Raw genomic sequence first — 288358 nt, forward strand, 5'->3', positions numbered from 1 at the left:
TTTATGGTATGGAATTACAGAGTTTGATCTCTGATATATTATTTGAATATATGGTATATATTCACAGATGGGTGCCCATGTCATAGCAGTCAATATTACTATCACTAAAAATATTCTGAGGAGATAAAAGTACCCATTCAATAAAGATAGGGGTTAAATGAAATCTGAATTATCTGAATATGTTATTCTGAGTTTAAGGGTAAAAATCCAAATTCCAGATGAGAGAAACTGGGCCTAGTCAAACTGAATTACATTTTTAAAATTTATTTATGTACTCATTCATTCATTCATTCATTTTCAGATTTATTTATTTACTAGAGAGTCAGTGAGCATGACCTGGACAGAAGGGCAGAGGGAGAAGCTAACTCTGTTTCTGAGGAGCCGGATGGGGAACTGGAGCTCACAACAAGATGGTGACCGGAGACAAAACCAAGAGTTGATCGCTCAACCAAGCACCCCAAACTGAATTGCACTTTAGGAGAGGATTAGAAATAGCTCCTGAGAAAATATGACTGTGGCATTTTGTGAGTGACTTGTTTTCTGAAGAGTTTCAATGTGAGATCACCTTTGAGTTTTACCTTTAACTTAAAGAGTTTGTACCACAGCTGAGCTAGGCAATGCTTTCCTGAGGAGCCAACCAAAGGATACACCACTAAGTTCATGTGTTACCTTCTCTTAGACTCATATTTATTTCTCTAGTTTCTTCCTTCATAGATATAAGGTCTGATAGATTCATTTCTTTTTTAAAAATATTTTATTGATTTATTTGACAGAGAAAGCACAAGCGGGGGAGTAGCAGGCAGACAGAGAGGAAAAAGCAAGTTCCCACTGAGCAGGGAGCTGGATGTGAACCCAGGACCCAGGACCCTGAGATCATGACCTGAGTTGAAGGCAGACGCTTAATGACTGAGCCATCCTGGTGCCCCAGGTCTAATATATTTCCAGTGACTTACAGGTTAGACGAGGAATTAGAGAATCAGTCAGGAAAACAAAATGTTTTCTGAATGGCAAGTAAATGCTTAGTACTCTCGATAAGAAAAATCACTCAGCTAACAGCACCCATACAAAAGGCCTCTTTCCAAAAAAAACAACCCTGTGGAAAAAGAAATCCTGAGCTAAAACTTTAATAAATCTCTTGTATTACTTTATCATGGTTTGGTAGGTAAAAGGATAACGTGCCTCAGAATAAGAAATTTAACTAGAAATTTAACTTCTTCTGTCTATTTTTTAAATTAATCCAGTTCACACATCATAAAAGTCACCCTTTTAAACTGTCAGTGATCTCTAGTATATTCACTGTGTTGTGCAACTAGCCCCAGTAGGTAATTCCAGAATATTTGCATCACCCCCAAAAGAAAACCATATCTGGTACCAATCATTCACCATCCTCCATATCCCCTGGCAACCACTAATCTACTTTCTGTCTCTCTGCATTTGCCTATACTGGACATTTCATAGAAATAGGATTATACAATATGTGACCATTTGTATATGGCTTCTTTTGTTTAGTGTGATGTTTTCCAGGCTCATTCGTGTTGTAGCAGGAATCAGAACTTCGTTTCTTTTGATGCCTGAGGAATATTCGATTGTTTGGATATACTGCATTTTGTTTAGTATTTATTAGTTAATGGGTATTTGGTTTTCTACTTTTGGGCTATTGTGAATAATGCTTCTATGAACATTTGTGTACACATTTTTGTGTAAATATAGTTTTCCCTTCTTTTGTGTATATACCTAGCAGTGAAATTGCTGGACCAAATGGTAACACTATATTTAACTTTTTGAGGAATTGCCAGACTATTTTCCATAGCACCTGCACCATGTTACGTTACCACCAGCAGTGAATGAGGATTGAGTTCTCTACATCCTTACCATCACTTATTTCTTTATTTTTTTTTACAAAGAAATATAAATTTAAGCCTGTTGGATATGAATTTAAGATGAAATCTCAAAATGTGTGCATGTAAATATTCTTCAGACATATACCATGTTGCTCATAATGACCCAAGCTAGTTCGAAGAGAAAAAACAAACTGATCTCCAAACTGACCTTGGGATTTCAGGTCTGAGTTTGGACCCCATAAATTCTGTGGCTTCAGGTAAGTTGTTAATCTGAACCTCAATGTTACTTCCCTAATATGATGATTCCTATTTCCAGTATGGGAGCCAGGATTTGGGGTCCTGAATCTTTTTTTTTTTTTAAGATTTTATTAATTTATTTGACAGACAGAGATCAGAAGTAGGCAGAGAGAGAGAGAGGAGGAAGCAGGCTCTCCGCGGAGAGGACAGCCCGATGCGGGGCTCGATCCCAGGACCCTGGGATCATGACCTGAGCTGAAGGCAGAGGCCTCAACCCACTGAGCCACCCAGGCACCCCTGGGGTCTTGAATCTTAAACAGTTTTGAGGACCCAAGTTTAAGGACAAGAATAAAAAATTATGAACACAAAATTGGGTATGAGTAAGAAAAGATATCATAACAAAGTACAGATTTAAGTGGTTGACAAACAGAACATTACGAAATACAGGAAAATAATGTATTTTATTAACTACCTGACACCCCTTCTATATACTTTCTCTCCACATTTTGTCTTCATTTTCTCTAAATATCTCTTTCTGTGATGTAAGGTTGCAGTACCATTTTCAGAGGTGAAACTAGGGAAAAAATTTAGTCTTCCACTTTGGTTGGATGATTTTTTCATTTTACAACTGATAGTTGGGATATTAAAAACATATGCATTACTACATATATACTTGTTGTTTGAAACTCTATTACAGGTTTTTGTCCTGCAAACAGGAATTCTGATAAATATTGGCTGAGTATAATAGGATCCACTTAAATAGTGATGCAACTTCTCAACATAGATGCTAGACACAGAAGTGGCAGTGAAATACAAAATTATATGACAAACTCAAATGTATTGCTAATTCAAGATGCCCACAGTCACATCCCTAACTTGCCCACAGCCCTTTTAACGCTACCCCAAAGGAGAATGGAAGTAGAAAAGAGGAAATGAAACCGAATCTGTGGTCTTAAAAACTACTATTAAAAGATCTTCTAGGGGCACCTGGGTGGCTCAGTTGGTTAAGCATCTGGCTCTTGATTTCAACTCAGGTCATGACCACTGAAGTGTGGAATCTGCTCTAGACTCTCTCCCTCTGGCCCTGCCCCCAATTGCCCTCTCTCTCAAATAAATAAATCTTTATATATATATATATATACATATATATATATATATATATATATTTTTTTTTTTTTTTTTTTTTTTGTAAATTTTAACCAAAGCATACAGCCATGCAAACCGCACTTCAGCAACTCCTTTCCAGATCTTGGGAGGGGTCATGCAAATGAGGATCATGAAACTTAAATTTCTTTAGCTTCCTGGTAAAACCTGCCCCTGCGTATTTCATAGAACAGCTAAGGGTGAATGAAACAACATGCTAACTATTCACTTTTGTTTTGCACAGACCTTTACACAGTTCCAATCCCACCAGAATAGTCCATTTTTTATTGTCATCAAATCAGTGCATCTCAGTGGGTATATCTTTTCCTTTTGAAAAAACAAGAGGAATCATTCTCCCCCACCCCCCCATACTATATAAAACTATACTAGAAACAGAATGCCCTTTATGAACATGATTACTTCTCTTTTTCTCTCTAATAGGCAACTTAGTACATGATATGAGCCAAAAAGTCATATGGAAATAATTTATTTAATGGTCCTATTAATGTAACATATTAAAGGATAATGACAACACCTAGAATATCAAGAAGTCTTTATAAATATATCAAAGCACTATTGTTTTTAAAAAGAGATCTCCCATGTGGGGTTTTTTAATCAAATTTTTTCAGGTAAGAGATTCTGCATTTCTAAAGAAAAGACGGATTAATTGAGATTTTTCAACAGAACAAGAAAAATTCTTCAGACTAACTTTGATCTGGATTCTGTGTGTATTGGCACAGCCCGGAGGTGGGGTGGGAGTGGGGGAGTAGCCTGCACGGCTGTAATTAGAGAGTGGGAGGAATAGAATTTTTCAAGTTCAGAAGGCTGGTTTGTTCAGTCCTGATGTAGGGATTCCTCTGTACAGTAATGTGTGCACAGCTGCCCTCTGCTGGATGGAATGACAATTTGCCCAAGTTCATTGAAACTGAATTCTTTTACTAAAATGTTCACTAAGCATTTAACAAATATGACTTTCTTAAGTACTGTGTTGAGCTTCAGGGGTACAGACATGGGAAAAACACAGTGCCTTTCCTCAAACGACTCACAGAAAATTGGAGGAGACTCATAAGAAAATCAATGATTGCAATATAGTGGTAAGTGTTATAATAGTGCAAGGCATAAAGACTACTAGATTACAGAGAAAATACTATTTATAGTCTACTTTGGCTTATTAACTGGTATGACACCTGTTTGAGACCTCATCTGACAAAACTATACAGACATTCTGTAATTTTTACCTTAGGGTTGGAGTTGACAGATAAAAGCAGGCACACCGTTAAGAGATGACATACAAAATACTTATAGCATTGTTTCTTTTGCAGGAAAGCATCTCTCAGAACCAGAAGATTTAGAATTAAGTATGAAAATATTTATGAGGATGCTTGCATCCTCAGTCGGTTAAATGTCTGTCTTTAGCTCAGCTCATGATCCTAGGGTCCTGAGATGGAGTCCTGCAACTGGCTCCTTGCTCAATCAGGGAGCCTGCTTCTCCCTCTGCTCGCTGCTCCCACGCTTGTGTGCTCTCTCTCTATCTCTGACAAATAAATAAATAAAACCATTAAAAATATATTTAAGAAAATTTTGGCATTTTAATATGTCTGGGTAATCTTTAGAATCTAGTTGAAATTGTATAACTAAATCTATTTACACTATAATTTTAAGCTTAAATCTTAAGCTTACACTGTTGGAACACTTAAAAGATCTCAAGTATCACCATATTCATGCTTAACCTTTTAGCATTATAAATAATTTAATACTTGGGGAAATTCATTGGTTGGACAACTAATGCATACAAATAAAGCATTGACTATAATAAATTTATAAGTGGAATTCAAAAAATAAATTCAATTATCTAAATTTATAAAAAGGACCAAATATTTAGAAAATGCCTTTTTAAAAGTTTTTCAGAGAGGGAGACGTGGGGGGAAGGGGAGAGGGAGAGAGAGAATCTTAAGCAGGCTACATCCCCAGCATGGAGTCCAACTCAGGGCTCAATCTCACAACCATGAGATCATGACCTGAGCTGAAATCAAGAGTCAGACCCTTAACTGACTGAGCCACACAAGTGCCCTGCAAACGCCTTTAAAGCAATTATTATACTTTAATACATTTATAAATCAAATAATAGGATTTATAAGGTGGATTTAAAAGCTTTAGGAGGAACCAAGCTTTAAAATGTTTAACCTTAAGAAAAAGCACATTAATTTTACAAAAGCTAAGAACACTAGAATAACCTTTTCTGGGCATAAAAGCAATCCTCAAGGATTCCAGATACATATATTGAAACCAGTCGTTCATTTCATAAATATTTATGGAACATTTACTATGTGTCAAACACACAGCACACAGTATGGGGTCTGAAGATACAGCAATTAACAAAACACGAAAGGGCTCAGTTTTGTGGGTAAAGCGTGGAAGCGTGGTGTTTGAGAGGATATGGGAATTTGTATTTAGTGCAAGTAAGCAGACAACAGTCAATGGGTAGAAGGAAGGGAAAGTCCTTCTACAAATGAAATAGCTAAGTATTTCTATTTGGAACCCAGATCCTGCAGTATAAAAGGAGGAGGAAAAAGTAATGTTTTAGATTCAAAGGAAGTGTGTACATCTGAAAGAAAAACTAAGGAACACCTGGCTGGGTCAGTTGGTAGAGCATTTGATTGTTGATTTCAGGGTTGTAAGTTTGAGTCCCATGCTGGGTGTAGAGATTATTTAAATACAAAATCCTTAACAAAAAGAAAGAAGAACTAATAGAAGAAACACATAATTTTAAAAAAACATCTTTGTACTTGGAAAACTCAGAAAATGTAGATAAGCCCAGGAATGAAGGATGAGATTATAAATCAGTAGACTGTGATAAAAAGGAAGCAGGTAGAAACAGAAATTAAATTCAGTGCCAAGTGGAAGGAATGCCAGAGTTAGAAAAAGCATCATTTTGTGATCATTACAGTAAAAATTGATTGAGACTGGAAAAAAAATTCACTGGATACTAAATTTACCAAGTGAAAGTTTGATGGGGAATAGGAAATGTATACAGTCTTAAAGTATATACAGTCTCAAATGATATTAATCGTAAGGAAATAAGTAACTTTATCGTGGAGAGATCTGGTAGAAACCACCTTAAATGAGTGATCAAAGTTAAAATCACCAGTCATAGGACAATTGGACATAACATTCTTCTGATGTGATAGACTGAGAAGGACCAACATCAGGTATGTTGCATTCCTGCTAAAACTAAATACCTGATTCTAATTACAGAAAACTCGAATTAGGACACACTGCAAAACAACTGGCCACTATGCTCCTCAAAAATGTCAGTCGTTGGTGGGGGCGGGGGCGCCTGGGTGGCTCAGTGGGTTAAGCCTCTGCCTTCAGCTCAGGTCATGATCCCAGAGTCCTGGGATCAAGCCCCGCGTTGGGCTCTCTGCTCAGCAGGGAGCCTGCTTCCCTTCCTCTCTCTCTGCCTGCTTCTCTGCCTACTTGTGATCTCTCTGTCAAATAAATAAATAAAATCTTAAGAAAAAAAAAAAAAAGTCAGTCGTGAAATACAAACCAAAGCTGAGAAAACATTCTACATTTAAGGAGACTGAAGAGCCATGATAACTAAATGGAATGCGTTGTTTTAGCTTGGCTCCTGTATTAGAAAAAAATTTACGCATTACTGGAATGAATGAGGAACTTTGAATACAGACTATATTGTCAGATAATAGTACTGTAACAATGTTAAATGGGTTATGTAAGAAAATTTCCTTGCTTTGAGTTGTAGAAGCTAAAGAGTCATGACATATGTAACTACTCTCATGTGTTTCAGCGGTTATACCTGGAAAGAGTTTGCACCTCATTTTAAAAAAGAAATTAAAAAGCAGCGTTCCCTGGCTGGCTTAGTTGGTAGAGCATGGGACTCTGGATCTCGGGGTTGTGAGTTCAAGCCTCACACTGGGTGTATGTAGAGATTACTTAAAAAAGTAAAATGAAATAAAATCTAAAAAAGGAATAAAATGTAATTACACATTGTTTATTAAAATGCAGGTAAACCAAGTGGCACAGAAGAGTAAAAGATTGGGTCAAGAAATTGGATGCAAATGCAAACAGAAAAAAGGAGTAGCAGGGGTGCATGGGTGGCTCAGTGGGTTAAATCCTCTGCCTTCGGCTCAGGTCATGATCTCAGGGTCCTGGAATCAAGCCCCTCATCGGGCTCCCTGCTCGGCAGGGAGCCTGCTTCCCCCTCTCTCTCTGCCTGCCTCTCTGCCTACTGATTTCTATCTCTGTCAAATAAATAAATAAAATCTATCTTTAAAAAAAGAAAAGAAAAGAAAGAAATAATAGTACCAGTTAAAGGAGAATTCGAAGGAGGGGGAAAAAAATTAAATCTGATAAAGAGGGTCAAGGGATGGATGAAATAGGTGATGAGGGTTAAGGAGTGCAGTTGTGGGGCGCCTGGGTGGCTCAGTGGGTTAAAGCCTCTGCTTTCGGCTCAGGTCATGATCCCGGGTCCTGGGATCGAGCCCCACATCAGGCTCTCTGCTCAGCAGGGAGCCTGCTTCCTCCTCTCTCTCTGCCTGCCTCTCTGCCTACTTGTGATCTCTGTCTGTCAAATAAATAAATAAATAAAAGGAGTGCAGTTGTGATGAGCACCGGGTGCTGTATGGAGTGTTCAATCAATATACTGTACACCTGAAACTAATATAACACTGTATGCTAACTAACGAATTAAAATAAAAACTTTAAAAAATGGGGCACCTGGGTGGCTCAGTAGCTTTAGCATCTGCCTTTGACTCAGGTCATGATCCTAGGGTCCTGGGATCCAGCCCCGGGGCTCCCTGCTCAATAGGGAGTCTGCTTCTCCCTCTGCCCTCTGCTTATGCTCTCTCTCGCTCACTCTTTCTCTATCTGAAAAAAAAAATCTTAAAAAATTAAAGATTCATCCTATATAGATAAAAGGTCTAATATACATAAAATATAATCATAAAGCTTTATGTACTAAATAATATAGCTCTACATATATAAGGAAAAAGCCGTAAATCTGAGGAGAAATTAATAGAAACACATTTCTTTGAGTGCGCGTTTCTCTAATTTCTTGGAAAGGTCAGAAGGCAAAACATTAAAAGTAGGGAAAAAAATAAAGATTTAAATAGTCTGAATAATATGAGTAGTAAGACAGATATAATGTGTGTACGTTAAATTTTATGCATTACAGAAAACAGCAATGGGAATTTTATAAATATCAACATATTTCAGGCTACATACGAACCCCAATAAAGCAAAATTGCACAGATCACATTTTCTGATTATATTGTAATCAAACTGGGAAATAAGAACAGAAAATACATCTAAATTCCTTGGAAATTAAAAAGACTTTTCCAAAATAACTCTTGATAGAAAGAGGAAACTAAAAATGTAAATACAAATCTTTAGAAAATAACAATAATGAAAACACTAAATATAAAAACTCACCAGATGATGCCAATGTATGACCTCAAAGGCAAACTCATAGTCTTACAAATGATTTCTTAATATGAAAAAGATGAAAATAAAGTAATCAAACCAAAAAGTTAATTTTAAATGAAGTATATCTAAGAAAATAATAAAGAATAAAACAAAAATTAATTTTTTAGATAATGGAAAATAAATGGTAGATTTTTTTCAGAATTTCAAAAGGAAACAAAAATGAGAATAGAGGAAATAGATACTGATGTCATAGGTTTGGTGTAGTTATATAGTGCTGCTCACAAGATAATTCTTTTGCTCAGTTTTTTTTTTTTTTAATATTTCATTTATTTGTTTAACAACAGAAGAAAGAGCAAGAGAAAGCACAAGCAGGGGGAACAATAGAGGGAGAGGAAGAAGCTGGTTCCCCACTGAGCAGGGAACCCTGGGATCATGACCTGAGCCACCCAGGGACTGCTCTTTTGCTCAGTTTTATCATGACATTTTACCTTTGACTTTTTTATACAGAGAGCAAACGAGTGGTTGCCAGAGGGGAGGGAAGAGTGTCATAGGTGAAATAGTTGAAGTTGATTAAGAGATGTAAAATTCTGCTTATAAAATAAATCACAATGATGAGAAGTACAGCATAGAAAATATAATCAATAATATTGTAATAGGGATGCCTGGGTGGCAGTAGGTTAAAGCCTCTGCCTTCAGCTCAGGACATGATCCTGGAATCGAGCCTCTCATCGGGCTCTCTGCTCAGCAGGGAGCCTGCTTCTTTCTCTCTCTCTGCCTGCTTCTCTGCCTACTTGTGATCTCCGTCTGTCAAATAGATAAATAAAATCTTTTAAAAAATAATAATAATATTGTAATAACTTTGTATGGGAACAGAAGATGACTACTTTTACCATGGCAAGCATTTCACAATACATATAATTGTCAAATCAGTATGTTTTACATCTGTAACTAATATATGTCAACATACATCAATTTTTTAAAAATCTATTTTTTTCCTACTGATGACATATGTCCATTGTAAGAAATTTTAAAGTTACAGAAAAACACAAAGAAGAAAATAAAAATTACCCATAAGCCTGCAACACACTGACTTTCTTGGAAATCACTTTTTGCTTTTCTGTACACGTTAACCATGCAAGTATGCATCCCCAAACGTGCACTTAGTTTTGCCTATTTTTGAACAGTATATAAATGGCAACTCACAATATGTATTTTTTTCTGCCTGATCTCTTTCCCGCACCATTGTGTATTTCTTCCATATCATTGCATGTAAGTAGTAGTTTGTTGTTTTCATTGCTGTTAAAAATGGCAGCAGATGAATATGCCACCCTTTTTTTTACTTTGAGAAAAAAAAATTTATATACAGAGAAAATAGTCCAGAAGAATATATGGTATAATTAGGGGTTATGTTAATTTTCTTCCTTCTTTTTTAAAAAATTAACATATAATGGGCGCCTGGGTGGCTCAGTGGGTTGGAACCTCTGCCTTTGGCTTGGGTTGTGATCCCAGGGTCCTGGGATGGAGCCCTACATTGGGTTCCCTGCTCGGCAGGTAGCCTGCTTCCTCCTTTCTTTCTGTGCCTGCTTCTCTGCCTGCTTGTGATCTCCATCTGTCAAATAGATAAATAAAATCTTTAAAAAAATTAACATATAATGTATTATTTGCCCTAGGGGTACAGGTCAGTGATTTATCAGTCTTATACAATTCACAGCACTCCCCATAGCACATACCCTCCCCAGTGTCCATCACCCCATTACTCCATCCCTCCTCCCCCCTCCACCAACCCTCAGTTTGTTTTCTGATATTAAGAGTCTCTTATGATTTGTCTCCTTCTCTGGTTTCATCTTGTTTCATTTTTCCCTCCTGTCCCCATGATTCTCTGTCTTCTTTCTCAAATTCCTCACATCAGTGAGATCATATGATAATTGTCTTTCTCTGATTGACTTATTTCATTTAGCACAGTATCCTCTAGTTCTACCCACGTCATTGCAAATGGCAAGATTTGGGGGTTTCTGATGGCTGCATAGTATTCCACTATGTGTACGTGTGTGTGTGTGTGTGTGTGTGTGTGTGTGTCACACCTTCTTTAACATTCTTCTGTTGATGGACATCTAGGTTCTTTCCATAGTTTGAATATTGTAAACACTGCTGCTACAAACTTTCGGCTGTACATGCCCCTTCAGATCATCACATTTGTTTCTTTGGGGTAAATACCCAAGAGTGCAATTGCTGGGTCATAGGGTAGCTCTATTTTCTACTTTTTGAGGAACCTCCATACTGTTTTCCAGAGTGGTTGCCCCAGCTTGTATTCCCACCCACAGTGTAGGAGGGCTGCCCTTTCTCTGCATCCTCGCCAACATCTGTCATTTCCTGACATTAATTTTAGCCATTCTGACTGTTGTGAAGTGGTATCTCCTTGTGGTTTTGACTTGTATTTCTCTGATGCCAAATGAGGTTGAACACTTTTTCATGTGTCTGTTGTAAACCATCATTTTTGTTTATAGGTATTTGGGTTGTTTCCAGTATTTGGCTATTATGAATGGTGTTGGTATGAAATTCTTATACATGTCTCTTGGGCGCAAATTCCTAGGAGTATAAGTGCTATGTACCCTAATTTTTTTCTTTTATTTTTATTTTTAAGTAGGCTTCATGCCCAACACAGAGCCCAGTGCAGGGCTAGAACTCACAACTCTGAAATTAAGACCTGAGTTGAGCTCAGGAGTCCAACTGAGCCACCCAGGGGCTCCTGGCACCCTAATACTTAAGTGTAAAAGGATGGATAAAAGTGGCACCTGGTTGGCTCAGTTGGTAGAGCTTGCCACTCTTGATCTCAGGGTCATGAGTTCAAGTATCTTGCTGTGTGTAGAGATTACTTTAAAAAAATAAAAAGAAAAGAAAAGGAAGAATAAGGGTCAATGGAGGAGGAAAATGAGAAATAGATCAATTTTGAACTTTTAATATCAAAATAAGTTTTTTAAAAATATTGTATTTTCTTTCATTATTTACTTACTTCATAGAGAGAGTTCATGAGTTAGGTGGGAGTAGCAGAGTGGGAGGGAAAAGGATAGAGAATCTCTAGCAGACTTTGTGGGCCAGTGCAGGGAGGGGGGGACCCTCCATTTCATGACTCTGAGATCATTACCTGAGCCAAAACCAAGAGTCTATTGCTTAAGGCACTGAGCTACCCAGGCGCCCCTCAAAAGAAATGATTAAGAGTAACAACAATATTTTGTTAAAAAAAATTTTTTAAAGTACATTTTATAGGGGCACCTAGGTGGCTCAGTCATTAAGTGTCTTCCTCAGACACTGACCTGTCAGGTCATGATCTGACCTGCTCAGGTCATGATCCTGGTGTCCTGGGATCAAGCTCAGCAGAGAGACTGCTTTTCCCTCTGCCTTTCCACTGCTTGTCTTCCCTTTCTCGCTGTCTCTCTCTCTGCCAAATAAATAATAAAATCTTTTTTAAAAAATACATTTTATAGGCACATAATCAAAGAGCAGTTCTCACCACTTTGGGTAGTCACATATCTGAGAGTCTGATAAAAATTACAGAACCTTTTCTCACTAAATTGAATTTAAACATTTTCATATTGCTTTAGTGTATTCACAGATTCCTGAAGCTCCCTTTTCATCCATATTAAAACGAAGGAAAAAAAATTTGCTGTGTACCTATTTTTTAAAAAAATCTGTCTCATGATACGCTACAATCAAGTTTTAAAGTACATTTCAAATTTGCCTTATAATAAACGACTATTGGAAAACGAGATGTTGTATCATTCGGATTCGTTGCCCCAAAGTCTTTACCCATAAATACTGCAAGATGCTTCAGGTGTTCAACTGAGGAATTAAATCCAAGTTACTGTACTAGAGTACCTGGGTTCTATGGTCTACGGAATCCTTGAAAAGGGCTGTAAGACCCACGTTACAAAAGAATTTTCTGGATGAAAGGAGTCTTAAAAATCTATTTTAGATCCCCCAAACTTGTAGTTAAGTTTAGCTAGCTTTGATAAGTTTAGTAAGCCTTAGTTACGATAGTTGGCTATGACCCCTGGAACATAAAAAGTCTTTCCAAAAATTTTTAAATTATAAAGTCAACTAAAAATGTATCAGAATGGTCCCTTCCTAAGAACTGAAGAGGATAGGAGGCTTCCTTAAGCAGGGCCCATTCTGTTCAATTTAGGGAAGAGAACCCAGTCTTCCAACTGAATCTAAAGAATGCCAGTAACAGGCATATTCCATTCAAGTAGTCATTCAACAAATGTTTGTTGAGAGCCTACTATGTGCAGATTAAGTACGCACTGAACACATTTCGCGGTAGGACACCGAACTGGTCTATGAAATCCATCCCTACCCAGCAGCCCTCAGTCCCCAGCTCTTCAGAACTCCCCAGAAAAGACCTCGTGCTCCGCCCACTGCGCAGGCGCAGAAGCGACCTACTCCTCCCCTTCCCAGAAGCCTCTGCGCTTGAGCTTGTGCGCACGTGCCTGCGGACTTTGTTCCTGAAGTTTCCTAGGCAGGAGGTGCGAGCAGATTTGTTTCACGGTGAAGATTTAGATTTTGAGGAACTGACTGGACGAACAAGGATGCCTAAGGTTTGTGGGGAACGTGGTGGCGAGGCGGTTTAGAAGCTGGCAAGGTTCTTGGTGAATTAGGGAAAGAATGTTAATGATCACGGAGCTCAGGGATTTTTCTTCTAAAAGAATTTATTTTTATTTTTATTTTTTTGAAGTAATATCTACACTCAGCATAGTGGCGGGGAGGAACTCTATAGCTTGGATGTGGCCAGGATTCCAGCTTCCTTGATTCTCGGTCTCCAGAAGACCGAAGGGAGCAGTGCGATTCCTGCGTGCCTCAGCGCGGAGCCGGACGCGTCAAGTGTTGGCTTAGCCTCGGTTCAGGCGCCCCCGGGGGAGCTTTCGCGGGGAGCGGGGCGGGGCCGCTCTCGGAGGCGGGCTTCGTCGGGGGCGCCGCCCACTCCGGCCGCAACTTCGGACCCGCGCTCGATCCAGCCGCTCACTAGCGTGTCGGCGGGGATAGCCGAACGCCGCCCGGTGACTGCTGCTCTCGCGGCGTCGCGAGTCGCTGAGCCGCCCGGGTCACCCGGGCTCCCCGCGCGCCGCGTCGCGGCGGAGCAGAGCCCGCGCTCGGACGATGTCCGCCGGCGCCGGCCGCCCGCTGTCTCGCTGCAGGAGCCGGTGGACATCGGGGCGCTCGGGTAGGCGAGGGCGGCTCGGGAGGCGGGCGTGCAGGGTGAGCCCGAGGTGAGCATCCCCCGACGGCCGACCGGGCTGGCGGGCGGGCGGACCTACGCGCCTGCCGCGTGTCCGTGGCGCTTTGGCCGTTGTAAGGGCTGAGTGGAAGTTTTGCGAGGCTGCTTCGCCTTGATAGTCCTTGACTTCTTGGGTTCACCTCTTTGAACTGATTGAAACTTTTCGGGTCCCACAGTGGTGTGGGTGCAGAAACAGTCTCCTGACCGTCAGGTAGTTGAGTATGAGCCACTACCTAAGCCCGTCCCTCCTCAGATCTCTTAAGGCAGTGTCCATCATTTCCACTGATGATTGAATTTATTTGGAATGCTCAGCTTGAGGTAGGTACAGGGCCGCTCTGGTGGCCGGGAAAACCACAGCTTAGTAACGTTACAGAAAGCGGAAGGGTCGAAGGCTGTCTGTAACTCCGGGGCTTTAAAACAGAGCGCAGTTCCCCCTCAAGATTTAAAAATTGTGGGGTCCAAGTGCAATGTAAAGCACCCCAACACCATAAGTGCATTGTTTGCCTTTTGGGGTGACAGCTGGATGTGGGACTATTTCGAAGTAGAAAGTGGAAGTAACACAAAGTTATAATTCGCTTATTTAAGTTTTTGAGTTTGCTTTTTGACAATTATGTGTTAAGTGTATAGAGGGAATAGAACGGTACAAGCTTTAAGAAAAGGGTGATCGAATTCACGTTTTAAAAGTAGTTAATTGTATTTATTAGGTAGTCTAAAAAGGTTTTGGGCTTCATTCAAAATAACGTCGTTCAGTGGAAAGGAGGTTACATTTTAACCTCTCAGTACATGACCTACTAGGGCACTTTTATAAAGTTATTTTTTATTATTCTGAAGGATGACATACTGTACCTGGATTGCAGAATTTTTAAATTAGAGAAAAAAATCATTTTCACAATACCTGAAGATTAATTTTAGAAAATCGGCAATTATGTTTTTTGATAGATGTGTTACTTTGGTCCGCTTTTACTGTGTTCCTGTTTTTTCTCCCATTTATTTCTAAATATTTTTGCTTTCACGAAGGATTTAGAGGATTTGAAGCGCCTACATGTTATGTTGTTTGTGTTGGAATCTGATTAACTGCAAACAGTGAATGTGTTGCACAGTTGGGATTAGTTTTCCTTTAACTCTTACCATTTTTAAAATTAATATTTGTTACTTGTTTTTATTATCGGAAAGGAACTTTTTTAAACAAATATTTTCAGAATACCAGTGTTTTATTCATTGATTTTTTTGTTGTTGTTGTATATAAGTGATATTCTAAGGCTGATTTGTTTTTACTTTGTAATACTTTACGTTTTATGAAATTAGTCCAGGTGTAGACTTATATTGTCAGAAATTGACTTTTTAGGAATAGTTCTATTTTACAAGGTGAAGTGAAGTTGCATAGTAAGCTGAGCAAACTTCAGAAAATTTTAAACTCCTGTATAGAATAAATTTGATGTTTGCTTTAATGAGAACTTTTGCCTGTTAAGATGGTCCCTGAAGTCCGGTAGCAACTCTATATCCTTGGAATGTATAATCCACATAATGCAAAGCCTTTCTAATTACGCTCTTTGAAATTAATGATAGTTGCTTCTGAGAGCCTGTGTCTAATTACAGCAGCTGAGACTTTGGCAAAGCTGCAGCTACTGCTTTAACTAGTGTGGTGGTGGAGATATGTGAACAATTAAATCCTTAACAGAACATAATTTCCATATTGGATGGTTCGGGTAGTACTTATTAGACCCTAGATATATAAAAATATTAACTTTTTCTGACAAGTTTTTTAACCTACTGTAACTCAAATTGAGGATTTGGAGGACAATATTATGATAGAGAAAAATCACTGTTGTATCTAGCTTGTCAGGATACCAAAAAAAAAAAAAAAAAGAAAAAGCCAATCCTTTGCTGCTTTCATTAGTCCACAGTTACTACACCTTGTTGTGATCTCTTTTTTTCTGCACTGTGTGACTTACAAGTAAAAGCATTTAGAGAGACATTTCAAGTTCATGTAAGCATTTTAATGACAGGTGGGTTGTCATTTTAATGACAGGTTGTGAAAGCTGCACCCACAACTCTAGGGGGGAAATACTCTTTTCCAGTGAAGGTAAAAGTTTCTTTTTCACTTTTATAAGCATAAGCTTGTTAGCACTGGTATGTTTATAGGTAGAGCAGCAAAACTGTGAAGTGTGTGTTTGTGTGTGTGTGTGTGTGTGTGTGTGTGTAAGCGAGAGAGAGAAAGGAGGGGAATGAGTAAATGGCACTTTTTATATTAAATCAGCAGGAACCATTGTAATCTTCTTGTCTAGAAGTTCTTAACTGAGGATACATGGACTTCAGTGGTTACTTGAAGCCTCTGAGTGTTTGCAAAAAATTTGTGGATTGTGTTGTTTTGCTGAGGTAAACACATATGGCTTCATCAGATTTTGAAAGATGTGAGCCCCTCTCCCCCAAAACAGATATAGTAGTAATAAACTCGAGGTTGTTTTACAGGAACACATTACCAATTTTATAAACTGAAATAGCTAGATATTAGCAGAAGTAGGACTCAAACTTATGTTTTTGACTGCCTATCCTTTGCTGCTTTCATTAGTCCACAGTTACTACACCTTGTTATAACCTCTTTTTTGATAGGCCAGTGTTCTATACTCTGTGGCTTACAAGTAAAAGCTATTCGAGACATTTCAAGTTCATGTAAGCATTTTAATGACAGGTCTTAACAGAAACTATGAGCAAAAAGTGAATTATCATACATAAAGATAGGAACAAATATTTCATAATATAAATAGATGAAAGCATTGCCACAGTTCTGTGCCATTAATATAAAAGAACAAATGCAAAAGGGACAGAGGTTTTATAAAATCAACAAATTCTATGTTAGAATTACATACTGTAATAGTGGTCAGGAAAGTCTAAGCCCTTTGACCTTGGATTAATACTTTTTTAAAGTTTCTATTCAAATTCCAGTTAACTAACACACAGTGCAAGTGTATAACATAGTATTAACAACTCCACACAACACCCGGTGCCCTCCACAGCAGTCCCCATCACCCATTCCCCGCTCCACACCAAATTCCTCTACACACCCGAGTGTCTCTTGGTTACCACTCTCTCCCCTGACCCATTTGCTTGTCTGTTCTGTCTCCTAATTTTCACATGTGTATGAAACCACACAGCATTGCCCCTCTCCAACTGACCCACCCTGCCCAGCAGAACTCCCTCCAGGTTTATATATCTTTTATATTCTGTGGGGTATATTGCATATGATGACATCTTAAGGCAAGGAATAGGAAGCAACTTCAACAAATAGCAAAAGGACAAATTTTAAAGATAAGTTCCACAAATTCATCTTCCTCTCTCAAAAACCTAACCTTTTATTTTTGCATATCTTTCAAGACCATTTCAATCAACTAAACTTAGTATTGTAGTTTTTCCAGATTTATTATGTGCCTGCTCATATGAGGCATTTAGTACATACAAATACATGCACTTTATATATATTTGTTCTCTCTTAAAGCTAAAGAGAGAATAGGGTCAATAAAATAGCTATTTGAAAAAACGAGGATGAATGTTAGATGATTAACTTTAAACTATAAGAATTTAACCCACTGAGCCACCCAGTTGCCCCAAACTATAAGAATTTAAAAATTATATCTCTCTATGTAATTAAACATACACGAATAATAGTGGCCAACACTTAGTAGCACTGTGTTCTGTAAGTTAGTGTTGTATGTATTGTACATATTAATTTAGTTCATCATACAGCAGGAGAGTATTGATTAACTGAATTAACTTGAGTAGATATTTGTTACTTTTCCAAAGTTTAATATACGAAGAAACCGAAGCATAGAGAAATTAGGAAACTAACTGGTCTGGAGTTGCCCAGTTAAAAAAGGGGCAGAACGGGATTTGGAACTAGGTGATTTGGCTTTACCAAACTGCCATTAAAAATATTTATCTCTGGGGGCGCCTGGGTGGCTCAGAGGTTAAGCCTCTGCCTTCGGCTCAGGTCATGATCCCAGGGTCCTGGAACTAAGCCCCACATCGGGCTCCCTGCTCAGCAGGGAGCCTGCTTCCCCCTTCTCTCTCTGCCTGCCTCTCTGCCTACTTGTGATCTCTCTCTCTCCCTCTGTCACATAAATAAATAAACTCTTAAAACAAATTATCTCTGATCTATGGCATGAACGAGTCAAGTAATTTTCTTTTAAAAAACAGTTTATCTGAACCACTTGTGCTTTTTTTTTTTTGGAAAATTAATAACTGAAAATTTTCTAGGTCTGAAAAAAGCTAATGGCAAATTGTTCTGTTTTGTTCACCTTATATTTATGGACTACTGAAAAGTGGTACTAAGATTTTTAGTCTAACAGAAGACTAGCATAAGAAAAGCCAAGAAAAATTATCTAAGTTCATTTCTCTGCTTAGGGTGCTATAATCAATGATGTTCTAGTTAGTTTGCTTCTAGAGACTCGTTAATACTTGCCTACAAGTTTCTTTGAAGTCTCCACTCTGTCTACTTGGTATAGTCCCCATCAGGCATAGTATCTTTTTTTAAGAGAGGGAGGCAAAATGAGAAAGAGAGAGGGCTGGGGGAGAGGTGTGCAGAGGGAGAGAGTGTCCTAAGCAGGCTCTGTGCCCAGTGTGTAGTGTAGGCAGAGCTCTTGAAGCAGGGCTCAGTCTCAAGACCCTGAGATCATGACCTGAGCTGATTTCAAGTGTCAGATGCTTAACCCACTGAACCACCCAGGTGCCCATTAGACACTGCATTATTAAACTGCTTCTATGGAATTTTTGAGAAGTCTGCTTGTCAGGTAGAATCTTAAAATGAATATGATGTTAGAAATAGACAAATTATATTAAAGTCCATTCTTGATATTATTGTTGTTATTTTCTCAAATTTAACTTAAATATGAAAAAAGTAATTTTTAAAGGAACACCCTGACTCTTTTATTAGAAGAATAAATTTATTTAGGATTATAACTGCATATTAGTGCTGGGTATGACTCCATTACAGATATACATGATCCAATATTAAATAGTTATCTTAAAAAAATTATTTTACTTTAACTTTCTGGCCTCAGCCATGCCTTTTTTTAGGTTCAGCAGACCTGGAATAGGTGAATAATGATTGGTGGCTACATTTTCTATACAAGTTGTGTAGAAAGGAAATTGCTGTTGAATTCTTTGGACCAACAAAGAGAGATAATTTAATATTTTAAAATGAAAAGAACACCTTGAATAGCAAGAATGATTCAGTGCACCATTCATTGAAGTTAAAGGGCAATCTGAGGAATACTGTTTTTAATTAGAAAACAATCCAGTGCAAGAGGAAAAGTTGATTCAGTGTTGGTTAGTCCTAGTTAGAAATTTTATCAGTGTTTCCTGTATTATCTGTATACCTTAATAAGAATGAATATTGTGGGCTCTTAGATAAGATCAATTTTAAAGATTACTTTGTTGTTGGAGAAAATAACTGATAAAGTTTCTACAAGGATTAAGTAAGGAGCTCTTTATTATTATTCTTTCTCCTTCAAGAGTTTCATGTGTTTAATTCCCTTGAAAATTGTATGTCATTATCTTTAATCCTCTGATTATTCCTTTGTATTTCCCTAACGCCTTTTTAGAAGTCTCATAGTGCTAATAGATTAGGTACTAATCTTATGCCTTTGCTTTTACAACAATTCCCTAACTCCTTTTATATGTAATTTTCTTCTACACAGAGAATATGCTCAGTTTGGAGTTCACTTGATTGATTGATCTACTCTTCACCTTTCAGAGCCTGGTAGCATAATTAATATCCATATTTTACACCCTTCTGGCAATACATCTCATTTCTAGGCAATTGTCTCTGTTTATATATGCATAGGGAGAAAAGAAGTGGCTTTAGGCTGGCAAGGTGGTGACTTAATGATATCTCATTTGCTTTTCAGTAGTTTTCAGTACATTAACTTGGAGGAAGGCATTCTTTGTATTTAATAATTGGGCTCAATAAGTAGTAAGAATTAAGCTTTCATTGTGTTCATCTATAAATTATAGAAGAGGTTGATACATAGAAGAAGGATAGGTAATCCAGGTTTTCTTCCATGTTGTATGATAGGATGCAAATGATCTTTTGCTAGTTTACTTTATGGTAGAGTGATTCTGTTTTGCTTAAGCCAGTCGGAATTTGGGCACTTGAGAAGGTTGAAAGAAGAGCTAGGACTTGAGGATTGAGTTAGTAAGACTTAATAAGATTTTCTTACCTTTCTGTGTGGCTAGGATGACCCTGGCCTCTTTGTGGAACCTGATCTATTTTTACCAAAGCTCCTAGACTCCAAAGGGAAAGAAACCAGGGGAGTCCTAACCCTTGGGGGCCCCTTAACTCTAATTATTCCCCTGATGGAAAGCAGCTGGACTAGAAGTATTCTTTCCCATAGCCTAGACTCTTGGGATAGTCTTTTAAAGCATATAAATTACTTTTAACTTTACTCTCATTTGACCATGTGTAATTAAATAGATACAGGATCCTCCTGTATCTAGGAGGAGAGTCTTCCCCAAATTTTTAGAGAAATCCATTCATATAGTATAGGACATTAAAACAAAATTCAGAAGTTCTTGGTGATTCACAGACCAGGGGATAAAAATATATGTATATAAAAAATATATGTTTATAAAAAAAAAAAAAAATAAAAAAAAAAAAAAGAATACACTTACCATGATGAAAAAAAAAAAAAAAAAAAAATTAATTCAGAAGTTCTTAGTTATCAAAATCATGGAAGGGTCTGAGTACTAACTTTTGCTTCTAGTTTAGGAAACCCTTCCTTCTTAGAGGTTGGCTGAGGCAACAGACAAGTGAACATGGGTTGTGATAAAATAGTTAAACCACGTAGTTTAAAAGATAGTTCATCTGTTCCCTATTCTGTTTGCTTTCAAAACAACAGACAAAATCTCAGCAACAAATGTACATGAAAAGAGCTTGAGAAATGAACTGGTAATTCTTAGATCTTTCTTTCCTGGAGTGCCCAGCCCCAAATTTTATGATGCCTGATTATCTGGATTGTTGATTATCAGAGTATGGTCCCTGGACCATCAGCATCACCTGGGAATTTATTAGAAAAAAAATTCTTTGGCCTCAGTTCAGACATACTGAATTAGAAATTCTGGAGGTGGGACCCAATAATCTGTGTTTCAATAAACTCTCCAGGTGGTTCTGATACATGTCAAAGTTTGAGAACCACTAATCCTAGATCATCAAGAATGAGACCATATTTTTTTGCTTTACTAGTCCATTGCTTCAGTGTACATACAATTACTACTTATTGCTTATGTGGTATTATTGTTTATATGCACAACAGGAATAGGCAGTTACGTTGTTAATTACATTGGGTTAATTACGTTGAGTGGTACCCAAATTAAAATTATTGGAGTTCTTTTTACTTCCTTATCTTTCCTTTTTGGTGAGTACCTGTAACAGCATAGCTGCTTGATGAAAACTTTTTAAATGAATCGGTTGCCTGCCTTCTTTCCGACCCCAAAAAAGGAAAACCATGTTCTTTTTTTCATTTCTCTTGAGTTCTTCCTTTGCAGGAGCATTCAGACTGAAAATGGCTTCCAGTTAAGCACACTTCTTTCTTCTAATAGTGGCACTGTTTGAAAGCGATTGATAATACTAAAAATCAAAAAGAAGAGAAAAAAAGAAACAGTTTCTATGTAGCTGATTGCATATTTTCCTCTTATCTACCAGTAGATTTCAAACCTAGCTTGCTTCAGAATTTATCAGATCACAGATTACTGGGCCTAATTCCTAGAGTTTCTTTTTCTTTCTGTTTTTTGTTTGTTTTGTTTTGTTTTGTTTTGTTTTGTTTTAAGATTTTATTTGAAAGAGAGAGAGAAAGAGAACGAGAACGAGCGGGGAGGGGCATAGGGACAGGGTCAAGCAGACTCCACCCTGAGCCGGGAGCCCAATCCCGGGCTCCATCCCAGGACCTTGAGATCATGACCTGAGCTGAAGGCAGACACTTAACCAACTAAGCCACCCAGGTACCCATAGAGTTTCTGATTCGGTAAGTGTAGATTGGGCCAGATTTGCATAGTCAACAAGTTCCCAAGTGATATGAATGCTGCTATCTAGGGACCACAATTTGAGAAACACTGCCTTTGGTTCACTGAGACCAGAAATATAGGTAATTTCCTGAATGTGAATGTTAGTTCCTGGTGCTTGTGCAGACAGTGATCTATAATTGGAAAGTATAATATATAACTGGGTAACAAACTTACTGAATGATATTTTTTAGAGGTATCTGTTAAAATCTTTTTCAACACAAAACTTTTTTCGGACTTCTTTAAAAACTGATTCAGGGGCGCCTTGGTGGCTCAGTGGGTTATAGCCTCTGCCTTCGGCTCAGGTCATGATTCCAGGGTTCTGGGATCGAGCCCTGCATAAATAAAAACTGATTCAAAACTCAGTCACCTAAATAATAGAATTTGAGAGGAATATATTGTTTATCCAAAGCTTGCTACACTGATCATTTCTCTGCTTCTCTGCTGCTTTTCATCTCAAGCTTTGTTGATTTTAATTAAGCTACTCCATGGTATTGCTGCCTCACCAATCATTTTGTTTGGCCAGGCAGCTTTGGTGGCCTTAAACTGACACTAGCCCCCTCATGCTAATGCATGCCATAGATACTAGCCCTCAGAGTCACAAGCATATGGAAGTTTCTGAAATGACTTCCCCAGCAGCCCTTCTGATCAGTAGCATCTCTCCTGTCTCCCATTGCTTTTCCCTTAAGCACACTTAATAAGCCCCCAGCGTAGTTTAGCAAAACTCTTTGTTTTTTTGGTTTGAATTGATGAACCCAGCTTGGGCCAGAAACCACAAAACACTCTACCCACAGACCCTGATAAAGGCATGTGCTTGTCTTGCCTTTCTGCTTGCACTCTGCCTTGATCTTCCCCTCTGGTCCCTTTAGGCATGTCTGGTGCTATCTCCAGGTCCTGTCCTCTTGTGGTCTGTTGAACATTGGCTCACTATTCCGACATCCCATGCTGTACTTAGTAACTGTTAATTTGACAAATTCATAGCAAGCATACTTAACTTCCATACCCAAACACATGTTGCTTGTTTATCCTCTGAAGCTGAACTGTTTCTGTATTTTCTGTACTTTAATACAAGTTCAGAAAGAATGGGAAAAATGACATTTCTTAGGGGTTTTTTCTCACAACTCAACAGCTTTGTAGATTTGACTCCTTGTCACTTTAATTCTTACACATATACCCATTCTTAGCATCTCCTGAAACAGATTAAAATAAAGTGAAACTGAGACTTCCCCCCCAACTCTTTTATAAAAGTCTTTTTTTCCTGGCTAAATGGGTAGTTCTAAAGAAGAAAATCTGAAAAATATATCAGTGAATATCGAATTTTCATATTTATTTATTTTTATTTATTTGACAGAAAGAGGGGTCACAAGTTGGCAGACAGAGACAGGGGGGGAAGCAGGCTCCCTGCTAAGCAGAGAGCCCGATGCAAAGCTCGATCCCAGGACCCTGAGATCATGACCTGAGCTGAAGGCAGAGGCTTAACCCACTGAGCCACCCAGGTGCCCCTAGAATTTTCATATTTAATATGAAATATTAATATATTTAATATGCCTGGGTGGCTCAGTGGGTTAAAGCCTCTGCTTTCGGCTCAGATCATGATCTCGGGGTCCTGGGATCGAGCCCCGCATCGGGCTCTCTGCTCAGTGGAGAGCCTGCTTCTCCCCCTCTCTCTGTCTGCCTCTCTGCCTACTTGTGATCTCTGTCTGTCAAATAAATAAATAAAATATTTTAAAAAAAGAAAAAAAGAAACTTCACTTGCATATTTTCAACCATACCCATACAAACATGTACATCCCTCTGCAGATTAAATTCAGAATTACTGTACTCAATAGGTTCTTGTAGAGAAAGGTATAAAAGACAGTTTTTTTTTCTATTAATGGAATGTCTCACATGAATTTATGAAAAGGCTTACCAAATCCGTACCTTCTTTGTTAAAACTGTAGTTGGTGTTTCTCTATAATTTCACTGTTCCCATAGCCAGTCCTCTATATTCAGGGGTTTGCCACTGTTTGTCATTTCAGAAAGTCTGGAACAGCTCTGTGCAAGTGTTATTATCCTTTCTTGAGCAACTTTCGTGATCGAATTAAGAGTATTAGTAACTTCTACTTCCTTATACATATTTTTTATACACTCTGGTTGTGTTAATTTGCATGTTTGCATCAGATTATTATTAATATACTGACTTTAAACATATCTTTTAGTTTACTACAATTATAGTAGACATGGAAATGCCAGTAATCATCAATTTCCAAATGTACATATTATCCTCCTAATTATTACTGAATATTTCATGCTATTATTGTTATGTTTATCTGGATAGACCATCACTATTAAGTTCTCAGAATTTTTAGTTTCTAAAGTGTCTGGGTAGCTCAGGGGATTAAGCATCTTCCTTTGGCTTAAGTCTATTCCAGAGTCCTGGGATCGAGCCCCAAGTCAGGCACTCTGCTCTGGAACCTGCTTCTCCCTCTCCCTCTGCCTACTGCTCCCCTTGGTTGTGTTCATGCTTTCTGTGAAATAAATAAATAAAATCTTTTTTAAAAAAGAATTTTTAGTTTCCAAATTATTTGGCATTTTATTTTCATGTATCAGTCTCTTGTCTTTATTACTTTGATTATACTTACTCCTGATTGCTTCTTTATATTCTCTGCTTTTATTTCTTTGGGTCGCTTAGACAATGACACTTCATTAAAACACTTGACTAAAACATAGTCAGAGCAGTAAAGGGTAACATGTTCTTTCGTTTTTACAGAGGTTTAAAACGGGTAATAGTAACATTTTCTTTTCAAAAGTAAATCTACTATGTCTATTTTAAATACCTTTTTCAGGGCACCTAGGTGGCTCAGTTGGTTAAGTGTCTGCCTTCGGCTCAGGTCATCATCTCAGAGTTGTGGAATCGAGCCCTGCATCAGACTCCCTACTCAGTGGGGAATCTGCTTCTCCCCCTGTCCTCCCACTTGTGCATTTGCGCTGTCTCTCTCTTTCTTAAGTAAATCAATAAAATATTTAAAAGATAATATATTTTTTATTTTCTTGAATGCTCACTTGGAGAAAAGAAAAACTCTAGTCAGTCCAAAGTTTTGTCGGATGTTTTACTAATTAAAAAAATACTTTTTCTTAAAGAATGTGTGGCATTTTAAATTATGTTTAAAGATTTTATTTATTTGAGAGAGAGAATGAGCGGTGGAGAAAAGAAGAGAGAGGAGAAGGAGAAAAGTGCAACAGTGTGATAGAGAAGGCACTGAGACTTGTGGCAAAAAGACTCCTTCCTCCCCTCAAATGAAATAGCACTAAAAGGAAAGCAGAAATCGGGAGAAAAAAAATGAAGGGGACAATAAAGTGCTTATTCTGGAGGGGTACTTCTGACCATAATTCTCTTCTTGTCTTCCTTTTTCTTTTTTTGTAGGTATTCCTTTGTCATTTTTCATGTATATATTGAATCCTGATCATAACTGTATGATGGTCGATACCATTGAGGAGTGGTAAGTATCAAATAATGATTTTGCTACTGCTGTTATTTACAGTACTGTATTGACTTTTTTTCAACCCACTATCGATAATTTAATTTGTAACTGACTTATAAATAATTGGGCAATAAAAAAGATATGTGAAAAATATGTATTTTTTTCACACATTGGAGGAATACTTTTAAAGTATCTTTTGCAGTAAATATTTATTGGGTACTTATTTTATGAGGATCTCTGATGCTGGAGATCAAAAGACGGATAAATTATAGTCCAGTGGAGAATTTGACCCATACAAAATTGACCTTAATTTAGCATAAGTATTCAGTTTTTGAATAACTAAATTGGAAAGTCAAGCCAATATGTAGATATTGCTTAGAACATTTGTGTTATTTGAGGTTTGAAATTACCTTTGAACTAGTACTTAAACAATAAGAAACTTAGTTATTTTAAAGCCAGATTTTTTGCATTGCTTTTTTTTTTTTTTTTTTTTTTTTTAAGATTTTATTTATTTTATTTGACAGAGAGAGATCACAAGCAGGCAGAGAGGCAGGCAGAGACAGAGGGGGAAGCAGGCTCCCCGCTGAGCAGAGAGCCCGATGCGGGGCTCGATCCCAGGACTCTGAGATCATGACCTGAGCCGAAGGCAGCGGCTCAATCCACTGAGCCACCCAGGCGCCCCGCATTGCTTTATTTTTAATCAAAAGTAGTATTGTGTGGGGGCGCCTGGGTGGCTCAGTAGGTTAAGCCACTGCCTTCGGCTCAGGTCATGATCTCGGGGTCCTGGGATCGAGTCCCACATCGGGCTCTCTGCTCTGGCAGGGAGCCTGCTTCCTCCTCTCTCTCTCTGCCTGCCTCTCCGTCTACTTGTGATTTCTGTCAAATAAATAAATAAAAAAAAGTAGTATTGTGTGCATGTTATATTTGTGTTAATAAAACCATAAAACTACCCAAAAAATGGAATTGTTACATTTGGTCACCCATCTGTTAATCAGATGGGTTTTAAATTATATTTGCTTGATTCTAAAAAAAAAACCACCTCAGAGGATGGAAATTAGATTAACTGTTGACATTTAAAAAATAAAAGTGCCATTATCATAGAAGTACTCTAAGGAAATAAGTTTTCTAGTAAGGCTCTTTAACTTGTGAAGCTGTCAAACTTTTATGACATCAACTTGCATACATGGTACTATTTCTTGCATAGGCCTCTATGTAGAGCCACAGAAAGAATGTAAACAAATAGAACCTGAAAGTGGTAGAAAGAGGGATAGGTATAGGAGGAAGCAAAACATTTTATAGTTTACAATACAGCTTTAGGTCTTAGTGAAACACAGATGAGAAGAGTAACATTAGAGCACACATTTAGTGAGTGACAGAATCAAGACAAGAAACCATGTTTGCTGATTTCTTATATAGAGTGCTTTCTTAATTGTATCATAAATACTTAGAAAAGATTCTTTTTCAAGCTGATTTCATAAAGACAATTTGGTAGGAAAGTGAGAAGTTGGATTGTTAAGTCACAGGAGTTTTTAACTGTAGCTAGGTGAGCCTCAGCTACTTGTAACTGGGCCTGAGAATTTAAGGTGTTTTTCTGTGAATGTTTTAACTAATTGCTGTGATCAGTTCCTGACTTTTTTGCATTTGGGGAAAAAATTGCTTGTTCAATCTTAGCAAAGTCTTCAAAACAAATCTGAGAGCTTTTCTTAGTTTTTTTTCTTTTTAAAAAAAAATTTTTTTATAAACATATAATGTATTATTAGCCCCAGGGGTACAGGTCTGTGAATCACCAGGTTTACACACTTCACAGCACTTACCATAGCACATACCCTCCCCAATGTCCATAACCCCACCACCCTCTCCCTATCCTCCTCCCCTGGTCACCCTCAGTTTGTTTTGTGACAATAAGAGTCTCTTATGGTTTGTCTCCCTCCCGATCCCATCTTGTTTCATTTATTCTTTCCCTACCCCCCAAACCCCCCAGGTTGCATCTCCACTTCCTCATATCAGGGAGATCATATGATAGTTGTCTTTCTCTGATTGGTTTATTTCGCTAAGCATAATACCCTCTAGTTCCATCCGTGTTGTGTTGTCGCAAATGGCAAGATTTCATTCTTTTGATGGCTGCATAGTATTCCATTGTGTATATATACCACATCTTCTTGATCCATTCATCTGTTGATGGACATCTAGGTTCTTTCCATAGTTTGGCTATTGTGGACATTGCTGCTATAAACGTTCAGGTACACGTGCCCCTTTGGATCACTACATCTGTATCTTTAGGGTAAATACCTAGTGATTGCTAGGTTGTAAGGTAGCTCTATTTTAAACTTTTTGAGGAACCTCTATGCTCTTTTCCAGAGTGATTGCACCAGCTTGCATTCACACCAACAGTGTAGGAGGGTTCCCCTTTCTCTGCATCCTCACCAGCATCTGTCATTTCCTGACTTGTTAATTTTAGCCATTCTGACCTGTGTGAGGTGGTATCTCATTGTGGTTTTGATTTGTGTTTCCCTGATGCCAAGTGACGTGTGGAGCACTTTTTCATGTGTCTTAGCTATCTGGATGTCTTCTTTACAGATATGTATGTTTATGTCCTCTGCCCATTTCTTGATTGGATTATTTGTTCTTTGGGTGTTGAGTTTGCTAAGCTCTTTATAGATTTTGGATATTAGCCTTTTATCTGATATGTCGTTTGCAAATGTCTTCTCCCATTCTGTCAATTATCTTTTAGTTTTGTTGACTGTTTCCTTTGCTGTGCAAAAACTTTTGATCTTGATGAAGTCCCAGTAGTTCCTTTTTGCCCTTGCTTCCCTTGCCTTTGGTGATGTTCCTAGGAAGAAGTTGCTGCAGCTGAGGTCAAAGAGGTTGCTGCCTGTGTTCTCCTCAAGGATTTTGATGGATTCCTTTCTCACATTGAGGTCCTTCATCCATTTTGAGTCTATTTTTGTGTGTGGTGTGAGGAAATGGTCTAGAGCTTTTCTTAATTTTATTTGATAATTCTCAGATTTTTTTTTGTCAACATTTCATAATACATTTATTACATTCACCCCCAGGTAGTAAGATTTTATTCTTCCCTAGTAGTCCAAATTGGTATAATTTTACTATAAATCTCTGAGAGTTTAGCTAAATAGTTCATTTTAATGTATGACATTTTTCTTTTGATACAGTATATCTTTCTAGAGAAGTGTTTGATATGGGCACTGGTTTTCAGAAGCACACAGGTTCTACTTGTCTAAATCTTCTACGTCTCAGTAAAACAAGTATCAAGCTATTCTCTTGGGAATTATGTTGGCTTTTTTCTTTTCTTTCTTTTTTTTTTAAGATTATTCATTTATTTATTTGACAGAGAGAGAGATCACAAGTAGGCAGAGAGGCAGGCAGAGGGAGAGAGAGGAGGTAGCAGGCTCCCCGCTGAGCAGAGAGCCCGATGCAGGACTGGATCCCAGGACCCTGAGATCATGACCCGAGTCGAAGGCAGCAGCTCAACCCACTGAGCCACCCAGGCGCCCTTCTTTCTTTTTTTAATCTTCCTCAATATTTGTTGTAGTGAGTCTAGGTAGCTACTGGAATTACTGTGTAGTTACTATAAACCCTTGTGTCTGATTCATAGCAATGGCCCCAAGGGAAGGTAGGACTCAACAGATGGCTCATCTTTTCCAAAAGGATTTGCTGATATTTACATGGTACTCTTTCTAAAAGATTCTGAAATTTGGCTGTGGCAGAATAAACAAGATGACCAGAAAAGAAATAAGATAGTCTTGATGTCCATCTTAAATAAAATTTAAAGTATAATAAAACTACTCCAGCTTCCTTTATTTTAAGTTTTCCATTAATCTTATATGAAGAAGATGGAGATGCTCTAGAAACATCTTTTATTTAATAATTTCTACCTTTTGTGTGTAAGACTAAGGGGCAGGGTTTTTTTTTGTTTGTTTGTTTGTTTGTTTTACATAAGCAATCTCTACACCCAATACTGGGCTCAAACTCACTACCCTGAGATCAAGAGCTGCATGTTCTACCCACTAAGGTGCCCCAGAGGGGCAGTTTTTTTTTTTTTTAAACCAACTTGTGATTATCATTTTTCTATGTTTAGGCATTCCCAGCATCCTTCTCTCCTGCTAAGCCAAACCTCAAGAACTTGAAAAACAGTTAAAGATAGAATTTCCTGAGTCACTACACTGATGAAATTGAACTTTCTTTAAATGTATGTGTTCATGAAGTGTAGAAGCACCTGGGTGGCTCAGTCAGTGGGGTATCCAACTCTTGGTTTAGGCTCAGGTCATCATCTTGGGGTTGTGGGATCAAGCCCTACATAAGGCTCCACGATGACTGTGGAGCCTGCTTGGGATTCTCTCTCTTCCTATCTCCCCACCCCCAACTCATGCCTGCTCTTTCTCTGTCTCAAAACATAAAATAAAACAATAAAAAATAAATTATGTGTTCACAAAGTATTGACATATAAACTTTTGGATACTTATAAATTTATCTAATGGGAAAAGTGTTTCAAATAAGGCTACATAGATGTTGAATCTGAAATCAGAAGAAATCTGATGCTCAGCCAGATGCTGCTACCCAAATTGATAGACAAAAGTTAACAACATTCTGTAAGTGAAACAAAAGAATTACTTAATAGATTTTACTGACAGCAATTTGGGGACATTCTCTGTTCCTTCAACGGATTATAAGCTTCTAGTCCATGAAAAACAATGTACTGTTTAACTTTTCCTCTTCAGTAACCCCCCCCCCCGCCGCCATTTAACAGACTTTTACTGAATTCCGTGTGTAGTTAGGTGTTCATTATGCTGTATGTTTTTTTGGGTATGAGCTTTTTTTCTTCTCATGACATAGATCACTATCTTTTTTTTTTTTTTTTTAAAGATTTTATCTATTTATTTGTCAGAGAGAGAGAGAGAGCAAGAGCGAGCACAGGCAGAGTGGCAGGCAGAGTCAGAGGGAGAAGCAGGCTCCCTGCGGAGCAAGGAGCCCGATGTGGGACTCGATCCCAGGACGCTGGGATCATGACCTGAGCCGAAGGCAGCTGCTTAACCAACTGAGCCACCCAGGCGTCCCAGATCACTATCTTTTTGATTATGACCTTGCTCTTTATGTTAGTTCAGCCTCATCTATTGGAGAGCTTTGAAAATTCTCCAGTATTTCTATTTTTTTTCTGAGTGTTCTATTTGTTTATTATGGCATCAGAAGGAATAACCCCTTCCAGTTTTCTGTCACCACCCCATTCCTTTGCATGTGTCTGGACCTTTCTACTCTTGGTCTCCTCAGTATAATGCTTCATTTCCACTTGAAAACTCATTACCAGAAAGCAATACTGGCCACTGTGTTAGGTTGCGGACACACTCTTTAACACCACCCCCCTTTTTTTTTTCCTAAATGCCCTTTGTGGAGCCCAGCTCTGGGCTTAAACTACAACCCCAAGATCAAGAACTGTGCTGAGATCAGGAGTCAGATGCTCAATTGACTGAGCCACCCAGGCGCCCCTTTTTACCTTTTTGACTGCAGTCTCTTTATATGCTTCCATTCCATCTTTGCTGTTGTGTTTTTTAGCTTCATTGTAATCTGTTTCTCTCTCTTTTTTTTAATTTAATTTAATTTTGTGTGTATGTGTTCCAAAATTCATTGTTTATGCATCACACCCAGTGCTCCATACAATATGTGTCTACTTGCTTTTAGGTATACATATGCAAGAGCTTCTCTGGGGTAATGGTTTCTAGAGATGTGGGTTTTAAAATTTGCTGTTTCCACCCTAACTGCTGTGTATGCAATCCAGTTCAAACACCAACCACTAGAGCCTGGGTAGCTTAGTTAGTTAAGCATCTGAGTCTTGATTTTGGCTTAGGTCGTGATCTCAGGGTAGTGAGATTATGCCCCATGTCGGGCTCTGCCCAGGGCCTGGAGCCTGCTTGGGATTCCCTCTCTCTTTCCCCCTCTGCTCCTACCTCCCTTCTTTCTCTCATTGTCTCTCTCATTCACTGTCTCTAACTCCTTCTCTAAACACACATACACACACAAAACCCTAATCACCTGGGCTTAGTGGCAAATGTCACAAGTTAAGAGCTTAGTGTGCCCTTACTTCAGATGCCAATCACAAGTGGGTTCCCCAAGCCTTTCACACTTGTGACCAAGTTAAAAATTCAAGAGTTCCCACAAACCCTTCAGTTTCAGTAATTCACTAGAACAATACACAGAACTCAGGAAAGCACTGTACTTAAAATTGCAGATCATTACAGGGACATACATAGAATGGGGTCTGGGAGGTTCCTGAACACAGAGCTTCCATGTCCTCTTTCCATGGAGTCTAGAAACATCACCCTTCCAGCACATCAGTGTGTTCACCAATCAATAAGCATCCTTGAGCTTTAGTGTATAGTGTTTATTGGGGTTCCATTAAGAGGCACAATTAATTAAATCATTGGACATATAACAACTCATTCTGCTGCCCTTTTCCCAGGTGGAGCAACTGAAAGTCCCAACCCTCTGATCACATACATGGTCTTTCTGGTGATCAGCCCCCATTCTGAAGCTATGTAGGGGCCTACCATGAGTCTCCTTTTATCATAACAAAATCAGTTCTTTCAGGAAATTCCAAGGGTTTTTGAAGCTCTTTGCACAGGACAAAACCAAATGTATTCTTTATACAGGTTCCCTTTCATCACCCTTCAAATTTAAGACGTAAAGAACTTTTGTTAATGAGGATTACGTCTATTAATGTTTACTGTACCACATTAAAATCAAGACATTTTTAACATATTAATTTTTCATTTAGAAATAACACAGTCATCACATGTTGATATAAGTAATATTTCAATGAAGAATAACTCTTTCCCAAAGTAGAGTGCTGTTGTTTTCCATTATTGCAAATCAGGCTTAATAGAAGTCAGGTGAATTCTCATACCTGCTTCTGCATTTAGTCTTCCAGAGTTTTTGTTGTTTTGGTTGGAGAATATGAAGAAATATGACCTCACAGATGATAGTTGTAAAGAGGACCTTGCTGAAACCTTGAAATATTCTTGGGGATCCTCAGAAGTTTTTGGATCACACTTTGTGAATTGATGCTTGATATCTAGAGAATGGAGTTGTTAGGTCAGAAGGTAATGCACATCTTCAAGCTTACAAGATAATGCCCAATTTTATTCTAAAGTGACTGTACCAGCTTACACAATCACCAGAAATATATGAGAATTCTAGTTGTTCTGCACCTTTTGTAGCATTTGATATTGTCAGGACTTTAATATTTTCTGATCTGCAAGGTATGGAAAAAATATACTTTATTGTAGTTTTAAAATTTTGTGTTTTTGTTTTCCATGTGGCTAGGTACTCTTTAAATATAGATTCCCCACTGATTTGAAATATCAATATTAGCATCTTCAAAATCCTGGGGATTTTTTGGTGTTTTTTCTGCCTGTGATGTTCCATTGTTTTGTTTTGTTTTGTTTTTGTCTCAGTAACTATAGTGTTAAGTTGCCTATTACTTACTATCCTCTTTCTTAGTAATAAAACCTAAATTTAATTGAGTGATTGTATACCCAGCTAATTAAAATTGCTGTAATTATCAAATAAATTATAATATTTAATAGTGCCAGTTTCTGTCCTCTAGTTACTGTCTCAAATTTCCTTGATTGTTTTCTTTTTCCATATATCCTTTAGTATTATTTTTGTCAACCTAAGGATTGAATCAACTTGAAGGACTTAACGTAGAAAGATTTTGCATATTCACAATAATAAGAACTCCTCCTCAAGAATAAATTATGCATGTTCCATCGTTAAGCAAATCCTTTATGTCCCTCAGTATTTTAGAAGTCTTCCTATCAGCCAGGCAATTTCTTAAGTTTATTCTTAGATATTTTATACTTTCTGTTACAATAGTGAGCAGATTATTTTCATTTTTAAGAGCTTATAAATTTGTGAAGATAAAAATTAAGGTAATAAAGACATAAACTGAAAAATCTCTCTCTTCCCCATTCCTAAATCCCCTAGGGTTCCTTTCTCCATAGACAACTAATATTATCTTTTTAAAGATAATTTATTCACATTTAGCAAAACACTCTTATTCTTCTACTTTATTATGGAAATTTCTAACATATATGAAAATAGAATACTATAATGAAGCCCATTTTCAAGGTTCAGCAGTTAGAAACTGGGTAATTTTAAAGCATACAAGTCAGGTATTATATCACTCTTTTTTTAGAGTGCGTGTATATGTGTGTTAAGTCAACTAGTGATTTTAAATCAACTTTATTGAGAATGCAACCTAGGAAAAAGCTATAAAATATATGAAGAAGGGGTTAAGAAACATGAATAAAGTAGAAACTTGAACGTAGATAATTAGAAGTTCTAAGGAAATAAAACAATGCCACAACAATATTCAAAGATAAATTTGCCGAGAATTTCACATAAATGTTACAGTTACCAAACCTTAAATACAAGAAGTCCCTGATATACTTATACTAGAATGTTATAATGAAAATGCAGAATACCAGGGACAAAGATTTTTTAAAGTTGTCAGAGAAAAAAGCTTTACTTATGAGTGACAGATTGGAGGTGATTTCTTAATAAGAGCAGTGGATGGTAGTAAGTAGTGGGATAATATCTTAAGAATGCTGAGAGAAAATGGCAATCAGTCTAGAATTCTATACCCAGGAAAATTTAACCTGATACAGCAGGTCTTTAAAAAAAAAATAGAATTTGTCATTAAGTTGTAAAGATTTAAAACATTCCCTCTAAGTCCAGGGTAAAGACCAAGGCACCTGATATTATCATTTATATTTGACATATGTTAGAACTTGCAGCCTGCCCAGCATGGCAGGCATAAGAAATAAATGGTGTAGTAATTGGAAAAAAAAGAAGTAAACATAAAATCGTTAATATATGCCCTTCATCAATCAGAGAGGTTGTAGTTGTTTATGAAGACACATTATTAGAATTAATAGGAGCTTAACAAGGTTATTATGTAGTCAATGCATAGAAACAAGTTTCACTGAAGGTCATTTTACCTAATAGTTAAGGGCATTCGCTCTGATGCCAGACTGCCTTGCTTTGAATTTCAGATTCAACAAACACTTCCTAGCTATGTATCTTTGAGCACATTATTTAACTTAAACCTTTTCCCATAATTTATAATAAAGGTATCTTATAGGGATATAATGATTAGATGGGTCAATATATATCTAAAGCACTTAGATAAGTGTCTGATTCCTAATAAGTGTTACCAGATTAATGTTAGTCATTATTATCATCCTGAATGCCATTTTAAACATTAGCAGTGAATAAATAAAACTTTTTAAAAAGATAACGTGTAGTAATTCTAAAATTATGAAGAACTTAGAATAAACTCTTTGAAACATATTAGACCCTCATGGAAAAAATAAGGCTTTACTGAAAGATATTAAAGACATGCATAAGTGGGGAGATAGCCCATGTTTAAGACAGGAAGACTAGTAAAATGATGTCCTTGATCAGTGGTAGAGTCAGTGAATTTTCAATTAAAGCCTAAGCAAGATTTCTTATTAGACATTTTAAAATATGTATGTAAAAGCAAAGATGATTCAGAAGAACAAGATTTGTTTTTTCTTTTCTTTTGGTTTTGTCCAAACATATATCAATTACTCTGTGGTATGGTGTTGGTGCAGGAATACAGAAAAACATCAACCAGTAAAACAAATCAGAGAGCCTAGAATTCATGCATATATTGAAAGTTGATTTATGTTAAAGATATCATAGATAAACAGGGAAAAAATTTTCAAGTAAATGCTAGCATGATTTGATACTGATATGGAAAAATTGAGCCCTTCTTACTTACCTCAGACCAAAATGAATTTCAGGTGATTTAAAGACTTAAAAGTAAAAAACAAAACTATACAACTTTTAGAAGAGAATAGAGAAGATTATATAAACCTTGGGGAAGATAATTTCTTAAATTTGATCAAAACCAAAAATAAATCTAAAGGAAAAGTTCATAATTTCAACTACATTAAATATTTTTGTTCAAAAAAGTAAAAAAATAAGTTCAAAAAAGAGGGAAAGTTATTTGCAACAAGTATGATTGGTGAAGAGCTAGGATCTGAAAAAAATTTTTGCAAATCTATAGAATAAATAGCTTCATAGAAAAGTGGGTTAAAAACTTGAACAGGATATCACAAGTTTGAGAAAACAAATGACCAATAAATATACTCAGTATCATCAAAAATCAAATAGATGCAAAATAACCATAGTGAGATAGCATTGACAGATACCAGATTGGCAGATACTAGTCTGCTAGTATCAAATGAAGTGAGGATATGGTACAACTAGAACTCTTCACACACTGCTGGTAATAGAATAAAAAGTATAATAATAGAATGAGAAATTAAACTACGCAAAAACTAAAATTTTGCTATGGAAAACAAATGCCATAAATAAGACAAAAATATTGTAACACTTATTATGACAAAAACTAATTTCTCTGTACACAGAGTCCTTACAAATCATTTAAAAACCTGTAAAAAGAAAAAATGGAGAAAAAGATAGGAATGAGTGATAGGAAAAAAATAACCTCGCTAGTAATGAAAGAAATGCAAATTAAAACCACAAGATTCTCCTTTTGTTGTTGTCTAAAATTAGCTTGATAAAATACTAAAAAAAAAATTGAAGAGAATATTCTCTTATTTCCCTTATATAAGTAAAAATTAATTAATAATAAAAGCCAAATAAAGTTGAATTATTAAAAGACTGAGAAAGCACCACCTGAAGTCAGGATTATGAAGTCACAAAAGTCAGGGGAAAAGTATTATTTCAGGAACAGATTAGTCAACAGTATTGAAGGTAGAAAGGCCAAGTAAGTTATGAGCCAGAAGTGTACTTAAATTGAGATACTGATGTGAAAAATCACCAGTGACTGAAGATCGCTATTGAGGTGGAGTTGGAAATAGAAATAGATTGAGAAAGGAGTGGGAGTTGATGTAAGTAAGGACAAATGTGATCTAGCAGATTTTCCTTTGTTTTTATTTTATTTTTATTTTTAAAGATTTTATTTATTTATTTAAGAGAGAGAGAGAGCACAAGTGGGGTGAGGGGCAGAGGGAGAGGGAGAAGCAGACTCCCCACTGAGCAAAGAGCCCAGTGGGGGCTTTATCCCCGGTCCCTGGGATCATGACATAGCTGAAGATGGACACTTAACTGACTCAACCACCCAGATCCCCTTCTCCTTTGTTTTAAAAATGATCAGGTTTGAACTTGTTTAAATGCTTTTGGGCAGAGAAGCAAAGTGAGTCGGGATGAAATTCACAATTCATTGGAGAGATAATAGGAGAAAGAGTCTTGAAACAGAAATCATGAAACTTAGTTTTTATTGTCCCAAATCTTTGATATTTAGTTGTTATTTGATATTTACTTCATCTCTAATGGGTTGGTGTACTTTTCTATAAAGGGTTAGATAGTAAACATTTTAGTCTTTGTAGGCCATAGGGTCTCTTGTCACATTTACTCAGCTATGGTTTTTAATAGTAAAGCAGCTGTAGACGATAGATAGATTGAGGCTGTGTCCCAGTAAAACTTAATTCAAACTTAGATTTGAATTTCATGTAATTTTTAAGTGACATGAAACACTATTCTTGATTTTTTGTCATTTAGCTTGTAGTCCCTATGAAAACTAAGAGTAGGCTATAATTTGCCAATCCCTGATCTGTAAAATGAAAAATAGGGCAAAAATATATTTCATCTCTGCACTGTGTAGTTATAACTGAGGGATTCTTGGCTTAATTCCACTAAGTGTATATGTAGTTTATCATATGTATGATCTGATTTAACCTTTTGTTTATCAGAAATAATTCTTAGTCTGAACCCTTTAGCATTCTACAGAAGAACTCAGAATTTACTTTTGTGACTAAAGTTCTGAGAATGTTGCTTATTCATCATTTATTTATTCATCGGGAACTCTGTCCTGAGACTACTAGAAGAGGAATGAACGATCTTTGCTGATGATCATTACGTATCGTCATTACAGTAATTACTGTAATATTCTAAAATAGACTTTTTTCAAGTATATTTTGGGATGGAAAATGAATAGAAAATCAGTATTTGGCACAAATAAAAGGTAATTGTAAAAATAAGTTAGAATAGAGCAGTATTATTTGCCAGAAAATTCTGAAACTAAGGCATTTTTTGTTGTTAAAGAGAGATCAACAAACTTTCAAAGATTTTAAAGTTAATAACAAGCTGACTCATATAAAAAGTTTGAAGGAGAACTGAAAAAAACTTTCTCATTAATGCTTTGTGTATCTGGAATTCTCCGTTAATTTATGTTAGGAAACCTTTTCATAAGTGATAGCAGTTAAAACTTATTAAAGAAACTCTAGGGCTTGAAGTTTTTCAGTTGAAATACCTAATTCTCTTATTAAGACTCCTATAGTAATCAGATAAAAGACTTTGGGGTTTATTCAGTAATCTCTAATCTTCCAAGCATTTCAAGTCCTCAGCGTTTGGTGATGGTCTTAGGAAACCCAGTACAAATATTATAGAGAGCACAAGCAGGGGAGCAACAGGCAGAGAGAGAGGAAAAAGAAGGCTCCTCACTGAGCAGGGAACCCGATGCAGGGCTAGATCCCAAGGTCCTGGGATCAAACCCTGAGCTGAAGGCAGACACTTAACTGACTGAGCCACCCAGGCTTCCCCAGATATTCTTTTAAAATAGACCTCTGTGGGAGGTATTGATACTATTATTAGTCTCAAAGAAATTAGGCATTTTGCCTGTCATAATATTATTAGTTAATGGTAGAACCAAAATTAGAAACATGATTTTTGCCTTTCTTGCCATCTGCCCCTGTGAAATAAAAGGTATAAAGGCAAGCTAAAGAGGAAAGGAAAAAGATTTGGGAATTTCTGGGAGTGAAATAATGTGAGTCTCGGCCTGAAGGAGAAAACTTGGATGAAGTGTTGGATGAAGAATGAATTTTACTTAGACAAAAAAAATCCTAACAGCCTACTGTTGAAAGGAAGCAGAAATAAGGGAAACAAAGCCATTCTTGTTTTATTCTTGATTTAAAAGGTAGTGCTTCTGATATTTAGCAATTTGCCATAAATTTTTGGTACATACTCATCAAATTATGTTTCTGTCAATTCCTCTTTACGAAACTTTTTAAAAAAATAAGTGAATTTTGAATTTGATAAGATGCTTTTCTGCATCTATTGAGATAATCACTTTTCTTTTTCAGAAGGTTTATGTAGTAAATGAAATGTACATATTTCTATTGCTAAATCTCCCTTGTGTTTCTAGGATGTACTCTGCTTATTTATGATACATTAATATCATTTTTATTTTCATAATCCATTTGTAACTACTCATTTAATTTCTTCTTAATAGTATTAAGATGATGAATTCTTTCAATTCCTTCTTGAATCACTTTTAGTAAGTTTTTCTTAGAATTTTTTGTATAGTACTTTTTTTTATTCATTTAGAGAGAGAGTGAGCACAAGCAGGGGCGAGGACAGAGGGAGAGAAAATTTCAGGCAGACATTGTGCTGAGCAATGGAGCTTAACTGAGGCCTGGATCTCACAATCTTAAGATTATGACCTCACAATCCTGAGATTATGACCAGAACTGAAATCAAGAGTCAGATGCTTAACTGACTAAGCCACCCAGGCGCCCCTTGTATAATCCTTAAATGTATTAGCTTAAATCTGCTCATAATATACAAGTCCTATATGAAAGATGTTTTAGTTGTTGGGAAACCTTTTTGCTTTTGGTTTGTTTGATCTTCTTTCATTCATTCATTCAAGTATCTGTTAAGAACTTAATATGTGCTGTGCCCTGTGCATTAACTATTCCTGAAATTTTTAAAATTGATTTTTCTCTTTCTTTTTTTTATTATGCTGTATTAGTCACCATAAAGTACATCATTAATTTTTGATGTTGTGTTCCATGATTCATTATTTGCATATAACACCCTATGCTCATTCCAGCACGTGCCCTCCTTAATACCCATCACCAGGCTAACCCATGCCCCCACTCTCCTCCCCTCTGAAATCCTCAGCTTGTTTCCTGGAGTCCATAGTGTCTCATGGTTTGTATCCCCTTCTGATTTCCCCCCATTCAGTTTTCCCTTTCTTCTCCTAATGTCCTCCATACTATTCCTTATGTTCCACATATGAGTGAAACCATATGATAATTGCTTTTCTCTGCTTGACTTGTTTCACTTAGCATAATCTCCTCCAGTTCCACCCATGTTGATGCAAATAGTGGGTATTCATCCTTTCAGACGACTGAGTAATATTCCATTTGTGCATATGAACCACATCTTTTTTATCTGTTCATCTGTTGAAGGGCATCTCTCCTCCTTCCACAGTTTAGCTGTTGTGTACATTCCTGCTATGAACATTGGGGTGCATGTGTGCCTTCTTTTCACTATATCTGTATCCTTGGAGTAAATAACCCAATAGTGCACTTGCTGGGTCATGAGGGTAGCTCTATTTTTAACTTTCTGAGGAACCTCCATACTGTTTTCCAAAGTGTGGTAGCAACTTGCATTTCCACCAACAGTGTAAGAGAGTTCCCCTTTCCCCACATGCTCTCCAACATTTGTTGTTTCCTTGCCTTATTAATTTTTGCCATTCTAACTGGTGTAAGGAGGTATCTCAGTGTGGTTTTGATTTTGATTTCCCTGATGGCTAATGATTCTCTTTCTACTGCTCACCTAGAATAACCCAGGACCTAATAGGACAGCCTCAGCATGAATAGTCAGAATTCAGACTTCCTGATTTTATTTTTACATATATAAAAATAAGTGATATATGTAAATACATGGACAGTGGTTATAGAACTATTGTATATATTCTGCAGTATGTAATAGAAAAAATTTTTCATATGTATATAAAGATAGTATAAATATAATGGTTATGGAATTGTGATATATGAATGAATGAATATATGGATTTGTTACTACTTTAACATGGCTGTTTGGTTTGGCTGAAGTTTAAAAGTATTATTCCTACTTGAAAAATTGCTGGGTGCAACTTATTTAATAAAAAACATTGAATACCATTGTGCCCTGAATATTCATCTTTCATCATAGTTTTTAACTTAACTACCTTGAGGGGCATTTGTCTAGCTCACTCAGTAGAGTATGTGACTGTTGATCTCAGGGTTATGAGCTCAAGTCCCATGGTGGGAATAGGGCTTACTTTAAAAAAAAAAAAAAAAAGACTTTCTAACTTACTCTGTGGCTAAGTATTATTCTAAGCACTAAGGAACAAAATCAGTGAATTTCAGAGATCTACTTTATTAATAAATTCTATTAGAGGAATATTTTATAAGAAACCACAGAGCTGAGATAGTATTCATCTTTACTGAAAATAGAATTTAACTGTAGCTAAAGGCAATATTGAGTATTGTTGCAGTACTTGGCTCTTATTTAACTGATAGTATACTTAACTGAAGAGGGTTTTGGGGGTTTTTTTGGTAATTTAAGTTATTAAATAAGCTATACTTCCCTTCCAACACAGGGCTCAAACTCACAACCCAAAGATCAAGAGTCATGTGCTCTACCAACTGAGCCAGCCAGGCACCGTGGCTCAAGCTAGTATATCTGAAGGGTATTCTTGTTAGGAGGCAACACTACTAGTGTCTATTATTGACACTGGATGAGAAAAAGTCTGATTTTCTTATATTTCTAGAGGTCTCTGTCCTCTTTTTCCATTTCTTATTCTGATCCATGTTTGAATGGGAGGTTGTAAGATTGTCTTTCATAAATGATGAAGTGGAGATTGAAGGCAAGATCTTTTGTGAACTTTCTGTAGAATCTTCTCCTTTGTGATCCATCTATAGAATTTTGGCAGCTGTTAATGTAGATTATGATCTACGTTTGAACCAAACAGTTGATAGCTGTCAGGAGGCCTGTGAACCATATTATGAAATGGTATGAAAGATCCATGTCTACATATATTTCTCTGTGTGTAGGCTCCATAACTCTCCTTCAATACCTAGTATGAGTTCTACTTGAAAGGTTAAGAATTATTGTGTTGGGTGGTGGGGGAGGTAGGGCTGGAGAGAGAAAGGAGGAGGAAAGAAAAGAAATCTGTTACTAGTATGATAATATATTAGGTCTTAATCCATTTAGAGTGATGCTGTGGAACAATAGCCAGTGGGGTTACGGGTGACTGCTTAGGCAATTGTGGGATAGTCATGCAGTAGTTAGTTTATAACTTTAGTAAGTTTCTTCCGAGGCAGAGATTCTGATTTAGAGAATATCATTTATTCACAGAAATGTGTCAGCAAAATACTTCAAAAAATAGACTGTTTGCCAAGAATTTTACCAAATGTGAACAAAAATTGGAAGTTATTAAGCTTTTTAGGAACACAGACTTTTGGTTTATCCAATTATAGTTACATAAATTACATAGAAAAGAACTATTAGAAACTATAAAATAAATATTCAAAAAATTACAGAAAAGCTAAAGTCATTAGTTCATTTTTTATTTTCGGTAACCTGGCAAATTGAGATTGGAATCGGTTGTGAATGTGACCAATAATATATATTTAATTCCATGTAAGAATTTTTAAACTTTTTACTGCCATTGCCTTTTGTGTATTTATTGACCTTTTGTTTAATAATTTGGGTTTGATTTTAGGCCACCAACAAAATGGAAATGAAAGAGATTGCTAAACACAAGACACTATGGAAAATGAACTCAACAGGTGAACCTTTATTAGTTACTGGTGTAGAAGTCAATCCTCTGAAAAAATTCACTATTCCCAAGATCAGAAGGACAGCTGGGAAAGGTAATATATACTGTCTCTATGAGAAATAGGTTTATTTCATAACTATTACTGCATTTCTTTGATTCTTAGTTTATGTTTGTCTTATTTTGACTATATAAAATTTGGTTAAGTCATTCCTTTAATTCCTTAAACACACACGTATACACACAAACGTTCATGGAACAGACATATCTCATAAGTACAGTTAAAAATTCTGGATATCATCATAAAACAAATATTAGAAGACTTTGAAAAGTTTAGAGAAGAAATGGACCAGCTAAGAACCCTGGAAATCAAGAATGTCATTGCAGTAAGTTCTCTAGATTTTATTTTTTTGTTTCCTCCATGTCTTAGATTCGATGCCAACAGTCCAGGAATGCCAGCTGGAACAGACATAGAAAGCCCCCAAAAAAGTCTCTTCTCCCTTGCCAAGAACTGGGAAAGGCACATCCTAGAGAAATAGAAACCTGGTTGACAATAAATACCTTACTTCTACAAAAAACTAGGGGGTGGAATATAACCTGCACACCTTTGTTAGCACAGGCTTAAGTGGAGGACTTAGACTTCCACTTATACCTTTCCCCCCTTCGTGGCAGTAACAAGTTCCCCTCCCTGCCATCCCCTGCCCCTGCAGTGTCCATGGTTTTCTACCCCTCCTCTATGATAATAAGCCACCCCTTAGAGTAGAGCCAATAAAGACCAACTAAGGAGCCTGGGCTTCTATCACACCTGCCTATTAGAAAGCACCCATCCCTCTCCCACTCTGTTCGTGGAGGCTGAGTCAGGAGCATTGACTTCTACGTAATAAAGCAGCCCCACAGTGTCACTGGAGACCCTGTGGAGAGCCAGGATGTCAGTCCCACCTGGTACTAAAGAATCAATTACCCCCTGCCTTCCCCTACTGGCAGATTGTCCTGCTGGCTCAGTTTCAGTAGAAGATTGCTAAAACCCAAGATTAAATATGATCCGGAGTATCTTACTCTTGACATCCAAAATGACCAAGATATAATTTTTTGAAATCATTCATTTACCATCAACCAGGAAAATCTCAACTTAAATGAGTCGAGATAATCCACAAATGCCAATAGGCAGATGAAACAGAAGTTGGAATGATCTGACAAGGCTTTTAAAGCAGCCACTATAATGTTTCAGTAAGCAATTATGAACACTCTTGAAACAAAAGAAGACTAGAAAATCTCAGCAAAGAAATGGAAAATGTAACGAAGAACCAAGTAGAAATTTTGGAACTGAAAAATACAATCATTGAAATAACTCAGTGGATGGGTTCCAGAGATGAACTGAGAAGACATTGGAAAGAGTCAGTGAATTCGAAGATAATAACAATAGACATTACTCAGTCTGAACAACATAGAAAAAAATTGGCAGAGCTTCAGGGACATGTGGAACAATAACAAAAGATTAAACATCTTTGTCCTCAGTGTCCCCAAAGTAAAAGAGAAAGAATGTGGAAAAGTATTTGAGGAAATATTGGCTAAAAATCTCCCAAATTTGGAAAATGGCATAAAACCTATATAGTCAAAGGGCCGAATAAGCTTTAATAAATAAGATAAACCCAAAAAAGTCCATGCTACAGCACATCATGTTCAAATTTCCAAAAACTAAAGAGAGAAAAATCTCGAAAGCAACTAGAGCAACCATATATCTATAGGGAAACAACTTTTTTAAGACTTTTTTTTTTTTTTTTTTTAGAGAGCATGCAGAGGAAGGGGCAGAGGGAGAGGGAGAAAATCCTCAAGCAGACTTCTCTTTGAGTGCAGAACCTGACACATGGTTCAACCCCAGGACCCTGAGATCGTGACCTGAGTCGAAAACCAAGGGTCAGCCATCCAACCAACTGAGCCACTCAGGCTTCTTGGCGGATAGAAAAAAATTTTTAAAGTAAGTTCTACTTCCAGCAGGGGCTTGAGTTCATGACCCCAAGATCAAGAGTCACATACTCTATCAACTGAGCCAGCCAGTTGCCCCTATAGGGGAAGAATTTTTTGAATGGCAGAAGAGTTCTCACTAGAAATCATAGAGTCCAAAGGAAGTGACACATTTTCAAGTGTAGAAAGAAAAGAGCTGTCAACCCAGAATTCTGTCCCTAGCAGAAATACACTTCGGGAACAGAAGTGAAATAAACATTGTCAGATGAAGTAAACTAAAAATTTTACATCAGCAGATCTAACCTGAAAGAATGGTTAAACAAAATTCCCTAAAGAGAAAAGGTCAAAATAAAAAATCTGGGAACATTAGGAATGAAGAACAAACAATAGGGAGAGTCAAAATATAGGGACATTTAATGGGGCCATCCTTCTCTTGAGTTTTCTTTTTCTTTTCTTTTCTTTTCTTTTTTTTTTTAAGACTTCTCTTATTTATTTGAGAGAGAAAGAGAGAGAGATCCCCAGCAGGAGGAAATGGAAAGGGAGAAGCAGACTCCCTACCAAGCAGGGAGCCCAATGCAACAGTCAATCCAAGGACCCCAAAATCATGATCTGAGCCAAAGCCTAACCAACTAAGACATGTAGGCACCCCCTCTTGAGTTTTCTAATTGTATCTGACAACTGGAGAAAAATTATAACATTATGGGATGTGATTCTCTAGGAATTTGGAGGAAATAATTATAAAATGAGATACTACCTTTGGAGGGACCTGTGTGAATGGGTACAGGCTCTCTCTATGTTATGTATTACAACTACATGTGAATCTACAGTTAACCTCAGAATTAAAAGTTTTTATGAATATAGATAAAAATGAATTTTTTAAATGTTCAAGCAATCCGTAGATGGTCAGGAAAATGAAATAGAGAATGAACCATGAAGGGAAAAAAAACAGAGATGGCAAGCTTAAGCCCCAATATATCTGTTATATTAGGTGTCAATGATCTAAATATACCAATTAAAAAACAGAAGTTGACACAAGTTGACATGACTCAAATATATACTGTAGATAAATTCATTTCAGATATAGTGATACACATTTTTATAAAATAAAGATAAGCTGCGGGTGCCTGGGTGGCTCAGTGGGTTAAAGCCGCTGCCTTCAGCTCAGGTCATGATCTCAGGGTCCTGGAATGGAGTCCCACATCGGGCTCTCTGCTCAGCAGGGAGCCTGCTTCCCTCTCTTTCTCTCTCTCTCTCTGCCTGCCTCTCCATCTACTTGTGATCTATCTCTGTCAAATAAATAAATAAAATCTTTTAAAAAATAAAATAAAGATAAGCTGAAAGATAGGCCATGCAAACAATCAAAATAAAGTGAGAGTAGCTTTATTACTATTCAATAAAGTAGACTTCTGAGGAAAGAAAATTACTAGGAACAAAGATAGAGCATAATGATGGAAGGGTCAGTCTACCAAGAAGACATAGCAAACTTCAATGAGTATGCACCAAACAACAGAGCTTCAATATGCATGAAGCAAAATTGTTAAAACTGAAAGAAGAAATGTAGTTGGAGACTTTAGTGGACCTCTCTCAAAAATTGGTATAACTAAAACCAGACAAAATCCCCAATAAAAAGAATTACAGACCAATATTCCTGATGAACATGGATGAAAAAATTCTCCACAAGATACTAGCTAATTGAATCCAACAGTACATTAAAAGGATTATTCACCATGATTAAGTGGGATTTATTCCTGGGCTGTGGAGGTGGTTCAAAATCTACAAATCAACATGATACACCAAATTAATAAAGAAAGTATAAAAACATGATCCTCTCGATAGATGCCAAAAGAGCATTTGACAAAATACAGCATCCGTTCTCTATATAAACTCTCAAGAAAGTTGGGATAGAAGGAACATACCTCAACATCATAAAGGCCATATATGACAGACCCACAGCTAATATCCTCAGTGGGAAAAAAGTCTGAGAGCTTTTCCTCTAGAGTCAGGAACATGACAGGGATATTTGTTGTCACCACTGTTGTTCAATATAATACTGGAAGTCTTAGCCTCATCAGTCATCAAGATAAAAAGCGTCTGCAGAGTGAAGGAACCAATCAATAAAACTAAAAGATAACCTTTGGAATGGGAGAAGATATTTGCAAATAATATATCTGATAAAGAGTTAGTATCCATTATCTATAGCAAACTTACACCCCCAAACCTGTGTTGAGCAAACTCAACACCCCCCCAAAAACCAAATAATCCAGTTAAGAAATGGGCAGAAAACATGAGTAGACATTTTTCCAAAGAAGATATCCAGATGGCTAACGGACACATGAAGATGCTCAACATCACTCATCATAAAGGAAATACAAATCAAAACGACAATGAGATACCACCTGTCAGAATGGCTAAAATGAACAACTCAGGAAACAACAGATGTTGGCAAGGATGTAGAGAAAGGGGAACATTCCTACACTGTTGGGGGAAATGTAAATTGGTATAACCACTCTGGAAAACAGTATGGAGGTTCCTCAAAAAGTTAAAAATAGAACTTTCCTATGACCCAGCACTTGCACTACTAGGTATATATCCAAAGGATACAAAAATCCTGATTTGAAGGGGAACATGCATTCCAATGTTGATAGCAATATTATCAACAATACCCAAATTATGGAAAGAGCCCAAATGTCCATTGACTGATGAATGGGTAAAGAAGATGTGATGTGTGTGTACACACACACACACACACACTCCAATCGAATATTACTCAGCAGTCAAAAAAATGAAATCTTGTCATTTGTAACGACATGAATGGAACTAGATGGAGTGTATTATGCTAAGCACAATAAATCAGAGAAAGTAAAATATTATATGATTTCATTTATGTGTGAAATTTAAGAAATAAGACAGATGAACATAGGGGAAGGGAAGGAAAAATAAAATACAAACAGGGAGGTAGGCAAACCATAAGAGACTCTTAACTATAGAGAACAAACTAAGGGTTGAAGGTGAGTGGGCTGGTGGGAGAATGGGCTAAATGGGCGATGGGCATTAAGGAGGGCATTTGTTGGGGTGAGCACTGGGTGTATTATAAGTAAGTGATGAATCACCAGATTCTACATTTGAAACCAATACTACTGTATATGTTATGTAACTTGAATTTAAATTAAAAAAAAATAAAACTGTTGAGACAGAAAACCAGCAATTGGGGCACTTGAGTGGTTCAGTTGATTCAGCATCCATCTGTTGATCTCAGCTCAGGTCTTTATGTCAGGGTTGTGAAGTTCAGGCCCCATGAGTTTAACCCCCACATAAAGGCAAAAAATCAGCAAAAATATGGAAGAACTTAATACTGTCAAGCCACAGAATGTAACTGACATTTGTACATAACTTCACCCAACAGCAGCAGAGTAGACATTCTTTTCAAATGCTGATTTGACACCTACCTAGATAGACATATGTTGGGCCACAAAACACATCTCAACATATTTAAAAGAGTTGGAGTCCTGCAGAATGTGTTCTTAGACCATATGCAAAGTAGAAATTAACAAAGTAATATGTAAGTCTCTGAAGAAATGAAAAATAAATAACATTTCCAACTACTGATGAGATTTCAAGGGAAATAAAAATGTACATCAAATAAAAATGAAAGTGTAACATATCAAATTTGAGGGACACAGCTAAAGGATTGCTAACAAATTTATAACACTAAATACATTAGAAAATAGGAAGGATTTCATATTATCAAGTAATATCACTACTGGGTATTTACCCAAAGAATACAAAAACACTAATGTGAAAGATCTATGCACCTCTATGTTTACTGCAGTATTATTCACAGTAGCCAAATTCTGGAAGAAACCCAAGTGTCCACTGTTAGATGAATGGATAAGAAGATGTGGTATATATGCACATGCACACACAATGGAATATTAATCAGACATAAAAAAGAATGAAATCTTGCCATTTACAACAGCATGGAAGGATCTAGAAAGTATAATGCTAAGCAAAATAAGTCAGAGAAGGACAAATACCATATGATTTAAGAAAATTATAATGTTGAATTTAAGAAAACAAAGGTACAAACCAAAACTAGACTCTTAATATACAGAGCAAGCTTATGATTAGCAGTGGGGGAGGGGGGAGGTGAATGGGTAAAATAGGTGAAGGGGATTTAAAGCACACTTATAAACACTAAATAATGTATAGAATTGTTGGATCACTATATGTACACCTGAAACTAATATAACACTGTATGTAATCTATACTGGAATTAAATTTACAAAATAGGAAGGATTTCATAACAGTAATCTCAGTTTCACCTTAAGAAAATAGAAAAAAAATAACAAACCCAAAACAAGCAGAAGGAGGAAAGTCAATGAAACAAAAAATCTGGTTGATTGAAAAGATTAAAAAGTTGACAAACCTTTAGCAAGACTGACAGAAGACACAAATGCCACAAATTCCACTATCAGGAATAAAATGAAATAACATTTCTGACCCATGGTATTTAGAGGTTAAAAAGAAAATATTATGAACAGATCTACGTACATAAACTTGACACCTTAGATGAAATGGACCAGTTTGTCAAAAGTCAAAGTAATAAAATTCACACAATACTAAGTAGATTATTCAAACACCTTTATTTATAACTATTGCAGAAATTGAATTCATAATTGAAAACACTGTTGGAAAGAAATCTCTAGGCCCAGATGGTTTTACTGGAGAAAATTCAGAAAGAGTTGATACAAATTCTACAGAACCTCTTCCAGAACATAGAAAATAATTTTATGAAGCCACTATCACCCTGGTATTAAAACCAGACAAATGTAATACAAAAAAAAAAAAAAAAAGGAACAACACATACCAATATGCATTATGAACACTGGCACAGAAATCTTAAACAAAATATAAGAATTCAGCAGTACTGTATATAAAATGATTTTTCACTACCTCCAAAGGAGTTTTATTTCATGGATGCAAGCCTGGTTTTGTATTTGAAAGTGAATCTATATCTGAGGGATAAAGAGGAATTACATGATCATATTAATTACTACAAAAAAAGCACTCAGCTAAATTCAGCATTCAACTAGATTCAACACTCAGGATAGAGAACCAGCAAAATAACAACAGGGGAATTTCCTTAACTGGAGGAAAGATACATGGAGCTAACATCACTAAAAGGTGAACAACTGAAGCTTTGTAAGAGAAGACTTCAAGAACCTTCTCTTTTGCTATTTTAACAACATAGTACTGGAAATTGGAGCCAGTGCAAAATGGAATAAATTTAACTTAAAGACAGAGATAAGAAAAGGAGAAATAAAATTGTTTCTGTTTGAAGGTCACATAATGCTCTACATAGGAAATCCCAAAGAATCTACAAAAAAAAAAAAAAAAAAGAAAAAATACCTCTCTAATAAGTTCATCAAGCTTCCTGGGTGCAAGATCAAAATAGAAGAACTGTAGAACCAACCTGAGTGTCGGATGGATGGATGGATGGATGGATGGATGGATGAAGAAGGTGTGGTATGTGTATGTACACTCACACACAAACAAATATTACTCAGCCGTAAAAAAAGAATAAAATATTGAATGTATATAATTGTTGAATCACTATGTTGTATATCTGAAGCTAATATAATACTGTATATCAGCTGTTTCAATTAAAAAAGAAAAATTAATTGAATACATATTAACTAAGAATACATGAAAATCAAAATATTAAACATAATGCCATTTATAATAGCCCAAAACTTGAAATGTATTTTTATAAATCTAACAAAACATGTATAGTGTTTTTGTGCTTTAAGTGCAAATATTAGAGCACATAGGTGGCTCAGTTGGTTAAACATCAGACTCCCAAGGGACACCTGGGTGGCTCAGTTGGTTAAGCGACTGCCTTCAGCTCAGGTCATGATCCCAGGGTCCTGAGATGGAGCCCCACATCTGGCTCCCTGCTCAGCAGGGATATTGCTTCTCCTTCTCCCTCTGCCCCTTTCCCCTCTGCCACCCCACCCTGTGCATGGAGCCTAAGATTCTCTCTCCCTCTCTCTCTGCTCCTCCCCTACCCTGCTTGTACGGCACTCTCTCAGATACACAAAAAAACAAACAAACTGCAAATGCTGATGAAAGAAATCAAGGAGGATTTGTTATTCATACTGGTTTTCCATGAATTTAGATTTATTGCAGTTTTTCTCAAAATCCTGGCAAGTCATTTTCTAAATAAACAAATTTATTTTCAAATTTACATGAGAAGGCAAGGAAACTAGAAATAGCTTAAACAATTTAGAAATAGAAAAAATTGTTTGTAATTACTCTGCTCAGTACTAAGGCTTACTATGTAGCTACAGTAATCAAGATAGTGCAGCATTGGCAGAGGGATAGATCAATGGAACAGAACAGATTCCAGAAATAGACCCACATTAATATGCTCATTTGATTTTCTTTCAATTAATTTTTACAAAGTTATATTCAATCAAGAAAAGTAGTCTTTTCATCAGATGTTGCTGGAGCAACTGGACAACATCCATAGGCAAGAAAAGGAACTTCTCCCTAACTCACACAAAAAATAATTCAAAATCAATCATGGGTGAGCCCTTGGCTGTCTCAGTTGGGAAAGCATGCAACTCTTCTTGGGGTTGTGAGTTCAAGCTCCATGTTAGGTATAAAGATCACTAAAATAAATAAACTTTTAAAAAAAGAAAAAAAAAGATAAATTGGCTTCATCCCTATTAAAAAACTTACTTTCTGAAAGACAGGTAAGTGAAAAGAAAACTTAGAATGGAAGAAAATGGGGTTTTTGGGTTTGGGGGGTATAGTTTATACACAATATTATATTATTTTCAGATGAACAACATAGTGATTCAGCTATTCTATACATTATGCTGTGCTCACCACTAGGATAGCTCCCATCTGTTACCATACGACACTGCTACAGTAGCATTGACTATGTTCCCTACTCTGTACATTTTCTCCCCTGATTTATTCATTCCTTAACTAGAAGCCTGTATCTCCCATTTCCCTTTACCCATTTTGCCCATCCTCCCATCCCATTTCCCTCAGGCAACCATCAGTTTTACTATGTATAGGTCTGATTCTACTTTTTGTTTATTCATTTTTTTGTTTTTAATTTTCCACATATAGGTGGAATCATATGGTATTTGTCTTTCTCTCTCTGACTGACTTAGCATAATACCCTCTGGGTCCATCCATGTTGTTGCAAATGGCATGATCTCATCTTTTTAATGGCTGAGTAATATTCCATTTTGTGTATGGATATGCGTGTGTGTGTGTGTATCACATCTTCTTTACCCATTCACCTATTCTTGGACACCTCGGCTGCTTCTGTATCTTGGCTACTGTAAATAATGCTATAGCAAACATGGGAGTGCTTGTACCTTTTCACATTTGTGTTTTCATTTTCTTTGGGTGAAAACTCAGTAATGAAATTATTGAATCATATGGTATTTCTATTTTTAATTTTTGAAGAACTTCATTTCCACCAATAGTGCGCAAGGGTTCTTTTTTCTCTACATCCTTGCCAACACTTGTAAATCACATATATGAAAAGAACTCATATCCAGAACATATAAAGTACTTTCAAAACCCATTAGTAAGCTTAAAAAGGTGGTAAAACAATCCAGTTAGTGAGGAAGAAGGCATGAACAGACATTTCACCAAAGAGGATGTACAGATGGCAAATGAGAACATAAAAAGATGTTCAACATCATAGCCATTAAGGAAATGGAAACCACAATGAGATATCACTATCCATTTGTTAAAACAGATGAAATTAAAAGAATAACAATGCCGAATGTTAGCAAAGATATGGAGAAACAAAATAAGTCATATAACCGGTAGACATCAGATACCTCAGCCACTCTTTGAAAAACAGTTCAATAGTTTTTTTCTTTAAAAACTAAACATGGAACTACCGAATGACCCACCAATTACATTTTGGGGGCATTTATCCCAGAGAAATGAAAATGTACATCCACACAAAAAAACTATACACAAATGTTCATAGAAGCTTTATTTGTAATAGCCAAAAATAGACAACCACTTAGGTTTATAACCAGTGAGTGGTTAAACTGTGATACATCCATACCGTAGAGTACTTACTCAGCAATAAAAAGAAAACATCTATTGTAGTAACAACTTAGTTGGTTCTCAAAGGGATTATCCTGAATGAAAAAAGTCAATGTCCACAGGTCACAACTAAAACATTCTACTTATAACACATTCTTGAAATGACAAAATTTATAGAGATGGAGAATAGTAGTTTTCAAGATTTAGAGGCAGAAAAAGGGAATACAGTTATCAGTATGATTCTATTTCTAAAACACCTCAAGGAAGATCTTTGTGGGATGAAACACTAGTGTTTGGCAACTAGTGGTTGCCATGAATCTACACAAAGGACAAAATTTCACAGAACTACACACACAGGTGCCTGTAAAACTGGTAAAATCTTAAGATATGTGGATTTTACCAATATCAATTTTTGGTTTGATATTATAGTTATGTATGTCATTATGTAGATGTACAAAGATGTAGTTTTAAAGTCAAATAACGACGTCCCTTTTCTTTATCTTTAGTTTACTTGTCATCTTGTTGCACCAATACTAGAGAGTATAGTTTCATACATGATACTCTTACCCAGTGCCAGCTTGATCTAGGCTGTGATCTGCAATCATCATGGCGGTTTGGGGATACAAAACTGGTTCACAATGAGGAGTTGGAAAAAAACTTTACTTCTAAGAGGTAAGTTACTATAACCTAAAGAAGGTTGAGATTTGGGTTTTTTTATTTTTTCTATGAAGTCATAAGAATTAGTAATTTCTACCATTTGAGTAGAAATTTCGTAAGTATTACTAAGAAAATAAGTACAGAGATTATTATTTTGTTGGCTTCTCATAGCCTTGTGTAATAATGAAGAGCTAAGTGTAAGATTTTGATTAATAAGTTTTACAGGTTAATGTAGACAGATTTCAGACACTTGTAATTTTTTTAATCTTGATAATTTTTCAGAAACTTACATCAGCACATTTATTAAGCACCCATTTTGTAAATTCCCTGTGCTTCCTGTGTAATGTAAAATAGTTAAAATATTCAGAAAATAACTTTTTTCACTTGATTCAACTGTTCAGAGACTTAGCTGTTGTTATAATTTGGCAGAATCGTATCTGGCTATTTCCAGCTCTTCCACTAGAGCCACTTTTTCTTCTAAAATTTTTTTTATTTGAGTATAGTTAACAGAGTGTTAAATTAGTTTAATAATTTTTTTAAAAGGTACTGCTTATACTTTTTGGGAAGGTATAATCCATTTTGTTTTTATAAGAAAGAAGAAAAGCACATGCAGAGCTCTCATTGTAAACATTTTATATTTATTAATCTAGATCTTATATGAACACAATTTTACCTTTTTCATAATCTGATTTTTTTTCTCCTTCACTAATTGGCATTTAACTTAAAACCTAACTGTAGCTTCATCTGAAACAAAACAAAAAAAAAAGAAACCAAAAACATTCTAAAACAAGTTCCAAGTGTGGGTTACAACTTGTTTTAGAATGTTTTTGGCTTCTTTTTTTTGTTTTAGAATTAATTCCTCTTGTCTTAAACATACTTACCCTCTGATGTCACTTTGAATTGGTAGAAATGACAGATGTAGTTGACAGCATTTCTGTCATCTAAAAAACAATAATTTTGAGCAAAAGTGGAATGGACTGGATATATCCTGCCACTTCCAGATTGAATTAAGAGTTTAATAAAAAATTAATTCCTGGTATTCTTTGACTTCAGTTCTTTTAGGCATTTTAAAATGTTGTCCTTTTTCATAATGCTCCCCTGCCCAACACTTAATTTACAACCTGTTGATGTTAGAGAAATTAGAAAAATTACCCAAAAATACACGATAGGCTAGAACATTGCAAATAAACAACCACCCAGCAAATACTGATTTCTTAGTTACTTGTCCAATTAGACAAACTCATTTTTTCCCATAGTACTTTATACTCATTTAATAGGTCTTTCTACCATATACTGGTTTTGTCTGATTTACCTGCTTCGTGAGTTTCTTCTTCCTTTTTTTCAAGATTTTATTTATTTTTTAGAGAGTGGTGGGAGGGTCAAAGGGAGAGGAAGAGAATCTCAAGCAGACTCCCCACTGAGCACAGAGCCTGGTGCCGGGCTCTCTCTCACCACCCTGAGATCATGACCTGAGCTGAAACCAAGAGTTGGACGCTCAACTGAGTAAGCTGCCCAGATGCCCCATGGCTTTTCTTTCTGTCATTCTCTTTAGAGGAGTTATTATATCTATGGGCTCAGCAAAACAAGTATCTCCAAAGGATACCAATTTCCATTTCTTATCTGCATTCCATCTACCACTTCTTAAGTCTGAAATCAGCAAAAGCATTAAAAATCTAAAAATCTGTGTATTCCATCAGTTGTTAAAACATCTCAGTACCTGCTGTGTCAGACATCATATTTGATAACCCTTGAAGATCAATGAGTGTTTTTTTCTGTCTTAAAGAGTTCACATTCTAGTTTAAAAGACATACAAGCAAATACAAAATAAAATGTTATAATAGAGATATAGGTTGGGGCGTCTGGGTGACTGGGGCACCTGGGTGGCTCAGTGGGTTAAAGCTTCTGCCTTCGGCTCAGGTCATGATCCCAGGGTCCTGGGATCGAGCCCCACATTGGCCTCTCTGCTCAGCGGGGAGCCTGCTTCCTCCTCTCTCTCTGCCTGCCTCTCTGACAACTTGTGCTCTCTGTTTACCAAATAAATAAATAAAATCTTAAAAAAAAATAATAGAGATATAGGTGCACAGATGAGGGACTGATTATTCTTTTTTTTTTTTTAAGATTTTATTTATTTATATGAGAGAGCATGAGAAGGGGGAGGGACAGAGGAAGGAGGAGACTCCCCACTGAGCAGGAATCCCAATGCAGGACTCGATCCTGGGACTCCAGGATCATGACCTGAGCCCAAGGAAATATTTACTTTTTTTTTTTTTTTAAAGATTTTATTTACTTGAGAGAGAGAGCGCGCGCGCATGTACAAGTACAAGTAAGGGGACCAGCAGGCAGAAGGAGAGGGATAAGCAAGCTTTCTGCTGAGCAAGGAGCCAGATGCAGGACTCTATTCCAGGATCATGACCTAAACCAAAGGCAGACACTTAACAACTGAACCACCCAAGTTCCCCTGGGACTGATTATTCTAAAGAGTTTTGAGAGATGCTTTGAAAAGTTAAGAAAATTGAGCTAGTCTTAATGGGTAAAAGAGAAACTGAATTATTCTTAAGTCCATTGCCTTATTTGTATCAATTTGACCCTTTTTGTTTTAAAAAATTTCCAAATTTACATGAAAGGATATCATTTTAAAGATTGTCAGTACCTGGCTTAATGTTGTGATTGAATTAGTACTTGATATCTCCGTTTATGTCTCACTTCAGATGTAGTCTGAGCCATCTATGGTTAATTTCATTTACTTTATCAATGATTGGTTCCAAGGGTGGGCAGAAATAAATCAGTTTGGGTCAATAACACACTCAAGATGGATTGGTTTGGGAGGTCTCTAGGAAAGAGAAGCCGTTTGTGAACCAAGGAAGCGTTTGTGAACCAAGGAAGCATGTTTAAGTTACTGATAACACCCTTGTGAGGTAATAAAAAGACTAGTGTTAGGATGACCCTAAGGCTGAGTACAGCAGGACAAAGAGATGGAAAAAACTTGGATCCTTACTGATATCTGGAGCCATGAAATCTATCAACCCTGATAAAGGCTGCCTGATTTCTGAATTTCTTATAATTATAATAATAAGAAGTAGTCAACTTATATTTAGCCAAATTGAGCAAGTTTTTGTGCTTGAAGTCAACAGCATTCCAGCTGATAATGAATTGTATACTGGGAAAGGGGTACTGGCAAATAAGAGATTCTACACTATGGATTTAACTTGAAGACTGGGCCATAAGGGTGCCAACTTGAAAAGTTGGTGATAATCCTTTATACCTTGTGCACAAATATTTACTTCATGAGACTTTGGTTTGGGGCGATATTATACAGAAATTCAGGATGTTAAGGTGTGTTGGCCCTGTCCTGCTTGGACGCAAAAGGCCTTTAAAAAAGAAAGAGCCTTTCTTCTTATGATCTGGTATCACAGATCAGCTTCATAAGATTAGCTTGAAGTAAAGAATTCATCTTTTCCAAAGTTAGTTTGAATTTGGGTTTAAAAAGATTTAACAGGAAATACGTGCTGCAAAGCACAATTCTGTTGCCTTTAGCTTTCCCATACCTCCTTTTAAGTATTTTCTACAAGGTAAATAGGAAGTATTCAGGTTTATACAATAAAGATATATTTTAAATGCAATTGGGGGGAAGAAATGGATAGTTTCAAATTGTAGTGCGGTAAAGGCCATTTCAAATCCAGAGCCTTGGAGGGTGCAAAGGTTTCAGAGGTTTGCTGCCAGGATACTGAAAGTTCTAACTGCAACCATTGTCTAAACATGATCTTGCTATGGTTACCTAGTCTTTGGAATTTTGAGGGTAGAGAATCCTAGCTTCTTTTTAAAGAGATGTACTGTTGCTAACAGCCATTTAATACCATTAATGTGTCATTCTTCACTTTTCTGAATTTAATTGTAGTTATCCTGTTATTTTCCCTTTAACAGTGTATTTTTGGGTGTAGATAACTTAATCTTGTAGCTATATATTGCCAGAATGGATGATAACTGTATAGATCTATATCCACACCTGTTAGAAATGAAGGCATATTACTCCCAGTGTAGATCTGAAGTTAGATGCAGTGACTGGATGACACTTCGGGTGGTTCCCTTTCTGCAAGGTGGATTGAAGGTGTTTTGTGTGGCCATGAATACTTTTTAAAGTATATATGTTGGAAGAAGGACGTGTATAAAAGGTAACCAAGTTAGTAGACTGCAGTATCTCTAACAATTCTAAATCATCTTATATAATTTAAACTGTTCTTTGTCTTATTCTTTTTATTGGTTTATTGATGTACAAACCTAGTCTGTATCGCTCGTTAGAACCCAGCATGAGACTTGCCTGGACATCCTGAGATGAAGTCACTGTCTCTATTAAGGACTGCATGCAAGGATCTAGCTGCTGCTTGGCAGCCTTTTAAAGACTTAAAGGAGCTAGACAAAGATAAAAACTGTGGACAGCAGTGTGGAGAATCAAGGCAGAGAAAGAGAAACTTAAATTCTTAATATTGTTGGGGAACTGAGTAAGTTCAGAATCTGCCTTCTGTAGGTAGAATAGTGTACCCCCCAAGATGCCCACATCCTGATTCTTACAATCTGTGAATATGTTACTTTACATAATAAAAAGGATTTCACAGATCTGGTTGACATCACAAACTGGCAGATGGTGATGATCTTTGGTTACCTGAGTGGGCCCAATATGAATGAGTGGGCTCATGATATGAGCTCTTAGAAATATAAAAGGACAACAGAAGAATGGGTCAGAGAGGAGACAGAAGAAAAATTTCAGAGGGATTCAGTCTGCTTTTTCTGGCTTTAAAGATGGAGGAGAGAGATGTTATGATTCAAGGAATGCAGGTAACTTCTAGAACTTGGGAGCAGCCTAGAAAGGAAATGGATGTTAGTCCTCCATCTGCAAATGATTAAATTTTGTGAACAAGAGATCCTCCCCAGACCCTGAGACAGGAATACAATACAGATGACACCATTATTTTAACCCATTGAGACTTATTGGACTTATGTCCTACTTAACTTAAAGATAATAAACTTGATTTGTTGGTACATCTGGGTGGCTCAGTTGGCCAACTAAGTGGCCAACTTCTTGGTTTTGGCTCAGGTCATGGGATCTCAGAATCATGGGATCAAGCCCCTTGTCAGGCTCCCCTGAGCCACAAGTGTGCTCCAGGATTCTCTCTCTTTCTCTTCCCCTCTCCTAGTTTGCCCTCTTTAAAATAAATAAATGGATCTTTTTAAAAAAAGATTTTCTTCAATCCACTAAGTCTGTAAGAATTTGTTACAGCAGCAGTAGAAAAGTACTACACTGCCTTATCCAGACTTCTTGTGTGAATTAGAAAAAATTTTCCCTCCAGCTTTATTGAAATATGATACATATATATATATATTATGAAATGTTTACTACGATGTTAGTTAATTCATCTTTTATTTCACATAATTAGCCATTTTGTTTTGTTATGGTGAGAACATTAAAGCTCTATTCTATTTATTTTACGCTAACTTCTATTTTTTTAAGATTTTATTGAGAGCACAAGCACAAGTAGGGGGAGCAGCAGGCAGAGGGAGAAGCAGGCTCCCCACCAAGCAAGAAACCAGCTGCGGGACCTGACCCTGAGATCATGACCTGAGCTGAAGGCAGAGAGAGGCTTAACCAAATGAGCCACCCAGGCGTCCCAAAGCTCTAAGAACAACTTTCAAGTAGATGATACAGTATTATTAACTGCAGTTAGCATGCTGTCCCATAGATCCTCTGAACTTACTCATCTTATAATTGATATAAAGTTCGTATCCTTGACCAGCATCTCCCCATTTCCCCCCATCTCTAGGCCTGGCAACCATCTTCTGCTGTTTATATGAATTTGATATTTTTAGATTCCACATGTAAGTGAGACTATATGGTATTAGTCTCTCTCTGACTTAACACAATGCCCTCAAGGTCCACTCATTTTGTCACAGACTGAGGATTTCCTTCGTTTTTATTGCTGAATAATATTCCATGATGTTTCTGTGTATGTGTGTATTTTCTTTTCTTTTTTTTTTTAAGATTTTATTTATTTGACAGGGAGAGAAAGAGTACAAGCAGAGGGAGCAGCAGGCAGAGGGAAAAGCAGGCTTCCCACTGAGCAGGGAGCCTGATGTGGAACTGAATCCCAGGACCCTAGGATCATGACCTGAGCTGAAGGCAGCTGCTTAATCGACTGAGCCACTCAGCATCCCTGTACCACATTTTCTTTATTGATTCATGTGTTGATGGATACTTAGGTTGTTTCTGTGTCTTACCTATTACAGATAATGCTGGCAATGAACATGGTTGGTACAGATATCTCTTTGAGATAGCAGTTTCATCTACTTCAGATACATACCCAGAAGTGGGAGTATTTGATCATAGAGTAGTTCTATTTTTAGTGTTTTCAGAAATTTCCATACTGTTTTCCATAGTGGCATACCAATTTATATTTCTTTTAACAGTGCACCAGTGTTCCCTTTTCCCTACATCCTTACCAGCACTCATTACCTTGTCTTTTTGAGAATAGCCATTTTGGCGAGTATGAGATGATATCTCATCGTGTGTTTTGATCTGCATTTCCCTGATAATTAGTGATGCCGAGCACCTTGTTATGTACTTGGTGGCCATTTGTGCATTTTCTTTGGAAAATGTCAATTAAAGTTCTCTGCCATTTTTAAATGAGATTGTTGGTGTTTTGCTTTTGAATTGTATATTCCTTATGTATTCTGGATATTAACCCCTTATCAGATACACAATTTGTAAATATTTTTTCCCACTCCATAAATCAGCTTTTCCTTTTGTTGATTCTTTTTTGCTGTGCAGAAGTATTTCAGTTTGATACAGTCCTATGTGCTTATTTTAGCTTTTGTTGCCTTTGCTTTTAGGGTCAGATCCAAAAAAATCATTGCCAAGACCAATGTACAGGAGTTTACTGCCTGTTTACTTCCAGGAGATCATTGTTTCAGGCCTTATATTTAAATCTTTTAATCCATTTTGAGTTAATTTTTATGCCTGGTGTAAGAAAGTGGTATAGTTTCACTCTTTTGCATGTGACTGTCCAGTTTTCCCAACATCATTTATTGAAGAGACTGTCCTTTTCCCACTGTATATTCTTGGCTTCTTTGTCATAAATTAACTGATTGCATATGCCTGGGTTTATTTCCGGGCTCTTTGTTCTGTTCCATTGATGTGTGTCTGTTTTTATGCTAGTACCATGCTGTTTTGCTTTTTATAGGTTTTTTTTTTTTAGGATTTTATTTATTTATTTGTCAGAGAAAAAGAGAGAGGACATAAACAGGGGAAGAGGCAGGCAGAGGGAGAAGCAGGCTCCCCACTTGAGCGAGGAGCCGGAAGAGGGACTCAATCTCAGGACCCTGGGATTGTGACCTGAGTTGAAGGCAGATGCTTAACTCACTGAGTCACTCAGGCGTCCCAGTTTTTATAGCTTTAAACTGTAATTTGAAATCAGGAAGCATTGTGCTTCCAGCTTTCTTCTCTCTCAAGATTGCTTTGGCTATTCATGGTCTTTGTGGTTCCATATAAGCTTAAGATTATTTATTCCATTTCTATGGAAAATGCCAGTGGAACTTCAGTAGGGATTGCATTGAATTGTAGATTGCCTTGGGTTGTGTGGCCTTTTAAAAAATGTTAATTTTTCCAGCTCATGAGCACAGACATTCTTTATATCTGTGTCTTCTTCAGCAAATGTCAGTTTTCAGTTGTACATGTATTTCCCCTCCTTGGTTAAATTTATTCCTAGGTATTTTATTCTTTTCAATGTAATTGTAAATGGGATGGTTTCTGAATTTCTCTTTCTGATAGTTCTCTTTAGAGTATAGACATGTAAAATGTTTCTATATGTTGATTTTGTATGCTACAGCTTTCCTAAATTCATTTGTTCTAAGAGTTTTTTTTGTGGAGTCTTTAGATTTTTCTGTATGTAATATCGGGGTCATCTGCAAACAGAGATTGCATTTGCTTCTCCCTTTTATCTCTTTTTCTTACCAATTTGTCTAACTAGGATTTCAGTACTATGTTGAATGTTTAGAGTAATTTGAATTCTTAGCAGTATAAATCCTATATATCCATTTCCTTGTGCAAGTTACCGGAGGTTTATCTATGCCTTTGGTGGAGTCATACTTCACTGATTCTTCATAATCTTTAAAGCTTTGCATAAGTGTCTATAAATTTGAAGAAGTGGTCATGTCTTCCAGAATTTATATGTTGAACTTCGGTAAGTATAGACCTTCACCTGCAAGTGGGGACATGGTAGAGTGTGCTCTGGTGCAGGGTGCCAAGTGTAGGACATGTAGTTGCTTCAGGTCAAGGGGGTGGATGACAAATCTTGGATCAGGCCTTGGCCTGTACATTATCAGCAGTTGTCTGGTCTTTGGTGAGTGCTCCTAGGCATTCACATATGCTGCAAGGGCTGTTGGGGTTCTCAGCATCTCCTCCTGGTCCATCCGCTTGGGACCAGAGTAAGCAGTGGTAGTGGCCAGAGTCTGTCATATGGACACACTCATTTGCAGGTGCCTGTGTTGTGGCAGGGTCCAGTTGCTAACACATGTGTAGTGGTGAGTGCCAGGGTAGGCAGCAAGGGCCAGCCAAGAACATGTGCACTGGCAGCTGTGGGGATCCTGGCTGTTGTTCATTATTGTGTTGGCAGTATCTTGCCCTGGACACATAGCAGTATGGAGGTTAATGATGGAGATTGGGCCAGAGGGTATTCAGGCGCATAGCTGGAGTGGCTAGGTACAGGTGAACCTAGTGATACAGGATAGTGACGTATGATAGAGCTTGCTCTGGCCCACATACCACTATAGAAGTCTTGGGTATGGAAGTGGTCTAATGTGGCTGCAGGATCTTGCCATGGTGTGCACACAGCAGTTTGGGCTGGTGACAGATATTTAGCCAACAGCATTTAAGTACACAGCTAGGGGAGCTAGCCCCGAGCACCTGCATGCTAGTGAGTGTCAGCTACAAGAATCTAAGTTTGGGGGCGCCTGGGTGGCTCAGTGGGTTAAGCCGCTGCCTTCGGCTCGGGTCATGATCTCGGGATCCTGGGATCGAGTCCCGCATCGGGCTCTCTGCTCGGCAGGGAGCCTGCTTCCTCCTCTCTCTCTCTCTCTCTGCCTGCCTCTCCATCTACTTGTGATTTCTCTCTGTCAAATAAATAAATAAAATCTTAAAAAAAAAAAAAAAAGAATCTAAGTTGGTGTGTTGCACTCTTGGAGCCAGTCTTAGGCGGGCTTCTGGTGGAACACGGGTGGGAAGACATAAGGTGACTGGTGTCAACAAGTGTAAACACCTGTGGGTCTGAGGCTAGTGATATTAGCAGGGGTATGCTACAGCCACAGTGGCTGTTGGTTTCTTCAGTAGTGAAAGCTACTGATGTTTGCTCAGCAGTCAGTGGGGAGGTGGTGGTTCCTGCTGTATAGCTCCTGTTGGTAGCCTCTGCTTTTTTTCGTTGTTCTAGCCATCTCTTTGTGTCTCAGCTTTGCCATTCCCTGTTTGGAGTAAAGCGAAATCAGATCCTTGATTCTCCATGCAGTGCCCCCAAAGGGCTGGGGAAACTGGCTACTTACCTCACTCTCACTTTCCTGGTGAGAAGAACTCTCTATCTAGGGAATTCTTCTTGAAACTGAGCAGTGCCTGCTCAATATGTGGAATGGTACAGGCAAATTAAGCTGTTCATCCTTCTCTTTTTGCACAGTTATTCTCTAGCTTTCTATGCCACCATGTGCTGAAGTTTCTTAAGTGACCTCCAAAGCTCTCCCAAAGCTGCTTTTGTTTATAGGTAGCTATCTAATGGTTGATCTTTGTTGCGGGGGCCGGAGAGTGGGGTCTGCTACTCTACCATCTTTGTGATGTCACTACCCTTGAATCAAAAATGTACTTCTGGGGCACCTGGGTGGCTCAGTGGGTTAAAGCCGCTGCCTTCAGCTCAGGTCATGATCTCAGGGTCCTGGGATCGAGCCCCACATCGAGCCCTCTGCTCTGCGGGGAGCCTGCTTCCTCCTCTCTCTTTCTCTTCCTGCCTCTCTGCCTACTTGTGATCTCTGTCTGTCAAATAACTAAAATCTTTAAAAAAAAAAAAAAAAAACTTAAAAAAAAATATATACTTCTTCTGGGGTGCCCTGGTGCCTCACTTGGTTAAACATCCATCCTGATTTCAGCTTAGGGTTGTGGGGTCAAGCCCCATGTTGGCCTCTGTTCTGGACTTGGGATTCTCTCTCTCCCTCTGCCCTCCCCATACCCATTTTCCCTCTCCCCAACTCCTAAAAAAAAAAAAAGAAATTTACAGGGTGCCTGGGTGGCTCAGTTGGTTAAGCATCTGCCTTCAGTTCAGGGCATTATCCCAGGGTTCTGGGATCAAGCTCAAAATCCAGCTCTCTACTCAGCAGTGAGTCTGCTTCTCTCTCTCCCTCTGTCTGCCCACTCTACCTGCTTGTGCTCTGTCTCTCTGTCGAATAAATAAAATCTTTTAAGAAGAAAAAAAAAGAAATTTACTTCTGTGAACTTAGTTAAATCCCAGTTTTTCTTACCTTGTTTATGCTTCTTTTCACACATTCTACTTCCTGCCAGGTAGAGATGGGTCACTTACCAGCCATCTCATGGATTTGAAAACAATTAAATTCTTTTTCTAGCTGTCCAAAGCCAATTACTTCATTTTCTTTAACTATTTCCTTAAAGACATACTTAGCTGAATACTTGTATTCTCTCCTTTACACACCCAAGTACCTAAATAGAGTTCTTTTGTTTCCAGTTAAACTTTGAGATATGATACTGAAAGCGTTTCATTTACACAACAAAGAATTATTTACTACCTATTATATATAAATCTCAGAAATCTATTCTATATAATGTAATTATGATCTGGGCATTCCATCTGAGGCACTTATACCTTATACTTTGTTGTAGTTGATTTCAGTAGGTAGATAAATTTCATAGTAGCACACAGTCAATTCTTTTTTTTTTTTTTTTTTAAGATTTTATTTATCAGAGAGAGAGAGCATGAGACGGGAGAAGGTTAGAAGGAGAAGCAGACTCCCCACAGAGCTGGGAGCTCGATGCGGTACTCCATCCCAGGATTCTGACATCATGACCTGAGCCAAAGGCAATGGCTTAACCAACTGAATCACCTAGGCACTCTGTACATACAGTCAATTCTCTAAGGTCACGGTCTTCCAAAATATATCCAGAATTCTATCCACTCATTTGTTGTGCTGTGTTAACTTATACATAACTTCTCTGTCCACATGAATTTTCTTATCTAAGTTTTTTACGTTTATTAACATTTAATAAAATAGTAGTTAAAAAAATGACCAACCCACAACCAAGAGTATATCTACAGGTTAATACTTGAATGCCGGGTTGATTTAGAACTTTCCACTCCAGAGCTTAATGTATATATAAGATACAGGGCCTGACAGATTGTGACACTTAACTCCTTATTAGTATTAGTGCATAAAAATGTGAGTAAATATTTCTGAAAATTATTCTTAACTATTATTTGTTTTTTATATTTAAGATAATATAAATATCCTGTTAGCACAGAATTTGATTGGCATTAATGTTTCTTGGTAATAATGCAGTAAGGCTGGGTCCTCGGACCCAGAGAAGATTCCCATAGGACCGTCCAGCAGGGTCCTTGACTTCAGGCCGGAGAGAAAATAAATGCAAGCCAGGAAGTGAAAACAGAGTTTATTAAATAGCATAAGTGACAGGCACAGTAGCAGACAGAATATGTGGGAGTTCAGAGAGTAAATGAGTCTCATCACATGGGGTTAGGCAATTATATTGGAAAGAGGTTAAGGGTATGTTTTCTCTCAGGAATCCAGGGTAAGGTCCAGTCAGAAGCAAGTAACAAGTGAATAATGGGTGTATTTTATAAAGGTAGAAGTTATTGATGCCAGCACTGGCCAAGGTTTGTTTTCAGCTAATAGCTTGGAATGTGTTTGGGGTCCAACTCTTAGATGTTGCCTCATGTTTGGGGGCCTAGGACAAGAATGATTAACTTTCTTGTTTCCCACTTAGGATGGGAACATAGCTTCTTTGGTTTATTCAGATGCAGAATATCAAACAAAAGTAAATGCGGCCTAGCAGAACAACAGCAGAGATGGAACCTTTCTAAAAATGGAGTCTCTTCAGCTTCCTCTCTCACTAATAGGTCACTTTGTATATATTAGGTCTTTATATTCTTATTTGTTTACATGTCACTACAAAAAAAGGCTATTCAAATTCATATTACCTGTGATATCTGAAATGGAAGTCTTGAGACTCAGAGCATCAGTCATTTTAATAAGTTAACATAGATCCTAGTGTCTGATAACTCTGAAGAGCCAACCTTTTAATAAAACTTCTAAAGCCACCAAAAAATAATCCAATTTAAAAATGGGCAGAAGACATGAATAGACATTTCTCCAAAGCCCAACAGACAGATGAAAGGATGTTCGGTATCACTCATCATCAGAGAAATGTAAATCAAAATTACAATGAGATATCACCTCACACCAGTCAGAGGGCTGAAATTATCAACACAAGAAGCAACAGATAATTGGTTGAGGATGTGGAAAGAGGGGAACCCTCTTGCACTGTTGGCAGGAATGCAAACTGACGTAGCCACTCTGGAAAGCAGTATGTAGGTTCCTCAGAAAGTTAAAAATAGAACAACCCTATGATCTAGCCATTGCACTATTAGGTATTTACCCAGAGAATACAAAAACACTAATTCAAAGGAATCTAAGTACCCCATGTATTGCAGCAATACAGCAATACAGCAATACAGCAATACAGCAATACAGCCAAATAATCAAAGCAGCCAATAGAAAAGGAGATAAGGTATATATACAATGGAATATTATTCAGCCATAAAAAAGAATGAAATCTTATCATTTGCAATAACATGGATGGATCTAGGTTAAGTGAAATAAGCCAGTCAGAAAAAGATCCATCCTACATGGATCTAGGCTAAGTGAACTAAGCCAGTCAGAGAAAGACAAATACCGTAGAATTTCACTCATATGTGAAATTTAAGAGACAAAAGTACAAAGGAGAAAAAAAGACAAAAAACAGACTCAACTAAAGAGAACACAGATGGTTACTATAGGGGAGGTTGGGAGGGGTGGGTGAAATAAGCAAAGAAGAACAAGAGTACACTTACTTGACGAGCACTGAGTAATATATGGAATTTTGAATCATTATATTATATACCAGAAACTAATATAACACTATATCAACTACAGTGGAATTAAAATTTTTAAAAAACTTCTAAAGAGTAATTTTTTATTGCTCGTTTTTGTCTAAATCATACTTAGTCCTAAAAGTTTTTGAGATGTTACTATGAAAACATAGATTGAAAACACAATATTCAGTATTATTATTAATTTGAAATTCAAGGAATACTTTCTACTTTAATTTGTAAAGATTTTTAGAGCTCTGGGTCAAATTTTTATTAAGTTTTATTTTTACATTTTAGTTAGTCCTTTAAGAGAATATAATGTAAAGCCAGTAAGATGTCTAGATAACACAAAGAATTACTTAGCCCACATGTCAATGATATGTGACACTGTTGAGAAACCCTGCTCTAGGGTTTACACAGTGTACCTTAACATAATGTTATATTCATGTGTAGTGTAAGAACCTTACAACAGTGAACATTTCCTTCCTTCCTCCCATCCTTTGTGCTATTCTTGTTAGTACTCCCACATGGGAATTCCTTCTAGGCACGCTCAGAAAATTAATGCTTTTCCAGAGTCTAGGAAAAAACGAGTTGAGAAATTGGGAAAACAGAAAAAAGTACTCTAATTCTTCTGTGATATTTAAACCCTATCAACATGGAGATCTTAGTGGTTCATAGAATCTACTGATGTCAAGTTGCAAGCAGGAGCAGAAGATGATGATATGTGGAGTTGATAGTTCAGTTTGACATTTCCAGAAATTGGGACAAAGTAGTCATGCTATAATCAGTTATTCTTGCTTGTAACTGTTGCCATGTGGTTTGTGGCCTTGTGTACTATAAACAGGAAGTTATTCATGCAAATAAAATAAATACCAACATGTTAATGTGCTTAGTATACTTAATACAAACTCTGAGTGGTATTCCAGGAAATAAAAAATATTGGTAGCAATGTGGTATTCAAGAACAATTTTCCTTTTGTAGTATACACCTTACTTTACTCTAAGTTATGAGGTTCTCCACTGCTGATAATGATTTGGAAGCACACCTCTGTCCAAGCGATTGGACCTGTATCACCTAGTGTGGCAGTTGTTGCTGCTACTACACCTGAGCAAGACTTCTAGATTGCTTTGTGTGTACTGTTAAGTGGTTCTTTAAAAAAAAAAAAAAAAGATTAATTTATTTGAGAGCAAGAGAGAACCTGAGCTGGGGAAGGAGCAGATGGAAAGGGAGAGGTATACTCCTCACTGAGCAAGGAACCTGATCCAGGGGTTTGATCCCATGACCCTAGGATGATGACCTGAGCCAAAGGCAGGCGCTCAACCAACCAAGCCACTCCAGCGCCCCCAGTTAAATGGTGCTTGTGGCGCATAGTCAAAATTTCAAGAGTGTATGTACTTCAGATTATAATCTTTTTTGAGGATGATTCTTAATTTTCTGACTTTGTAATAGGAGTGCTCTGTAATCAAATTCTAGTTTATTTCTTCCAGCTGCAGTCTGGATCCCTGAACAATGGAGAATGTCCCTAATAATTTATCATATTTGTGTCTATATATTTATTTAAGAAATGCACGTTCTTTCATCCATAGACAAGTAAGTGAGAACTTGAGCTCTGGAACTTAGCAAACAAAATTTCACATATATAATTCCAACTCTTGTCGCCTTGCTGTTTTGGCAAGTTATACTCTCTGAACTTCATATTCCTCATTTTAAAAATGAGTATAACAGAGGCAAGGAGGATGAGGGAAAAAAATGATTATAAAAATAACAATAAAATAATGATAGCAATCAATTCTTGGAAAATCCAGAAAAATTTTACAAAAATGCTTGGAAAGGGTAAGTCTTAGCATGCTGGGTATTTTAGTAGCATTTGAGAAATATTAGCCCTTATTATCACTGCCCTATACAGAAAGTAGTCCATAATTCTGGAAGAGTAGTTATCTACGTCTTGAATTCTTTCCTTAGATGATTTTCAGCCTAGCTTGTTATAGAATGGTGATGTTTCTGAATGTTACCAGTAATTGTCTTGCTTTCTAACTGTAGCAAACTGAAATATTTATCTTCACCTTGAAAATTCTGTCAGTATTCTCATTTAACTACACACAGTTTGTTTTGCTTTAGGTCAGAGATGCGTGAGAGTGGAAGACATGGCAGAGAACTTGAAGAACATTTCTGCTTTTTAGCACTTCCTCAGAATGATGTGGCTGAAATATATCAAAATGGGATAAGTACCAGAACATCTACATTGAAGATATTAGGAAATCCTCTTCTTGGAATTTATGTATTTAGACATGTTGATGTTGCTTTGAATTACGCTCGTAGTAGAAGCATTACTGTAGAAAGTATTATAATTTTTAAGGTAGGTAGCAGAAAACAATTACTAAATATTATACTCAGTTACTTTAAATTGACCTGAACATATTCTCCTTTCAGTATGAATTATTATGTTTTTAAGTTGTATTATATAAAATAAATAGTATATATATATTACTTTCACCATCATTATCATTTGAAATTTTCCCCTATTTCTGACTTTAGTTGGGTATGTAGCATAAAACAAAACTGCAAGTAAGCAAACACAGCCTGTATCATCTTTGTCTTTCCAATTTACATCTTTTTCTGTCTTAAATAACCTTCTTTCTCTTTTTTGTTCAGACCATAATTAATACCAGAGTGTTTTAAGTGTTTTCCTCCAAAACGTTGATCATAGTAATTCTGGCTTAAGCAAAAGTTACTAAACTTTTAATCTTTATTTTAGTTAATAGTATTATACAAAGTTAGTTTCTTTTTGCTTTAATTTTTTATTGAAGTATAATTGACATACATTATATGTCACATTAGTTTCGGGTTAAAACATAACAATGTTTCTTAGTTCTCATAATTTTGCCATGCTTATATAAGATGTTAACTTTAGGGAAAACTGGATACAAGTATCTAGGACCTCTGAACTAGTTTCCCAACTCTTCTGAAAGTTTAAAATTACTCAAAATTGAAAAGAAATAAGTCTTACCAAATCTTAAAGCATCAACTAACTGGTTAAGATACACTTTTATGGTTAGTTGTAGCTTTTCCTGGACTACTGAAATTGCATTACGTAGTCAGGATCCTCAGGTTTAACATAGGATGGGTACATATAAAACCAGTGCTTCCTTTGGAATAATTCCTTATGTGTTTAGGCTTCAAATATTATCAAATTTGTAAGGCACAATTTTTATATTAAAAAGTAATACAAACTGATTTTAGAAAATGTGTTGCATACCAAGAAGTTCTAAAAAGCCCATTAATAACAACAGTTCATTTTTTTATATATCTATAGTCTTGCTTGTATATGCAGATAAAGTGTATAATGGTAATTAAAATATATTCTTTGTGTACTATATAACTTTTTTTCATTGATTATAAGACATTTTTTTCATTGTATTAAATATTCTTCTCTAATAGCTTTGTTTTTAAGGTTTTCCTTTTTTTTTAGGTATAATCTTTACACCCGACATGGGGCTTGAACTTACAACGCCAAGATCGAGTCATATGCTTTACCAGTTGAGCCAGCCAGACACCCCTCTAATAGCCTTTTGAATAACTGACTACATAGTATTCTACTATATAGCTCTCATAAATTTGCATAACAAATTTTTTAACTTGGGAATATAAATTATTTGTTTTTTTGTTTTGTACTTTTAATTATTAATTTGATCATCCTTATAGGTGTATTTCTACACACCTATTTGCTAAGAACTAATTGCTTATTTCCTACCAGGAAATCAGATTGGGAGCCAAGGCTATGTATACTTTCACAGCTTTCGATATGTAATATCCAGCTGTCCTGAGTAAGGTTATGTTAAATAACATTTTTTTAAAATGTTTTTTAATCTTTTTTTAAAAGATTTTAGTTATTTGAGAATCAGAGATAGGGACAGAGATAGCTAGAGAGCACAAGCAGGGTGGAGATGGAGAAGCAGTCTTCCCCCAAGCATGGAGCCCAATGCAGGTCTTGAAGTGGGGCTCGATGCAGGGTGCTGGGATCATGACTTGAGCAGACGCTTAAGGCAGACACTTAACCAACTGGGGCATCCAGGCGCCTCTTAATTGACATTTCTATCCACAGTGTGTAAGAATGTTATCTCACAACCCTCACTTTATTTATTATACCTTTAAATCTTTGCCGGTCTTGTTATGTAATAGTTTGTAATCGTTGGTTCAATTTTTTCTTTCATAGTTACTGCTGAGTTTAAACATTCTGCATATATTTATTAACGATATTTAGTGAGGGGTGTTTGGCTGGCTCAGCAGGTGGAGTGTGCGATTCTTGATCTTAGGCTTTTGAGTTCCAAGCCTACATTGGACATGAAGCTTACTTTAAAAATTTTTTTAAAAATTAAAAAAAAAAAACAATAGTTACTGATTTATATCCTTTTTTCTGAATATACTTTCAATTATATTTTGTCACTTAATATTCCTTTTTTTAAAAATAAACTTTTTATATTGGAATAAATTTAAATTTATAAAAAAGTTACAAAGATAGTACAGATAGTTCCTGTATACATTTCACTTACCATCCCCCTAATGTTAGCATTTCACATTGCTATAACACTTTCATCAAAATTAAGAAAATAGCACTGTATATGTCAGTTCTATTTCAGTATGAAAATAAAAATAATAAAATGAAAAGGCTAACATTTGTTCAGTACCGTTAACTAAACTAAGACTTTATTTGGATTTTGCCTGTTTTTCTACTATTTTTTTCTCGTCCAGGACCCAAATGCAGGATACCACATTATATTTAGTATTGTATTTTAGTATTTTAATTTTGAATGAATGTATTATTATATTGAAAAATGGCAGTAATAGAAGTACTGTGTGTACTTGTCCTATTGTACTTCCACCTTACTTTTATCAGTTAATTATGTTCATGGTTTTATTTCAAGATTTTATTTATTTATTTATTTATTTATTTATTAGAGAGAGTGCACAAACAGGTGGTGAAAGGAAGAGAAGAAGAACAAGCAGACTCTGTATTGAGCACAGAGCCAATATGAGGCTGGATTTCAAGACCCTGGGATCATGACCTGAGCCAAAGGGAGATGCTTAACCAACGGAGCCACCAGGCTCCTCTTGTTTTGTTTTCCATACACAGCCACCTAAGTGTTCCTCAGTATATCCTAAAGTGCAGTATCTTCATCCCGATCGAAATTAGTATGTTAATATTATATGTATATGATACGTCTTAGTCTTATTTTATTTCATTTTTTAAATTTTTTAATTTTAATTATAGTATAGTTAACATAAGTGTTATTTTAGTTTCAGTATAATACAGTGATGGATAAGGGCCATATATTACTCAGTGTTCATCAAGATAAGTGTACTCAGGGGCACCTTGGTGGCTCAGTTGGTTAAGCATCTGATTCTTAATTTCAGCTTAGGTCTTGATCATGAGTTGGTCATGAGTTCCAACCCTGCATTTGGGCATCACACCTCTCCCCCTCCGAAAAAAAGATGGGTGCTCTTAATCCCGTTCACCTATTTCACCCACTCCCCCCCAGTCAGTAGGTTGGTTGTCTTTTAGTATACTCATTTGTTTTTGATGTACAAATAAATGTTTTGGAATATTTTATAGTTTTATGTTTTTGGTTTATGGGTTCTTGGCATATATGCTTAGAAAAGAATTCTCGGGATGCCTGGGTGGCTCAGTTGGTTGAGCAGCTGCCTTCGGCTCAGGTCATGATCCCAGCGTCCTGGGATCAAGTCCCACATCGGGCTCCGAGCCCCGCAGGGAGCCTACTTCTCCCTCTGACTCTGCCTTCCACTCTGTCTGCCTGTGCTCGCTCTCACTCGCTCTCTCTCTGACAAATAAATAAATAAAATCTTAAAAAAAAAAAAAAAGAAAAGAAAAGAATTCTCACTTTGAGGTTAGATAGTGACATTTCTTTCTACAGTATTTGCATTACTTAAATATTTAACTTGTTTGGCATTTATTTTGTTCTATATATTGAGAAGGGAATTTAATTTTATCTGTTGTCTCATACCATTTATTGCTTTTGCTTCACTTATTTCAAATGGTAATTTTAACATTACACTACATTTTTATAGATTCTTGTATTTATCTGGGCCTTTTTATTTTGTTCATTTTCTCCCTCTGCCTTACTTGTGGCAGTACCATCCTTTTAAAAAACACTTAAGGGATCTGGAGTGGCTCAGTTGGCTGAGTGTCCATCTCTTGATTCTGGCTCAGTTAATGATCTTGGTATCCTGGGATACGGAGTCCTTCCTCAGGCTCTGTGCTGGATGTAGAGTCTGCTTGGGATTCTCTCGTCTCTCTCTGCCCCTTCTCTGATATCACTTTCTCTCTCTCCTTCTCTCTAATGATTAAAAAACAAAAACATTTAATATCTTGGAAGTTCAAGTCACGTCCCCTCTTCCATCATTCTCTTATCTCTGATCCAACATTTTTTTTTTTCTAAAAAAAATTTTTTCGGGTGCCTGGGTTGCTCAGTTGGTTAAGCAACTGCCTTCAGCTCAGATCATGATCCTGGAGTCCTAGGATTGGATCCCACATCAGGCTCCCAGCTCCACGGGGAGCTCCTCTCTCATGCTTTCTCACTCTGTCTCTCTATCTCTCTCTCTCTCTCAAAATCTTTAAAAAAAATTTTTTTTCCAAAATTTTCTGGGCTTTTCTTATTTGTTCAGTTTTCCAAATAAGTTTTTAGACTAAAATTCATTTCTACAAATAGATTTTCTAAAATTTTAGTTACAATTACTATAACCTTAGAGTTTAATTTAGAAAGGGAATTGGCATGATTAATAAGTCATCCTATTAATCTGGGACATGAGTTATCTCTCCATTTTTATTTGTGTCTTTAAGAAAAGATTTATTGGGAGGGAGACAAACCATAAGTGACTCTTAATCTCACAAAACAAACTGAGGGTTGCTGGGGGGAGGGGGTTTGGGAGAAGGGGGTGGTATTATGGACATTGGGGAGGGTATGTGCTTTGGTGAGTGCTGTGAAGTGTGTAAACCTGGTGATTCACAGACCTGTACCCCTGGGGATAAAAATATATGTTTATAAAAAATAAAAATTATATTAAAAAAAAAAGATTTATTTAGCCTTTATGTTCTAGCATAGGAGTTTAAAATGTTCTGGTGTATTTGTATTTTTATGGACCTTTTTGGTTTTTTTCTTTTTAGGTTCTCTTTGGGAAAGTGAAGAAAATTCAGCCTTCGGTCGATAAAAACAAAGTTTCTTTGGACCCTTCTCCTAACTTTGATTGCCATATGTCCAGAAGCATACCTTCTCTGAAAGATACCATTGAGTTACAAGCCTACAATTCAGCGGTATATTAACTTTTTGGATCATTTGACTACTTGGAAGTGACATACTTCACACTGTATGATACCTGACTAAAAACATCTTCTCAAAATATTAAATGAAAATATCTTAATTTATTCATAATAATAATAAGCCCTTAAATAAAATAAGTAGGGGCGCCTGGGTAGCTCAGTTGGTAAGCGGCTGCCTTAGGCTCAGGTCATGATCCCGGGTCCTGGGATCAAGCCTTGCGTCAGGCTCCCTGCTCAAGGGAGCCTGCTTTTCCCTCTCCCTTTGTCTACTCTCCCCCTGCTTGTGTTCTCTCTCTGTCAAATAAGTAAATAAAATCTTTATTTTTAAAAAGACCTTAAGTAAATAGTGAAAGCTGCTTTAATATTTATGTTCTAGGAATGTTAGTAGTTCCCAAATTTACATTTAACTAGTTAGTGTTCAGAATACAGTGGATGGTTTCTTTTATTTAGTTGTTCCATAGATTGATTCCTAGCTTGCAAAACATGCCAACTTTTTTATAACAAGCTATTTTGAAATATTATGGATATTATGACCTGAGCTGAAGGCAGAGGTTTAACCCACCGAGCCACCCAGGCACCTTGAACTATTATTATTTTTGCAATTAACTTTTTCTTCCAACTAAAACACTAGGTGTTCATAACATATGCAAAACATTGAACTTTTAGTGGAAAAATACTTGGTTGTTTAAAACAGACTGTTTCTGCTGCTCCGTACATTGATATCCTACCAAGTAAAATATATGTGGTTGGGAGAAAAATTTATACTTAAAAAAATCTAGAGGGGTACCTGGGTGGCTCAGTGGGTTAAACATCTGCCTTCAGCTCAGGTCATGGTCCCGGGGCCCTGGGATCAAGCCCTGCATCGAGCTCCCTTCTCGACAGGAAACCTGCTTCTCCCTCTCCCTCTCCTCCTGCTTCTTTTGTTCCCTCTCTCACAGTCTCTTTGTCAAATAAGTAAATAAATAAATTTTTAAAAAATAAATAAATTTTAAAAACTAAGGTTGATGATGGGGAAAAGAGGTTTGTATATAGAAGCCAGTGAGTAAGTAACATCATGCAGTTACATAGCTTTTTAAATATGAGCTTATTTAATTCTGCTAACACTAATTAGCTCAAAAATGTTCTTTTATCCCCTTCTTTATCTTTCAGGTATACTTCTATGAATACAATGTTCTTTCAAAGCCAGTAGATAAACCTAGGCAGTGTCTTCCATATGCAATATTAACAGTAAAATTTATTGGTCAAAAAGTAGATAATGGACACCTTATGACATCTTTGAGATTCCTCTCAACTGGATTTCCTAAGAGGGCTGGTAAGATACATATATTACTCTGCTTCAGTAGCATTTGTCTTTGTCTTGGAACTTCCAAGTATTATTTTCTAATACATTATGAATCTGTAAGAATAATAGTTGTGCTTTCACCTATTTTTTATTTTATGTATCTAGAATTAGAATGCATATATTTTTGTGACTCCTTTTGGTCAGTATTAATGTTTGTGTGATTCTTCTTTGCTGATAAGTATGCCTGTAGTTTTTTCATTCTTATATATGTATTTACATGTTATTTCATTTGTTGATTACACAGTATTCCTCTGGGGATATTTGGATAGTTGCCAGTTTTCTTCTTATTACAAATATTGCTATTTTAAACCTTTATCTGTCTCAATGCATATGTGCAATAGTTTTTGTATAGAATATTATATATCCACATCAGAAATGTGCAACTTAATCCAAAGAGGATGTCAATTAGTTTTCAAAAGCAGTTGCATCAGGTTACGTAATTACTCTATGTCCTTGCTAGCACATAAATGTTTTTTTAAATGTCTGTGCCAGCTTATTGAGTGTTATCATTTTCACCTCAAAAAGAAACTATGTGTTCTTGAAAAGGTATCATATCCCTTTCCTCACAGGCCCTTGCCCCTAAGCAGTCACTAATCTAGTTCTGTCTCTATATAGCTGAGCCTTGAATACGGAAGTAAAGGTGCCAACCCTCTTGCAGTCAAAAAATCCATGTGTAACTTTCGACTCCCTGAAAAACTAACTGCTGATAGCCTTGTATTGAGTGGAAGCCTTACCCAGAACATAGACCATAGACTAACATCTACCTTGTATCTTATATATTTGATATATTGTATTCTTAAAATAATACCCAACTTTTTCTTAATCTTTATTGGCATCTCTAGGCTACATGGGTCATCTGTGGGTTTTTTTAAATTGTGGCAAATCTCCAAATAATTTTCCAATACAATAATTTAAAAAGAATCCATGTGGACCCATACATTTCAAACCCCTGTTGTTCAAGGATTAACTGTATTTGCTTATTCTGGGCTTTTCATATAAGGGAAATCATAAATATGTGCAGTGATATGGCCTTTCATGACTCATGACTTCCACCTAACAGTATTTTCAAGGTTCTCTCATGTTGTGACATATTAATCATTCTTTTTCATGGAATAATATTACATTGATTAGTTATACTATATTTATTCATCAGTTGAAGGATGTTTGTGTTGTTTTCACCTTTTGGCAATTATGAATAATTCTGGTATGATTCTTGAACAAATTTTGGTGTAGACATGTGTTCTCATTTCTCTTGGGTAGATAGCTAGGAGTGGAATTGCTGGGTCATATGATGACACTGTGTTAAGCGTTTGAGGAAACGCCAAACTGTTTTCCAAAATGGCTGCACCATTTACATTCACACCAGTAGTGTATGATTGTTGAGATTTTCCACTTCCTATATTACTATCTGACTTTTTGTTTATAGCCAACCCAGTGGATATGAAGTAAAGGTTTCCAGGTTAAGTTTTATGCTTTTTTTTTTAACAAATTTACTCCCAAGTATTATGTTTTTGGATACTTTTTTAAGTAGAGTTTTCTCTATCACATTTCTGTGTTCTTCATTTAAGTATATAGAAATATTGTTGATTTTTGTGTATTGGTCTTATATCCTGTTACCTTACTGATCTCATTATTAGTTCTAGTTGTTTTTTAGTGATTTCCTTAAGATTTCTATATACAAGATCAGGTCACCTACAAATAGAGTTAGTTTTACTTCTTCCTTCCCAAATTGGATGCTTTTTCTTTCTTTTTCTTGTCTAATTGCCATGACTAGCTAATTGACCTCCAGTTGAATGTTTAATAGAAGTGGTAGGAGCGGATAGACATCCTGTCTTGTTCCTAAACTTAGGGCCAAGCATTCATCCTTCACTAGTAAGTATGATGATGTTAGCTATGCAGTTTTTCGATGTTCCTTGTCATGCTGAAGAAGTTCCCTTCTGTTCCTAGTTTGTTGAGTGTTTTTATCATGACAAGGTATTGGATTTTGTCAGATCCTTTTGCTGCATCTATCGGGATGATCATGTGATTTTTAGTCCTCACTCTGTTTACTGTGCTGTATTACACTAACTGATTTTCAGATGTTAAGTAAACTGGATTGCTGAGATAAATCCCATTTAGTCATGGTATGTAATTTCTATTACATGTTAGTGGAATTGGTTTATTACTAATTTTTTTGGAAAATTTTTTTGTTTATATTTGTAAGTTACGTTGATCTGTAGCTTTCTTGTGATGTCTTTAGCTTTGGTATCAGAGCAATACTGGTCTTACAGAATAAGTTTGAAAAGGTTTCCTCCTTTTCCCTTTTTTTTAGAGAGAGTTTGTGAACAATTAATATTAATACTTTAAACATTTGGGAGACCTCACTGTTAAGGTCATTCAGAAGCACCTGGGTGGCTCAGTCAGTTAAGTGTCTTGACTTCAGCCCAGGTGATGATCTTGGGGAACTGGGATTGAGCCCCATGTCAGGCTGCCCACTTAGCAGGGAGCCTGCTTCACCCTCTTCCTCTGTCCATCCCACCGCTCATACTCTAACTCAAATAAAATCTTTTTAAAACATTTTTAAAAAGTCATTCGGATTTTTTTGTGTGAGTAGTTTTTTGTTGTTGTTGTTTTGTTTTGTTTTTAACTAATTCAATTTCTTCACTTATTATAGCTCTGTTCAGGTTTTCTGTTTGTTTTTTAATCAGCTTTAGTGGTTTGTGTGTTTGTAGGAATTTGTCCATTTCATCTAACTTATCTAATTTAGTGGTGTAATGTTGTTCATAGTATTTCTTTGTAGTCCATTTTCCTTTCGTAAAGCCAGTAGTAATATCTTCTCTTTCAGTTGTCTTTCTATTTATTTCAGTCTTCCCTCTATTTTCTTGGTCAGACTGGCTGAAGGTTTGTCAGTTTTGTTGATCTTTTCAAGGAGCCAATTTCTGATTTCATTAATTTTTTTTATTTTTCTTTTCTCTATTTTATTAATTTTTTCTCTGATTTTTATTTACCTCCTTTTTGTTTCAGGCTTAGTTTGCTCTTCTTTTTCTGGTGTCTTAAGGTGGAAGGCTAGAGTATCGATTTGAGATCTTGCTTCTTTACAGCTATAAATTTCCCTGAAAGTACTGTTTGAGCTGTATCCTGTAAGTTTGGGTATGTTTGCCTTCATTTTCATTCATCTCAAAGTATTTTCCAATTTTCCTTTTGATTTCTTATTTGGCACATTGTTTTTTTGTTTTGTTTTGTTTGTTTTTGTTTGTTTTTTATTTTTTATTTTTTATAAACATATAATATATTTTTATCCCCAAGGGTACAGGTCTGTGAATCGCCAGGTTTACACATACAGCACTCACCAAAGCACATACCCTCCCCAATGTCCACAACCCCACCCCCCTTCTCCCAACTCCCCTCCCCCCAGCAACCCTCAGTTTGTTTTGTGAGATTAAGAGTCACTTAAGGTTTGTCTCCCTCCCAATCCCATCTTGTTTCATTTATTCTAGAAATGTGTTTCTTAATGTCTTTGTGTATGTGAATTTCCCATTTTTTTTCTGTTACTGATTTCAAATTTTATTCCATTGTAGTTGGAGAATATAATTTTTACTATCTTTATCCTTTTAAATTTATTGACCCTATAGTGTGGTCTGTCTTAAAGAATGTTCTGTGTGCACTTAAGAAGAATGGAAATTTTTTGTTGGGTAAAGTGTTTTATAAATGTCTACTAGGTCTAGTTGATGTATAGTTGGCTCAATTTTCTGTTTTCTTGATGATCTTCTCCCTGGTCATTCTCTCCACATTATCCCTCACCCAGAAGTCTTAAAATGGAAACCATAAAGTAAGGATTTTCCTTACTTCTACTCCTACATATCCACAAACTTATAGCTAATTACTTTAATCAAAGAATGATGGATAATAAATAGACTTATTGTGGTGATCAGTTTGCAGTGTATTCAGTGTCAAATCACTATGTTGCACACCTGGAGCTAATATAATATTGTATGTCAGTTATACCTCATTTTTAAAAAAGTAATAAACTTTGATGCCTTTTGGGGTAATAAATTTTGAGGAATACCTGTATTATGCCCAAAGTCAAGGCCACATGTGATGGCTATCAGCATATTCATCTCCCTCTAGAGTACTGTAGACCTGTGCTATCCAGTACAGTAGCCATTAATTACATATGACTATTTAAACTTAAATTAATTAAAATTAAATTAAAATTTTAATTTATCATTCACATCATCCCTCATCAAATCAGTAACTACATGTATCTACTGGGTACTGTATTTGATAGCATAGATAAAGAACATTGCCATCGCCACAACTGGTAGTTTGCTTTGTTAATTGTAATTTCATTTTCTTACAGTTCTTACATTATTGAGGATGTTGGGTTTGTTCTCCATTTTTCATTTGTTATTTGGTGAGACTGCTAAAAATGGGAATAAACTTAAAGTGTCCTTATTAAGGTTAAGCAAATAATTTAACCTATTGATTAAGGGTCTACTGCTTCTAAACTGTGATCCTGGGCAAATTACTCTTCACTTCCTCACCAATAAACTGGGAATGCTGTGAAGATTAAATGAATTAGTGTGCATAAGGCACTCAGAAAAACCATACCTGTCATCCATATTAACTAGTTTATTAGTAAACATTATGGATATATTAATATGCATTTACCATACATTTATGAAATTCAGATCATTAAACAAGTTAGGTTTCTTTTCCCATGTTGCTTTGTATTAATTTATGTTAATATTTGTAATAGCTGCATAACATTGTTTCTAGGACATTTGTTATAGCACATAAGTATAGTACTTTTATAATTATTGATAGGACAAATTTATTTAACCAGTTTCATTTATTAAATTGTTCTATTTGAGTATAGTTGACGTATGATGTTACATTAGCTTCAAGCGTACGACATAGTGATCCAACTTCTCTATAGTATACTATGCTCTTCACAGCTGTAGCTACCATCTGTCACTATACAGCACTATTACAGTATCATTGACTGTGCTTCATTTGCTATGCCTTTTATTCCCATGACTTACTCATTTCATAACTGCAATCATTTGTCTCTTTATGTGAGTACCATACTATTTTAATTACTATGTCATTGTAGTATATCTTGAAACCTTATTGTCTCATATTGATAGTTAGGTTTCCAGCTTTCAGCTGTCCTGGATTATTGTTCTAAAAATTCTTGTACATATATTGAGTATTTATGCAAGTAAATTAGAATAATAAATGCATAAAAGTAAACTTACTGGGTATAGATGATTATACATTACATTTTGCTGAAAACTTTAGGTTTACTTTCTAGAAAATTAGTACCAGTTTATACTCCCATGAACATTATAAGAGTGCTTTACATCTGCAAGATATTAATTATCCTTTCAGGTCTTTCCAATCTAAGCAGTTTTATAATATGACTCTTGTTATTTTTTTTTTTTTAATTTGACAGTAAGAGAGGTAGCACAAGCAAGGGGAGTGGAAGAGGGAGAAGCAGGCTCCTCAGTGAGCAAGGATCCTGATGTGGGCTCGATCCTAGGATCCTGGGATCATGACTGAGCCAAAGGCAGACACTTAACAACTGAGCCACCCAGGTGCCCCAAAACTCTTGTTATTTATTTAGTGGCATTGGACATCTTTTTGTGTTCATAATTTTTGTGATTTTCTTGTTCATATATTTGCCCAATTTTCTATTGCATTGTCTTTCTATTAATCTTTTGAAGATGTCTATATACTCTTTATGTACTCTATGTGTAATTATGTACTAAGCTTGCTAATTCAGAAAATACTTTTCACCAGTTTGTCCAAGTTTTATTTATCATGAGTTTTGACTTGTTAAAGTATTTAATTTACATGTAATTCTCATCTTTTTTTAATTTCTAGTTTTCTGATATCCAGATATTTATCTTAAAAACTACTTAGTTTTGGGGTGCCTGGGTGGCTCAGTGAGTTAGACCTCTGCCTTTAACTCAGGTTGTGATCTTGGGGTCCTGGGATCGAGCCCTGCATCAGGCTCTCTGCTTGCCACGGAGACTCCTTCCCCCTCTCTCTCTGCCTGCCTCTCTGCCTACTTGTGATCTCTCTCTCTGTGTTAAATAAATAAAATCTTAAAAAAAAAAAAAAAAGTACTCAGTTACTATATCAGGATGATAAAACTATCTCTCCATCTTTTCTTCTAATACTTTTATGGGGTTTTTTTTTTCAATGAATTGTATTTTATTTTGGTATAAGTTCTATAGGGATCCACCATTTTTTGTCTGTTCACTGCATCTTCTACTCTCAAGAACTATATCTCTATTACAGTCATATTTCCATTATAGCTTACTATAATTAAAAAAATATAATTATGCTTGGTTGTAAAATTTAGAAGTCTTCAACGAAACTATCTTTCAGTATGTTGTGATAAAGAATCTCATGGTACATCCCAATAATATGATTATAGTTTCATATATTCATAAATCTCACCATCAATTACTCATCATTAATATCTGTTTTAATAAATATAATTTTGGGTATTATCTATGAATGTTTTGTAAACATTTTATGCCACTAAACTGTGCATTTTTATAGGTTCCTTTGTTATATTTAGTTCTTTATGAAATTGTAGGAATAAATTCCAATAATTATAAAAGAAAATTTGTTTTCATTTTCCAGATTTTTATTTATATACATTATTTGCAGGAATACTTACTTCACTATAGAGCAAGAGTAGTGCTTCGCTTTTGCTCTTGAGGAGGATATTATGGAATATTTTTGCTCTTTTCTCCTCTGTTTACCCCTTCATTCCCCTTTTTTTTCTGTTTCTGTTGTCTCCTGACAGAGAGAGAAGGTGGTTAACAGTAGATAAAAGGGAGACACTTTTGCCTATTAATATGTAGATTCTGTTATTAAGTATCTGAATATAGGAAATTAATATAAGAAATACCTAGTCTTTGAGCAACATATTTTTATTCTTTTTTAATTTTCTTTTTATTTGTATTTGTCCGAATTCAAATTTCTATGGTAAATACTTTGTTTAGTAAGGGTAGTTTAGGACAGAGTTCTTTGTTGTATCATTTCTATTTTATTGGTTTATCACTCTTCTTCTCTCTTTGCTTTTTCTGATGAGACCAACTTTAATCATAACCATGGTGAACTTTCAGTTAAAACAAGTGACGTAGCTTACCTATGTTAAGAGTTCAATGTAGAAACCCTTTTCCTTCCTATTTTTTCTTATTTTTTAAAATTATTTCCACAGAAAGAACGTGCTCTCTGAATAACTGTACAGTGGCCAAAAGAATTGGAAAAGGAAAAGATGCTACTGTCATCTTTGAGCATTTCAGGAAACCCGTAGATCCATTTGTTCAGGAAAACTGTTCTTGCAGTGCTGTAAATTCAGAGATAAATCCTTCCAATGAAAATATTTCTAATTCCTACGGAAACGTACAAAATGGAAACATTTCTATACATGAAACATACAGTGGACAGATGGAGCACAATTTAGCAGAATGTAGAGACACTTCTCAAGTACATATATATGATTCAGGTCTTTCATTTTTTCCCAGTGATACCAGAGAAAGTGTTAATGGGGACTTCATGTTAAATTTGACACAGCTTAAAAATGTTTTAAGTGGTCTTTCTGCTGCTTTCCCCCTTCATAACAATATTGGCTCAAGCACAGTTATTACTTCAAAACTCATTAAAGACCCAAGACTGATGAAAAGAGAAGAAAGCATAGGAAAACATAATAATATTACAGGTTTAAATAAGATTTTGCCACTTGAGAAGAGTTTAGATTTTAATTCAGAAGAACACCTATCATCTACGCAAAATAATTCTGCCTTCTCATCTGAAGTTGTGCCTGGTGATCGTTCTATTCTTACTAATTGTTTGGACGCCCCTTGCTTCAAAGTTTCTTTTGATGATTCACAGTCACAGGCTCAGAACTGGGGCTCTAAGAACTATGATTATACAACTCCCGGTAAAATTACCATGGCAAGACAGTGTAAGGGCCAAGACAATTTTTCCTTCCCAATATGTTTGCCAAATGCAATTTCAGAAGTTGAGAACCAAAAACACAATGAGGAAAAAGTCCAGAGATCCCAGCAGAGAGGCAACATCTCACTTTTAATTGAAGAAGAAGGTGAACCACGTAACTCTCACAAATCAGTGAATACTTGTACAGAAGGGTACAGTAGTCACATCTCTCAGAAATCATGGTCTTCTAATTTAGAAACTGTATATCAGACTGGTCAACAAATGTCTACAGTTTTTCCTCTCCAAAAGAAGGAAAGCATACGTGGGTACCTTCAAAATATTGGGAAAATGAGAGACTTCACTAGTCCAGAGGATAATTCTGAACATGGAGAAAAGCAAATTTTGTGGAAAGAAAATGATTTTACTAATGAAGCAAAAATCAGACCAGTAGATAATTACATTTCTTTGCACCAAGAATACAAAGAGAATGAGAGTCTTTGTTCTTTCAGAAAAAATTGTGATCAAATACCAATTACTCAAGAATTAGAAATACCAAAATCTTCTGCATTTACCACAAAGGATAAATATGACCTAGATCATCTAGCATTGGAATTAGAAAGTAATCTTACTCCAAGAGTGGAGAGCCTTTCACAAAAACATTCTCAACCCTCTTTGGAGTATGAAGATAACATTCATACAAGTTTTGCAATTTCTCAAAAACTAATGGAACTAAAATTGGAAAAACCAAATCAAAACAGTGTTAACATTATGACAAATGCTCTTCAAGAAGCAAAAGACATTCCTCAGGACAAAGAATTGCCAAATGATAGAATTACTTCATCTCACGACATTAAAACAACTCATGACAATTCAGATTGTAGCATAGCTGGTGAACATACATGTGTCCATGAAAATGATCCAGTGTCACTAGAGAACATGCAAAAAGACTGCAGAGAAACTTTTCAAAATGCTAATAAAGGTCAAGGTCATACTCTGTGCTGTAATGCAGAGTTGTACAGTGATATACACCTGAATACTGATTTTAAAGAACAAGGAGACAATGATAAAGAAAATGAAAATGAGGCTAAAGAGGAAGACACTGCTTTGTCTACAGAAAACAACAGACTAGATATATATGAAGATGAGAAGCAGGGTTTTCGTACAGACAAAAATTATGCCATTATAGATGAAAGAAGGGAGAATGAAAATTACAATAATGTAGAAATTCTGAGTTCTGAAGAATTTTGTACATTTAATTTGACTTGGGGGAAAAGACATGTATCAACAGAAACTACATTTTTAGAAAGTGAAGATACTATCAGTGCCATAAAACAGAAAGATTCTCAAAATACAAGCAGAAGTGTAGAGCATTTGGCTTCCACAACACTTCCCAAAATTGCAGCATCTTCAGTGCATGTAGCCTCAAATGCTGCAGTACAGATAACTGGTGATATGGTACCTACATTAGGCACAAATCATGAAGATCACCAAAGATACCAGATTAAAGAAACTTGTTCTTCTGAGAGTCTAGATGTTGGTCTGTTGGTAAAACATAAGGTTTCTGATTGTGAAATGGATGTGGATAACAATAAATTTCATGACTCATTTTTTCAGTCAGTAAGTGACAGCCGCATTCTTCAGAGTTGTGAATTGGAAAATAAGATTGAATTGGGATCAGAACTGTGTGATGATGTTTTTCTAATTCAACAAAATACTCCTAGCCATAGAAATGCTCTATATGAAGAATTTGGGGCCTCATATGAGGCTTTAAAGTCTCGTATTGATTGGGAAGGTCTGTTGGAAAGCAATAATGGGGAGAGGGAAGTTTTGAAAAGCTCCAGAGGAAGGGAGAATAATGATCAACATTACTCTGAGGAAAGTAATTCTTCCTATTCCTCCACACAAAAGGACAAAGAACTCTTCAATCCAATTTTACTTCCAGATTTACAAGTGAAAATCACTAATGTATTTATGCCAGGATTCACTCCAACTTTTGAATCCCCTGCATTAGAAGATAATTTTTGCAAAAACATAACTAAAACCAAAGAACCAGAAATGGATGAGGAGGAGAAATTGCCAGGATTTGAAATCTATTCCCAGTGTTCTGGTGAATATTCACATCACCCATGTGAAAATGAATCTGGTAATACAAGCCAAGAATCAGGACTAGTGAGTAAATCTGAAATCTCACTTTCTCTTGATGCAAATCACAATACACAAGGAAATCATGCTTCTGAAAAACAAAACAGTGGACCTCTGCTTACAGAGCCCTCTAATGTCACAGCATTAAGTAATGAAAGAAGTTGTTCCTTGACAAATTCAAAAACTGATTGTAATGATACTAGAAGTAAAAAGGACACAGGATCAAGAATTAGTAAAAGAAAGCCAAATACACCTTTCAGAAATGAGAACACAGCACATAAGGATTTAAAACATCATGAAATTTACGGAAAGAAGAGGAAGCTAACCGATCAAGACTCATCTGAATGTTTTTCTTCATTATCCCAAGGGCGAATTAAAACATTTTCAAAGTCAGAAAAACACATTAGGAGTGTCCTAGATATTCTAAATAGTGAAGCATCTTTATGCAAAAGCAAACGTCTTTCCAGAAAACTTGACAGAGCTGTTCTTCACTTAAAAAAAGCTCATAGGAGAGTTCACACATCTTTGCAACTTATAGCAAAAGTAGGAGAAAAAAGAAAAGGCCCATTACCAAAATCATATGCAATAATATGCAATAATTTCTGGGAAAGTTGTGACCTTCAAGGTTATAGCTCTGTGTCTGAAAGAAGATATTATTCTACTAAACATTTTTTGTCAAAAAGAAAATATGACAGGCCAGGAGAGAAAAGAGCTTTGGGATTTGAAGTGGGTAAATCATTAACTCATGTATCAAAGCACAAGTCTTTCAAAACAAGTAGAGAGAGAATCACAGAGTGCGTTTCTAAGAAAAATGTAGCTAGCAGTGTCTCCAGAAGTCACACCACTATTCATGTGAGAGAATTTTGTGAGAAGGAGTATCCTGAATCACAGTTAGCCCTGTGCTCTACACCCCAAAGTACGAGTTATTCAGCTTATAACAAGAGCAGTATGAAAAGTCTGAGATCATCAGAACTTCAGCCATTTTCTGGAAAACCTGGGTTTTTGTTTTCCGCATCCTGCCCAGATAAACTAACTAAAAAAAACAAAATTGACACAACATTTTTATCTAACATCAGTAAATATGAAAAGCCTGAGTACCATTCAGCAAATAATAAAATTAAGGATCTAATGAAAGAAAGTAATTCTGAGACTAATAAATCAATAAATAAGAGTAATTCAGTATCTTTAAATTGCATAAAAGAAAATAATGTAAGTTTTAGCAGAGACAAAAATTATGATGCAACTTGTATAACGCACACAAAGGTAAAAACTGACATAGTTATTTCAGTTTTAGAATCAAATGTGAAGCACTTTTTAAATGTTGATATCTATAAACCAGATAACCTTATTTTATCTGGTTATAAAAGAAACTTGGAAGTAACCTTTCCTATTGAAGAATGGACAGCTCCCACTCAGAGCTCCAAACCAGGCATTATTGCAGGAGACATGCTTATGGACCCATTAAATCCAACTCTGATAACCCACAAAAAGTATAACAGTGTTCCTCAATTGTTAACAACCACTCCAGTGACAGCTAGTGAAGGAGAATCTTCAGAATCTTATTTGGATAGACAGAGAACTTTTTCTGTCGATTCTTTTGCAACATCCACTAATGTACCACACTGTCAGCCACGATGTGGTGGAAAGGAGTGTCTAAAAACAGAACAGTGGTCTTCAAGTAATTGTTTCCATATAGATGAGAATGACTCAGGTGTTCTTGAGAATTCTGAGTTGGGTCTCAAATTAGTAACCGAAGAAAGTAAAAGTTGTAGGAAAAAAACAATGAAGAAACTATTTTCCAATGAAAGTTCTTTGCTCTTAAAAGGTAATATGAAGTGTTCCTCTTCAAAAAAATGTATGGCAAAGACAGACATTCAGGACAGAAAAATGTGGAAAGTTAAACATGCAGAAAAGGCAAAAGATTCACTTCACATAAAAACCATGACTGAAGGATTCACTGCTACTAAGTACAAAAACCAAAAGAATAAGATCTTAGAAGATTCCTCCTACTTATGTGAGAAAAGAATTAAAAATAATGTGATTGATTCTCATCAAATCTTTGAAGATATTACTGAGGTAGTCTCTTTGAATAACACAGTTTCTAATCATCTTAGCAAAAGAGAGAAAGAAGGGGAAGTTAAAGTTAGTAATAACTCTCAGTCTGACTCTGCATTGCATTCAGAAATAGCTTGTAATTCCAAACCACACATTACAGGAATGAATCATAGGCCTGTTTTACATATGCACTCTCAAACCTCTGAATCCTCTACTGAGAAGAAACCTGCATCAAACGTGAATGGATTAAAAGAAAAATACTGCTCAGCTGATCATTCAGCTCTTATACATAGGCTAGCTCAAATTTTGAGAAGGGCAGATGAAACATCATCTTTTCAGATTCTACAGGAAGAAACTAAGGCTTGTCAAAGTATTCTCCCATTATTTGTTGAAGCTTTTGAAAGAAAACAAGAATGTTCTCATGAACAAATCTTGATTTCAAGAGAACTGTTGGTAGAACAAAACCTGTGGAATAATTGCAAACACAAATTAAAACCATGTGCTATTGACTCCTTGGTGGAACTCCAAATGATGCTGGAAACTATTCAATTCATTGAAAACAAAAAAAGGCTCTTAGGAGGTGAGCCAACTTTCCGAAGCTTGCTTTGGTATGATGAAACATTGTATGGTGAGCTGCTTGGTAGACCACGTGGATTTCAACAACAATCCAATTTCTATCCTGCTTTTCAAGGAAGGTTAAAATATAATGCATTCTGTGAGTTGCAAAACTATCACGATCAGCTAATTGAATTGTTTGAAGAAACCAAAAGGGAAAACAATTCATACTATGCATTCTTAAAATACAAACGGCAGATTAATGAATGTGAAGCAATAATGAAGCATTGTTCTGATTGCTTTGACTTTTCTCTTTCTGTTCCATTTACCTGTGGAGTTAACTTTGGAGATAGTTTAGGAGACCTAGAAACCTTAAGAAAAAGTACTTTAAAGCTGATTGGTATGTATGGGGACTCTCCTAAAGTTGATTCCTATCCAGGAAAACAAGATCATTTGTGGATTATCATAGAAATGATCTCCTCAAAAGTTAATTTTATTAAGAACAATGAGGCAGTAAGTATTAAGATATCTCTTTATGGTCTGGAACATATCTTTTTTGATGCTGCAAAAAGTCTTGTTTGGAAAGAAAGGAGACAGTCTTTCAGCAAAAAATACTCAGGAAAGAAGGATAAAGAAATGCTACTCAAAATGAATCAGTATGCTTTTTCTAAGTTGAAAAATATATATGATACGTTGTCTAAAGATTTAAGCAGTGAACAAATTTCCAACATTGGGCTTGAGAATACTGAGACTGCTTCCAGAAAGTCAGATGACCTAATAAACAAAGCTACAGTTAACATGGAAGACTGTAGGTTTAACAGTACTTTGCTTTCACACCCAGATATCTGTTGTGTTAGTGAAATATTGGATCAGGCTGGATTTGCAGACTCTGAGAAATTGGAGGAACTCACTTTGAGATGTATTGGACACCTAGAAATTTTAAAAAAATACTTTCAGATGCTGCAAGAAGAGAACATAGATCATATTTTTATCACAGAAGAAAATGTTTTGGACATGGTGAAAAACCACAACCATGGAGCCATAATTTTAAAACCTGCAGCCATTGAAACCTATATTGAAATTGTCATGCTTTCAGAAACTGTTCACTTTCTTAAAAACACAATGGCAAAGAAACTAGACAAACAGAGGTTTCGAGGTATGCTTTGGTTTGATTTGTCACTTCTTCCTGAGTTGGTTTGCTGCCAAGAAAAAATGGCTCCTTTTTCATTTCTTAAAGATAACTCAACAGATTGCCTTTGGAATGTCATAGAGACTGCTATTTCTGAACTTAAAAAAGATCTGGATATTATTTACAAATATAGTGAAGGGATTAATTGTTCATACGCTCTTCATTTGCTCTCAAGAGAACTTGCAGAACTTTCAGAAATAAAAAAACTTCTAGAGATGTCCAAGTATTCCGTTTCTACATATATTGACTTTGTGCCATATATAGCATCCATAAATTACGGAAGCACTATGACAGAGTTAGAATACAACTACAATCAGTTTTCTACACTGCTCAAAAATATAATGGCTGCCCCTCAGAAAGATTTAGGGAAAATGGCTCATATTATGAAAGTCATGAAAACTATTGAACATATGAAGATAATATGTGCTAAAAATGCTGAATTAACCATTTCCTTTATTCTGTGCCAAATGCTACATAACAGAAAGAAGACTTTACAACTGAAGAGAAAAGAAAAAATGAATATGCATGTGAAACCTAGGAAGAGTATCAGTAAATCTAGTACTTTTATGAAAGTGCCCTCAATTTCAGAGTGCATAATGAAAAATGTTTCAAATTCCTCTAAAAAACGATCTATCACTGTAGACAAATGTGAAGACTCTCAGGAACAAGAGAAAAACAGTACTGTTTCCAGCTGTAAAAAACAAAAGGTAACCAATGTTTCAAAACATACAGTATGTAAGTATTACTTTTAAGAACAAATCTACTCTTGAAACAGGTAGTTTGCAGATTGGTAAAAATTGAGAATGCTTTGTATATTGCCTTGCAATGTGAATTTACTAAGTAAAGAATTGTATTATGGATATCTGGCTGGCTAAGTCAGTGAAGCATGCAACTCTTGACTTGGGGGGCATTAGTTTAAGCCCCATTATGGGTGTAGAGGTTATTTTTTTTTAAATTGGATAAAATAATTCCTATTAGCTACAAAATGATGATTCTGTATATGAGAAACACCTTGCAAATGTCTACTTTTAAACTAAAAATTATTTAGAAGATATTTCTTGGAGGAATATATATAACTTCTTAAGGGATAGTCCAATGTGAATGTAAGTTATTTATCAAGTAGCTTCTATATAACAAGGCTATACTTAATGTAGTAAATATTAAAAGCTGGCTAATGGAGCCTGTGTTCTTGACCATTATCCACATGGAAAGAATAGGACAGATTTTTTAAATAGGTGATTAGGAAGGAGTTACAAGAAGTCCTACATAAACACATTTTATTTAACAAATTATAGAAAACATTTATTTTGTACCTGGCACTATTCTAACAATTGCACAAATATTAACTTCTTTATCTTTCACAAAATCTTTATGATTTACTATTATTGTACATAGTATTATGTACATACTATTATTGTACATAGTATTATGAGGTACTATTATTGTCTTCTTTAAAGGTATAAGACAGAGTACAGAAAGGTTAAATAACTTTCCCAGGGTCACAGAGTTAGTAAATGGACAAGCCCCAGATGTAAAACCAAGCAGTCTAGCTCCAGAGCCCATACTAACCTAACAACCTACACTCAGAGGCTACTCTTAAAATTTTTTGAGAATTTCTCAGTTCAGAAGTAAAGGGAATCCTATATGCAAAAGAAAAGGAGGAATTTTGTCTTAGGTTACTGAAATTGTATTTGTTAATTAAACTAGTTCTGGAGGCCAGGAAACCAATCATTTATTTCACTGTGTTGATAGGAAAACAACCAACCAGTTTGTAAGCATACTTCCAGTAAGAGTACAAGTTGTGTATGCCACACCAACAGTAAAATGAGAATAATAAGAAGGTGTTATAAATATTTAGAAGAAAAGTTTTTTTAAAAGTTTTTTTTTTAATTTCAATGAAGAAACTCCCTACATGATTTACAGACCAAACTCCCTACATGATTTACAGACCAAAGCTTTGTCTTAAATTGGGAAAATGTGTTATCTAATGAAAGTTAAATTAAGAGGGGTATCTAAGTTATGGAAAATATTATGAGCAAAGGCACAATGTTTATTGACATTATTTGAGAAATTAGTTTTAAACTAAGTCTAGAAAAGAATTTAATTTAGTGGACAATACCAGTAAGCTAAGGTATTTTGGAAAGAATATTGTTTCAGATTATAAGATGTCTTAAATATAGGCCCAAGGAGTTTAACTTTATTCTGTATGTATTGAAGGTAATGTCCTGTGAAATGTGTTTTTTCAATGATTTAAAGAGTAGAGATTCTGAGTACAGTTAGAAGTAACATGTCATCCAGGGCTTAGTTGAGGGTGCTATTTTACAGAATAAGAAATGAAAGTCCCTATTTGACAATTACTTAAAAATGGGACTTAATGACTGGTTTACTAGAAAGAGCATATACAAAAAGAGCAGTTATAAATGGACTCCAAGATTTGTTATAAGATATGGGGATAGAAATAAGTCTGCAAAATGTCTTTTTAGAAAAGTATCTCTAAACATTTGTGACATATGGGAAGTCTAGCAGAGTCACTGGTTTTTGAAAGGGGGAAGATTAATGAATGTGGTTTTAGACCAAGCATTTTAGATGATGACACAACAAGAAATTGTATCTGATGTGAAAATAATATTTATATTGTATTTTATGCCATTACCAATGCAGGTTTTCTTTTTAACTTTTAAACATAGGTTGACATGAAAGATGTAACAGAAATCAACAGAGAAGAGGCAACATTCAAGCATCCAAGGTAACAGCTGCCATCAGCCCTATCTGAAGAAAAAACAAAATTAAACACGTATTAAGGAACAGTGCTAACACATTTATTTATATACCTCTATTGGATATACATGTAACTTAGAGGACAAGAGTAAGATTAGAAGGGAGAATAAGGTTTCAGATTAGGCAGTACTTTAAGGTTTAAGGAATTTAAAGTTTATTCTGTAAGTATTGAAGGTATACCCTGTGAAATGTTTTTTTCAGTAATTTAAAGGATAGGGAGATTCTGAGTAGAGGTAGAAGTAGTAGTAAGAGAAGAGTGGTGTTTTATAGAATAAAAAAGTAAAATTCCATTTGACAGACATTGTTTAAAGAATTTATGGGCATTACTAACTCGTTTGCTAAAAAGAAGATAATATGACAAGTGATTAGATTGAGTTTTTTAAACTTGTGGCTACTACAGACCAGTCACATTTCAAAATTGGTTAAAAAAATAGAAATTGCTAATTTATATTACTAAGGGGGGACTTAGTCATCAATATACATATATTATACTATTGTCTCATTAAGGGATGTTTAACACCATTATATAGGAGGAACGTGATTTCAAAATAAAGGCTAGATCTTTAAACTCAATTGTTTTTATGAAAAACTCCCTACATGATTTATATTTTTTCAATCTGACATGAAGTGGTGCCACTGGACATATTGACCATCTCTTATTCCATTCAGCTCTCTCAGAGCTGTCAGTTTGTGACAAGCTTCATTTTTTCTATTTTATGAGAGAATGGGTAATACAGAACAAAAAAGATGAGAATTCTAATTTCTGTCTTACTTGGTTCCCCTTCTTTATACATTTTATTTATATTTCTAGAATCCTTTTCCAGACCCTTTAAATAGTTGTGTAGTGACACAAAGATGAATAGGCTTTTAAAGGGATAACATAAATCAGTTTTACAATCATCTTAGTTCTGGTAATTAAATATAGGTAGTATTTGATACTCAAAAATCAGACTTTCCTGCTCACATAGGGGAATTAATCCAAATATAAGGTTAATAAGGGGTGATATTTTCATGGAAGAATACTCTCTAAGAGAATGGGTAGAAGAGTAACCATACAAGCAGCTGTCAATGTATACGGTTGAGATATCACTGAAACATTATTAGAAATGTGATAAAGCAGAAATTGTACCTTCTGCAAAAGGTCAAAGTATTGTACAGAATTGTATGAAGATGTTGGTTGTCAATAAAATGCCTTTTAGAGGGGCACCTGGGTAGTTCAGTCAATTAAGCGTCTGTATTTGGCTCAGGTCATGATCCCAGCATCCTGGGATCGAGTCCTACATCAGGGTCCCTGCCTGGTGGGAAAACTGCTTCTCCCTCTGTGTGCTCTCTCAACTCTCTCTCTCTCTCTCATTCTCCCTCTCAAATAAATAAATAAAATCTTTAATTTAAAAAAAAAAAAAGCTTAAAATGCCTTTTAGAGAGGCTGGATTAAGTAAAATATGGGGCATTTAGTTTGAAACTAAATATATACAAATTCCAGGCCAAAGATTAATTTCTTTTGCTTGGGGAGGAATGATTACTTTTTTCTTTTCAACAAGTTCTTTTCCACTTGTAATTCAGAGAATTTGATGAGACACCAAAAAATATAATCATCCTGGAGACCTATATTAACAGTCTGGCTCTAGACATTTCCATAGTGGATGCTTCCTTCAGCCTGGTTGAGACTCTAAATTTAGGTAGGAATGTCAAGGATATTAAATTGGCATGATATTTTGGAGGTCTGTGTTTCCTCTTCTTAACCTTGAATGGAAAAGCTATCTTAGTAGTTCCCAATAACAGAAGATGATCTTTTGGCAGGGGCAGGGCACAGATGATAGTTTTGTCAGTTATATATAGCCATTAAAAGTAAAGAAGATCACCAACAAGTTGGAAGTGTATGAATGCAAAACTACAGTAAAAAATTGGATGTGGTTTCCTACTTCTAAAAGCCTTTGTTAGGAAATATCCAGTGTATAAAATAATTACAATATTGACCACACTGCATATATTTCTTTTTTTTTTTAATTTATTTATTTGACAGACAGAGATCACAAGTAGTCAGAGAGGCAGGCAGAGAGAGAGGGGAAAAGCAGGCTCCCCACTGAGTGGAGAGCCCAATGCAGGGCTCGATCCCAGGACCCTGGGATCATGGCCTGAGCTGAAGGCAGAGGCTTTAACCCACTGAGCCACCCAGGTGCCCCCACTACATATATTTCTAAATGTATCGGAAATGCATTTGAAATGCGGAGTGTGTAATATTTTGCAGGAAAAGTATCTCAATTCAAAGCAAGGAAGTAGGGGTGCCTGGGTGGCTTAGTTGTTAAGCGTCTGCCTTCACCTTGGGTCATGCAGAAAGCCTGCTTCTCCGTCTCCACCTGCTTGTGTTCCTTCTCTCTCTCTCTCTCTCTCTGTGTGTGTGTGTGTGTGTGTCTCTTTCTCTATCAAATAAATAAAGTCTTTTAAAAAGTGGGAGGAGGGGCATCTGAGTGGCTCAGTGGGTTAAGCCTCTACCTTTGGCTTAGGTCATGATCTCAGGGTCCTGGGATTGAGCTTCACATCGGGCTCTCTGCTCAGCCCGGAGCCTGCTTCCCTCTCTCTCTCTGTCTGCCTCTCTGCCTACTTGTGATCTCTCCCTCTCCGTCAAATAAATAAAATCTTAAAAAAAAAAAAAAAAGCAAGGAATGAAACTGGGGGAACAAGTTACACATACACTGCTGATAGAGATAATGTAAATTTTAAGAATTCTCCTGAATAAAAACTTCAAATACATGTTTATATTAAGTTTGAAGTTGTTTTTGTGTATATGTTATACTTAATAGGACCATGAGATCTCATCCCAAAAGTCCACGCGAAATAGGAGCAACTTCATCTGACAATCTGAAAAGAAACCATGTATCTCAAAAAAAGATTGAGGTGGAAAGATCACTACCTGACTCACTCTTACCTTCAAAGAACTTAAAAGACACTTGCACATCAAAGCCAGAGGACAGAATAGACTTAACTAATATTTCATCTAATACTTCGAAAGACCTCACTGGACAACAGGGAAACTTAAGTAGCATGAAGAAAAGCAATGCGAATTTTAGTGCTCCTGAAACAAAAACTGATAAGAAAGCTTGTTCTTCTTTCACAATTTGTGAACAAAGAAGTGTAGATGGCATATTTCCAAAAGACTGCAAGATGCCTTCACAGAGATTTCTTAATCCTGCAGAGAAATTTTGTCCCTCAGACATAAAACCAGGAACTGAGCCTGATGGATCAGTGCTCTCAAAGCCTGTTTTCCGTTTTGTTAGGGACATCCCTGCCAATATAGAAACAAATGACACTGTCTTTGAACTTCAAGATTATGAAATATTAAATTCTTCTATTAAAAATTCTGCATGCACCAATTCTTCAGAATCCAGATTTAATCAGGACAAATCTCCTATTCTGCAAGTAAATAAAACACAGCCTGAAAAAACTGAGTTAAAAGAGAAATACATGGATACCTTGAGTCCCAGTTCTATACCTCTAGGAGCATCTGAGGACATAACCCTTAATGTAAATCAAACAGCAGAATACTCTTTTTCTGAACAACAAAATAATGAAAATCCGAAAGTCCTAACTCAAAATGCTGCAGCATATTGGAATGAACTTCCACAGGCTGCATGTGCTCCAATATGTAGTTCTTCGGCGTATGCATTTGGAACTTCATATCCTTACTACGCTTGGTGTGTTTACCATTACAGCAGCAGTGGCGGCAGTTCCCTTACCCAGACATATCGTGGGATAACATATGAAGTACAGCCACCTCCTCCTGGGATGTTGACTGCAATTGCAAGTACAGTTCAAAGTTCACATTCTAATCTTTTATACTCTCAATATTTTGGTTACTTCGCTGGGGAGCGACAAGCAAGTGACTTTCTGCCAGTGAATGGGTATTTTCAATCTCAAATGCCTGTTCCTTACAATTTTCAGCAGCCAGTTTTTTCACAGTATGCTCCCCATCAGTCATTCCCACAACCTGTATACCCTTACCCTCCTGATTCAGGTGTGCTTCCAGAAGTTCCATGGACTTATGGTAAGTTTTATAAGTTTTAGTGCTCACTTTAATGAGTTTTTACTTTTCTCTCTTTGTACATTTATGTAAATGAAATTTACAGCAGGTCATCTATAGTAGTCATTTTTTGTGCAGGCTCATAGAATTGTTCAAATCTGTGAATTATGTTGTCACATGGGAATCTTGTTGTCAGAGATTGAAACAAAAAGAATTGATAGTATCACTAATACGTCCTTCAGCAAAAACCAACTTTGGTAACTAGTTAAGTAAATTATAGGTAATTCATACCGCGAAATACAATGCAACAATTACACGATTTAAATTAGTTTGTGGGTTTTTTTTTTTTTAAGATTTTATTTATTTATTTGACAGAGACCACAAATAGGCAGGCAGAGAGAGGCAAATAGAGAGGCAGGCAGAGAGAGAGGAGGAAGCAGGCTCCCTGAGAGCCTGATGTGGGGCTCGATCCCAGGACTCTGGGATCATGACCTGAGCTGAAGGCAGAGGCTTAACTCACTGAGCCACCCAGGCACCCCACTTTGTGGGTTTTTTAAAAGAATTTTTAAATTTATTTATTTGACAGGGAGAGAGCACAAGCAGGGGGAACAGCAGCTGAGCATGGAGTCCAATGTAGGTCTTGATCCCAGGACTCTGGGATCATGACCTGAGCCAAAGGCAGAGCCACCCAGGTGCCACTTAATGATAATTTTTAAAACTATGTTATATAAATTTACCTGTGTAAGTAAAGGAATGCCTAGAAATACTGAAATGAAATACAGCAACATTTTAAGTTGTCTGCCTCTGGGTAATAAAATTGGGGGATTGTAGAGGGAGTTCTTAATATTTTCTAGATTTCCTACTATGAAAATAACATTATTTTGATAAATGGAGAAAAAGAGTAAAAACCAAGTTGGAAAAGAAACTTCAATCAGATAAAGCAAACTTTCTCTTGGTATTCTAATATACTATCTGAGCATAAGTGAGTAGAACAGCTTGGTAATTTGCCACTAGAAGTTGAAATTTTTTCTCTTAAATGCAACTTTATTTGTAAAATATGACTGGAACATAGATTTTTAAAATTAAATTGAAATATATATTTACCAATATAAAGCAAAATTTAAAAACAACTATTAATCTGACAAAAACTACGGTTATCCATTAACACTCCAGTATTCTACCATCATAGGTAATATGTACTATAAGTCAGTTTAACCATCTTTTAAGGTCTTTCAAATTAAAAAGTTGTTTCCTGGAACATGTGGTTGGCTCATTTAGAAGAGCATGTGACTCTTAATCTCAAGGTTGTAAGTTCAAGCCCCACATTGGGTGTTGAGATTAATAAAAGTAAATAAACTTTTAAAAATAATAAAATAAAAAGTTTTTTCCCAACTCTAAATTCTCATAAATTAGTAAGTAGAAAGAAATTGAGTTCATTTATTCATTCTTTGGTCTGAATTGGATAAGAAGCAGCTTGTTAGCATAGCTCTGTCTCTTATTAAAAAATCTGATCACAGGACCTCTATGTTGGAGTTGCCACTTGACACTCTATGACCTATAGGAGAAGATTCAAATACTTTAGCTTGAAATGCAGGGTTCTTCACAGTTTATGTAGCCTCATCTCCCACCACTTCCACCTTTGTATTCAAGCCACATTGAACTTACTGTTCTCTCATACAATTCCTCTTGTACTTCCATAGAACTTTTTGTGTGCCTTTCTCACATGATAAGTTATATGAGTATTATATGATATTGTAATTATCTCTGCATTTTTCCCTTCCCATCCTGACCCACCAAATAAGTTTAAACAGGACTGGGAATTGTTCACCTAAAACAGAAGAAAAACAGTAAAGGAGAGGAGAAAGAAAGAGGAGTGAAAGTGGGGAAGTGATTTTCCTTTGTGATTTTCCTTTGTGATTAATTTGGCACACTGCTTTTGCAGTAATAATAGACACACCAAGCATAGTAGATGTAGCAAGCCTATGAATTAAACTAGAAATTTTCATTTCTGAAATAGGAAATCTTGAATGTAATTATTTCATAAAGGTTCTCAGAGTTTGAGCTTTTTCATATCCTTAATAATTAAGCTGTTGGTGATGCTCAAAAAGATATCTCTGGAATCAAATCCAGCTTTGATTCTCAATTTTAATTTTAATTGTTAACCTACTTGTTTATATTAGTCAAGTGAAAATAAAAGGAAAAGAAACAATTACTTACTGTATTATTAAGAAGTAGCTCTGAAAGTATTATGAGGCAGTAAGCACTTCATTTAGTTTTTATGAGTACAAATAATCTATAGAGATCACCTCTCATGCTTTCAGGAACTACATCCTTCTAAACATATGAAAATCCCTGTGACCCATTTTTGATGTTTTGCTCTTGATGCTTGTGTTCAGTGCCATAAATGGAACTAAGGGGCTAGGTGAGCCCTGTGTGTGAGGCACATTATTACCTCCTTTACTCCATTTAACTCTCCCAGAGTACCTGAGAGGCATGTAGGGATTATTGTTCTCTTACAGATAAGGCAAGTACTCCTTGGAGATCCTTAAATAACTTTTAAGATCCCATGGCTATTAAAGGGCAGATGTGCAGTTTGAATTCTAATATTTTTAGTACTAACTTAACTCAGGTCTTCCATTATACTATTACGTATTATGCTTAGTCAGCATCATTAACTTATCTCAAATCTTTGTGGTTTTTTTCTTTCAGTTCCGTGGCAACAAGAACCTTTTCAGCCAGGACATTGAAAAAAGTCTTCTGTCTACTGAAATAAAGGGAATTTAACAAGTTTTTCCAAATATTTTTTTAGTTACTTTTTATTTTTACATTTTTTAAATATATGTAAATGTGGTAGGAAATATAAACCATATAGCTCTTTATAAAATGTTTAAATTCAACAGTGTATCATATAATGCAATTGGAAATCAATTTCTGACATCTGAAATACCAAAATTATTTCCATGCAATATTTTAGTGAATGGTAGTAGGCTATTTTCAATATCCATCAGAAATATTAACAATATTTTGAAATTTATATTTTGAAATGTTTCCATCACAAATGTTACAGTTATATAAAAATTCTTTTCAGATTATCCTAATGGAATAAGGAGAGTAAATGTACCATTTAATATGAGTAAACTTAAGCAATAGTAGTAAAATATTTAAGATTTTTCTCTCTGATATTTTTTGATATATTGTTTATAGTAGCATTGTGCCATTTGACTTAAAGGATATTTTTTTTACTTGGGTTGGTCAATCAGACCAATAATTTTATAATTCTTAATATGTTACATAATTCTTTGTCTAATGTGACAAATTCCTTTAATTTCAGTATTTTCTAATTTTTACTTGCAAAACACGTTTTAATAGGGAATTTGGTTTGTATATTTCCAGTGTTTGTCTTTGAGTAGAGATTTTTAAAACTTTTATGTTTGAAGTAGTTTAATATCATTGTATTGAAATTAAAGTACATTTAGTAGCTTTTCCTAGGACCCTCTTCCACAAGATTATTTCTATTGTATTGTATTTCATAATTCAAACTTTTCTTAAAATTGATTTTGTAGCAAATAATAAGGAATAATTTCTTTAGCTTATGCCATTAGTTTAGTCATATTTTAGTAATTTAAATAATGCAGCACAAATAGAAGTTTTTAAATTCTGTGGTGATTTTTTTTTTCCTTTTCCAACATTGCACAAAAGCAAAAAGTGTCTCAGAAATAATCATAATAGAACAACAGGAGTTGCAGTGTGTAACTCTGGTGTTTAGCACCCTCTCTGCCCACCAACACCCAACCCTGTAAAATTACAGCTGGAAAGATCCCATACAACTGGATGGACCTTTCTCAAGTACTAGCAGGCCAAAAGATGTGACAAGAAATTTGCTTTGGCTCAAACCAAATAACAGAGCTTTAGTGTTTTCTCAAACTTTCTATGTTAGCAGATTTTTTATGTTACCTAACATAGGCCTCCAAAAAGAGTATAATTCAGCCAAATTTATGTAGAAACTAATTTTTCAATTTAGAAAAACACTAAGAACCCCCCAGGATAAGACTCTTTACTCACAACCAATACAATGGAATTCAGAGTACTTAAGGTTCTTCTCTAACAGATCTTTAAAAGAGGAAAGTCAAGCAGAGAACTGCAAGAAAAAACTAAGGGATTTGAAGATTATAGAATTTAAGCAATATTAAAATAACATGGACAAGGGAGGAAGGTGGAGTGAGGGCTTTGTCCTTATAGTTTTATTTGAAACTAGTCTGTAAAATCTGAACTCCTGAATAGATAATAAAACAGTAATACTATTACTCAAAAAATTACTATCTCAGTCATTTGGTCAATTTATTATTAAAAATGTCTCTGTTAGATAAACCAGAAGTTAAATGTTTAAAAAATGCTTTCTTTAAACAACATTCAGGTTCTGTTAATACTATCTTGTGATACTTTTATTTCATGAGTTTTGATTTCTTAAAAAAAAAAAAAAAGGAAAAAACACCTTATCTAAATATTCAGCTATATTTTAAAATCTGTGCTACAAAACAGCACATGAAAAACTAGGGCATTTTCTTCCTGCCCCCCCAAATACGTGTTTTGGTTCCAAAAGTAAAAATAGAAAAAATTAAAATTTGAGCAAACATTATTTTTTTTTAAAAACCTGGTTATTTGTAAATATTATTGTTTTGGAATTAAAGAGTTACCTGAATAAACTGAATTCCGTTGAGTTTCAGTGTTTTTTTTCCCTTTTGTGTTTCTTGACTAATGAACAAATATATGATTGATCCTTGGTTTACACATACCCACTACATGAAAAACAAACCACAAAGAACTGACTTAATTAGACAACTAAATAAACTTTGGAGACCTCCTTCCACTGCACCTTGGTTTTGCCTTCACCTTCCTTTCTTCCTTCCTTTCCCCCCACTCTACAAACTTCCCTACTTCCTGGAGTTCCACAGGACAGCCAGAGTCCCTACATTCATGCAGTTCTCATGCCATTCAAGAGGATAAGTAATGTACATGTAAGGGATTCCCTTCACATCATGCATGTAATACGGAAAACAAAATAAAGTATTAGAACAGAGAATGACAGGATGATACAGAAGCTGAGATGATCAGGGAGGTAATCAAATTAACTTATATATTCTTATGTTTTAATTATATCACTCTGCCTTCCATATATATATATATATATATATATATATATATATATATATATATATATTTAAGAAGTACCTGTGAAACCTAAGTTCTGGATCTAGCCACATACAAGGCTATACCCCTCATTTTCACAATGAGGAGATTCCCAAAACCATTTTTTAGTGAACTTAAATATATAAACTTTTGGAGATACATCTGTATGTGATATAAAAATATTTAAAATTGCTTTTTATTAACATATAATGTATTATTTGCTTCAGGGGTACAGGTCTGTGAATCATCAGTCTTAGACAATTCACAGCACTCACCATAGCACACACCCTCCCCAATGTCCATAATCCAGCCACCCTATCCCTACGCCCCCAGCCCCCCAGCAACCCTCAGTTTGTTTCCTGAGATTAAGAGTCTCTTATGGTTTGTCTCCCTCCCGATCCCATCTTGTTTCATTTTTCTCTCTCCCTACTCCCTACAACCCCCCTGCCCTGCCTCTCAAATTCCTCCTATCAGAGAGATCATATGATAATAGTCTTTCTCTGATTGACTTATAAAATTGTTTTTTTAATGGGATGTCTGGGTGGCTCAGTTGGTTAAGCATCAGACTCTTGGTTTTAGGCTCAGGTCATGAGCTCTGGGTCATGAGATGGAGCCCCACATTGGGCCCTGCTCTCAGCGTGTAGGGTCTGCTTGGGATTCTCTCTCTCCCTCTCCCTCTGCCCTTCTCCCCACTGCCCACTGCTCGCATGTTCTCTGTAAATAAATTTTTTTTAATTTTATTTATTTGATACAGCACGAGAGAAAGAGCATGAGCAGGGAGAGGGGCAGAGGCAGAGGAACAAGTAGATTCCCCACTGAGCAGGGAGCCTGGCATATCCATCTCAGGACCCTGGGATCATGACCTGAGCCAAAGGTAGATACTTAACGGACTGAGCCACCCAGGAGCCCTAAATTTTAAAAAAAAATTTTTTTTAACTCATTTTGTAGAATGATTGATTGTATCCTGTCATGCATCTTTGATATCAATATCTGTCATCAGTAGAGGCTTTTTGAATTCTATGACAAAATTTTTCAAAGAATATCATCCTTTTAAGTTGTTTGAGGTGTATGCTTTTTTAAATCTCTCTATATATATCCAAAATTTCTTTTCACTGAGGTCATTTCGGGGTAATTTATTTCCCCAAAACATTTTTTTGTGTAATCTGAGGTTTTAATAGAGTAAGTTTCCATACTTTTTTTTTGATGGATATAATTTTATGAGGAAAAAATGTCCAGGCATATGTGGTATTTTAAAACTATTAAAGGAGGTTTTTTTACAGGCATAGTTTGATTTCAGTTTGTACAATTTTGACAGTGCTTGAGTGCCATGATAAACTTCCAGTTGTCCATACAGTTTGAGAAATAGATTGTGGAGGAAGAAAATTAAATTATTTTTATTGGACATTTTTCAAATTCTGATGAGTACAGTTGTAAGATCAGTGACTACAGATTCCTAGTTAATGAAACCAAGAAAGTAAGAGGTTGCTTAGTAATGCAATATAAAAGATTAAAAGAGCTCAGAGAATAAGACAGGAAAATTTTCTAAGACCAAAATCCTTATTTCTTGAGCAGTAAGCTCTGCTGCTTGCTTTATTAATACCTTCTTATTTCTGAATCTTGTAACCATTTAAGAATCTCTCTGGTGTTTACAGGAAACCTTCTTTGAAATATTCTACGGAACGCTTAAGCTCATAATACACTGCATTCTAATTTGTCACAGGAAACTGCATATATCCTGAGATTTATAACTACTTTCATTTTTAAAATCTATTTTCCTTTATTAGGTAAGAATAACTTATATCTATGACGGATACAATTTTTTTTTAATATGAACATCTTTAAGAAAGCTAGTTCAGTCAATTGAGCTTATTTGGTTGAAGATTACACTTACATTCAGGCGGCAATTATTGAACATCTGACATGTGCTAAAAGTATGCTATTCTCTGCATGTGCATAAACTAATCTTTAATCAGTCCCATAAAGGGAAGCATTCTTTGCTTATTTTATAATGCATTCATTCAGAAGGCCATATAATATTTTTATTCCTCAACTCATCTTTGTGAACATTAGGTAATAGTTTCCAGTATTGTTAGTTTGAAAAGAATGTAAGATCTGTCTTAATTTTCTCTTTGACATGCCACTTGCTGCTTAAATTCCAGACATCAATTTATGGTACCTAATATATAATCTTTTAAAATCTGAATTATAGAATATAATAGAATATGCAAAAAACAATAATTTAATATTTTTGCATGTTTGATTAAAAGATAGTTGCTGTGTACATACCAATAATTCCAGTCCTTGGCTAGGATTATTTTAGTTGTATTGAGAAGTGAATGTATTTTTCATGTTGGGAGTTCACAACATGTGACTCCTCTAGCTAAAGACCTCTCAACTTTTCGACACGTATAACTCAAAGACTGTTCATGACTCAACTTAGAGTTGCCTTACTCTTACAAGTATTCCTAGATTCCAGTGCGGTGGATTATATAGTCTTCTTTTAAAACCTATTAACACCAAGTGGGAGCATCTCTCACATTATTATCTCACTTTGTGAGATATCTTGCTTGCTCTTAACAAAGATTGTAAGCTGCTTTCAAGCCAGAAATACCTCATTGACACTTCATTTCCAAATGTCCGCTGCTGGGCTGAGCAACAGAAGATGCTTAATATACATTTGCTGTTTGTAACTTGGAGTATATTTTTACTGAGTGGAATAGATTTTCATTTTGTCTTTTTTGAAAATAAATTATCATCCCCACTCTTAAATCTTTTTTGGATTTTTTTTATTCTGACGTCTAAAAGGGGCAGGATAAAATATTCACTAACAAATTGTTCTTACTTTGCCATTTGATGGGTGCTTACCAGACATTATAGGAGAAACTTTTTCCATTATTGTAGGTTCCTAGATCAAGAACCCAAAAAGCAGGGAGAAAAACTTCATTTTTTGTCTGTCTCAATATTTTGCCCTGAAAAATTAGTGAAAGATAACAAAAGTAACACAGCTGGTTCAGCAGGCTGTATGTGCATTTTCTTTTCTTTTCTTTTCTTTTCTTTTTAAAAAGATTTTATTTATTTATTTTACAGAGAGAGATCACAAGTAGAGAGGCAGGCAGAGAGAGAGAGAGAGGGAAGCAGGCTCTCTGCTCGATCCCAGGACCCTGAGATCATGACCTGAGCTAAAGGCAGTGGCTTAACCCACTGAGCCACCCAGGCACCCTGTATGTGCATTTTCAATAGATGACATATTTGAAACATTAATTTTATATAGTTGATCTGTGAGAAAGTTAAGAAGGTGGGTATAGGCCCAGGAAATTACCACAGAAGTAAATGGTCTTAAGAGAGGGAGGAAGTTAGAGAGCCTGCCTCTTCATAAAGAGTATGGAGCAGAATAAGCTTCAGCATAGCATTTGAAGAGAAAAAGTGGTGACAGAATTGATTTTGAAGAAAATGCCACCCATCTCCAGAACTTCTACATTCTGCAAAGCTGAAACTCCAAACCCATTAAACAACTCCCCTTTCCCTCTCTCCAGTCCCTGGCAACCACCATTCTACTTTCTCTCTGATTTTGACTCCTCTGGATATCTCATAGATTCCTACAATAGTTGTCTTTTTTTTTGATTGACTTAGTTCATTTAGCATAATGGCCTCACGGTCCATTCATGTTGTAGCCTGTGTCACAATTTCCTATTTAAGGCTGCATAGTATTCCACTATATGTATATACCTCATTTGTTTATTCATTCATCCCATGAACATTTGTGTTGCTTCCCCTTTTTGGCTATTATGAATAGTACTGCTATAGATATTGATCCACAAATAACTCTTCAAGACTGCTTTTCATTATTTTGGACGTATACCCAGAAGTGTTACTGCTGAAACACATTGTGATTTTTTTCTGAAATTTTTTTATTTTTTTATAAACATATAATGTATTATTAGCCCCAGGGGTACAGGACTGTGAATCGCCAGGTTTACACACTTCACAGCACTCACCATAACACATACCTTCCCCAATGTCCATAACCCCACCACCCTCTCCTGACCCCCCTCCCCCCAGCAACCTTCAGTTTGTTTTGTGAGATTAAGAGACTCTTATGGTTTGTCTCCCTCCTGATCCCATCTTGTTTCATTTATTCTTTTCCTACCCCCCAAATCCCCCACATTGCATCTCCACTTCCTCATATCAGGGAGATCATATGAAAGTTGTCTTTCTCTGATTGACTTATTTTGCTAAGCATGATATGCTCTAGTTCCATCCACATCGTTGCAAATGGCAAGATTTAATTTCTTTTGATGGCTGCATAGTATTCCATTGTATATATATACACCACATCTTCTTTATCCATTCATCTGTTGATGGACATCTAGGTTCTTTCCATAGTTTGGCTATTGTGGACATTGCTGCCATAAACATTTGGGCGCATGTGCCCCTTCGGATCACTATGTTTGTATCTTTAGGGTAAATACCCAGTAGTGCAATTGCTGGGTCATAGGGTAGCTCTATTTTCAACTTTTGGGGGGAACCTCCATGCTCACATTGTGATTAATTTTTCAAGGAACTACCATAATGTTTTCCATAGTGGCTCCACTATTTTACATTCCCACCAACAGTGCAAGAGGATTTCAATTTTTCCACATCTTCATCAACACTTGCTATTGCTGTATTTTTTTTTTCCTAAGACAAGAATCTGATGCTTAACCGAGTCACCCATGTGCCCCACTGTTTTTTTGGGTTTTTTTGTTTGTTTGTTTTTGAAGTAGTCATCCTATTGAACATGAGATGATATATCTTTGAATTTTAATTGTCATTTCCGCAATCCTGTTATTTGGCTTTTAACACCCAAGATTCACATTTTTTAAATATATGTTTTGTTCAGCCAGATTAATATTGGAAAAAATATGTCCCTCCACAAACTCGATGTAATGTTTAACAACATGATGTATAGAAAAGCCTGTGACATTCCAAATGCATAGACCATTTAGACACATTTTTAGAAGTGATCCAGGTGTCAAAAATAGGATAAGTATCTCGATAGCACAGCTAATTCTCAGTGTGAAACTTTCTCAATGATTGCATGTTTATCCGAAAGGCTTTTTTCCAGATTTATCTTTCACGTGTAGCCCTTGGTTTTCTTAGTGCATGTTACCATCCCAGATGAGAGCACATTGAAGAGAATTGCAGATAGACAAGAAGATAACTAATATACAAAGCTACTGTTTATAAAAACCATATTGTTTGGTGGTCAGAAATCTATGTTTTAAGCATTTTACATTCAAACATGATAGCCTGTTATTTGTACATGGATAATTTATCATGTTTTTGTTAATTTTAGGAAACTGGAAATTTGGGGTTAGCATGTGTGTTATCATTTTTCCCATTTAAAAAATTGGAAAATGGGCTCCAACTGATGGAGAATGACCTTGTTTTCAGATAAGGGATAGTGGTTTTACCTTCTACCTGATTCTGATGAAAAACAACAGAAGTGTTTTTTTTTTAAGATTTTATTTATTTACTTGACAAAGATCACAAGTAGGCAGAGAGGCAGAGAAAGCGAGAGATAGAGAGAGAGAGAGAGGGAAGCAGGCTCACCGCTGAGCAGAGAGCCTGATGCGGGGCTCGATTCCAAGATCTAAGATCATGACCTGAGCCCAAGGCAGAGGCTTAACCCACTGAGCCACCCAGGCGCCCCAACACAAGTTTTTTAAACAGTCACAAACTTACAGAAAAGTTGGAAAAACGTTTACTCTTGAACTATTTAAGGGTCAGTTAGTAAGTTGATACCTCACCACTCCTGAATACTTCAGTGTGTGTTTCCTGCAAAGAAGGAAATTCTCCTACATCATAGTATAATCATCAAAATCAGGAAATTAACACCAATACCAACTACCAGCAGATCCTTAGACCCCCATGTACTCTTCACCATTTGTCCAAGGAATGGGCATTATAGCAAAATGATCCAGGTTAGAATCACATGTTGTATTTCATGGCTAGGTCTCTTTAGAATGTCTCATCAGTCTTTCTTTGATTTTATTTTTTTTTTAAAGATTTTATTTATTTGACAGACTGAGATCACAAGTAGGCAGAGAGGCAGGCAGAGAGAGAGGAGGAAGCAGGCTCCCCGCTGAGCAGAGAGCCCGATGTGGGGCTTGATCCCAGGACCCTGGGATCATGACCTGAGCTGAAGGCAGAGGCTTTAACCCACTGAGCCACCCAGGCACCCCAGTCTTTCTTTGATTTTTATACCTCAACACATTTATAAATTAACTTGTACAATGTCCCTCAGTTTGAGTTTGGTATTTCTTTATTATTATCTCTTCATCTGGACCCGTGTTTTTCATAGTGAACAAACCTATACCAAGAGTTAATAAACTAAAATGTAGACCAAAGAGTAGGAAATGATTTAAGACCCAAAATCACAAAAAGGAAAATAAAATGGATTTGACAATAAAATGGGTTTCTCAACAGACTGAGAAAAGTTACTTGACACAGAACTAGAGAACATATAGAACATACTCCTGGAAATCAAGAATATTGAGCCTCCTGTTATTTGAATAGGCAAATCACAGAAGAGGATGCCCAAATGCCAACAAATGTACAATGAGATATTCAAACTAACTAGTAGAGGGGAAATGCAAAATAATAATGAAATACCACTTCATACTCCTCAGAATTTCAAAAGAAAAGTCAGAAAGGTAAGTAATGTCATTAGGCAAATAGATAAACTACTGTGAATTCATACAATGGAATACTACTATACATTAAAGTTAGAAACTAAAGACACTTGGGTGGTTCAGTCAGTTAAGCATCTGCCTTTGGCTCAGGTCAGAATCCCAGGGTCCTGGGATCAAGTCCCGCATCAGGTTCCTTGCTCAGCAGGAAGCCTCCTTCTCCCTCCAGTTGGTGGCCCTCCTGCGTGTACTCTCTCTCCCTGAAAGATAAATAAATAAAATCTTTTTTTAAAAAGTTAGAAGCTAAATACTTAATACCATAATGGCCACCACTTAGTGAAGTTAGAAATAAAGGCATAGCACAATACAAATATATTTATACGCATTTGAGACATAATACTGTATATATTACACGGATAATTTAAGGATATATGTGAAATACATTAAAGGATACTCCTCAAGGGAGAGAAATGAGGTTCTGTATCCAAGATGAAAGAAGGAACCAAGGATTTTGCACAAACTTCTTGACAATACACCATAAAATAAGAGGATTAAGTATATCTGTGCATCTGAGAACCAAAAGAAAGTGAGGAGTTAATTTCCATAACAAACTATCAAAAGATATAAATTATATCCATGAACTTAAAAAACTATGTGACTATGGCAACTTTAACTTTTTTAAAGTGTTAAGATGGCAATAAGCTAAATATAGTTGTAACCAAGACTGTAAATGTCATAAGTTCACCTGTCAAAAGATATATTAAGATTAAAACTTCATGTGTTGCACTGTTCTGTCATTAATTCCATGACACTAAATGAGTGTGTTGCAATTTACTTCAATTCTGACACCACATGGTGTTAGCAGAGACCCCTCAAGTGAAGTTCAGAGTCCTTCACAAGACTGTCTCCAACTAAGGCCTTGTTTGGTTATTTGTACCCAGTACTCCGGGTTTTTGATTACTTGAGGCCCCTCCAGCCTCCAATTTCAAGTTTTTCATAGCTTTCAGATCTTGACTCAGAGTTTACCTCAACATTTTTATTTCTTTAAAGACATTATTAATTTATTTGACAGAGTATGAGAGAACACAAGCAAGGGGAGCAGCAGGCAGAGGGAGATGGAGAAGCAAGCTCTCCACGGAGCAGGGATCCCGACGCGGGACTTGATCCAGGACCCTGAGATCATGACCTGAGCCAAAGGAAGACACTTAACTGACTGAGCCACCCAAGCCCCCCTCAACACTAATTTTTAAATAATTTTATTATTTTTAAAACAAATAATAACCCATCCAATTCTCTCTCTCTCTCTCTTTTTTAAAGATTTTATTTACTTATTTATTTGAGAAAGAGAGACAGATGGCAAGAGAGAGCACAAGCAGAGAGAAGAGGACGTGGGGCTCCATTCCAGGATCCTGGGATCATGATGGGAGCCGAAGGCAGACATTTGACCCACTGAGCCACCCCAGCACCCTTAACCCATCCAATCTTGACATTTATTCCCTATGTTTTCTGTCAGCATCCACGCTAATAAATGTACTAGCATATTTCTTAATTACTCACTAGATTTTTGCATCTAGTTTCCTTGAAGGCTCATGTGAGAAAACATGCATAAGTGAACTTTGCATAAGTGAGCAGATTGTTCTTTGCCTACTCAACAGTCATCCCTAGTTAGAAATGTATTTCTTTGCTGTTAACCAAATCCCGATTTTGTTCAGATACTGCGTGGAGAGCCCTTGAAACAGCAGAAGATACATCGCTGCTCCAGACCTAGGGAATTATTCATAATTATGCCAGTCATAGTAACCTACTTTGGGAGAAAAATGAAACAAGGACAAATGCAAATTAAAAATACATCGAGGTACCATTTCTCACCTATCATACAGGCACAATTTTAAAAAAGACTGACCATGTACCCTGTTGGAGAAACTGTGGGGAAACAGGCACTCTGCTACACTGTTTGTGGGAGTGTTAAGTTGCACAATGTCTACAGAGCGGAAGTTGTCAATATTTATGAAAACTACATATGCCTTTAATCTCTGACTCCTTTCTCTCTCAAATAAATAAATCTTTAAAAATATAATAAAACACAGTATCTTAGAATCAATGGAAATTAGAGTTAGATGAAGAATCCAGATAACTCAAAAGTATTAGAATAAGCACCAAATGTTCCTAAGCTGTCAGGGGAAGGGCTCTCCTGAAGCTTATGATAAATAATACATAAAGGTATATGTAGGGGCACCTCGGTGTCTCAGTCTGTTAAGGGGAAGACTCGGTGTCAGCTCAGGTCCTGATCTCAGGGTCATGAGATAGAGCCTCCTGGCAGACTCCACATTCAAGGGAAGTCTGCTTCCCCTCTCTCTCTCTCCCTCTGCCCCTCCTCCATGTGCACACACACTCTCTTCCTGAAACAAATAACTAAACATTATTTTAAAAAGGTATAGGTAGGGGTGCCTGGGTGGCTCAGTGGGTTGAAGCCTCTGCCTTCGGCCTGGGTCATGATCTCAGGGTCCTGGGATTGAGCCCCGCGTCAGGCTCTCTGCTCAGCTCCCTTCCTCTCTCTCTGCCTACTTGTGATGTCTCTCTGTCAAATAAATAAATAAAATATTTTTTCAAAAAAAGGTATAGGTATATTAGGGGTAATGAGATTATTGTTTAATTGTTACAGAGTTTCTGCTTGGGGTGGTAAAAAGGTTCTGAAGTTGATAGTGGGGAGAGTTGCTTAACATTGTGAATGTACTTAGTGCTATGTAACTGTGTGCTTAAAAATGGTTATAATGAGGCCACCTGGATGGCTCAGTCATTGGAGCATGTGACTCTGGGTCTCAGGGTTGTGAGGTCAAGGCCCATGTTGGGTGGAGAGATTACTTTACATTTTTTTTTAAATTAAAATAAATAAAAGGGGCACCTGGGTGATGCAGTCAGTTTAATATCTGACTCTTGATTTCCACTCAGGTCATGATCTCAGGGTTGTGGGATTGACCCCAAGACTCTCTCCCCCTCCCCGATGTGCTCCCTCTCTCTCCTCTGTCTCTCTCTCTTTCTCAATTAAATAAATAAATATTTAATACAAAATAAAGTCTTAAAAATAAAACATTTCTTTCTTAAAAATAAAATTAAACACTTTTGTATCCAAGTAACACACTGTGTTAAATATTTGAAATGGGTATCTCAGGCAGCCTATAAATCAGTACTGAGGAAGTGAGAAACTCAAGAAATAATGAGCACTTGATTCACATACATGTCAAAAAATATGAAAAATTGCTCAACCTAATTGTAAAAAAAAAAAAATCAGTCTATTTTCCACCTATCCTTTAGTCAAAGCAAATAATGAATAGTATCTGAATGTATCAGTCAGGTTTGTGTGTAGATGTAACAAAACCAGCAAATGAAGCTCAAACAAAGAGGGGGTTTTCCTCTCATAATAAGCCTGGAGGTAGGCGGTCCAGAGCAGCTATTCTGGTTTTGCATTGCCATAAGGAACCGAAGTTCTTTTTATCTTTCTTCTTAGCTATCCTTAACATGTGGTCTTGAGCCTCTTGCATTTTTCTAGTGGCTTCAAACAGCTGTTCCATCTCCTACAATGAGTTCTAGGCAAGAGGATGTTAAGTTTACTCCCTTTAACAACCTTTCTGGTTCAGCCCCTTAGCTACTTCTATTTACATCTCTTTTGCAGAATTACACCACCTGACCACTCTTATGTAATTTTTTAAGCAGGGCATTTTTGTTTTTTACTCCAAACAGAATTGTATAGTGAATATTAGCTAGATTACTAGCAATCTCTACTGAACCAGTGTTGCTTGGAATGAACACTATGGTGTCAAAATCATAATGAAAAGAACTATGATCTTTTTATTAATAGTTTATTTGTAGTGATTTGTAGTTTTAAATTCAAATAAAGCATTTCCAATTTGACTTCCTTTCTCTCTCTCACTCTCTCTTCTTTCTTTCTCTCTTTCTCTCCTTCTTTCTTTCTTAGCTCCATACCCAGTATGGAGCCCAACACAGGGCTGGAACTCACAGCCCTGGGATCAAGACTTAAGCTGAGATCAAGAGTCTGGTGCTTAACGAACTGAACCACCCAGGTTCCCCTGACTCTGTCATTTTAATTTCATCATTACTAATGGAGATTCTGACACAGAATTCTCTTTGTCAAATTCAATAGTACTAACTTCACCTTCCAATTATCAGAAAGTTTTTAAACTAGAAGTAAAGGTGTTTGTTTATTTTTTGAGAAGTATGGTGGTATAGAAGAATCTTTTTTAGAACAATACAATGTATAATTTTAAATGCAGCATATAACTTTCTGAATACATTACAAAATTTAAATGATTCATATCTCATATAATTTAATGACACAAAGCCATTTACATCAAGAAAAATTATCAACATTTATATATTTTAAAAGAACCTAGTCAGTTGTGTAAGAACAAAATCTAACATGTAATTTTAAGGCATGTAGGATCTGCTGAAGTCAGTGGTTTTAAAATTCTTTGACCAAAGGCACCTGGGTGGGTCAGATAGTCAAGCGTTTGCCTTTGGCTCAGGTCATGATCCCAGGGTCCTGGGATCCAGCCCCAAAACCTAGGATTGAGCCCCACAACTTGGGATCAAGCCCCGCATGCTGGGATCCAGCCCCCCACATCAGGCTCTCTGCTCAGCAGGCAGCCTGCTTCTCTCTCTCCCTCTACTGTTGCTCCTGTTTTGTCCTTCACTTGGTTTTACAAGTCACTTGATATCAAGATGTCTTCCAACCTCATTTCCCACCACATGACCTACTTCTCTTGATAAAGTAGCTTTGCAGACCATTCACACGTGTTCTCTACCAAAACAAACAAACAAAAACAGCACCAAAAAAACCTCCTTGCAACTTTCCCTCTTTTTCCTTCAACTTCAAGATTTTGCCTGGGAAGAAGTTTCAAAAGTCAGTTCAAATCCCACCTTCGAAAACTTTCTGCAACTATTGCCCAAAGGCATAAGGCATGCTGTCCTATTGGATAGGCACTTGCAAAATATTTCTTCATAACCTGAAAAGGTAGGCCTTACGGAGCCCTTTTAGTAGATGAGGAATCTGAGTCGGGGGAGATTTGGTGATTGCCCAAGGACACAGTTACAAAGTTGGCAAAGCCAGGATCAGGCGGCTTGCCTACTGCCTTCTCACTGCGTTGAGCTACAATAGTGTGTGCCTTCTATAGAGTCAGTAGGGCTGTTTAGCACCTGATCTACAAGGGACTCGGCAGTTTATTAGCAGTTGCTCAAGAGACATTTGAGCAAATCATTAGAATTCAGTAAGCTCTGCAGAAAATGCAGCAAAGAACACTGGGGCTGGAGGGGACACAGACTGTTATACAGAAATATCATGAAAGAGGGGGACCTGGGAGGGCTCAGTCGGCCAAGGGACTTGGGCTGGAGTCATGATCTCAGGGTTCTGGCATCCAGCCAGGTTCAGGCTTCCCACCGCCCCCCTCCCGAGGCAGGGTTGAGGGGAGATGGTCGGCTTCTTCCTCTGCCACAACCTCCACTCTCAGGTGCTCTCTCTCTCTCTCCAATAAATAAAACCTAAAAAAAAAAAAAAAAAAAAAAAAAAAAAAGGAAAGAAAGAAAGAAGGGGAGGCTTCGAGATGTTAGGGTCCACTGCTAGTTAGTGGCAGAGATAAGGCTAGAAAGAATTCATTTATACACCAAATAAATAATATTATTGAGGGTTTGCTACGGCAGAGCGCTAGACTCTGGGGAGACAATGTTGCCAGTTCCTCCCCAGAGCGCTGAAATAATACTGCAGGAGACTAAGGTGGGTCTAAGTTCCCAGAGAAAAGGCTGTGAAGGAACGACCAGAGATATTAGGCGGGACTCCAAGTAGGAAAGGAAGATAGAGAAGGGAGGCGGGGGACAGAGCCCTCCTCCGCGCCCTCCCCCGGGGCCGTTTATCCGCCGAGCCACACGGGGGCGCTGCACCCTTCCTCGCGTCCCGAGCCCTGGCGGCGCCTCCTGCTCGCCAGTTCCTGGCGGAAATGCCCGGGCGATGACGGAAACCCAGAGGGAGGGGAGAGAAAGAGCGAGAGAAGGGGCGAGAGAGCCGGGAGAGGCCGGCAGGCGGGAGGCGGCGGCGGCGGCGGCGAGTGGTTAGCGTCCGGCAGGTGCTGCGTCGAAGTCCCGCGCCGCACTCCCGCCAACCTCCCCGCGCCCTTCACCCACTCCCGGAGCGCGCAGCCGGGCGGGCGAGGGTCTCCTCGAGGCCGCGCGCCGGGAGCTGCCTGCTGGCCTTGGGCGGGGCGAGGGGCCCGCAGCCGCGCTCCCCCGCTCCCTCCTCTCCCGCTGGGAGCTGGCGGCCGCGGCGGCGGCGGGAGAGGGGAGCGGCGCCCGGGGCGGGGGTGGGAAGGGGCGGGGAGGGGGGAGGGAGGCGGCAGGCAAGGGGATCGGGCCGCCATGGACGACAAGGCGTTCACCAAGGAGCTGGACCAGTGGGTCGAGCAGCTGAACGAGTGTAAACAGCTTAACGAGAATCAAGTGCGGACGCTGTGCGAAAAGGTGAGAGAAAAGAGGAGAAATGCGGGAGCGCCAGGCCGGGTGGGGGCGGCCCCGGCGGCCCGGCCCCTCCCCTCCCCTCCCCTCCCGGGCCTGTCCGCGCTGTGTCCGGCGTAGCCGCTCCCGGGCCCCGCGGGGCTGTGTCTCCGTGCTGGGACGCCCACCTGGGCGGCGGGACGGGCCGTTCCAGGACCGGACTCGGGAGCTGGCCGCCCCGGGCCCCTCTGCCTCCCCTCCGGACGCACCCTGCGGCCCCCTCCGGAAGCTCACTTCACTGGCCCAAGGGACCGGTGTAGACGGGAGGGGAGACGTGGCGCCGGGAATCCACGCCCTAGATTTTATTGGGGTCACCGACGCTCTCCTGGGGCTTACTGACCCTGACATTTCGCACGAGGACTGGCGATCTCGGCGCTTTAGAATGCCGGCAAATTAATATAATGCAGTCTCTTGTTTGGAGATGCACCGAAAGTTAACCTGGTGTTAGTGTTAATGAACTTGTTAATAGATGTTTTCTCAGGTGGATCGGGCCCTTGAAAAGCCACTAACTTGGAATGTGTCAAGCGTTTGTTTTTAGAGAGGTGGGTGTAATGGCAGACTGGTTTTTAAATAGGGGTTGGCTTTGGTTTACACCGACGGTAACTAGTCTTCGCACTGACTCTTGGAAGCATATGCGGATCGTCGAAAACGAGACGGTGTGTCTTAAGTTTGATAACAGTGATTACTTGAAATGATACCTGGGGTACGTGGTTTTGGTGCAGGATGGCTCGCTTCAGAAACTTTTTTCCTATTTCTATTATATGGGAAGTGTTTTTGAGGTTTTGGGGGTTGTGGTGTTCTTTTCTACACGAAAGAGTAATACGGTATGCAGGTGGTTAACTGCTCACAGACGTTCTGGATTGGGTGATCTTGGACTGCTTTCTGAATTCTGTATCCATTGTTTTCTTAACCGCTCGAATTATTTCACTCTTCCTCTTTCAAGTCCAGAATTTTTCTCGTACAGTTTTTATAATCTGGACCACATAATTTTCACACATTTTTTTTTTGTAGAGAGGTGCTGTATGAGAGAGTAACAAAGTGATTTATTCTTAAGGTTGGGTTTGCTTGTATTTTTAAGACTTTCTTGGTAGTTTGTGTTTGGAAGTCATAATGCCTCAGAAATGCATTGGAGGAGGAAATAATAGGGCACTTATAAGATTTTACAATTTAGGGATGAAGAATAATAGCTAATATTAAGATAGGATAGTGTTTTTTAACAAGTGTAATGTTACCTAAGATCTTTATATATTAAATAACACTTTGTTAACACGGGAAAATTTCTTAAATAGAACTGCCAAGCCAATAGTGGGGTTTTTTTTTCTTTCTGAAACAAACGTTACTTGTAGCTTCAAGTTGATGGTTTTCTTGTTTGATAACCTGTAATTTCATGAGTCTTAAAATTTACATTTTAAATTGCTTTCTCAAGGTCTACTGTCAACATTAAGTTTTAAAGTACCTAGTTTTGAAATTAGTTGAACCTGTTAACCCTGCTATGAAAGTTAGATGTAGGCTTGAAGTTTCGGACAAAGTTGGTGTTGAATCAGTTTTTCCCTTTGACTCTCTAATAATTTTAAGATACATTCCTATGACTGCTACTCAGTCATACTTAAAACTTTTTTTGTTTGTTTTTATGGATTTTTTATTAATTTAATCTCTACACCTAACGTGGGGTTCAAACTCATAACCCTGTGATCAAGAGTGAGATGGCGGCTCTGACTGAGCCAGTCCGGTGCCCCTCCGTCACACTTAAATCTTGAGGAAGCTTTCTGTAGTTGTCAGGAGAGATTATTTGTACTTCAGCTCTTACATAAATTGGACTACCAATCACTAGGACTTTATAGGTCTGTATTTAAGCTTGTTGTGTTCCTCACTTTAAAAAAAAATTTTTTTTGTACTTATCTACTAAAATGGAATTTTATTTTATTTTTATTTTTTTTAAGATTTATTTATTTGAGAGAGCACGGGATTGGGGTGGGGGAGACTCAGTGCAGAACCCCATGCAGGGCTCCATCCCACCACCCCGAGATCACGACCTAAGCCATGCCAAGTCGGATATTTAATCAAGTGACCACGCAGGCGCTCCTAAACATGAATTTTTAAGTGAAAAATCCCCAGTCATTTATGTTGGCCTCCACCCCTTGTTGCCAGTGGAATGGAGAAGCATAGTATTCCTTTTTCGCTACCCTTTTGAGCAGAGCTTAGTTTTACAACTGTCTTCTAGTTGCTGTGGCATTTCTTGGTGGCATATATAGTCTATCTTCCTACTTTAGCCTTTGGTTCCATTTTACAAGACCAGTGCTCTAACCCCTGAGCTATGGAGCCTGGTTCCATTTTATATCCCTATCCCTAACATTATTTTTCCTGACAAGTGTAATGTTTACATATTTTAAACTCCGGTCGTCTGCTCTCTGAATTCAAACCCTGGCTTCACCCAGTCTCTTTGCACCTGATTTCTTTTTTGTAAGACAAGTGTAATTATTTGCCTATCTTAGCCTAGGATGCTTGTGAATTTTAAAATAATACCTGTGTAAAGTACCCCTAAGCAATAAGCTATTTTAGGAAAAGCCAAATAAAAATAGCCATTTTATTTTGTTTTGAATCTGTCATCTCATTTTCTTTTGGGGAAAGATGCAAAATAAATAGGTGTGTTGACATGACTTCTCTATGGAGAATGTACTTCAAAAGAGGTTTTATGTATAGAGGTTGTAGAACCCTGAAAAATACAGTTGCAGTATTTCGTGTGGTCCCTGTTACCTGGAGCACAAAGTACTAGGATTAGTAGCGATTTTGTGAAGTAACTTTAAACTCTTTGCCTTCTCTCCTTAATGCTTCCTCTCTCTTTCCAGAAAATGAGGACTGGCAGGCATATAGAAAGAATGTAAAAGAAAAATAAAATGTTAAACCTAGTTAAATCCTTTTTTTTGTTTAATTCTTTGTGACTGGATTGGTTGTTTTTTTTGTTTTGTTTTTAATAACATGATTTTTTGGAGTCTCTTGAAAATATTACTCTATAGGAAGTTCTATTATATGGTGGTGATTTTTCCTCTCAAAATTAAATTCCTGTTCTAAATTGGGTTGCTTAAAAACTGAGGGAGTCAGCTGAAATTGAGACCAAAGTGGTACTGATAAAAGCCCTATTTTAAGGTAGTGGCAAAACTAAGATCCATTCTAATGCCAAATGGCGAAGAACTACAAAAAATATGGGTATGGATGGTCTGTCCTTTGAGGTTAATTTCTGTGCAGAAAAAAATTGTTAACATAAAATAGTAAGACACGTCTTCTGAGAGAACTAGCTCCTAAATTAAGGCAGTCCTGGGGCGCCTGCGTGGCTCAGTGGGTTAAAGCCTCTGCCTTCGGCTCAGGTCATGGTCCCAGGGTCCTGGGATCGAGCCCCTCAGCAGGGAGCCTGCTTTCTCCCCCCCCCCCCTCTCTCTGCCTGCCTCTCTGCTTACTTGTGATCTCTGTCTGTCAAAAGAAAATAAAATAAAATCTTAAAAAAAAATTAAGGCAGTCCTGCTTTTGAAGCTAATTGCAAATTTGACTTATGTGTATGGAGAAACTGTTTCTGTGATTCATTTCGGAACAGCAGTGTGTACAGTAATTTTAAAAAGATAGTGTGCCTGGAGAGCCAGTCTGGCGCTGTTCAGGACATTGTGTGACTAGAACTATATTTAACTCTTGGTAGCATTGCAACAAGAGAAACTTTTTAGGTTCTTTTACCTGATAAACTTTATTTTTATTGAAGAACCTGGGTAATGATACTGTTAAGTAGATAGGAAATTTAGCCTGTTTGTGTACATGCAGATCTTTAGTCTGATGATTATAAAGTACCTACTTAGAAAAATTCTGAGCCTTTTGTAGGAATATAAATACATAAATAATATGTAAGACTAATGGATAGTTTTCTGGATTGTGGCTTCAGCCTTGAGATAGAAAGATCATTAGGATATTAGTTACCTCATTAATGTGAAATAGCTGGCTTAAATTCCTGAATGCCTGAAACCATCTTAATGAAGATTAGAGTCTAGTAAAAATGATTTTGTGTATAGGAAAAATCTCTTGGATTACTGTTTTCTTTGATAGGTTGTAGCTAAAAATTAGGGTCTTAATAGGCAGAAAGCCTAACTAGTACTAGAAAATGAACTAGATAGTTCATTTTAATTTCCCTTGAGCTTTGGTGGTCTATCTGACAGAGTCTAAAATGTCATGATTTAGAAAGTAGTTGCTTCCTTTCTTACTGTAACACAAATGACCTGATTACAATGGAATATGAGGTTAAAACCCAATTCTGCTGACTGAAGCAATTGTTTTCCACGTGTATCTAAGCCAGCCTCTTAGCAGACAGGTAAAGAAACTGAAGCAAACTAGACTAGCATGAACTGTTAATGACAAGAGCAGACCTTTAAAATTAAATCAGTTCATTTCTCAACTTTATATATGATGTGTGAAACAGTATCTGTAGGAAGATAAAAAGAAGAGTCTACATTATATACTTTTTTTTCCCCACATGGAGTAGTTTTTTGGTAGCATTTGTCTTCTAATTTGAAGACCTGCGGAAATTTTTTCTTCACCATCTTTTCTTCAGAATATATACTGTGAGAGACCTACTGAGTGAAATCCTTCTTTGGTAAAAGGAAACCAAATACCAGACTTTGAAGATAAAATTAGGGCCAAAACAATCACTGTGTTTTAGACTATATACCCTGTATCTGTTTACGGAACTTAGTCTAAGAAGTATGGCATTAAAATCATAGACATCTAAAATCATAGTCAATGGATTATCTATTGTGTATGAGAATTTGAGTTTACTTTAGATTAAGTAGGAAATTTGAGTTATTTTGAACTGATTTCCTTATAATAATTCTTCATGTAAATGTAAGTTAAATGTAAACCTGATCTTGGTTCTTTAACTTGCATAAAGAAATATTTTCTTTCGCAGTATTCCTTTACTAATGATTAAATCTTGTCTCTACTTTCTATAACATTACTTTTCAAATCTCAATTTCTTTAATAATCATATTAAGCTAGGAAATGGGGAAGCTCAAGCTTAGAATTGGTTTGCTGTCTCTTGTAGTCTGGGACAGTCACTGTGCTTTGCAAACTGCCATTTGATTGAAATAACTTTTGCACAAAAGAATTAAATGGTAATCTTGAGTGCAAGCTGAGATAACTAACTTGTACTGTGATAGCACTATGATATAGTACAATGGAAGTATGTAATATTCCATTGAAGATCTGCTAAATAATGTTTTATATAAGGACAGTCATCTTATTTTGAGAATGGGATGGGAAGGTGAGACTGTCTTGACCAATTCAGTCTTTTTTTTTTTTTTTTTTTAATATTCTATTTCTTTATATTTAGAAATAAAGAGAGCATGGGGACAGGGGGCAGAAGGAGAAAGAGAATCGCAAACTTCTTGCTGGTTGTGGACCTCCATGTGGGGCTTGATCTCATCATCCTAGGACCTCCACGTGGGGCTTGATCTCATCATCCTAGGACCTCCACGTGGGGCTTGATCTCATCATCCTAAGATCATGACAAGAAAAGAAACCAAGAGTTGGATGCTCAACCGAGCCACCCAGGCGCCCCTCACTCATGCAGTCTTTAAAGATTTTATTTATTTATTTGACGGACAGAGGTCACAAGTAGGCAGAGAGGCCGGCAGAGAGAGAGGAGGAAGCAGGCTCCCTACGGAGCAGAGAGCCCGATGTGGGGCTCAGTGCCAGGACTCTGGGATCATGACCCAAGCCGAAGGCAGAGGCTTTAACCCACTGAGCCACCCAGGCGCCCCAGCATGTGATTTTTTTTTTTTAATGTGCCAAGATAGTGTGTAGGCTATCCTTTAATTTTGCTCTTTCCATTTCATAGAGAGGAAAGTAGTTACAAAGTTTCTTCAACCTTTGATAGATTTCCCATGTGATATTTATTCCTGAATAAGGAGAATTGGCTCAGTGTGGTCTTGCCTTTGCTTTGGTAGCAAGAGAGGCACTTGCTCTGTGGGAAATGAGGGGAAAAAAAAGAAAAGAGTGACCGAATAAATGCTGTCATTGTGTTTTTGCACCATAAATTCAGCGAATTTTAGTTGTATTCCTGTGTGCCAGATGCTGTTCAAAGTGCCAGAAATTCAGCTGTGAACAGAAGAGGAGTCAGATGATAAACAGACTTAATAGAGTGCCAGACAGTAATTCTTGGTAGGAAGAAAAAGCAGAGGATAGGGGAGAGTGATGGGCTTGAGCTTAGGAAGCTCTTTTAATAGAGTGGTCAGGGAAAGTGTTGCAAATTACTCATAAAGGTGGTTTGCTTTTGTGATCTGAAAGGGTATTGCAGGAATTAGAAGGCACAGTTCCCAGGACTGCTCTCAGTTGTGACACCAATTGCATGTTCAGTGGGTTTCAAAACTGCTCTCCCAAGTTCAGTAATCCACAGGAAGCCCACACAGAACTCACTGAAAGCTGTTATACTCGTGATTGTAGGGAAAGAATAACAAATTAAAATCAGCCAAGGGGAGAGACATGTAGGGCAGAGTTTAGGAGGGCCTGATACCTTCAATCTCTAGTTCCTTCAGAGGCAGAACAGACACTGGTCACCCAAAGCTCTCATCATAAATCACCTTGTTAGACTGTCCAGTGGTCAAAGCCCTCTGGCAAAGATACTCACATGAAGCAGGACTTTTTGGGGCCTGGCAGTCACCTCCCAGTAGGCAAGAGCAGATGCCAGACCACTCTGTGGGTAAGGTTCTTAACTGCACAAATTTTTACTCCGTAACAAATTTTAGGTGACAAGACAGTTAATAAATAAGTGAAAAATAATGCCAAAATAAATGAAGAAAACATTGGGTAGATTTATCAGAATCATAGTGTGTAGGATATGAGAATATTTTCCTGCTAATTAAGTTGTGTATTCTTTGTTGTAATTTCATAACATTTTCTTGATTCTGTAAACTCTTTGAAAATGCAGAAAGTTAGCCATTTAATGTTTAAAATACTCTTTCCCTTTTAAAAAAATTCTACTGGATATTTTAGCATTTTTGTGTAGTCAAAATGTTCCAACTTTTCCTTAAGCTTTGTGTGTGCATAAACATCACTTGGAAAGGAAATAAAAAGTTCAGGTTCCTGGGGCGCCTGGGTGGCTCAGTGGGTTAAAGCCTCTGCCTTCAGCTCAGGTCATGATCTCAGGGTCCTGGGATCGAGCCCTGCATCGGGCTCTCTGCTCAGCGGGGAGCCTGCTTCCTGCCTCTCTCAGCCTGCCTGCCTCTCTGCCTACTTGTGAGCTCTGTCAAATAAATAAATAAAAATCTTTTAAAAAGAAAAAGTTCAGGTTCCTTAATTCCACCCCAGAGACTGATTAAGGCTTTGCAGGTTCAGAAATCTACATTTTTAAAGATATCACAAGTCTTGTTATCTAGAAATTCCAGACTGCATTTTGAGAAATGCTACTTTGAGGAATATTCTAAGATTCTGATTTACCTTTTTTCTTAAGTTTGGATCAGCTTCCAACATCAGATTTCTCCTTTGTGCTTTCAGTGTTATAAAATGTCTCTAAGAATTTCTTTACTGAGATTTTTGCCAGTGTCACTTCTTCTGGGATATGTTCATTCTTTTCCCTGCAACCACTTTTCCTCGTGTATCTCAATAAATTTCCATATTTATTTATGTCACTTAGTCTGTGTATTTCCTGGCTGCGGATCTAGAGTCTCTCCAAGGGCAGCAGTATCCACATCCCACAGTCAGCCATTTCTTCTATATATTTGTTACTTGAATTTCATTTCCAGTTTTACCACTTTTCCTTTTCTTTGCTGCAGTTTCATCATTGTTGACCAAATCCCTCTTTTGAGTATCCATTTTTGTAAAACGTCACATGAGTTTATTGCTAAAAGGTAAGGGGGCAACACAGCTATAACACTTTGCTGTCTGGGTATAAACTAATAACAAATGTGCTATGACCCATCCCTAAAAGATTTTGAAAGAAATTATTTCAGGGGTGCCTGAATTGTTAAGTGTCTTCCTTTGGCCCAGGGCATGATCCCGGGGTCCTGGGATGGAGCCCCACATCAGGCTCCCTGCTTGGCAGGAAGCCTGCTTCTCCCTCTTCCACTTCCCCTGCTTGTGTTCCCTTCTTGCTGTGTCTCTGACAAACAAATATGTAAAATCTTTAAAAAAAAATTGATTGGCTATTGATCATGATGCCGCATCTTTTGTTTATGTAGTGATATGTATGTCAGCAAATTTTTTAATTACAGTAAATATACTGTGGTGACTTAAATTTGAACCATGTTGTTGGGGACCCAGTTTAACTAAACCTTGGTGACTGAAATTCGTGCATATGGAAACTAAGACCAAGTGAGAACTGTCTATGTTAAAGAGAAATGATTGGGTAAGATTCAAATCCACTAAATAATTTTGTTCTAACTCCATTGGGCTACAACAGTATTTCACACATTTTCATCACCCTGGGAAAGAAACTCTGCCTATTAGCAGTCAGTCTCCATTCTCCCCTCCCTCATTCCTTGGCAACCACTAATCTGCTTTCTTTATAGATTTGGCTATTCTAGACATTTTATATAAATGAAATCACTCAATATATAGTCTTTCTTCTCTGGCTTCTTTCACTTGGCATAAAATGTTAATATTCTTCTATGTTGTAGCATGTATCAGTACTTCATTCCTTTTTATGGCTGAGTAAAATTCCATTATATGGATATAGCTCTGTGATTGTTTTTATAATTAAGTTACTGCCATCTGGATTTTTTTTTGAAGTTTAAAATTAATTTTTCAGATTTAAAAAGTAATATACTTTAAGGGGCCCCTGGGTGGCTCAGTGGGTTAAAGCATCTTTCTTCTGCTCAGGTCATGATCCCAGGGTCGTGGGATCGAGCCCTGCATCGGCTCTCTGCTCAGCAGGGAACCTGCTTCCTCCTCTCTCTCTGCCTGCCTCTCTGCCTACTTGTGATTTCTGTCTGTCAAATAAAGATAAAATCTTTTAAAAAATTTGAACATTTATAAATGTAGGGGCAAGAACACAAATGCTCTTCAGTATTGCACCCACCTTCCCCATCCACAGCCCTCCTACCACAGAGACAAACCGTTTTTTCACTCCTTGTTCCTGATGTGCAAAAAACATGTGTTGGGGAACGGGGTATTTTTGGTATATTCTTTTTATTAAAATGGGATCATTGGTATAACATTCTAAAACTTTTCCTTGAGTAATAGATTTTGACTTACGTGCATGCATGTACCTCGTTTTTTTTTTTTTCTTTCAACAGAGTATGATTTATTCTTATGTATGTTTCCAGGCTTGAAATTGCTTTGCACACAGACACTTGACTGTTGCTGAACTGAAAGGAAAGGTTTACTTCCTTACATTAAAAAAAAAAAAAAAAAGGCAGCTGTCCATTTATTATTTATGGAAGAACCTTGTAACTGTATGGCTAAAGTAAAAAACACAAGAAATAGCAAATGTTGGCAAGTATGTAGAGAATAAGGAAACTTTGTGCACCATTGGTGAGAATGTAAATTGATGCAACCTGTGTGGAAAACTGTGGTGAGTTTTGAGTTTCCTCAAAAATTAAAATAGAATTATCCTGTGATCCGGTAATTCACTACTGAGTATTTACCCAAAAACAAACAAACACAAATTAAACAAGATCTGTGCACCCTTTTATTTATTGTAGCATTATTAAAAGGGAAGCAGCTGCAGTGGCCAGTTACAGATGAATGGATAAAGAAGATGTGGTACATACATAGTGGGATATTACTCAGCCATTAAAAAGAAAGAAATCTTGCCATTTGCAATAACATGAATGGCCCTAGAAGGTATAATGCTGAGTGAAATAGAGAAAACAAATACCATATGATTTCACTTACAAGTGGAATTTCAAAAGCAAGACAAATGAACAAAGAAAAAAATGAGATGAAAAACCAGACTCTTAAATACAGAGAACAAAGTGGTGGTTACTCAAGGGCTGGGGGGACGTGGGGGCAGGATGAAATAGATAAAGGGGATTACGAATACCTTAAACACAGATGTAGAGAATTGTTGAGTCATTCTGTTGTACACGTGAAACTAAGATAGTGCATGTTAACTGTACTTGAATTTTAAAAATTTTAAAAAAGATCAAATGTCATTTATGGAAGCACCTTTAACTATAGGAAGAAAGGTACCCTACTTATATTAACTTAGGTCTGTAGGATTTTTAACTTCATTTAATCTTACTTGTTTCACAGATCAGTCTGTTCTGTGGCTTTCCTCAGATGAATTTACCTGTAATGTTTTTTTTTATTTTTTAAAAAATACCTATAAAATATTTTAGATACTTTATATTTAGAGCCGATTATTTATGTATATATAGAGGGGAAAGAAAATTTGTGTACTGACTCCGGCAAAACCAAATTCAGTTGCTTTTCATTATTATGGCTCTGGCAATGGACACCAGCACAAAAATAGAACGTCACCTGTTAAAAGAAATCTTAGTACATTTACATATTCTGCGTTCCTAAAACATGGGTAGAAGGGAATATAGTTCGTTTTTCCTATTTTATGTGAATGTCATTCCCAAATTGTTGTTTTCTCAGTTCTCTTCCTAAGATAGCTTTGGTTCATAGCAGCAAGAAAGAATATGTCTTAAATGGATGAGGAAGGCAACAAATTTGAATGGATACATAATACAGCATTGCGTGCAACAGTAACAGCCTCCTGCCACGCATTTACCATCCCCACAGTCATTCACTGTACAGGTTTAAACTTGGTCTTATATCCTAGAGATAATTAAAGTTTCAGTGCTAAGTAACATTAAAAATTACTCATGGCCATTACATATAGGATCACAAGGTGTACAGAAAAGGGTTGACATAGCAGTCCTGAGACCACTATCTGTAGAAAGGCCTCATTTCAAGGTCACCCTTGGACAGTGTCTGGGAAACTTGAATTTGGGGAAGGTTCCCACCATCCACTCTTAAGAATGACTCAGTGTGCCTAAACTGCTACACAAACGGTATGATTTCTGCTGAGTACATGCTTTCCTCTGGTAAATACTAGGCAGAGAGTACCTATGTTACCGGCTCCCAATTACAATTCCTGAGCACTGAGTCTCTAATGAGTAGACTTTTCCATGGTAGACAGCATTTCACACTCTGGTCAGAACTCATTGCTGAAGGCATTTAGTGTACTCTGAGGTGCCCCCCCACCCTACCCAGGGGAGAGGACTCTTGGAAGCTTGCCCCTGATATACTCAGGACTTTGCTTCCCTGTGCCTTTTCCTTTTGCTGATATTACTTTGTATCCTTATGTTGTAAAAATTAATAACCATAAGTATGATTCTGTATTGAGTTCTGTTGGTCTTTGCAAATCACCACCAAACCTGGGGATGTTTTAGGGGGCCTCTGACACACAAAGGGTTTCACATTAAGAATTTTAAATATTAGATTAACTGTATACTTCTGCCATCCTAACACATAATCTCCTTGAAGACAAGCCAAAGTGATCTTAAAATAATATGAGCACTTGGTGAGCTAGGAATATGAAGAAAGGGTGTGAGTTAAAAATCAAAGGTTTCAAAACAACAGGGGATCTGTACAGTAGAGATAGAAATTTGGGGGGTGGGGTGGATATCGCAATGCCTGAGAACTACTTTCTTCACTACTATGTAGTTAGAAGCCCAGAGAGTATTACTGTGAGACATATACGTGTTCTATATCCTGTTTTTTTGTTTTGTTTTGTTTTTAAGATTTTATTTATTTATTTATTTGACAGAGAGAGAGACACAGTGAGAGAGGGAACACAAGCAGTGAGACTGGGAGAGGGAGAAGCAGGCTTCCCACTGAGCAGGGAGCCCAATGCGGGGCTCAATCCCAGGACCCTGGGATCATGACCTGACCCAAAGGCAGATGCTTAACCGACTGTACCACCCAGGCGCCCCTCTATATCCTGTTTTAACCCATCCATGTGGTTTTGTAAAATCTGTGCTGGTTTAAGATAATCATATATCCTTAAAAGAAAAATTGAATTGGAGAATATATGTATTTTGGTGCTTTTCATTTTTATATTTAAAGTAAATGATAAGGATTTCATATGAAGCAGAATTTCTATTTAGAGTTGGAACCGTCAGCTGAGTGTTGATTTAAAAAATAATAATAGAGGGCGCCTGGGTGGCTCAGTGGGTTAAGCCGCTGCCTTCGGCTCAGGTCATGATCTCAGGGTCCTGGGATCGAGTCCCGCATCGGGCTCTCTGCTCAGCAGGGAGCCTGCTTCCTCCTCTCTCTGCCTGCCTCTCTGCTTACTTGTAATTTCTCTCTGTCAAATAAATAAATAAAATCTTTAAAAAAAATAAATAAATAAAATAAAATAAAATAAAAAATAATAATAGTAATAAATAGACAACATTAACTCCAATTGAACCTTCCACTGATTTGTACTATTCAGTAGATTTTTTTTCCTGACCAAACTGGGAAGCTATCTTATGGATTAAACTTGGTCAGCTTTGCGCAGTGGCAATATCATAGCCAATGAGGTTTATCTGAGGTGCGATTATTGCTAACTGAAAAGTTGTTTCATTTGTGATTTTAAACATTTTTGAGCTATTTATCAGACTCTGTATTAGATAACTAATAATTTAAAATTTCCTTCAGGTGTAATGGGAATTCCACTTGCAGTGAGTCTACCCACATTCTAGTCACATGCCAGTGATGCATTAGGGCAGCAGGGAGCACGTCTCAGCTGGTTAGTGAAATGTAACACGAGTTGCTGAGTGAGACTTCTGGGAAAGTTTTAGAAGATGGATAGACTAGGCTAGCATGTACTCTTTGGTCTTTTGTGCTTTCTGCCTTCTTGCTGAAATAGGGTACCAGAAACAGTGACTAGAGATGCACCACCCTCTTGTGACTATGAGTTGGCAATTCAGTTTATTGAGAGTCAAAAGAAGGTAGGTGGAAAGATGGAAGTAGTGCTGCCCTATTGGTCCTTGAGAAGATGCACCAAGGGATGCCTACCTCCAGGCTTCTCAGAGCCTTCAGTTTGTCTGCTCTGCCTTCCCCAGTGAAAAGGATAGTTTTAGTAATATAATGTTAAGTAAAATAACGTATTTGCCACACAGCTAAATATCAACCCTTAAAGAATTTCAGTTTGGAAAAGAATAGCTATTTCCAGATTATATTGTGGAAGTAAGACTGCGTACTTTTTTAAAGTTTTTTTATTTGAGTAATCTACACCCACCATTGGGCTCAGACTCACAACCCCAAAGATCAAGTTACATGCTCCTCCATCTGAGCCAGCCAGGCACCCCAGTACTGCCTGTTCTAGAATTACAGACCAATATATACCTTGTCTACATGTAAGAAAGTAAAAAGTATGTAAGTCTTAAGGTTACACAGTTAGATTTGAACCGGGGGAGAGTCCCTATTTCCTGGAAGATTTCTGTACATGTAATCTCATTCTAATGAAACCGTTGGCAAAGAGAAGTAAAAACATGAGCTACATTATTCGTAACTCTTGGAAAGGTCTACCAGGCTAATTTAAGCAGAAACAGAAGAATATTTGGTACCCTAGAATCAGAAGGGAAGCTGGAGAACCCAGGTTGGAAATTACACGGAAATTAAAGCACATGGAGTCAAAATCACACCTTAGAAAGGTTTTAGAATGCTATAGAGAACAACTCTTTTAGAATAGAACTTGTCATTGTCCCTACTGCGTAGAGTCACTTCAAATGAAAAGTCTGGGCTAGGTGCACCCAACTGACATAGATGAATCTGGAGATAAAGACTTCGTGATTTCTACAACATGTATGCGAACCTTCGTTGTGATTTGTTTTACATATTCTAACATCAGTACCTTGGATTACTGTAATAGGACACTAATAGTCACTGAAAACAAGTTGATGTGAATAGGATACATGGCTTTGTAGCAGTGTGAACCTGCTTACCCTTTACATGATCTCTGTTATCTTACATGTAGGTTAAACAGAACAGAGGCATTAACATAGAATTTCTTAAGCTTTTTAGTCTCCTGACCCCTTTATACTCTTAAAATTTAAGGACTGAAAAAGCTTTTCTTTATGCAGGATGTATTATTGATACTTATTATATTGGCAATTAAAATTTCAAAAGAATAAAGTTTCTTCAGTCTCAATATTACAACTCTTGGAACTATTAAAACCATCAGTATTATAAATATCTCCTTACCCAGACTTAAAAATAACTTTTTGATGTTATAATACAGGAAAATACAACTTTTTTAAAGGATTTATTTATTTGAGAGAGAGAGCACAGAGGGAGAAGCAGACTCCCCGCTGAACAGAGAGCCCTATGTGGGGCTCCATCCTAGGACCCTGAAGTCATGACCTGAGCAGAATGCAGACGCTTAACTGACTGAGCCACCCAGGTGCCCAGAAAATAAAACTTTAAATTACATTTGAAGTCAGTTAGTATAAAAATAATTACAGGCCATCTTCATTTAACAATTGAAACAAAGATGGCTAATTTAGAGCTTTATATTCCCAAATACTCACATAGTTTCTTAGAGTTTCTCAAAAATGTGTCTTCACTATTAACATTGACTGCCAGTTAGTGATATTTATAGACATACTATATTCTAGAGATATCTTTAGATAATAGATGTCAGTATGTTTCTGTTATCTTGTGCACTCTAAATATTTTCCCAGGATTCTCCTTTGTCTCTTTTTGTATAGAGAATTTTTTTTAAGATTTTATTTATTTATTTGTCAGAGAGAGAGCACAAGTAGGCAGAGTGGCAGGCAGAGGTAGAGAGAGAACCAGGCTACCTGCTAAGGAGCCCAATGCCGGATTCGATCCCAGGGACTCTGGGATCATGATCTGAGCCGAAGGCAGCTGCTTAACTGACTGAGCCATCTAGGCATCCCAGAATTTTTTTTTTTTCTTTAAAGATTTTATTATTCATTTGAGAGACAGCATGAGCAGGGAGGAGAGGGAGAAGCAGGATCCAGGGAGCCTGACCCGGGGCTAGATCTTAGGATCCCAGGATCATGACCTGAGCCAAATGCAGGCACTTAACCAACAGAGCCACCCAGGCGCTCCCAGAAATTTTTATTTTGTTTGGTTGAGCCTGTCTAAGCTAGCCTGTTAATGCTAGAGAGTTTAGCTGTTCCTCTCTTTATCTCTGGTGCCCGGCCTACAATAGACACTTTGCAAATGTTTGCTGCATGTACACATAAACATAACATTCGGGAATATTTTGATGTGTCAGGTGATTGCTGTGTATGTATGGTGTATATCAAAGTGAATGGTTTATCAGCCTGATGAATGCTGTCCCATACAGGGTACTATATGTTAGATAAATTTTACTTTGTTTTTGGTAACGTTTCCTTTAATAGATTTTTACATATGATTAGCTTGTTAAAGTCTTAATGTTCTGACTTAAGGATTCTCTTTAAACTCTATCTGCAAAATTTTGGTTACTCACTCTTGTTTAACTTGAAAAACAAATTACTTGTTGCTTGCTAAGTAAATGACAGTGATTTTCTCATTTTAAGCCTGTTGCCATTGACTTTTTTTTCCAGCTGATAGTTCCATTGCAGTAGGTTATGTTGCTTTTGAGAAACTTCTGCTGATTATTTTCTCAATCTTCAGCTATTTTACTAGGATCCTGTTGACTTTGGGATTTGGTTTTCGTAAACTCCTTAAGGACTTTCTTCTTTACCCTCGATGCATTTGTGGTTTCACTGGCCTTGGCTGACTTTGCTATAAGTATTTTGCCCCATGACTTAAACCAGCTATTTGGAGAACATAACCTACTTAAAAATTAGAGCACCTTCTTAGAGTGGAGCTCCTAGACAGTTTTCCTTATCTAACAGGTGATCATGTAGTAGTTTTATGACTTGGTTTTTCATTTATATATCAAATGCTCTTTATATCAGATATCTGCATTAGGTTTCATACATATAAAAGAAAACCTAAAGTAAGGGCTTAACCAAAGTAGCAGTTTTTATATTTTTCTTAATGTATAGGCAGATCCAGAAATAAGCACTCCAGGGGTGATACGGTAGCTCTACAAAGTTGCTAGGAAATCAGACACTTGTGTTATTTTTCTGTGGTTGCTGCAACAAATTCCTACAAACTGGCTGCCTTAAAATAGCAGAAGTCTATTTTTCTCACAGCTGTGGAGGCCAGAAGTCCAAGATCAAGGTGTCAGCAGGGCCACACACCCTCTGGAAACTTGGAGACAATCTGTCCCTTGCCTCTTAAGCTTCTTGCGGCTGCTGGCATTCCATAGCCACATCACTTCATTCTATCTCTGTCTTCCTGTGTGTGTGTGTGTGTGTGTCTGTCTGTCTGTCTGTCTGTCTCTCTCAAAACTCCCTCTGCCTCATTTAGGGCCTGTCAGGATAATGTAGGATGAGCTGTTCATGTCAGAATCCTTAATCCCATCTTTTTCATGTAAGGTTATATTCACAGGTTTTGGTGATTAGGATGTGACTATATCTTTGTGGGTGTTTTTTTCAGTCTGCCACATCTTCCAGCACTCTGTTCTGCTGTTGCTAGGGAGCAGTTCTTGTTCTTAGGGTCTCACGTGGCTTCTGGAGTTGCAGCCGTCGTCACATAAACATTCCAGGAAACAGAATGGAGAGTGTTGAAGGGCATGTCCCCTCCTTAAGGAAACTTTCTGGTTGCTACGTAACACTCCTTACGTCTCACTGACCAGAACTTAAGTCTCATGGCCATTTGTAGCTGCATGAGAGGCTGGTGCTAGGGGCTGACTATTTGTGTCCTCCCAGAATTTATATATGAAGCCTAATTACCACTGTGGTGGTATCTGGAGGTGGGGCCTTTGAGAGGTAGTTTGGTAAAGCTCGCATGAGTGGGATTGGTGCCCTTATCAGAAGAGACACTAAAGAGATGATGTCTCTCACACACTACTGTGTGAGGTGCAGAGGCATGCTTCTGAAAACAGGGTAAGGGTCCTCACCAGGAATCGAGTCGGCTGGCACTTTGATTTTGGACTTCACAACCTTCAGAACTGTGAGGGAGCAATTTCGGTTTTTCTGTTGTTGAAAGCCACCTAGTCTATGATACTTGTTATTGCCGCCCGAACTAAGGCAGCTGGAAAGTGTAGTCTTTGAGCTGGCTTGGCTACAGTTAGATTAATTACAGAGAACAAAGAGAAGAGTAGATATTGAGGTTAGGCAGTCTTTGCCTCAGATCACTTTACATTGTGTTAGCTACTGTCAGTTGCTTTCCAGAGAAGATGTATAAATGTGCATGCTCACCAGAGGATTTGAGAATAGCCTTGCTTTTAAAAAAAAGGGGGGGGGGGGGTAACAATGGGTAAATGTCATTTTTGCCAATCTCGTGAATGGAAAGGAAGCATATTTTTGTAGGCCTTGTCCTTTAATCACCACCTAATGCATCAGGTTACTCCAGATGTGGTCTGGCCAACAGCAAGGAAAATGGATAATTACCTGTTGTTTTTTTCTGACTACTAATAATGATAAGAACAACAAACAGAAAAAAGTTAAAGGACAGGAAATAATGAGTAACTGAAAAGAGGCAGAGCAGGGCTGTGATCACTGAGTGACACAGTGAGGTACTATTCCTCAGTACATCCAAGCCATGTGGGTGAGCCAGCAAAGCCCAGAGGATTTTCTTTGATATCCCAGTATACTCTGAATGGAGACAGTTAAAGTGGGACTTTGAACTCGTTTCTCTTTTGTCTGAGAAGTGGTGGAAATGGCTATTGGAAAGGAATAGGGAATGATAGGGACAAAATTGAATGCATCAAGGCTGCCCAAACTAAGACAACACGTTGATTGGGGAACATGTCCAGGGTCTCAGAGTATTCCCCTCTGGGAATGGAGTGAACCATAAAAGTCCTCAAAAGTGAATAGGCATTCTAGACTCCACACTCCCCCTTGTGAGCCCTCTCACCCGCTCCCTTGTCTACAAAGAGAATTGAAATAAACTATCTTGACTTTAAACCTGTGGTTCATTGACAGAAAACAAACCAGTCTCACATGTGGTAGAGTGGGAGTTAATAAATGCTGCACACAATGGAAACAGTCAACAAAACCAAAAGAACTGACAGAATGGGAAAAGATATTTGCAAATGACGTATCAGATAAAGGGCTAGTATCCAAAATCTATAATGAACTTATCAAAATCAACACCCAAAAGAACAAATAATCCAATCAAGAACTGGGCAGCAGATAAGAACAGACATTTCTGCAAAGAAGACATTCAAATGTCCAACAGACACAAAAAAGTGTTCAACACCACTCAGCATCAGGGAAATACAAATCAAAACCACAGTGAGATACCACTTCACACCAGTCAGAACAGTTAAAATTAACAAGTCAGGAAAGGACAGATGTTGGCGAGGATGTGGAGAAAGGGGAACCCTCCTTCACTGTTGGTGGGAATGCAAGCTGGTGCAGCCACTCTGGAAACAGCATGGAGGTTCCTCAAAAAGTGGAAAATAGAGCTGCCCTACAACCCAGCAATCACACTACTGGGTATTTACCCTAAAGATACAAATGTAGTGGTTCAGAAGGGCATGTGCACCTGAATGTTTATAGCAGCAGTGTCCACAATAGCCAAACTATGGAAAGAACCCAGATGTCCATCAACCCATGAATGGACAAAGAATACAGTGGAATACTATGCAGCCATCAAAAAATTGAAATCTTGCCATTTGCAATGACGTGGATGGAACTAGAGGGTATTATGCTAAGCAAAATAAGTCAGTCAGAGAAAAAAGAGTTATCATATGATCTCTCTGCTATGAGGAATTTGAGAAGCATGGCAGGGGTCATGGGGGATAGGGAGGGAAAAAATGAAACAAGATGGAACCAGGGAGGAAGACAAACCATAAGAGACACTTAATCTCACGAAACAAACGGAGGATTGCTGAGGGGAAGATGGGAGGGATAGGGTAGCTGGGTGATGGACATTGGGGAGGGTATGTGCTATGGTGAGTGCTGTGAATTGTGTAAGTCTGATGATTCACAGACCTACACCCCTGAAGTGAATAATACATTATATGTTAATAATAAATAAAAAATAAATGCCACACAGTGTGTTGGAGTAAGTTAGAAGGCTTAGACTGATAGCTCAGCAACAAAGTGAGAACAGCATGGCAAGCAAGTAACAGCAAGTGAGGGAGAAACAAAGCTTGGGAAATAGACAACCCAAAATTAAAACAAGTCTTACCCTGAGGAACAGAAAGAAATTACGCAGATGTGCCCACGTTATAAAACAACTCACTGCGATGTGAATTAAATAAAAGATTAAAAACAAAAGCATAGCACAAGCTGAATATTTAGGAAACAAGTTGAAGGCAAAACTAGTAGTAATAACAAGAAAAGCAGCATAGATGTAACAACGAAAAAATCTAACTGCCTCCAGAAAGTTAACAGTCACAGGGAATGCAGGTGACAACAAAAAAGAAAGAGTGCCGGGGCACCTGGGTGGCTCAGTGGGTTAAGCCTCTGCCTTCGGCTCAGGTCATGATCTCAGGATCCTGGGATCGAGCCCCACATCGGGCTCTCTGCTCAGCAGTGAGCCTGCTTCCTCCTCTCTCTGCCTGCCTCTCTGCCTGCTTATGATCTCTCCCTCTCTCTCTCTCTCTGTCAAATAAATAAATAAATGATTAAAAAAAAAAAAAAAAAAAAAGAAAGAGTGCCTGTTTGGCTCAGCCAGTTAAGCATCTGATTTTGGCTCAGGTCATGAGCTCAGGATTGTAAGATTGAGACCCACATAGGGCTTCATGCTGAGTGTGGAGCCTACTTAAGATTCTATCTCTCCTCCTCCCCCTGCTCCACCTTCATCACTCTCTAAACATATTTTTAAAATTTTCTTTTTAAATTTTAAGTTCTAGATTAACATACTCTGTTATATTAGTTTCAGGTGTACAATATAGTGATTCAGTCCTCCATACATGACCTGGTACTGATCACAAATGTGCTGCTTAATCCCCATCACTTTAAAATGTCCCCCACCTTAAGAAATTATGAGACTTGTAGATCAGAGGAGTTTGATCTTACTAAGTTTCAGGAAATCTTGATCTTAGACTTCTAGAACTGTGAGAAATAAATCTCTGTTGTTCCTAAACTGCCCCAATCTATGGCATTTTTGTTATAGCAGACCAGACTATTTATGACATTAGTAACTATAAGATTTATAAAGGGAAAAAACAAAAGTGTCATTCTACAGTATGTATGAAAAATCCAAGAGACTCTATAAACTAAAGTTTTAAGTATTCCAAATTATAAGAGTATTAAGTAAAAATCTGGCATAGGAGGTATTTTTTAAATCCCAGCATAGTATCAAATATAAATTACTTTGGATTATATCTGACAGTAGCAACAGCAAGTAGGTACTATTAGACAATTATGAAATTGAATAATAAGGGAGACCTAAATAATGGGCAATTCCGTTTTCATCAGTGAAAAAAAACAGTATTCTAAAGATGACTACAAATATATGTAAATTCAATGCAATTTGAGTCAAAAATCTAATAGGTGGCTCAATGGGTTAATAAGCCTCTGCCTTCAGCTCAGGTCATTGTCTCAAGATCCTGAGATCGAGCCCGGCATTGGGCTGTCTGCTCATCCCCTTTCTCTCTGCCTGCTTGTGATCTTTCTGTCAAATTAATAAATAAAGTATTTTTTTTTAATCTAAACAAAGTTTTAATAGGCCTTGACAGAATAGTTTTAAAATTCATATGGCAGGCTTAATGAAGGGATCAAAAATAGATAATTTTGAATAAAAGAAATAAGGAAAGTAGCTTCAGTTCCCTGTTAACATGATATCTCATCGTAATTAAATCAGACTTTTATTGATGCATGGGCAGTAGACCAGTGAGAAGGGAATCTGAGGCAAGGATTAAGATGCTGACACTTTATTCAGGGACTGTGCAAGCCCTAATAGATAAGGGGAAGGGGGAAAAAAATCAGGCAAGAAAGTGGAGCTTCTGCCAAAGCAGACAAATACCTCAGAGAAGTTCATAAAAGGAAAAAAAACAGGTTGGCAGTTTATTTCCTTGTTGCCCTCATTCTCTCTCTCCTTCGGGTCAAGGTGCACTCCACGAGATGACTCCTGCATGTCTCCAGATTGTGCATCCTTCCTTCAGCCCCAGCTCAAGAAGCCAGATGCCCCCATCCCACCATGTGGCATTCCATCCACATCCGGAAGGAGAGGAGCAGCGGGGCGTAGTGAGGCCCAGGCAGCTCCACCACCACTGCTTAGACTCTAGCCAGGCAGGGCGCCGTCAGCGGTGACCGCAGTGCAGTTCAGAGGACAGGCAGCGTCTTCAGAAAAAGAATTATAAGGGAATCTAAGAGGGTGTACAGGGTTGTTTCAGTGCAGGTAAGAAATCAGGAAATAGAACGCTGGTCTTTACAAAAGGAGGCGCTGTATAAATAATAATGCTGAGCCTGCTGACTAGCCATTAGGAAAAATCAAGTCAAAAATGGATCACAGGGTGCCTGCCAGCTCAGTCAGAAGAGTGTGGGACTCTTGGTCTTGGAGTTGTAGATTTTGAGCCCCACATTGGGTGTAGATTACTTAAAATCTTAAAAAAAAAAACCCTACATTATGTCATATAACAAATTCTAGCTGAATTAAAGACATGAAGTGTGAAAAAACTCGGATAAAAGTGCAAAAATGCCTTTTTTGACCTCTGTGGAGAACAAGTTTTTTAAAGATTTTATTTCTTTGAGACAGAAGCAGGCTGTACACAAGGGCAGGGGGGAAGGACAGAAGGAGTGGGAGAAGCAGACTCTCCACTAAGCAGGAAGCGTGACCCAGGGCTCAATCCCAGAACCCTGAGATCATGCCCTGAGCCAGAAACAAACATTTAACCAACTGAGCCACCCAGGCACCCCAGGAGAAAAATTTCTAAAACAAAACCCAGCCAAGCAGCACAGACCATAAAGAGGGAAAACTGATACAACTATATAGGGAAAATATAAACAACCAAATAAAAGCCTGATTTTATGAGTTAGGCATTTCTCTCTTTCTCTCTCTCTCTCTCTCTCTCTCTCTCTCTCTCACACACACACACACACACACACACACACAAAGCTGCTTTAAAAAAAAAAGTAGAGGTGCAAATTAAAAGATACTGTTTCACACGCATTGGCAAGAATGTTAGTCTGTTGACAGAGATACAGAGCAATAGGAACCTATGTATAGAAACTCAAAATTCATGTTTTTAAATGCTCCTAGATGATGACATCTGGCAGGGCAGAGAAATGTCCCTAAAATTTTACTCTCCTACCAGTTTCAGCTCTCCTCTTCTGGGTCCTACTTTAAGTTTCCTCCTTAGTGTTTGACTTTTGTTGCTATATCATTTTCTATGCCATCACCCTGTTTCAGGTTGTTTCTTATTCTTGGTCCCAATTCCTACCACTTGTCTTTTGTGGTTTTCTGTTCCTAATCAGCCGTAGACCTGGAAGCTGTAAATCTCTTACTAGAATTTTACAAAAAAAAAAAAAAAAAAGAAGAGGAATTTTGCACATAACAAAAGGGCCAGAAGAAGGCCTAAGAGACTCTTCTGGCAGATTGGTGGGGAGGTACACACACTTTTATCATCTGTTTTAGTACTTCAGAGGCCTTTTTTAATTTTCTCTGATTCTGGGCTCTTTCAGTTAGGCAAAGTTGCTGGGTAGATGAGGTGTAAGGAACTTGAACTTAGTTCATATATTTAATTTGCCATTGTTTATATATAAATCCTGTCCTTCAGGACCTTCTAGTTTTACTGATTCATAAAATGGTTGGAATAAGGAAGTTGAACGTTAGCTTATGAATTGGTATAAGATGTTTATTTGCCGGAATTTTGAATAAGCGATTTGTTACTTTTATTAACCTTTTTAAAAATGCAAATAAGATTATTTATTGGTGTGATGCATAAACAATGTATCTTGGAACACTGAAAAAATTAAGATATTTTTTAAAAAGATTCTTTCTTGCGGGGGAAAGGAAAGTTTGTTTTGTCTTTAAGTAGGCTGCATGCCCAACGTGGAGCCCAGCGCAGGGTTTGAACTCCTCATCCTGAAATCAGAGCCTGAGCTGAGATCAAGAATTGGATGTTTGACCGACTGAACTACCCAAGTGCCCCCCCAAAACAACTTTTTGAGATCGAATTCCCCTAGATGTACTCCTACTGAATATAATGCATTTCATTTAGAGTGTACAGCTCATTGGCTTTTAGTAGAGTCAGATATGGACATCCATCACCACAATATTTTCATTTCCCACAAAAGGAACCCCTGTACCTCTTAGCTTTTATCCCCCAATCCTCTCAGCCCTAGGCAATTTTCTGTCTCTGTATATTTGCCTCTTCTGAACAGTTCACATAAATGGAGTCATAATATATATGGCCATTTGTGACTGCCTTCTTGCACTTAGCAATGTTTCCAGAGTTGTGACATGTATCAGTACTTTCTATTACTGAATAATACTCCGTTGAACAAGTAACACCACATTTTATTTATCCCCTCATCACTTATTGGACATTTAGGTAGTTATCCACTTTTTAGCTATTAGGAATAAAGCTGCCATGATCTTGTGTAAATTTTTTTTTTAAGATTTTATTTATTTATTTGTCAGAGAGAGAGAGCAAGAGCGAGCACAGGCAGAGTGGCAGGCAGAGTCAGAGGGAGAAGCAGGCTCCCTGCGGAGCAAGGAGCCCAATGTGGGACTCGATCCCAGGACGATGGGATCATGACCTGAGCCGAAGGCAGCCGCCCAACCAACTGAGCCACCCAGGCGTCCCTGATCTTGTGTAAATTTAAGTTTTCATTTCTCTTAAGCCTATATCTAGGAACAGAATTGCTAGATCACATGGTAATTATGTTTAACGTCTTGAGGAACTGCCAGACTCTTCCACGGCAGCTGTACCACTTTGCATTTCCACCAGCAGTGTGTGAGAGTTCCAATTTCTCCACATCCTCAGAAACATTTGTTACCTTTTAAATTTAGCTATCCTAATAATCAGTATCTAATTGTGGTTTTAGTTTTATGATTTTCTAAGGCTCATTTCAGATGTCTTTTTTCCCAGGCTTTTCTTTTACTGTGCAAGAAATGTTGCTTTTAATGATTTCTTTTTTTTTTTTTTTTTTTAAACAGGCTAAGGAAATTTTAACAAAAGAATCAAATGTGCAAGAGGTGCGTTGTCCTGTTACAGTATGTGGAGATGTGCATGGTCAATTCCATGATCTTATGGAACTCTTTAGAATTGGTGGAAAATCACCAGATACAAACTATCTATTCATGGGCGACTATGTAGACAGAGGCTATTATTCAGTGGAGACTGTAACTCTTCTTGTGGCATTAAAGGTATGATTAATGAAATTCAATTTTACTTTTTTTTTTCAAGCTTTAAACTTCCAAAAGGCGAGGATGGCAGTATTGCATATCATCTGTTATATTTTATGATCTATTCAGTTTACAGTCCCTTGAAATATAATAGTTGGTTTTACATATTAGAAAAGAGAGAAAAATGAAAATTATACATTCAGTGTGTCTGCGTAATTCTGGTAAATCATTCCCTTAGATAATCCACAGCTGAAGACTTGGAACCATCTTTTCCTTAGGTTTCCCTCATATATAGTCAATTTAATTCTTGCCTTGAGAAGTCTGTTATTCCTGTGTCTGTTTTTCTCTATCACACAATTATGTCTACAATCACTTCACAGCTTCAGTTACTGTAAAAGTATGGGAGCTAATGTTGCTGATCCCTCCAAATCTGCCTTACGTATGCTTCAAGATTAAATCTCTGTTATTTAACACTTCTTCTTACTACTCTTCTGTCCCCAAACTCTTCAGAGATTCCATGTTGCTGGTAGCTCAGACTGCTTGGCTGGCCCTTTGTAGTGTAGCCTGAATTTGCCTGTCAGTATTTGGTAGCATAAACTCTGTATCTCTGATCAGAGTTTCAGTGCTCTGCCTGTCTTCATTATTTCCATCTGATTTCCCCATAAGGTTACTCTGACTTCTTACCTCTTCTGCCAAGACTTACTTAAACCCTACATCTTTCTTGAAGCCTTCAACCACTTTGGCGTTATTCCTTTTACTCTGAATTACTGAGAAACTTAATTTCCCACCCCTTACATATATCACATAGTGGCTTTTTACCATGTATTATTTATGTCTCCTATCTCCTTGATGAGATGAATCCCTAAACAGAAGTCATGTATTATTACATTTATGTAGACCTGGTACCTAACTTTAAACGTGAGCTTAATGTTGGGCACATAATGGATAGTTAATACATATAAACTGAAATAGGCATTTGCAACTTTTAGATTAATTTGGTTTACAGAATTCTTACCAGACACATTCCTGACCAAATAGTATGCTGTATGTCTCTCTGTTTTGTTGTGAAAAGGAGACTCTAAATACATTTGAAGTCTTGCTCAAATTTGACAAAGGCCTGTTTTTGTTAGCAAATACAGTCTTTCTGTGGGAAATAAGAAAAGGGGAGAGAGAAATTAGTATATAAGGGAATTTATCTTAGGTCCAAATCTTTAGCCATCAGTATCCATTCAGCAGTAAGACATAGTGTTCTGAAAAGACATAGAAGACTGGTGAACCTTTGAAAATCAAGAGGATATTAAAGACCAAGAATCAGATACAGTTTTGTTACAATAACATAGATATCAGTTAGTAAGCATTCCAGTGAGGGTGGTATAAATAGTAATGAAGACGATGGACTATAAATATTTCAAAGGTCAGTTAATAATAAATGAGAAAATATTTAACTATGAATAAGAATTAGCACTTAATGTAACAGCACACAAAAGAACCATTTTTTTAAAAAATGGGTCAGAAGTTAATGTGCTTAACACCAGTAAAAATATGCTTTGTATCATGAATTTCTTTTGCTTTTCCTGCAGGTGCGTTATCCAGAACGCATTACGATATTGAGAGGAAACCACGAAAGCCGACAGATTACCCAAGTATATGGCTTTTACGATGAATGCCTACGGAAGTATGGAAATGCCAATGTTTGGAAATACTTTACAGATCTATTTGATTATCTTCCACTTACAGCTTTAGTAGATGGACAGGTAGGATATGTGCTTATACGGTGGGTGGGGCAGAAATAAAAGTAAGAAAAGATTTTCTATTAGTAATTTAGGGTTTAGATTTACATGACATTTCTGCATCCCCTTGGCCTTCTCTGCCTCTTTTCATTATAATTAAAATTTCAGAATAGAGAATTAGGGTAAGTTTTCTGTACATTGTGATCAGCAGATTTCCCTGTTGTCCTCAGATGTGTGTGTAAATATTATTGCTAAGGAATTTGCCAATATGCTTTCCTATTATAAATATCATAAATAAATGCTTAAGACCCTGAAGTACAATACTGGTGTAACGCAAAGCTGTTTTTTAAAACTAGCTCCATCCGTAAACATTGTTGGCTGGTTACTGGTAATAACTTTTTATTCCTATTTTCATGGGAATTGCAAGCAATAATGTGTATTACATAAAAAGTGCATGCTTTCTTTCCACCTGTAACGAGTATTGTAGACATACTGTAAAACATTCAGAAGTATAAGAAAATTGTGCAAGTTTCTATATTTGAGTTTCTAAGAGATAAATCCCTGTGAACATGAACTGACTTAACTTTAAATATGAAGCATACAGTACCAGTAAATAACATGTGGTGCAAGTCTGCAATTCCTAAACTGTATAAAAGCCTAGAATTGTCATGGGCATAATAGATCACTCAGAATTTGGTGATAGCCTTTACTGTGTGGCCCTGACAGTCCACATTTTCCCAGCCATGGTATTGGACACTGCAATAATTAATTTTAAAGAACAATATTTTGCCTAGACTTGGCTAAAATGAAAGAAAACAGTGTGGACTTTAAGAGTTCACAAATTATTTCTAAATGACAGTGGAAGTACAATGTAGACCAAAAGTTTTGGATGTAAACAGGGGTGAAATGCAAGGAAATACATAATCTCACATTTCATTTTGTAAAAAAAAAAAAAAAAAATTAAAGGAAATGTGAAATATTGAACTCAATGAATGGCCATAGTAAATAAACTTAAGTTTATAATAAATTATTTATAATTTATAAATTTATTTATACATAAACTAAGTTTATAATAAATAAATAAACTTAAGTAAATAGCCATAGTAAAATAAACTTAAAGGATTAAAGATAAAAGCAGACGTGGAGGGGTGCCTGGGTGGCTCAGTTCTTTAAACATCTATCTCTTGATTTCAGCTCAGGTCATGATCTCAGGATCCTGGGATCAAGTCCCCAAGTCAGTTCAAGCTCGGCAGGGAATCTGCTTCAGGATTTTGTCACTCTGCACGCCCCCCCCCCAATAAATAAATCTTTAAAAAAGCACAAATGGAAACCAAAAAATCACTAGGAATGAGAAATAAGGCGTTACCATCAATATGGATCTGCTTACATATCACAGTAACAGGGCACAGCTTTATTATATTTGAAAAGGTGAAATTTAATATAGCAAAATAGTTTTTGAAGAAATTAAGCCAATGTAAATAGACTACCAAACTTAGAAGAAATTGGAAAAGTAATCAGGTCTGGATAGTTTTATGGGCAAATTCTACCAAAACTTTAAGGAACATGCATAATTTATGTTCTAGAGCTTAGGAATGGAGAGCTTCAAAAGTATCATCTCACTAAACCAGACATGGCAAGCACCAAAAAAATAAAACTAATTAAGTAGTAAAATAAGATAACATTAATTGAATAAGGAAACTTATACTGACTGTACTTAATCAGCAAAACATCAGAAACCTCATCAAAATCAGGAAAAAAATGCCCTCTAAAACTTTTTATTACTATTCTCTCTGATCAGAACCCTAGAGGATAGGTCTGGGAGTAGATATTTTATCCAAAACAAACAAAAATTGTATTTTTCAGTTTTGTTTTAGAAATCCTAGCCAGTGCACTGAGCATTAAAAAGAATTAAAAGGTATAAACATTGAGAAGCTAATAAATATTTTTGCTAACAACATGATTTATGTACTCAGAGAACTCTTTAAGAAAGCTGAAAAAGTGTTGGAACCAGTAATAGGATTGGTAGTGTCCTTGCTGTTAGAGAAACAAAAAAACTCTATATGTTAGCAAAAAGTGTAATGCTGAGTCACAAGAATAGAGATCCCATTCACTAGAGAAGGGGGAAAACACTACACAAAGTATTAGGATTATAAGGACAACAGTATTTTAAAGTATTGGTAGCTTTCTCTAATAATGTGATTTTTGTTTCCTTTTTCATTGTATTTTAAAAATTTTCCACAGTGATATATTTTTTTAAGAATTTATTTATTTATTTGACAGAGAAAGAGAGATCACAAGTAGGCAGAGAGGGGTGGAAGCAGGCTCCCCACTGAGCAGAGAGCCGGATGCGGGGCTCAATCCCAGGACCCTGAGATCATGACCTGAGCCAAAGGCAGAGGCTTATTAATCCACTGATCCACCTCAACAGTGAAAATTATTAAACTTCATTTTGTAAAGCAAATCTGTTAGGATTTACATTTTGTAACCTTTAGTTTTTTACTCTCCATTAACTTTCAGCATTTAATAAAGCCTTTTTTTTTTATTCACAAACAGATATTCTGCCTCCACGGTGGCCTCTCTCCATCCATAGATACACTGGATCATATAAGAGCTTTGGATCGTTTACAAGAAGTTCCACATGAGGTAAACTTAGTTTCAATTTTAAAAAGAAAGAAATATAATCACATTATGGTCAAGCTAAATTAGTTCAATTTGACTGTTAGTCATTTATAACATGTACTTAATTTTCTTGGCCAGGGCCCAATGTGTGATCTGTTGTGGTCAGATCCAGATGATCGTGGTGGATGGGGTATCTCACCACGTGGTGCTGGCTACACATTCGGACAGGACATCTCTGAAACATTCAACCATGCCAATGGTCTCACACTGGTTTCTCGAGCTCACCAACTTGTAATGGAGGTATGTCTTTTTCCTAGGGGATGAGGATCTTTGTTTCAGATCCGTATAGATCTCTGCAACAAGCCTGTGGGAGACATTCCTCCCTATTACCTAAATGAAATGAGAAAAAATGGAGTTGGTTTCAGCGAATAGGGGAAATTACTAGTTGGCCAGAGCAAAATTAAAACTCACTCTGGAAAGTAATTTAGACATAGACAAAAGTTTCAAAAATATTATCAAAAAAATCCCCTTGTATTCTACATTGATTCCTCAAATGTATTTTCATACTTTACTGTTCTGTCTCTGTCTTCCAGCTTCCCCTCCTCCACATGTTTCTTTTTCTTTTTTTTTTTTTTTTCTCTCTTTTTAAGATTTTTTATTTATTGGGGCGCCTGGGTGGCTCAGCTGTTAAGCATCTGCTTTTGGCTCAAATCACGTCCTGGGATCAAACCCCAGTCAGGCTCCCTGCTCAACAGGAAGCCTGCTTCTCCCTCTCCCCCTGCCATGTTCCTTCTCTCACTGTCTGTCTGTTTCTCTCGTCAAATAAATAAATAAATAATTTTTTAAAATATTTTATTTGTTTGACAGAGAGACAGCAAGAGAAGAAACACAATCAGGGGGAATGAGAGAGGGAGAAGCAGACTTCCCGCAGAGCGGGGTGCTTGATGGCAGAGCTCAATCCCAGGACCCTGGGATCATGACCTGAGCTGAAGTCAGATGCTTAAGGACTGAGCCACCCAGGCGCTCCTGAATTTTATTCTTTTAAATCAGGGAGTGACTTCAAGATGTTAGAGAAAACAGTGAGAGAAGGAAGAGTGAGAACATGGTTATTAATAAGGAATATAAATTCATATGGTAAAGATAAACCTAATTATATCAAAAATCATAAGAAATGTGAATAGTTAAAATTTTTTACTTCCCTAAAATACTGAGACTCTGAATTAGATAATCAGAATTCAGCTGCTACTTGGGATGAATCTAAAACATAATGAAAAAATAAATAAAAATAAAACATAATGGCACTATAGACGAGAAGTAGAGGGAAAATGGTATGTTGGTGTATCAGTTAGATAATTATCCAAAATACAGCTAATAATGTGTATCAGAACAGCCTCTGAAATAAAAAATGCATATAGAAATAAGAGGTCTTTACTGATGGAAACTGGCCCAGTTGGCTAGGGAAGAAACAGTTCTGAGTTTGTGTTTACCTAGTAATAGATTCAAAATATATAAAGCAGTAACTCAAGGAAAAGTAAGAAATCTTCCATCTTTGTGGAAGAAATTTTAATACGTACCTGAGCCAAGAGCCGAAGCATAGAGGTCAGTGGAAGAGCACCGTTCCCGAGCTCCCACCACAGTACCCTGGCCCAGCAGTGCACTGTAGCGTTCCGTGCGGGTGCACAGTGTTAAGGATGGATACCCTATAAGGGAGCAGAGAAGACTACATTGCCACCAACAATATTTGGAATTTTTGAATTTAGTTTTCTAAACTGACCCATGTCAAGATTACAATTTCATAGTGAAATGTTGTTTTGTGTTTTGTTTTGTTTTTTTAAACATTGCAGGGATACAATTGGTGTCATGATCGGAATGTGGTTACCATTTTCAGTGCGCCCAATTACTGTTACCGTTGTGGGAACCAGGCTGCTATCATGGAATTAGATGACACTTTAAAATACTCCTTGTAAGTAACTGAAAATTGTTTAGGTTATATGTAATAGCTTTTAGAAAGAAAATTTTTTTTTTTTTTTAAGATTTTTTTTTTAATTTATTTATCAGAGAGAGAGGGGGAGAGAGCGAGCATAGGCAGACAGAATGGCAGGCAGAGGCAGAGGGAGAAGCAGGCTCCCTGCCGAGCAAGGAGCCCGATGTGGGACTCGATCCCAGGACGCTGGGATCATGACCCGAGCCGAAGGCAGCCGCTTAACCAACTGAGCCACCCAGGCGTCCCTAGAAAGAAAATTTTAAACGCAGTTACTAAAATTGGAGGATTTCTGCTTCTGGAATAGTGGAATGAGGAATGTGGCAAACCCTTTCCCCAACAGAAACAGTTATTTACCTGGAAGGTTATTTTAAATAATTATTGTCTTTTTTTTTTTTTTTAAGAATTTATTTATTTATTTGACAGAGATCACAAGTAGGCAGAGAGGCAGGCAGAGAGAGAGAGTAGGAAGCAGGCTACCCGCTGAGCAGAGAGCCCAATGTGGGACTCGATCCCAGGACTCTGGGATCATGACCTGAGCCGAAGGCAGTGGCTTAACCCACTGAGCCACCCAGGCGCCCTAAATAATTATTGTCTGAAATAAATATTGTCTGAAATGCATACAGCCCATAGAGAAACACAGACTAGAAAATACACTAAATCTCAGTAATAGCCAGAATCTGTGGATTGGGCTCAGTATAACCTGTTCCCTCCCCGTCTTTCCAGATCCCGTGTACAGAAACTACTTCACAGTCATTCTACTCTGGGACCTGCTCAGACTTTTTTCCTGGGTTTAATCTTTAAACCTTTGTTAATTTTTTTTTTTTTTTTTAATTTATTTGACAGAGATCACAAGTAGGCAGAGAGAGAGAGGAAGGAAAGCAGGCTCCCTGCTGAGCAAGAGCCTGACAAGGGGCTTGATCCCAGGACCCTGGGATCACGACCTGAGCCGAAAGCAGAGGCTTTAACCCACTGAGCCACCCAGGCCCCCTAATCTTTAAACCTGTGTTAACTAAACAACAGATTTATTTAGAGGTTCCCTCTGGGTGGGCATAAGCCACTTTGACTGGTCAGAGGTTGTGCTCCAGCCCCCTTGGTCACTGAAATTTTAGGGCTCACCCTAATCCAGTGAACCTACTGGGACCATACATGGCTAGAAGTTGCTATCAGAGTAGAAAGAATACATATTTTGGCTCACAATTCAACGAAGCATACTAGTACCTTGGATTTTCCTTGTTTGATTAGTCCTTAGAGGGTGCAGCCTTAAGGATGCACATAATGTCATTTTCCAGACCATCAGAGATGGATGTGGCTGGGTTTTTAAGCCTGGCATCCTAGGAGTTGCTCCTGGGTCAGAGTAACTTGATCAGTATTTGGTTAGAGATTGTGTTTAAACCCCTGGTATCATTGAAGGTTATATAACCTTTTGTTGATTAATCTATGTTTCAGTTTCCTAGGGCTGCTCTAACAAAGTACCACAAAGTGGGTGCCTTACCGGAATTTATTCTCACATTTGTGAAGGCTACAAGTTTGAAATCAAGGTTTTGGCAGGGTGATGTTTCTTGTAAAGGCTCTAGAGAAGAATCTTTTCTTGCCTCTCTCTAGCTTCTGGTGGCTCCTGCAATCATCACCCCAGTCTGTCTGCACCTGGCACTCTCCCCTGTGTATCTGTTTCTTCTTTAATAAAGATACCATCACATTGATGGGGTGCCTGTGTGGCTCAATTGGTTGAGCATCTGACTTGATTTTGACTAAGGTCATGGTCTCAGTCATGAGATGGAGCCCCATGTTGGGCTCCATGTTGAGCATGGATCTTGCTTGAGATTCTCTCTCCTCTTGTCCCTCTGCCCCTCCCTGCTCATCCTCTCTCTCTCTCTCAGAAGAAAAAGAAAAGGATACCACCAGAGTAATTTAGGGCTCAACCTAATCCGGTAAGACCTCACCTTAACTGATAACATCTGTAAAGACTTTATTTCCAAATAGTGTCACATTCTGAGGTTCTGAACCGACATGAATTTTGGAGGCAAACTATTTGACCCAGCATAGTCTGTGTGCGGCTTAGGAATGTTTTCAAGAATGCCCCAGATGGTCCTCTAATTGTTCCTGTGTGGGTATAGCTAATATATGTGCACAGTCATCTTGTCTCCCAGTGGTGACTGTGATCCCAGGAAAGCTTTTCTTTGCTCTTCTTTTGTCTGTTACATTTCTTAAAAATTCAGCTACACTACAAATACATCCATATTGTTTTTGCACCTATATGTAGCTGGTTTTTAAATCCGTTAAAAAGATGCAGTTATACTGTCATTTACAGTTACTGTCGTGTATGTGTGTTTAACTAATAACTTGAATCCAAAGGAAGAATATGAAGAAGATAAAAATGAGAAGTTAATGTAACAAAATCTATACACACCTGCTCTTTCTCAGCTTCTTGAAGGGCATGAGATTGTATGAAAAAGTAACTATAAATGCATTTGGGGGATTTTAACATCAGTAGCAAAAAAATTAAGAAATGGAAAGCAACTTATTATATAGAAGTAAATTTCTCTAAATTGACTAGAATTTATAAACTGCAGTAGAATTAAGTTGTGTATTGTTAAGTTCTCAAGCAACCAATAATAATTTAGAAAATAACTGAACTTACTAAAGGAGTTTAAATGGCACACTAGAAAATATGCTTTTAATAAAAAAGCAGTTGAAGTGGGAACCAAGAAACAAGACAAAAAAAGAAAAAATGGCAGGTATAAGTCCAGTCATGTCCGTATTAAATGTGAGTGGTTTAAGTTATACAGTCAAAAAGGCAAAAATACTAGATTTTTTTTTTTAAGATCCAGCTTTATATATCTACAGAAAGTATAATTTAGATTAAAAACAAATGGGTTGAAAGTAAATTAGGTGAAAAATATACCATGCTAATAGCAACCACATGACTTGAACTAGTTAATACTAATAATTAGACAAAACAGATTTCAAAATAAAAATTGTAAATTAGACATAAAGACATTTCACAGTGATGAAAGAGTCAAAGCATTAGGAGTATATACCAGTTGCAAACAACACACTTAACTATGGAGCAAAAATGAACAGAATTGAAGGGAGAAATAGACAATTTGACAAGAGTTGGACTTTATTATGCCACTTCCAATAACAGAACTAGGCAGAAGATCACCAGTGACATAGAAGACTTGAGAAGTACTGTAACTTAACATTATGGGACATTCCACCCAACAGTGGCAGAATACAGTTTTGTCAAATGTACATGGAACATTCTCTAGGATTGACTATATGCTGGGCTATAAACCAAGCCTCAGTAAACTTAAGACTACTGAGGGGTGTCTGGGTGGCTCAGTCAGTTAAGTATCCAGCTCTTGATTTTAGCGCAAATCATAATCTCAGGGTCATGAGATCAAGCCCCATGTTAGGCTCCACACTGGGCATGGATCCTGCTTAAGATTCTCTTTCCCTCTGTTCCCCCTTAAAAATATATATATATATATTGAAGTCCTACAAAATATGTTCTCCAAACACAGTGGATTGAAAATAGAAATCAGAAGTAGAAGGGGAACTGGAAAATGTATAACTGTGGAAATTTACATACACCTAAATGACCTGAATCAAAGAATAAATCATAAGGGAAATTGAAAACACAAAGTGCCAAGACGTAGGAGAGACAGTGAAAGCAGTGTTTGCAGGGAAGTATATAACTGTAAGTGCCTATATTAAAAATCAGATTTTAGAAAGATCAAGTCCATAACCTAACTTTACATTTTAAAGCCCCTAGGAACAGAAGAACAACCTAAACCCAGTGCAAACCAAATAAAGAGAAAATAAATGGAAAAAATACCAAAGCCAGAAGTTGGTTCTTCTCAACTAGACTAGCCAAACAAAAATCAGTGAAGATGCACATTACCAAAGTCACTGTAGACCTTACTGAAATAAAAAGAATTACAAAGGAATACAATGTATAACTGTCTGGCAACCAACTAGGTGACTTGCATAAAATGGACAAATTCCTAGAAAGATAAACTGCCAAAATTGAGTCAGAAAATCTGAATAGACCTATAACAGGTGAAAAAGTTGAATTAGTGTTTTAAAACTTCCTACAAAGGAAAGCCCCAAAGCCCGGTTGACTTCACTGATGGAATGACTTAAATGTTTAAAAAGGGATTAACAGGAATGTTTCACGAGACTAAGAATAGAATAGGAGGGATCATTTCCCAATGTATTCTTTGAGGTCTGTATTTCCCTAATACCAAAATCAAAGATAATTTAAGAAAATTACAAACCAATACTCTTGATGCTTATAGTTGCAAAAATCTGCAACAGAGTATTAAAAACTGAAGACAGAGTTGGTTCAAAATATGAAAAATCAAAGCAATAAACTGTTGGACAGAAAAACACATGATCATCTCAGTTAAGCCAGGAAAAACATTTGTGAAAATCCAGCACACTTTCCTAATAAAAATACTCATCCTGATAAAGGTCATCTACAGAAACCTCACAGCTAATACCATTTTTTTTAAAAAAGGTTTTATTTATTAGATTATAAGCAGGAGGGGCAGAGAAAAAGGAACAAGAAGATTCCATGCCAAGTGGGGAACCCAACACTGCTCCCCTGGGATCATGACCTGAGCCTAAGGCAACACTTTACCAGCCAAGCAACCCATGCATCCCTAATAACATCATTCTTTTTTTTTTTTTTTTTTTAAAGATTTTATACAGAGAGAACTCACAAGTAGATGGAGAGGCAGGCAGAGAGAGAGAGAGAGGGAAGCAGGCTCCCTGCCGAGCAGAGAGCCCGATGCGGGACTCGATCCCAGGACCCTGAGATCATGACCTGAGCCGAAGGCAGCGGCTTAACCCACTGAGCCACCCAGGCGCCCCTAATAACATCATTCTTAATCATGAAAGACTAAATGCTTTCTTCTAAAATCTAGAACTAAAAAAAAAAAAAAAAAAAAAAGTCCATTCTCACAGGTTTCATTCAACTGACAATTATACTGAAAATCTTTTCTACCAGGCACTGAATCAGACATTTTGTCTGCTTCAGTTTTCATCGTAGCTCTGTGAGCTAGTTTTACGGAAAAACACACATGCAGTGACCTGCCCGGGGTTATTCCAGTCCTAAACACAGTAAAAGTGGGGAAATCAGTACCACTCTTTCTACAGGGTCTTATTCTTGGATTTGCTTTTAAATTCAAATCCTTTAACTACTTGCTTGCTTCTTTGCCATTTATAGCCTTCAGTTTGACCCAGCACCTCGTCGTGGAGAGCCTCATGTTACCCGGCGCACCCCCGACTACTTCCTGTAAATTCCTCCTGGGAAAAACCTGCCTTTGTATGTGGAAGTATACCTGGCTTTTTAAAATATATATATTTAAAAACAAAACAAAAAAAGCAACAGTAATGTATGTGTTTCTGTAACAAATTGGGATCTGTCTTGGCATTAAACATTATCATGGACCAAAATGTGCCATACTAATGATGAGCATTTAGCACAATTTGAGACTGAAATTTAGTACAACACTATGTTCTAGATCGGTCAGTCTTAACAGTTTGCCTGCTGTATTTGTAGTAACCATTTTCCTCTGGACTGTTCAAGCAAAAAAGGTAACTAACTCCTTCATTGCCTTTTGCACTTACTTGGAAATTTTAGTTATAGTGTTTAACTGGCATGGATTGGTAGAGTTGGAGTTTTATTTTTAAGAAAAATTCACAAGCTAACTTCCACTTAATCCATTACCCTTTATTTTATTGAAAATGTATAGTTAAATTAACTGAAGAAAAGATTCTTGGGAGTATGTTGTCATAACATTTAAAAAGGTTTCCCTTCATTTAAGTGGCTGTTTTCTGTCGATCTGCATATTTCTGTGTACTTGTCATGACAGTGCTTGCATCCTATTTGGTGTACTGAGCAAATAAACTTTCCATTTTAAACAAATTGGTTTACTGTGGTATCCTTTAAATGAAAAGTTCTTTTTTGACACTTTATATAAAGCCTCTTAAAAAATAAATCTCTTGACCTGTGATAAATAGTTGTGTTGAGATAATTTATTGGCAATGTTTTTTGTGTTGGGCTTATATTCAGAAGAAAACCTCAAATAGTAGGCTGGAAAAGTTTAGAGCATAAAAACCATTTTTATTTCTAAACATTTTACTAGGTAGTTTATATTAATATATTCAAATATGTAGTATATGCTAAAACTGTAGAATGTTCTATAGCTAGGAAGAATCTTCTAAAAGCCAGAATATATTTTGTCTTTCTCCATTGCTCTAGAAATAAGAATTAATCTCCAAAAGAGAGTTTAGTAGAAATAGTAAGTAATAAATAGCTTCATTACTAATATATAAATTCCAAGGGGGGTGGATGTAGAGTCAGTGTTAAGGGTGAGTGTCGGAGGGTGGAAGACACGAGAGAAAATTAGGTTTTTTAAGTTTATAGAAGAAAACAAGATGGTAGAATAAATATCTCAATGGCAATGGATGGAGTTCTCTAGTTAAAAGACATAGGGTCATTTTTTATTTTTTTAAATCCAACTATATCCTGATTACAAGGCACATACCAAAAGCAAAAAGTCAGGCATGTTGAAAATTAAAAGATGGAATAGACTGGGAAGATACTAATCAAAGGAAACCTGCAATAGCTATATTAATATTAAAATAGACACTGCGACAAAATTTAAGAACAGAACATTAATACAAATAGGGCTAACTCATAATTCTAAACTTGTATGTACATACCAAAATAGTCTCACTATGAAAATAAAAAATCCTGAAAAATCTTGGGGCGCCTGGGTGGCTCAGTGGGTTGAGCCGCTGCCTTTGGCTCAGGTCATGGTCTCAGGGTCCTGGGATCGAGTCCCGCATCGGGCTCTCTGCTCAGCAGGGAGCCTGCTTCCCTCTCTCTCTCTCTGCCTGCCTCTCCGCCTGCTTGTGGTTTCTCTCTGTCAAATAAATAAATAAAATCTTTAAAAAAAAAAAAAAATCCTGAAAAATCAGGTTGACGAGTTTTTATTATAATGGCAGAATTCAACTCATTGTTAAGTCAAAGATGTAGAGTATTTAATAAAACATTTTAATAAGATTTATATAATAGAATGGCAACTGAGTGGCTCAGTTAAGTGTCCAACTCGATTTTGGCTCAGGTCATGATCTGAGTCATAAGATCAAGCCCCATGTTGAACTCCATGCTCTCTCCCTCTTCCTCTGGCCCTCCCCATTCTCATGCACTCTCTCAAAAAAAAGAAAGTGGGGGGAGGGAGGAAGAAAGGAAGGAAGATGTAATAGACAAAGGTAGATCTCTGTGCCCTAATAGAGCACACATTTTTGTCAAGTTTTTTTAATAGGACACCTCTGAGTACAATGCAATTTAGAAAATAGAAAAAATAGGGGCGCCTGGGTGGCTCAGTGGGTAAAGCCGCTGCCTTCGGCTCAGGTCATGATCTCAGGGTCCTGGGATAGAGTCCCGCACTGGGCTCTCTGCTCAACAGGGAGCCTGCTTCCTCCTCTCTCTCTGCCTACTTGTGATCTCTCTCTGTCAAATAAATAAATAGGAAAATAGAAAAAATAAGAGGACATGATATTCTGTAGAAAATGTAAAAAGACCAAAAAATTACTAGAACTGATGCATGAATTCAGTAAAGTGGCAGGAAAAATATTGTTAAAATGTCTGTATAACCCAAAGCAGTCTACACATTTAAAGCAATCCCTAACAAAACACCACCAGCATTTTTCACAGTGCTAGAACAAACAATTCTAAAATTTGTATGGAACCATGAAAGACCCTAAATAGCCAAAGGAATGTTGAAAAGCAAAGCTGGTGGCATCACAATTCCAGACTAGATTACAAAGCTGTAGTGATAAGACAGTATGGTAGTGGCACAAACACACATAGATCAATGAAACAGAATAGAAAACCCAGAAATGGTCACACAATGCTACGGTCAACTAATCTTTGACAAAGCAGGAGAGAATATCCAATGGGAAAAAGTCTTTCAGGAAATGGTGTTGGGAAAACTGGACATCAACATACAAAAGAATGAAACTGGAGAACCTTTTTAAACCATATACAAAAATAAACTCAAAATGAATGAAAGACCTAAATGTGAGACAGGAAACCATCAAAGTCCTAGAGAACACAGGCAACAACCTCGTTGACATCAGCTATAGCAACTTACCAGGTACATCTCCACAGGCAAGGGAAACAGAAGTGAAAATGAACTATTGGGACTTCATCAAAATAAAAAGGTGCTACACAGAGAAGGAAACAACAAAACTACAAGGTGGCCTTTGGAAGGCGCAAAGATACTTGCAAATGATACATCTGATAAACGGTTAGTATCCAAAATTTATAAAGAACTTACACAACTCAACACCCCTTCAAAAAAGTAATCCTGTTAAGAAATGGGCAGAAGACATGAATAGACATTTTTCCAAAGAAGATACACACATGGCCAACAGACACGTGAAAAGGTGCTCAAAATCAGGGAAGTAATGAATCAAAACTACAATAAGATATCACCTCACACCAGTCAGAATGGCTAAAAATAACAACAAAGGAAACAACAGATTTTGGCAAGGATGTGGAGAAAGGGAAACCTTACACTGTTGGTGAGAATGCAAACTGGTACAGCCACCCTGGAAAATAATACGGAATTTCCTCAAAAAGTTATAACTAGAACTACCTTATGACCGATCAATTGTCTACTAGGTATTTACACAAAGGATACAAAAATAGTGACCCAGAGGGATACATGCACCCTGAAGCTTATAGCAGCATTATCCACAATAGCCAAATTATGGAAAGACCCCACATGTCTGTTGATGAATGGATAAAGAATAGGTGGTATATGGGGTATTTGGGTAGCAAAGTTGGTTAAGCATCCATATAAACCATAAAAGAGAATGAAATCTTGCCATTTGTAGTGAAATGGATGGAGTATATGCTAAGTGAAACAAATCTGAGAAAGACAACTACCAAGTGATTTCACTCAGTAATTTAAGAGAAAACAGATGAACATGGGGAAAAAAGATGCAAACCATAAACATATTCTTTAACTATAGAGAACAAACAGGACTACTGGGGAGGTGAGCGGTGGGATAGGGTAAATGGGTGATGAGTATTCAGGAGAGCACTCGTGGTGATGAGCACTGGGTGCTATATGTAGGTGCTGAATCACTACATTCTACTGAACTAATATTACACTATATGTTAACTAGATTTAAATAAAAACTTGAAACTATTAAAAGCAAAAATTTTCAGAAGTACCTATTCTTTTTGGAATTTAAAGAGTTAAATTCAAGGGTAAAGGAACTTTTAACTTCCATAAAACAAAATTTAGAAAAACTGGTTATGAAAAAATAAATTTTAAATATGTGGACAAAACCTCTACAATAGCCAAAATAATTTGGAAAAACAAGAACGGGTACATTCACTTTCCAATGTCAGAACTTGTTATAAAATTATAATTTTCAAGACCGTGTTGTATTGGTATGCCCAGATACACAGATCAATGAACAAAATTAAGAGTCCACAGGGTGCCTGGGTGGCTAGATGGTTAAGCATCTGCCTTTAGCTCAGGTCATGATCCGGGGTCCTGGGATCAAGTCCCACATCAGGCTCCCTGTTTGGCGGGGAGCCTGCTTCTCCCTCTCCCTCTACTGCTCCCCCTGCTTGTGCTCTCTCTCTCTCTCAAATAAATAAAATCTTTAAAAAACAATTAAGAATCCAGAAATAAATCCTTACATTTATAGTTAATTATCCTTTGAGAAAGTGGTAAGGCAATTCATTGAGGGATTCTTCAATAAATGGTGTTAGGACAATTCTATATACACATGCGACAGAAGGACAAATTTAAATGCATACCTCATACTGTAAACAAAAATTCACTAAAAACAGATCAGACCTAAACATAAGAGCTGTTACAAACTTTAGAAAACACAGAACCCTGAGGCACCTGGCTGGCTCAGTCAGAAGAGCATGGGACTCTAGATCCTGAGGTCAAGAGTTTGAGCACCATTTGGGGAGTAGAAATTACTTAAAAATAAAATCTTTAAAAAAGCAAAATAAGGGGTGCCTGGGTGGCTCAGTGGGTTAAGCCGCTGCCTTCGGCTCAGGTCATGATCTCAGGGTCCTGGGATCGAGTCCCGCATCGGGCTCTCTGCTCAGCAGGGAGCCTGCTTCCTCCTCTCTCTGTCTGCCCGCCTCTCTGCCTACTTGTGATCTCTATCTGTCAAATAAATAAATAAAATCTTTAAAAAAAAAAAAAAAGCAAAATAAAAAACATAGAACCCCTTTGAGACCTTGGGTTAGGCAATGATTTCTTAGGTGTGATATCAAAAGAAAGGTTCATAAAAATTTTTAATTGATAAACTAGACCTAGGAAATAAACATTTACACTTAAACAGAACTGAAAGAAAAGACAATAGACTGAAAGGAAATGTTTTCAGGACACATATCTGATAAAGGACTTGTATCTAGAATTTAAAAGAACTGGGACGCTTGGGTGGCTCAGTCGGTTAAGCCGCTGCCTTCAACTCAGGTCCTGATCCCAGGGTCCTGGGATCGAGTCCCGCATCAGGCTCCTTGCTCAGCGGGGAGCCTGCTTCTCTCTCTGCCTCTGCCTGCCACTCTGCCTGCTTGTGTGTGCACGCCTTCTCTCTCTGATAAATAAAAAAATTAAAAAAAAAAAAAGAACTGTTACACTCATTAATAAGACAACCCAATCAGAACATGGGCAGAAAATAAGAATAGACATTTCACCAAAGACATACAAATGGCTAATAAGTACATAAATGAAAGCTCAGCATTAAGGAAGTGTTAACTAAAAGCATAACTGAGGTACTTCACACTCATTAGAAAGGCTACAATAAATAAGACCTTCTTTATTAATAACAATTGCCAAGGAAGCCTGGGAAGATGACAGAGTAGGAGGAGCCTAAGCTTATCTTGTCCCACAGATACACCTAGATAACAGACACATCAGTGCAACTAACCCAAAATAAGACTGGCAGAACAGACTCTCCATAGTTAATCATAGAGAGGAAACCACATGGGAAAGAAAAGTAGTAGGAAAGGTAGAGTCTCAGATGGGAATCAAACTAACCAGTAGGGAGGGGACAATTAACCAGTGAGATCAACCACAAATGGAAGGGACATCATAGGTATGAAGAAAGGAGAGGAAGGTCCACACCACACTGCCAAATACAGGGGACCTGCTCTGGGAATATGACTCCCCGTAGCATTTGGCTTTGAAAACCAGAGAGGACTAACTTTGTTAGTTCTTGCAATCAGTGGGGCTTAACAGTGGGAACTTTAAAAATCAGCAAGTTTGGCTCTGGGAAAGCCGGAGGGAATAGAATACTGAGTGCCTGCCCTTAAAGAGATGGTGTAACAATCTTGCTGAGATACAGCATAGAAGCAGATGTTGGAAAAAATACCTGGAGTAAATGGGAAGGTGATTTAATCTCAGAATGTGTATTAGAGGGGGAAAGATCTTTAGGGGACTTCTCCAGAAGATCCCCAAGAACAAAAGAGCTGATGTACCATCTCCCTCCTCTACATCCAGCCTAGACATGCAACCACCTATAGGAACCAACATGAACACACCACCTAACTCGCTAACAATGTGCACCCTATCCCAAAGTTCTTCCGCTGCCCTACTCAAACTATCCCACTTGGCAGGAGTCCCTCCAAAGTAGCTGACATGTCTCTTTCTGCAAACAGCCCCCATAGTAGCCAACACAATTCCAAAGTGAGTCTTGTCCTGGAGAGAGGAGAAGATAACCACACACACCAGCTCCAATGCAGCCCCAGCAGTGGACTGTGGACAGACATCTCGTCTGACTGCAGTCCCTACATCAGTGATAGCCTCTCAGGGGACAATGCACGGAGTACACCCTCCAGGTAGGTACATTCCAGCAGACTGAGGGCAGCATCTGATCTGTCTGCTGACACCACCCAACTTCATACCCAAGGTGGTCCCATATAGGCCCCTTAACAATACAGGAAACAAACTCTGCCCACAACAGGCAAAGATGGCTATTGCAGCCAGCTGGACTGAAGGTGAATGTGGCTCAACCACCAGAATGGGGTGGGTGCAACACACATAAGAGATTCCCACGAAGCACCAGTTTCTAGTGAGTGGGACACTGTACTGCAGGGCACTAACAGGACCTCTTCTTCATAATGCCACTACTTTGAAAAGTAGGAGACATGGCTGAATTTCCTAATGCAGAGAAACAGACACAGAGTTAGATAAAATGAAGAGACAAAGTATACAACCCAAATGGAAAAAAAAAACAAAACAAAACACACACACAGGACAAAAGTCACAGCAAAAGAGCTAAATGAAATGGAGAATTCAAAGTAATGGTCATAAAGATACTTACTAGACTTAAGAAAAGAGTGGAGAATCTCAGTGAGACTCTCAACAAAGAGATAGAAATATAAAAAAGAACCAATCACAGATGAAGAACTTAATAAATAAAAAAACACTAGATGTAATTAATACATAGTAGATTAGAAGAAGTGGAAGAATGGATGAGTAATCTGGAAGGTTGGGTACTGGAAAGCAACACAGAAAAACTGGGGAAATTAAAAAGGATAAGAAGTGAGAATAGGTTAAGGGAACTCAGTGATCTCCTCATTCACATTATTGAGATTCCAGAAGAAGATAGAAAAAAGGGGGTAGAAAGTTTATTTGAAGAAACAATAGCTGAAAATTTCCCTAATGTGAGGAAGGAAACAGATATCCAGATCTTATTGGGGGCACAGAGAGCCCCCAATAAAATCAATCCTAAGAAGGTCCTCACCAAGACACATAATAATTAAAATCCTAAATACTAGTGATGAAGAGAGAATTTTAAAGCAACAAGAGGAAACAGTTACTTACAAGGGAAACTCCATAAGGCTATCAGCTGATTTTAATGCAGAAACTTTGCAATCCAGAAAAAAGTGACATAATATACTTAGAGTGCTTAAAGGAAAAACCCTACAAACATGGCTGCCTGCGTGACTCAGTCTGTTAAGCATCTGCCTGCGGCTCAGGTCATGATCCCAGGGTCCTGGGATCAACTCCTACATTGGGTTCCTTGCTCATTGAGGAACCTGCTTCTCCTTCTGCCTTCTGCTCCCCTTGCTTTGCTCGCTCTCTCTCTCTCTCTCTCTCCCTGACAAATAAATAAAGTCCTTAAAAAAAAAAACCAAAAATCTGCAAACAGAAATGCTCTATTCATCAAGGCTATCACTCAGAATAGAAAGGAAGATAAAATTTCCATACAAAAGATAAAGGAGTTCATTACCACTAAACCACACTCACAAGAAACGTTAAAAGGTATTCTCTGAGTTAAAAGAAAAGGCCTTGGGCGCCTGGGTGGCTCAGTTGGTTAAGCGACTGCCTTCAGCTCAGGTCATGATCCCAGAGTCCTGGCATGGAGTCCCACATCAGGCTCCCTGCTCCTTGGAGAGTCTGCCTCTCCCTGTGACTTTCTCCCCTCCCATGCTCTCTTTCACTGTCTCTCTCTCAAATAAATTAATATAATCTAAAAAAAAAAAAAAGAAAGAAAAGAAAAGGCCTTAATCAGGAGTAAGAAAATTATGAAAGAAAAACATTTCACAAGTAAATACAAACATCATAAAGATAGATGAATCAGGGACGCCTGGGTGGCTCAGTTGGTTAAGGAGCTGCCTTCGGCTCCGGTCGTGATCCCAGCGTCCTGGGATCGAGTCCCACATCGGGCTCCTTGCTCTGCAGGGAGCCTGCTTCTCCCTCTGACTCTGCCTGCCACTCTGCCTGTGCTCGCTCTTGCTCTCTCTCTCTCTCTGACAAATAAATAAAATCTTTAAAAAAAAAAAAAAAAAAAGATAGATGAATCACTTATAAAACCAGTACAGAGGTTAAAGCACAAACACAGTAAAATCAACTATATCTATAAAAATCAGTCAAGGGAGTCAGGAAATAAAAGTGTAATATCACATACATAAAACTTTGGGAAGAGGGGCGCCTGGGTGGCTCAGTGGGTTAAGCCACTGCCTTCGGCTCAGGTCATGATCTCGGGGTCCTGGGATCGAGTCCCGCGTCAGGCTCTCTGCTCAGCAGGGAGCCTGCTTCCCTCTCTCTCTCTCTGCCTGCCTCTCCATCTGCTTGTGATTTCTCTCTGTCAAATAAATACATAAAATCTTAAAAAAAAAAAAAAAAAAAAAAAAACTTTGGGAAGAGTAAAAATTTAAAATGGATTCAGGGTGGGAAGGTGGGTGAGCCCAATGGTGGGCCTTAAGGAGGACATGTATTGCATGGAGCACTGGGTGTTATACACAAACAATGAGTCTTGGATCACTACATCAAAAACTAATGACAAACTGTATGGTGACTAACATAATAAACAGATTCAAACTTAAGAAACTATCAATTTTATATAGACTGCTATATACATAGGATGTTATATATAAGTAACCACAAATCAAGAAAGAAAAATGAATACAAGCATATCACTAAAGAAAGCTGTCAAACCACAAGAGAAGAGAGCAAAAAGCAGTAATAACGAGGAAGTTTAGGAAGTTTAGATGGCTCAGTCTTTAAGCATCTGCCTTCAGCTCAGGTCATGAACCCAGGGTCCTGGAATCAACACCCGCATGGGGCTCCCCGCTCAGAGGAAGTCAGCTTCTACTTCGCCCGTTCCCTCTCCCTTCTCTCACTGTGTCTCTATCAAATAAATAAATAAAATCTTTTGAAAAAAAATTAGAGGGAAGTTTATAGCAATATGGGCCTACCTCAAGAAGCAAAACCAAAAACATCTTAAGTAAACAACCTAACCTTAAAACCTAAAGCAGCTAGAAAAAGAAAAAAGCCAGGGTGCCTGGGTGGCTCAGTAGGTTAAAGCCTGGGCCTTCAGCTCAGGTCATGATCCCAGGGTCCTGGTATCGAGCCCTGCATCGGGCTCTCTGCTCCTCGGGGAGACCTGCTTCCCTCCTCTCTCTCTCTGCCTGCCTCTCTGCCTACTTGTGATCTCTGTCAAATAAATAAATAAAATCTTTAAAAAGAAAAAACCCAAAGCCAGCAGAAGGAAAAAAAAAAATAAGATTAGATCAGAAATAAATGAAAGAGACTAAAAACACAATAGAATAAATCAATGAAACTGGGAGCAGTTCTTTGAAAAGATCAAGAAAATTAACAAACCTTTAGTGAGACTCATTAAAAAATGTGAGAGAACTCAAAATCAGAAATGAAAGAGGAGAAATAACAACTGACACCGCAGACATAAAATTATAAGAAAAAATGATGAAAAATGTATGTGCCAAAAAATTGGACAATCTAGTGGAAAAGAATAAGTTCCTAGAAACACAAAACCTTCCAAAACTGAATCAGGAAGAAATGGAAAATTTGAACAGACTGCTTATTAGCAGTGAAATTGACTCAGTAATCAAAAAAAAAAAAAAAAAAAAAAAAAAAAACTGCCAACAAACAAAAGGCCAGCATCAGATGGCTTCCCAGGTGAATTCTACCAGCATTTAAAGAAGACTTAATACCTCTTCTCAAACTATTCCAAAAAATACTAGAGAAAGGAAAGCTTCCAAATTCAGAGGCCAGCATTACCCAGACACCAAAACCAGATAAAGACCTAAACAAAAAAAAAAAAAAAAAAAAAGAGAGAGAGAGAGAATGAACTACAGGCTAATATCTCTCCTGAACATAGATAGAAAAATCCTCAACAAAATATTAGGAAACTGCATTATACAATAAACATTCATAACAAACATCAAGAAAATCATTCACCACAATCAAGTGGATTTATTTATTTATTTATTTATTACAGGGATGCAAGTGTGGCTCAGTATTCACAAATCAATCAACACAATACATTATATCAACAAGAGAAAGGATAAAAACCATAGGAACATTTCAATAAATGCAGAAAAAACATTCAACAAAGTGTAACGTCCATTTATGATAAAAACTCTCGACAAAATAGTTTTTAAAGGAAATATGCCTCTACATAATAAAGGCCATATATGAAAATCCCATAGCTAACATCATACTCAATGGGGAAAAACAGATTTTCCTCTAAGATCAGAAATAAGACAAGGATGTCCACTCTCACCACTTTTATTCAGTGTAGTACTGGAAGTCCTAGTCACAGTAATCAGACAAGTAAAAGGCATCCAAATTGGTAAGGAAATAAAACTTTCACTGTATTAAGATGACAAGATATTATATATAGAAAACCCTAGGGACTCCACAAAAAAACTACTAGAACTGATAAATGAATTCAGTAGGGTCACAGGATACAGCATTAATATACAGATGTCCACGGCAGGGGCACCTGGGTGGCTCAGGTGGTTAGCATCTGACTTTTGATCTTAACTCAGGTCTTGAGCTCAGGGTTGTGAGTTCAAGCCCCATGTTAGGGCATGCTGGGCATGGAGCCTACTTAAAAAGAAAAGAAAAGAAAAAGCAAAAAGAATCCACAGCCTTCCTATACACTAATAATGAAGTAACAGAAAGAGAAATTAAGAAAACAATCCCGGGGCGCCTGGGTGGCTCAGGTGGTTAAAGCCTCTTCCTTTGGCTCGGGTCGTGATCCCAGGGTCCTGGGATTGAACCCCAAGTCGGGCTCTCTGCTCTGCAGGGACCCTGCTTCCTCCTCTCTCTCTGCCGGCCTCTCTGCCTACTTGTGATCTCTATCAAATAAATAAATAAAATCTTAAAAAAAAAAGAAAGAAAGAAAACAATCCCATTTACAATTGCACCAAAAAGGATAAAATACACTGACCTCTACCTCTGAAACTAATATTACATTATATATTAATTGAATTTAAATTAAAAAATTTTAAAAATACTTAATGAACTTAGCCAAGGAGGTGAAGGGCCTGTATTCCAAAAATTATAAAACACTGATGAAAGAAATTAAAGATGACACAAATGGAAAAGTATCTATACTCACGGATTGGGAGAACCAATATTGTTAAAATGTCCCTACTACCCAAAGCAATCTGTAAATTCAACATAATCCCCATCAAACTACCAACAGCATTTTCCACAGATCTCAAACAAATTACCATAAAATTTGTATGGAACCACAAAAGACCCCAAATAGGCAAATCAATCTTGAAAAAGCAACACAAAACTACAATTATCATAATCCCAGATTTCGAAGATACACTAATCAAAACAGGATGGTATTGACAAAAAACAGAAACACAGATCAAAAGAATAGAATACAGAGCCCAGAAATAAACCCATGCTTCTATAATCAGTTAACCTATGACAACCTATGACAGAAAAGGCTAGAATATACAATAGGAAAAAGGCAGTCTCTTCAACAAATGGTACTGGGAAAACTGGACAGCTACATACAAAAGTATGAAACTGAACCATTTCCTTACAGCATACACAAAAATAAGTTCAAAAAGAATTAAAGACCTAAATATGAGACCTGAAACCATAAAATTCTTACAAGAAAACATAGGCAATAATGACTTTGACATCAGCCATAAAAATATTTTTTTAGATAGGTCTCCTTTGGCAAGGGAAACAAAATAAAAAATAAACTATTGGGACTACACCAGAATAAAAATCTATTGCACAGTGAAGGAAACCATTAACAAGGCAAAAAGACAACCCACTGAATGGCAGAGGATATTTGCTAATGATATATCTGATAAGGAGTTAATATCTAAAATATATAAAGAACTTATACAACTCATTACCAAAAAAAGCAAATTAAAATTCAGCAGAGAATATAAATGGATGTTTTTCCAAGGAAAATACACAGATGGCCAACAAACACATGAAATGATGTTCAATCATCACTTACTATCATGGAAATGCAAATCAAAACTACAATGAGTTACCAATCTTTTTTTAAAGATTTTATTTATTTATTTGACAGAGAAAGAGATCACAAGTAGGCAGAGAGGAAGACAGAGAAAGAGGAAGACAGAGAAAGACAGCTGAGCAGAGAGCCCGATGCTGGTCTCGATCCCAGGACCCTGAGATCATGACCTGAGCTGAAAGCAGAGGCTTAACCCACTAAGCCACCCAGGCACCCCAGTGAGTTACCAGTCTTAAAACTTAAACCTGTAAGAATGGCTAAATTAAAAACACAATAAATAACAAGTGTTGGCAAGGATGTGAAGAGAAAGGAACTGATGGGAATGCAAGCTAGTATAGCCATTATGAAAAAAAGTGTGACGATTCCTCAAAAAATTAAAAATAGAATTTGATCTAATTTGATCTAATAATTCCACTACTGGGTATTTACCCAAAGAAAATGAAAACACTAATTTGAAAAGACATGTGCACCCCTCTGTTTACTGCAGCATTATTTATAATAGCCAAGACATGGAAGCAACCCAAGTACCCACTGGTAGATGAATGAATAAAGAAGATGTAGTAATACAAAATGGAATACTACTTGGCCATCAAAAAGAATGAAATCTTGCCATTTGCAACAATGTGGATAGATCAGAGGGTATAATGCTAATTGAAATAAATGGGTCAGAGAAAGACAAATATATGATTTGACTCATCTGTGGATTTTAAAAAACGAATGAACATACAAAGATTTCTTAAAGACAGAGAACAGACTAGTGGTTGCCAGAAGGGAGGTGGGTGAGGGGATGCGTGAAATATGCGAAGAGGATTAAGAGTACACTTATCTTGATGAGCACTAAGTAATATATGGAACTTACAAATCACTCCATTGTACACCTGAAACTAATATAACACTGTATGTTAATTATACTTGAAGGAAAAAGAATAAATGTTGGTGAGAATGTAGAGAAATTGGAGCCCTCTTACGACACTGGTATAAAGAACTGTAAAATGCTGCAGCCCCTTTGTGAAACTTGGCAGCTTCTTAAGCGTAAAATTACCTTATGACCCAACAATTCCATCCCTACATATCTACCCAAGAGAAACTAAAATACACGTTCACACAAAGATAAGTATGCCAATATTTACAGCAACATTAATTCTAATGGTCAAAAACTGGAGACAATCTGAATGTCCATCAACTGCTGAACGGATAGGCAGAAATGTTAGATTCATACAATGGTAACGTACCACCAGTTGGAAACGTATTACAATATGGATGAACTTCACAACACGCTGGTGACATGACAAACTACATATTATGATTCCATTTATATGAAATGTCCAGAAAAGATAAATTCCGAGACAGAAGTAGATGAGTGGTTGCCTTGGGCTGGCCAGTGGGAATGGGAAGCAACTAAATAGGCAAGAGAGATCTTATTGGAACAATGGAAATGTTCTAAAACTGATCTATGGTCATGGTTGTTTATTGGGTAAATTTTTTTTAAAAGATTTTTTAATTTATTTATTTGACAGACAGATCACAAGTAGGCAGAGAGGCAGGCAAAGAGAGAGAGAGGAGGAAGCAGGCTCCCTGCTGAGCAGAGAGCCCGATGTGGGACTCGATCCCAGAGGCTTTAACCCACTGAGCCACCCAGGTGCCCCTCATTGGGTAAATTTACTAAAAAAATTTTCTTTTTTAAAATTTTTAACTTTATTTTTACTTTTTCTTAATTTAAATTGAATTAACTAACATATAGTGTGTGTTTCAGAGATAGAATTCAGTGATTCATCAGTCCTCCATAATACACAGAGCCCATTCCATCACATGCCCTCCAATGTCCATCACCCAGTTACCCCATCCCCACCTTCCTCCAGCAACCGTCAGTTGATTTCCTATGATTAAGAGTCTCTGGGTGCCTGGGTGGCTCAGTTAAGCATCTGCCTTCAGTTGAGGTCATGATCTCAGGGTCCTGGGATCGAACCCCACCTCAGGTTCTCTGTTCAGTGGGGAGTCTGCTTCTCCCTCTCCTCTCTCTAGTCTCCCTCTCAATCTGTCTCAAATAAATAAATAAAATCCTGGGGCACCTTGGTGGCTCAGTGGGTTATACTTTAGTTATAAATTTCCCTATAAAGACTGGTTTGGTTGCATTGCACAAAGTTTATTGTGTTCTGCAAACAGTTTTACTAAGGTATAGTTTATATACAAAATTTTCCCATTTCAAGGGAACAATAAAAGATTTTTGGCTGGGTCATTCAGTAGAGTATGTGACTCTTGATCTTGGGGGTTCTGGGTTTGAGCCCATGTAAGTAAGTAAGTAAGAAATTACTTAAAATCTTACAAAAAAACAAAAGATTTTAAAAAAGATTTTATTTATTTATTTGACAGAGACAGATCACAAGTAGGCAGAGAGGCAGGCGGGGGGTGGGGGGGGCAGCGCAAGCTCCCCATTGAGCAGAGAGCCTGAAGCGGGGTTTGATCCCAGGACCCTGAGATCATGACCTGAGACAAACTAAATATTTGTATTGTAATAAAGGAAAATCTGGAAATTATGAGCCAAGTGTTTACTACACCATAAAATTTTTTAAAAAAAATTAGAGCAAATTTCAAAAGAAATAGAAGTTTCCAAAGAAAAGAACTAAAGTTGGCCCTTGAAGACCAATAAAATATAAAACAGAGGCAGGCACAAATGAAAGCATGAATTTATAAAATAAAAGATACAGAAGGGGAGAAAAGATACAGAAGGGGAAAAAGTAAGAAGGTCTATGAATAAGACTTGCCAATAAATTGAAAACAGAAGCAATGAGCAAATTACTAGAGTATCTTGACCTCATTGAACATTAAAAAAAACAAATGCAGTCTAAATACTTATCTTGGGGCACCTGGGTGGCTCAGTGGATTAAGCCTCTGCCTGAGGCTCAGGTCATGGTCTCAGGGTCCTGGCATTGGGCCCCGCATCAGACTTGCTGCTCAGCGAGGAGCCTGCTTCTCCCTCTCTCTCTGTCTGCCTCTCTGCCTACTTATCTCACCATTAAGGTAGTTGAATCACTCATTTAAATCTTAAAAAGAATACACTAAGTACCATTGTTCATAGCAGCATTATTCACAACAGCCAAAAGGTGTAAACCACCAAAATATCCATCAACAGACAAATGGATAGACAAAATGTAGTGTATACAGCCAGTGGAATATTATTCAGCCATGAAAAGGAAACTGATTCATTTTACAACATGGATGAACTTTAAAAACATGCTAGGTGCGATAAACCAGACACGGAAGGACAAATATAATCCCACTTAAATGAGATACTGAAAATTGGCAAATTCACACAGACACAAAATAGAACAGAGATTACCAGGCCCGGGGGAAAGGGAGGAGGCAGCGGGGAGATCATATTTAACGGGAACAGAGTTTGGGGCTGATTAAAACGTTCTGGAAATAGTGTTGCAGAATATTGTGAATATACTTTAAGCCACTGAAATGAATATTTTAAAGTGGTTCAAATGGTAACATTTGTTATATTTTACAATAAGACAATTTAGAATCAGCTTGTTGTATTCACACATGGAGGGGGAGAAAAAGGCTAGTGGGATTCTCACCAGGATCTACTGAGTCTTTATGACTTTGGAGAATAGACTTTTTTTTCCACCTTGTGTGTGTCAGCCTGTGAAGATGACATACACCTCCTTTAAGTCCTTAATTTCTCTCAACAATGTACTAATATTTGGTGAATTCTTGCCATATATTTGATTTTTTTTTCTTTGAGATTTTATTTATTGACTTGAGAGAGAGAGTGAGAGGGCAAAGACAGGGTTTCCAGGCAGAGGGACAAGCAGACTCCCTGCTGAGCAGGGAGCCCAACACGGCGCTCGATCCCAGGACCCTGAGACCACGACCTGAGCAGGGCAGACACTTAACTGACTGAGCCACTCAGGTGCCCTTGACTTGTATTTGATTTTAAAATGTTGTCAACGACCGCTTTCTTTCCATTTTACTTTCCAATTGTTTATTGATAATAGAAATAAGGGCTTTTAAAAATATATATATTGTGCCTGTATCTAGGAGCTATCCCAGTGGCACCTAATTCTTATACTTACTCACCAAAAATTATTTTGGGGGCATCTGAGTGGCTCGTTCGGTTAAACGTCACTCTCTTGATTTGGGCTCAGGTCGGGATCTCAGGGACGTGAGAGTAAGCCCCACATGAGACTCCGTGCTCCGTGCTCTCCGTCTGCTTGAGATTCTCCCTCTGCCTCTGCCACCCCCCTTCAGCGGCTCGCTCTCCCCCGCTTACTCCCTAAAAAATCACTTTGGATTTTTTGTGGTTCTAACAAAATCATGTTTTCTGTGAATACAAAGCTTATTTTTTCCTTCCTGAACTTTATGACTCTTTTAAGTTAAAAAATTTTAAATAAACTCTAACCCCAACATAGGGCTCAAACTCACCACCCCAAGATCAAGAGTCACACCCTCTGCGCGCTGAGCCAGCCAGGTGCCCCTATGATTTTTCTTCTGTGTTTCTTATGGCATTAGAGAAGAAAACCAGGATTCCATGTTAGCTGGAAGTTTGGGGAGGGGCTTGTTATTTATCTATTACCGCTGTTTCCATTAGACAGCATCTAATTGGGCATTATTTTTAATCCAATCAAACACTGTCTTTAACTGAGGTATTTAGGCCATTTAAATTTAATGAGATTATTGGTATGGTCAGGTTTAAATCTGTCATCTTACTTATTTTTTTTAAAGATTTATTTATTTGACAGAGACACAGAGAGAGAGGGAACACAAGCAGGGGGAGTGGGAGAGGGAGCAGCAGGATTCCTGCTGAGCAGGGAGCCCAACACAGGGCTCAATCCCAGGACCCCCCCACCACCATCATGACCTGAGCTGAAGACAGATGCTTAATGACTGAGCCATCCAGGCGCCTCTTTCTATTTGTTTTCTGTTTGTACCATATATTCCGTTTCTTTCATAATTTTTTTGGATTAAACATATTTTATTCCCTGTATCTCCTTAGCGCGTTATTAGCGATACTTCTTGGTTTTGTTACTTTAGGGTTGGTTGCTTTAAGACTCATCGGTGGTATACCTGTTTAACTTAAGTCTCCCTTCAAATGATATTACACCACTTTATGTATAGAACAAGAACGTTTTACTAGAATACTTCCATTTATCCCCTCACACTTTGTGCTATTATTGTCATACATCTTCCTTTTACAAGCATTAAAAATCCCATCTAAAAAAAAAATCCCATCTAACATTACTTTTGTTTAAACAGTAGATTATCACTTAAAGGGATTTATACAACAAGGAAAACCTTTTCTGTACTCACTCATGTAAATGGATACTATTTCTAATGCTCTTTATTTCTTTGTGTAAATTTGCACTTCCATGTGGTTTAATTTTTGTTCTGCCTTAAAGACTTACTTGAAAACTTCTTTAAAAAAAATTTTTTTTTAAATTTATTTAGGAAAGAGCACAAGTGGGGTGAGGGACAGAGGGAGAAGCAAACACCCCCCTGAGCAGGGAGCCCAGTGCCAGCTGGATCCCAGCACCCTGGGACCATGACCTGAACCAACCACAGAGGCTTAGCCGACTGAGCCACCCAGGGCCCCTGAATATTTCTTACTACGGGGCAAGTCTGCGAGTGACGAATTCCTTCAGCGTGTGCATGTCTTCCATGTTTCATTTTTTTTTTTTTTTTTTAAGATTTTACTTATTTATTTGACAGAGAGAGATCACAAGTAGGCAGAGCGGCAGGCAGAGAGAGAGGAAGGGAAGCAGGCTCCCTGCTGAGCAGAGAGCCCGATGCGGGACTCGATCCCAGGACCCTGAGATCATGACCTGAGCCGAAGGCAGCGGCTTAATCCACTGAGCCACCCAGGTGCCCCTTCCATGTTCCATTTTGAAACTCGGTTTCAGTAGGCACAGAATTCTATGACAACTGCTGGGAGCCCGCTTTCCTCACCTCCACTAACAGGGGGCTGCCTGCTATCACCTTGACCTCGGGGTAGGGGGTGGAGTGCCAGGTTTTTCTGGACGCCTGTCCCGCCCCCCAGCTTTCCGTCGCGCCCGCACACCTGTATCAGCGAGAGCGTCCTTCTCCATGCTCTTTCCCTGGGTGGCCCGTTGCCTGCAGCTGGTGGGCTTCTGGGCTTGGCAGGAGCGGGAGAGACGCCCCATGGTCCTAACCAGCCTCCATCTCGGGCAGGCCCTCTGGGCTTCGGCTTCGCAGTGAGGCTTTCTTAGCATTCCTGCTCCTCCCACCGGTGGCCGCCAAACTCGGCCTTTACCTGCGGTGGGTGGAGGCTGCTGGTTTTCCGCGCCTCCCCCAGCACCGGCAAACACCTGTCTGAGAGCGGCCGCTGCCCCTCCCCCAGCAACACAACTAGTTCGCGTCTACTCGTCCCCCAGGAACAATAAATCTTCCCCTGTGTCTCCAGAGCGGCAGGTCGCTTTTGCTTGTACTGCTTCTCCAGAAACAGTCAATCTTTGCCAATGTCCTGTGGTCACCTGCTGACCGGCCTTCAGTGGCTTAACACTTGGGGGAGAAGGATCCCCGCGAGCTCGCGGAGCTTTAGGCTGGCTTCTCGGCAGCCACCAGTCACCCCAGCTGCTGCCAGGGGGGCTCGCCCTGGTCTCCTGCGCCCCTCTTGCTCCCTCCCGTGAACACCTGGGGAAGGCTGGTGGGGAAGAGCTTTCCGCCGCGCGCAAACTCCGTGTCTGCAGCCCCAGGTCAGGACCCTGCAGTCACCCACACACCCACACCGAGAAGGTCCTTAAGGTGTAATGCTCTGCTGTCACCTTCTGGAATTCTTCCTTTTTCCAGCAAGTTTTCGCACATTTCCATCTGGCGCTAAAACCCACAGATTCAACAGCCAGTCCCATCCAAAGCGATACAGAAGCGCACACCTGGTCTTTAAACACGTTTAATATCTTAGCTGGCCTTTTCCTCGCTGTTTGTAGAACACCCACAGGGCTGCCGTGTTCTGCCAAAGGGAGAACCGGCGGTCGGTGTGCCCCCCTCTCCTCCTAATGGATTACCCCTCTTTGGAATTCGGTTCCCTGAATTCTTTGCAGCCTCAGATCGCTGAGTGATTTTGTGATTTTTGTGATTTTTTTTGTGTCATCCAGCTGTTTCTTGTTAGAGTGAGGGAAGCAATCTTTGCAGCTTTCTTTATCCTGAGTAGAAGTCCAAAACTGCTGGATGGTTTAGAACTTGGTATTTTTAGGATCTCAGTTTCAGCTGGCAGAACAATTAACTCATTAAAACTAGTTCCCCAACCGCCACCACCTCCCCCGCATTTAAAGGAGAATGTCACATTAAAAAAAAATTTTTTTCCTTTAGGAAAAAAAAAAATCCCTTTAGAAAAAGTTCCCTCCCTCTTTAGAAAAAGACGGCTTTATGTTTTTTATTTTTCCCCGTGACAAAATACCCCTTAGTATCACAGGCATATGAATGGGGCAACCGAAAGTGAGGTTTACGTTGTTTCAATAACAGGTAACTATTGTATTTATTAAACTCAAATGAGTTATCTGCCACATCAGGCCATTACAGTGAAATTTACAAAGTGAAGCATGGGACACCTGGGTGGCTCAGTTGGCTGAGCGTCTGAACTGGTTTCTGCTCAGGGCATGTCTCGGGGTCAGGCAACACAGACCCCAGTCGGGCTCCACACTCAGCACGCAGCCAGCTAGAGATTTTCTCTGCCCCTCCGCCGCACTCTCCCTCTCTCTCTCTCTCAAATAAATCAATCTTTGAGACACTTGGGAGGCTCGCTGGGATCCTTCTCCTCCAAGTCTTCATCTACCACAGGATTAGAAAATGATAAATCTTTAGGGCTGCCTGGGTGGCTCAGTGGGTTAAGCCTCTGCCTTCAGCTCAGGTCATGATCTCAGGGTCCTGGGATAGAGCCCCGCATCGGGCTCTCTGCTAGGCAGGGAGCCTGCTCCTTCCTCTTTCTCTACTTGTGATCTCTGTCAAATAAATAAAATCTTAAAAAAAAAATAAAGAAAAAATGATAAATCTTTAAAAAAGAAAAACTAGTGAAGCATGAATAGAGATGAAGAATAATACAATTTGGGAGAATTCTCTAAAGATATGTGGCTTGTGTGCTAGAGAGAAACAGGTTATAGTGCACTCAGTCATTCTGACTGCCAGCCATGTCTCAATACTCAGAATATTCTGTGTGTAAGATCTAGGTCTTTTAAGTTTTTCAATTTTATTCCTCCACGGAAGTATATTACTAAAAACAATAACAAGCAGGCCAAGTAGAAATAGCATTCAAGTTAGTTTTCCCTGGGGCTATTTTTTTTTTTTTAAATCTAAAGCTATTTTAAGTCACAGCTTTCTCATATATCAGTTGACAAACTTACAACTCTGTCCTTTTTTAAAATCATAAGCCTGTTGATATCATGGGAAACTATACAAAATTAGGAAGAGTATAACGTAACCCAATGTATCTTTCATTTACCTTTAATACTTATTTAGCTATATCCCCCACCTACTGTCCTCTCCCCATTATTTTTTGAAGCAAAATTTTACCAGAATTCCTCTGCCTACTTGTGATCTCTGTCAAATAAATAAATAAAATTAAAAAAAGAAAAATGTATCGCTATGCAAAGAAATGGCCTTAATGATTTTTTTTTTTTTTAAGATTTCACTTATTCATATGACAGAGATCACAAGTAGGCTGAGAGGCAGGCAGAGAGAGAGGAGGAAGCAAGGCTCCCTGCGGAGCAGAGAGCCTGATGTGGGGCTCGATCCCGGAACCCCGGGATCATGACCGCAGCCGAAGGCAGAGGTTTAACCCACTGAGCCACCCCGGTGCCCTGGCCTTAATGATTTTTGTGTTAGAAACTATGGGGACAGGAGGCAACTATTCCACAAATTTTAAGGACCATCTGTTAATTGCTAAAATTTTGTCTTTTTAAACAAGAACAAAGTTTTTTTTTTTTTTTAAGATTATTTATTTATTTACTTGACAGAGAAATCACAAGTAGGCAGAAGTAGGCAGAGAGGCAGACAGAGAGGGAGAAGCAGGCTCCCTGCTGGGCAGAGAGCCTGATGTAGGGCTCGATCCCAAGACCCTGGGATCATGACCTGAGCCGAAGGCAGAGGCTTAACCCACTGAGCCACCCAGGTGCCCTGAACAAAGTTTTTTTTTTAAAGATGTATTTACTTTAGGGGCACCTGGGTGGCTCATATGGTTAAGCATCTGCCTTCGGCTCAAGACATGATCCCAGAATCCTGGGATCAAGCCCCATGTCGGGCTCCCTGCTCAGCCAGGAACCTGCTTCTCCCTCTCCCCCTGCTTGTGCTTTCTCTGTCAAATAAATAAAATCTTTACAAAAAAAAAAAAAAGATTTATTTATTTTAGTTGGGGAGGGGCAGAGGGAGAGAGAGTCTCAAGCAGACTCCCTGCTGAGCATGGAGCCCAATACAGGGCTTGATCTCACAACCCTGAGATCATAACCCACACTGATTCTGACACTTACTTGACTGAGGCACCCAAACGCCCCATATTTTTTTTTAATGATAATCATTTTCTGTAGTCTGTATCCTTGGACGTGGATGTGAGCAGACAACTGAAGACAGAACCTATGAAAGTCTGTGATCAGAACAGGTGAATATGGAAGCATCTGTTCATTTTCTTTTGTATTTCTATCTGTATTTGAGTCTATTTCAAAAAATATTGGACACTTACTGACTCTTCAGAAGGAACCCTAATTAAGACAAATTACCAGCCACAGAAACCAAAGAATCTATCCACAACAGTAAAAGTCATTCATCCTGAAGACATCTTTATACTGTTGGGGGAGGGACGCCTGGGTGGCAGAGTTGGTTAAGCAGCTGCCTTCGGCTCAGGTCATGATCCCAGCATCCTGGGATCAAGTCCCGCATCGGGCTCCTTGCTTGGCAAGGAGCCTGCTTCTCCCTCTGCCTCTGCTGCCACTCTGCCTGCCTGTGCTCATGTGTGCTCTCTCTTTCTCTGGCAAATAAATAAAATCTTAAAAAAAAAAAAAAGATTATACTGTTGGGGGAAATGTCCTTAATGTTTCTTGTACTAGTTTCTCTTGCCACATAACAAATATCCCCTCGTCAGTTACTTCTTGGTAACTTTTACAATAATCAGTTTTTCCAAGGGGTCTAAACATTTGGGGTCCTTTTTTTTTTTTTTTGCTTTTTTAATCAATTGTACATAAGTATAAAGTATAGCAGGACACACAGAAAACTAATTTTAGTCACATTTACTTCTGGATGTTGAGATTATGGGTGATTTTAATTTTGTTTTTATAACTTTGTGAAGTTTTGAATTCCTTTTATGAGTAATTTAAAATATGAAACTTTTTCATTTTTTTCAATGTGGGATATTCCAGAGACAAAAAAAAAAAAAGAGGTTGAGACAGCTTATTATTTTCAAACATGTATTAAGCATCTACTATATACTAGGTACTTCTGGAGGAAAAGAAAGATATAATTCTTGCCTTTTTTTTTTTAAGATTTTATTTATTTATTTGACAGAGAGAGATTACAAGTAGGCAGAGAGGGAGGCAGAGAGAGAGGAAGGGAAGCAGACTCCCTGCTGAGCAGAGAGCCCAACGCGGGACTCGATCCCAGGACCCCGAGATCACGACCTGAGCCGAAGGCAGAGGCTTAACCCACTGAGCCACCCAGGCGCCCACAATTCTTGCTTTTAAGGAATTATGTATTTGGGGAAACAAAAATACAGCAATAATACAGTGTAATAAATTCTACAGAAGAAGTAAAAGGAGCATTAAAGAGAGGCCAATACACACAGGAGTCAACTTAATTGACTCAACACACATAGGAAAAGAAAAAGTTGGGACGCCTGGGTGGCTCAGTTGGTTGGACGACTGCCTTCGGCTCAGGTCATGATCCTGGAGTCCCGGGATCGAGTCCCGCATCGGACTCCCAGCTCCATGGGGAGTCTGCTTCTCTCTCTGACCTTCTCCTCATTCATGCTCTCTCTCACTGTCTCTCTCTCAAGTAAATAAATAAAATCTTTAAAAAAAAAAAAAAAAAAAGTGAGTGACCATAACAAAGATCTTTTTATACCACTTGTGAGTTGAACTTGGTATTACTCAAGTTCATGAATATAACACTGCAGGAAGATGAAATAAACTATATATATATAGTTTATTTGAATATATAAACTATATATATATAGTTTACATAGTATATAACTTATAGGTTATATAGTATATATAAAACTTATAGTATATATATAACTTATAGGTTATATAGTATATATAAACTATATATATATAGTTTATTTCATCTTCCTGCAGTGTATATAGTATATATAGTTATAGTTAGTATATATAGTTATAGTATATATATATAACTTATAGGTTATATAGTATATATAAACTATATATATATAGTTTATTTCATCTTCCTGCAGTGTATATATATATACCATAGGTCATATATACACACACACACACACACACATTCCTACTTAATAGACTTTAGAGAGTCTGAATTGTGAGACGGTCAGAGTGGCAAGGTGGACTGTAGAGGCAGAAAACAGACTCGTATGACTTTGTTTTTCAACATAATGATAAATGATGTCAGCTAGGAAAAATACAGATCATTGAGTATCTTACTGTAGACATTTTTATCTAGTCTTCATTTGGTACATGGTAAGATGGCACATTCTAAAAACTATTATAAGCAGAGAGTAATCCTTTTCTAATCCTTTATGTCCACATGTTCCCAAGGACATCAACATTAAAGTGTTTCCCTTCTTGAGGTCAATCAAGGGATGGCATAATTTGAATGTGAATCCTTTATTGTCCTGCAAGGCCATGGCATCGCTGATTTTATGGGGAACAGGCAGTTCTCCTTTCTTCATTACTTGTCTGCTCGTTCTCTTCCACATTGAGTACAGTATCCACAGTTATTCCTATGTCCTGCAGGGACCAGCCTCCCCCCACTTCCAGAGGGCGTCTGGGAAAGGAAGTAGACAGGCTGTATTGGGATGTGTGGTACCCAATTTTCATCATCCAGTCAAATAAGACCTAAAGGATAAAAAGTTTAGCTATCAAATACTGTGCACAGTTGTGTCCCTCTAGAACATCATGATATTTTATAATTCTTCCACTGTGAAATCATGCCCCTCGGAGTAAAGAAACAGAACCATCTACAGTTTAAAGGAAAATAATACGCCTAGAACTAAGAGATGCAAATTACCTTTAATACCTTTCCGAAGTTTCAGAGAAGACCTAGGGACTAAAAGCACCTACAGATAGCAGGGGCATTTAACAATTAGCAAAGCCCCAACCCTAGGAAATGGAAAGGCTATTCAATTAATAATTATGAATAAAGGTTAGCACCTGCAAAAAAAAAAAAAAAAAAAAGATTATTTCAATCAAAATCAAAGCCACTAGTCAAAAATCATTCAGGAACTTTGTCACCAGAGACATGTCCAGGCCCCAGTGACTACCTTATGATAGCTCAATTTCCAATGGGCTATTCCTATTAATTGAGAACATTTCTTGTTATGAAGATTTCCATAGTAACTGTTATGAAGATTTCCATAGTAACTTCCATTTCCTATTGCCTAAAAATGCCTGCCAAAGAACTGTTTGCTTTCTTCTTAGGAAGAAAGCTGGATACTAGAATGTTCTTGGGGTAAACTGGAGTATCAGTTACAGATAATCTCTGACTTTTCCTGCTAACTACCATCCAAGAACCTACTGATATTCCATTCTTCTAGGTTATAAAGCTTCATAATCTTCCAGTATTTGGATACACTTTCATTCAACAAATCCCCATATAAACACCTGTATCTTTGATCATTTGTCTTATTTTTTTTAAAGATGTTTATTTATTTATTTGTCAGAGAGAGAGCATGAACAGGAAAAGCAATTAACCAAAAGATATATTTTAAAGATTATGAGGGGTGCCTAGGTGGGTTCAGTCAGTTAAGTGTCTGCCTTCGGCTCAGGCCATGATGCCGGGGTCCTGGGATCCGAGCCCCTCATCGGGCTCCTTGCTCAGCGGGGAGCCTGCTTCTCCTTCTCCTTCTGCTGCTCCCCATGCTTGTACTCTCTCACTAATCTCTCTCTGAGTCAAATAAGTGAATAAAATCTTTTAAAAAAGAAAAAATAGATAATATGAGTAAATTATCCCATAGGAACAGTGGCCCAATTTGTATTCACAAGAAAAACTAATGAGATTCACTGTTTTTTCCACACACTGCCCAAAATTTTGTACTCTTTTTTTCCTTTTTTAAGATTTTATTATTTATTTGTCAGAGAAAGAGCAAAAGCACAGACAGCTGGAGGCAGAACAGGCAGAGGCAGAGGGAGAAGCAGTTTCCCTGCTGAGCAAATAGCCAGATGTGGGACTCAATCCCAGGACCCTGGGATCATGACCTGAGCCCAAGGCAGACGCTTAATGGACTGAGCCACACAGGCGTCTCAGTACTCTTCTTTTTATTTTTGACAATCTGATAGGTACAAAATTCTGTCCCAATTTATTTTGCACTTCTTTGATTCTAAGTGAGGCCTAACATTTTTATGTCACTTTTTTTTTCTTTAGGAAATCCTTCATTTTTTTTTTTAAGATTTTATTTATTTATTTGACAGACAGAATGAGAGAGATCACAAGTAGGCTGAGAGACAGGCAGAGAGAGGGGGGAAGCAGGCTCCCTGCTGAGCAGAGAGGCGGATGTGGGGCTCATCCCAAGACCTTGGGATCATGACCTGGGCTGAAGACAGAGGCTTAACCTACTGAGCCACCCAGGCGCCCTCCTTTGTGTTTTTTTGGTTTGTTTTTTTTTTTTAAACTGTCATTCTACTGAGTTTACCTCTTCCTTGATTAGTATACTCCTATAAAGAAATGACTATCATATGTAGATATAAAATATTTTTTCCAAAGTTTTAACTTTCTGAATTTGTTCTTTTTCTTTTGGTAGTAAGATTTTATTTATTTCCTTGAGAGAGAGAAAGATCACAAGCTGTGGGGAAGGGCAGAGAGAAAGGGAGAAGCAGAATCCCCACTGAGCAGGTAGCTCCATGTGGGGCTCAATCCCAGGACCCTGAGATCATGACCTGAGCCAAAGGCAGATGCTTAACTGACTGAGCCACCCAGGTACCCCTGAACTTCTTCTTTATAGAATTTTGCATTTCTATGTAATCAAATCCATCAGCATTTTTCCATTATAGTTCACAGCATGCTCGTCATAGAAGGCTAAATGCAACAATCATGACAGAAAACCATTTCTAATACAATGCATATATTTCTAATACAATGCATAGTTAAGCACACTTAAAAATAGAAATACACCAAAATATTAGCAATTGGCCTTGGCATCAGACTGCAGATCAAGTCTTTTTTCTCTCTACTTTTCTGTTGTCCAAATTATTGCTAATGAACACAGCACTGTTTATGAGAAAAAATACTCTATTAGAACAAAAGGAAATGACCCCTAAAGAATGATCTGAAAATTACATATAAGCAATAGGGCGTAAGTTAATAACCCATCAAGGATAATGGGAACAAAGCTAAGACTGGCTGCTTGCTAGGGATTTGAGAGCATCGTTATCTACCCAGCTGTGAAAATGTAATTAACTAAAAAAAACAAAACAAAACCATTTAGGGGCACCTGGGTGCCTCAGTGGGTTAAAGCCTCTGCCTTCGGCTCAGGTCATGATCCCAGAGTCCTGGGATGGAGCGCCATGTCGGTCTCTCTGCTATGTGGGGAGCCTGCTTCCTCCTCTCTCTCTCTGCCTGCCTCTGCCTACTTGTGATCTCTCTTTGTCAAATAAATAAATAAAATCTTAAAACAAAACAAAACAAAAAAGAACAGGATAAAAGGGGCACCCAGTGGCTCAGTTGGTTAAGTAGCTGCCTTCGGCTCAGGTCATGATCCCAGGGTGCTGGGATGGAGCCCTGCATCGGGCTCCCTGCTCAGCAGACAGTCCGCTTCTCCCCTCCCTCCGTCTCTGTCTCCCAGGTAGTGGTCTCACTCTCTCTCTGTCAAATAAATAAATAAGATCTTTAAAAAAAAAGAACTGGGGAAAAAAATCAGAAATCACAGTTCAAAAAGATCCAGAATATGGTGAAAAAATAATGAATCCAGAATACCTAATTATCCAAATTTCTGCAACACCGAGTACATACAAATGCCCTTGACCATCCCTGAAGGGAAACCCAGACAAGAGAGTGGTACGGCCTCCCCCACTGCATGGGAGTAGACTTACCAAATTCAACAAAAATATTTCTCAAAATACAAATGGCCTCACCTGTGAACTGCAAGACTTAAAAAATCTTCTTCTCAGGACACTCCCACTTGGACATCGGAGGGCAACAGTAACTACCTGAGGAATAAAAATGTTCAAGTAAGAATTCCAATCTGCTGCTCTTCGCGGTTCCAAAATGGCTACTCCTATGACACGTCCCTAATTCTAAACAGCTTGTGGGGGGTTTTGTAGGCATTTAGCTCTGAGAGTAGTACGCCAACAAAAAGGTCCAGATAAAAATCAATCTATATATAAAAATGCCTCCTGAAATGGAAGAACAACTTCCTATTGACTGACATCAATGATGGCACCTTCCAGAGAGGACACCAGAAACTAGATGCTTCTGTCTAGATAATATCAAGGTTGCACAAGGACTTCAAAATTCATCTACCAAACCAAGAAGGTCCAGTGGCACCTCAGAATCTAGAGGAGAAAAACACCGGACTGGAAGGAAACAAAAGTTCCCAAGTGACTCTATCATCGTAGGCTGTGCCCAGAGGAGTAGGTCCTAGTTGCAGGGATAGAGCTTCTGCTCCATCTGTTTTACGGATTGGGTTTCCACATCATTTCTTCCTGATTAAACAGTTAAATAGCTAAAAAGAGCCTGGAAACTGTTAGTTAATATTAAAAGTCATTTAGGGGCGCCTGGGTGGCTCAATGGGTTAAAGCCTCTGCCTTCGGCTCAGGTCATGATCCCAGGGTCCTGGGATCGAGCCCCACATCGGGCTCTCTGCTCAGCAGGGAGCCTGCTTCCTCCTCTCTCTCTGTCTGTCTCTCTGCCTGTGATCTCTGTCTGTCAAATAAATAAATAAATCTTTAAAAAAATATATTAAAAGTCATTTAAAAAACAGATGAGGAAGTCATTTTTTCTCATGTTTATTAAATGGTAACTGTCAGGAAACCCTTTTTTATTTTTTAAAGATTTTGTTGATTTATTTGACAGAAATCAAAAGTAGGCAGAGAGAGGCAGGCAGAGAGAAAGGGGAAAGCAGGCTCCCTGCTGAGCAGAGAGGCGGATGTGGGGCTTGATCCCAGGATCCTGAGATCAAGACCTGAGCTGAAAGCAGAGGCTTAACCCACTGAGCCACCCAGGTGCCCAGGAAACCCTTTTTAAAAAGATTTTATTTTGCAAGAGAGCAAGAGAGAAGGAGCACAAGCTGGGGGAGGGGCAGAGGGAGAAGCAGACTCCCTGATGAGCAGGCAGCTGACGTAGCACTGGATCCCAGGACCCTGAGATCACAATCAGAGCCCAGGGCACCCAAGTGCCGGTCCTCTCATTTTTAAATATTTACCATATTATTTAGAACTCTATGGATTGGGACGCCTGGGTGGCTCAGTTGGTTAAGCGGCTGCCTTAGGCTCAGGTCATGATCCCAGAGTCCTGGAATCGAATCCCACATAGGGCTCCTTGCCCGGTGGGGAGCCTGCTTCTCCTTCTGCCTCTGCCTCTGCTTGCCACTCTGCCTGCCTGTGCTCGCTCTCTCTCTGACAAATAAATAAAATCTCTAAAAAAAAAAAAAAGAAAAAATAATAAAGAACACTATAGATGGTTGTAATACTAAATAAATAACACTAAAAGAATCAAAATGTACTGCTTAAGTAAGAACTGGATTATGTTTCAGATCCCTTTCTCTATCAGAAACCCATGCAGTCTTTAGTTCTCTCAATTAGTCCATTCTGAAATGCAAGCAAGCTTTGGCCAGAACAGGAATTTCCTTATGGCCCATTATCATAGAGTCACAGCTACCTCATACACATATATATATAGTGAAAGCCCCACCAATCTGTTCTGTAGGAATGATGTCATGTGTTTTAAAAACAGAGTAAATTCATAAAAGGTGTTCCCTGTTAAACCTGAGCTATATTTAATTACTTCTGTTTGATAAATGGTTGTCATGGATACCAACCCAGCGCTTGATGTGAAGGGAGAAGGTAGAGCGCGCAGGTCAGGACAGACACGGCGCAGACGTAAATTTGTTGGATATAACAGAAAGGAATTAGAAGTTGTTTTTCTTTTTTTGTGTTTCTCCTGGAGGTTCGGTGTCTGGATTGCACCCTTCATTGTCTCTACTCTGACTTTTGGATTTTCCTCAGACTTCTGAAATCTTCAACTGAAATGTGATGTGTTGATAAAAATGAGACCCTCCCGGTGGCTTTCCTGGTAGACTCAAAACCTTTTTTTTTTTTTTTTTTTTTTAAATTTGACACAGAGAGATCACAAGTAAGGAGAGAGGCAGGCAGAGAGAGAGGGGGGAAGCAGGCTCTCCGCTGAGCAAGGAGCCCAACAGGGGGCTCGATCCCAGGACCTTGAGATCATGACCTGAGCTGAAGGCAGAGGCCTAACCCTCTGAGCCACCCAGGTCACCTCAAAACCAGTTTTTAAGGAGTCTAACCAATGCTGAGCCCTAAGACCATAAGGGCTTTCCTTTGCGGCTTTAAAGGACTTTGGGGCTTTAAAGACCCATGCTCCCAGGACATGAGAGACCCCTCTGGACCTCAGCCTGGGGACCACAGGAAGGCAGCGGACATGGCTGCAGGACAGCTGGGCAGAGAACAGCAGCCCAACACGGAGCAAAGGGTCAGTCGAACCCCGCCCCCCAAAACTGCAAACCGTCCTTCAACTCAAACATCTACACAGTAGCTGCATTCTTCAGTTCCTCTGTCTTAGGGGGAAAACAACAATTTGAAGTCATCTGCCTATACTGATTCTGTTTGAATAAGTAACTCCCGGGGCACCTGGGTGCCTCAGGTGGTGATCTCGGGATTCCGAGATCGAGCCCCAGGATGGGCTCCCAGCTCAGCAGGGAGGCTGCTTCTCCCTCTCCTTCTGCCTGCAGCTCTGCCTGCTTGTGCTCTCTCTATCAAATGACTAAATAAAATCTTAAAATAAATAAATAAATAAATAAATAAATAACTCCTTTGCTGAGCTCAAGTTTGGAAAAGCCCGTGTATCCTTTCTCTGCCCCATGAAGTGGGAGGGCTCTTAATGCCCCACCATCAGCAGACAGCGGATGGACCGTGGGCTCCAAAACAGGACGGAGTGGAGGGGTTTGAGATGACACCACATTCAAAACTGACGTAGTTACAATGCAATCCCCTACACACGGGTACCCGCTCCGTTTTCTAAACCCAAACCGAGATAAGAGGTACTCACTTGACGTTAAAAAAAACAGAAAATATATTTAATTTCCAAAGGAAAAAAAACAAGCTTACTTCTTCAGCTGTTTCAGGAGGTTCTTCAGGTAGATCAAGAACCTAAAGATAAATTGGGATTTGTAAGAGGAATGTAAACATTTTGAAGGGAAAAAAAACAAAAACCAAAAAACAATGCCAGCAAGAAGAGTTCCTTTTAATACAGAGTTCAGGCATATCTAAGATTAATGAAATCTTTTAATAGATATTTATAAAAAATATGTAATACGAAAGAGCTCAATTAATAAACATTTTTGGGGAAGCAACTCTGTGCTGAACAGATGATAGTAACAGGAGGTGAGCTGACAGCTACCCATCCATGCACATGTAAGAATCTTATTTTTATGATATTCCAAGATACTGTATAAAATATATTATTTAAGGAAACAGAGGATAAATATTAACTTCAATAGACACCCCCAAATTATTTATGTGCACATGTGCTTATATATCACATCTTAAGCTCATATTTTTCTTGACTGGCACTTCTAAGGGACTGGATAACCACCATTCACTTTGGTTGTCTTCATGATTTACTCTGCTTTCCTATTTCTATTTAGCCATTACAAAACCAGGTGTTCAGACCATTTTCTCTCATTAAACAGTTGCCAGCAATTTCCCCTTAGGTATACTTTTTGTTTTTTAATACCACAGACTCATGTGTTATAGCATTTTATCTAACCAGCATGAATTGCATTTTATCAAATAAACCATTTGTGTTTCTCTGGTATCAAAAGCACAAGTGATAGTCAACCAAAATTTACCATCAACTTGAGACAACTCACGTTATGGACAAAAAGCAAAGAATCCTCGATTTTAAATTAGTTCATACAGTTCATTAGAGCTTTTTGAAATGCGAGAAACAGTTCAGTGACCTGATTGCCAGCTTCAAGCCCCATTAAAGGACCAAGAAACCTCAGACAGAGAAGCAACACATTAGAAACTATTTTCAGGGAAAATACGGCCTCCCAGCTTTCCGTAAGAGTTAGTGCAAAGAGACCTATTTCCAACCTTTGCCACCTCCAAAAGAGTTAACTGGGGACTGAAGATATGAAAGAACAGAAGGAATAATAAATCTGAGCACTGGGGCGCCTGGGTGGCTCGGTGGGTTAAGCCGCTGCCTTCGGCTCAGGTCATGATCTCAGGGTCCTGGGATCGAGTCCCGCATTGGGCTCTCTGCTCAGCAGGGAGTCTGCTTCCTCCTCTCTCTCTCTCTGCCTGCCTCTCTGCCTACTTGTGATCTCTCTCTGTCAAATAAATAAATAAAATCTTTTAAAAAAATAAAAAAATAGGGGCGCCTGGGTGGCTCAGTGGGTTAAAGCCTCTGCCTTCGGCTCAGGCCATGATCCCAAGGTCCTAGGATCAAGCCCCACATTGGGCTCTCTGCTCAGCAGGGAGCCTGCTTCCTCCTCTCTCTCTGCCTGCCTCTCTGCCTACTTGTAATCTCTGTCTGTCAAATAAATAAATAAAATCTTTAAAAAAAATAAAAAATAAAAAAATAAATCTGAGCACTGTTCCAAAGTGAATGATTGCTAACCCCTTTTTCCTAGCAGGACCACTGAGAAAAATGACACTTGCTAAATATGGCTTAATCGTGTCTTAGCAACCTGTAGGAACGTTTTGGTTAATAAACATTATATTTTTCATTTCTACCTAATCGGATTCCCTCGTCAGAAATAACTGAGTATTTTCAAAACCTATTAGCATCTTTTTTACATCTTCTTTCTGCGTGGCATTCAGAACATTCATACCCAACAGGAAGAGTGATTCTCAATGAAGCTGATCCCTTTGCAGGGTAGTGGGAAGACACCATCTGGATCCAAAGCCAGTCCTAATCTTCACTCACTGTGCCACCTGGCCCAGACAGCAGTATGCCTATCACACAGGGATACGATTACATGAGTAGGCATTTAGGAATGAACCTCCTTCCGCGTGGGCTGCTCAGCAGATGGCGAGACTTTGGTTAACAGCTTAGGCAAGTTTCGTCTCTTTGCTGCTTCTCTGTTTGATGTTTTAAAAGCCGTCTGGCTCTCATTTTCCAGCACCAAATCTTTGTCACCCTAGTCAAAAAAAAAAACAGACTATTTCTAAATGCTCTCTATTACCAACTTTATTCTGTTCACAGTGGTTATTTCTTTTACCCCAGTGGCATTTCAGTAAAAAATATAATTTAGTTCGGGTGCCTGGCTGGCTTAGTCAGTAGAACAAGCAACTCCATCATGAGCTCAAGCCTCACATAGGGCAGGGAGCCCACTTAAAAAAGGGGGGTGGATTTAGTTATTATGTGGCCCAGAAACTTAAAGTATTATCTTCTTAGACAAGAAAACATGGAGCTTAACATCTTCTAGAAGCTGGTGCGCCTGGGTGGCTCAGTGGGCTAGGCATCTGTCTTCGGAAGGGGTCATGATCCCAAGGTCCTGAAATTGAGCCCTGTGACAGGCTCCCCACTCAGCAGGAAGCCTGTTTCTCCCTCCCTCTGCCTGCCTCTGCCCCTGCTTATGCACTCTCTCTCTAGGTCAAATAAAATCTTAAAAAAAAAAAAAAAAAAGAAACTACCCTTATCCAGTTCTGGGGCTCCCTCTGATAGATATAAGGCTGGAGGGATCTTTCCATTTTAACTGATCCCCAAGTTTCTCAGTAGGATGGAAGAAGAAGAAAACCCGGATGATAACCTTTTCTCCTTTCATTAAAGAAAGCAAGACAGTGCAAGGGATTATGCCTCAAAAGGTTGTGGAAATAGAGCATGTATGTAAAAACAGGTCTGCGTATATGACCATGAAATACTTTCACAGCTGAACATGGTCCTAGTATCCTGTTATATATAAACATGCTTAAGTTCTCAAATTCAAACTCTCATCTTTCTTTTGAATTAATCACTTTAGAAGACAAAGGATTTTTTATTCCAGAAACCATAAAGATTACTTTTTGTTAATATTATCCATTAAAACTTTCTTCTGTGCAAAATAATTGCCAGATTCTCAGACACATGCTTATCTGTAACAAATTCCTCTGAACTTCCAGTAGGAAATGATGAAATTCAGACTCAATGGCAAGGGAAAAAAAGACCCAAAGGTTAATTTGGCTTTAGGGAAACAGAGTCAAACATAATGAGCAAAATGTGAGCTTATGGTACCAGGGAGATCTTAGGAGAATTTCCTCCTATAAAATATGGTGATTAGGGACGCCTGGGTGGCTCAGTTGGTTAAGCAGCTGCCTTCGGCTCAGGTCATGATCCCAGCGTCCTGGGATCGAGTCCCACATCGGGCTCCTTGCTCCGCAGGGAGCCTGCTTCTCCCTCTGCCTCTGCCTTCCACTCTGTCTGCCTGTGCTCGCTCTCACTCTCTCTCTCTCTGACAAATAAATAAATAAAATCTTTAAAAAAAAAAAAAAAATGGTGATTAGTCAACAGTTCTCTCAATGACTACCTTATGTTAAAGCTTATCAAGCACCTAAGTTATACACTCTTTCGGCACCAAAAGCATTTAGCCCTTCGACACACAGATATGCTCTATGTATAATCACGATCAGTAAAGACTCCCCAAAAAACAGACCATATTACTAATTTAACCTCATTTGAAAATAAAAAATTAGGGCGCCTGGGTGGCTCAGTGGGTTAAGCCGCTGCCTTCGGCTCAGGTCATGATCTCAGGGTCCTGGGATCGAGTCCCGCATCGGGTTCTCTGCTCAGCAGGGAGCCTGCTTCCTCCTCTCTCTCTGCCTGCCTCTCTGCCTACTTGCGATCTCTCTCTGTCAAATAAACAACTAAAAAAAAAAAAAAAAAAAAAAAAAAAAAAGAAAATAAAAAATTAAATATCTGTGATATACATTGTATGTACTTATCCATTGCACACAATATACATCAACTGCATATACATAATAGCCGAATTCAAAATATGGAGGGAGGATATTTTCTAACCCCAAGCTTATGGCCATTGCTCAACTTCCAGGTTTCACCCGTCATCTGATAAAAGCGTTCTTCCAGTTTTTTCAGCTTCATTTCCTGGTGAGGTTTTAGAACATTCTCTATGTATCTGCTGGCCTGTTCAAAAAAATAAAAGAGGCACTGTTATTATGACATTCCTAAGATTTTATGTTGTCTATAAAGTAATAAATAGAAACCAGGAGAAGAAATTGTATTCTCATACTAACTCAATTTTGCCCAAAGAGCAGCAGCCTCCACTTCAACAACACTCTCTACAAATCTGCATTTGTACATAATGCTGATAAAAAACAAATGTTCTATATTTATGCTTATTTGGGAGTCTGCCTCTACCCCTTTAGTGTGTTTTCATTTCTTTTTTTTTTTTTTCTAGTAAAGTTTTATTTTTTAAGTAATCTCTACACCCAACATGGGGCTCAAACTCATGACCCTGAGATCAAGAGCTGCGCGCTCCACCAACTGAACCTGCCAGGCGCCCCCGTCCTGCGTTTTCAGTGCGATGAAAACGTACTAGGAGCTAGGGATGTAAAGATGCCTAGGACGGGATCCTTGACTTCTAGGAGTTTTGACTCAGAGCCGTTTGTTGAAAGCATGCCCAACACATGAAGTTGCTTGGAAGAGCGTTCACTGAATAGCTTAATCACAGTAAAGTTGAACATTATCTTTGGACTTAAAATGAAAAACAGAGACTAAAAAGAGAGAGAGAAACAGGAATTTCAAAAATCACACTGGAATTTTTAGGTTAACGGTACAATATTTCAAAATTCTAGGGATTTTAAATCTGTTCTTTGCCAGATCAAACTATCAATCAAGTATCAGAAGAGAAAAATCACCATTTTACAATGCCAAGCCTCAAAAATTTTACTTATCAGCAGGTACATATCTGCACAAGTCCGGTCCTTCAACATCCACATAAATAGACTATACAGAGACACTAATTATCTTTTGTCCAAAGAGAGAACTTCAATGGGTTAAAGATTTCTGCCAAACAAAAGAATCCTAACTTTACAGGCCTTTAGGAATTACAGACACCGGTTAACAGGTAGTTGGCATCTAGATGTCCCTATAATTTACTAATTATCAAGCAAGGCTTTATAATTAATAGTCACTTCTACTGGAAATAACATGATACAGGTCAAATATTTACAAGAGAATTTCTTATGAAAGATCTTGCAAGGACACTTTTATTGTTCTAAATTCAGATTAGGGTTGTTACAAATGTAGTAATCTCCCATCTCCCAACAAATACAGAGGCTTTTACTCTTGTGACTTGTTTTCAGCCTTCACTTGTTTACTTTAAAAGGAGCAATTTGTTCACCAGAAGAACAAGTTGTTTAGAAGCTGAAACATATTGATAACAAGCTGAAAACAAGTTGGTAGCTTTCATAATATTAGTGCCTTTATACCAAAATATTAGTGCCCTAGTTTGTTAAAACAAACAAACAAATAAATAAATAAATAGTTTATGTTTTTAATATTTAGATGAAAGTCCACATGAGTCCCTGCTTTCACAAAGATTTTGTTAATGATCAATCTGGCAACTGCCTCGGTCTGACAGTTCAAGGTCAAGAAATAAGTGTTAGATGATCATCCACAGTAAATGGAATTCCTAGCTATCAAACACAAATCTTGAATAGGTTACAGCAATGCTCTGAGCAGTGCTCAGAGGGAAAGTTATACTTGTAAACATCTAATTAAAGAATGATCTTAAATGAAGAAGTTAACTTTATACCTTAAAAAACTGTAAAAAGAACAAACTAAACAGAGAATAGAACAGAAAAACAACCAGAACCAAAATTGGTTCTTCAAGAAGATCAACAAAACTGACAAACCTGATGAAGAAAAGGAGAAGACAAATAATTAAAATCAGAAATGTGAGGATATTACTACCAGCCTTACAGAAATAAAAAGGATTAGAAAAACAGTATTAGAACAATTGTAGACCATCACATCAGAAAACCAAAATAAAATAGACAAATTCCTAGAAACACAAATTGCCTAAACTGATTCAAGAAGAAATAAGAGGGGCGCCTGTGTGGCTCAGTGGGTTAAAGCCTCTGCCTTCGGGCTCAGGTCAGGATCCCGGTGTCCTGGGATCGAGCCCCACATCGGGCTGTCTGCTCCGCAGAAAGCCTGCTTCCTCCTCTCTCTCTCTCTGCCTGCCTCTCTACCTACTTGTGATCTCTGTCTGTCAAATAAATAAATAAAATCTTTAGAAAAAAAAAAAAAAAAGAAAAGCCTCTGCCTTGGACTCAGGTCATATTCCTGGGGTCCTGGGATCGAGCCCCATGTCAGGCTCTCTGCTCAGCAGGGAGCCTGCTTCCCCACCTCTCTCTCTGCCTGCCTCTCTGCCTACTTGTGATCTCTCTTTCTCTGTGTCAAATAAATAAATAAAGAAGAGGAAATAGGAAATCTCAACAGACAATATTGAATCAGTAATTAAAAAACTCCCCAAAAAGAAGAGCAGGACTAGATGGATTCACAAGTGAATCCTTATCAAACATTTAAAGAAGAGTTATTAACACTGATTCTATTGATATTCCAAAAAATAAAAGAGGTGAGAACAATTTCTAATTAATTCCATGAGGTCAACATCCTCCTCACACCAAAGACACGGAAGGACAATACAAGAAAAGTATAGACCAATATCTCTTATAAATATAGGTGCAACAAATTCTAGCAAACTGAATCCAATAGCATACTAAACGGGTTATATGCTAGCTAAGTATTATTTACCCCAAGAAAATAGTTCGGCGGTTCCTCAAAAAGTTAAAAATAGTATTACCATATAACCCAGGAATTCCACTCCTATGTATGTACCCAAAAGAACTGAAAACAGGTACTCAAAGACTTGTGTCCAAATCTTCATAGTGGCACTATTCATAATAGCTAAATGGTGGAAACCTAAATGTCAATCAGCAAATGAATGGATAAACAAATTTGATATATCCATATAATGAAATATTATTCATCCACAAAAAGGACTGAGGTATTGATACCTGTGTATGGATGAACCCCAGAACACATTATGCTAAGTCAAAGCAGCCAAACACAGAGGTCATATGTTATAGGATTCCATTCATATGAAATGTCCAGAATAGATAAATTCATACAAATAGAAAGCACGGGTGCCTGCCTGTCTAGTTTTGGAACTAGGCAGAGGTAATAGCTGCACAACACTGAGACTGTTCTAAAAGCCACTGAAATGTACATTTTAAATTGTTTTTTTTTAATTTGGTAATTTTAGGTCATGTGAATTTGACCTCAATAATTAAAAAAATCTAAGCACAAACATAGAAAGCAATAGACCTCAATTTTAAATGCCCCAGATAGGGGCACCTGGGTGGCTCAGTGGGTTAAGCCTCTGCCTTCGGCCCAGGTCATGATCCCAGGGTCCTGGGATCCGAGCCCCGCGTCGGGCTCTCTGCTCAGCGGGGAGCCTGCTTTCCTTCCTCTCCCTCTGTCTGCCTCTCTGCCTACTTGTGATCTCTGTCTGTCAAATAAATAAATAAAATCTTTAAAAATAAATAAATAAATAAATGCCCCAGATATTCTGTATTCTCTCCATATATACTCTTTAAAAATTATGCTTTACCTTTTCACCCTGCGCCTCTTGTTGTTTTTTTCTGACAAGTTTTTGTTTTTCCTCATTCTTCTCTTCTTCTTCTAAGACAGCAAAACATAAAAGTGCTTTTTAATTCCCAAATATGATAAACTTAATGCTCTTTTCTCTGAAGACAGACAGTAGATAACATTTCAAGAGAGACAACCCTTCAAAAAACAGACTGTAATTTTTGAAATAATGAAAATGAGATATATGCAGATAGTTCAAACAAAGAAATCCACAAGTAAAATCTATAAGAAAAGGTCTATTCTGAAACAAAAGTTCTTTCACATGTATTGGTATTTTATGTATAGTTTGGGTGAGGAGGCTTCAAGAATGATTATGGGAGGGGCGCCTGGGTGCCTCAGTGGGTTAAAACCTCTGCCTTCAGCTCAGGTCATGATCTCAGGGTCTTGGGATAGAGCCCCGCATCGGGCTCTCTGCTCGGTGGGGAGCCTGCTTCCCCCCCTCTCTCTCTCTGCCTGCGTCTCTGCCTACTTGTGATCTCTGTCAAATAAATAAATAAAATCTTTAAAAATAAATAAATAAATAAATGAAATCCTAAAAAAAGAGTGATTACGCTGGGGACAGCCTGGGTGGCTCAGTTGGTTAAGCATGTGAGTTGGATTTTAAGTGTAGGCCCTTGATAGGGCTTCAGCAGCTCCAAGACATGGCACAGGAGCTCATTACTGAACCTGAGCATGGAATGCTGCACTGCAGACTTGAGTACCATTTGGTCACCCTTGGACATGACCGTAAAAGCAAAATGCCAGGATGCCTGGCTGTCTCAGATCTCAGGGTTTTGAGTTCGAGCCCCATGTTGAATGTAGAGATTGCTTAAAAATAAAAACATAAAATCATAAAATTATTAAAAAAAATAAATGCAGGGGCACCTGGGTGGCTCAGTGGGTTAAAGCCTCTGCCTTAGGCTTGGGTCATGATCTCAGGGTTATGGGATCGAGCCCCGCATTGGCTCTCTGCTCAGTGGGGAGCCTGCTTCCTCCTCTCTCTGCCTGCCTGCCTGTCTGCCTACTTGTGATCTCTCTGTCAAATAAATAAATAAAATATTAAGAAAAAAATAAATGCAACATGCCTAGACCCCGAAGCTGGGGTGTGTTTGGCAATTCCGATGATTGAACCAATATTAGGTTATTAGCCACTGAACAGCAAGAGAAAGGATTTTTGCTGTTGTATGACCTTTTTCATTCTGGGTATACTAAATTAGTTATTTTAAGTGGAGCCCAACATGGGCTTGACTTCACAAGGCTGAGATCAAGACCTAAGCTGATATCAAGAATGGTAGCTTAACCGATTGACTGACCCAGGCGCCTGTACCAAGTTTTATTTAAATTAATTTAACTGTATTCCCTTGAGGAATTATCCATCTTTTAGGAAAATATATCCATTAACCTGCCTGGCTCTTTAAATAGGAACACTCCTTTCTGTCAACTACTTTATCTCCTGGCATTAACTGTTTCCTCAGATTTATGAAGGAAATATTAGGGTAGCAGCAAAGCACACAGGAAATCAGAAGACCCAGTCTGGCCACTAACTTGCTATGTGATGAATCAGACTTAGTGATCTTAAGACTCCCTCCTGACTCTGAAACAGAGTATAGCTTCTAAATAAATCAATAACAGGTGATTAAGGAGCTTGAATTTTTTTTTAATTAATTTATTTATTTGACAGAAATCACAAGGAGGCAGAGAGGCAGGCAGAGAGAGAGGAGGAAGCAGGCTCCCCGCTGAGCAGAGAGCCCGATGCGGGACTCGATCCCAGGACCCTGGGATCATGACCTGAGCCGAAGGCATAGGCTTTAACCCACTGAGCCACCCAGGCGTCCCTAATTTTTTTTTTTTTTTTTAAGTAGGCTCCATGCACAATGTGGGGCTTGAACTCACGACCCTAAGATCAAGAGTCACATGCTCTACTGACTGAGCCAACCAGGAGTCTCAAGGGGCTGTAATCCTTAAAGTCACTGAGCTTTTGATACATTTCATCATACAAATATTTACAAAATACGGAGGATTAAAATTTGGGGAAGACAAAGTATATAGACAAGCTTATTTTTTACTCATTTGAAGAAAGTCTGACAATTAAGCACTTTATACGATTTTTTTTTTTTTAAAGATTTTATTTATTTATTTGACAGAGGTCACAAGCAGGCAGAGAGGCAGGCAGAGAGAGGGGGAAGCAGGCCCCCCGCCAACAGAGAGCCCGATGTGGGGCTCAATCCCAGGACCCCAAGATCATGACCCAAGTTGAAAACAGAGGCTTTAACCCACTGAGCCACCCAGGTGTCCTAGCACTTTATACAGTCTTAATTACTTCTTTTTTTTTTTTTTTTTTTTTAAAGATTTTATTTATTTATTTGACAGAGAGAAATCACAAGTAGACGGAGAGGCAGGCAGAGAGAGAGAGAGAGGGAAGCAGGCTCCCTGCCGAGCAGAGAGCCCGATGCGGGACTCAATCCCAGGAGCCTGAGATCATGACCTGAGCCGAAGGCAGCGGCTTAACCCACTGAGCCACCCAGGCGCCCCAAGTCTTAATTACTTCTTTTTTAAAAAAATTATTTATTTGAGAGAGACAGAGATAGCAAGAGAGAGAGAGAGAGAACAAGCGGGGGACAGGGAGAAAGAGAAGCAGAGTCCTCACGGAGCAGGGAGGCTGACGTGGGGCTCGATCTCAGGACCCCAGGATCATGAACTGAGCCGAAGACAGACGCTTAACCAAATGAGCCACTTTTGACATTGTTAAGAGCTTTTAACAGTTAAAAGTAAAACTTCTTACTTCTCAAAAATAAGAAGAAGCCCGGTTTCCTAAAGTTAAGAGTAAGCGGTATGGAAAGGAAAACTGACAAAGTGCAATGAAAGATAAATTAGGTTGAAAAGCCTTTATGAAGTAATGGTAGATACAATTACTATTTGTTTAATAGTTTATAAACTGAAAGCACCAAAGAACAATTAAACTGCATGATTTGGGGTGCCCGGCTGGCTCAGTTGGTTAAAAGTCTGCCTTCTGGCTCAGGTCATGACTGCAGCCAGGGTCCTAGATTTGAGCCTTGAGTCCAAGTATCCCTCTCTCCTTCAGCCGCTGCCCGCTGACTCATGCTCTCTCTCTCAAATACATATATAAAATCTTTAAAAAAAAAAAAAACTGCACAATTTTAAATTAGAGAATTTGCAATGTATCAACATAGAAATGGTATCATTTCAAATGCATGTATAAGGACAATGTACAATTTCAAATAAAATGTTGGATATGGGGGTGCCTGGGTGGGTGTATTTGGTGGAATGTCAGACTCTTGGTTTCAGTTCAGGTAGTGATATCAGGTCATGGGATCCAGCCCTGTGTAGAGCTCCATGCTCAGGGAGGAGTCTGCTTGAGATTCTCCCTCCCTCTGCCCCTCCCCCACTTATGTACAGGCACGAGTGGTCTCTCCGTCTGTCTTTCTCTCTCCCCCTTGCTAAAAATATATAAAGAAATCTTTTTTAAAAAATGGGGATTTATAGTCCATTAAAAATCAATGGGGCGCCTGGGTGGCTCAGTGGATTAAGCCGCTGCCTTCGGCTCAGGTCATGATCTCAGGGTCCTGGGATCGAGCCCCGCATCGGGCTCTTTGCTCAGCGGGAGCCTGCTTCTCTCTCTCTCTCTCTCTGCCTGACTCTCCGCCTACTTGTGATCTCTCTCTCTGTCAAATAAATAAATAAATAAAATCTTTAAAAAAAAAAAAAATAAAATAAAAAATAAAAATCAAGACAAAAGTTGTAATGATGACTCTACCTTGAAATTGCACATCACCAATTAACAGTAAGTAGTTCTTACTATGCAAAGTTCTAGAATCAATAAAGAAACTTGAGTAGAAAATTATAAAAGGGTAGCATAAATAATAAACTTACCTTTCAGATACACTTGGGGCGATTTAAATGAATTAAGCCATGAGGTAGTCACAGAAATAATTAAGGTAAGAAGAGCAAGCAGTAAGAAAATCCGACCACACAGCAAAATTAGATCTTTAACGCCTTATAAAGGTTAAAAAAAAAAAAAGTACAATTAAAATTCAAAACACTTTTCTTGAAACTAATAAATAGCAAGGCATTAAAAAAATTTAGAGTGGTATAGTAAAAGTTAATTTATGCAACTGTCTTACGATTTTTTTTCATACAGTCTCCTTTGTGACCTAAAATCATCATGGTTGTCATTGCCAGAACGAGTTTTCAGAAAACAATTTTAGAATAGCTTTTGTCTCAGGAATATATGTATAATTCAAGTGACTGGCTACATCATAAACAGTATGACTATCAATAATGAATAAATTCTGGTTTCCCTCTATCCAGAGAAGGAAAGGAAATTATCCCAACAGGAATTAAATTGTGACAGTATCATCTTGTCAAATTCTCATTCTATTTAAAAACAGTCATTCTGAAACATGAAATTCATATTTCTCATAAATTATACAACTGTATACTTCTCTATTTCTGAATATTTATTCCATCATTTGCAAATAAAATTACTATATACATGCATGTTCACCTAGAAATAAGTAAAAATTCAGTATTTCGTCTTATTTTAAGAATAAAGATGAAAATTAGATGAGCAAAAATGTAACTAATACCTATATTTTGTGTAACATTATTTGCTAATAGTGAGAGAACAAATACAAAGTTGGGTTAAAAATGCTTTCTATGCTTCTCCCCCCCTCTTTGCCTGCCTCTCTCCCTACTTGTGATCTCTGTCAAATAAATAAAATCTTTAAAAAGAAAAAATGCTTTCTTAACTCCAAGAGTTTTTAGTTTGGTAGTTCTCAAAAGTTACCCGGCATAATCAGGGCAGGTAATCAGTCCAATTAAAGATTAAAGAAGGAATTATATATACATATACATACTTAAATATTTCTTTCTTTCTTGAAATATAGTTAGTTGACCATACTTATAATAAATATTTCATTTAATTTAATTAATTTTTAAAAAATTTTTGTTTAAGTAATATCTGTACTCAATGTGGGGCTCAAACTCACAACCTGGAGATGGAGAGCCACACATTCTTCAGACTGAATAGGCCAGGTGCATAAATATTTCATTTTTAACTCAAAACTGATACATATATTATCCTTTTAAAAAATAGCAACTTAAAGTTGTTTAAAGAAATACTTGTTGGGCGCCTGGGTGGCTCAGTGGGTTAAGCCGCTGCCTTCAGCTCAGGTCATGATCTCAGGGTCCTGGGATGCTCAGCAGGGAGCCTGCTTCCCTCTCTCTCTCTCTCTGCCTGCCTCTCTGTCTACTTGTGATCTCTCTCTGTCAAATAAATAAATAAAATCTTTAAAAAAAAAAAAAAAAGAAAAGAAAAGAAAGAAATACTTGTTTTGGGACACCTGGGTAGCTCAGTTGGTTTGGCTCAGGTCATGATCTCAGGGTCCTGGGGTCTGGGGATTGAGTCCTGCATCAGGCTCCCTCCTCAGTAGGGATTCTGCTTCTCCCTCTCTCCACCCTCCACCTGCTGGTACGCTTTCGTGCTTGCTTTCCCTCTCTCAAATAAATAAATGAAATATTTTTTAAAAAAGAAAGAAATACTGTTTTGTTTTGCCTCACAGTCCTCTAACTTTTGCCAGCATTAGCTGTTGACCCAAGTGTTGTTCAAAACAACACCTAACTAAACCTAAGGTATAATGAAAGTAATTTAATACCTACAGCACTGGTATTTAGAGAAACCACTCAGGTATGGGATTTATGTTTCATTATGCTGCTTTTTGTTCTAACAAGCAAGCAATTTGCAAATGTCATATAGGACTATAAAAGAACTAGATATGTGCGCACATCTTTGAAGTAAAAAAAAATTATTAAATTGATTTTTTTGGTACTTATTCTCAAGAGCCCACGTACAAGGCACTTCAAAGAATAATAAATGTGAGGAAGCAGCATTAATATATTTAGCTGTGAGTACCAGTAAAAATGGCAATGAAGGCTTTTACATACTAGAAAAAGATAGGAATCATTTTTTCAGTATCTGTCCAAAAATACAACCCAAGTGAATGAACAGGTATGGGATTTTTAATTTTCCAGCCAGGAATTCAATTAGCAGCTCCGGCTGAGTATTAGTGTCTGTAAGTACTGCTCCACATGTAACCACCCCTGCAGCCATTGCACTGGGACATATGGTTTGTAAAATAGACTTAACTACTATTACTGGATATTTGGAGGATGAGTATCAAGAAAATAAAGTAGGGGCACCTGGCTGGCTCAGTCAGTAGAGCATGTGACTGTTTGAGCACACTGGATGTAGAAATTACCTAAATTAAAAGAAACCCAGGGGTGTCTGGGTGGCTCAGTGGTTTAGGCCTCTGCCTTCGGCTTGGGTCATGATCTTGGGGTCCTGGGATCGAGCCCCACGTTGGGCTCTCTGCTCGGCGGGGAGCCTGCTTCCCCCTCTCTCTCTGCCTGCCTCTCTGCCTACTTGTGATCTCTGTCTATCAAATAAATAAATAAAAATCTTAAAAAAAAAAAAAAAAGAAACCTAAGTAAACCACCATCAGTTCACAAATGACAGAGGTTTCTAGCAGAAAGGAGTTAAAGCTCAAAAACTGTATTTTCCCGATAGAGCTGATTATGTGAGGAGATTTCCTGCTGCAACCACCTTCTCATTGACTAGTGACTCAAACATTAAGTACATGGGGCACCTGGGTAGCCCAGTCGTTAAGCATCTGCCTTTGGCTCAGGTCATGATCCCACCATTCTGGGATCATGCCCGCGCCCTCCTCATCGGGAAATGTGGTTCTCCCTCTCCCTCTGCCCCTGCTTGTGTTCCCTCTCATTCTCTCTGTCAAATAAATAAATAAAATTTAAAAAAGAAAAACCATTAAGTGCAAAGTAGAAGAGAGTCTAAATTAACAGAGGTGGATACTGTAAAGGCAAGGGAGCCGGTAAATTCAAGAATAGTAAGTGGGAATTTAACATTCCCTTATGTAATTTGGATAAAGGTCTTTTGTTAGATTCCAATACAGCCTGAGTGAGTAGGAAGTTTCTAGAGGGACTCTGCAGATTTTTTTTTTTAAAAAGCATTATATTTTAAGTTCTTATTTTCAGCAACACTTCTAGGTACCTGACTTCTTGGGGCTGGGGAGAGGGAGAAGAAATATACAAAGCTAGGTTTTATCATGGTCTCTAACTTAAAAACTGAACACAGGGAGGGAGACATGCATGTAAACCCATGACTAACATACCCCAAAATGGGCTGATTCTCAAGTCCATTTTCCTCTGAGTTTTCCCTTTATCACTGGCACTATCCACTACCAAGGGTTGTCCAACTTCACATGCAGGAGCCATTCTTGAATCCCTCCTTTCCATGAATCCATCCACAAATCCTGTTGATTCCACTTTGTAAATATTCCAAGTCTGTGCACATTTCATCTGTTCCCATCTTACACGACTTGCCTACTTCAAGAGCCTCACTTGCTTCACTGCTTCCACTACAGTCTCCTTCCAAAACATTCTCCACAGAATCCAGGGACTGACTATCCAGTTATGCCTACGCCTAGCGCGGGGCTTGAACGCACAACCCTAAGACTGAGTCGCATGCTCCGTTGACGGGAGCTAGCCGGACGCTCCTCGAGGGACTCACTCAAAGCCTTAGGGACGCGCTCCACCTCCGCTAAGTCTGTTTTCTCAAGTGTAAAATGAGGATTGTAACAGTAACCACCTCCATAGTTATAATACAGATTGGATGAGATAACAGAGTTAGGCTTTTAACAGGTGCTCAGTGAATGTTATTATCTCGAGACACTCTCCCCCAAGTCTCCTGGATCCATGAACAGTGACGTTCACCCTTTCCTTTGACACGTCACAATTTCCTTTGTCTAGAATGTTTTTGGCTCTGACTCCGTATCATTTCCTTAAATTCCACTGAAGGCCTACATCACACCACCCTATTTCCTTGTGAGCGTTCAAAACAATCTGCCAGTAGTGTCTACGTAAGTTCCTGTGCTTTCTGCCAGCCTCTCCCCTTGCACGCAAAACTGGAAGGCCACCTTCTCCCCTCAAAACCGCCAGCCACCCCCAATGCCCCGGGAGTCTCGCTCCGCGGAAACTCGGCGCCGGAAGAGAGAGGCGGGCGCGATGCAGCCTGGGAATTGTAGTCCACGCCGCCCATAGAGGCGGCGGCCTCGAGACAGGAATTCGACGCAACATTTGTGGGAAAGTTATGCCGTTGTGAGCGCCAGAAGGAAAAAGCTAACACTTACCTAGATCGGGGATCCCACGCCGGAGCTCCAGACACAAGAGGGGGAGAGCAGAGAGGAGGAAAACCCCAATGACCCCACGAGAAGCCATGCTGGCAGAAGCTCCGCGTCCGGGGGAGCCCCGCCCCTTCCGGTTGCGCCTAACTTCGGGCGACGGTGTGGATCCCTTCCCAAGGGACGGTTTTTCGGGGACCGCGAGGTCCTGAAGCTGGGTCGTTGGTTCGACTGATATCGCCCCTGTTTTCGAACTCATAATCTGTAGTCTTATATCAGAAGAAATGCAGGTCACCTCCCCACGTCACATGTTTCCAGAGAAATGGGTCTGTCTGGCAGCCCGCCTAGCCAAATCCTGTGAAAGCAAAGCTTGGGCGCTGGCTGCAGCTCCCTGGCGACAGGGCCCGCAGCGCTCGTCCCTTCGGCTGCTGGACTCTGGAAGCTGTGAAAAAGAACCCTCGAAAGTAAAATGTACTGGAAGAGGAAGTGTAGAGGCCGTTGACTGTGTCAGAAGGCAGGCTCTTGCCTCGTGATCTGCCTTGTGTCCTCAGTGGGTGACTGTGGGCTTTGGGGTCGGAGCTACTAAGCACTACTCTTCTGAAGGATCTTCCCTACCTCCCGAACGGTTCCTGGCCCCTTCTGCACCTCTTGTTCCTATGGGTTGATTTCTAACGGTTCCTGGTGCCTTCTGCATCCTCTTGTTCCTATGGGCCGATGCTTGAAAAGTGGGGCCTGGACCAAATTCCAGGTCCTGGAGACCCTGGAGTCCTGCTACTCCTTGCCCTGTGCCTCAGTTTTGGCAGAGCAGGTGTGACTGTTGAGCTTGGCCTCGCAGTTCTATGACCTCACTGCCATCCCATGACTCACCTCTGTGGCGTTTCTAAGCAGCTGCAACTCAGTTAAGCGCGGATGGTCCCCACAATTTACGAAGTTTAATGCTTTGAAATTTCGTTTTCTGACCCATCCGTCAGTCCTCCCACCTCACCTTTCCGTGTATTCCAGCACATTTATGGAGCCCCACAGTTTTGGCCGGTACTGCAGAACTACGGGAGATCCAAATACGTGTAAGTTACTGAATCTGTCCTCAAAAAACTCCGTTTACTAGCCCGGTAAACGGATAAATACAATACAGCTCCTGAGTGCTGTAATAGGGATACACACAGGGTGCTGGCAAATCCTACCCCAAGGGCTTGGGGGAACGCCTCCAAATTGTGTTGTAAGTGTCAGGAATTAAGGGGGGCAGTGAGGAACAAAGGAAGAGTGAGATTTCAAAGTTAGGAAACTGAATGCAGACAGATCACAAGTAGGCAGAGAGGCAGGCAGAGAGAGGGGGGAAGCAGGCTCCCCGCTGAGCAGAGATCCTGAAGGGGGACTTGATCCCCGGACTCTTAGATCATGACCTGATCTGAAGGCAGAGGCTTAACCCACTGAGCCACCCAGGTGCCCTTATTAGTTTCTCAGAGAGATGGTCAAGGGTGGTTTTTTTATAGGGTTTTGGAGTTTAGATTAAGGTAGTTTAAGGTGGCCTTCTCAATTCCTTTGTGGGTACCTCACTGGGAATGGACACAGTGCATGGTATAATAGTTAAGGACTGGTGGACTGAGCAAAATGAAGGACTTGAGAACAGATTAGCTTCTTTTTTTGGTAAGGAAGGAGATTTCCCAGTTGAGTCATCAGTTCAACTTCTCAGTACCTTAGAGAGAAACTTTTTATCCAGATGAACAACCTATTGTTCAAATAAATGGATTTTCAGGAAAATATAAAGCTAACAAGTTATGTACTAACTGACAGCCTACCTGTGGGCAAGAATTTCCTGAGACAAATAATAGAGTCATTATGGTGACTGATGTAGTTCTAAGTGATGATAATTAAACTATGGGCTAGATGTCTCAATTCCTACAATATAATCTTATGAACATACTTGGGCACAGTAAAAGAGAAAGGAGTTTTAAAATCTAGATAGTTCATATGAAACCATCAATGTTCTTTTTTTTTTTTTTTTTTTAAGATTTTATTTATTTTTGAGAGAGAGAGAACATGGGGCAGGAGCAGAGGGACAGGGAGAAGCAGACTCCCTCCTGAGCAGGGAGCCCAATGTGGAGTTTGATCCTGGACTCCAGGATGATGACCTGAACCAAAGGCAGATGCTTAACCAACTGAGCCTCCCAGGTGCCCTAAACCATTAATATTCTTAAAACACAAATTTCACATTTTTCTTAACAAGTAATGCAGTCTGTTCATGTATAAAAATGTAGACTTGTAAAACATTTAAAAATTATATATAATCATATTTGGTAAGGAGACTGTTTAGTATAATGTAGCCTGAATTGTGTACATTAAGGTATCCAAACTGCTTTTGTTACTTAATATTGGAATTTTTGCATTTAAAAAAAAAATCAACTAGTTGGGACACCTGGATGGCTCAGCCCGTGGAACATGCAACTCTTGATCTTGGCATCGAGAGTTTGAGCCCCATGTGGGGTATAGAGATTACTTATTTTTTACAAATTATTTAAAAAATCAACTAGCTAATTGTTTTCAATATTTTATGAAGAAATTTTTCAGACAAGGAGTGCCTGGCTGGTTCATTCAGAAGTGCAGTGACTCTTGACCTTGAGGTCATAAGTTTGAGCCCCACGTAGGGTGTAGAGATTACTTAATAAAACCTTAAAAGAAAAAAAAAGAAATTTCTCATACAGAAAAGTTGAAAAAATTTATTGAGTATCCATATACTCACCACATCTTATTATATGTATTTTAATCACATAGCTATCAACCTTTTTTTTTTTAACCTTTTTTGATGCATTTCAGAGTGGCAGACATTAAGAGATCCTGGTGGCTCAGTCAGTTAAGTAGCTGACCACTGATCTCAGAGTTGTGAGTTCAAGCCCCACATTGGGTTCCATGCTGGGTGTGGAACCTACCTAAACATTAAGACATAAACAATGGGCACCTGGGTGGCTCAGTCGGTTAAGCTTCTATCTTTGACTCAGGTCATGATCTTGAGGTCCTGGGATCAAGCTGTGGGTAGGGCTCCCTACTTAGGGAAGGTGTTCTTCTCTCTCTCCTCCTGCCCCTTTCCCATCCCATGCTCTCTTTCTCTCTAAAATAGTAAAATCTAAAAATAAAATAAAATAAAAAAAAAGTCGCAGACATCAGTACACCTCCCCCCAAAATACTCCAGTGTGCATATCATTATATCATATGAATATGTATACTGCATGTGGGATGCCTACTTTGGCATTCCTATCTTTAACTACAAAGAAACCTAAATATCTAAACTGTATCATTCCTTGAGTTCCAATATAAACATTGTTAAAAGATAAACTGAGGCATATTGAAAATTTTAAGTGTTTGAGCAAAAATCTATTTGAATTGGGCAGCATCCAATCCAGCAGATACAAAGGAGCCCTGAGTTGCTAGACAAAATGAAAGGCTTTTATAGCCAGAGGGGGAGGGTACAAGGAAGTTATTCTAGGCAAAAAAAAGTTGGTTATTGCAAGGTTACTTTCCTTTAGAGGAGACAGTGGTCTATCTGTCAGGTTACCTAAGTGCTAAAAACACGCAATTCCATTTCTGGGAAAGCCAAACTCAGTTTGGTGATGCAGGGCTTAGTACAGTGATTCCATGTGGGTGGCACTTGTTGTCTTTCTAATAGCATACACCAGTGCAAGCCATATCTCTATCCAGACAAAACTTTGCCCAGAAAATAACCATTGTTTTGATATTTTTTTCTATCTTGGATTAAATTTGCCTGTTCTAGGACTATAAATGGAATTATCCAAAATGTAGCCTTTGGACTAGTCTTTGTTCACACATTGTAACTGTTTTTAACTTTTTATTTTAAGATAATTATAAGTTCATGTTATAGGAAGTAAGTAATACAGAGAGATCACGTATATCCTTTACCCAGTTTCCCCCAATGATAAATTCATGCATAACCATGGTACAATATCATAAACAGGAAATCAGTATTGACACAACCCACCAATCTTATTCAGATCTCACCAGTTTTACATACAATCGTGTGTGTGTGTGTGTGTATTTGGTTCTATGCAATATTATCACTTGTGTTCATTCATGTGGCCATCACCAGTCAAGATACAGAACACAAGAATCTCTTGTCTTACGATCACCTCCTTTTTTTTAATCCTTCACCACCACCAAACAGGCAATCATTAAAGGATCTCTATCTCTTTAGTTTTGTCATTTCAAGAGTATTATGTAAGTGGAATCATAGAGCATGTAACCTTTAGAGATTGGCTTTTTTTCATTCATTATAACCTTGAGATACACACAAATCGTTGTGTGTATAGATATTCCTTTTTATCGCTGGATTCTATTCCTTTTTTTTTTCTTTTCTCTCCCTTTTAAAAAAAGATTTTATTTCTTTATTTGAGAGAGAGCGAGAGAGCGAGCGGGGGGAGGAGCAGAGGGAGAGGGAGACTCTGTGCTGAGAAGGGAGCCGGACATGGGGCTTGATACCATGACCCTGAGATCATGACCGGAGTCAACACCAAAAGTCAGATGCTTAACCAACTGAGCTATCCAGGTGCCCCTCCTTTTTTTTCCTTTTTAAGTAAACTTTATGCCAAATGTGGGGCTCCAGCTCATGACCCTGAGATCAAGGGTCACAAAGAGAGAGAGAGAGGAGGATGTAACTAGAATAGCTGTATGGATCGATCGTTACGGCAGGACTTCATTTCTTCAGGTATGGATGCTCACCGCATTATTCTTTATAGTTTGATTATCTTAAATATTGCAAATACATTTTGAAAGTAAACAGTTACAGAAATTATAACATCTGTAGATTCAGCATAAATATATCAGTGTTATTTCCAAGGCTTTTGATAATCTCCCCCATCAAAATACATTGGCAACAAAATTGAATAGAGGCCCAAAGGGTAAAAGAGCCATTGAATAAATGTGTGATTCCCCCTAGATGGGCCTTCTGAGATAGTGTCCAACTCCCTAACAAAGCTGACTTGCTGTTCTTTTCAGAAAAACGCCTTCTGCTTGTTGTAACTCTCTTTTTGTTAATCTCACATTCAGTTACAGCTACTTAGTGTTTATCATTTCCTCAATATTAAACACTGATATTGCATAACCAAGTAATATTTTATTCCTTTCCTCATATTATTTTTATCCTCATAAATCACTGCAATTAACTTTACATATGCATCATGAGAAATACACTTCATTGAGCAACCTGTTTGTGCAAGTTTCTTTGTGTACAACTATTTCCTGTACAGACTTCACAGATTGTTTATAGAAGTATGATTACCCCCTTCCTTCTAGTATAATAGCTCTTTATCTGTAACCTCAACGAACACACAGTTGTGATGTAAGTTAGTCACTGATGAGTCATGAATACATCTCCTACAAATTACACGATAGAAGGAATCCAGAGGAAAAAGAGGCTTCATTTTTTTAAAAAAAGGGTATAAAGCTAAATGAAACAAGCTATTCAGAGAAAGACAGATGGCATACGATTTCTGTCATATGTTGAATTTAAGAAACAAAACAAATGAACAAAGGAAAAAAAGAGACAAAAAAAAAAAAAAAAACCCCACAAAAAACCCAGACTCTTAACTATAGAAAAAGAGGGTGGGTGGGTGGGGGAATGGGTGGGAAATAGGTGATAGGGATTAAGGTTATGATGAGCATTGAGTGATGTATAGAATTGCTAAATATATATATTCCCGAAATATATATATATAATTAGAAATTTTAAAAACCATTTAATTATACACACAGTGGGTAAATTTTATGTATGTAAATTCTCAAAGGTTTTTAAAAATCGATAAATGAAGAGCTAAAAATGATACTCAAAATTTTCTCCTACACAAAGTATCATTTATAAAAATCTTGGATCAGAGCACCTGGGTGGCTCATTTTGTTGGACATCTGTCTTTGGCTCCAGTCATGATCCCTGGGTCCTGGCATCGGGCCCCACATCAGGCTCCCTGGTCAGTGGGGGTGCCTGCTTCTCCCTCTCCCTCTGTCTGCTGCTCCCCCTGCTTGTGCTCTCTCTCTCAAATAAATAAAGTCTTTATTAAAAAAGCTTGAATCTTTTATTTTTGCCATAGGACACTATCTATAATGGTTTCTTTCCTGTAATGGTTAAGAGAACAGACTTAGAGTTAGGACTCTAGGATTGGAATTCCAGCTCTGCCATTCACAGCTGAGTAATCCTGTATGAGTTATTTATACTCTTTTTTAAATTTGTTTTTATCTATCCTCTTTGAACTTCATTCTTTTCAGTTATAATATGGAGATAATAATGGTATTTATTTCTTGGGTTGAAGAGGGGTTAACATAAAGTTCCTAGTACTGCACCTAATAAAGCTCTTAAGCACAGTGCTTAGTTCAATATTTATTATTAATTGTTTTGACAAATGTTTCAGTGTGTCTGTGGAAATCACCTGAGTTTGTCTAGTGTTTAAGTGTTATTTATTTGTCAGGGAAAGGGAAAGAGTGATAGCTTGAGCACAAGCAGGGGGAGCAGCAGGCAGAGGGAGAAGCAGGCTCCCGGCTGAGCAAGGAGCCTGACAGGGAACTCCATCCCAGGGCTCTGGGATCACAACCTGAGCCCAAGGCAGATGCTTAACTGATTAAGACCCCTAGGGACCCTCAATGATGAAATTATTAAGAAATGAAATAACTGCTTGGGGCTCTGCTCTTTCACACAAATCATGCTAATTTATTATGACATCACAAGACTGTCACACTTGAATAACTTTGTTGATTTTCATTCTCAACATTTATTTATTTATTTAAGTAATCTCTATACGAAATGTGGGACTCAAACTCGAGACCCAGAGATCAAGAGTTGCGCGCTCTTCTGACTGAACCAGCAAGTTGCCCAGATTTCTAGCACTTAATATGATCCTGAAACTACCTCTTACTAACTACATTGACTAAATTTTTAGTGTGGTTGGTAACTTTTTTGCTTGAAGAAAACTTAGAAACAGTCTGACGCCTTCAAGTGCCTGGGATGTGATTACCTGTTCCCTTTCCCATGTAAGTCAGAAGCAAAAGTAAAAATGCTTATTTGAGAATAAAGTATTTTAGTCCCAAACAATAACTTATAAATCTTTAGTTTCAACATATTGGATGGGTTTATGTAATCCTCCTTTAAAACCAGCAGGGATGCATAGATCTTTACCTCCGTTTATCTTCTTTATGTTGTTTTATGGGAACATTTTCCTCCCGTATTTCCTGGTTCAAAACGTCCCTATTTTTTTTTTTTTAAGATTTTATTTATTTGACAGACAGAGATCACAAGTAGGCAGAGAGGCAGGCAGAGAGAGAGGGAAAGCAGTCTCCCTGCTAAGCATAGAGCCCGATGGGGGGGGCTCTATCCCAGGACCCTGGGATCATGACCTGAGCGAAGGCAGAGTCTTTAACCCACTGAGCCAACCAGGCGCCACCAAAACGTCTCTTTTGTACCCTCCCTCCAATCTGTCTTCAGTTCCTTATGCCTGTGCAATCTTTTCCTAAATATTTGTTCTCTATACTGTTGCCTTGGCCTCCTACACAATCAATTTCACCATTTCCAGTTAATTTCATATATTTCCATGTTAAGACACCCCTGAGAAATCTTCAACAACTCCTTACCACCTTCCAAGCAAGGCCTTCCAGAACTCCACCCATCTCCCATCCCGCCATTCGAAGTGCCTACACTCCAGCCAATCAGCGCTCCTCTACTTACCTCATTATCCTCATTATCCTACGGACTCACCTCCACAGGAGGTTATTCTCTTTATTTGACAAGCCTACCTCCTTTTTGTCAGCTTTCTCATTTTACAGATGAAGAAACTGACACTCAGAGAGGTGGAGTGACCATGACAGTGCCTGTGGTGGGAAATGCATCCAAGTTTCTCAGACTCAGACTCTTTACTCCTAAATACTTCAGTGTGTGTCTCTTTAGAACAAGGATATTCTCTTACATAACCACAGTACAAAGATCACACTCAGCAAATTTTGCTTTGATGTAGTACCATGACATATAGGCCACATTTCAAATTTCACCAACTATCCTTTAGAGTGATTTTTCCCCATTTCTGAATCTCATCCAGGATCAAGCCTTATCTTTATTTCTCATAATTCTTCAATATTCTTTTTCTTTTATAAAGATTATTTATTTATTTGACAGAGAGAGATGACAAGCAGGCAGAGAGGCAGGCAGAGAGAGAGAGGAGGAAGCAGGCTCTCCGCCGAGCAGAGAGCCCGATGCTGGACTCGATCCCAGGACCCTGAGACCATGACCTGAGCCAAAGGCAGTGGCCCAACCCACTGAGCCACCCAGGCACCCCTAAATCTTCAATATTCTTTAACCTAGAATAGTTCCTTTGCCTTGCTTTAATTTTAAGACATTGATAGCTCTTCTTGATAGCTAGATATTTTACTTTGTTTAACGATTTATTTACTTGTTTGAAAGAGGGCAGGGAGGGGCAAAGGAAGAGAATCTTTAAGCAGACTCCTCCGCTAAGCACAGAGCCAGTGGCAGGGCTAAGTTCCAGGACCCATGGAATTATGACCTGAGTGGACACCAAGAGTTGCGACACCCAACTGACTGAGCCATCCAGGTGCCCCAAGGCATTGATAAAGAGTATGGGCTAGTTGTTTGTAAAATTTTCCTCAGTGTGTGTTTTTCTGAGTGTTACCTCGTGATTAGATTCAGATTATGGATTTCCAGCACAAATACTACATAGTGAAGTTAAGTTGTGTACTTTTTTTTTTTTTTTTTTTTTTTTTAAGATTTTGTGCATCCATTTGACAGAGATCACAAGTAGAGAGGCAGGCAGAGAGAGAGGAGGAAGCAGGCTCCCCGCTGAGCAGAGAGCCCGATGCCGGCTCGATTCCAGGACCCTGCGATTATGACCTGAGCTGAAAGCAGAGGCTTTAACCCACTGAGCCACCCAGGTGCCCCAAGTTGTGTACTTCTTACTGCATCACATCGCAGCACCCACAATAATGGTTTCATTACTGGCAATATCCAACTTTGATCACTTGGGTATGGTGGTGTCTGGCACCCTGTAAAGTTACTTTTCTCCCTTTGTGATCAATAGCAAGCTGTGGGGACATATTCTAAGATTGTGTAAATAAGCTTCTCCCCATCAAGCGGTTTTCACATTTACTAATATTTAAGAACAACAATTATTATTAGGCTAGTTGCAAAATGTTGATTTTCCTAACTCTGTTGCTGCTTCTTCCCCTGTATTACTTTCTAAGCAGGAAAGAAAAAAAGCTTAAAAAAAGAAGTGGATATCGTTTTAACTGGAGTGTAGTTCGTTCCCATTCCCCTTCAGTGTGCTGGGTCCAGCTTCTCTGACATGGACCTTCACTCCTCGGGCTAGAGAGAGGGCCCTCAGCCTGTGGGTGATGGCCTGGGTCACAGCCCTGCAGAAGGTGGCTTATCACCACAGGAACTGTGCAATGGTAGTCCCAGATACTCTAAAACGACACTCCAGTCTCTCTTGCTTGGGAGTAAAATGCTTTTGTATCTCCGTCTCTAACCTACCTTTATGCTTAACTTGTGGATCACCAAAATATTTATTCCAATGTTTCCCAAACTAAATGTGCGTGAAAGCTAGAGAATTGTTTAAAGCATAGATGGCTGGGGTCTGGTCCCCCAGAGAATCCGATTTAGCCTGTCTGGATTAGAGCCCAGGAATCGGTAAATCAGTCCTCTAGGTGGCCTGCGGAACAAACTTTGAGAAACACCACCCTCCAAAATAATGAAGGGCAAACCTCCCTTCCTCGAGAAATTGACGCCACTGGCAACTCCCAAGGTGCCGGCTCAGGAAAAGGCGGTGAAACAAAAGAGGGCGTTCTTCCTTCCTTGCCCCGCGGGCCTTCGGAAACCTACATCCGGTTGATACCACTCGGGTGCGGGGTCCCGGCTGCTGGGGTGACGGCGGAGAGAGCCCCCGCTAACCGGATCGGTTTGGGCCGGGCCGGCTGGCTGGCGTGCGGGGGGGGGGGGCGGGGTGGGGGCGGGTTCCCCTAGTAGCCCGCGGGGCAGCAGCCAGGCAGCCCCACCCCTTCCCCGCACGGCCCCCCTCCCCCGCGCTGGGGTTGGGTGCTTAGTCACGGTGAGGTTGCGCTAGCCGCCCGCCTTCTCCCGGACCGCCCGCGCTCCCGCCCCCGCCCCCCCACCCCCGGCCCCCCCGCCCCCCCGCGCACTTCCGCGTGCATGGCCCTGCTGCGCCGGGCCCTGAGCGGGAACGCCGGGCCGAGCTGGCTGCGGGTGGCGCGCGCCTTCCCCCGCTTCCCGCTGCCTCAGTCGCGGCCCACCCGCGCCGGCTCCCGCGCCATGGCTTGCAGGCAGGAGCCGCAGCCGCAGCGCCCTCCGCCTGCCGCCGGCGTCGTGGCCTCTTACGACTACCTGGTGATCGGGGGCGGCTCGGGCGGGCTGGCCAGCGCCCGCAGGGCGGCGGAGCTGGGCGCTAGGGCCGCGGTGGTGGAGAGCCACAAGCTGGGCGGAACATGCGTGAGTACGAGGTCCCCGGCTTCGCGTCGTCTGGCAGCCGGGCTTTCTCCGCGCTCTGCAGGGACAGCCTGTCCTTTTCCTAGCGCCTAGGTCCGTCCGTCCGGGGGTGGGTCCCCAGCGCCGTGCTCTCCGCTTTCCCACCCGCATCTGAGGTCAGGGTCCCAGCAGGTTTAGAGGGGACGAGTGTGAAGGGCTTCTCTGCGGCTCCCAAACCCGAGCCGTGGTCTGTGCCAGCGCAGGTGGTTAAACCTAACAGAACTTCACTGCATCCTCCCTCCTCAGGGTGGAAGAATGTGGCAACCCATCCTTGATCTCACCCCCAGATCCGTGAAACAGCTGCCCGTGGAGAATTCGCAGCTGGCGTGGGGGGTAGGGAGTTGGGGAGCGGGACTGGGTACTGATCCTTGAGGAAGACGATCCTGATCCTCTCCTTTCACTTCCAGGGGCAGAATGATTTGCAGCAGGGGTTCTCGCCCTTGACCGCACATTCCAATCACCTGAGGAGCTGGGAAAATTCTGCTATGGGTTCCACTCCCGCGGCTTCTGATGTCACTCCTCCCAGGAGCAGCCTGGGCTTTGGGAGTTTTTAGAAGCTTCACGGGTGATTGATTGCAGCCAAGGTTGACAACCACTGACTATAGATTACCTCGATGTAGGATTTACTCTTAATTGAATTCTCAGACCTTTTTCTTTTTGTTGGTTTTGTCTTTTTTGGGGGGAGAGGGTAGATTTTAGAACCGCCTCCAAAAAAGAGGGTCGTAAAATCTTATGATTGAGAAGCTTTATCATTAAAAAATTGTTTCCATGTTACTGGTGTGGCCTTTTCTGTCGCAAGATTTGGGTGAAGTAGTTGCAATTAATGTTAAAATTTTGTATCCAAGAGTAACCTGGGATTGGAAAGTGTTCTCCACAGTGTTCTGGAGATTGATAATTAAATTGTGCCAGATTGGGAACTCCTTCAGGGCAGGGATGGGTTCATGTATTTTGCACCTCTTATCACCTTAACAAAATATCTTGCTCAATAACCTTACGAGTAATGAATCAAACTCAAAATTGACAGCTTGTGAAAGGGCTGACTTCATTGTCCAGTACTCATATTTTACGTTCAAAATGAAAAAGGGAATGGCAGAAAGGAAAAATCCCTGGTAATGATCAACTTGCTCCTTGACATCTTAGCGTAGACTCCATTAGTCTGTCTCAGCGGAAAGCAGATTGAGGGGTGTCGCCCTCGGCCCAGGACGACAGTGAGCCTGGTATGGTGTTAATGCTTCATTTCCGTTTATTTAATCAACTTCCACAGAGGGGTGCCACTAGGAGGCCCCTGGACAGCTGGTGAGAACTCTTGATGATTTCTCATCTTTGTACCTCCTTTCTTTTTTAAGATTTTGTTTTAAGTCATCTCTGCACCCAGCCTGAGGCTCACATCCAGAGATCCAGAGATCAAGAGTCTCACACTTTACTGACTAAGCCAGCCAGGTTCCCTGGTACCTCTTTACTTTTCTCAGTTTTCCTTCTTCCGTGTTAAGTCACACAGTTGTGACATCCATCATCCTTGCTTGGTTCCACTGATATTACTCAAGAAGGGGCTGGCCTCATTTTTAGGTTCTTCTTAGGAATATGAATACACACATATGAATACACTAAGAGGTAAATTACATCTGAGACCCAGCGAAGAATTGCTCTGGTCAGCCATTTACAGCTTCCTTATAAAATGCCTGGCCTTGCCTGTATCATTCTGCTACAGCAACTTTTTTTTCCTGTAAACATTGGGAAATCCCCTATTTCACACTTGCATCACATTCCATTTGGGTTCTTCTCAAACTGGCTTTTGGCTTTGAATTACAAGGAAGGGTGTGGGTATCTGTTAATATTAGAGAATATATAACAGTCGATAAGATGGGAGTTTGAATTTAAGAATTCCAGATATCTAGGCTAGCCATAGTTGCAGTAATAAATTTCTGATGTCCAGTGATTTCCAAGCAGGTGCAGGGAAAAGGGAGGCCCTCTGAAGCACATCATTTCATTTGTTCATGTCTTCATTTCGTGTATTCTAAATGCCAGGTACTTGGATTGAGGTAGGCAGAGAGAAAAGGGTAGATACAAATATTTATATGGCCAAAAGTCCCTTCCCACAGGGAATTTACAATACAGTGGGGAAGGAAAATGTAGACCTTAACTCCAAAATGTAGACCTTAACACCTTGCTGCTGATAGTGAAAAATTACAGTAGCTAAGAAGAGAGTTGGAACCATTACTTCTGCCTGGGCACTGTGGGACGGATGGTTTCTTGAAGGAGAGAGTATCTTTCTGAACCTGAACAGGATTAGTACCATTTTTTGATAGGGTCAGAGGCAAAGGCAGAGGGGCAGGTTATGTTGTGTAATTTAGAACAGAGGGTGTCTCTAATAGAAGTAAGATATGGGAAGCTGATGGGTAGGTTGTGGTTAAAAAAAAAAATGAAGTTTCTGGGGGCTCTTGTTTGGCTCAGTCCGTAGCGCATGTGACTCTTAGTCTTGGGGTAGTGAGTTCAAGCCCCACACTGGGTGTAGAGCTTACTTAAAAAGAATGAAGTGAACTGTGAAAGGTTTTTGCATAGGGGAGTGGCTGCATAAAAGTGGTTTTATGGTAGTGGTACTAGTGAAAGAAGTCCTTTGGGACAGTCAAATAGAAATTTCTTTAACATTGATTCTTTAAGGGGGTGCCTGGGTGGCTCAGTGGGTTAAATAAACCTCTGCCTTCGGCTCAGGTCATGGTCTCAGGGTCCTGGGATGGAGCCCCACATTTATCGGGCTTTCTGCTCAGCAGGGAGCCTGCTTTCTCCTCTCTCTCTGCCTGCCTCTCTGCCTATTTGTGATCTTTGTCTGTCAAATAAATAAATTCTTAAAAAAAAAAAAAACATTGATTCGTTAAGCATTTTTCTTCTAAGTATTTTGATTCTGGAGTGTGGTGAATTTTTAAAGTTGCTGTGGTTAAATTCACACTGAGGATTCAAATTAAAGTCTTCCTGTAGTTAGTGGAATTGTGGCTTTTTAAGATTTTTATTTATTTATTAGCGAGAAAGAGTGATCAGGAGTTGTGGAGGGGAGAAGCAAACTCTTCTCCGAGCAGGGAGCTTGATGTGGGGCTTGATCCCAGGACCCGTAAGATCATGACCTGTGCAAAGGCAGCCACTCAACTGACTGAGCCACCAAGGTGCCCCAGTGGGATTGTGTTTTGTTTTTAATTATTCTATTTTTGTCTGCTCATTTATTAATTCATATTGCCACCCATTCAGGTACTTTTTTGAATGCTGGGGTTTCAGCAGCAAACAAAGCAGATAAAAATCTCTGTCTTTGGGGCGCCTGGGTGGCTCAGTGGGTTAAAGCCTCTGCCTTCGGCTCAGGTCATGATCCCAGGGTCCTGGGATTGAGCCCCACATCAGGCTCTCTGCTTGGCAGGGAACCTGCTTCCTCCTCTCTCTCTGCCTCTGCTCTGTGACCTCTGTCTGTCAAATAAATAAATAAATAAATAAAATCTTAAAAAAAAAAAAAAATCTCTGTCTTTGTGGAGCTTACATTGTAGGTGTTATCTGCAGTTTCTAAACTTTCTGTGCAATATTTTAATAATTTTTTAAAAGATTTTATTTATTTATTTGAGAGAGAGAGAGAGAGAGAGCAAGGACTAGAGAGAGAGCACACACAGAGGGAGAAAAAGAGAGACGCAGACTCCCCGATGAGCAGGGAGCTTGATGGGGAGCTCGATTCCAGGGCCCCAGGATCATGACCTGAGCCAAAGGCACACACTTAACTGACTGAGCCACCCAGGTGCCCCAATACTTTTAGCTTTATGAAACACTACATGGACCTGGTTATTTTCATTTCATTTAGGATTGGACTCACACAGATCCTTGTAGGAATTTGGGAAGCATTGTTCCGGTTCAGCACCCTTACTTTACTGAGGAGCAGAGTGAATGTCAGCTAAAATGTGGTTGAAAACAAACCAAGCGTGCTATGACCTATGGAACTGGCGTCCCAGCCATTGGAAACTAGAGCTCTGATGTATTAGTGCGAAGTAAACTGCGACTTGATGAACCTGTTTAAGCCTTATTCTTTACTACAGAATAGTAGTACCCCTCTTTCTTAGGAACCAGACATTTACTCCAAAAACACTTAGTTAAGGGTCTGTCTACCACACTGGCCTTCACCCTGTAGCTCCTGATTTAGTAGGTATGGTGTGAAGCCAGAGCAGATGTATTTTTAAAGAGCTCCATTCTGATTTTGGTATAACATGAGCCAGACACAGTGACAGCGTCTTTATAGGAAGAAGGGACAGTATGAAGCATTAGGATGAATCTGGTGAATTATGCATAACTGCAGGTCAGCTGACAGTGAATGTGGTCCTAGGGTCATTAATTTCTTGGTTTCATAATTTTATGCCTCTGAGGCAGCTAGTGGAAAATGCCTTCCAAGGTTGTCTACACAATGTGACTATTTGGCTTGATTTTCTGACTCTTCCTCAATCTTCCTTTTCTAGGAGGCTTTTTTTTTTTTTTTAAACATTCTGTGATGTGATTGAGTAGGCCCCTTCCAAGAAGGCATGCATTTCCTTCTTTCCTTCCTTCCTTCCTTGATTTGACACAGAGAGAGAGCACAAGCAGTGGGAGCGGGAAAGGGGGAAGCAGGCTCCCCACTGTGCAGGGAGCCCGAGGTGGGGTTCAGTCCCAGGACCCTGGGATCATGACCTGAGCTGAAGGCAGACATTTAACCATCTGAGCCACCCAGGCACCCCAAAACGTGCATTTTCAAGATGAATGATGCATGTTGGTGTACAAAAGCCTTTGTTTAAAAAAAATTTTTTTTTTTTTTTTAAATTTTTGACAGAGAGAGAGCACAAGTAGGCAGAGCAGCCCGCAGAGGGAGAGGGAGAAGCAGGTTCTCTGCTGGACAGGGAGCCTGATACGGGGCTTGATCCCAGGACGGTGGGATCATGGCCTGGGTGAAGGCAGCTGCTTAATTAACCAACTGAGCCACCTAGGTTTGTGCCATCACCTTTTCTTTTTTTAAAGAAAAAAAGAAATTTTTTCTTTTTTCTTTTTTCTTTTTCTTTCTTTTTTTTTTTTTTTTTTAATTTTTTTTCAGGGATAGAAATTTTTAAGCTGTTAAGTTCAAGTGTGAGATGACTTTGCCCCATATTGTGTCTGTAGGGGAGGAAAACCTTTTCCTCTACCCTCTTAGGTTTAGTAACTGGAGCCTGCAAATTAGGCCAATAGTAGACAGGTTTATAGGAACTTATTTCACATGCAGATGGACTGTCACAGAGAAGTAGAGGGGAAGATAGGAGCACTTAGGCCTGGGAGCTTAATACCAATATAACAAAGGGTAATAAATTGTGGAGAAGTGGCTGGCAAAGGAAAGGAGGTTTGGGCTTCTAGTAGCAGTAAATTGTAGAAAGGTAAATATATGAGGGAAACTAATGGAAGATAAAGGTTATTATTATTATTTTTTAAGATTTTATTTATTCATTTGAGAGAGAGTGCATAAGATGGAAGGTGCAGAGAGGGAGAGCAAGAGGGAGAAGCAGACTCCCGGCTGAGCAGGGAGCTGGATGCAGGGCTCTGTCCCAGTACCCTGGGATCATGACCTGAGCTGAAGGCAGACACTCAACCAACTGAGCCAGCCATTCAGGCACCCCGATAAAAGTTACTTTAATAAGTTTTTTTTTTTCTTTTTTTCCTGTAAATTCTGCTCAGTGCTTTTTCCCCCTTCTGTGATTAGGGTTGTTCTCCTCCTCCTGGTATAGAAGAGGGGTAAGAGATACCTTCACAAAGGGAAAATTTATGCCCTGTTGTTAGGCAGAAAGAAGGAGGGCAGGGAGTTCCTCCTTTGCTCTTAATTATCTTTAGCTCAAAATAATCCGTATGCTCAAGTAGCATAGTTTGGGTTGGCATATTCTGATCTCCTTTAGTTCAAAGTGAAAGAAGCAATTAGGGGCCAGAACTGCTATCAAACTTCTAATGGATAAACCAGGTCGAGAGGCCTGGGGTAGCTCTCCTGACATGATTCCACCCTCAAACTGGTCTTTATTTTTCTTCATTAAGCAAGAAGTTGTGATCTGATAGAGTAGGATGTAGAGTAGGTTCGTTGCTAAAAGTGGGAAGCTGAAAGAAAAGAATTGAAAGAATTCAGTGAAGATCGTAATCTCTTGTTGCCCGTTGTTGTTAAGTCATTTCTGAGGGCAGAAAAATAAATGAAATAATCTTTGAATTCAGTTTTTGGCATCTCCAAAAAGTTAAGTGTAATACTTCCCTCATGATCAACCGTAGAGCAGGGAGATCTGCAAAGATTGCCCAGAGCCATAGTGAATGAGAACCTTCTGGAAGCTTTGTCTCTGTGGTTCAGTTCTCTGCCTACGCAGACCTGGGAAGAGTCAGCTTGAGGAAGAGTTCTTTCTGATTTACTGCTCCTTTTGCCCCAGGGCCTGTGGGAGCACATGTTCCAATGTTCTTGCTGAGTGTAGTAATCCTGTGGTGAAGAGTAAATGGGTTCTTATGGTATAGACGAGCAGTTCTCACCAATGAGAGTTGGTACTAAGGTTTGATTACCAGGCCAAAAGCCTTCCCTCCTCTCCCCTGCCCTCCCCTCCCCTCCTCTCCCCTCCTCTCCTCTCTTCTCTTCTCTCCTTTTTTTATTTTTATTTTTTAAAGATTTTATTTATTTATTTGAAAGAGAGACAGTGAGAGAGAACATGAGTGAGGAGAAGGTCAGAGGGAGAAGCAGACTTCCCATGGAGCTGGGAGCCTGATGTGGGACTCGATCCTGGGACTCCAGGATCATGACCTGAGCCGAAGGCAGTTGTCCAACCAACTGAGCCACCCAGGCGTCCCTCTTCTTTCCTTTTTTAATTGAGGTATAATTGACCTATAACATTGTATTAGTTTAGGTATACAGCGTGATGATTCCATATTTGTGTATCCGGTGGAATGATCACCACCAGAAGTTGAGTTAAGCTTGTCCCCATACATAGTTACAAATATTTTTTCCTTGTGGTAATTTATTTTTATTTTAAGATTTTTAATTTTAATTTTTATTATTAAGATATTTTATTTTTATTTTAAGATTTTATTTATTTGAGAGAGAGTGAGAGAGCGGGCACGAGCAGGGAGAAGGAGCAGAGGCAGAGGGATCATGACCTGAGCTGAAGGGAGATGCTTAACCGGCTGAGCCACCCAGGGGCCCTTGTGATAAGAACTTTGAAGATCAACTCTCTTAGCAACTTCCAAATATGCGATATAGTATTATTAACCATTAACCATGCTGTGCATTACAGCCCCATGACTTATTGATTTACAGCTGGAAGTTTCTACCTAATAAAAAGCCTTCTTGATTACTAATGTCATTGTGAATGGTGCCGCACAGTGCCAATTGGAGAGGGTAGCAGGAAAGACAGGGTATGTATGTATGTATGTATTTATTTATAGATTTTATTTATTTGACAGAGAGACACAGCAAGAGAGGGAACACAAGCAGAGGGAGAGGGAGAGAGAGAAGCAGGCTTCCCACCGAGCAGGGAGCCCAACATGGTGCTCTATCCCAGGACTCTGGGATCATGACCTGAGCCTAAGGCAGACGCTAAGCCACCCAGGCACCCCTAGTTGGGGGTTTTAAAAGATGCCTGAGAAACAAGCTTCTAAGTAGACCGCTGTTTGTATTTATCTTGGCTGAAAACAATGACTTACATGTTAACAACATGTAAATCAACTGACCTTGGAGGTGATAACATGTACTTTGATATTATGATGCCGATATCTCCACAAAAGGCTGAACACACTTTTAAAAAAAAATTTTAAGCACGCAGTACGGTATTGTTGACTTTAGGTACAATGTGATACAGCAGGATACTTAGAGCTTACTCATCCTGCTTAACTGAAATTTTGTGCCAGTTGATGAGTAACTTCCCATTCCTCTCCCACCCCTGCCCAGACCCTGGCAACCACAACTCCATTCTTTGGTTCTATGAATTTGACTGTTTTAGATATCACATGTAAGTGGAATCCTGCAATATTTGAATTATTTCCTTCATTTTAGCATAATCTTCCAAGGTTGAATATTCATTTTTAAATGGACATTTACAAAAGGAGATCATACCTTCAGTATTTTTTCAAAGATTTTGTTTATTTATTTGAGAAAGAGAGGGAGAGAGTGAGAGCGAGAATGTGCACATAAGCAGGGGATTGGCGAGGGGGTAAAGGCAGAGGGAGAAGCAGGCTCCCCGCTGAGCAGGGAGCCTTACCCTGGACTTGATCCCAGGATTCTGGGATCATGACCTGAGCTGAAGGTGGACCTTTAACCGACTGAGCTGCCCACGTACTCCAACACACCTTCAGTATTGACAGGTAGCCCTTAAAAACAGAAAGTTACCCTAATTTGTTTTGTGGGCTTAGAGTTTCGTAAGGTGTGGCACACCTGTATTTGTAAGTGCCAAATAAACGAGTGATCAGAAAGGGTGGGGTTTGTTGAAGTAGGCAAATCCTGATGTTGAAATTGGTATTTTGATTTACCCTGTTGATTAATTTTTTTGCACTAGGATTTGTATAAGAGTGCTTTGTCATCTGCCTCAGAAATCTGTGGGGCTAGAAAGAAAGGCTGCCTCTGAACCTCTCAGGGGTCCTCTTTCTTTGTAAATGGTACTTTGAACAAGTCATAACAGAGAATGTTTCTTGTAGAGTCAGACTGAAGGCATTTTGTGGAAAGACTAATGATCTTATCATTAATAATCACTTATTCACTGGGTGTTACAACATTAGGTATGAAATGAGGATACATAGAATACTAGGTCCTTTTCTTTTGGTGGGGGAGCAGGAGATGTGGGGCCAGGGCGCCTGAGTGGCTCAGTCATTAAGCGTCTGCCTTCGGCTCAGGTCATGGTCCCAGGGTCCTGGGATCCAGTCCTATGTTAGGCTCCCTGCTCAGCACAAAGCCTGTCTCTCTCTCTCCCACTCCCCCTGCTTATGTTCCCTCTCTTGCTGTCTCTTTCTCTGTCAAATAAATAAATAAAATCTTGAAAAAAAAAAAAAAAGATGTGGGGCCACACATCACTACAGTGTGCTCATCAAGGGGTAGAGAACTGGTGGTCCAGAAGTTTTGTCTCATGTAGCTACTTCTGGGTGCCCCTGGATGCCTCAGAGTAACAGGTCTTTTAAATTTGACAGTTGAGGGGCACCTGGGTGGTTCAGTAGGTTTAGCATCCAGCTCTTGATTTCGGCTCAGGTCATGATCTCAGGGTCATGGATCAAGCTCTCTGTTGGGCTTTGTGCTCACTGGGGAGTCTGCTTGAGATTCTCTTTCTCTCTCTTCCTTTACCTCTCTCCCAGCTCGCGCTCTCCCATGCGCACACTCATTTTATCTAAAATAAATACATAGGGGTGCCTGGGTGGCTCAGTTATTAAGCATCTGCCTTCAGCTCAGGTCATGCTTCCTCTCCCACTCTCTCCTATTCCTACTCCCCTGCTTGTGTTCCCTGTCTTGCTGTCTGTCTCTCTGTCAAATAAGTAAATAAATAAAATCTTTAAAATTAAAAAAATTTTTTTTTCTTAGAAAATTATCTTTTGGTAATTTTCTTAAAAAATTATCTTTTGATAATAAAATAAATAAATAAATGTTAAAAAATAATTGTTGACACCTGGGATTGAGAGGTCTACATTAATCTTATATTCTGCTTAGCTAAGTATTGAGCCAAAGCCATTTTATTTTAAAGATTTTATGTATTTATTTGAGAGAGAGAGCAGAGAGAGTGAGAGGGAGAAGCTGACTCCTCTTTGAGCGGGAAACCCAATGCCGGGCTCCATCCCAGGACCCTGAGATCACTACCTGAGGGAAATGCTTAACCAACTAAGCCACCAGGTACCCTAAGCCAAAATGATTTTAATTCCAATCTTTGTTACTATCTCTTGTATCACTTCATTTTCTTGCTTTAGATTCTGCTTTATACATAATACCTTTTCTTTCTCCCTGAAGCTAGATACCTCCCAGTACTAATCTTTAATTATAGTCTGAAATTTGAAGGTAAAGACATGGATATTGGTTGTTTAATATGTGTCAAGATACGATACTGTGTTTTATGATAAAACAATATACCTTTGGTCTTGGTTCCCAGTCCTGGCACAGAGCTCCTAAAACCCCTTGGAATTTTCTAAGTGATAAGAGTAATAAAGGTATCTTGGGCGCCTGGGTGGCTCAGTGGGTTAAGCCGCTGCTTTCGGCTCAGATCATGATCTCAGAGTCCTGGGATCGAGTCCCGCATCGGGCTCTCTGCTCAGCAGAGAGCCTGCTTCCCTCTCTCTCTCTGCCTGCCTCTCCATCTACTTGTGATTTCTCTCTGTCAAATAAATAAATAAAATCTTAAAAAAAAAAAAAGAGTAATAAAGGTATCTTGATATTTATAACAAATGAATATTTCACACCTAAGTTTATGTTAATGAGGCGACTTTTGGAAAGATCCTAAGGATGAGACATGGTTGGCTGGAGAACTAACTTTGTGATTTGAGGGTCAGGATTTCATTTCTACCTCCCGTCCCCCACCACCCGTGTCTCCCCCCTCCTCCTCCTCTGGGGAGGAGAGAAGAAAGAGGACCTGGAGGTTGAATCACTTACCAGTGGCCAAAGACTTAAATCAATCATGCTGTTAAGTGCAGGTGGCATTCTTGACAGGTGCAGTTGTCAATGGACCAAATCCTCATTTTACCACCGACATGGGCAGTGTGAAGTTTTTACCTATCTAGGCAGAACCAAAGGTGAGAGGGCCCGGCCTAGAAACATGGTGAAGCCCCTGAATTTTACCACGTGTATCATCAGACTCTTCCCATGTTCTGTCCCTGTTGGGAGAGGCCCCCTGTCTTCACTGTGAGCCAATTTCGGCAGGCCAGGCTCTGAACAGGATTCTGAACACCATCGGGACAGGGAGTTCTTAGAAGTGGACTGTGAGATTGTAAGTAAGGCAAAGCTGCCAGAGTGTCTCTGCTGTTGGGTATACTCAGGAATATGAGAAACTTGTCTGTAAAGTTTATCATTGGTTAATGCCCCTCTGAGGGCTTTGCTGGGAAATTTGCCAGGTGGAAAGTGTTGTATGTTTCAGGTCTTATCAGCTTTGTGCACCCCTGGGAAGTCAGAGCCCTGAGAACCCATCAACCTGGTGTCCCAGCCTGGGAGACAAGCTTTCTGGCATCAGTCGATTTGTTCTTGAAAGGGAGCCAGCCGCCAGGGGACTTGATCTCTTTTTTCAATAAGCTTCTGTGAGCTCAGAGATCTAGAGGACTGCAGAAATAATTCAGGGGAGTCAATGTCATCATTAGATCTATCATAAATTAGAAAAGAGGTGCTTTATTTGCATTATCTGTCATCTTCTCAAAACCTCTGTTTTAGCATTCCCATTTTACGGAATAGGAGACTGAGCTCAGAGATTTAGAAACTTACCCACCAACAGCCAGTAGGTGGGAGGGAAGGTTGGGATGCAAACTCAGGTCTGTCTGACTCTGTGCTTGTGTTCTTTCTGACCACCTGCTGTGCTTGTCAGCTGGAGAGGAAGAAGGGTTGAGCATGACTGTACAGAGCTTTCCACCTTTGGCTTCCCCAGCTCTGTTAACTAATGTATCTTTTCTTCCCTTTCAAGTCAGAGAGGCATCTGGTCATCAGTTATGTTGTGCTGAAGTGTAACTAGGCTTCTAAAACCAGTGGAAAGCCCTGGAGGCCCATTACTGGAGTTGCCAAAATAGGGCGAGTTGTATTTCTTTTTTTCTTTCTTTTCTTTTCTTTTCTTTTTAAGATTTATTTATTTATTTGAGAGAGAGAGAGACAGAGCAAGTAGAGGGAGAGGGAGTGAAGCGGACTTTGCGCTGAGCAGGGAGCCAGAGATCACGACCTGAGCCAAAGTCAAGTCAGCGGCTTAATCACCTGAGCCACCCAGGTGCCCCAGGGCGAGGTGTATTTCAAGGTCATGAACTCTTTTCAGTTATAGCCCAATCCCAGACCCAAAAGGTACTGTGCTAGAATATAGACTCTTTGGCCCAAAAAGGTCACAGTTTTCCACTTCCTCTTCCTCTTGATATCTAGCCTAAGGCTTCAGAATTTTCGGGAATGGAGTGATTCTGCTGCCGACCCTTGAGTCAGCATCTTGGATTATGCTGTGACTCTGGTTGGAACTGGAGGCTCCAAGAGAACAGGGACTAACTATACCTGTTTAGGGTTTTGTTTTGTATAAAGTCTGACACAACTGAGTGAATGCTTAATCAATACTTATGAATGAATGAATGAATGAATGATTGCAAGTTAAAACATTATAGAAGGCAAAAAGTCTGAAACTTCTAAAAAGCAAACCAAAGTTAGTCATAACACTTGGCACAAGAGAAAGATTGTCTTGGCCCTGGGAAGAAGCATGTCACAAACTTTTTTAGAAATTGCCTTAAAGGGGCGCCTGGGTGGCTTAGTGGGTTGAAGCCTCTGCCTTCAGCCTAGGTCATGATCCCAGGGTTCTGGGATCGAGGCCCGCATTGGGCTCTCTGCTCAGCAAGGAGCCTGCTTCCCTTCCTCTCTCTGCCTACCTCTCTGCCTACTTGTGATCTCTGTCTATTAAATAAATAAATTAAAAAAAAAGAAATTGCCTTAAATAGCTTTCAGATAGCCTCAAATGTGCAAGAGGAATATATCGATGATGACTGAGAATGGTTCAGAACATTTAGTTTCTTAAACAATTTACATTGCTTTTGAAGTTCCTGGGAAGCCAGAGAAGGTTGACTGTAGGACAAATGGAGTGTATTTATTTAGTGTATTGCAATCATCTCTACTTTTGGAGAAACTGGTTTTGGAGTCTGTCTCATTGAAGCCTCTTGGTAAACTTAAGCTGTGGAGTGCAGGGTATAGAGCTGTGCATAGAAGGGACTGGAAAGCCTGCCCACCAGACGAGCCAGGAAAGGCAGGTCTGATGATAAAATCATTGCCAGGGGGCTGGATTTCAGCTGCCTTCCTCTCTTCTACCACATAGGAAACACCTGTCTTCCTCCTTCATTAGAATTGGCTCATTCCATCTATTTCCATAACTCAAATACTTGGGAGTTGAGAAATAGCAAAGTAGCACATCCTCTGCTTAGACCTATGCAGGGCAGTGTAGGAAGAAAGCTATAAATTATTCTGATTGCTAATATAAAGTACTTTCTGAATAGCTTGCTTGTAATGCTAGTGTAGGTGTGATTCCTTTATTTGACGAGGCTTGAATTCTGCACCCTTCTCTCAATGCTGAGTTCCCTTTTCTCTTGCCTTCTGAATCTTTATTATAGCAAACTCATGAAAGATCCAAGTCCAGAGTATATGACCTGTCTCTTTCTAGAAGAACCTCCAAATGACTGATAGCTTGAAACATAACTCACTCCTTTATAATCCCTGAGGGCAGAATAATGGGAAATAACAGGATTAAAATGAAATGGCAGGAGGTATGCTGCAGATAGAGGACTAGCTTGTGACTGTTCACAAGACCTTTTTCAAATATTCGTGATCTTAATGAGATTTGGGTAGGTTTCCTTTACTCTAGCATTTCATATAAAATCCCTTGGCAAGTGTGTATATATTTAGTTCAGATTTCACCAAAGGATACCTAGAAAATATTCGGTAAGAAGTAGGCTTGTATTCTTTGGGCTTATAGGGAGCCAGCCTAGTTCTTACGGTCGTGATCAACAGAGCCACAAGCATCCAGTATAAATTATGTCCAAAAGGCATCAGTATTTAAATATTGAGTCTTTACTCCATGCCACTAGGCATGAGTGAACATACTGATATTTTTAAGGATATATAGTGGAGACCTCGTTTAAATCTCATAACTTTACGGGTTCCTGGACTCCTGATTTCAGCTCACGTCATGATCTCAGGACTGGGAGATCAAGCCCCGTATCAGGCTCTGCTCTGGATAGGGAGCCTGCTTAAGATTCTCTCTCCCTCTGATCTCTGCACACCAACCCCCCACCCCCACTCATGCTCGCTCTCTCTCTCTCTCTAAAAAAGTTTTTTAAGATTTTTTTTTTAAATGACAAAGAGGTAACACAAGCAGGGGGAGCAGCAGGCAGAGGGAGAAGCAGGCCTCTTGCTGAGCAGGGAGCCCCATATGGGGCTCGATTGCAGGATGCCGGGACCATGACCTGAGCCAAAGGCAGAGGCTTAACGACTGAGCCACCCAGGCTCCCCTAAAAAAAAATTTTTTTTTTTAAAGATTTTATTTATTTATTTGTCAGAGACAGAGGGAGAGAGAGCGAGTGAGCACAGGCAGACAGAAAGGCAGGCAGAGGGAGATGCAGGCTCCTTCCCGAGCAAGGAGCCGGATGTGGGACTCGATCCCAGAACCCTGGGATCATGACCCGAGCCAAAGGCAGCTGCCCAACCAACTGAGCCACCTAGGCGTCCCCCCTAAAAAATTTTTTTAAAAAGATCTCATAACTTCATTTTAATGGCCAAGATGTTACCAACACCTCCCAGTCAGTATTTATAAGATTAAAAGGTATCAGGAATACACATTACATGACTGGTTTCCAGAGCTGAAAGAGTGAGATCAATCTAGTTTTCCTTCTGCAACCAGCTCCTCTGCTAGGATATACCACTGTTTAACCCATTCAGCCAAGTACAAATTTCTTCACCCGAGGGACAGTTTTAATCAGTCTTAGTCTTTTAATTTTTTTATTAAGTTCATTTGACATACGTGTCAACACTTGTGTAAGTTTAAGGTGTACAGCATGTTACCTTGATACATAAATATAATATGATTGTCCACACAAGGATATTTATCACATCACATAATTATAGTACAGTATTATAGTCTATAGTCGAATTAGTCGTACCCTTAACCGAGCTTTTTTTCCCATGTTCCATTTTTTAGCATGTGCTCAAAAGGAAACAAATAAATGGAAACAAAAATCTGTATTTAAATATATATCACAGCTTGTTTACGGGGACTGTTGGGAAGAATTTCTCTCTCGGGGTGCCTGGGTGGCTCAGCTGGTAAGCAGCTGCCTTCAGCTCAGGTCATGATCCCAGGCTCGGGCGATCGAGCCGTAGCATCAGGCTCCCTGCTCAGCAGGAAGCTCGATTCTCCTTCTCCCACTCTCCCTGCTTGATCTTTCCCTAGATCTCTGTCAAATAAATAAAATCTTAAAAAAAAATTTCCCTCCCTCTCTCCCTAGATCTCTCTGTCAAATAAATAAAATCTTAAAAAAAAAAATTTCTCTCTAGTCTGAGGGGTATAAACAACTAGTTAGTTTTTGTTTTTAACGATTTTATTTATTTATTTGGCAGACATCGAGAGAGGAAACACAGCAGGGGGAGTGGGAAAGGGAGAAGCAGGCTTCTGGCCAAGAGGGAAAGCCTAATGCGGGGCTTGATGTGGGGCTCGATGTGGGGCTCGATCCCGGGATCCAGAAACCCTGGGACCATGACCTGAGCCAAAGGCAAATGCTCAACCAGCTGAGCCACACAAGTGCCCTAACAACTGGTTAGTTTTTATGCGACATCTTACAATTATTTGTGTTTTGGTGGCTAGAAGGCCAAGAATCAAATTTGTGGTCTGTCTCTAGCAAGTATGGAAGCATAAATATATAAGCATGTATGTATATATATGGATATATACCCACACATATTATGTATGTAGGATGAACCTTACTGCTTGATTCTTCATTGTCCTTTGGTCCTGAAAAGTAACATATTTCTGCTAGAGACTTTTTCAAAGGGGCATTCTGAGGTTTTTACCCAGCATCTACCACAGTAAGTTTCCCAGAAATCCTCTAGATTAGCTGCTCAGATGTTTCCACTGCCCTTATTTAGCTGGTGGGTCTTTCCTTCTGCTGCTTTTTTTCTGCTTCAGACTTCTGTGTTCTATGCAAGTTCAGGCTTGGGCCACCTTCTGACCTCTTCCATCCCTGCACTGCGTAGCCCCATGGATGTGGAATTATTTTCTCTCTCTTTCTCAGTGACTGTTTTCCTTGAGAAAATACTGAGGAACAAAGGTCCCTGCCTCATTGTGTAAGAAAAGAAACACTCATGTCTTTAACAACTCCGTAATAGCAAAAAGGAACTAACGGTAGAATGGGACTTAGAAACTTAAGGAATTCTCCTGAGTTGATGCTTGGGGGTTCATTTCTTGCAGGTTTGTGTGATGATTTGAGTTTAATATTCTTAAAATTTGTCCTTTTTTCTCCTAGGTGAATGTTGGATGTGTACCCAAAAAGGTAAAATTACTATTTCTTCTTCCTTCCACACTTCTTTTACATGTTTGATAAAGCAATGCGTTGATTTATTAGCTTAGAGTTCATGAGTGAGATAATATCTAGGTCCAGTAATTAGGACTGGTCCATCTTCTCAATCTAAATGACTGAATGGAATCTGCTTAGGTATTCTCATTTAATCCTGTAGCCTCATGGATTCTCTTAACAACTGTAGTGGTTTTCTTTCCTGGTATCTGTGGTGTAGGGCACACTGAATGAACTTGTCCTTCACCTGTGAAAAAAGAGGAAGAAATGGCAGCTCTTCTTTCCAAAGCTGCCTCTTGTTTGTGCTGGCAAATAATTTTACTCCACATTTGAACGTGCTTTAACATGTTCTAATCCTAAACTTAAAACCTTTTGTTACTGAGATTACATTCTAAACTGGCATTTTTTTTGTAACCGGTAAACAAATATTCCTAATCTCTTCAGTGACACATAGCTGAGTATAATGCCAGAAGGTTTTTTTATAATCTGTTTCCCAGTATGGGTAAGGTTTGGATTTTTGTGTGTATGGTTTCTTTTTTTTTTAATCATAGGAAAGTTTCTTTTTTACTGTGGGACACTTTCCCTCAATTGTTTTCTTTCCTTTTGGTCTTAGATTTTGTACCCTGTTCTTTTTTTTTTTTTTTTTTTTTTTTACAGATTTTATTTATTTGACAGACAGAGATCACAAGTAGGCGGGGCGGGGGGGCGGTGGAAGCAGGCTCGCCACCAAGTAGAGAGCCCAATGTAGGGCTCCATCCCAGGACCCTGGGATCATGGCCTGAGCTGAAGGCAGCTGCTTAATCCACAGAGCTACCCAAGCACCCCTTTGTACCCTGTTCTAATTGGAGTCATGCAATTATGATATATAAATTATGTGTATCAGTTATAAAGTAGTTTAAACAGTTATGGTAGTAAATCCATTGATTGGTGCTACCTCATTATTTAAATACCATCTGGGTATAGTAGCCTGAATTGGTAATATTTTGTTCCTGTATATTATGTTTTGTTTATTCATTCTATTCTGAACACATGTGCAGGACATTTACTTTATATTTTCATAGGGATCTACTGACTTCAAAGTGCTTTTTGCAAGCTTGAAGATCAGTTGGTTAATTGCCTTTTGTTTTCTAGAACTAGCTAAAGCCTGGAGTAACTGCCCTCCAGAAGGATAGAGTGGGGCAGCAGTAGAGAAGGAATCAGATCAATGGGGCTGCTACTACCCTAATTAGGATGAGCCTATCATATAGAGCTTCTCCAGAGATTGTCGGATGCTATAGCAGCATATATAATACGCATTGGAAGTAAATAAATACGGTACCTCATGATGGGATGACTTATAGTGGTGTTTCTTAAAATAACCCATCTTATTTTGTAGTACTGACAAACCTGTCATAGGTACTATTTAAGATAAACAATCTAGCAGATAAAATGGTTAATTCTATATTATATGAATTTTACCTCAATTTTTAAAAATGAGCAGAATCCAGCAGGGTCACCGATTACTCATCTTTAGGCATAAATGAAGAACAGTACAAAGAAGAAACCTAACGCTTATCAAAAATGGAGTCTCAGGCTTATCTGACAAAGAAAAATGATTGTTTGTCATCTAGAGTTCTGGATGCCAACTGGAATTCAGCTATCTTGATGATCAGTTGTTATAAAAGGCCTTTACAGATTTTAGGCTGCATTCCACAGAGATGCAACAAACATTTCAGTTCCAGATGCCTGATTACACAATCTTTGACAAGGATATGTTCATAGGTACCGAGTTTATAAGAGGGATTCGATCTCTTAAGGTTTTCAGTCCTCAGCTTGTTCTCATAGCTTCTTCTAAATCACTTTACTATAAAGCTGCAGATGCATTTCCATTCCCTAGAATTAATCATAGAAGATGGGGCTTCAACAAACCTGAAACTTAAATGGAGGATGTAAGCAATAATAAATTTTACCAGCAGGACTGGAAGGCTTATAACGTCCTGCTTCTATGGAGTAGGGAATGTAATAGAAATAATTTCCTGCGACATTTCACCAGCTTCCGTACAACATCTGTCTGGTCATATTGCTGAACTTTTAGAATGTTTAGTTTTATTTTTAATTTAAAGTTCATTATTTTTATCTGCTATTATGTAGTTACCTTTCACGCATGATTTCTTTCTTTTCTCAGGACTCATGTACTACTGTTGTGGCTTCCTTTTTTTTTTCTTGACAGGTAATGTGGAACACGGCTGTCCACTCTGAATTCATGCATGATCACGTTGATTATGGCTTTCAAAGCTGTGAGAGTAAATTCAATTGGCGGTAAGCGTTAATGCTCAGAGTGTTCTATTTACAAATATATTTATCTTTCATAATTAAATGAGCTGTAAACTTTTTTGGGGAGGGTGTTACTGTGGTAAAATGTATATAACAAACCTTTGCAGGTGACGGATATATCCGTGGCCTTGACTGTGATGCTGGTTTTAAGGTGTGTACTTCTCTCTAAACTCATCAAGTTACGTTCACTAAATATGTACAGTTTTTTGTATGTCAGTCTTACCTCCATAAAATGGCTTTCAAAGTCATGAAAAGTCCATTTTAGCTATTTTTAAGTTGTCAATACAGGGCCATTAAGTTATTCATAGTGTTGTGCAACCATTACCACCACCCATTTCGAGAGCCTTTCCTCCATCCAGAACAGAAACAAGGTGCTTATTAGACAAAAATTCATCTCCTCTCCCCCCAGGCCCTGGTATCACCATCCTACTTTCTGTCTCTATGAATTTGCCTCTTTTAGGTACTTCATACGACGTTTGTACTTTTAAGCCTGGCTTATTTCACTTAGAATAATGCTTTAAAAGTTCATCCATGTTGTGGGATGTGTCAGAATTTCATTCCTTTTTAAGGCTGAAAAATATTCCCTTGTGTTCATACCACATTTTGTTTATCCATTCAGCCTTCAGTGGACTTTTGGTTGTTTCCACCTTTAGTCTGCGGTGACTAATGCTGCTGTGAACACTGATCTACAAGTTGCTGCTTTTGGGTCTATACCTAGGAATGAAATTGCTGGGTCAAATAGTAATTTTATTTATTATCATTTTCAAAATTTTTTGTTTCTTCACTTCGCCCCTCAAATGGCGATTTTATGTTTAACTTTTATTTTGTTTATTATTTATTTATTTATTTTTTAAGATTTTATTTATTTATTTGACAGAGATCACAAGTAGGCAGTGGCAGGCAGAGAGAGAGCAGGAAGCAGGCTCCCTGCTGAGCAGAGAGCCCGATGTGGGGCTCAATCCCCGGACCCTGGGATCATGGCCTGAGCCAAAGGCAGAAACTTTAACCCACTGGGCCACCCAGGTGCCCCTATGTTTAACTTTTAAAGGAACTGCCATAAACTTTTAGGAGCCATAAAAATTTTCAAAATTTTCAGAAATCCATCCACTTATTCAACAAACATTTATCGAGTGGCCCATAAGTACTAGGGACTTGCCAAAGCAGCTCTCCCTGTCTTGTCTGCAGAACAAAATTTACATACCATGGATGCCAGGTGAACATCTTCCCTGGACTAGAGTAAGGGTTCTCTACATATGGCAGAGCAGATGCGCACGGGGGCAGGGGCAGCTGCCTTCAGAGATACTCCCTCCTGCGGATCTTGTTGACTGCTCTGTGTGGGTGTGTGATTCTCTGCTGAAAGGGGTGTTCAGGAACAGATGCCCCAGTCCCTAAGGGAAAGAAGAGAACCCTGTTTCTCAGTACTGACTCAAGTTTCATTACAGCATTATAAAGGAGAAGCGTGATGCCTATGTGAGCCGCCTGAACACCATCTATCAAAATAATCTCACCAAGGTGAGTGTGCTGGGTTTGGGGTTTAGAGAGGGGGCCGTTCTCTGCTGGAGTGTGCTGCCGGTCTGGCCAGACAAAAAACATAGCCTTTGCATGTATCCCTTGTTGTTTCTTTAATTTCTTTTGCCGTTAATGGTTTTGAGGTTGACCTGCCAGAGCGGGTCTCTGCTCAGGAGGCATCTTTTTTCTAAAGAGTGGGCAGCGCCTGCTGTGATGGGTAGACCAGGTCTCTCCTGATGGCGGCTCCTTGAGTAGGTCTCGCCCTCCAGTTAGTTCTAGAAACCCAAAACAGAGACTAATTTACACAACGATACACCAGCTTATTCAGATCAGAAGTACAGCCTGGCTGGAAGGCTGCCATTGCTCATTTGCTCCCAGCAGCCTCGACCCGTGGCTAGATACAGTCAAGAGAACAAATTATAGTTCAGAAGGTTTGTTTTTGTGAATGAAGTCTGATCAAGTACACCGGGCAAAGGCCTATTTACCTTCAGCAAATATATATTATCTTTTGCCAGTCTCTGGCTTTTTCTGTCTTGGTGCTTAAATATTGTACTTCCCCTTGGGGCTGCTGGAGACATTGACAAATGGTGCACAATCCGGCTGCTGCCCTTTTTCTTTTCTTTTTTTTCCTCTAAGAGAGGGAAAGAGAGAAAGAGCCCAGGAGGGGCAGAGGGAGAAACAGACTCCCCACCAAGCAGGGAGCCTGTCGTGCATCTCAGTCCCAGCACTCTGGGATCATGACCTGAGCCCACGGCAGGCATGTAACGACTGAGCTACCCAGGGGTCCCTGGCTGTCCTTTTCTTTTCTTTTTCTTTTTTTAAAAGATTTTATTTATTTATTTGAAGATGGATCACAAGTAGAGAGAGGAGGAAGCAGACTCCCTGCCGGGCAGAGAGCCTGATGTGGGCCTCTGATCCCAGGACCCTAGGATCATGACCCTTGCTAAGGTAGAGGCTTTATTTAACCCACTGAGCTACCCAGGCGCCCTGCCCGCTGCTCTTTTCTTGACAGTGTATATCCCACCACCCTTCATTTGCCTTCGTGGTTTCACTTTGCAGGTTCTAAGATTTCTGCATAGCTTAGATTGTATTTAGATCAGTAGATTGTCGGTGATATTTGGGCCCCCATAATCTCATTGACAGCATGTCTATAAGCCAGCTTTTAGGGTTCAGTTACTTCTATAAATGGCTAACCTCATGTATTTTTATAATGATTCTTATTCACTGGGTTTATTTTTTCGGAGGGTGATATTTTCTTTTCTTTTCTTTTCTTTTTTTTTTTTTTAAGAATTTATTTATTTGACAGAGAGTGAAAGAAGGAGAGAGAGCACAAGCAGGGGAAGCAGGCTCCCCGCTCAGCAGGGAGCCCGATGCAGGACTCGATCCCAGGACCCCGAGACCTGAGCCTAAGGCAGAGGCTTAACCCACTGAGCTACCCAGGTGCCCCCAGAGGGTGATATTTTCTGACCTTAATCCCATTTCAAGTATTTGAGGGCCTTCGGTCCCCTCTACATGGATGACAAGAGATTTTAAGACCATTAGACATGAGCATAGAGGTACCACTTGTTATACTAAGACACCCACATCAGTGTTTTTAAAAAATGGAGTGAGCTTAAATACTTTTGCAGAAGAGCCAGGAAAGTCACTCAGGGAACAGCAATTTTTTTTTAAAATATTTTTAAATATTTTTATATTTTATATAAAAATATTTTATATTTTTAAATATTCACAAATCTTAGTGTGTAGTCAAACTTACTGTATGTGACCTTATGGGAAAGGAATTACTTATAGTCAGTCCAGAGCTTGTGAATAGGAAAGGATACTTTCTGTCAAGTATCTTAGGACATGAAAAAAAAAAATTCTCTCTGTTCCTCCCCCTCATGATTATTATTGGCACTTGACCCAGACCCCTCTCGCACCCTATGGGAAACCATTCTCTCCTGAGGAAGGTTTCTCTTGTGGCTTCTGGCGCTGACCTTGATTCAGCTTGGTTAAGCAGGGCACCTGGAGGGCTATTTGGGAAGGAGGAAATAACTTAATTCAGAACAGAGCATGTTCCGAAATGTCGAAATATGCTCTTTTGTGATCAAGCTCCCACGATTCCATTGTCCTGGTAAGTCGCCCACATTTGCTTGCCGATACACATATCACAGCTTCAGAAGCTTGTCCTCATTCCTCGAAAGGGAGGCCCCAGCACGGAGGGTGCCAGAGTCTGACTTCGTAACATCTCTAGCACAGAACTTCATTGTTGTGGGATTTTGTGGTTACTTCCATTTTGTTTGAGAAAACAGAAGTGTTGCGTTTCCCTCCCTTGGCCGGAGTGTTCCTCTTTTGCCTCTGCTTTCTTCATCTTTATCCTTTTGTCTTTCTGAGCCTTCTGCCCCTCCTCCAGACACAGCATTCTTCAGTGTGATTTCATTGCCAGTGAGGAAGACTTTCTCCCCAACTCCTGCGGACAGAGATGGAGGGTTTCTTCCTGGGGAGGTGACTAGCATGTATCTTTTTTTGGACTCTGGATTTTGGCCCAAAATAGCATCTTTATAGCTTCCTTTGACCAACTTCCAGCATCACACGGCCACCTCCTTACCTAAGTGTCAGTGAACAGACGTTCTGCAGAAACTCAGACGTGACAGAGTTGTCTTGGTGTCAGCAAACCTCAAATCTAGATAGCCTCCATAGAGAGGGAAAGAGCAGATATGTCGCCACAGGTGTTCTCGTATCTTGAGCACAGGCTAATGTCACGGTCCCTTCTCCAGTCCCATATAGAAATCATCCATGGCCATGCAGCATTCACTTCTGATCCGGAGCCCACAGTAGAGGTCAATGGGAACAAGTACACTGCTCCTCACATCCTGATTGCCACAGGTGGCGTGCCCTCACGTCCCCAGGAGAGCCAGATCCCCGGTGAGTCTTCTCAAGGCAAATACTTGTTAACCGTCAAGTGGAGTATATTGTTGTCTTCAGCCTTCCAAGCGATGCTAGGGAATCTGCCTGCTCCAGTTCATTCTCTTGGACAAGGCCACACAGAGGAGAAGGCCTCCGCAGAACCTAAATGTAATTGGCTTAACTTGTGCCTGGTGATGGGGCAAAGATATTTCTTCTAGCTCCAAGTTCAGACAGCCTACAGGTAACACCGCAAGAAAAATCAGCAAAGAATCTCATCCTTTCAGCATGACAGAGACGGGCACCCACCTGGGTCTGTCCCCTGAGTGGTTTTTTACAAGACATGTTCTTTGTTTGTTTGTTTATTTTAAAGATTTTATTTGTTTATTTGAGAGAGAGAGAGATAGAGGATGAGAGGAGAGAGGTCAGCGGGAGAAGTAGACTCCTTGCTAAGCAGGGAGCCTGATGTGGGACTCGATCCCAGGACTCCAGAATCATGACCTGAGCTGAAGACAGTTGCTTAGCCAACTGATCTGCCCAGGTGCCCCTACAAGATGTGTTCTTTACTTGTGTTCTGTTTAAGGAAGTGAAATCTTGTACAGATATAACTTAATGACTTACTTGGTATGCATAGTTTTCTCTCTTACATAGAAAATTATAAAATTAGGGGCGCCTGGGTGGCTCAGTGGGTTAAGCCGCTGCCTTTGGCTCAGGTCATGATCTCAGGGTCCTGGGATCGAGACTCTCACATCGGACTCTCTGCTCGGCAGGGAGCCTGCTTCCCTCTCTCTCTCTCTCTGCCTGCCTCTCTATCTACTTGTGATCTCTCTCTGTCAAATAAATAAATAAAATCTTAAAAAGAAAAGAAAAAAAAAGAAAATTATAAAATTAAAGCAGTAAGGAATTTCAGATAGGCCTATTTGCTCTTGCCTTTTGTGCACACAGGGATAAACTATGAACATACTGCCTTATTCTCACATAAGAAACATGGTTCATGTCTTTCTCCCCAGCTAAATTATAAGGTCTTTTTGGGCGGTGATCATAGCTTATCCATATTTTGTATTCTCCCTGGATTGGCCTTATAAGATCTGTGACCAACCTGAATTAAATGGGAAATTTTGGGTGCACATGCATTTATGTGTTTTGTTCTCTCTGGGGAGAGGATCCAAAACTTTCACCAGCTTTAAAAGGAAGTTCATGACCCCCAAAAGGTCAGGAGCAACTACCATAAAAGACGGTAAAGTACTATTCTCAAGTTCCTAAAAATTTAACTGAAAATTTGGACATAAGCATCCTAATATGAAGCAGTCTTCAAGACTGCTTGTTAAGTGAAAAAAAGCAAGGTATGAAGCAGAGTGTATAGTATGCTACAATTTGTGTTTTTTTTCAAAAGGCAGGAAGACTGTCCACATGCACTGGAATATCTCTGGAAAAATACTCAAAGCCCTGTGATGCTGACTCCCTTAACGGAGAGCACTAGAGGTCGGGGTGGGAAAGATTGCTTTTCACTAGATGCTCTATTGTGCTTTTCGAATTTTTAAAATGTATACATTTACTAATTTAAAACATATAATAAAAAACACGTGCAAAGAATTAAATAAAAGGTCAGTGTTCCCAGGTTATTTCTAGGCTTAGGGTGCTCACAGGTGGGACAGATTGCTATAGGATGGCATCAACCAAAAAGACTTTCCAGGAAAAAGGATCCTAACAGATTGAGCGGTAAGTGCTGAAGAAGAGGAAGACCGAAAGAACCAGTGGGAAATACAGATGTCTTCAAGAGATATTGAGCTACTTCGACCAATTTTTCCAGTATGGAAGTACTGGGGGCCCATTCATTAAGCTGAGACTAGAAAAGGGTGAGGACCAGATTGCAGAGACTTACAAAGTCAAATGAAGGAATCTCTAGAATTCACGACAATTGGGTCAAATAACTGTTAGCTTATAAATAGAGTTGTGACAAGATGTCAGCGATAATTTTAGACACCTGACCTGACAGGGACTCACAGAGGAGGCAGATGAATGCAGAGAGCTGTTGCGGTAGCATGTGTGGGGGTGATGATATGGTGCGGAACCCCAGCGTTAGTGTCTGATCTGTAAAGGAGAAGCTTGGTTCTGCAGAGGCTTACTGAGCTGCTGCTGTGGACCAGGCCGCAGAGAGGAGGACAGGCATAACGGACTCAGAAGGAAGAATCAGCTGCTGGATTTCATTGATTCCAGGACACATTTAAAAAAAGTATATTCATCACATCTGAGATCAGGATTATTAAAGATTTATTTATTTTAGAGGGAGAAAGAGATCACAAGTGGGAGGGGAAGGGAGAGGGAGAGAGAGAATCTCAAGCAGACACTGCATTGAGAGTGGGGCCCGATGCAGGACTTGATCTCACGACCCTGAGACCATGACCTGGGCCGCAACCAAGAGTCGGACGCTTAACTGATTGCACTCCCAGGTGCCCCGGATGTGTCCTTTAATCATGGCACCTCGAATTTAGCAAAGTGTAGTATTTTTATTAACTCAGGGTTTCATTTGGGTTATTGGTGGAGATCGTTCAATTTAACTGTAGTGGTAAACTTGGGAGAGGGATACAGCTGGGACCTAAAGTTTAAGATTCAATTCTTTTTTTTTTTTTAATTTAATTTATTTATTTGATAGACAGAGATCACAAGTAGGCAGAGAGGCAGGCAGAGAGAGAGGAGGAAGCAGGCTCCTTGCTGAGCAGAGAGCCTGACGTGGGGCTCAATCCCAGGACTCTGGGATCATGATCTGAGCCAGAGGCAGAGGCTTTAACCCACTGAGCCACCCAGGCGCCCCTACGATTCAATTCTAAACATACTGAGTTTGAAGCAGAGTAGAATTATGTAGTGGGGCAGTTAGGAATCTGGGACTCCTTGGGGAAAACGTCAAAACTGGAATATTTGAAAGTCCTCCACTGTCAGGGGAGAGTTGGTTGAAACGTTTGAAGAAAAACACAGAAGAGAGCCAAGGCTGAGCTGAGGGGTTCACACCTACATTTGGGGGCAGGAGAATGAAACAGAGCCAGCAGAGTCTCTTCATGAGAGCCAAGATGATCTTAGTTCCTTAGAAAAATGTAGTAGGCAGTCATCACTTCTCTTAATTCTACAGAGAAAATGAAAATGTGTACTCAGGATAGACTGGGTTGGCAGCATCCCAAGTGGAGACTTTGACAAAACTTGTCGGAACAGTATGTGATGGCCGAGAAAGCATCTGGGTCCATATACAAAGTTTTGATACCCTTTTCTAAGGGAAAGCTTGGTCTGTGTGATCTGTATTGCATTTTCCTCCCTAGGAGCCAGCCTAGGAATAACGAGTGATGGATTTTTCCAACTGGAAGAATTGCCTGGGTAAGCAGTTTGTTCTTCCTCAGTCTCTCTAGCTAACGCTTCTTCTGCCTCCTCCACCCAACCATTAAATGCAGGCTTCCCTTAAATTTTCTTTACCTGCTTCTCTTTTAATGACCTTGGGTATCTCATCCACTAATATCCCCAGTGAACAACTCAGACCTGCCTTTTTCTTTCTTTCTTTCTTTAAGATTTATTTATTTATTTGAGAGAGAGTGGAGAGGTGCAGAAGGAGAGAAGCAGTCTTCCCGCTAAGCACAGAGCCCAGCGTAGGGCTTGGTCTCAAAACCCCGAGATCATGACCTGAATCGAAATCAAGAGCCGGTCGCTTAACCACCTGAGCCACTCAGGCGCCCCCTGACTCAGATCTTTCATTACAGTTTTTAGGGCGAGAATTAAACACACAGTGGTTTTGAAGAGTAAATAGTAAAGTCCTAAAACCATCTTCTTTCTTCACCTGAATACAGCATCATCTGCCCATGTGTCGCAATTAACTGATTCTGGTTTCCAGAGCCACTGGTGCAATGAAAGGCCTGTTGTTTGCACAAAAGAGAGGTTTTCTGGGTTTGTCCTCCATGTGGATTTGTCTAGACAACCTTTGTAAATGTCTGTCACGAAATTAGATGCATAGGAAAAAAACCTACTGAAGAAGACAGTTTCTCTAATTTGAAGAAGCTGCCCGTTGCAGGTTTTCTAGGCTGGAGGGACCGTTTTGGCTCAGGATGGACCTTTATCTCCCTGTAAGTAGCACCGAATCTGGAAATCAGCATTGCTCAATGCTGCTGCTCCCTTGCGGGGCTGCCAAGCCGGTTCCAAGTCCTAATCCTGTGTTTCTGTAAAGGCCTTCACGGAGTGTGACTAATAACCCATTGTCCGAAACTTGACCTTAATTCACCTGGAGCCGCAGACGGTGAAGAAGGGGCAAGAGGGCTTCTCTGAGTCTCTTAGCTACAGTGGAGACCTCCCATGAAGATATTCGGAGCATGCACTCTTCTGACTTTGAGGGAGGCACGGTCCATTTTATATTTGCTGTCTGCAGGGCACACAACTGTGTCAGAGAACCACTCCTTTTCCCTCACGATCTGCCTGGTCCTGTTTGGTTTTAGGGTTGAATGAGGACACATGGGGGAATGTTTCCAGAAATGTGGTCATGACTTGTCATGTCTGGATGATACAAGTCAATCTAGACTCACCCTCGTAGAATCTACCTTACAGATACCTGTCCGTGAAGTCTTTTAAAATAAAGGATTTAAAAAACCAAATCATTTATTTTAATATATTTAAAATGCTAGCAAGACAAGTTTAATAAGTGAATTTATGTGTGTTAGGAACAAAGGACTCTGGGAACATAGGAAATGAATGAACAATTTTTTTTCTTTTTCTTTTTTTAAGATTTTATTTATTTTAGAGAGAGAGTACATGAGGGTGTGTGTGTGCAGGGAGAGACAGGGAGGAAGGAAAGGGAGAAAGAATTTGAAGCCGATGCCTCGCTGAGCGGGGCTTGATCTCATGCCCTTGAGAAAGGAGCAGAGGTCAAACATAATAGGAAAGAGGGAGGTTGAGATGGAAGAGCTATTTCATGATTTCCAGGCTATGGGGACATTTCCTTTTCAAACCCTGAGTTGTAAGGTAAGCTGATGTGCCGTTCTTTGGGTTCACACTTCGTCCTCTCTTTAGACCAGACAGACCCCTCTGATGGCACAGACTCACCCCACGGATACCTTACCTTTGGAAGGTCGTAAAGAAAGCTTTCGTCTGGGGCACCTGGGTGGCTCAGTGGGTAAGCCTCTGCCTTCGGCTCAGGTCATGATCTCAGGATCCTGGGATTGAGCCCCGCATGGGGCTCTCTGATCAGTGGGGAGTCTGCTTCCTTCTTTCTCTCTCTCTGCCTGCCCTGCCCCTCTGCCTACTTGTGATCTCTGTCTGTCAAATAAATAAATAAAATATTAAAAAAAAAAAAAAAAAACTTTCCTCTGCTCTTCCCAGATTGCTTGGTTCTTTCCAAGTACTGTAAGTTCTTTGAAGCCTCAGCAAACCCAGCCCTGACTGGGACAGTTCCAGCTCAGGGGTATTGACGCTCCAGGCTGCAACATGTTGGGAATCCTCATTGCCCTAGGGCTGGGATCAGCTTCTCCACCCCTGATTCAGACCTTCATCAGTATTTATCTAGTGCTGAAGATGCCTTTTTAGACTGGAATTTAGGCAGGGGAGTCTACTCTCATTCAGATCTATCCTGTAAGTTACATGGTTTGCTTTAAGTAGCCTGTAACCTACTGCAAAGATTGATAGAATTGAAGAGTGATCAAGGAGGAGTTCTGAGGGGCGCTCAGGTGGCTCAGTGGATTGTGCGTCTGCCTTCGACCCAGGTCACGATCCCAGGCTCCTGGGATGGAGGCCCACATTGGGCTGGCTCCCTGCTCAGTGGGAAGCCTGCTTCTCCCTCTCCCGTTCCTCCTGCTTGTGTTTCCTCTCTCGCTGACTCTCTCTCTGTCAAATAAATAAATAGAAATAGAAATCTTAAAAAAAAAAAAAAAAAGGCAGTTCTGAGCAGGGAAGAATCATGGTGAGTTAGTTGCCAGTTTTAGGTTTAGGTATGAAGGTCACTCATAAGGAGTCATCTTGGGGAGCACCTGGGAGGATCAGTCAGTTCAGTGCCTGCTTTTGGTTCAGCTAGGTCATGATTTCCAGGTCCTGGGATTGAGCCCCACATCAAGCTTCCTGCTCAGCAGGGAGCCTGCTTCCTCCTCTCTCTGCCTGTTTCTCTGCCTACTTGTGATCTCCATCTGTCAAATAAATAAATAAAATCTTTAAAACAAAATAAAAAGTTGTCTCTAGTTTCAAAGGTTTTTTCCCTCTCTGAAGAAATGAGGCAAAAGAACTTTTTTTTTTTTTTTTTAAGATTTTATTTATTTGATGGACAGATCACAAGCAGGCAGAGAGGCAGGCAGAGAGAGAAAGGGGGAAGCAGGCTCCCCGCTGAGCAAAGATCCCTGTGCAGCGGGGCTCCAACCCAGGACCCTGAGATCATGACCTGAGCAGAAGGCAGAGGCTTATTAACCCACTGAGCCACCCAGGTACCCCAAGAACTTTTTTTTTTTTTTAAAGATTTATTTATTTGAGAGATAGAGTGAGTGTGGGGAGAGGAGCAGAAGGGGAGGGAGATAAAATCTTTTAAGCAGACTCCAAGCTGAGCATGAAGCGTGGCATAGGGCTCGATCTCACAACTGGGAGGTCACAACTGGAGCCCAAACCAACCACCACCCAGGCGCCCTGAGGCTAAAGAGCTTTTGATAGCTAAAAATATGCTTCCCTTCTACAGGGGACATTTTCTACATAAAACTGCAATGTGGTATCCAAGATTGAATCTTGGAGCCACAAAAGGAAATGAATGGAAAAACTGGTGACGTCTGAATAAGTCTGGAGTTTAGTCAGTAGCAATGTACCAACCTCCATTTCTTGGTTTTGACAAGTGTACCGTGATCCTGCAAGATGTTAACTTGGAGAACAGGGCAGAGTATATACGGGACACCTCTGTACTATTTTTTCAACTTTTCTGTAAATCTTAAATTATTCCAAAATCCGTTTATTTAAAAATACTAACCCTCTCTCTCATTTTAGCCGCAGTGTCATTGTCGGCGCGGGCTACATTGCTGTAGAGATAGCTGGCATTCTTTCCGCTCTGGGTTCAAAGACATCACTAATGATACGGCATGATAAGGTAAATTCTTTGCTTTTTTCCTTTTCCCTTTCCTTTGCTTGAATCTTTTTAAAAAAATCTACCCTGAGAATATTAAAGACCAGGGTGTAAAGCATGTGGAAGTCAGTTGGTTTATTCTGCATGGAACTGCAGAGAAGCTCTTTGAATTGGGCTGTATGTCCTTATCAGCTACCAGCTGATAATGATTTTGATTGGATCAAACTGGCTGGTATTTTCATCCTGAAGTAGTAGGTGGTGTCAGGTGCCTTAAAAGGAAACCTGCAGGCTTAAATATAAATACTAGTTAAATTGAACAGACTGTCATATTAATTTCTTATTCTGGAAATCAGTTTTGTATGATCAGAGGGTAGTGTTGGATTAATAACACTCGGTCAAAAAAATTCACTACAGGGGCGCCTGGGTGGCTCAGTGGGTTAAAGCCTCTGCCTTCGGCTCAGGTCATGATCTCAGGGTCCTGGGATCGAGCCCCGCATCCGGCCTCTCTGCTCAGCAGGGAACCTGCTTCCCTCTCTCTCTACCTGCCTCTCTGCCTACTTGTGATCTCTGTCTGTCAAATAAAATAAAATCTTAAAAAAAAAAAAAATTCACTACAGTGTTTGCATTAAAAGCAAATGTATCAAAGATGATTGCACACCTGTGTTCATGGCAGCACTATTCACAAGAGCCCAGGCATCAATGAAGCAGCCCAAGTGTCCGTTGACAGATGAATGAATCAAGAAAATGTGTATATCATATGGTAGAATATTATTCAGCTTTAAAAGGAAGGGCATTCTGACTCGGACTACAACATGGATGAACTTGGAGAACATTACGCCAAATGAAGTAAACCAGTCACAAAAAGACAAATCTTATGATTTCCCTTATATGAGGTATCTAGTCAAACTCATAAAAACAAAGTAGAATGGTGGGTTACCAGGACTGAGGGCTGTTTAATAGAGTGTAGAGTTTCAGTTTTGTAAGAAGTCAAGTTCTGGAGATGGCTGGCACAATAATGAGTAGACATAACACTCCAGGACTGTATCCTTAGAAATGGTTAAGTTGGTAAATTTAATGTTATATATTATTTATCACAAAATAATAATAAAGGAAGCTTACAGATCATCTTACTGAATGTCATTTTACAGATGAAGAAATTAAGGCCAAAGTTTTGCAACTGCAAATTAGCATCATAACTGAGGGTTAGTTGAGGGCTTAGAAAGCCAAGGACAGTACAGTTGACCCTTGAATGACTTGGAGGTTAGGTGTCCTGACCCCCTGTGCAGTGGAAAAATCCAAGTGCAACTTTTGACTCCCTACAACTACTAATAGCCTACTGTTGACCTTGACCTGGAGCCTCACCAGTAACATAAACAGTTAACATGTATTTCGTATATATGTTATGTCAGATTCTTACAATAAAGTATGCTGGAGAAAAGAAAATGTTGCTAAGAAAATCAAAAGAGGGGCACCTTGGTGGCTCTGTTGTTTAAGCATCTGACTATTGAATTTAGCTTAGGCCATGATCTCAGGGTTATGAGATTGAGCCTGGCATCCAGCTCCATGCTGGGCGTGGAACCTGCTTAGGATTCTCTCTCTCCCTTTCCCTCTCTCTAAAAAAAAAAAAAAAAAGTCTTAAGAGAGGGGCGCCTGGCTGGCTCAATGGGGAGACCATGTGACTCTTGATCCAGGATCATGAGTTCAAGCCCCACACTGGGTGTAGAGCTTACTTAAAGAAAAAGAAAATCATAAGAGAAAACACATTTACAATATCATACTGTAAAAAAAAAAACTGCAGGGACGTCTGGGTGGCTCAGTTGGTTAAGCAGCTGCCTTCGGCTCAGGTCATGATCCCAGCGTCCTGGGATCGAGTCCCACATCGGGCTCCTTGCTCAGCAGGGAGCCTGCTTCTCCCTCTGCCTCTGCCTGCCATTCTGTCTGCCTGTGCTCGCTCTCCCTCCCCCCGCTCTGATAAATAAATAAAATCTTTAAAAAAAAAAAAAAAACTGCATAGGTGTGCCCATGCAGTTCAGACATGTTCATGGATCAGCGGTTTCTGCCAGTGCAGCCTGTATGTCATTATTTGGTGAAGTGTTGCTTTATATGTTTTTTTTTTTTAAAGATTGTATTTATTTATTTGATAGAGAGCATAAGCAGGGGGAGCGGCAGGCAGAGGCAAAGGGAGGCTCCCCACCAAGCAGGGAGCCCAATGCGGGGCTCGATCTCAGGACCCTAGGATTATGACCTTAGCCAAATGCTTAACCTAATGAGCCACCTGTTTTTGTTTTTGTTTTTTTGTTTATTTTTTGTTTTTTGTTTCTTGTGTTTTTTTGATTCATCATGATAGTACCTACTGGGTTTTGGTACAGTTTTGAGCTTTCAGGGACATGGTTCCAGGCAATCACAAGAGTGTTGGCCTAAGAATCTGTTTGACCTTAACAAGCGTGTGATTTGAGCAAGTCATTTAATTCTTTAGGAATATTTATCAGATTCCTAACGATTCAAATGCTACGATTCTAATTCTTGATTATTTGAGTAAATAGAGGGAGACAAGGGAAATTAATAACCCCAGTCGACATGTACTTAAAGGAACTTTCTCTTTGGCCTTGAGACTTATCATATAATTTACCTGCAGGAGATTTATATCCTGAAGAATGTTTCCCCTAGGTAAATGTTATGTTATTTTGCATCGCAGGAATATATCCAGAAAACTGGAAGGAAGGAGAGAGGCAGAGGGATTGACAGCCTTAATTTAATGTATAAGTAAGGAAATAAACCGCAGCACTATTATCAGTAGAGTGGATAATCCCTGCATTTGGAAAACCAGCTCATTTGCATATGCACTTGGGTTTCCTGCCCTTGCCAACCCCCATTCTCCAAACATCAGGCTGATTCTCCTCTTCCCTGTCCTGGTGTGAGTCCGTTCTAGAACTATCCTATGAATAACTCATGACCTCCTATCTTCACCCCACCTGGGGTTTGTTGCAGGTGGATTATCACAAAGACCTCTGCAGGGCCATGGTCTTGACTTTTTTTGCATAAATAAGGAGATTTTGCTTCCTTAAATCATACAAGAGTAGAAGCTGCCTTGGAAGGAGAATTTCTGTTCCCAAGACATAATTATGGGGAAATGCAGCAGGCTTGAGAGGGACATGGCAAAGAGAATAGAAGCCCGAAGGCTGCCTGTCTGTTTAACTCTAAAACGGGACTGCGTGAAATCAAACATAATACAGACCTTGGTGGTGATGTAGGAAAACAGATCGAAACTCCTCTTACAATATGGCCATGAAGGAAAGAGGAGATAGGAGGCAGGATGCAGATATTTGGGTACCAAGTTTGTAATGTTATCTTCATTTAAATTTTATTCCTTTCCCACCACCCATCTCTCTGGTGCCTTTGTTTGTATACAGGTACTTAGAAATTTTGATTCCATTATCAGTTCAAACTGCACTGAAGAGCTGGAGAATTCTGGCATAGAGGTCCTGAAGTACTCACAGGTATGGCTGAGCCTCAGACATGTTTATAGCCCTTATTCCTGTGTGTGTTGTGAATCCCACTTTATGCTATTGGTTCCACCTGAGTGTTTAATAAACGCAAACTCTGTGTCTCCCCCAGTCAAAGTATCCCTTTCTAGAGTACTACCAATTCTTTTCTTTATCCTAAGCAGCTGTATTTCTCAATATGTTAGTAAAGTCAAGGTATAAAAGATTAGAAATCTGGTAGTTAAATCTAGTTAAAACTACAACTCGTGTGTGTGTGTGTGTGTGTGTGTGTCTGTGTGTGTACGCGCTCAAATGCCTTATCGAACATGCTTATTTTTGAGGATTGTATTTCTTTTTCAGAGAATAATATTATGGACTCTGTTTTTAAAGTGCACCCCTTTGAGTTCTGCAAATGGACAGACTTACAGAGTACTCTACTTCTTTGGAATCACTGAATTTCATTTTTCGTGTAGCATTAGGCTTGCAAAAGCAATTTTGTCTCTCGAGCTGCACCCTCTCAGCGATGGCCCCATCAAATACAGTAATAAATGTGAATATAGAAGTGTTAACCTGGTAGTGGAGACAGAACCCCCTTGGGATCTTCACCAGACTGTGCACCTGGCTCTTCTGATCCAATTCTCACCCCCTCCCTGTGCTGATGAGGAACATCCAGGAGAAATACTGACCATGAGGTGTGAGTGAGGTTCTTAGCAATGCCACTGCGGCCTGTTTTCTCCCCATCCTCTAGTCGCCAGCACTGTGCTTATTAGATTTGTGACTTAAGATTTTATCATGTTTTTTGGGATGCCTGGGTGGCTCAGTTGGTTAGGCAGCTGCCTTCGGCTCAGGTCATGATCCCAGCGTCCTGGGATCGAGTCCCACATCGGGCTCCTTGCTCAGCAGGGAGCCTGCTTCTCCCTCTGTCTCTGCCTGCCTTTCTGTCTGCCTGTGCTTTCTCTCTTTCCCTCTCTCTCTCTGACAAATAAATAAAATCTTTAAAAAAAAAAAAAAAAGATTTTATCATGTTTTTTAAGAAGCACAGTTTAAAAAACCTTGTTTTTAAGCTGAAGCATTAGGGCATTAGGGTGTTGACAGAACAGACACTTCTGGCCTTCGCCTTATAATTCGGGCCAACCTAGGAAACAGTCTAGGCTCCTAGAAGTTGCGTTGTTGGCGTCCTTTGAGCAAAAGTGAATGTGTCAGCATCAAGGATCCACATGTAGGATCTGGTGGAGAATTTTTAAATGTTAAGGGTTCTAATTTCCTCTTCGTTTTCCGTCTTCTCTCCCTCTCCCCAAATTAATACGTTTTATTTGCCAATAGGTCAAGGAAGTGAAGAAGACTCCCTCCGGCTTGGAACTGTGCATGGTTACCTCGGTTCCTGGTAGGAAACCCACCTTGACCACGATTCCTGATGTTGACTGTCTGCTGTGGGCCATTGGGCGGGACCCAAACTCCAGTGGCCTGAATTTAAACAAAGTGGTAAGCTTAGTCTAACCAAAACACTTGAATATTTAGCACTTCTGTGTTCCCCACCCCCTTGACCCCTAAACTTTTGTTGGGTTAGATTTTTTTCTCTTTAATCCGTGAATCATTTGTCATCAAATCCCCTTGCTTCTTAAAACTGAAAAAAATACTGTTTTACCTTTTTAATGTGATCATCCTAGATCAGGTCTCTGCCCTGACTAGCCGCTTCCTTACAGATTTCCTTTTTACAATGATACTGGCTCGGGCGCCTGGGTGGCTCAGTGGGTTAAGCCGCTGCCTTCAGCTCAGGTCATGATCTCGGGGTCCTGGGATCGAGTCCCGCATCGGGCTCTCTGCTCAGCAGGAGCCTGCTTCCTCCTCTCTCTCTCTCTGCCTGCCTCTCTGCCTACTCGTGGTCTCTCTCTGTCAAATAAATAAATAAAATCTTTAAAAAAAAAAAAAAATGTTTACAATGATACTGGCTCTTTAAACCTTGCAATGATTCCTTATCATCTGTAACCTAATCTCGATTATTGGGTGTGTCAGTCAATCCTGGATATTTTGGGCACTTGGGGATGGAAGTAGATGTGAAGCCAGCTTACCAGTGTTGTAATTAATATTCTGAGTTGTTCTTTTAAATTTTGTTTTGTTTTGTTTTGTTTTGTTTTCCAAGTCTCCTGTAGTAGCTTGGGGTCTAGGTCTCAAGAGTTTGACCCAGTTTTGAGTCTTAGTTCTGTTACTTACCTGTTGTGTGGCCTTCAGCAAGCAGCTTCATTACTCTTTTTAAGTTTCAATTGCTTCACGTAAGTATAGGGATAAAAACAGTACTTGTCTCACTGGGTTATAGATTATGCATGCAAAGTAATTAGTTTATTTCTTTATTTGGGAGAGAGAAAGTGAGAGAGAGCACTAATGGGGGAGGGAAGAGGTAGAGAGAGAGGTAGAAGCAGACTCCATGCCAAGCAGGGAGCCCAACGTGGGACTGGATCCCAGGACTCTGAGATCATGACCCGAGCCAGATGGAGACGCTGCACCGACTGAGCCACCCAGGTGCTCCACAAAGGGATTAATTTAGATGCTGGCTGGTTGTATGAATTCAGTCCATGTTAACCAGCTGCTCTTTTTGATGATGGTAAGGATTTTCCTGATAGGCTATACTACTCTGCAAGTAATAACAGGATTATTTTATGTTTGTGGTTTATATATTTGATAGGCCTTCTTGAGCAGTGTGTAACATTTTAATTAATTTATTTATTTTTAAAAAGATTTTATTTATTTATTTGACAGATAGAAGTCACAAGTAGGCAGAGAGGCAGGCAGAGAGAGAGAGGAGGAAGCAGGCTCCTTACTGAGCAGAGAGCCTGATGCGGGGCTCGATCCCAGGACCCTGGGATTATGACCTGAGCCGAAGGCAGAGGCTTTAACCCACTGAGCCACCCAGGTGCCCCTTAATTTATGTTCTAATAGTAATATCCTTTATCATTATTTTTTCATTTCATAAAAGGTGTTGTTCAGCATTTTAAAAAGTAAAAATATCCAGGGAGATGTTTCCTTGTTTTTAATTACTATTTGGTGAAATCTAGTTAAACTGGTTCTCTGTTTTATATTATCCAGGTTTTCACCTTTCAAGAGATATTTTGTCATTGTATAGATACAGGCTTTGGTAGGTTGAGTTTTCAACCTTTCAAATATTTTCCTGAATCTTTAAAAAATTAGATGAAAGTTTTCAGTCTTATTCAGTATTAATATATATTTGCATGATGCAAATAAACATTTTTACCATGTATAGGTCTTGTCAACCTATACTTTGTTACTAACCCACTTTAATCTTGCCCACAACTCTTTAAGGGCTAAGGACAAAGTAGCCAGAAGCAGCACACTAATAATAAACAGTCTACCAGGCCGTAATTCTGTGGGGTAGGGAGGATATCTGTATTACTTACCACTATTTACAGTGACCAGGTTAATGCCTCATTTATACTAGAAGCTCAAGTATTTGTAAATAAATAGGCAGTTATACAAGGTCCCATAGCTGGTAAGTGGCAGAGCTGGGATTTGAACCAGGTCTCTGTCTAAAGGTCGTACTCTTAACCACTGTGTTTTCTATTTCCACTCTTTTTCTTCTCACATGGGAGTTTATACAGGTGGGATCTGCAAAGCCACAAGATAAGCATGCCACATCTTTTTGGAGCTAAAATTTGACTCAGTATGCAGGAAAAATATTTGGTTAAGGAAACATCAGTATGTTTTAGAGAGAATACCGAATTTATTTGGATTTTTAAAAATTAAAATGGTGGGGCGCCTGGATAGCTGAGTTGTTAAGCATCTATCTTCAGCTCAGGTCATGATCCCAGAGTCCTGGGATTGAGCCCTATGTTGGGCTCCTCGCTTGGTGTTCTCCTGCTTGTGTTCCCTCTCTTGCTGTGTCTCTCTGTCAAATAAATAAAATCTTAAAAATTAAAACGGTAAGCTTCAAACAAGCCTGCTTTTGATGACTGCTTCAGGCTAACCCCTCTAAGTTATGAATTAGTGCACTTCAAGAGGAGTGCTTCAGTGGAAAAAGGGTCCCCACCCAGATTTTATTTATTTATTTAATATGAAAAAGAGAGTGGGTGGGAAGGAGAGAATCCGAAGCCAACTCCACACTGAGCGCAGAGTGTAGCACAGGGTTTGATCCCACAACTGGTAGATCACGACCTGAGACAAAACCGGGAGTCAGATGTGTAACTCACTGAGCCACCCAAGTGCCCCCATTCAGTGGGAAAAGTTTGAAAGTTTGAAAGCGCTGTCTTTGATGGACTCCACAGCAGTAGGAAGTAGCGCATCTGAGAGTTGAGTATTTCCTTTTCATGTTTTACCTGACCAGCTGAATTGTATTGCAAAGGCGAGTCCTGTTAAATACTTCAAAATTGGATAAAATACTACCTTTTCTTTATTTTTTATTTATTTATTTATTTTTTAAAAAAGATTTTATTTATTTATTTGACAGAGAGAGATCACAACTAGGCAGAGAGGCAGGCAAGCAGGAAGCAGGCTCCCTGCTGAGCAGAGAGCCTGATGTGGGGCTCGATCCCAGGACCCTGAGATCATGACCTGGGCCGAAGGCAGAGGCTTAACCCACTGAGCCACCCAGGTGCCCCAAATATTACCTTTTAAATTAAGCAAGAGATAGGAACTTTTCAGCTTTTTTTTTTTTTTTTTTTTAGATATTTTATTTATTTATTACAGAGAGAGAGAGAGAGATCATAAGTAGGCAGAATGGCAGGCAGAAAGGGGAAAGCAGGCTCCCCACTGAGCAGGGAGCCAGATGTGGGATTCTATCCCGGGACACTGAAATTGTGACCTGAGCCGAAGGCAGACAGTTGCTTAACTGACTGAGCCACTCAGGTGCCCCTGAGCTTCTCAACTTGTTGTCATCTTGGGTGCCTGGGTCATAGTCCCAGGGTCCCGGGATGGAGCCCTGAGTCGGGCTCCCTGCTCAGTGGGAAGCCTGCTCCTCTGTCTCCCTCTGCCGGCCTCCCCCCAACCCTGGCTCATGCCTGCTCAAATAAATACATAAAACTATTATAAAAAAAAATGTTTTTCATCTTGTGGTTGAGTGTTGCGGTTTTCAGATTCAGGCTGAGAAGGTGCTTGAACTGAAGATCCAGAGATTGGGTTTGCCTTTTTTAGTAGATAGGCCAAATAGTGACATGATAGCCTTTCACTTTTTTAGGGGATTCAAACTGATGACAAAGGTCATATCATAGTAGATGAGTTCCAGAATACCAGCGTCAAAGGCATCTATGCTGTTGGGGATGTGTGTGGAAAAGCTCTTCTTACTCCAGGTACTGTTTCTCTTTTCTCGGGTAAGGGAAGCTCTGCGGGTTGTAGAAACTGTTGAGCCATTCACAGTCTGTTCAACTTAAGCAAAGTTGAAAGGAGGAGTGTCTTAATGTGGGCAAAATAATAATGTACGGAAATCGTTCGGTACCTGGTGTTTTCTGACTAATACTTAGTTTTCCTTAAAAGACTAAAAGTGCTTTAGTGAAGATTGAAATTGTTATTGAGACGACAGCTTCTTTCTTCTGAAGAGACTAAGTTAGAATCTCAGTTGCATGGGGTGACAGTGGAAGGAGGTGGCTTTGGGAAGAAGCAATGTAGAGTGGCATTCTTGTATGATTATGTAGTCTTTTTTTTTTTTTTAAGGTCTTCATTTTTATTTGTGTGTATGTATTTTTTAATTTATTTTTTAAAGTAGGCTCCATACCCAACATGAGGCTTGAGCTCATGATCCTGAGATTTGAAAGTCACATGCTTTACCCACTGAGCTAGCCAGGTGCCCTGATTATTTATTATAACGACGAAGATCAACCCAACTCCCTTCATCCCATACCCCAATCTACTTCCTGAGTTAACTGGTACCATTCCAAGCTCTTTGCCCCACCTGTATTAGTAACATCGCTCCAGCTGCTTTCACTCTGTACCCCTGTGCTAACTCACCAGTCTTTCTAAAATGGTCCTGGGTCTTTTGTCAGACTGGGAAGTTACTGCAGTCAGTTGCCCAAAGCCTTATAGCTCCTTCAGGAAGTTCTTTTAGCCAAAGCAAAATAAACAAGCAAAGTTTCAAAAACTTGACAATAATCTAATTGTTGAAAATTATATCAAAGAAAATTTCTTATGTATCCTACCAATACCTTATTTTGGGAAAAAAATGTGAAATCAACAAAATTAATAACTGATGCTTTTGCTAATGTAGGCATTTTTTTTCTAAATACGAGATTAAAAACAGGCTAAGGAGAATAAACTTTAAAAAAATAAGAAGTAAAAGTAATTTAAAAAATAAACATAAAAAAGTCTTATGTGGGCTCCTGGGTGGCTCAGTTGATTAAGCGTCAAAAAAAAAAAAAAAGCATCTGGGACGCCTGGGTGGCTCAGTTGGTTAAGCAGCTGCCTTCGGCTCGGGTCATGATCCCAGGGTCCTGGGATCGAGTCCCACATCGGGCTCCTTGCTCGGCAGGGAGCCTGCTTCTCCCTCTGCCTCTGCCTGCCTCTTTATCTGCCTGTGCTCGCTCGCTCTCTCTCCCTCTGTCTCTGACAAATAAATAAATAAAATCTTTAAAAAAAAAAAAAAGCATCTGACTCTTGATCTCAGCTCAAGTCATGATCTCAGGGTGGTGAGTTCAAGCCCCACGTTGGGCTCCAACTTAAAAAAAAAAAACAACTTACTCTGTCAAGTCAGTAGCAGCATGACTAAGTGTGTAATTGGCGATTGAGATAATATCAGAACCAAAGGAGCCCAGAGTCCCTTTGGACAGCGAGGGAGAGTGTGCAATCATTCATTATCCAGGATCATGGTCTTTATCCTTGCTAAGCAGAGCCCTAATCCATCAGGACTAGCCAGGGAGGAGGAGCCATGATGTACGTGGTAGATAGGGGGAGGCTGGGGAGGCCTTCTCAGGAATTAAAGGAAAAAAAAACAAACACTGTGAAATGGGTAAGGTTATAACGTACAACTGCAGTTGCTCAAAACTAATATAGTTTGCTTCATCCGTATTGTATCCAAAAGCCAATATCCTAATTCAGTAGGTAACTGTCTGCCAGATGATTGGGAACTAGTAAATATGTCCCACCTTCCCCGCCACCAATAGAACGTACAGAATTCACATAAGCTGATAGTTTTTTGAATTGTTAACCAAGGCATTGGTATGTCTTCATTATGGTGATCTAGATATTATAATGAGCTTTGGTGTGACTCTTTGTCAGTATTACTTTAAGCCAGAACAGGAAATGGTTAGTAGAACAATTCTGTGGTTTAAAGTGAGCAATAAACTGAAATGCTGATTTCTAAATATCTTTGTAGTTGCCATAGCTGCTGGCCGAAAACTTGCCCATAGACTTTTTGAATGCAAAGAAGATTCCAAATTAGACTATGACAACATCCCCACAGTCGTCTTCAGCCACCCCCCGATTGGGACAGTGGGACTCACGGAAGGTAGGTATTTAAAAACACAGGTAATTTGTAATTTCCGTCTTCCCTGGAACTTCAGGGGGAGGTTGTTGACTAAACCTATCTTCACTCCCTAAATTCCACTCCTTTCTGGCATGGCCTCTTGTCATAATTCCAGTTTCCTCCTTAACTGCTAACACTTGGAGAGTAGAATTCCTTTTCCCCACACCACCCTTTTTGTCTCTTTGCCTTTTTTTAGCTTTCTTATTTGAACTAATTTAAAATTTAAAGAAAAGCTGCAAAAATATAGTATAGTCCCCTTATCTGCAGTTTCACTTTCCATGGTTGGTTCGCCGTGACCAACCGTGGTCTGGAAGGAGATGATCCTCCTGACTTATCGTCAGAAGGTCAGGAGTAGCCTAACGCTGGGTCACAGCACCTACGTCACTCACCTCACTTCATCTCACCACACAGGCATTTGTCACCTCACATCATCACAATAAGGGTGAGTGCAGTATGATAAGGCATTTTGGGAGAGACCACATTCATGTAACTTTTTTTACAGTGTACTATAGTTGTTTTTAATATCAGTTAATTGTTAATCCACTGTACCTAACTTACAAATTAAACTTTATCATAGATATGTAGGTATAGGAAGAACAGTATACAGAGGCTTTGGTATTATCCAGTTTCAGGCATCCACTGGGGACCTGGAATGTTTTCCCTGTGCATAGTAGGAGACTACTGTACTACAAAGGACTATGTATACCCATAACATTTTTGCTTTACCATAGTTTTTCTCTACACACAAACACACACATGCTTCAATATCTGTTTCCTGGGAACGAGTCCATTCCTTTACATAAGCAAGATACAGTTTTCAAAAGACAACATTTCAATACATTACAATATGTATTACAATATGCAGGGATAGGGAAAATAGGTAAAGGGGATTAAGAGGTCTAGACCTCGAGTTATAAAATAAACAAGTCATGGGAATGAAAAACACAGCACAGGGAATATAGCTATTAATATTAAAATAACTTTGTATGCTGACAGATGGTGACTACACTTAATCATGGTGAGCATTTTGTCATATTTATAATTGTTGAATCAGTATGTTGCATGCCTGAAACTAACAATATTATGTCATAATGCTTCAGTTTACAAAAAAGGTAATAAAAAAAGAAATAAATTCATATAATATTATGCAGACTTTAGATCTTACTCATATATTGCTAATTTTTTGCATTGCATTTTTATAATTTTTGCATTTTGCATTTGCATTGCAAAAATGCATTTTTGCATTTTACATATTGCATTTTTTCCTTTCTTTTTTTATTCTTTAGGTTTTTTTTCTTTTTAAAGTAATCTCTGTAGCCAACATGAGGCTCAAACTCAAAACCTCCAGATCAAGAGTCATATGTTCAACCAACTGAGCCAGCCAGCTGCCCCTTAAACAATGTCATTTTTAACACTTTTCCCCCGAATGTCAGTATTCAGTCCAGCATGTAATGCATTGTATTTGTTTTCTTACCCCTTTGGTCTCCTTTAATCAAGAGACAGAAATTCTGGGGCACCTGGGTGGCTCAGTGGGTTAAAGCCTCTGCCTTCAGCTCAGGTCATGATCCCAGGGTCCTGGGATCCAGCCCCGCATCGGGCTCTCTGCTCAGCAGGGAGCCTGCTTCCCTTCCTCTCTCTGCCTACCTCTCTGCCTACTTGTGATCTCTCTCTCTCTGTCAAATAAATAAATAAAATATTAAAAAAAAAAAAAAAGAGACAGAAATTCCTTAGCCTTTCCTTTGTCTCTCATGACATTGGCATTTATGTTACAGAATGTCCCTCTTTGTAGTTTTCTTTGATATTTTCTCACGATTTTACTCAGATTATATATTTCTGGTCATCTCTCTCTTCAACAGCTCAGTGAAATTATTTAGGTTTTTGACAGATGCTTTTTCCCCCCTGTGCATTATAGATGAGGCCATCTATAAATATGGAAAAGAAAATGTGAAGACCTATTCAACCACCTTTACCCCAATGTATCATGCGGTTACCAAAAGGAAAACAAAATGTGTGATGAAAATGGTTTGTGCCACTGCAGAGGAAAAGGTATGGGAAAAATGTCTTCACACTTGGCAAGGATGGGAGTATTTGGCAGGATCGGGAGAGGGGAGACCAAGTAAAGAGTTAAGCCTCCTCTGTTTGAGCTGGTGCAGTCCTACTTTTATCTGCCTACATATACTAGCAAGAATGACCAGGAGACACGGAGTGACAAGCTTGCAAATCTTTATTGTTCTCCCCTTACCCGGATGTTTACCCCTATTTATATCCCCTCTCCTCCAATCAGCAGGCTGTACACGTGAAAGGGAACATGATCAGTACTTAGCATGATAAAAGGCACGCGGTGTCCACGGGCTTCCTGTTCTGAGCATAGCCAATCATTTTTCAGGTGGTGCGCAAATCCTCTGTTTAGCCGCAGGCGCAAGCGCCATGTTGTCTGCTATGTACATAGCTGCCCCCGACACTTTGTAATATTTCTTTAAGAAAGAAGGTTCCAGGGGCACCTGGGTGGCTCATTCAGTTAAGCGTCTGCCTTTGGCTCAGGTCATGATCCTGGAGTCCTGGGATCGAGTCCCACTTCCAGCTCCCTGCTCAGTGGGGAGCCTGCTTCTCCCTCCCCTTCTGCCTCTCCCCCTGCTTGTACGCTCTCTCTGTCTCTCTCAAATGAACAAATAAAAACTTTTAAAAATAAAAAAGACAGAAGGTTCCATATATTTATACTTTTAAAACAGGAAAGTTTGAAAACCACAGAAAAGCTCACTGTCATGGACCTATAGGTTAGAATAGATAGACCCCTTAGAAATACTGGTAAGTATAAGAACTTACCGGAAGATTAATTTAGATTTAACATAGCCAATCAGGGAAGAAGAGAGCGCTTATTCAATAAAATTTTCTGGGATACCACTTACCTAGTTTTGGTTTAATGTTTTGAGGAACTGTCTGTTTTCCAGAGTGGCTACAGCCCTGTGTGAGGGTTCTGGTGCCCCCAGCCCCTTGCGACTTGTTACTTGTCTTTAGTTGGAACCATCCCACTGGATACAAAGTGGTATCTCATTGTGATTTAGATTTTGAACAGGTTTGAATTTGAACAGATTTTTTTAAAAATAATTTTTATAATAGGTTTGTTTGGGTATTAGTCAACCTTTGGGGCTTTTAAAATTAATTAGTTAATTAATTAATCTGACAGAGAGAGACTGTGAGAGAGGGAACACAAGCAGGAGGAGTGGGTAAGGGAGAAGCAGGCTTCCTGCTGAGTAGGGAGCCTGACCCTGGCTGGATCCCAGGACCTTAGGATCATGACCTGAGCTGCCCAGGCGCCCCCCATGGGGCTTTTTTACAAATTGAATTAAATATTACAGCGGGACATGGCAGAATTCCCTGGGAACGTGGCTCTGTGAAGGGACAGCGGCTTAGTTAAAGATTCAGGTGTCGTTTCTTTTGTCAAAAAGAACGTAGTCTGTATGTGATTCGGTGACCCTGTAAATCAAAAGCCAGAAGACATAATCCTTGTATTATAGAAATCAGCGTCACTGAAGATTGACAGAAGCAGAGAATCAGAGCAAAGAAGATTAGTAAAGTGAGCAGCAAAACAGAAGTTGCTGTTTTCTGGCCCTGAATGTTCCTGAATAGTCTAAGATGTTCATATATTGGATCAGTGAGATCTCTTCTTTTCTCTTAATCGGTTATTTCTTCATGCCTTTTATCATTCATTCATTTGATAAACATTACTTGACAGACTACCAAAGACTAAGAACTGGGATGTGGAGAGGAATCCTGTAAAGTTCGTGCCATCCCCAAAAGCTCTTTGTAAATTCAGTTTAGATCACAATATCTAAGAAAAATCTGGCTGTGTTATATATGTATGGTTTGGGACTTTTTTGTTGTAAATTGAGATATACTTTTTTTTTTTTTTTTTTTTTTTTTTTTTTTTTTTTTTTTTTTTTTTTTAAAGATTTTATTTATTTATTTGACAGAGAGAGATCACAAACAGGCAGAGAGGCAGGCAGAGAGAGAGGAGGAAGCAGGCTCCCTGCCGAGCAGAGAGCCCGATGCGGGGCTCGATCCCAGGACCCCGGGACCATGACCCGAGCTGAAGGCAGCGGCCTAACCCACTGAGCCACCCAGGCGCCCCTGAGATATACTTTTTTTAATTGTAAAAAAACAGAACATAAAATTTACCATCCTAATCATGGTAAGTATAGAATTCAGTAGTGTGTTTTTTTCTTTCTTTTTTAAAAGATTTATTTATTTGACAGAGAGACAGAGAACAGCCAAGGGAACAGTAGGCAGAGGGAAAGAGAGAAGCAGGCTCGCCCTAAGCAGGGAGCCTAATGGAGGGCTTGATCCTGGGGTCCTGGGATCATGACCTGAGCTGAAGGCAGATGCTTAATAACTGAGCCACCCAGGTGCGCCTCAGTAGTATATTATTTATTCATTTATTTTTAAAGATTTTATTTATTTATTTGACAGAGATTACAGAAGGCAGAGAGGCAGGAGAGAGAGAGAGGAGGAAGCCGGCTCCTTGCTAAGCAGAGAGCCTGATGCGGGGCTCGATCCCAGGACCCTGGGATCATGACCTGAGCCGAAGGCATAGGCTTCAACCCATTGAGCCACCCAGGCACCCCTATTCTTGATTTATTTTTAACCAAAGTATTTTTATAGCTAAATTTTATACTTTCTCACTTTGGTAAGAATATTTGCTGGAGGGGAACATTAACAATTAACACAGTTTTAAAATGATTGAGAACCAACTGGAAAATGCTATGTGAAACAGATACCTCTTAATGGTCCTCCATGTGGTCATGCAGTGTGTATGGACGAAGGGCCGCGTGAGGGCGATCTTGTGCATGGTCCTATGGAGAGAGTGGGAGCAAATGTAGGCAGGTCCCCTCTGTGTAGAGACTAAAATCTGCAGGGAGGATGGGCTGTAATTCTAGTCCCCAGAGAAATAGAACATTGTAGGGGGAGAGTCATGAAAGAGAGAGAGTGGTGCTGGAGATCACATGATAGACAGTTTGACTTGGTTGGGAAGGCGAATGGAGCTATCAGAGGAATGAATGGGCTTAACTCAAAAGGGAACAGCTTGTGCAAAGGAGAGAGCACAGTGAACACTCTGGACAGAAGGAAAGCCGGAGGGGCCTGAGCGGTAAGGGCTGTGGGGGGTTGCTGGGGAGGGACATGGATGCAGGACTGCATGGTACCCTGTGTCCTTCCATGTCCAGATAAGAGACTCAGGTGTCTTAGAGGTTTTAAAATATCACGTATCTCGCATGACAAGTAAAAAATGTGGGTTAAAGCCTCTGCCTTCGGCTCAGGTCATGATCCCAGGGTCCTGGGATCGAGCCCCGCATCGGGCTCTCTGCTCCATGGGGAGCCTGCTTCCTCCTCCCTCTCTCTCTGCCTGCCTCTCTGCCTGTCAAATAAATAAATAAAATCTTAAAAAAAAATGTATTAATCTACCTAATAAAAATTTTACTTAAAGCGTTTTTCTTTTTTTTGCTCCAGGTGGTTGGGATCCATATGCAAGGAATCGGGTGTGATGAAATGCTGCAAGGTTTTGCTGTTGCGGTTAAAATGGGTGCAACAAAAGCTGACTTTGACAACACGGTTGCTATTCACCCGACCTCTTCAGAAGAACTGGTCACACTTCGTTGAAAACCCGGACACTCAACGTAGCTGGCAGTTGGACCAGTAGACCTGAAAAGAACCAAATTACCATGTTTACTTACGTTCCCCTTTTACGTATTTCCTTATTGTAACCGGGAAATTCTGATAGTGGAAATTTTCAGCGCATAATAGGACTTATTTATGTACTTAGAGATTTGTTTTGTCATCCAGCGTTAATTTTCATTTGATTCCACCTCATAGTAATCAATATTTTAAAGTTGTTTTATTTTTTGTTTACAGCTCTGTGCTAGCTGTTTTTGTTTTGTTTTGTTTTGTTCTGTTTTGTTTTTGTTTGGGCCTCTTTCCTTCTATAAAACTATATGAAGTACCGTGAATTAAGGTACTTGAATGAATACAACTTGCTAGTTTTTAATAGATGAGGACGCAGCTCTGAGGATTACAAAGCTGCTTTAAAGATGTAACCTTTCTCTAAAAATGTATAACACAAGAGACCCATCTTCCCTATTTTATTTCTTTCATTTTAAATGATTAAAAAAAAAATCATGTTCCTTTTATGAGATGAAGTACATCAAACTTGGGAAAGATTTACACGAGCAAGGGACATTTTGGAAGTGATTTCTTCTTTCAGAAGGAGAATTCAAAGTCCCTTCCTCTGCTGAGTTCATAGTTCAATGAGAGATTTCAAGTTTTTTTCTGTGTTCTATCATTTTTTTTCCCTGAAAACTATTTTCAAAAAACTGAAAATAAAATCATAGACTTTTCTTATAACAAAATTTGTTATTAGGAATTTATACCTAAGAAATCATTTTCTAAGACTTTTTCACATTGGGGATTACATGCTAACAGCGAGCTACCTTTAGTAGGCTTTAAGGCCTTATACGGGGCAGGGCGGAGATTTTTATAGATTAAGAGCAGAGGTATAAAAGAAACAATTAGCGGGGTACCTGGGTGGCTCAGTGGGTTAAGCCGCTGCCTTCGGCTCGGGTCATGATCTCAGGGTCCTGGGATCGAGCCCCACGTCGGGCTCTCTGCTCTGGCGGGGAGCCTGCTTCCTCCTCTCTGCCTACTTGTGATCTCTGTCTGTCAAATAAATAAATAAATAATCTTAAAAAAAAACAGCAAAGTTAATGAGTCGGAAGAACAATCTAGAAATCACTTAGGTTTTCAGCATTTTATTTCCATTAGCTTTCACCAACTAGGTAAACTAGTTCAAAAGTTTTCCATGGTTTTTATTAGTAACAGTGCTACTGAGTTCTTTCTTGAAGCTTTAACTGAATGTCTTTCTGGTTAGCCATGTCCAGGTTGCTGACTTACTGAGTAGGTCCAAAATCATCAGAAGAAAAATACTATGTTAGTAACTAGGTTATGTAATTGTTGCAGCAAGAAATTGGGGTCTAAAAAACCAAACATGGACTGATAAAACTACTCCCCATCTCTTTGTCAACCACCTAAAAGGTAGTAGACCACGGTTCTCGGCCAACCCGGTTTGTGTCTTACTCTGCATAGGGCCCAGACTTTCGGTGTAACTTTGTAAGGAACAGGGGAGATGCTACTAGTTAGAGCCACTCTAACATCATGTATTTTTTTCTTAGGTGTCCATTGCCCTGCTTTTTCTTTGTGTCCGCGGTAAACCAACATGCATGTAACCTTTTCCAGGTTGCAGTCTTCATTCTCATCAGTTCCCAAACAGGTCTAACCTGTGAAGCGATCTGGCAGCCCAGTCTGTATTACACAAAGCACTGAGCAACGTAAAGATATACAAAGCAGCACCTTGTAAACTATCTGGCACATTGTAGGTCTGCTCATTAGAGTGGAAGTTTCAAGAAAGACACTATCTCTTTGAGAGAGAGCACAAACAGTGGGGAGTGGGAGAGAGAAGCAGACTTCCCACTGAGCAGGGAGCCTGATATGGAGCTCGATCCCAAGACCACAGCCTGAGCTAAAGGCAGATGCTTAACCAGCTGAACCACCTGGACACTCCCCGCCCCAACCTTCTGATTTTCTTAATGCCATTTTCTTTTCTCTATTGTGTATTTTTTGGTGTTTTTGTTTTTGTTTTTTTTCAGTGAGCTCTATGCCTATGTGGGGCTTGAATTCATGACCCCAAGATCAAGAGTCACAGGGTCTGCTCTATTGACTGAGCCAGTCAGGTGCCCCTCTAGCTTATTTTATTGTAATAATGCAGAATATATAATACATGTAACATAAAATAATGTGTTAACTGACTGTGTTATTGGTAAGGCTTCTGGCCAACCATAGACTATTAGCTGTTAAGTTTTTGGGGAGTCAGAAGTTATACCAGTGTTTTGGTTGTGGAGGTTATGGTGCTTTTAACCCCCACATTGTTGAGGATCAGCTATCCTGGGTTTCAAGTAATCATGTATTGTAGAATAAGAGATAAAATTCTACACAAATAACTCATTCAACGCATTGTGTTCATCACAAGGTGACCATATGATTTATTGCCTAGAATGGGACAGTTGGGAGTGAAAGGGGACACTATGAATTAATTGGAACAATGGGCACTAATTTATACTACTGCAAGAAAATGGGACAGTGCCAAAAAGCATTGTTGGAAGCAGTGGAAACATGCAAGTTAAAAGACAGAAAGTGCCGTTTCGCTGGGAAAACTGAAGGGCATGAGAAAAAGAGTTGTATATGGTGTGGAATTTGGGATTGTGGAGGAGGTTGGAACATGTGGAAGGTACAGTAAAGCAGAATTGGGCAAAGAACATATGAGAAATAATAGAGTTCAGTTTGGAGCATTAGAGAGAGTGTTGGTTTTGTGTAGAATGTTCTTCCCCCATTTGTTTACGTGATGGTCCGATTATGTGTTGCTGCATTACAACCTTCCTGAAAACTTAGTGCCTTAAAATAGCAACCTTTTTTTTTTTTTTTTTTAACCACAGTTCTGTGGATCAGGAATTGTGGCAAGACAGCTTGCGAGGATGACTCTTGTGTTGCTGTTGATAAAGATCATTTGTTGGTATTCAAATTGTAGATGGGCTGGTCTAGAGATTCTGAAACTGTCTTTCATATGTCTGGCAGTTAGACAAGGATGACTGACTGGAAGGCTCGCCTTAGCTGGGACTGTGAACCTGAGTGCCCACGGGTAGATTTTCCAACATAGCCATCGAAGAGTTGAGGTATCTCACACGGAATCTCAGGACTTTCAGAACTTGTTCCAAGATTCCCAGACAGATGCTGCAAGCCTTATGATCTAACCTCGGAAGTTCTAGAACATTGCCTCTGCCACAGGCTATTGGTCAAGCAGATCACTAAGGCCAGCCCAGAGTTTTGAGGGAGTGAATTGGACTTCACCTCTCAGTGGGAGGAGTGGTAAAGAGTTTGTGTCCATCTTTAATTAGACACCTGTCAACCCGCTCAGTTTACAAGGCTTGCCTTAACCTGGCTTTGTGAAAACTTCTTTAGTATTTTTATGTATTATATGTTCCCATAACAACTTGTCTCATTTTTAGTCTGTGGTCACATAGCAGGTCTGCAGTCCGTGTTCACCTGGTCATTTTACATTTAACATTAATCAGTTTTATATTCTCAGTGTTGAGTTTTACAGTACTACTGTCCCTGGTATATCATGTAGCAACTTCTGCTGCAAGAAGGCAAAGCCAGTGTTACTGTGTGATTTTTGACACTAAATATAGAAAAGGCCAAAATTTCCATCTTTTTAGAAAAATTAGTAGGCAGGATGTTCAGGTCTTCAACAGATTTTTCACTTTTCATGAATCTGACCTTTTTGATGTAGATGAAGAGCTATTCAAGGTGGATATGGAAGGTGGTTTCCATTGTGCCTGACTCTAAGAAATACTCTTATTGCCATTGCCTTTGGTACAATATTTCAGCATGTTGGTTCGTAAATGAAGATCGGAGTCAGTGTTTCAAAGGTAAGTGGCTGTATGCAGTCATTTCTGTATTCTGTGTAGTATGTTTTAAGGGCTATTTAATGTGTTGGGGCAAGTCAAAAGTTGGATGCTAGGGCTGGGTTCTATCTAGACTAAATTTTTATGAAACGTTCCTCTTTTAAGTTTTTTAAAAAATATTTTATTGACTTGAGAGAGAAAGCATACATCAGAAGGGGGTGGGGTGGAGGGAAAAGGAGAAGCAGACACCCCACTGAGCAGGGAGCCTGATGCAGGTCTTGATCCCAGCACATTGAGGTCATGACCTCAGACAGGACACAGGCACTTAGCCACCCGCCCTCCATTTTAAGTTCTTTATCTGTAAGTTGTAGCAGCAGACATTTGTTTTTATGGCTGTTCAGCATCTAGATTCCTTAAGTTTGGGGATTCCCAACCTTAATAAATCTTAGAACAAAGCCCAGATATATCTCCATGTAAACCTGAAAAATGCCAGGTGCATGCTTCTCAGGCTCCCCTGCTGCTAGGGAGAAGGCACAGGACATAGATTTGACCCATCAGATATACCTGCTCCTGACAACTCAGAAACCAGTGATGCAAAGAAATAGGGGTAGAGAATCCATTCTAGTAGCAGGTGATGGCAGCTGTGGCAACAACATCAAGGGGCAGCCTGGTGGTAGTACCAGTTCCTACCATGTCAGTTTCTAGCGATGGTGGCTGGAACCCAGTAGCATCAATGGTGAGCTTACTGGCCCATTTCCGAGTCATAATTCTGGCCATCATGGCTCTAGCTTCCCGGCCTCTGACCCTGGATCACCAGCCGTCCAATTAAAGATTCTGTGAGCTACCCTACATAGGATACATTTCATTTCACTTAAACAGGCTACATGAGTTTCCAGTGTTTAACTAAGGACTGTGACTAGTAGTTTTGTTTCCTTAAAACAATCTTGAGCTATAAGAGAACTTATCTATGAACTCTTATTACATTGCCATTAAATATTTGTCCACGTATCTGTTCCTTTGCTCCTTTCAAAAACAAGGAGCAGGCTCTACACCTCTTTGGACCATGTATTTTCACCGTTTACTGCAATGCTCAATACTACTGAATGAATGAGAGTGGGGGAAGATGACAAACTTAGAATGTGTTGTTGGAAGAGGACCTTGATAAATGGATGAAAAGATTTGCAATGAGGAGTCATTAAAAATTGTGAAAGGAGGGGCACCTGGGTGGTTCAGTTGGATAAGTATCTGCCTTCAGCTCAGGACATGATCCCTGGGTCCTCGGATGGAGTTTGGCTTTCAGCTCCCTGCTTAGCAGGGAGCCTACTTCTTCTCCCCTTGCCTATACCCCTATTCCTGCTCTCTCACTCTTGTGCATGCACTCTAATTAAATAAAAATATTTTTAAAAGATTGTGAAAGGAAATGCTATCAAAGTGGGTTTGGAAGATTAAAATAGAAATAGGAAAAAAGTAGAAAGTAGGGTAGGAGATCACAAGTGAGGCTGAGACCGACTGTGTGAGGTAACAAAGGGCCAGGATCGGGGTGGTGGCAGTGGGAATGGGAAAGGACACATTCAAGAAAATCTTCAACCGAAGAATCAACAGGATTCATGAACTGGTTGAATTTAGGGCTTGAAAAAGGGAGGAGTCAAAACTAGCCCTGAAGTTTACAGCATGAGGGGCTGGGAGAAATACGTCATTAACAGATCATTCATAAAATCCCAACAGGTGGAGAAAGTTGTTTAAAGGGGGAAGATGCTATGTATTGGACATTTTGAATTTGTGGTCCCAGTATTTATCTGGATATGAAAAAGATGGGAGTTTAGGAGAAAAGTTAGGACTAGCGAGACAGATTTAAATTGCATACGTGGGGCGCCTGGGTGGCTCAGTGGGTTAGGCCGCTGCCTTTGGCTCAGGTCATGATCTCAGGGTCCTGGGATCGAGTCCCGCATTGGGCTCTCTGCTCAGCAGGGAGCCTGCTTCCTCCTCTCTCTCTCTCCCTACTTGTAATCTCTCTCTGTCAAATAAATAAATAAAATCTTTAAAAAAAAATAAATTGCATATGTGGATGTCATAGTTTAATGCACCAGTGTGTATGTATGTATGTACATAAAGATACATGTGCACGTACATATATAAATATTAAAGCAAGAAAGTGTGTTAAGAAAGAGAGGAGACTAGAGTGTCAATAATGCCTAAACTGAAGGGGATAAGGAGCCAAAACCTCAAAGGAAAGAGATGGAACAGGAGTAAAGACACAGGAAAGAGCTCAAAGAAGGGAATGATACACAAGAGGCCGCTGAGCCTAAAGACGGTAAGCTACAGGAATTCACAGAAGTGCCAATGTTCTCTAGCCAAAGACCAAAGGGACCCTCATTGAGCAAGCTGGGTTTGTTACTTGTTGCAGTAAAATATATGGGATATAGAGGGACATAGAGTTCTTAATTTTTTTTAATTTAATTTTTTTTTTTAAGATTTATTTGAGAGAGAGCACACAAGTGAGTGAGCATGAGCAGGAGGTATGGCAGAGTCAGAGGGAGAAGCAGACTCCCCTCTGAGCAAGGAGCCAGATGCAGGGGTTTCATCCCATGACTCTGGGATCATGACCCAAGCCAAAGTCAGATGGTAAACTGACAGAGCCATCCAGGTGCCCCAGTTAGAGTTCTTTCTTACAAAGAACCCATTATAGAATATGGAATTTCCTTGGGTAATTTGGGGGAAGGTATAAGGAAGCAGAAGTTGATTCTAGATTGGTGTTGTCAAAAAGCAGGGGGCAATCTTCAGATTTGATACTACAATAAATGTCTGGGGGGGGGCAACTCCCCCCCCCCACTCCCCAATTACTAGTCATTGGCAAAGAATAGCAATAATTCATTCAGCAAGTGGGGATTGTGTGGTATTCTGTGCTGCATGTTGATCTTGACTAAAATGAGTATTCTGTGAAACTCACTATGTCCAACAGGAGAAAGATATGATTTAGATTTATTCTCAGACATCACAGGCTGTTTGTTTCTTTCTTAGGAGGTTATTGGTGACTTTTGAGATTCCAAGTTAAGTAGAGATGTAGGATGAAAATAACAAATTAACAATGGCTAAAAGGAGATTCTATAGTGAGAAAGAAGCAGCAGCAGAAACTTTAAACTATTCATTCACCTGTTCCAAAGAATTCATTGTCTGTCTCTTAAGGCTCCACTCTGAAGATAAGGGGATTGCTGGGAAGGGCAGGATAAAATGTGTGCATATTTTTACTTGAGGGGATAGAACATGTAAGTAAGGGAAATGGGAGATTGATGATACTGGCACAAGAGGAGATAAATGAAGATATAAGTTCTTTCAGAGCAAACAATGAATGTTGCTTAATGCTTTTATTTTTTTTTAAGATTTTATTTATTTATTTGACAGAGATCACAAGTAGGCAGAGAGGCAGGCAGAGAGAGGAGGAAGGGAAGCAGGCTCCCTGCTGAGCAGAGAGCCCGATGCGGGACTCGATCCCAGGACCCTGAGATCATGACCTGAGCCGAAGGCAGCGGCTTAACCCACTGAGCCACCCAGGCGCCCTGCTTAATGCTTTTAAAAGTGTCTTTTTTCAACTTCTTCAATAAATGGTGCTGGGGAAAAGGGCAGCTATGTGTAGAAGAATGAAACTACCATTCTTTTACACCATACACGAAGATAAACTCAAAATGGATAAAAGATCTCAACGTGAGGCAGGAATCTATCAGAATCCTAGAGGAGGACATAGGCAGTAACCTCCTCGACATTGGCCACAGCAACTTCAACTTCCTTCAAGATACATCTCCAAAGGCAAAGGAAACAAAAGTGTAAGTGAACTTTTGGGATTTCATCAAGATCAAAGGAAACAGTCAACAAAACAAAGAGGCAACCCATTGAATGGGAGAATGTCATATTCACAAATGATACTACAGACAAAGGGTTGATATCTAAGATCTATAAAGAACTCAAACTCAACACACACAAAACATAATTGCATCAAAAAATGGGCGGGTGACATGAACAGACATTTCTCCAAAGAAGACATACAAATGGCTAAGAGACACATGAGAAAATGTTCATCACCATTAGCCATCAGGGATATTCAAATCAAAACCACATTGAGATGCCACCTTACACCAGTCAGAATGGCCAAAATCAACAAGACAGTAAACAAGTGTTAAAGAGGATGTGGAGAAAGGGGAACGTTCTTACACTGTTGGTAGGAATGCAAGTTGGTTCAGCCACTTTGGAAAACCGTGTGGAGATTCCTTAAGAAATTAAAAATAGGGCGCGCCTGGGTGGCTCAGTGGGTTGAAGGCTCTGCCTTTGGCTTGGGTCATGGTCTCAGGGTCCTGGGATCGAGCCCTGCATCGGGCTCTCTGCTCAGCGGGGAGCCTGCTTTCTCCTCTTTCTCTGCTGCCTCTCTGCCTACTTGTGATCTCTCTCTCTGTCAAAAAAGTAAAATCTTAAAAAAAAAATTAAAAGTAGAGCTACCCTATGACCCTGCAATTGCACTACTGGGTATTTACCCCGAAGATACAGATGTAGTGAAAAGAAGGGCCATCTGTACCCCACTGTTCATAGAAGCAATGACCACAGTCTCCAAACTGTGGAAAGAACCAAGATGCCCTTCAACGGATGAATGGATACAGAAGATATGGTCCATATATACAATGGAGTATTATGCCTCCATCAGAAGGGATGAATACCCAACTTTTATATCAACATGGATGGGACTGGAGGAGAGATAATGCTGAGTGAAATAAGTCAAGCAGAGAGTCAATTATCATATGGTTTCACTTACTTGTGGAGCATAAGGAATAACATGGAAGACATTGGGAGATGGAGAGGAGAAGTGAGTTGGAAGAAATTGGAGGGGGAAACAAACCATGAGAGACTGTGAACTCTGAGAAAAAACCTGAGGGTTTTGGAGGTGGGGGGTGGGAGGTGGGTTGAGCCTGGTGGTGGATATTATGGAGGGCACGTATTGCATGGAGCACTAGGTGTGGTGCATAAACAATGAATTTTGAAACACTTGAAAAAAAATGAAATTAAAAAAATAATGTCTGTTGTTTTTCATTTTGTGTGAGCATAAACATGTTTGCTTTAAGATTAGGGATAATGATATGTTTATCCCCATCAATGCCAAGCCAACCTGCAGAATAGCTCCATGATTCCTCAGATAAGCAACCCCAAACTTGAAAACTGACCCCAACCTACCTTTCCAACATTATTCTCTTCTCAGACTCCACATTCCAGCTAGACTTGAAGGACAACCCTGCTGTCCCAGCCAACACCCTCTGTCCAGCACCATCTCCTCTCACAGCCATCTACCTGTGTCATCCTGCACAGCCTATGAATTTGACCTTCCTTTCCTACAGCTGAACTCCTCTCCCCCAGTCAAACCAAGTTCTCTGCCCTTGCCCCACAGCATTTGGTTGTATCTCCAAGAACACTTGGTAGAGTCTGACTTGCACTCTGGATTTTTGTTAAATTCTTCAAGATAGGAAGGTATTATTCACTCTAGAATTTGTTTATTCTTCCTCACACTCAGCCATAATGATATATGTTTACTTGTTAAAGTACACTGGGGACAAGTAAGTCAAATTATCCAAACATTAAACTACTTCTTGTTTATAAAATTAACACTTTTTGACAGGTTAAGATGTCTATAACTATGGTATAATGGCATTCAGTTACATATATATATATATAGAGAGAGATTGAGATATGTCTATATAGATAGAGATACAGGTAGACATCTCTTTAGATAGATCTTTGTATATATATATCCTTTAAATTAATGAGAAACAATTCATTTAAAATTGGCAAAGGGTGGGGTGCCTAGTTGGCTCAGTCAGTAGAATATGTGACTCTTGATCTTGGTGTAGTGAGTTAGAGCCCCATGTTGAGAGTAGTACTTACTTTAAAAAAAAAAGAAACTTAAAAGGAAATGATAAGGATGCTTGGGTGGCTCAGTCGGTTGAGTGTCTGCCTTTGGCTGGGGTCACGATCCTGGGAGCCTGGGATTGAGTCCTATATCAGGCTCCCCACTCTGCGGGGAGCTTGTTTCTCACTCTCTGCCTGTTGCTTCCCCTACTTGTGCCTAGGACCGTGGGATTATGACCTGAGCCAAGGCAGGCACTTAACAACCGAGCCACCCAAGTCCCCGAAATAAAATCTCTAAACAAATAAAAATAAAAGGAAATGATCAGACCATTCACATAAATGAAAACTCAATGACCAGCACGAGAAAACATTCAACTTCACTAGCAATCAGGCAACTAAAGATGGATACAAAGAGATACCTACTAGATTTAAAATACATAGATATTTGGTATCTATTCTATTCAGTAGAGTAGACAACCGGTGATTTCGCTGAGTTCTCATGATACTTGAAATGAGTTCTCAAGAGATTTCTGAGATTTGGGTAGAAATTTCGTGAGAATTGCTTGAACTCTTAGGATATTTGGAATGAGATCTTTTTTTTTTTTTTTTAAGATTTTATTTAATTTGACAGAGATCACAAGTAGGCAGGGAGGCAGACAGAGAGAGAGAGGAGGAAGCAGGCTTCCTAACAAGCAGAGAGCCCATTGTGGGGCTCGATCCAAGGACCCTGGGATCATGACCTGAGCTGAAGGCAGAGGCTTTAACCCGCTGAGCCACCCAGGCTCCCCTGGAATGAGATCTCTTGAGATTTGGACTGAGATCTCTCAAGATTTGGAATAAATTCTCATGGGATTTACACCAAGATATTTTGAGATCTGGACTGAGATCATATGGGATGTGACTGAAATCTCAAAGATTTGGACATAGATCATGAGATATCCCTGAGATGTCACAGTATATGAAAAGAGTTCTCACAAGATTTGGGTAGAAATTTGGTGGGATATGCCTGAATTCTCCTGAGATTTCGGCTGAGATATCATGAGATATGGACTGTGATCTCATAAGATTTGATTGAGATCATGTGATTTCCCTGAGTTCTCATGATATTTGAAATGAGTTCTCATTAATGAGATTTCTATCTAAATTGTGAAATTTGGGTAGAAATCTTGTGAGAATTGCCTGAGTTCTCAGGAGATTTGGAATGAAATCTCCAGAGATTTGGACTGAGATCTCATGAGATTTCCCTGATATCTCAAAATATTTGGAATGAGTTCTCACAATATTTGGGTAAAAATCTCATGAGAAGTGCCTGAATTCTTAGGAGATTTAGACTGAGATCCCACAAGATATGGATTGAGATCTCAGGAGTTTTGGAATAAGTTCTCATGAGATTTGAGTAGAAATCTCATGAGAAGTGCTTGAGTTCTCACCACACTTGAACTGAGATCTCTGGAGATTTGGATTGAGATTTCTCAAGATTTGGAGTAAGTTCTCATCTCATGATATTTGGAATGAGTTCTCACGATATTTGGGTAAAAATCCATGAGAATTGCCCGAGCTCTCATGAGATTTCTATTGAGATCTCATACCTCCAGTGGTGGGAACGGACACTACCCCTCCTTCCAGCATCTTACACTGAAGCTCACCACTGCCTCTGGTGGTGACACTCTGCACAGCCATGCAATCCCTGGTCCCACACTGCATCTCAACACTGTCTTTAGTGGGAGTAAAGAGCACTGCAAAACCTTCCAGCTTCCCTCACACTGCTGCTGACCCCTGCTTCCAGTGGCAGGAACAGACACTGCCTTTCTTCCAGCATCTCATACAGACATTGCCATTTCTTCCAACATCTTGCACTGCAGCTCTCCGCTGCATCCAGTGGCTTGAAAGTGCATTGCAACTTATTCAGCCTCTCGCATTAGAGCTCACCACTGCGTCCTGTGGCTGGAAATGGCACTGCAACAAGTTCTGGCATCCCTTGCACTACAGCTAACCACTGTCTCCAGTGTCAAGAATCCATACAGTTCTTCTTTACTGTCTCACTCTGCAGCTCACCACTGCCTCCCCTGCTAGGTAACTAGACTGCCACTCTTGCAACTCTCAAATTGCAGCTCTCCACTGTCTCCAGTGGTGGGATACAACCCTGGCATTCCTTACAGCATCTTGCATGGAGGCTTAGCACTGCCTCCAGTGGCAGCAGGCAGCAGAGTCACACCATACATAGTTATACACTGCATCTCAATACTGTCTCTAGTGGCCATAAGCAGCACTGCAAAGCCTTCTGGCATCCCCTGCATGGCAGCGTGGGCAACGCACTGCATCCAGTGGCGAGATACTTCACTGACGCTCCTCCCAGCACCTTGAACGGCAGCTCAGCACTGCCTCCAGTAGGGACAAGCTGCAGAGTCAGACAATCCATGGCCTCACACTACCTCTAGTGGCCGTAAGCAGCACTGCAAAGCCTTCAGACATCCCTCGCACTGTGTTGACCACCCTTCCATTGGCGGGACCGTCACTGCACGTCTTCCAAGATCTCACACTGCAGTTCCACACTGACTCCAGTGGCCACATTCTGCACCGGCATGCCATTGTCTCACACTGCAGATCATCACTGCCTGTAATAGCGTTAAAGAGCACTGCAAAACCTTCTGGCAACCCTTGCACTGCAGCTGACCACTGCCTCCACTGGTGGAAACCGACATTTCCATTTCTTCTAGGGTCTCACAATGCAGCTCACCATTGCCTCCAGTCGCTACAAGCTGCACTGGCACATCTCCCAGCAGCTCTCACAATGCAGCTCAGCACTGCCTCCAGTGACAGAATTCTGCACTGCCGTGCCATCGAGCTGTTCTCCTAATTCAGCTTTCCACCACTGGAGGCAGTGCTGAGCTCCAGTGCAACAGGTGCTGAAAGATGGGGCCGTTCAGCTTGTTGCCAAGGGAAGCAGTGCTTAGCTGCAGTGGGTGAGACACTGGAAGATGTGACACTGGTGCTTCCCAACAGTGGATGTAGTGAACAGATGTAGTGCAAGGCAAAGGAAGGAGAGACAGTGTGGATTTCCACCACAGGAAGCAGTGCCAAGTTGCAGTTTGAATGATGGTAGAAGATGTGCCAGTGTGGCTTGAGACCAGTGGAGGCAGTTGTGAGCTGCAGTGAGAGACCCTGGAAGCCCCAGCTCACCACTGGAGGCAGTGGCGAGCTGGAGTGTGAAAGACGCTGGAAGAGGAATCAGTGCAGCCTGTCAGCACTGAGGGCAGTGGTGAGGTGCTGGGTGAGAGACCCTGAGAGACGACACGCTGTGGCTTGTTTGTAGAGAAGACAGGTGAACTGTATAGTCTGTTTCCCTAGGCTCAAGAGTGGTGGTAACAACCCTAGAGCCGTCCACCAACTCACCATTGTGCCCTGTGTTCCTGGGTTTGGTAGTAATGGGCTGTCAGGATGGTGCAGGAGGGACCTCCTGGAGGTCTGGGGGGTCTGGAGCCTGGAGGAAACCAGACCCAGCTCATGTTACATTTTGAACCAATGAGCATTTTTTGGAAGAGTAACTTCACTTCTCCAAAAGAAAATGACATTGGTCAACATTAGAATGAAGCTAATTACTACTTCAGAAACAAGCATGTGTCTCCTCTTCTTTCATGAACTGGAGCAGGTGTACAGGCCTTAGGTCAGAGGTCCCTTCTTATCCCCACCTTATCCTTCACTCTGGCTCCACGAGACCCAAAGTTTTGAACATCAGCAGGTGAGTCAGTCATGCAGCTTGTCACAGGACATCAGCGTTCAGAGAAAGCAGCAGGTACATTGGGTGCAATGTCATATTTATGCCAGGATGGGAGGTAAAACTTCTCTTTAGCCCCAAACCTCTTGGGCTTTTCTCTGTCTCTAGTGGAGCTACAAAGTAAAACCGAAGCAGCTGTCGGCAATCTAGAGTGGGGCGCAAGAGTTCCTGAGTTTCCCTGTGATGAAGTTCTTGAACCTAGGTGAGGTTCAATAGGGTGAGGTTCGGAGCCAACGGCTAAGAAAGAATTCTTTAGATGTCTTTGGTGCAAAACGGTGGTTTATTAGAGCACGGGGACAGGACCCGTGGGCAGACGGAGATGCTGCTGTGCCGGGCATGTGAGGAGTGGCTGGTTATATACACAGGAGTTGGGTAGGTGAGGACAAAGGGTTGTTCAGAAGGGCTATTGGGATAATGAAGACTGTCAGGATATTGAAGGCCTGGTTACTATCAAGCCAAGGCCACTTTCCCTCTAATGAGGCACTAACATAAAGACAATTGGGAGTCTCCTGGTGGAATGTTACATTCCTGCTATCAAACGTCCTTGTTAGTGAGATTTAGGTTTTAAAAGAAATTTAACTTTATTTACTTTTCCTTCTACCTCCATCTCCTTCAGTTTTTTATGGAGAGGAGGGTGACGTTAGGGTTTGAGGAACTGAGTTATGTGTCTTTGGAAATTGGGCTATTGATAAGGTAACTTCTTTGTTGTAAATCTCAAGGACATTTGTAAACCAAGAGAGACTCCTGCCTTGCAGGACTGTGATCTCTGCAAGATAACCATTTGCTCTTCTTGTAGGGCAGTCAGGGGTGCCTGTGAAATGTCATACATATTACCAAGGGGAGTGGGTGGAGAGGGGGTGCAAGGCGCCAGCCCCTGCTCCGTTCTCAGCCAGCCTCCTGCTCCCTCATCACCTGCAGGGAGAACAATGCAGGGGATCCCACTTTCTCTGCTCATTTCTGGCTTACAAAGGGATTGGGAGCATCTCTTTCCCAACCAATCACTTTGATTAGAAAGAAAAGATGGTATTTACTCTGTGTGTGTTTTTAACATATAATTTGTTCCTTCATCTAACAGTGTTTATGTCATTGGACCTAGGTTGTGGTGGAGTGACCAGTCTCTAGAGTTACGTGACTTTTTGTGGTTGGGTAGAGACTTGGATGACGTCTTGTCAAAGGCGATGCTTCTTAATTGATTAGTCTTTTCTGTTTTTAAAAAAGATTATTTATTTATTTATTTATTTATTTATTTATATATTTGTCAGAAAGAGAGAGAGAGCACAAGAGGCAGAGTGGCATGCAGAGGCAGAGAGAGAAGCAGGCTTCCCGCTGACCAAGGAGACTGATGCAGGACTCAATCACAGGACCCGAGCCAAAAGCGGTGGCTTAACCGACTGAGCCACCCAGGTGTCCCTGATTAGTCTTTTCATCCAAAGAGTTACAATGAGGGTGGAGGGAACATTCAAAATGATTCCAAGGAGGATTTTATGGTGAAGCTTGACTTTCTAGTTTCACTAAATGGATTATCTAGATATTTTGACATGCCATATTTTCTCTGTAGTTTCATTGGTGCTGAAGTCAGAAGAGTCTTTGGGAATTCTCCTGAATAGAGGCACGCTGGTGGCTTCAAGGGACTTGGTGTCAGGAACCCTGAGGTGAATTTCTGGAATGCTTGCCTGATGCTAGATGAGTCTCAGGTTATCCCACTTTTTCTGTTTCCTCCTTAGAAAATTGCGGAGAGTCTGGTGGTTCCTCCAAAAGTTAAGAACTGAACGATGCTAGGATCCAGCAGCTGCAGTCCTAAGTACTGACCCAAAGGACACAAAAATGCACATTCAATGGGGAACAAACACCGTGATGTTTATAGCAGCATTATCAACAATAGCGAAACTGTGGAGGGAGTCCCAATGTCCATTCACTGATGAATGGAGAAAGGAGTTGTGGGAGATAAACATACAATGGAATAGGACCCAGCTTCACAAAGAATGAAATCTTACCATCTGCGAGGATGCGGATGGACCTAGAGTGGACTAAGCTAAGCAGAATCTGTCAGGAAAGACAAATACCCACTGACTTCACTCCTCTCAATTTTGGAAAGAACACGGTTGAACATGGGGGAGGAAGATAGACAAACGAGAAAACAGACTCTACCTCAGCACAAACCGAGGGTTGCTGGAGGGCAGGTGCATGGGGGGAAGGGCTCAATTGGTGATGGCTATTGGGGGGGCACTTGTTGTGATGAGCCCCACCTGTTCTATGCAGGTGAGGAATCATGAAATCCTACCCCCGGAGCAAAAGAATGAGCACTGCATGGATGCTAACTGGAACTGAAGTCAACGAAGAAAAGAAAAAGACCACGTTCTTCTTCATGAAGAGTGAAGTAAAAATGGAGTGATTTTTGCTCTCCTATTCTGTAGATGATAGCTTTCAAACACACTGTGGTAGGATACACTAGTTTCTTATTGCACAAGGTATCTTCAGACAGCTACCATGAAAGATTCAGATCTCAGAGAATGTTCATGTTCCATTGATCTGTTACTCACAGTTTGCCCAGGTAGAAAGGTAAGTGCAGAGAACTACAACAGAAGAGGAAAGGAAGTGTTAAGCATTCAGGAGGTAGCCTTCTGCCTCTCTCATGAAAGCCTTGGGTTGGTGCAATTTTGGGGGGGGGGGTGTCCTGGAGCAGCAGATGGGGGGCTCCAGGTTTACCTAGAGCTGACAGGGGTTCTGGAGGAGAGCGGAGTGTATTCTGCAGGAGGCTGTGAAAGGAGCATTCGGTTTAAAGTTTAGTTTCCTGGGGTATTTTCCGAGGGCAGACCATGACTTCCATGGTGACAGAGGAAGGTTTTGTGAGACTGGGGTAAGGGTGGTCAACCCTTGTTAGAAATACTGATGACTACCATGCAGGCTGTGTACCACAATTCACACTGTAGTCCTGATGGACTCATACTTCCTTAGAAACCTTTTGTAAGACGTGCAGGGTTGGCCTTCTCTAACAGAAAGTTGCTTGTCGGTTCAAGTATTTCTACATCAGGGTAGATGATGCAAAGTATAGTTTTATAGTAAACATGACAAAAGACATTTAAATGACAGAATAGCATGTCATTAAATGTACTCTATTCTGTGGCAGTGACAGGAAAAGTGAACGATGGGGTCAGAAGGGGGAATGGGAGTTCCAAGAAGCATGGTGGAGTAGTCAGAGGGTAGGGGGGTCACATGGAGGAAGGGACCAGGACACTCGTCACGGGTTACAACACTGTAGCGTCAGGGTGTGTGCTCTGCCTGACCCACAACCCCCAGGGGCATTGAGGGCATTGTAGATTCAGAGGATCTACAGCTGCAAATTGGCCTGAGCAGAGCCTCTGTGGTATGTCTTCTTGGTTCCTGGGTGTGGCTCTTTCTCTGCTTCTGGAAGCTGTTGATTCTCTTTTTGTTTTCCTCTGGGCTGCACTATTTTGTGTGGGTTCAGTACTCTTAGTTGACACAAATTCTTCCTGAAAAGAAGTGGAATAGAAATCATTCTTTTCCCCCATGTAGACCTGAATATATTTAATAGTAATAGCCTTTTCCCAGCCCCCTGGGCCTTCATCTGTTCGCCAACTCTTGAGATTTCTGGAAACATCTTCTATTTTTAACAAGTCGAAAGAATTGGTTTGGTTTTTAAAAAATTCAACAAGGTCACACTTATAATCTATAAAATGATCTGTAAACACTGAATGAACAAGGCTTGATAGGATGAGGGAAGAATTGGCTTTGTGGTGGGGCCAATGTTTACTCACTGTTGCCCCCGTGTGGCCACTCTCCAGATAGCATGTGGCCAAATGTGTTCCAACTTAGCAGATTCAAGGGAGAGTAAGTCAGAAGGTTGGCCCCTGAATTCCTTAGCTCCTAAAAACCATCCTCTAATTTATGAGTGATATTCTAAATTGAGTTTATCTTAACTGGATATTAGGGTTAGGGTCAGGTTCAAGTTTCATACATTAACTATGGACAGCTTTTTATATGTCAATCTTACCTGCCTAAAGTGTTGGTTTTTTTTTTTTTTTTTGTTTTTGTTTTTGTTTTTAAATACAAGGGAGAGGATATAGTCACCAAAGCACTGAACACAATACCTGTCCAGGAAATAGGTAACTAAACATAATTATTGTTTCATCGTAGCTGAGGACCAGGAGCTGGGCCTACAGGTACTTGGCAGGTAGCATCTATGGTCAGCGGCTCATCTCCCCCCGACAACCCACACCCAGCTCAGCACATCCTCTGCTCCGCTCAGGGCAGCAAACAGACAGACCAGGTGCAGGTGGGACTCCCTCCTGTCAGGCGTGGCTGGCTTCCGACAGGTAGAGAAATGGGCCAGCTCACATACACATCACGTGTTCTTTTGGTTCCTTGATATCTGCCTCCCCTTTCTGTCATCCTGGTTCTGAAACTTTAGCTCCTGTGATAACTTGGCTTTGCAGAATTTCTGTTGACATTTCGAAGTGTAGATCTGTGTGGGCTTTGTTCCTTGTCCTTGGGTCAGAGATGAAGGCAGGAAAAGTCATCATACTCTGAAAGTAACACAAAGAAATATCAGGTGTGCTTTGCCCCCAGCACCTCAGGCTTGAAAGCAATGGCAAACTATGTACTTCATGTTCTACACAATCAGCTTTAGGGACTCATAGATGCATGTGAAATGAAATTGTACCGAAAGAAATCTTGTTACTGAACTTCTGCCGCCTTGCAGAAGACAGTTTAGGGACACCACCCCTCGCCCACTCTGTCATTTCTGGTCTGGCCAATGCCCGGTCACACTGACACGTGTAGCCACACAAGGGCACAACTGTGACATCCTCCTGGAGCACTCCCGATCTTGATGCCCCCCAGTTTGGCCAATCCTCCACACCCCAGTCCTCCTGAGTATCCCCTGTCATGGCATTTGTCATATAAGGCTGTCATTTATTGTCTCTCGGTCTCTCCTTTCTGCTTGGAGTAGATCTCTCTCACAGAAGCCTGGCTGAGTGACAGGTGGATGAATGGTTTTGGGATATTTGGCCCTGGAACAGCAGGGGTCCTTCAAAACCCTGATGGGCAGTGGGAGTCTCTGTCCCTCTGTGTGCCCCCAGCCTCGGTAGAACATAGTGTCCAGGACAAGGGATTTGGGAGCCCTCCCAAATGAAGTTTGTTCCATGAAGGTGGCTTCCTTTCGAGATCATTATGGAACCACATTGCATGGCTCTTCCTGTGAGACAGAAAGCATGCTATTGTACTTTATTTTCCTTGCACACTGTGGCTATCAAAGAGGAAACACATGCTCACACTCACAAGTTCACACCTACACCTCCATTTCTGAGCATCACTACCATGTAAACTACAGTGAATTCCTATTGGGCTGCAGACATGTAGACGAGCCATTCAAGGTGTAATTGGAGGGGGATGGGAGAATGGTTATGGAGTTCTGGCTAAAAGGATGGAAGTCCTTGCCTTTGGGGCTGAGGAAATTAGATTTTACCCAGAAGGCGCTAAATTATACTCAAAGAAGTGACATAATCTTAGGATCTTTGAGACCAGGGATCGGCACAGACTTTTCTGTAAAGTCTTCTGTAAAGACTTTCTGTTAGGTGTTATAGTCCATGTGGTCTCTCTGACATTGACTCCACTCTTGGATTGTGGCTTGAAAACAGCCACAGACCATCCATAACTAATGTTCCAGACACACTTGATTGCGAGAATATAGAGGGATGTCCCATTTTTCCCATGGGTGGTAGCTTCCCACATCCCAGATCTGCAACATGATAGATGATGGGGGAGAGGGCTCTTTTTTCCCAATGGCAGTGGGAGTACACTGAGATCTATCCTGCCTGACCCCAGCCTCTCCACTTGAAAGGAAAAAAAAATGATAGTGAGATTGGCCAACAATTAAGACCTCAGCAATTCCCCCACATTTCTCTGTAGGCCTCGAGATTCCCACAAGATGTTTGTCCATGGTTGAATTCCATGTAGGTATTGTTTGGAGGAGTATGTCCCCATTGCCTGAAGGATATATTTTGTGGGTTATATATCACACAGATGGTCATCTTGTTCAGGCCAAGACCATGAGCACATTTAGGGTTCTCCTGAGTTAGCAGAGGATCTAGCATGTGTGGGCTTCAGGATGAGTCCAATTCAGCCCTCAGCAATGTTATGGAGCACCTGGCATCCTGGGCCTCGCCACTTCTGCAGTCATGATGGAAAAGGCCCTGGCATGGGTGGTCCACCCCAGGCTTGGCTCTGCAGGCCGAGACCCAAGGTTCCTCGTATCTTATTGGCTGGGATCAGGTCCCATGCCCATGGATGAGCCAATCGCTGGAGCCAGGGAGTAGAGCTGTGGAGATTGGCACCGGTTGTCAGGACCTCTGTTGTAATGACTTTTCTAATGGCCGTGGTCGCAAGATCTTCTGGGATGGATCTGTTAATAAAATGGATATTAACTTGTGATAGTAAGTGCATCGAAGGTGCTGGCTTAGCACCTAGCACCTCAGTCCTAGCACCTCTGTACAACTGTACCCCTCTGCAGAGACAGTAACTGAGGATGAGCAAAGTGGATGGAAACTGGAGTGCACAAAGAAGGGTGTGTGGGGGAGGGGAGTGGGAATAGTAACTCTGGCCAAGCTGTATCTCCAATTTACCTAGGTTCAAGAAGGTGCAGGGAATCCATGGTGTTTCCAACATTTTGTAGATGGAGAATATGCCTTTTGTATGGAGTATGAGGAGACTTGTTCCAAGTAGTCTTTCGTTGGTATAGAAGTTGGGGAGAGCAGCACCCTCCATCTGCTAGGAGAGGTGTGGGGGCTCTGTGCTCTCAAGAAGGTGTCTGGCTTTCACAGGGCTCACTGTGAGCCTGCACACAGGACTGAGGAGGACGGTTCATGTTTTTGTTCCTAGGATGGAGTCTTGGAAGAATGCGGTGTCCTGGGTAATCCAAGGGAGGGTACAGACCTGGAGTCCACTGTAGAGTTACTTCGTGGAAGTGGCGGTGATCTGCTGCACCCGCTTCATGAGATGTCTGTCCTTTATTGAGTTCTGGGTGGGGTTTCTGTGACTTTGACCTACTGGCTGGGATTTCCAAGGAGTAGGATTTTTTGGCATCACTATAAGAGTTGGTCCACCAGGACTGGGCAAATCTTGTTCTGCTACTAAGAAACATGTCTGTAGAGGTTGGAGTGTGTGTGACAAGCCTAGAGGTCAATGGCGAGGTGGTTACAGTGGTCAGCCAGACTATTATTGATGATTTATATGGGTGACTTCCATAGGATGAGATGTTAGTTCTTATGGTTAGGGATCCTCATTAAATGCCCACCAAAATGAGATCATTTTTCTGAGTTTCATACTCGATATCTTTTTATTACCTCTAATAGCCCTCCTTGTACTTGTTATTTTAATGAGCAGTGCATTACAACATTGCCTGCGTTTAACCCGTGTGTTAATGAGGATTTGAGAAAGGAAACTGTTTTCGATGCTTCCACATATTGTACAGTGGAATAATCAAACAATAAAATTTTATTTCTGACACAAAGGAGGATGTATCCTGCTGTGATTCTTAGTTTAAACCATGGGTGGGGGCCCTTTTTTGGTACTGGTAATGAGTACCATAGGCCTTCCTAGGGAACATTATCAGATTCTATTGGAAACTTGGTCTTTGTTATTGTGGAAGAATCAGGAGTTAACCAATTATTTGTCTCCTGTTTCATTTTCCATGAACACTTCCCCAATATTTCATTTCACATCTCTACCATTGTGAAATCATCCCAACTTTGGCACCAGCTCGCCCTTCTCTGCCAAGAGTATGTTTGGGCCAAGAAAAAAGCTGCTTCTGGGTGACTGGGAGACTCTAGGACCAGAATGCTGTCAGTAGGGAGTTATTGGGACCCTACATTCCAAACCAGCTCCTGACACCCAGAAGAAATACATTTCAGATTTAGGAACTTCAGATAGAAATTTTCTGTCCATGATGAGAACTGAAGAAAATGTATCATCCCTAAAACTAAGCTTAACCCCTAATTTTAATGCTGAAACCTAACCTGACCTTAAACCCCAAACTGGAACCCTGAATCCCAAACTTGAAGGTGAATCCAAAGCCTGGACTCTAAACCTGATCCCTGAAGCCAAACCCTGAACCATGAACCCAAACCCTAAACTAGAACTCTGAGTCATGAACCCTGAACCCAAATCCCAGCATGAACCCAAACCCCAAATTTGACCTTAAACTTTATCCCAGAAGCCTTGAGCCTTAAACCCTAAGTCATAAACCTAAAACCCTAAATTCTAACTCTAACTGTTCCCTTGCCCCTCACTATAAATCCTTACCTTACCCTAAACCCAAAGCCTGATCTAGAGCTCTGACTGAAACCTGAACCCAAACCCAAATTCAAACCCTTCACCACACTTTGTTTATGCATTCACCATTGATGGATATTTGCAGTTTCTACCTTTTGATTCTTGTGAACATTGTTTGCATTAATGGCTAGAGTTAGGGTCTTGGAATGGGGTCAGGGCCAGTCTTAAGATCAAATTGAGGTCAGAGTGCAGGTCTGCGTTAGGGCCAGGGTCATGTTCGGTGCCACGGTTTGGGTCAGAGACTGTTGTCATTCCATATTGTTTCCAATTCATTGTTCCTTAGCTATTTGGAGAAGTTGTGGGATATCGGGCGACATGCAGCTTGAATTTCCAGAAGGAAATGGCTTCAGCTGGAGCCCGAGATGAAGCTGGTGCTTCCCCTGAAGGGTGAGCTCCCCTGGTCCTGCACTGCCTCCACCGCCTGCAGAGGGCGCAGGACCTCAGCTCCCGCACTGAGCCTGGTCTGCGCAGCCGCAGCTGGGACAGGAGCCGGGCCTCCTCAGGACCTGCTGTGGAGACTTCTGGGGGTTGTGGGGCTGCTCCCAGGCTGACAGGAGAAGCTGGGGAGGAAGGGGGTCCACATCCACACTGAAAGGACCCGCTGTGGAGGACATGAGGCTGCATCCACACGGACAGCAGTCTAGCCTCCTCATGACCCACACTGGAAGAGAAGGTGAGGAGAAGCCGCTTGAGTGGGGGCTGGCGTGGGCGTGCGTGGTATCAGGATCCCACGGAGGATCCCACCCAGGAGGAAGGGTGCGCTGTGTAGACACTGGGGCTTCCGTGGTTTTGTGTGTGGTGACATGGGGTCCCCCGTGGTGCTGGGCATGGGACTGTGGGGTCTCCCCTTTCTGGGCTCAGATGCTCCCCAGAATCCCACATCTGTGTTTGTGCACCCGCGGATTCGGTTCCTGGGGCTCCTCAGACAGTCTGCAGTCAGGGAGCAGCTGCGGGCTCCGTGCTCCTGTTCCCCCTGCCTCCTCCCTGCAGGGCCCTTCCCGTGTTTACATCCGCTTCAGGGTTGGTCTGGAGTCTAGAAGTTGGGAGCTATAGCTCGGACTGTGTAGACAGCTTTGGGGAGAGTAGGTATTTTCCCAGTGTCGGTTCTTGCTAAGCACAGAGTGTCTTCCCGTCTTCGTGTGTCTCCCTCCCCGTCTGTCAGCAGTGTCCCACGGCTGTCAGAGGACAGATCTGTCACCCCCTTGGTTCAGGGGACTCCTAGGTTTCTTGTTCTTTTGGATGCAGTAGTAAATGAGATCATTCTCCATAGTCTGTCTCTGATGATTCCTTCGGAGCACGTAGAAATGCAATTGATTTGTGTACATTGATTTTGTTCCTTGTATGTTTCTTGAGTTTCTTAGTTCTGTTTGCCTTAAACTCAAACTGCCAGTTACTTGACCAGCAACGTGGGTTTATTTGGGAAGAACAGAGAATGGCAATCTGGGATGAGCAAGCTACGGTCCCACCACAGGCAAATGCAAGCAGCAAAGGAAAGGAGCTTTATTTCATGGAGAAGGAGGAAGAAGTTGGGAGGGTTGTTGGGAAGGAAAGTCCCCTGGAGAAAGGCAGGGGTTTGAGGTGTTGGAAGATTCTCACTGGCTGAGCTGCGGGGATGGTGGATTTCTTGCAGGAGATGAACCCCTGCAGGACCTGGAATGGATGAGTCTCTCCAGCGGAGGGTTGTAATGTGGGGTCTGTAATGGACACTGAGCAGCCGGTGCCCCCTTCCAGCCTTCCCTTCTGGTGTCTCCAGTCCACTTTTGAGGCTTCCCTTCATGCTTTTCCACAGTTCTAACCAGGTTGTGGTGGAATATTGTGGAAAATTGGAATTCCAAATCCCACTGCTTCTGCTGCACCCAAGACACAGGAGCCCCTGATTTAATCCTCCCAAGAGTCTCCTGCTAACATGTGGCCTCCTCCAAGGGTGAGTGGCATCTCCACGGTGGGTGACCTGGATCTGGGAGGGCTCAGTCTCCATCCAGAAGTTTGATGTCCTCTCTGCTTCTCTGATGTGGTGCCGATGTGCTTGTTTGGAAGAGTCGTTATCCTCTGCGGTGATTTTGAAGTGCAGTCAGCTTGTTACGCAGCACAAATACACTTTATCTCCACACTCAGACTCCCCAGCTGTCATTTCTTCACTATGTTTGCTACTTCCCATGGGATGCTTCAGTGTTTTTGACCCCAAACAGGAACAGTGTCCCACAGAACCACTATGTAACCCCAAGTCAGAAAATCATGAGAAAATCCTACATTTGAATCCAGACCACAGGCCCACTTCAGGTATCACCCCCTGCCTGACGGTCTGAAATGTCTTCTTCATTCAGATCCAGTTTTCTTCTTCTGGAACTTCTTCGAGGACTTTCCCTTCTTTGGGTAACCTTGATGGATTTAAGGAGCACAGACAGCTCCAATATGAGTGGTATTTCTACATGGCTAATGTCACTTCGGCTGTCTCCAGTGTCCATCCACATTGTGAGATGCATCAGTCCTTCACTCACTTCTTCATAGTGACTAAACATAAGAACATTGACCCCTTAAAACATTTCAGGTACACAGTTCTCTGGCCTTAGCTGAATTTTCATGGTTGTACATCATTCTCCAGAACTTTCTCATTCTTCCCGAGGGAGACTGTGTGCATGAAACACCACCTTCCCATTCCCCTTTCCCCTTGGCCCCTACAGCCGCATACAATATTGTGTGTCTGGATACTTCGTATAAGTGGAATCATTCAGTATTTGTCCTTCTGTGACTGGCAGATTTCACTCAGCATAATGACTTCCGGGTTCAACCTGTGTTGTAGCCTGTGTCAGAACCTTCGTTTTTAAGGCTGAATCGTGTTCCATCGTATATGTACCACATTTTGTTTGTCCATTCATCTGTCAGTGGACGCTTGGGTGGCTCCACCTTTCGGCTGTTGTGAGAAATGCTGCTCTGAATATGGGTACTTGTACTTTCAATTTTGTGGAGGCTGCAGTGGAATTCTGTGTTTAATATTTTAAGCAACCACCCATATTTTTCCCCACAAATGAACCATTTTACTTTATTCCTTCATAGGGCAGAACAAGATTGTGACTTATGGATCTACCTCCTTTTGTTTATCCTTTTCCCCATGGGTGGACATTTGCATAGTTTCTGGATTTTGCCTATTGTAAACACTGCTATTTTGAATATCCCTGTACATTTTTGTTTGTTTGAACCAGCGTTTTCAATTTTGGGAAATTGAAAATTTCAATTTTCAACCTAAGAATACAATTGTTGAGCCAGATGGTAATTCTGCTTTGATCTATTTGAGTAAATGCCAAACTATTTTATACATAGACTGCACCATTTTTCACAAGCAAGGTTTAAGGGTTTCAGTTTCTCAACATCCTTTTGTTATTTTTAGTTTTCTTGATTATAGTGATTCTACTTAGGTAAAAGGACATCTAACTGGTTTAAATCTTCATTTCCATGAAGACTAATGATGTTAAGATCTATTCATATGCTATTCACCTTGTGTATGATTTCCCTGGAGAAGGGTCTATCCAAGTCCTTTGTCCATTTTAAAAATGGCGTTGTCTTTTTGTTGAGGAATTTTTTTCAAAAATTCCAAAATTTTGTTCCACATTTCATTGTTTATGCACCACACTCAGTGCTCCATGCAGTACGTGCTCTCCATAATACCCACTGCCAGGCTCACCCAACCTCCCACCCCCCACCCCTCCAAAACCCTCAGATTGTTTTTCAGAGTCCATAGTCTCTCATGGTTTGTCTCCCCCTCCAATTTCCCCCAACTCCCTTTTCCTCTCCATCTCCCCATGTCCTCCATGTTATTTCTTGTGCTCCACAATTAAGTGAAACCATATAATAATTGACTCTCTCTGCTTGACTTACTTCACTCAGCATAATCTCTTCCAGTCCTATCCATGTTGCTACAAAAGTTGGGTATTCATCCTTTCTGATGGAGGCATAATACTCCATAGTGTATATGGACCTCATCTTCCTTATCCATTCGTCCATTGAAGGGCACCTTTGTTCGTTCCACAGTTTGGCGACTGTGGCCATTGCTTCTATGAACATTGGGGTACAAATGGCCCTTCTTTTCACTACATCTGTATCTTTGGGGTAAATACCCAGTAGTGCAATTGTAGGGTCATAGGGTAGCTCTATTTTTAATTTCTTAAGGAATCTCTATACTGTTTTCCAAAGTGGCTGCACCAACTTGCATTCCCACCAACAGTGTAAGAGGATTCCCCTTTCTCTACATCCTCTCCAACACCCGTTGTTCACTCTCTTGTTAATTTTGGCCATTCTAACTGGTGTAAGGTGGTATCTCAATGTGGTTTTCATTTGAATCTCCCTGATGGCTAGTGATGATGAACATTTTTTCATGTGTCTGATAGCCATTTGTATGTCTTCATTGGAGAAGTGTCTGTTCATGTCTTCTGCCCATTTTTTTGAAATGATTATCATGTGTCTTCAATTTCTTTCATGAGTGTTCTGTAGTTTCTCGAGTACAGATCCTTTACCTCTTTGGTTTATTCCCAGGTATCTTATGGTTCTTGGTGCTATAGTAAATGGAATCGATTTTCTAATTTCCCTTTCTGTATTTTCATTGTTAGTGTATAAGAAAGCAACTGATTTCTTTTTTTAAATTTTATTTATTTCTTTGACAGAAACAGTTCACAAGTAGGCAGAGAGGCAGGCAGAGAGAGGAGGAAGCAGGCTCCCCGCCAAGCAGAGAGCCCGATGCGGGACTCGATCCCAGGACCCTGAGATCATGACCCGAGTCGAAGGTAGAGGCTTCAACCCACTGAGCCACCCAGGTGCCCAGCAACTGATTTCTGTACATTGACTTTGTATCCTGCCACATTACTGAATTGCTGTATGAGTTCTAGTAGTTTGGGGTTGGGGTCTTTTGGGTTTTCTGTATAAAGTATCATGTCTTTTGCAGAGTGAGAGCGTTTGACTTCTTCATTGCCTGTTTGAATACATTTTGTTGTCTGATTGCTGTTGCTAGGACTTCTAATACTATGTTGAACAAGAGTGTTAAGAGAGCGCATCCTTGTCATGTTCCTGATCTCAACAGGAAGGCTGTGGGCTTTTTCCCATTGAGGATGATGTTTGCTGTGGGGTTTTCATAGATAGATTTTATGAAGTTGAGGAATGTTCCCTCTATCCCTATATTTTGAATCGTTTTAATCAGGAACGGATGCTGGATTTTGTCAAATGCTCTTTCTGCATCAATTGAGAGGACCATGTGGTTCTTCTCTCTTTTCTTATTGATTTGTTCTATCACATTGATTGATTTGCAAATGTTGAACCATCCTTGAAACACAGGGATGAATCCCACCTGGTCATGGTGGATAATCTTTTTAATGTGTTGTTGGATCCTATTTGCTAGGATCTTGTTGAGAATCTTAGCATCCATATTCATCAGGGATATTGGTCTGAAATTCTCCTTTTTGGTGGGGTCTTTGCCTGGTTTGGGGATCAGGATAATGCTGGCTTCATAAAAAGTATGAAAGTTTTCCTTCTGCTTCAATTTTTTGAAACATCTTCAGGATAATAGGTGTTATTTCTTCTTTGAAAGTTTGGTAGAATTCCCCGGGGAATCGGTTAGGTCCTGGTCTTGTTTTTTGGGAAGTTTGTGATCACTGCTTCAATCTTGTTACTAGATATTGGTCCATTCATGTTGTCAATTTCTTCCTGGTTCAATTTTGGAAGTTTATAGTTTTCCAGGAATGCATTCATTTCATCTAGGTTGTTTAACTTATTGTCCTATAACTGTTGATAAAAATTTCTGATGATTGTTTCTATTTCCTTGGTGTTAGTTGTGATCTCTCCCTTTTCATTCATAATTTTATTAATTTGGGCCTTCTCCCTTTTCTTTTGGATTAGTTTGGCCAATGGCTTATTTATCTTATTGATTCTTTCAAAAAACCAGCTTCTAGTTTCATTGATGTGTTCTACTAAATCTGTACTTTCTATCTCATTGATCTCTGCTCTAATCTTGATTATTTCCCTTCTGTGCATGGAGTTGGCTTAATTTGTTGTTGATTTTCCCATTCTTTAAGGTGTAGAGACAGCTGGTGTATTCTGGATTTTTCCATTTTTTTGAGGGAGGCTTAGGTGGCTATGTATTTCCCCCTTAGGGCCGCCTTTGCTGTATCCCATAGATTTTGGGCTGAAGTGTCTTAATTCTCATTGGTTTCCATGAATTGTTTAAGTTCTTCTTTGGTTTCCTGGTTGTTCCAAGCATTCTTTTTTTTCCCCCCTCTTCTTTTTAAATTTATTTTTAAATTTATTTTCAGCATAACATTATTCATTGTTTTTGTACCACACCCAGTGCTCCATGCAATCCGTGCCCTCTCTCATACCCACCGCCTGGTTCCCCCAACCTCCCACCCCTCCACCACCTCAAACCCCCCAGATTGTTTTTCAGAGTCCATAGTCTCTCATGGTTCACCTCCCCTTCCAATTTCCCCCAACTCCCTTCTCCTAACTCCCCATGTCCTCCATGCTATTTGTTATGCTCCACAAATAAGTGAAACCATATGATAATTGACTCTCTCTGCTTGACTTCTTTCACTCAGCATCATCTCTTCCAGTCCTGTCCATGTTGCTACAAAAGTTGGGTATTCATCCTTTCTGATGGAGGCATAATACTCCATAGTGTATATGGACCACATCTTCCTTATCCGTTCGTCCGCTGAAGGGCATCTTAGTTCTTTCCACAGTTTGGCGACCGTGGCCATTGCTGCTATAAACATTGGGGTACAAATGGCCTTTCTTTTCACGACATCTGTATCTTTGAAGTAAATACCCAGTAGTGCTATTTACAGGGTCATAGGGAAGTTCTATTTTTAATTTCTTTTTTTAAAAATTTTTTCAATTTATTTATTTTCAGAAAAACAGTATTCATTATTTTTTCACCACACCCAGTGCTCCATGCAATCAGTGCCCTCTCTAATACCCACCACCTGGTACCCCAACCTCCCTACCCCCACCACTTCAAACCCCTCAGATTGTTTTTCAGAGTCCATAGTCTCTCGTGATTCACCTCCCCTTCCAATTTACCCCAACTCCCTTCTCCTCTCTAACACCCCTTGTCCTCCATGGTATTTGTTATGCTCCACAAATAAGTGAAACCATATGATAATTGACTCTCTCTGCTTGACTTCTTTCACTCAGCATAATCTTTTCCAGTCCTGTCCATGTTGCTACAAATGTTGGGTATTCATCCTTTCGGATGGAGGCATAATACTCCATAGTGTATATGGACCACATCTTCCTTAACCATTCATCTGCTGAAGGGCATCTTGGTTCTTTCCATAATTTGGCGACCGTGGCCATTGCTGCTATAAACATTGGGGTACAGATGGCCCTTCTTTTCACAACATCTGTATCCTTGCGGTAAATACCCAGGAGTGCAATTGCAGGGTCATAGGGAAGGTCTATTTTTAATTTCTTGAGGAATCACCACACTGTTCTCCAAAGAGGCTGCACCAACTTGCATTCCCACCAACAGTGTAAGAGGGTTCCCCTTTCTCCACATCCTCTCCAACACATGTTGTTTCCTGTTTTGTTAATTTTGGCCATTCTAGCTGGTGTAAGGTGATATCTCAATGTGGTTTTAATTTGAATCTCCCTGAAGGCTAATGATGATGAACATTTTTTCATGTGTCTGATAGCCATTTGTATGTCTTGATTGGAGAAATGTCTGTTCATATCTTCTGCCCATTTTTTGATATGTTTGCCTGTTTCCTGTGTGTTGAGTTTGAGGAGTTCATTATAGATCCTGGATATCAACCTTTTGTCTGTACTGTCATTTGCAAATATCTTCTCCCATTCCGTGGGTTGCCTCTTTGTTTTTTTGACTGTTTCCTTTGCTGTGCAGAAGCTTTTGATTTTGATGAAGTCCCAAAAGTTCATTTTCGCTTTTGTTTCCTTTGCCTTTGGAGACATATCTTGAAAAAAGTTGCTGTGGCTGATATCAAAGAGATTACTGCCTATGTTCTCCTCTAGGATTCTGATGGATTCCTGTCTCATGTTGAGGTCTTTTATCCATTTTGCGTACAGTGTAAGGGAATGGTCGAATTTCATTCTTCTACATACAGCTGCCCAGTTTTCCCAGCACCATTTATTGAAGAGACTGTCTTTTTTCCACTGTATATTTTTTCCTGTTTTGTCAAAGATTAATTGACCATAGAGTTGAGGGTCCATATCTGGGCTCTCTACTCTGTTCCACTGGTCTATGAGTCTGTTTTTATGCCAGTACCATGCTGTCTTGGTGATCACAGCTTTGTAATAAAGCTTGAAATCAGGTAATGTGATGCCCCCAGCTTTATTATTTTTTTTCAGCATTTCCTTAGCGATTCGGGTTCTCTTCTGATTCCATACAAATTTTAGGATTATTTGCTCCAGCTCTTTGAAGAATACCGGTGGAATTTTTTTTTTTTAAAGATTTTTTATTTATTTATTTGACAGAGAGAGATCACAAGTAGACAGAGAGGCAGGCAGAGAGAGAGAGAGAGAGGGAAGCAGGCTCCCTGCTGAGCAGAGAGCCCGATGTGGGACTCGATCCCAGGACCCTGAGATCATGACCTGAGCCTAAGGCAGCGGCTTAACCCACTGAGCCACCCAGGCGCCCTACCGGTGGAATTTTGATCGGAATGGCATTAAAAGTATATATTGCTCTAGGCAGTATAGACATTTTAACAATGTTTATTCTTCCGATCCAAGAGTGTTCCAAGCATTCTTAAGCAAGGTGGTCTTTAGCTTCCAGGTGTTTGAATTCCTTCCAAACTTTTCCTTGTGGTTGAGCTCCAGTTTCAAAGCATTGTGATCTGAAAATATGCAGGGAATAATATCGATCTTTTGGTATCAGTTGAGCTCTGATTTGTGATCCAGTATGTGGTTTATCCTGGAGAAGGTTCCATGTGCACTCGAGAAGAATGAGTATGCTGTTGTTTTAGGGTGAAATGTTCTGTTCTATGAGGTCCATCTGGTCCAATATGTCTCAATGCTCTTGTTTCTTTATTGATTTTCTGCTTGGATGATCTGTCTATTACTGAGAGTGGTGTGTTAAGATCTCCTACTATTAGTGTATTCATATCAATATGACTCTTTATCTTGATTAACAATTTTCTTTTGCAATTGGCTGCTCCCATATTGGGGGCATCAATCTTTACAATTGTTAGATCCTGGGGTGCCTGGGTGGCTCAGTGGGTTGAGCCGCTGCCTTCGGACCCTGCCATGATCTCAGGGTCCTGGGATCGAGTCCCGCATCGGGCTCTCTGCTCAGCGGGGAGCCTGCTTCCTTCTCTCTCTCTCTCTGCCTGCCTCTCAGTGTACTTGTAATTTCTCTCTGTCAAATAAATAAATAAAAAATCTTTTAAAAAAAACAAACAATTGTTAGATCTTCCTGGTGGATAGTCCCTTTAGGAATTATGTAGTGTCTTTCTGTATCTCTGACTACAGTCTTTAGTTTAATATCTAATTTATCTGATATGAGAATTGCTACCCCAGCCTTCTTTTGAGGCCCTTTGGCATGAAAGATGTTTATCCTTCCCTTCAATTTCAGTCTGGATGTATCCTTAGGTTCAACATGGGTCTCTTGTAGACAGCATATGTATGGGTCCTATCATTTTATCCAGTCTGCAACCCTGTGTCATTTTATGGGCGCATTTAGGCCATTCATGTTGAGAGGGATTATTGAGAGATACATTTTTATTGACATCATGTTGCCTGTGATGTCTTTGTTTCTATAGATTGTCTCCATATATTTCTGGTTAATGATGTTCTTGGATTTTTTCCTTTTATAGACCCCCCCCTTAATATTTATTGCAGTGTTGGCTTGGTGGTCACATGCTCTTTTAAACCTTGCCAGTCTTGGAAGCTCTTTATCTCTCCATCCATTTTGAATATCAGTCTTGCTGGATAAAGTATTCTTGACTGCATGTTCTTCTCATTTAGTGACCTGAATACATCTTGCCAGCCCTTCTGGCTTGCCAGGTTTCTGTGGACAGGTCTGATGTTATTCTGATGGGCTTTCCTCTGTACATAAGGGATTTCTTCCTTCTAGGTGCTTTCAAGAGCTCCTGTCTAAAATTATGATTCATCATTTTCACAGTCAGGTGTCTTGAGATCTTTCTAGATTCTATGATCTTGGGGGGAGACCTTTCTGCTTATATTACATGAACACTGGTTCCATTCGCCAGATTGGGAAAATTTTCATGGAGAATTTGTTCAACTATATCTTCTAGGCTTCTTTCTTTCTCCTCTCCCTCAGGGATTCCAATAATTCTGATGTTGAAACATTTCATGGCATCATTTATTTCCCTAATTCTGCTTTCATGGCTTCTAAGCTATTTGTTCCAGGCTTCCTCCTGATCCTTTTTCTCTATCTGTTTGTCCTCCAGATCACTAATTTTGTCTTCTGCCTCTGTTACCCTAGCTTTTAGAGAATTTAGATTAGATTGGAACTCATTGAGAGCATTGTTAACATCATCCCTGGTGACCCTAATCCATTCCCTTTTGTCATCCAAGGCTTTCTCCAACCTAGCTATTGCCTGGATAATTGTTAGCCTGAATTCCCTTTCCAATATACTGTCTATGTCCATATCCAGTAGCTCTGATGGAGAGGGCCCAGTCTCTGAATTTTTCTGCTGTTGGGTACTCCTCCTCCTAGTCACTTTGGTGAGAGATGGCTGAATGGATGTGTAGCTGAATGTATCAACCATGGTGCAGGCAAGGTGCACCCTGAATGCTTCTGTCCACTGGTGTCTTCTGTCCTCATAGAGATCCAGAAGTGTAAAATTCTAATCTCAGGCTGATTTCATGGGTGATCAGACTTCTTTGGGAGGTAATCAGCTCACTTTAGGGGACAGGTTGAAAGAGCGCCTCCTCCTACTTCTCCACCATCTTGTCTCCCTCCTCCAGTAGTATGTCTTTTCATCACCTTGTGGTGTCCTCAGATTTGTTTAGGTTTCCCTTACTTTCTTTCAGCAATGTTTTATAATTTTCAGTGTACAAGACTTACGCTTTGATTACATCTATTCCTAAGTATTTTTTCAATGTTGATGTTCCTTAAAATGGAATTGTTTTCTTAAATTCCTTTTTGAATGACTCATTGCTAGTGTGTACAAATAACAGAGATTTTTTGTGTATTGATATTTTGTCCTGTAATGTTGCGGAATTAGGGTGTATATTACAAAGGTCAGTGGGTCATGCAGGGCGTCAGTAAACTCCCGGTCAATCATTTTCTTGGGGTCCATCTCACAGGGTCTTGCTGGCATCTGGAAGTGGTTATTGCTTGAGGGGTCATTTTGGTGCCTGCCATTTCTTTGATTTGAGTTAATAGATGAGCTGGAAGGAGGGAGGTCATCAGTTAGGAAGTACAGATGAAGGTGAGAGTGGAGGTGGGTAAAGGCCTCTTTCACTCCAAGAGTGGGGAAGCTCCGAGCCTCTGCTACACACCTTGCCCTGCTGATCGCTTCCAGCTGCCTGGTCCTAAGAGCTGTCCTTTTAATGAACTGGTCATCCAGGAAGTAACATGTTTCCCTAAGTTCCATGAGCCACTAGAGCAGACTATTCTAACCTGAGGAGGAGGTTGTGAAGACCTCCCATCTGTAGCCCATAGCTCAGAAACAGAGGTGACCTCTCTGTCTAGGCACTGGCTGACCACTTGGTTAACAGCACAGGGATCCAGTGACCACACACAACAAAGAACATAGACTTGACAAAGAGTTCAGAAAAGTCACCAAGCCAACAGTAGCAACCACAACAGGCAGCCATAATGAAGCATGAGGAAGGTCTGATTTCAGAATGCTTCCATTATAATCATCATCACACCCTGGACTTGTCAGTAGGGCCAGGTCCTCCAGCTGGGGGTCAGGTAGCTTCCTACATGTTCCACCTACCTCTCCTTGGCTCCCCAGCCGTGCAAAGCCCTGTACTGCTTCCTGGCAGAGGCGGTTTTAACTAGGGTCAAAAAGACAGGATGGGTTTTCCTGACTCCACCTGCCACCCCTCCACGCTCTCCCCAGTGCTGCAAGATGGGAGAGTTTCCTTCAACTCCTCTTAAGGTCTCTGACTGGATCTGGAAATTGACAAAGACAGATGAACAGGAGAAAAGCAGCCAAAGTATATTGATTTTGTGTGTGTGTGTGTGTAAGCCTCACATGAATATGGAGACCAGCACAGGTGACTGGAGCAGACAGCTCTTCTACTTTTTAGACAAAGAAGCAATCAATGTGTGAAGAATTGAGAGACACAGGACTTTGGACTAGGGCTGATAAATGATAAAAAGAAGTAACTGGGAAGATAAAGGTTAGCCTTTGTGGCCCTAAATTCCTTGACTCTGGTGATAAGCATGTCCTCCCTGCAGTCTGGGCAGAGAAAGTGCCACATGGAAGTGTTATGACCTGCTTCAGGGAAGAAGGGCTGGTGGCTGGGAATCAGAGGGTCCTTCCTGCTTCTGCTCTATCCCAAATTCTTTCAGTTTCTATATTTAATTTGACAAGGTGCCATATTTGGGGCAGTGTGCCCTGACCCTCACTGGCCTGGTGCTATACCCCATCTCCTCCTAGTATCCACGACATTGAATGTGCTGCTGTGGAGACCTCCCAGCACTGGGGCAGCCCATTGTCCAGGGAGGCACCTGCCTCCAGGCGAGGATTGCCTACGACTTTCCACATGGGTGCCTTGTTGCTAAGGGTGTCCCCCTGCTCCTCGGGGAGATTGGGTGAGAGTGTGCAGATCTGACTTCATTTCCTGCAAATGTCTACCCAGTGGTGGGATCATACAGGAGTTCTATTTTTAGTATTTGGGGGAAACTCCATACTTTTCCCACCATGGCTGTGCCGACCAAGGTCAATTCCGGATGATTTTACCTATGAACCAGAGATTTTTCAAGAACCTCTCCAGCAGAGAACATGAGAACATTTTCAAGGCCTTCAAAGTATACTAACCATAGGAACAGCATGGTAACTCAGAA

The 288358-nt window shown here is 39.4% G+C and overlaps 4 protein-coding genes and 1 pseudogene across 9 annotated transcripts; 4 read left to right on the forward strand and 1 right to left on the reverse strand.

The window, feature by feature from the left end:
• The first annotated feature begins 25389 nt into the window (after positions 1-25389).
• Positions 25390-100054, forward strand: TEX15 (testis expressed 15, meiosis and synapsis associated). Of its 2 annotated transcripts, XM_059156269.1 has the most exons (10): positions 25390-25466; positions 42064-42214; positions 52674-52839; positions 68118-68355; positions 73180-73326; positions 74482-74644; positions 81897-89263; positions 91244-91302; positions 94136-95376; positions 98062-100054. In XM_059156269.1, exons 2-10 carry the CDS (start codon positions 42076-42078, stop codon positions 98097-98099), a joined length of 9558 nt encoding a protein of 3185 aa, XP_059012252.1. In that variant the 5' UTR covers positions 25390-25466; positions 42064-42075; the 3' UTR covers positions 98100-100054. The 2 variants fall into 2 exon arrangements, with proteins under 2 accessions (XP_059012252.1, XP_059012253.1); XM_059156270.1 differs by lacking the exons at positions 25390-25466; positions 42064-42214; positions 52674-52839 and adding an exon at positions 57533-57654.
• A 13193-nt stretch (positions 100055-113247) lies between these two features.
• Positions 113248-150315, forward strand: PPP2CB (protein phosphatase 2 catalytic subunit beta). Its single transcript, XM_059156219.1, has 7 exons — positions 113248-113732; positions 137859-138068; positions 139628-139801; positions 142331-142420; positions 142535-142696; positions 144241-144359; positions 149614-150315. Exons 1-7 carry the CDS (start codon positions 113631-113633, stop codon positions 149684-149686), a joined length of 930 nt encoding a protein of 309 aa, XP_059012202.1. The 5' UTR covers positions 113248-113630; the 3' UTR covers positions 149687-150315.
• LOC131820706 (U4 spliceosomal RNA) lies at positions 126238-126352 on the forward strand (annotated as a pseudogene).
• Positions 139042-197501, reverse strand: UBXN8 (UBX domain protein 8). 5 transcript variants are annotated; one of them, XR_009349673.1, is made up of 9 exons: positions 196433-197501; positions 192099-192221; positions 188191-188261; positions 184572-184694; positions 182578-182715; positions 180677-180718; positions 177467-177541; positions 143971-144096; positions 139042-139191 (listed from the first exon to the last, which is right to left on the reverse strand). XR_009349673.1 is itself a non-coding variant. In XM_059156215.1 (8 exons), the coding sequence occupies exons 1-8, from the start codon at positions 196680-196682 to the stop codon at positions 174038-174040; spliced, it is 1020 nt and encodes a 339-aa protein (XP_059012198.1). In that variant the 5' UTR covers positions 196683-197498; the 3' UTR covers positions 173986-174037. The 5 variants fall into 5 exon arrangements, 4 of the variants coding, with proteins under 4 accessions (XP_059012198.1, XP_059012199.1, XP_059012201.1 ...); XM_059156215.1 differs by lacking the exons at positions 139042-139191; positions 143971-144096 and adding an exon at positions 173986-174235 and having other exon boundaries at positions 196433-197498; XM_059156216.1 differs by lacking the exons at positions 139042-139191; positions 143971-144096; positions 196433-197501 and adding exons at positions 173986-174235; positions 195416-196384.
• A 9101-nt stretch (positions 197502-206602) lies between these two features.
• Positions 206603-255710, forward strand: GSR (glutathione-disulfide reductase). The gene is made up of 13 exons (XM_059156213.1): positions 206603-206921; positions 223125-223151; positions 225382-225470; positions 226928-226997; positions 229751-229898; positions 233186-233240; positions 236856-236955; positions 240342-240428; positions 241737-241895; positions 245596-245707; positions 247723-247854; positions 249785-249918; positions 253375-255710. The coding sequence occupies exons 1-13, from the start codon at positions 206625-206627 to the stop codon at positions 253522-253524; spliced, it is 1560 nt and encodes a 519-aa protein (XP_059012196.1). The 5' UTR covers positions 206603-206624; the 3' UTR covers positions 253525-255710.
• The last annotated feature ends 32648 nt before the right edge of the window (positions 255711-288358 follow it).

The sequence above is a fragment of the Mustela lutreola genome, chromosome 18, assembly GCF_030435805.1.
Source record: "Mustela lutreola isolate mMusLut2 chromosome 18, mMusLut2.pri, whole genome shotgun sequence".
NCBI lineage: Eukaryota > Metazoa > Chordata > Mammalia > Carnivora > Mustelidae > Mustela > Mustela lutreola.

Excerpts from the sequence above, each read along its gene's own strand:
- PPP2CB (XM_059156219.1), top strand. The coding sequence starts at position 113,631 with ATGGACGACAAGGCGTTCACCAAGGAGCTGGACCAGTGGGTCGAGCAG. Across the intron at positions 113,733-137,858 it reads TGCGGACGCTGTGCGAAAAG|GCTAAGGAAATTTTAACAAA; the intron begins GTGAGAGAAAAG and ends TTTTTTAAACAG. Across the intron at positions 139,802-142,330 it reads CAGCTTTAGTAGATGGACAG|ATATTCTGCCTCCACGGTGG; the intron begins GTAGGATATGTG and ends ATTCACAAACAG.
- TEX15 (XM_059156269.1), top strand. The coding sequence starts at position 42,076 with ATGGAAATGAAAGAGATTGCTAAACACAAGACACTATGGAAAATGAAC. Across the intron at positions 52,840-68,117 it reads AAAAACTTTACTTCTAAGAG|GTCAGAGATGCGTGAGAGTG; the intron begins GTAAGTTACTAT and ends GTTTTGCTTTAG. Across the intron at positions 74,645-81,896 it reads TGGATTTCCTAAGAGGGCTG|AAAGAACGTGCTCTCTGAAT; the intron begins GTAAGATACATA and ends TTATTTCCACAG.
- GSR (XM_059156213.1), top strand. The coding sequence starts at position 206,625 with ATGGCCCTGCTGCGCCGGGCCCTGAGCGGGAACGCCGGGCCGAGCTGG. Across the intron at positions 223,152-225,381 it reads TTGGATGTGTACCCAAAAAG|GTAATGTGGAACACGGCTGT; the intron begins GTAAAATTACTA and ends TTTTCTTGACAG. Across the intron at positions 233,241-236,855 it reads CAACTGGAAGAATTGCCTGG|CCGCAGTGTCATTGTCGGCG; the intron begins GTAAGCAGTTTG and ends CTCTCATTTTAG.
- UBXN8 (XM_059156215.1), bottom strand. The coding sequence starts at position 196,682 with ATGAGTTCGAAAACAGGGGCGATATCAGTCGAACCAACGACCCAGCTT. Across the intron at positions 188,262-192,098 it reads GCCCCAAGTGTATCTGAAAG|AAGAAGAAGAGAAGAATGAG; the intron begins GTAAGTTTATTA and ends TTGCTGTCTTAG. Across the intron at positions 184,695-188,190 it reads AAGAGGCGCAGGGTGAAAAG|GCCAGCAGATACATAGAGAA; the intron begins GTAAAGCATAAT and ends TTTTTTGAACAG.